Source organism: Heteronotia binoei, chromosome 1, assembly GCF_032191835.1.
Source record: "Heteronotia binoei isolate CCM8104 ecotype False Entrance Well chromosome 1, APGP_CSIRO_Hbin_v1, whole genome shotgun sequence".
In the NCBI taxonomy this organism is placed as follows: domain Eukaryota; kingdom Metazoa; phylum Chordata; class Lepidosauria; order Squamata; family Gekkonidae; genus Heteronotia; species Heteronotia binoei.
In genome coordinates, this window is record NC_083223.1 from 121862038 (window position 1) to 122150395 (window position 288358).

At 43.0% G+C, this 288358-nt stretch overlaps 3 protein-coding genes and 1 non-coding gene across 5 annotated transcripts; 3 read left to right on the plus strand and 1 right to left on the minus strand.

The window, feature by feature from the left end:
• Positions 1 to 1034: 1034 nt before the first annotated feature.
• On the plus strand, positions 1035 to 141095 carry PEX7 (peroxisomal biogenesis factor 7). Of its 2 annotated transcripts, XM_060240035.1 has the most exons (10): positions 1035 to 1399; positions 5751 to 5808; positions 9190 to 9340; positions 19054 to 19131; positions 22978 to 23086; positions 71207 to 71313; positions 75119 to 75232; positions 77203 to 77258; positions 112354 to 112453; positions 139038 to 141095. In XM_060240035.1, the coding sequence occupies exons 1-10, from the start codon at positions 1240 to 1242 to the stop codon at positions 139104 to 139106; spliced, it is 1002 nt and encodes a 333-aa protein (XP_060096018.1). In that variant the 5' UTR covers positions 1035 to 1239; the 3' UTR covers positions 139107 to 141095. The 2 variants fall into 2 exon arrangements, 1 of the variants encoding a protein (XP_060096018.1); XR_009555455.1 differs by lacking the exon at positions 77203 to 77258 and having other exon boundaries at positions 1156 to 1399; positions 139038 to 139540.
• TRNAI-GAU (transfer RNA isoleucine (anticodon GAU)) lies at positions 104146 to 104220 on the plus strand. The gene has a single exon. It is a non-coding gene; the product is annotated as a tRNA-Ile (tRNA).
• A 14134-nt stretch (positions 141096 to 155229) lies between the features above and the next one.
• Positions 155230 to 161628, plus strand: SLC35D3 (solute carrier family 35 member D3). Its single transcript, XM_060240052.1, has 2 exons — positions 155230 to 155679; positions 160553 to 161628. Exons 1-2 carry the CDS (start codon positions 155244 to 155246, stop codon positions 161377 to 161379), a joined length of 1263 nt encoding a protein of 420 aa, XP_060096035.1. The 5' UTR covers positions 155230 to 155243; the 3' UTR covers positions 161380 to 161628.
• A 69403-nt stretch (positions 161629 to 231031) lies between these two features.
• LOC132572715 (interleukin-20 receptor subunit alpha-like) lies at positions 231032 to 270852 on the minus strand. Its single transcript, XM_060240076.1, has 7 exons — positions 270708 to 270852; positions 253377 to 253506; positions 250154 to 250332; positions 245994 to 246169; positions 243439 to 243580; positions 237666 to 237805; positions 231032 to 233748 (listed from the first exon to the last, which is right to left on the minus strand). The coding sequence occupies exons 1-7, from the start codon at positions 270799 to 270801 to the stop codon at positions 232696 to 232698; spliced, it is 1914 nt and encodes a 637-aa protein (XP_060096059.1). The 5' UTR covers positions 270802 to 270852; the 3' UTR covers positions 231032 to 232695.
• Positions 270853 to 288358: the final 17506 nt, after the last annotated feature.

Genomic DNA, 288358 nt, shown 5'->3' on the forward strand with positions numbered 1-288358 from the left:
AAAGAGATAAGAATTCCACGCACTCTTCACTTCCGATCAGAATCTTCCATGTGCGTGACAGGAGTGGCGGAAATAAATGATAGTTTAAATAACTAAATAAAACAGACATGAATGGGTAAAGGGTGCATTTTGTTGCTGCCCTATGAAATATTCATCCACTCTATCCTGCTGCCTGGAGAAACCTGCTCACTCGTTTGGCTGCCGGGGCCGAACTCCGAAGTTCTTGTAAAAAAGGAAGAAAGATTGTTGGGCGAATGGTGGATGAGAGGAGAAGTTAAAGCCAGCATTTCTTCACAATACATAATATTTTACAGAGACAAAAGCGAGAGACAGGCTGGAAAGGAACAGTAGCTGGCGCAGCAAAACCAGAGACCCGTCTCAGACGCAGGGTCACATCTTTAGGGTCAGGGTGCTGCAAGGCGGTGAGGAAACTAGAAAGGGGTATTCGAGCGGGGGGGAGGGGGAGGGACTGTCTAACACCCTTTCCAAGTCTGTTTTGACATTACAGACAGTGTAATGAGCTGGGGAAACGCCCCGTGCCTTTAAAATAGTTTATAGTAGGCAACAGTTTGCTAGATGCGGCTTTCTCTCCACTGTTTTTCTCTAGAGTGGCCGTGTTAGTCCACTGTAGGAAAATAAAATAGAAGCCTTGTGGGCCGTTAAAGACAGAGGCGTCTGAAGCGAGCTCTCACTACATCTCAAACTGAAATACATGCTGTTAGTCTGTAAGGTGCCACCAGATTTTTATTTTAGTTTATCTGATACTATACCTGTTGCACTGCTACCTTAAGCCTTTAAAAGTACAGGAGCACGTCCCCTCAATATTTCTCTGGAGCGTCTTTCTTACTTTCTGATTACAGACCATAATTTTTCAAGCCATGGACGAAAGGGGACCTCTAATCCTGCCTACTTTTCACTTCATTTTCTGTCTCCCTATTGTTCTTGCCCCGCATATGGAAGATTCAAATAGCTGCAACCGTGGACCGGAAGATGTCTCAAAACCTTTAAGACCGTAGCTACTTGCTCCTCCCGGCCCTCAAAACCCAACACCTTAAGAGGCGGTTCTTTTGCCCACACTCAACATGGCGGAAGTAGTAACAGTTTCTCTAGTCTGATATGGGAGCGTAAATACGCGGACGGGAGCGGGCGCTTTTGAAGTCGTTCGCCAGTCTTCGTTGGCCGAGGGAACGAAGCCTTCCCCAAAGTCGGCAGGCGTAGCCTAGGCCTGGCTGTGAGGCCATGAGCCACGGAGCCGGCGGTAGCAACAGGAGCGTCGGGACGAAGCCTCCGAGGGCGGATGTCTTTCGCTTGCCCGGCCGTCACGGCTACGCAGTAGAGAGTTCACCCTATCTGCCCAGGCGCTTGGCCTGCGCCGCCTCTCAGTACTACGGGATTGCAGGTGAAGCAACAGCAGGGGGCGCATGCGCAGCAGCCTGTTCGTTGGCTGTCTCTCTTCTCCTTCCTTGATTGACGGCTTGGAGAATATAGATTCCTTTTTATAATCAGTTAGTTACAGTTAGTTTGAAAGTTTACTCAAGTCCCACTGAAGGCGAGTAAGTGCGGATAACGTCATAGCCATGACTTTAAGTATATGCTTGAAAGCTGCATTGAGAGACAGTTGTGAGTGTTTGCTGTCTATACGTGCTGGAAGAAAAGTAGGTTCTGCCTATTTCCACGGGGCTTGTTTCCCGGTAAAACATTTCATATCAGTAGCTGTGTGAATTTGCAGCCAGAGTAACTACTGTATGCTAGCCTTAAGAGTCGCCTAAGGTGCTGCAAACGTTTTTAAAAGTTTTGATTTTTAGTCATGATCTTAAACACATTTACATAGATTTGTAGTCTTAGGTTGCATATGAGGCGTACATTTACAATGCGATCTTGAATAGTTGCACCCATTGAAATCAATTGATTTAGGAGGATGTTATTTATTTAGAACTACACTGTTAAGCATCAGTGTAACTGGTGGAATTACTTTTCAGCAAACTAAGTCGGCTTTCACAACTTCATGTTACTTTCATTGCCACTGTAATTTCAACAGTTTTCTGTGCAGTTTCTTCTGTCAGCCCTGTGCAGCTGCCATTTTCCATTCATTTCTTTCTTGCTGCACCACTGGAAAGCTTTTTGAAGGCTTTATTTTAAAAAGTTCTCTGGTTGTGATCAAGGAAATTGGTGGCAGCAAGGGGCTAATGGCAGGGAAATGGCATTGATGTGGGCAGTACCATTATGGCACAAGAACATGCACAGCTATCTGTCCAGATGGCATGGTAGTGTGTCTGGAACAAACAGGTTTGGGAAAGAGTATATTGAGATCTAGGAAAGGATGTTAGAATGAGGTACTTTCTGGATGCAAAGCCAAAGCAGAGAAAAAATTCCATGTGGGTGCAGCCTAAGTCAGAAGACTGCAAGTGTACTTTTGGAGTATTATAACCCAGCCACGTTTATAGAAGAGCACATACAATACATCTGTGTAACCTAGCATGTGAAATATATTGTGTCAGCTCATTTGTAACATTGTTCAGAAGAAAATAAGGCTTCAGCAACACTTGCCATGTATTATTTATAGCGTCTACTGAACTGCATATGTCCACTTCTAAACCTTTATCCAGAGGCCTCTGATGGTAATCGGAAAGGATATTTTTTGTTGTTCTTTATGAGGCGCTTGTGCCCATCCTAGGTGCTTACATGTTGCCATAACAAATTTATCTCACATACTAGAATAATCTGTTTGCTTCCAAAACAATGTGTTGCTTAATTGTATATATCCCTCAAAGTGTGAGGAAGAACTACCTGACAGCAGGTGTTTATAGTGTCATTCTTATGCAGAACATAAAGGCCCAGTGAGCAAGTGGAATTTATATCTTATACTGATAAGAAGAAGAAGACTGCAGATTTATACCCTGCCCTTCTCTCTGAATCAGAGACTCAGAGTGGCTTACAATCGCCTATATCTTCTCCCCCCACAACAGACACTCTGTGAGGTGGGTGCAGCTGAGAGAGCTCTTACAGCAGCTGCCCTTTCAAGGACATCTCCTGCGATAGCTATGGCTAAACCAAGGCCATTCCACCAGGTGCATGTGGAGGAGTGGGGAATCAAACCCGTTTCTCCCAGATAAAAGTCTGCGCACTTAACCACTACACCAAACTGGGTGTTGGGTTCAACTATAAGCAAGAGGATTAACTGCCCATACCTATTACCTTTTACCAGATTTTGAGATCATTAAGAGTGGGCATTAAAACTGGGACCTATTATACATGGTGCCTTTGACAGGCAGGGATTTGCATTTGGACAAGCTTTTTAAAAGCTCTCTATTTTAAAAGGCTGCTGTGCCTGTTATTTCATTTCATATTGTATTAGATGTGGTAAGAAATATAAATAGGCATAAGCTTTCTGCATGGTTAAATATGCTTATTTCTCTTGACTAGGGGTCCCCAACCTTTTTGAGACTGAGGGCACCTCTAGAATTCTGGCAAAGGGTGGTGGGTGCAACCACAAAATAGCTGCCATAGCAACTAGATTATGTGTAACTCTAATAGTAATTTAATGCTTCGGGCAGAACCTCTTTTTAATTAACCTCCTTTTTAATTAACCTCCTTTTAATCTGTACAGCCAATCAGAAGCCCTACATACCTAGCTTCATCCACCTTTTAAAAGCACTTGGTGGGCACCAAGAAAGGTGTTGGTGGGTACCCTGGCGTCTGTCGGAGACCCCTACTCTTGACTATAAACATGGCTGTTTTGTAGCAGGAACTCCTTTGCATATTAGGCCACACACCCCTGATGTAGCCAATCCTCCAAGAGCTTACAGGGCTCTTAGTACAGGGCCTACTGTAAGCTCTATGAGGATTGGCTACATCAAGGGTGTGTGGCCTAATACACAAAGGAGTTCCTGCTACAAAAAAAGCCTTGACTATAACAATTAAGACAAAATTAATTGGGAAGTTGTCCTGTGTTGGTCACAATGCTAGGAGTTGTGTGTGTGTGTATGGTTGTGAACTCGGCAATGATCCCATTCATTTCTATTTAGGCTTGTCAATCCCCAGATCCCAGCGGGAGATTCCTCGGTTTTGCAGGCTTCTTCCCGCCCCCAGCCAGCTGGCCATCAGGGGGAAGCCCTACCCCAACAGCCACCATGTGCCTTTCCAACCTCCAAAGCCTTAAAAGACGCTTGGGAAAGGCTTGTTTTTTGAAAGGTGTGTTGTCTTTAAATTTCCAGAGCCAGGCTGAATGGGGATGGGGTGAGCCTGCAGAACAATGTGCTTGTTGTGACAAAGGAAAAGGAAGCTGCTCAGTCCCTCCATTTTTTTACACTCCCTTCAGAAGTAGTTTGTATAGTAAAATAGAGAGAACCTCTGGTTTCCCTGTGTTAGTTTGAAGAACTTGGTTGAGTATACCGCATTCAACAACTCCCATAGTGAGTAAATTGCCCCAGTGAGACCACAAAGTATGTGCTTCTAAACTGTGTTTATTTTGACTGCTTTGTGTGTGTGTGTGAGAGAGAGAGAGAACGTTAAAGTGCAGCCAACTGCTGGGGAATGAGGAAATGAAGATGGTATTCAGGGGAACTCTACTGCTGTATATTTGTTTATTTTAGGGAATAGGAAAGTCTCCTGGCCCCACCCCCAAAGTCCCCAGGTATTTTCTGAGTTAGACTTGGCAACCCTATTTCCATTAAATTTGTGGAGCAGAATACCTTGGCACAGAGAGTGCCCTAGAGCTGGTATGATCCTTTTTGTTAAACTCCCCCACCTTTCAGTTCAGCTTCTTGCATGACTTTCAGTGCCCACAGGAATTTGATTCTAGCTCACTACAATGTTGGGAAGTCATTGTTGATAGTTTTTATTGATCTTTATCGTCTTTAAGAAGTGCCTTCAATTTTGTTACATAATATGAAATAATTATATGTATTTGTCTGTAAAATATTTATAACATGATGATGTGAAGAAATTCCCTCTAACTCATAGATTATATTTATATTTCAGTAATTGGATTTACACTGTGTCTTTGTTACAGGAGCCTCTAGACAAATGTGTACCTCGCAGAGGGGGAAAGTGTAGAGAATGATTCATCCCTCCCCAAACTCCCAGTACTTAAAAGCTTACAAATGCTGATAGTTTTGGCCAAATGCAGGTCAAAAGGTGTGTGCTGGGCTATCCCACCTTGGAACAGAGACTGCAGAAAGCCCAATGGCCAGATAGTCCCTCCCTTGAAAAGTCAAAATTACCCCAGAGAAGGATGGACTCTCAAGGGGATATTATAAATTTTCAGGACAAGAAGTAGAAGATTCTCTTCCACCTTGCTCTTCACAATAGATGGGCATAAGCAATAAAAAACTAAGTCTTTACCTAGGGATCAGTCTTGTCTATGTGACAAGAAATAAAGGGGAGAAATCCCAAATTTGAGAACTAATGATGGACTTTTAAATGCAGCTTCAAAATTCTTCTCTTATCCTAATTCAACATTGTTTAGAATAAGCATTGAGTATAGAGTAAGAGGATTGTGTTAATCATCTTGTACAGCAGTTTGACCTGGATGGCCCAGGCTAGCTTGGTCTTGTCAGATCTCAGAAGCTAAGCAGTGTTGGCCCTGGTCAGTATTTGGATAGCGTCCACCAAGGAAGTCCAGGGTCATGACACAGAGGCAGGCAATGACAAAACACCTCTGAATGTCTCTTGCCTTGAAAACCCCAGGTGGGGTAGCCATAAGCCTTGATGTCTGTGTAACATAGTTTCCTAATTGTCTTCTATTTCAGGTTGTGGAACACTAGTAGTATTGGAACAAAGTGATGCTGGGATTCATCTGTTCAGGAGGTAGTACTGTTTTATACTTTTGCACATGTACTCTTCACTATAGCTTTGATAATTTATAGTGATGTGTTTAGTTATAAGGAAACAAAAATATAATCCTGTCAAAAAGAGATACTGCAAGGATCTATAGTACTTTAGCAAAAATTCTGGAGTAATACACACAATTCTTACTTTCAAGGATTAAAACCAGAAAATATGGAACATCTTCCTGATAGTTCTTATGTGTAATGATGTATTTTCAGTATGTTGTTACAGATTAAAATAGAAGTGCAGCATATGGTGTGTAGGTTGAGTGTAACTCCTGAAACATATTATCTGGTCTTGGTTCACATTTTGAGTTCTGGCAAGTTTTATTTAAAATAAATAATTTTCTAGCTTTTGTGGACAGAAATTCATTTGAAGGACCTGAGCAGGCTTCTGCATAGATTGCTTAGAATAGCTCTCTTTATCAAATCGAAGAAGTTTAAACACATTTAATATATCTCTGATTGTGACCATTATGTTTCGTCTTTTCTAAGACTACAATTCTTAGTATACTTACTTGGAAGCAGGGCTTTTTTTTCTGGGGGAATGCAGTGGAATGGAGTTCTGGAACCTCTTTGTGGAAACAATTCTCAAAAATGTTTTAAAATTCATGAGGGGCACCCCTGAGTTTCTCCTTCATTTCCCTCTTGAGAGTTCTGGCACCTCTTTTTCCAGAAAAAAGACCCTGTTTGGAAGTAAGTCCCAGTGGGTTTGGTGGGTTTTACTTCTGAGAAAATATGAGATAGGGCTGTGGTCTGTATACAAGATCTTTAAATTCAGGCTCACATTTAAAAAAAAAATAGGGTAGCAGTTTTAAGTAAAGTGTGGTATGTCTAACAAGTAGTAATTGTGTTTCATATTAAAAGCAGTAAATTCTGCTGTGAATCATGTTTCTGTTTCTGATTATCAGTCCTGAGCAACTTGCTACTCTTTAATTAAAAAATAAATAAATCCAGGCTTATAATTGCCTTTAATTATCAATAATCAGTCTAGTTGAATGAAGAATATGTGTTGACTTGAATGCATACTTTAATTTTTGTCTTGAACTGAAAGCAAAACATAGAGTTAAGGGATTAAAATCAGAGCCTTTGATTTGAAATGGCTATTTAGTTATGATCAGTTTTTGAGACTCTGCTTTGTATGACCTCAGCTGCCAAAGTTAGGAGGGTGAACATGGGAAGTGATCTTGGCTTTGCTGTTGAGTTTCTGATCAATGTTCTGTGTTTTCAGCGTTTTCTCTTTGGCTATTGGAAGCTATCTGCAGCATAACATAGGTTGTAAATGATCAATTAATTATAGGATATTTCTCCAGAATGAATTGATTTCTGGGCTATGTTACTTGACTTGTGCAACTCAAAATCCTGGATTTTTTTTTTTTTTAACTTCAGAGTCAGTTTGGTACAGTCTGGTTCTTCTAGTGTATTTCTGAAAAGATTCTAAAACATGTTGTAAACAGCTTGGGCTTAGCAGTGGATAGGAAGACACTAGTTGTCCACAGAGAATACAAGAACCATAGATGCATTCTGGAAGTAACAAGGGTTTGTAGGTTGCAGGGCATGAGGCAATAAGACAATAACTCTTGTAAAATTCCTGCTGAAATCTTCAACCTGGAGGTTCTTTAACCAGCCCAAGCCATGAATGATATACGCTGGGGTGTCGAACTCATTTTTTTTTCATGAGGGCCAGAACTGACATAAATGAGACCTTGTTAGGCCATGCCATGTGTGTTGTATAATGTAATGCCAGGTAGCAGAGATATAAACTCCTTAAAGGACACAGGCAAACACAATCAAAGGTTTTTTAAAAAAACTTAAAATAAAACATGCTTTAAAACATTAACACTTTTGCAACATTTTATTTATTTAGCAGTCTCTGATAATTAAGAGCCCCATGGCGCAGAGTGTTAAAGCTGCAGTATTGCAGTCCTAAGCTTTGCTCACAACCTGAGTTCGATCCCCGGCAGTAGCTGGTTTTTCAGGTAGCCGGCTTGACTCAACCTTCCATCCTTCCAAGGTCCGTAAAATGAGCACCCAGCTTGCTGGGGGGAAAATGCAGATGATTGGGGAATGCAATGCCAAACCATTCCGTAAAAAGTCTGCCCTGAAAACGTTGTGAAAGCAAAGTCACCCCAGAGTCGGAAACGACTGGTGCTTGCACAGGAGGCCTTTCCTTTCCTCTGATAACTGACACCTCTTCCCTGAATTGCATTAAAATCTAGAGACCATGTCTGTGCTGTAGCAATCTTGAGTATGCTGTTCAGGTGTTGCTCAGGTGTGTATCTGTAAGTTGCAAACCTACTTTTGATTTATTGACATTCATTATAGACAACTCATGGTCAGTGCTTTGAGCTTGAGACCCAGAGGAAAACATGAAATGACTGGGCATTGTGAGCTTTTGTACATAAGCTGCTTTATGTGCTGGTCAGCTAATGGAGAAAATAGCAACTTTGCTCTGAAGTTCCTGTGTGATTGAGTAAGCTTGGCAAAGCAAGCTGTGATGCAGAAGGAAGTGAGAGAGGGAGAAGGAAGCAGATGACAGTGAGTTGCTCATTGGCCTGCTAGGAACCCTCCGGTGGCCTGATCTGGCCTCTGGGCCACATGCTTGACACCCCTGGTATACACAGCCTGTGCATCTCTCTTTAGACAAGAGCAGAATACAAAGATATGGGAGGGGAGGCAGCTGTAAAGAATTTGGCTTCAGATACCCAGAAAAAGTTGGGTTCATGAGAACCCAAGTTGTGTTTCCAACCTACTACCCTCTGTTCTAAGACAGAATTGCAGGAGGGAGTGCAGCATAGTTGTAACAGATCCTTATGTTTTCTAGAAGTGGGTATTTGTTTGGCATAGTTTTGCTGAGTTTCCCTCAGTCTGAACTTCAACCATGTATGCTTTTCTCATGGTTAATTTGCTAACTTATTGTATTGCTATATCTGCCTATGGTCTGCCTGTAGTCTGGTGCACCATGATGGCTATAAAGTGGCTGAAGAATTGAGCTTCTGGCTTTTGCAAGTTCATGAAACTTTGTAAGTCAAAAATAGTTTCATGGAAAATCTGTGTAACAGCTGCTGTATATTATAAAAGTTAAACACTTTATGTATTCTTTAACAACCTTCAGAAGGTCACATATCACACTTTTAAAATCCTACCCTTCCTCCAAGGAGCTCAAACTGGTGATCTAAGTAGATTAAGCGGAAAGATAATATTAGCACTGACACTTCATGATTTACCAACCTTTTGAACCCAGATCTTTGCACTCTGAGGTTCAGCACTCTTTAGACTGAAAACTGTAGTGTCTTGATTGTGTTAAATGACTTATTTAATAATTTCTTATAGATGAATATTTTGGGTTTTTTTCATTTAGTTTTGACTGGAATGATGGCCTGTTTGATGTGACATGGAGTGAGAACAATGAACATGTGCTGGTCACTTGCAGTGGGGATGGATCTTTGCAAATCTGGGATACAACACAACCTGAAGGTCCACTGCAAGTCTACAAAGAGCACACTCAGGAGGTAAACTAAATGTGTTGTTATGATTATAATGGTTCCCAGTAGGCAGCCGTGTTGGTCTGAAGCAATAGAACAAAGCAGTAGACAAATGCACCTTGAAGACCAACTAAGTTTTATTCAGAATGTAAGCTTTCGTATGCTTTCGTATAGCTTAAGAGCATACGAAAGTTTACATTCTGAATAAAACTTAGTTGGTCTTAAAGGTGCACTTGTCTACTGCTTTGTTCTATGATTATAATGCTTCCTTTTCAGGAGACCTATTAAAATAGAACCAAATGCAGGCCTACTGATTAAGTGGCTAAACCAATGGAAGGGGTTTGGACATTATCAATAGAATTCTCTTTCCATTTTATGAACTGTGTTTAGTTTCAGGTACAGGGAAGCCTGTATCAGAGGAGCTACAAGGCCTACATTTACCAGAATCCCTTCTGTCCCTCTGATTGGGAGGGCAGCAGACTTGCCCAGAGGAGTGGGACCTGGAAGGTAGGAAATAATAGGCCCAGCTACAGGTTGTTCTCTCTGGAGAGGCTGCAGACAGAGGAGTGCTCTCTGGAAAGGCTGCAGCAGGAGGGTCCCCTCACTCAAGGAGGGTGAGTCTTTTGGCATTAGAGGAAGGGAACGTATAGCTAGTCACGTTAGGGCTGTTATTTTGCTTTATACCACCTTTACTGTTTTTACTTTTCACTGTTGTATTAATAATTAAAATCACTCGTTACAATAAACTTGTTATTGCTACACTGCCATTGTACTCACGTCTTTTTGGTCACAAATAAAAAGTGTTTTGTTAAGAAGGAAGACGGGTCAGATGGGTGCTCTGGGCCCTCCCAGACAGACCCTTAGCAGAGTGGTGGCAGCCAGTAGAAGGCCCTCCCTGGCCCCTGCTGTGTGAAACCTCCTAATCCTGTTCTGTCTTACTCTCTGTTCATTTGTCTTGCTCAACATGATTCAAAAATGGCTGCTCCAACTTGGACCTGTGCTTTATTCTGTGCCATCTAATAGAGAGACACACCGCAAGACCACACGGGGCATTCTATGTGGCCTTTGTTGATTACAGGATGACATTCAATGATATCCCTCATAACAGACCTAGGTTAAAACTCGAAATCCTCAATAGACCGTAGTCTGTCAAAGAGATTCAATCCACAAGGGCATTTGTTCCATAAGGTCCCAGTTGAGCGAGGAGTGAAGTAAGGCTGCCTTCTTGCTCCCTTACTATTTAATTTTTATATAAACTCTGTGTTGCAGATCCTATCTAACCCTGATTTCTTCCAACCTAACACAGCAAACAGACCAATTTCCATCCTTCTAAATGCAAATGACTTGGCTATCTTGTTGTATACTGAGGTAGGGCTGAGAAGAGCATTCTGGGCATGCATGATTAATTGTAAAGAAGCCATTAACCATTAATTTTGCTAAAAGTTATTTTCAATGTAGCGAGATTCTGTGTATTGGCATGTCTGATCAGACAGAAGGTTATTGCTTCATTTAAAATTTTTAATGGATTTTATTTTAGTAATGTATGTTCTCTATTTAACATTCAGATATGTAACAAATGTTTATGTTTACATAACTGTTGATATGCATGCTAATCTTGGATCGTAATAAACTAGAATTATAGTCTTGCTCCACATTTTCCTGCCCTACTTGGGGGGAAAAGTTACCCTAAAATTAAGAGTTAACGTTTTATGTGCGTATTATTCTTTAACAGAACTCATAGGGAATAACTGGAGAGTTAAAACCTGCATCCTCAGACAGCTGCAGTGTTGTGTTGAATTTATATTTTCAAATGGGACCTTATCTATTTAATTGTTTTGTCAGTCCATGGCAAAAATGTAACTTTTCATCATTCAGAAAGCTGGGTTGGATCTCACAAACGTTCCATTTATTCAGGAGGTGGTTGATTTCACCCTATTCTGGCTACAGTTCTCTGTGCCATGGTACATTATATTTACAAGGGTCCCCTGATCCCCTGCAGAGGATTTGGACTGGGGGGCTGGTGGGGGAAAGAGAAGGCTGGGAAAAAGTCCAGCCTCATGAATTAATTGTATTCAACCTGTCGTAGAAACAACAAAAAAAGTTTTCAAGTTCTATAATTTCTAACCTGTCCTGGAAGGATTGTCAGAGATTGCAGCAATCAGTAGATTGTGCTGTTCCTATATCATACAAACCTCTGCCTGGTAAAATGAGTTATTACTTATTGACTCTCGTAAAGATGGCTAACTTTTTTTCCTGCAGACTTTGCAGCAGTATGGCTTTCACAGAACTGCACTGAGTCATAATGTTCTGCTGGCCTTCTAATATCTGAAAATATTTCTGTCAAGAATTATAGCTAATTTTGCTGCAGCTACCATCTGCTGAGGGTAGTATTGATCATATGATTTACTTACCCAGTAAAAAAGAATAAAGGAACTGCTGTCTGAAGTTAGGGACAAATTTGCTGCTTTGGGAAGCCTTATTTTAAAGCTGCTTTCAATGCCACCAATTTGTCTCTTCCTTTTCTGAAGACAGCTTTTCTATGTTATGAACTCTACTGTTTTGAGCAAAGTCCATCATATGGGGCTAGTTCAAGTATTATCAAAAAACTGCCTGGAGGCACCACTTCTAGCTCAATGTTTTCATTTCCTGCACAGTGTTATAAATGCAGGTCTTGCGGTGTGTTTCCTGTGCACTGTGTTATAAGTGCAGTTATAACTGCAGTGTTATAGTATGCATATCAGAGCATCAGAGCAAGAGAACAGCTTCCCCTTGTTTTAGTTAGTATTTCAGGTTGGTCCTACCTCCTTTGCTGGACTTGCAGTAACCACTGGGGCTGCTATACAAGTGCATTGGAGACGAACCTACAGTATATAGAACAGATATAACTTGGTAGATCCAAATAGGCAGCCGTGTTGGTCTGAAGTAGTAGAACAAAAGTCAGCTGACTTTGCCATCAAACTGTGCCATTTTGTTCTCACCCATAACTACCTCAGATTTGGCAATGAACTTTTCCTACAGATCAATGGTACAGCCACGGGCACCCACATGGCCCCACAATATGCTAACATCTTCATGGCTGACTTGGAGCAATGCTTCCTAGACTCCCACCCACTCCTACCTACCTTATACCTTCGTTACATTGATGACATTTTTATGGTCTGGACACATGGTAAAGAAGCCCTGGATACATTTCACCAGGCATTCAATGACTTCCACCCCACCATCAACCTGACAATCAACCAGTCTATGCAAGAAAAAGATTTTCTGGACACCACTGTTAAAATACACAATGAATGCATAGAAACTACCTTATACCAGAAACCTACTGGCCGACAAACATACCTGCATGCGTCTAGCTACCATCCCAAACATACCAAACGATCAATTGTATACAGCCAGGATCTACGCTACAGCCGCATTTGCTCCAATCCTGCTGACAGAGATTCTCACCTGAGGGATCTACAACAAACCTTTTTGGAACTAAAGTACCCACCTGATGAAATCAGGAAACAGATTAACAAAGCCAGAATGATACCCAGAGAAAACCTGTTACAAGACAAACCCCAAAAAAGACAATAAGAGAACACCACTAGTGGTCACACACAACTCTCAACTGAAAACAGTTCAACATATCATCAACAACTTACAACCTTTATTGAATAGTGACAGCTCTCTTTCAAAAGTACTGGGGGAGTAAACCTTTTCTTGCATAAGGACAGCCCCCTAATCTCAAACAACTCCTCACCCACAACAATACAACATCTCATCTGAGCATGGACACTGATATCAGAGCTTGTAATAAACCCAAGTGCCAACTTTGCTGCCACATATACCCAGACAATGCAATCACTGGACCTAACGGCAGTAACTACACCATTTGAGGCTCATTTACTTGTTCATCTTCCAACATTATATATGCCATTAAATGCCAACAATGCCTTTAAGTTCTCTACATAGGGCAAACAGGACAAACCCTCCACCAAAGGATAAATGGACACAAATCTGACATCAGGAATTACTGAATTGAGAAACCTGTGGGGGAACACTTTAACCTTCCAAAGCATTCAATGGGTGACCTCAAAGTAGCTGTTTTACTGCAAAGAAACTTCAGGAACAGAATGGAGAGAGAAATTGCTGAATTACAAATTATTATGAAACTTGGAACAAACACCTCCCCAGGACTGAACAGGGATATTGGTTTTTTATCTCATTACAAATGCTAAACCCACTCTCAGAACTTAAAGAACAGAATGGAGAGGGGAATTGCTGAATTACAAACTATTATGAAACTTGGAACAAACACCTCCCCAGGACTGAACAGAGATGATGTTTTATTTTTTTATCTCATTACATATGCTAAACCCACTTTCACCAAGTATGGTGATATATCCACAGTATTCCAATGTATTTCTCTTTTAGGACAGTGTATCAAAATAACGGTTTTGTATTGACATATTCAAACAAGGGATATTGGCTGTTTATCTCATTACATATACTAAACCCATCTTCCACTGTATTTTTTCCTAATGCAAACTAAAATGATGTATATATTTATGTTACATGTTAAAAAGTAAATTACTTTGACAGGAAAAACCTCTGGGAAAGAAATGCCTTCTTTTGTCCCAGATTTATTAGCAATAGAATAATTAACAGGCATTCTCACATTCTGACGTATTACTGTTTTATGGTTTCCCACGCTAATACAACACAGATTTTTTGTTAATTTTACTGTTCTGCTATTGGTTTTTAACTTTGTACCACTTGGCATTCCAAACCCCACCAGCTATATGTGGCTGTACCTCATTCCTTGTCTGAAGAAGTGTGCATGCACACAAAAGCTTACGTTCTGAATAAACTACATTGGTCTTAAAGGTGCAATTGACTCCTATTTAGATATAACTTGGATTAACAGAGGAGGAGAATTTTTGCTGCTGTGAGCTTTGGTTAAGCAAGATGTGCCTATGTCCTTGACTCAAAGATAGTGTATTCTTTTTTTGTTTTGTATAGTGCTAATTTACCAGTTTAGTTTGAGAGAGAGGTCTGTTTCATATATTCTTGAGTTTTGGAGCATAGTAATAGCAGTACCCCTCATCTCAGTTGTAGGGAGAGTTTGATGTTGGGATGGGATTTGTAGCTGGAAATATGTAAAACACCATTATTACCCCAAATACAATGTATTCTTTTGTAATGTTAATTTGCCATTTTAATAAGGATTAATGTTGAGTATTGATTACTTCTAGATCTATCAGTACTTGGGGAAACAATTCCCCTTGCGCCTTTGGATGGAGAACTTAATGGCTTAAAGAAAGTGTAATAGAACGTATGTGACAAGATATTTTAACAACAATTTAAATATCCTGGTACAAATATGGTAGATCTCAATATGACTGTAGTTATCTTCTAGTAAACACTGACAGACAGGGCTTTTTTTGAGCAGGAACACAGTTCCAGCTGGCTTGGCATTAGAGGGTGTAGCCTAATATGCAAATGACAGGGCCGGATCTAGAGGGGCAGAGGGGGTGCTTGCCCCGGGCACTGATGGAGGGGCAGGAACGCCAGATTGGGTATGGAGTCCATTGTATTCTATGGGACCATAAGATAGAATGGCCCATAAGGGGGCAGCATTTTTTAATATTGCCCCCCTCGAAAAATATGTTGTTCCGGTCTTGCAAATTAGTTCCTGCTGGGCTTAAAAAAAAAAAAAAAGCCCTGCTGACAGATAATGCTTTAGAAGAATGTCTTGATTTTTAATCTTCTGTTTAAGTTCATATTATTTCAGATATAATAGTGTCGGACTTCCACAATAAGTCCTGCTCCTTCCAGCATCAATAACATAAACAATTTTAATATAAATATTGCATGGTTCTTCATTATCAGATAAAAGGTTAGCTTTTATCCTGCTGTCAACCTTGCACTTAATGCACTTCAGTGGAAATAAAGTAGGTTTGGCTGTAATCATATTTTTCTGTGAAGTCAGGTGACAAACTGGAGCTATGAATGTTATAGGATCTAATTCTGAACTGTTAGATTTAACTTGGTGTGATACATACAAACATTAGCATCAGTGTCTGGCTAATCACTTGCCTATTTTACTGAGGAAAGTAAGAATTCCCTACAGCAGAGGTCGCCAACCCCCAGGCCATGGTCCACTACCAGGCCGCAGTCTGTTAGCAACCGGGCCACCATTTCCTGTCCTCCACCCCGCCCCCCCTCGCCACCACCACTGCATACTTGCCCATCATGGCGCTGCTTTGCTCCCTCCCCCGCGCACAATGAGGTACCACGGCCCGCCCCCTTCCTTCCCTTCTCCAGTGCCGCGTTCCAATCCTCTAGCAGAGGAGTGAGGAGGCTTGGAGTCAGCCCAATCTGCTTCGGCAGGAACCGGGCTGATTGTAAGTTGTTTGAAGAGGAGGCTGTAGGAAGAGTTTCACCCTCTCCCTCATTTCTGGAAGTGAGGGAAGGAGAAGCCTCCTTCAGCATGCTATTGAAATAGCTTAGAATCAGCCTGGGCCCTGCCAAAGCTGCCCAAGCCCCGTCACAGCGCTCCTCTGGTCACACGGTGGGGGGATGAGGCTTGGCTCTGCTGCTTTGGCAGGGTTTGAGCTGATTCTAAGGTATTTCAATAGCGTCCAGAATTGAGGGAGGGGGTGAAACTCTTCCTCCAGCCTCCTCTTCAAATGACTTGAAATCAGCCCAGTTCCTGCCAAAGTGGGTAGGACTGACTCCTCCGAGCCTCCTCGTTCCTCTGCTCGCATGGGTGGGGGAGGGGGGCAAAACACAGCTGGAGAAAGGAGGGGGCGGGCTAGGGTTGCCAATCCCCAGGTGGGGGCAGGGGATCCACCAGATTGGAGGCCCTCCCCCACTTCAGGGTCATCAGAAAGCGGGGGGGGGGGGGAGATGTCTGCTGGGAACTCTATTATTCCCTAAGGAGACTTATTCCCATAGGGAATAATGGAGAATCGATCCGCGGGTCTGGGGCTCTGGAGGAGAATTGATCTGGGGCTCTGGAGGAGCTGTATTTTGAGGTAGAGGCACCAAAACTGCAGCATAGCATCCTGGATCTCTCCCCAAAATACCCCCCAAGTTTCAAAATGATTGGACCAGGGGGTCCAATTCTATGAGCCCCAAAACAAGGTGCCCATATCCTTCATTATTTCCTATGGAAGGAAGGCGTTTTAAAAGGTGTATTGTCTCTTTAAATATGATGGCCAGAACTCCCTTTGGAGTTCAGTTATGCTTGTCACACCCTTACTCCTGGCTCCACCCCCAAAGTCCCCAGATATTTCTTGAATTGGTCTTGGCAACCCTTGGGTGGGCCATGGCAGCAGCAGTTGTGGCAAAACTGGTCCCTGGTGCCAAAAAGGTTGGGACCACTGCTCTACAGGTAATGAGGAAGGAAAACATCATGCAACATTTTACTTTCACCCTTTTTAAACCATAAATAGCTAATATAGAGATGTATGGGCAAGTGAGCTGCTAGATATTTCTACAAGCTAGCAGTTTGTGTGACTTGTATGCCAGGCTGATCAAGTCAGCTGATTCAGGTACTTAGAATGTATCACAGGCACTTTAAGTGCGTTTTAGGTGGCTCGGAGCTGAACATGTTAAGTAAGTACCACATACTCAGACTACTTTTGCTTACCCCATCAGGATTAGCTCTCTTCAAACCCTGTATGAGACTGACTAACCATGAATTCTTTTTGGAATGTAAAGTTTTCTCTGTATCAGCCTGTTGAGGTTTAATTTGTACTTCCTAAGCCTAGTTCTTCTATATAGCCTAGTTAATAGATAAAATAACTATTGCTAGACATGGGGAAAAATTAGTATTGCTATCCATTGTGACTATATCTAGCCCTCCCTTCTTTTAGGAGAAGCATGTGGAAGAGGGCAACCAATCTTCAGGGGTGGTATCAGATCTAGAGTATCTTAGAACCTATTTGGAATGTTACAACTATCTGACAAAGATGCACACTTAGTAAGAGCACAAATGGTCCTTGTGTTTGTACAATTCATCTTATACCCTTTCCAGTTCCTGTCTCTATGGTTAGAAAGTAACTGATGTTTGTTTGAAGTCGAAATTGAAAGTTCATAAGGAAGTTACTGTATTGAAATCCCTGTGGAAACTCTAGAGAGGAAAAGGGATGAGGAATCAAAGGATGCTAGGATAGAGTGTAATGACTGAATGTAGACTTCAAAAGTATCAGTGCAGCAGATATCTCTGAGGTTCAGTATGGCTAGCATTAGCCATCTGGAATCCAAGAGTCATCATAAATAATGTTTGAAAAGAAATCAACTATCATATGTTAGGTAAAGAGACCTAGGGCCAGAGATAAAAACTACAGTTCTCTGGATTTTAAAAATTAGCTATTTAGCCTATGTATTTTGTTTCATGTATCACACAAAGTAGATAATTGATATTGCTTGTTTTGGAACATTCCATCCCTTTTTCCCATAAAATTATATTCAAGGAGGAGCTGTATAAAAATACACAGGCACAACAATAACATTTATAACAGAATCTAAAACTATGGATACAAATTTGAAGGTCTTCTGGATTTTTTTTTTTAAGTGGAAGGGCTTACATAAGTGTTCCAAACAGGGCTTTTTTTCTGGTGGAAAGTGGTGGAGCAGAGGAATGGACCCTTTTTGTGGAAACAATTCTCAAAAAATGTTTAAAAGTTAATGAGGTGCACCTGTGTGTTTCTCCTTCATTTCCCTCTTGAGAGTTCTGGGACCTCTTTTTCCAGAAAAAAAAGCCCTGGTTCCAAGTATTCATTCATTCATTCACTCATTCTCCCTCATATGTGTATGTTGCAAAAACAGAAGATAACCTACAGAAATCCGTGCAATGGAAACTTGGGCACATTCAGAATGTCAATAGTAAATACATTATCCAAGTGGTGGTAGACATGAAATGTTTTATCTGTAAAGTGAATTGGCCTCTGTGTGTTTTCACGACATCTGTTATTTGTTTCTGGGGGCATAACTGGGACAATGCGAGGCAAAGCACCTCTGTTTCCTCCCAAGAGTTAATGTGAATACTAATAGGCTTTTTCCAGCTGGCAGCTGGCAGTAATTGAGCCTTCCTGCCTACACGGCTCTTCTAATCTTCAATGCCAGAGTCAAGAATGTGGTAGTTAATTCTTCTTGGGAACCTGTGGTCCACTGGATAGGAGTGAGGAGGCAGGAGCGGTGGCATAATCTTCTAGAAGGTTCCAAAAAACAAAAACATAACCCAACAGAAAGAAACCAGCTAATGAAGAAAACATCTGCCAGTTCTCTGAAGAACCAGGGGGCTCAAAGTCCATTTGAGTGTGTTTAGGAGCTGTTGCACTCATCACCTGTGTGGCCTACCAGTTGCCAGAGGCCAAGCAATTCTTTGACATTGCTGTTAGCCACACCAACTGGGAAAACTCCAGGGCTGTCAGAAAACTATTTGGAACTATCCTTATCTAGGAGCAGATTATTCTAATTGATCTTTACATGCTTTATGAAGTTTTTATAACTCACTGTTTAATTCCTAGTGTTAAATAAAGAGAGGGTTTTGTTTGGGAATTTTGTTTAGCAACAGAATTCACAAAAGCAACATTTGTGCATGTTTTAGAGAGGTACATGTTTTCATTCCTTTAATAATAAATGTAGTCATTTGTGGAAGAACAAAAAAGGGTATTCTGTATATAAATAATTAAATATGGATGTTTTTGTTCTATATGGAGACTAAAATTCATATAATACTTTAGGTTTACAGTGTTGATTGGAGCCAGACAAGAGGAGAACAGCTAATAGTATCTGGGTCATGGGATCAAACAGCAAAACTGGTATGTTTTTAAATTTTGATCTTTAAATTATGTGTCATAATTAATGTTCAGAAAAATAGTCAAATGCTCTCCTTTGTTATAATTTGTTGAAACTGCCTACATTAAAGAAGATAATCCTGCAGTTGTTGCTGCAAATATACAGTGAGCTAATTATGTTCCTAGGAGACATCACAGCAGGGGGTTCCCCATATAGCACAAGACAAATGAACAGAACTAGCATTTTTTCTTTTAAAAACATCTTTGCATGTACAAACACCCCCCAAAAAATCTTAAATACTTATATACCTGCCTTATGTATACATTATAAAATGTATGTACATGTGACTTGGATGGTCCAAGCTAGTCTGATCTTGTCAGATCTGAAATTAAGCAAGGTTGGCCCTGGCTGGTATCTGGATGGGAAACCACCAAGGAAGACCAGGGTTGTTATTCAGAGTCAGGCAATCACAAACTACCTTTGTTAGTCTCTTTCCGTGAAAAAGCTATAGGGTCACCATAAGTCTCTTGCAACCTGTTAGCACTTTCCACAACACACAACAAAATAAATTCATGAAAAACTGTACAAATATACATACAACTGTTGTTAATATAACAGTAGAATATTGCTAGATAGAGAAAGAAAATAAAAACAGGGGGAAAGTTTAATGCATTTTAATACCTTCTCCTTCTAATACATCTTCCTTCTAATCCATATTCAGTGGATTAGAAAGGTTTCAAATTCTGTAAACGAGGGCCAGGTTCTTACAGATTAGGGAGCCCAGAGTGAACCTGTGATGGCTCTCCATTTTAAGAGGAATGTTATAGTTGGACAGCATCCTCATCAGTAACAGTAGTACAAAAATATACAAATATACACTGCGTGGAACAGATAACACGTAAATCATGTATAAGTTTATATTTACAAAATATGAAATCACAAGTGCAGACAAACATGGAGCACAGCTCCAAGTGAGCAAACTCAGTCCAAATAAGTCCAATAATAGTAACCCTTACAAAGGGGAAAGAAAGGCTCAAAAGAGCATCGGAGAAGTGAAAGTCCATTTAAAGGAAGCGGGGGAGCAGCAGCGGCAGCTCTCCACCTCATTCATCTTCACTCACCGAATGAATCCATTGTAAATTTCTCAACGCGTCTGTTGACTATGCTTGCACATTTCGAAGAGCCGCCCTTGGGCACTTCAAACTTTTTCAAGAGCCTGGATAAATACATTTCTCATAAACATCATAATGTCTTAAATATGAATATAAGAACATATCAAAAATAATGCTTACAAACTTTGATAGTTAACTCTCTCTCTACTGCGCATTACAAGGCAGGCATATGCTCAAGGAACCACTAGGTGACCGCTGCCATAAGATGGTGCTAACCAGGTGCAAGCAATAACCTCTTAAAGCAGTATCACAGAATTCTTTAAAATCAAAACAATCAAAGCCAAAGTTTCCCAAGCTAATTCATAAAAAACAAGATAAATCATTTTGAAAATTCAACCCATTTGGTTCTAAGGATCGCAATCTGAATATCCATTCCACCTCTTTCTATAAAAGCAACCTCTGTACATCTCCACCTTCCATTGAAGTCTCAATCTTCTGCAGCACAAAAAACTCTATAGATTCAGGATCATGCCCAAATTTCCTGAAATGATCAGTAAGTGGAGCACCCTGCATGTCATTTTTTAGACGGCAAACATGCTCCAACACCCTAGTTTTAAGGGGTCTCATAGAACAACCCACATACATCCTGGGGCAAGAACAGAGGGCACAATGGATGGTAGCCCTAGTGGAACAATTGGAAAAACACTTTTACAGAAAGAGGCGGAATGGATATTCAGATTGCGATCCTTAGAACCAAATGGGTTGAATTTTCAAAATGATTTATCTTGTTTTTTATGAATTAGCTTGGGAAACTTTGGCTTTGATTGTTTTGATTTTAAAGAATTCTGTGATACTGCTTTAAGAGGTTATTGCTTGCACCTGGTTAGCATCATCTTATGGCAGCGCTCACCTAGTGGTTCCTTGAGCATGTGCCTGCTTTGTAATGTGCAGTAGAGAGAGAGTTAACCTTATCAAAGTTTGTAAGTATTATTTTTGATATGTTCTTAAATTCATATTTAAGACATTATGATGTTTATGAGAAATGTATTTATCCAGGCTCTTGAAAAAGTTTGAAGTGCCCAAGGGCGGCTCTTCGAAACGCGCAGCAAGCATAGCCGACAGACGTGTTGAGAAATTTACGATGGATTCACTCGGTGAGTGAAGATGAATGAGGTGGAGAGCTGCCGCTGCTGCTCCCCCGCTTCCTTTGAATGGACTTTCACTTCTCCGATGCTCTTTTGAGCCTTTCTTTCCCCTTTGTAAGGGTTACTATTATTGGACTTATTTGGACTGAGTTTGCTCACTTGGAGCTGTGCTCCATTTGTTTGTCTGTACTTGAGATTTCATATTTTGTAAATATAAACTTATACATGATTTAAGTGTTATCTGTGCCACGCAGTGTATATTTGTATACTTTTGTACTGCTATTGTTACTGTCTTCTGCTGTTTGTGGTTGTCCTCATCAGTTACAGCTGATGGTGTAGGAGGCTGTTTGGCCTTTCAGTGACACAAAGAGCAAACCTAAGCGGATCTACTTAGGAGTTTGTTCCATGTTATTCAGTTGGACCTACTCCTAACAGGAGAGCCAGTTTGGTGTAGTGGTTAAGTGTGCGGACTCTTATCTGGGAGAACCGGGTTTGATTCCCCACTCCTCCACTTGCACCTGCTAGCATGGCCTTGGGTCAGCCATAGCTCTGGCAGAGGTTGTCCTTGAAAGGGCAGCTGCTGTGAGAGCCCTCTCCAGCCCCACCTACCTCACAGGGTGTCTGTTGTGGGGGAAGAAGGTAAAGGAGATTGTGAGCCGCTCTGAGACTCTTCGGAGTGGAGGGCAGGATATAAATCCAATATCTTCTTCTTCTTCCTGGGGAGGTGTCCTTAGAACTGCAGCCTGAATTGACTGTGTCCCAAAGTCCATTGCTGTTCCCTTTCTTGTAGAAGGACTGGGTCCAGGCAGCAGGGTGTCATAGATTCCCATTAAAAATTCTACAGTGAGAAATATAAACAGTAATCTAAAACCAGTAAGAATGAATACAATAGAATATTTTGTACCAATGTCAAAGTAAGGCTATTCAGACCTGTGAATTGTATAGAATGTTTCATCAGCCAGGGTGGAAAGGTAGCAATATTCTCAGATGCATATTAATATAAACATGTGCACATCTCTAGTAGGCTTTAGAGTCACACTCCTATGCTGAAAAGTTGCTACAACAGTGGATGACACCTTTTTATTTTGTATTAATTTCAGGGACAAACATAGCCTCAACTGTTTATGTTAATGTTTGTTTTTGCTCTGTTTGTCGAATGCTATTGAAAGCTATTCTGAAGCAGGCAGTTTTCTGTGTTCAAATTGGTTTAGTTTTAAAATATATCTAGATATACAAGATGTTTCATAGTTGTGTGTTTACTCAGAAGTAAGTTTCTCTGGTTTTAATGAGTCCTCCAAGTAAGCATGCACTGTACCGCAACAGGTTTTTGGAAGTCCAGAGCTGATAAATAAAAAAAAAAAAATTCTGAATGTTGATCAGACAATTTAGACAGAGAAAAACTGTTCTACTTCACTGTGCTCTCATACATAAAGCATTCTGTCCATATGTGAAAATCTAACACACCTACTTCTAATAATACTAACGTTTTCTATTAGTGCCCATTTTTCCTGGACCTAATCAATGTTTTAAACATGAGAGAATAAAGCACAGTGTATTGCCTTCAGCAATTACATTGTACAAACAGCTGTTTATTTGTTTATGTTTTATTTAGTGGGATCCTACTGTGGGACAGTCATTATGTACTTTTAAAGGCCACGAAGGTGTCATTTACAGCACAATATGGTCTCCGCATATCCCAGGCTGCTTTGCATCTGCTTCAGGTACACGTTACAGTGCAATGGTACTCTCAAAGGGGAAACTTTTCCATTCACTCTGATTATTTTACAATTCTGTCCAACAGGTGGTGCTGTACAATATACAAATGAAAGGAGAAAAGATAAATGTGTAGCTGTAATTGGAGGTTCAGTTCTCTCTCTTTTTTAGTTCCATTGCCTTTGTCTCCTGACATGGATCAGCAATTGTCTCAGTTCACTGAGCTGATAGCAATTTTTTATACTGGCATTTCATCATAGCAGCTCCTTTTCCCACCCTGTAACTCTGGTTATAAATTCTGAGGTATTCTCTTACTTGATACCTATGTTTCTGAATTCAGTGTGCAAGTCTACTCTTGAAACGAAAAGTTTAGGTCAATAACGCTTTCGGCTGTGCAGTGATATTTTTTTATGGTATAGTTGTGGGGGGGCGGTCAACAGTTCTGTTACTCGAGCTCCTGCTTATTTATTGTGTATCTGCTGACTATTTGCAAAGAAAAAATGATTTAAATCTCTTGGGTGGCTAAAAATTTCTAAGTGTTTTGAAAAGGGAATTGAAACTATGGTGTAAAAAATACACTGCAGCAAAAAAAATCATGACTTAACAGCTATTCTTAAAATGTGCTGAATCAGCATAGTGTTCTAGGTGGGTTGGTGATACTGACACAGCAGCTGCAACTCACAAACTGTTTTCCTGGGCTTTTGTAGGATGGTTATACCAGAGTTGTGCCAGCAGGCACTCATTCAGATATTCACTGCTGAGAGGTTGATTACCAGTTCTCAGTCTGGTTAGTCTAGGTGGTGTTAATTAAAATGTGCTTTATGGTAGCATTTTTGAGCAGGTGATGCATAGTTCTCTCATGCAGGTCAAACCTGTGTCCTGAACTGAACTCTTGAGCATACAAACCTGTTGGTGAGATGCTGGTAGCAGCAACCTTTGTGTCAGCTGTTGATAAGAATAAGTAAAATGCACAAAAGGGTGCTCCTGGCATTTGGGGTTATGCATATATCCAGTGCCAGTGATATTCTGCTGTTTGACTAAGTAAACTCAAATAGTTAATGGGCAGCTCACTGGTGAATGTGCATATCTCTGGACTGGGGGCAATATTTGGGTCATATAGATTGTTCAAAGCAATTCTGTTAGCACTGCATGCTTTCATAGCAATCAGATTTACTTGTGCATAATACAAGGTATACTATATTATGCTGGTTAGTTGATGTCACTAGTGAGCATTTTATGCCTGTAAAATAATGGAGCCTTACCTTGCTAGAATTGGTTGGGGTTTCTTAGAAAGTAAAATAGATCATTTGCTGCTCCTGAAGCAGCATCCTTTCTATCAGTACTGCAAATCTGAATCAAGATGAGGTTTCCCATGATGTTCTGATGGGTAAACTAGAGGACTGTGGACTGGACTCTAGAATACTTAGGTGGATAGGAAACTGGTTGGAGAACCACATTCTTTTAGAGAACTACTTTTTTAGTTGTCAATGGCATTTCATCTGAATAGAGGGAGGTGTCCAGTGGAGATGTCCAGTTGCAGATGACACAAAATTGGGAGGAGCGGTGAATTTATTTTAAATTGGTTCTCTTTATGATCTTAACCATCCTCTTTTATGAAATTGGCTACCAGAACTCTTTCTGAAAGCAGCCATGGTCTTATGAAATGAGCAGTAAGAGCTCTTCAGTTCTAAGCTATTCAGCACTATCATGCATTCATATTGCTAACAGGGCAGCAGAATAGTAGAAAAAACTAGGGTAAAGTTGAGAGTCTTTTGAGCACAGGAAGACCTTATTTGGCATGGTCCTTGGTATGGCAGGAAGCAAGACAGCTACTAAGCCTGCTACTAAGTGGGTGAAAGGCCACTGAGGGCAATCTGGATTCTGATTGTTTATATTTGGCTGCAAAATTGTTTACATTAAGATGCAGCTGTGACCCAATAGATCTGATAAAGAGATGGGTCTTTATAAGCCCTGCACTTTTGAGCAGAAGGGGCTTACTGTATGAGATGCAGTGACCTCTCTCAGTCCAACAATCCTTAATTTCTGTTTGGGGCCTCAAACATAGAGAAAATGCTCAGACTTCGAATCTAGAGCAGAGCATCTACTAAGGACTTGGGACTTAGATTTTAAATGGGAAAATGTAACTAATAGGGAGAAGTCCCTGTTAGGACTTATATTTTCCAGTATGCTCTCTGCTTTATTGTATGTTATGCTTTATGCTTGACTGAATTCTAACTGTGTAACTGTTTTCTGTCTTGTTTTTCTATCTATATATTTTAAGCCTAAAAGAGAAACTTGGAGTCTAATAAACTGTTTTGCTTTGCTAACCTTGGAGCCTAATAAAGTTTATCTATGAGGTCTTAAAACTAATTAGTGAGTATGTATTAGCCTTCTGATAACTGCAGGTTGTTTTGGTAATTGCAGGATTTGGTTTTGGGTTTGTGATGTTGGGGGTACAGTATAAATCCCTCAACAATTTTGGTGACCCATCGATGTGATTTCAGAAGCTCCTGGTTGTTTGGGTAATTGGAGGCACAGGCGCTGTACATAAACAGAATTCTTTAACAATGGAGTACCACAGGACTCAGTTCTGGGCCCGGTACTTTTCAGTATTTTTATTAGTGATCTGGATGAGGGTGTGCGCAGGGGCTATGCATTAAATTTGCAGATGACACAAAACTGGAAGGAGTGGTGAACACACCAGAAAATAGAGATAGAATTCAGTGAGAACTGAACATACTGGAAAAATGGGTAGATGTGAATAAGATGCAATTTAATAAGCACTGAATTCTACATCTGGATAGCAAAAATTAACAACACACATACTAGATGGAGGATATACTTCTGGGTAGCAGTGTGTGTGAACAAGACCTTGGAGTATGGGTGGGGACTCATATGAGTAAATATGAGTAGCCAGTGTGATGCAGTGACAAAAAAGGACAATGTGATCAACAGAGGCACAACATTCAAATTGCAAGATGTAGTTCTGCTGTACACTGCATTGATCAGGCTGCTCCTGTAATATTGTGTGCAGTTCTGGAGACCTCACTCCAAGAAGGATGTGGGCAGAATGGGGCAGGTGCAGAGGAGAGTGACGAAGATGATTAGGGGCCTGGAGACCAAGCCCTATGAAAAAAAAGCTGAGGGACTTGGAAATGTTTAGTCTGGAGAAGAGGAAGTTGAGGGGAGACACGGTTGCTTTCTTTTAAGTATTTGAAGGGCTGTCACTTAGAGGAGGGCAGGGAGCTGTTCCTGTTGGCAGCAGAGAATAGGACTTGTAATAATATGGGTTTAAATTAAAGGTGGGAAGGTACCAGCTGGATATTAGGGGGAAAAATTTAACAGACACAGTTGTTCAACAGTGGAATCAGCTACCGAGGGAGTTGGTGAGCTCCCCCTCTCTGGCAGTCTTTAAGCAGCAGCAGGACAAACGCTTGTCAGGGATACTCTAGGCTGATCCTGCATTGAGCAGGGGATTGGACTAGATGCCTTGTATGGCCCCTTCTAGCTCTGTGATTCTATGAGTCTAGGATTGCATTTTAGATAAGATATATCTGTAAGAACAACATATCCTTTTTAAAAAAAAGAACAGCATGGTATGATGCATCTTCTACTGAAGCAAAATAAGGAATTTGGTTGGTTAATAGCAGCATGACCATTGCTTTTATACGCAAAATGGATCATTCTGCCTATTCTCCGGGTGCGGTCTGGTGTAATGCTATTTAAGGCTTTGGTGTAATGCACCTTATTTTCTGATCCTGAATCATGTTTGTTTGATGGAACAGCTAGATTCCAGTCCAGTTGCAGACTGGAGACCAACAAGACTTTGTTTTTTGGGGGGGTTTTGGTGAGGGGAATCTCTCCTTTGTTAGATACAAAGAAGGAAGAGAACTTTGACTCTTGAAAGCTCATAACCCACCAAAATCTCGTTGATCTCTAAGGACTAGAATCTAGTTGTTCTACTGCAGGCCAACACAACTGCCCTCTGAAACAGTTTGATAAAAGTCAGTCTCACTGATGAAAGTGACTCAGCAAGTGACTTAGGCAGCATATATGTCCGACTACACATGTAGACACACCTGAAACTGCCTGATGAGATCTCTCAAAGTCAGTATTGCCAATGCAGACTGGCAGAAACTCTCCAGGGTCTCAAGCAGGGGTCTTTCACATCACCTTGACGTGATTCTTTTAACTGGAGATTCTGGGGATTGAATCTTCATCATGCCAAGAAGAAGCTCCACCACTGAGCCACAGCCCCTCTGCAGTTGTTTCATCACAACTTTATTTGTACAGCTAAAACATTTGTGAAAAGCTAGAGACATGTATGTTGCAGACTACTATACTCTATTCTTTCACTAGCTTTTTCGGGGTTCACTAAGAGTAGGCAAGAGTCTTGGGAATGTAAGTCCTTGCAGACAGAAAACAGCCGATAAATAAATGTCCCTTCACGAAGAAGTAAAGTTAAATTGAAAAATGTGTCAGATCAAAAATTTGACAAGTTCTATAGTAGGGTGTATTTACTGAACTAAACTTTTTGTCCCTTTCCCCCTTCAAGTCTTGTTGATTAATGAAAAATATTATTGAAATAAGGCTTAGCTCATGAAGACAGAATACTGGCAATTCCCAGCCAATGCTTTTAATAATTTTGTCCTCATGTGACCCCTTTGTATTTGCTGCTGTAGTTTTTCTTAAAGAAGGGCTTTGAGCTTTTTGAAGCAGCATTGTGATACTGAGGGTCAAGTGATTGGACTAGAAACTCAGCTGTAACAATTGTATAACTTTGAAAAATGCTGTTTCTGTAAGATTATGAGGAAAAGTCTCAGTTTCCACCCCCAAAATACATTAATATGACTGGAGTAAAAATAATTTCAAACTTTAAATGATCATTTAACTTTGGTGCCAGACATTGTTTTTCATCCATTTGCCTAACTTTTGGGATAAGTAACCAGACCAGGAGGAGTGCAGAGTGTAAAGTGCCAACTTCATGTTTTCTTGTTGCCTAGTGGCTATTGGGAAGGTGTTTTCCTTTTTCCCTGGAGGATTGTCTTTTTATGAACAAGCACTATTCTGAGTCAGAATATTGGGTCACCTTACTAGTATGTAGTTTAGTCACTAATGCTAATAAGTGCCAAAGATCCATAGAACCACTTGGTGTACATCTGTTGGGTTGAACAGGCCTAGAGAGATTTAAGCAGTAGAGCCATGTGCCACATCATGAAGTTCTTTTGGGTTAAAAAATGGTGAGCCAAGATCAAGGAACCAAGTCTAAAGCCTCCTTGGCCATATGCAACTAGTTGTCCAATTATTGGATTGCATGACTGTTGACCCATGGTTCAGAATGATTCAAGACAGTAAAATCTGTGCTAAAAATGAATAAAGTTGCCTAGTCATTCTATTCATTAATTTCAAGCAAAATCTGAGAAGTATTTCTGTACATCAAATCAGATGCATTGTGATTCACTTGCTTTGTGTCTTTGATTGTCACCTTTCAGGAGCTATATTTTATTTTCCAGTTGTTTATATATGGTGTATGAATGCTGTCCCAGGTTGGTGGGTTGCCAAAGGAGACCCATCAGATCAATCTTTTAGAAAGAAAAGAAAAATTCTGAAGAGAAAGTACAGTTGCAGTGCTATGAGTTTTACAAATTCATGCTGTAAATTAGGTAGAATTTATAAAGAGCAACTCCTACTCCCATCTCTTAGTAATTGTAAACCATGTAGCAAATAAAACTCATTCTAGTATCTGTCTCACCTTCATCTGAGGGAAGGAAGTAAAGGGAAAAAATAAAAAAATAGTCAGAGGTTGGCTTGACCCACAAGAGGACGGCCAAGTTAGTGTCTTCTAGTCCATTATGAGTTTGCAGAGTTCAAACTCTACCAGCAGATATTCTTACCTTGTCTCTGTAAGCACTCCTTGTCTCTGTATGCTTTTCTGTGTGCCATGTTCACAGTCTGATGCTTCCAGTTGTCATATGGTAAAGAGTGACTGGGCTGTTCTAATGTCACACTGGAACCTGGTCAGCAATCAGTGTTGCAGCTTTTTTGGATGTCACTGACAGTCATTTTGATGGCACAGAGGCTGTGCAGCTCAGGGTTGCATCCACAAAGTGAGGATTCGCAATTTTTCTTGTCATCACTGCCATGAATACAGACTGAACTGCATGCATTTGTACTGGCAATGGGGATTTTTTGTGTGCTTTCCTATGTCACCAACTATTTTTCATGCATATTCCTCTGCTGTTTTAAAGCTTTTTAAAAGCTTAAAAAATGCCTTTTCTTTATGGATTTAGTACTGGTATAATATAGTACATGTAAGTATTACAGTTATTAAGTTGTGATTGTTCACATAATTATTTTTGCATATGGGCTTCTAATGTATGGGATCTGTTCCCACTGATAATGTCCTTTTAATGATTGCATGCATTATTTCTATATGGAACTTTTTGTTAGGTGCTTCAGGCCTCCAGATCATACAGAAAAGCAAGTTAAAATGTTCATAAATAAATTAGCTGAATGATATCATAGATTTTGATGGAAAGCAGTTGGTCGTAGTTGATAATTGCTGCTTATGGTATGTGATGTAAATGCTGCAGATCAGTTATATAATAAATCAGTTTCTGCACTCTCCTGTGACAGTCTATTAGTGTGCACATTCACTGTCTACCAATGTGTATTTTCCCACCTATCCTCTAAAATGCAGTAGAGAGGCTTGGGTAAGTTGAGTATACAGGTCCCAATCTTGGTGCACCAGACTTAAAGCAATTTTCTTTCCTGTACTGCAGAGCTACACTAACTGTACATGGATGTTTTCTTAGTGGTGATGTGAAGGTCTGATGCACCCACCCTTTCTCTGCTAATCTGTTCTGATAATTAATATACCGTAATTATCATTCCTGTCTCTTTTGAACATGTTAATTTCCTCATTTCGAAGACACTTTTTCTAATGCTCCTTTCGTGCTTTTCTCTTGTGACCTTTTGAGATCTCTTCTAGTGGTTAGAGTGCTGGACAAGGATCTGGGAGCCTCAGGTTCAGTTCTTTAATGTGCAACCTTACTAGGTGCCCTAAGGGCAGGCCTGTAGCTACGGTGGGGGCCCCAGGAAGTCAGCCCCACCATTTTTGCAGCAATGTAAGGATGCCAGCCCCACCACTTACCACCCTGATTGGCCTCCTTGGCCTTCCCTGCTGTCAGCCCTCCTCTCTCCTGCCCCTGATGGACCCGTGGATGTGGCCACAGCCCACCAATGCTGCCCCCTACTGCACCATCACCCCACCATCCCTGCCACCACTGGACCACCCCGCATGCATGTCAGCCAGCTCGACAGCAGGAGGCCCTGGCAAGGAAGCAAGCTGCAGAGATTCACTCGTGCCACCTGCTCTATAGGAGATGACTAACTGAGGCTGCAAAAGCAACCCCAAATGCTCCCTTCCAAAATGCCTCGTGGTAAGCTGGTGTGCTTGCACATGTGGGGGGAGATGGAGGCTGGGACGGGTGGGCAGTCACACATCTCTTTGCCCAGCTGTACCAACTACAACTCCCACAAGATTATGGGATGGTCTCTGGCCCTATCAGCCCCCCCCCCTGCAAGGTGGGGCAGGCTGGAGAAGGTGCCCCCACTTCTCAACACCACCAGGCAGGCAGGAGGTGGCAGCCCAACCTGCCTTACAGAATTGTTGTGAGAATAAAATGGCGGACAGACAAATGGTGTAAGCGGCTCTGGGCCTACAAGGACTTGCGGGGGCATCTAACTTTCCCCTGAATACCCTTCCCCCACTTTTCCCTCTTTCACCTGGCAGCCCCCAAAGAGGCCAAAACAGCCCTTCTATCATCACATCTGCTGATAGAAGAGGACTCACTAGGAAAGGCCCAGCAATGACCACTGAAGACTCGCTACCTGCACGACTTGGTCAGGCCCAAGACCTCTCCTCCTTTACTGCTTCTTTCTCTTTTTCCCAGCAACCAACCTATTTTTCTGTACCTGTCTCCATTTTCCCTCTTATTATCTCCTTGGCAGTGTCTCCCTAGGAGAAGTCCAGCTGAGTTGGGCGGAAGCTACCAGTGGACCCAGTCAAATTGCACAGGCAGTGAGTTTCCAATGGTTGCTGCTCAGCCTTTCCCCATGCATCCTCTCCCATGACAGGAGAGGGGGATGGGATCTTTTTCCACAGCTGTTTATGCCTCCAAGTCCATCACTACTACTCCCATGGATTTGGTTTAGATAAACCAAGGCCTGCAAGGCTGAGCAATATCCTCTTGATCGCTTAGCAACTCCTAAAATGTCCTTGAAAGTTCAGAAAGTAGTCTCAGTGGGCATTATTATTATTATTAATTATTATTTATTATATTTGATGAATCACCGTACCCTGGCCAGCACCAGGATCAGGGCGATATACAACAGTAAAATCAGTTACATTAATATATAAATAAAATCAATTACATTAAAAATTACAAACGCTGATGGCGTCTTTAAAGTGCTCTTATTCAGTTATCAGGATCACATCAGGGGTGGGAGGATCCCCCCAAGAGGGGGTGGAGAGGTGCCAGCATGGCAACTGTCGCTGTCCTCATGCAAAGGCTTGGCGGAACATCTCTGCCTTACAGGTCCTGCAAAACTGTAAAAGATCCTGCAGGGCCCTGATGTCTTCTGGCAGAGTGTTCCACCAAGTTGGGGCCAGGACTGAAAAAGCCCTGGCCCTTGTTGAGGACAGCCAGACCTCTTTCAGGCCAGCAGATTTCAACTAATGGAGTGCAACGTCCTTCCAGGGACATAGTGGAGGAGGCAGTCCCGTAGATACATCGGTCCCAGACCACTCAAGGCCTTAAAGGTCATAACCAAAACCTTGAATCTGACCCAGTACTCAACTGGCAACCAGTGTAGCTGGCGCAGCACAGGTAGAATATGTGCCGTCCGTGGTGCTCTTGTCAGGACTCGCGCTGCTGCATTCTGAACCCATTGGAGCGTCCTGATCAGTCTCAAGGGTTAGGTCAGCATAAAGCGAGTTACAGTAGTCTAGTCTGGAGGTGACCATTGCGTGGATTACTGTGGCTACGTCCCAGTGAGATAGGAGGGAAGCCAGCTGCCAGGCTTGACGGAGATGAAAAAATGCCACCTTGGCAATATTGACCTGGGCCTCCATTGAAACTCAATGTTTCAAGAGTATTTATTCTGTTATGTTCATGGGTCTCAAGAGATCTGGGTATTGGAGAGCAATTCTAAACCTCAGAGGTCTAAGCAACTGTGTCAAGAAATGAAAATCCTGGATGGAATCCCTGCAACATATCTTACAAGTTATTCAAAACAATTTTCTGACATTGGACCTCTGGGCTTCAGGCAGTACTTTTGACTTTCTTATCAGGATCAACATATCCAATACAAGGCCTCACCCTTTGGTCTTTTGTCATCCCTGAAAGTTATAGTGAAGCTCTGTCAGGTGGGAATTGTAGTGAAGCTCTGTTAGATGGGAATTTACACTTATCCATATCTGGACAACAATCTTATAAGAGCCAGGGGTGCTGTTACAGCCACCCGGGACTCTGAACAAACTGTAAATTTTCTTCAGGCACATGGATTCTGATATATTCATGGAAAAGTCACCTATCTCTCATGAAATATATACATTTGGAAGCCAGAATTCAGTCCTAACTGGCCACGTGTTCCTACCACAGAACAAGCAGCAAAATTCATGACCTTAATGAAGGACATCATACATCTGTCAACAGTTCTAGGTCTTATAATTTCAATGATAGAGTTGGTACCTTGACCCTGTTCCCACTTCAGAGCTCTGCAGTGAACACTGCTCCCTTTCCAAAAAGAGCATAATGAGACATAAACAGATCCTTTTATCTGGGAGTCCAAAGTAGTATCTAAAGTGTTAGACACTCTCAACCAACATTTCCAAGGGAGAATGGAGCCTGAATAAATATTTCAACAAATCACACACAGATTTGAATGCCCAGTCATGGACTTACTAGTGTCTCCAACCAAAACCCAAGTTTCTGATGAAGTTTCATGATCCTGGAGCAGAGGGAAAGGATGCACACTCGTGGCCAAAAAGTCTACTTTCTGCCTTTCCCCTGACCCATCTGATCTGAACAGGGTAAGGAGGGAAGGAGCTGAAGTAGTATTCATAGCATCATTTTAGCCTAGGCGTCCTTAGTTCTTGGAACTAGCACATATGTCAGCAGCTGTTCTAGGGAGTCTGCCAGCAATCCAAGATCTCTTAAACTGAGTCCCAATACTCCATCCAGACTGTGTCTGGCTCTGACTGACAGCTTGGAAGTTGAATGGTCAGATCTAGTTAAACAGGGTTTTCCTGCTGAGATAGCGGAGATCATTCTTCAGACTAGGAGGCCTGACCAGGTGCTTTTATATCCACATGTGGGTAGCCTTTAGGAACTTGGCAAAAACCAATACTTTGAACCCAATGAAACCATCCTATAGAGACACCATTTTGTTTCTTCACTGAGATGAAAACACTGAGTTTAACACTAGGCAACTTAAAGAGACAAGTGGCAGCACTTAATGCTGTTCTTGAGGCCTATCAGTAAACAGACAAGCATTTCTTAACAGGAACTAGATGTAAGGTTTGGCCAGTTATTGACTCCACAAATCCATGTTCATGTGAATATGGTTAGGATTTATTAAAATCAGATACAAGAGATAACCTGCTAGAAAGCAAATGCTGTTCTATGGTCAGACCACTATACCTTGAAAGGCCGGCTGGACTTGCAACTTCTGTGCTGTTAAGGCAGCGAGTGGATTTATGCTTGCCTGCAGAGCCAAATGAGCCCAGAGCGGCTTCAGGAGGCCCTGTGGGATCCGATGCCCTCTGACGGGTCGTTACATGAGATCTTGGAGGACTGGTATTCTCAGCTCTCCACTGCCTGACGACATTGCCCCCCGGCATCCTTTTTGCTGTCGTGCCAAGGCAGCCCCTTGCTATTCCTTGGAGCTGCTAGGGATGAAACGACAGCTTAGATGGTTAGAGCGAGTGTGGCAGTATGCTCATGATGAAGAGTCTAGAACTTCTTATAGAATGCTTATGAAAGTCTATGAGGAGGCTGTGATGTCCACTAAGAAAGATTTCTATGTGACCTTCATAGAGTTTGCGAAGTCGTGCCCAGCTCAGTTATTTAGAGTGATTCGGTCCTTAACAGCTCTGCCATCAAGCAACCAAAAAGATAGGGAATTGGATATTGGTTTTGAGGCCTTTGCGACATACTTTGCAGATAAAATCTTGATTCTCCGTTAGGACCTCCCAGCCACGTTTGATACAGTACGTGAACTGGAAACCCGTTGGCCGTCTTCTGGTCCTATATTGGACAACTTCAGTCAACCCATATTGGAGGATGTGGACAGGATTCTGGCTGCAGTGAAGCCCACCACTTGGCCCCTGGATCCCTGCTCATCCTGGCTTGTGAAAGCTTGCCAGGATGGTATCCGGGACTCTCTAGGTGACATTGTAGTGAAGCTACAATGCTCCAATGGTGGAGCAGTTGCAGGTCTTCCTGGATGAAATATCCGCCCTGGACCCATTCCAGTCCTGTTTCTGCCCAGGCTATGGGACAGAGAAGTTATTAGTTGCCCTCACGAACGACCTAAGAAGGCACCTGGACCAAGGCGGGTCGGTGCTGCTGATTCTTCTCAATCTGTCGGCAGCAGTTGCCACGGTCAATTACAATCTTTTGACCCACCGCCTCGCCGTCGCCAGAGTACAGGGGGTAGCCTTACAATGGTTTTCCTCCAGTTTGATGTAGTGGTTAAGTGTGTGGACTCTTATCTGGGAGCACCAGGTTTGATTCCTCACTCCTCCACTTGCAGCTACTGGAATGACCTTGAGTTAGGCATAGCTATCACAGGAGTTGTCAGCCCCACCCACCTCACAGGGTGTCTGTTGTAGGGGGAGAAGATATAGGAGATTGTAAGCCGCTCTGAGTCTCTGATTCAGAGAGAAACGTGGGGTATAAATCTGCAGTCTTCTCCTCCTGGGACAAGGACAAAGGGTGGTGCTTGGAGAGCAGACTTCCTTGCAGCACCCACTTATATGTGGAGTGCCACAGGGAGCTATCCTTTTGCCAATATTATTTAACATCTATATGTGCCCCCTTGCCCAGATTGCCCAAGGTTTGGGGCTGGGTTGTCACCAGTATGCTGATGACACCAAGCTTTACCTGTTGATGAGTGGCAGACCATCCTCCGCCCCTGATGATCTGTCCAAGGCATTAGGAGCCATGGTCGGATAGTTACAGCAGAGCCAAATGAAGTTAAATCCAGCTAAGATGGAGGTCCTATGCCTGAGTCAAGGGGGGTGGGTTCGTGCATCCAGATCCCAGCCTTGGACGGTGCTGTCTTGGTGCTGGCCCACCAGGTGAAGAGCTTGGAAGTGATTCTGGATACCTCCCTTTCTATGGTCTTGATGGTTACCTGGTCTGCCTTTTACTATCTATGGCAGATCAGACAATTAATACCATATCTATCCCCCCAAGACTTAGCTACAGTGATCTATGCAATGGTCACTTCCAGGCTGGTCTACTGTAACTCGCTGTATGCTGACTTGCCCTTGAGGCTGATCTAGAAACTCCAGCGGGTGCAGAGTGTGGCAGCTCGCCTGCTGACTGCATCACCTGTACGAGTGAGCATACGGTCGATGCTCCGCAGTCTGCACTGGTCCATTTCAAAGTTGTAGTTTTGACTTCTAAAGCCTTGCACGGCCTGGGACCAACATACCTGTGAGACCGTCTCTCCCCATATATGCCCCGAAGATCGCTTCGTTCGGCCTTCCAAGATCTTTTGACTGTCCCCAGTCCAAGAGATGCCTCTGTTGCCTCTACCAGGTCCAGGGCTTTTTCAGTCCTGGCCCCGACCTGGTGGAATCAGCTCCCTGTGGAGATCCGAACCTTGCCTGGCTTGTTAGCTTTTCGTAGGGCCTGTAAAATGGAGCTGTCCCGCCAGACTTTTGGATGCGGCAGTGGGTGTCCATTTGTTAGATTGGTTGGCCTCCCCTGCTGTATCATCATGTTGTACCATCATCAGTGCCAAAAAATTATGCTATTAATATAGCGTTGCTATTTCATCATTATTTGGACTGTTTATTACTGACATGGGCCAGTGGGTTATGTAACGTCATAATATGTGGTATGTAAAGTGCTGATCGGATTCTGAGCTTAATGCTGAGTATAAATGATTTTATTGTGGTTTTAGCTGTTCTTGATTGTTTGTCTTATTATTACTTATTTTGATATACTCCACCCTGAGCCCCCATGGGGGAATGGGCGAAATATAAATAAACTACTTGTCAAGCCCTCCATTGTATTTGGATCTGTAACTCAAGGCCTCTGCTATTTTCTGTTATTTACTACCTAGCCAGCCTGGCCATCTGGCAGACTAATGTTTATAACCCAAGATAGTGCCTGTTGTATTTCCTGTGGAATGCATCATGTCAACCTCCCTACTTCCCAGGTCTTATCTATTCACAGGTCCTTGCTAGAATGCTTTGTAGTGGAAAGTTAGTGTTTACATTAAGCTACTAACCTTCAGGTTTGAATGTTGCCGCCACTGAATAACAGCTTATGTGCTTTTATATAGTGAATGTATAACCTGTGTTCTTCAGTCTTTTCACTGACAAGTGTCAGTGAAGCATCTCCTGCTGTTTTAATAAATACATCTATTTGAAATAACAAAGGATGTCATTATTGGAATCTCAGGGCTTGACACTACCACTACTACTGCTACTACTACTTCTAATAATAGGCCTGTTACTACAACAACTAGATAAGCAAGCTTGTTACAACAATGACATATATATAACAAGGTCTCTGTTCTCCATCCCCCTCCTGCACCTACTTAACGAGATATAGTTACATGCAAGCACTAGAGAAATGAAACTTAACATAGCTTAGAAAGAAAACATGGTAGGCTCTCTTGGAGTCTCTCTACGGTGCTCTGAGCCATCATGAAGGCTTCCTTTGAACCCCCAAAGTCCATAGATTAAAGGTACATATAATGAAATATTGTCTTTTTAGTGGCAGTTACCTCGGCTAGAAGGGTTTTTGAAATAGTAGCTCTATCATCCATAAAAGAACTCTGCATTTTTCATAAGGACTTTGCGACCCTTGTGCTGAAGGTAATCTCCAACTTTCACATCAACCAGCCAGTGATGTTACCTTCATTCTGTCCAAAACCAACATATTAGAAGGAAAAGATTTGGCATAAACAGGATGTGCATAGAGCTCTGCAATCTAGATAGAACAGCTACTTTCAGACTTAATGAATCCATTTGTTTCATACAGCAGTCAAAATTTGGGCATGAAAGTATCTAAGTCATCCACTGCCCTTTGGGTAAAGCAGTATATCTACAAGATGTACAAGACACTGGGCCCAGCAAAGGATGTTTCAGCACATTCAACCAGAGCTGCAACCGCTACAGCAGCTTTCTCCACCAGGGTTTCAGTAGTAGAGATTTGCAAAGCTGCCACTTGGTCCACCTTGTCAACTTTTGTTAAGCACTTCTGAATAGACCAAATGGTATTCACAGAAGAATCCTTAGGATAAAGGGTGTTGCAACAAGTGGCAGAACAAAAGATTACAAATTGATCCCCACCTCTGGGTATTGAAAGACAACTTGGATGACTTTCCCCACTGAAGGAGAATGAACTGTTGGAATCTACCCCGTGTTTCTTCTCTTCAGTGGAGTGAAGTCATCCGCTACCCGGCCCCCTCTCAATAATATATACTGGTATATACATTAAAGGACAAATGGAGATATGGTGGTTGTTTTTAATGTAAATAAAATATACAAAGTTTTAGGATTTTAGTGGCTCTAAAAAATCTTTCCACTTACTGTGCTAGGTACTTAATCAAATTGTCTGTGTATGAATACATAGATGCACACAATTTGTGTATAACAAAAGTTATCCTGTAGTGTAATTATGTGGGGTTTTATTTTATTTTATCTGAAAGTGTTTCTTCATATATTTATGAACTTTAGAAAGACAAATAAAGTGTGATTAAATATTTAAGGATTTGCTGTTGTCCAAATTATACTGATGAGAAAGAAAGTAGATTACTGACCAAAGAAAATAATGGTCCTGTCTGACTGGCATTTCAATTAATTCAACATTAAATGCATTTACCATTTGAAAAGGTGCAAAGCACTTTGCAGAGCTGTTAATACAGCATTCGATCATCTGTAGTGCTGTGGGTGCTTACCCATTGAAACAGATCATGTTAGCAACCAGGAGCTCTTCAATTTATATAGTCTTTTCTATTCTGTCCTGATGTCAGTACCACTTTCTGAACCAATAACATGGGCTGGGAGATCAGGTGGAAGGGGCTGCACTGGCTTAGGGGCCTGATAAATGTCTGGCTGACAACAAAAGGCCAATCATGTGGAAAATGTGATTAAAGAAATGACATAAATAACAAAACTGCATGATGGCTAAAAGGGTTTAGTGAGTCATTGTGTTGTTTGCCCAGAAGGCCTCTTTGTTTCTACCTGGAGAACAAAATGAGCATCACAGAAATAAGTTCTAAATGCACATTTGCAGACTGCCAAACATAAATCAACATTGCTAAATGGTCCTTGACCATTCATTCTGCAGCTCTAAAAGAAGTGATCAGTTGGTCTAGTTCGCTGTGACAGAATCCTTTATGGAGTCAAACAAGGTTTATCACCTCTTAAATTTACTAGCAAGAAGCTGCTTACAAATCAGATGCTTACTTGGAAGAGGTACTACTGCACCTATAAATGGAAACTGAGAGTGGCTGCTTCTGCAGTAGGCAAAGATCTGTGAAGCTTGACATAACTGCTAGCTGTTAGCTTAACTGCTGCAGCTTCGGTTTTAATGCTGCATTCATTTAGATCCTTAACATGGTTATTAAATCTGTTTATTAGGGTAAATACAAACTAGTTTGATCTGTATTTTTCATGGATCAGGGAAAGAAAAACATGTCCCCACATCTTAGTAGAATTTAGTCACCATGGTATTTTTCATTTATTAAGCCTAACTACTGCTAGTGAGACTTTTTTCTTTAAAATTTCCCTGCTACTACTGTGGACCTTTCTTTTTTGAATTTGCACCCAAGAGTATCAGCACAGAGAAAAGCAATTGCAAGCTAGTTTGCTCTTGAATAAATTAAATCTATTCCCCACATTCGGTGCTAACATTGTACGGTTAAGCAAGAGTTTGACAGCAATGTTAATGACTATAGTGCATTGTGGGAAAGAACTTTAACCACATGAGGAATCTGGAGCTGTAGATAATCTGAGACATTGGCAGTCTCACAGAAAACCTAATAAGTTTAAATTGGGATACAAAATGTTACCAGGGCCTTTCCTAAACTTTCCCAGGAATGGTTCTAAATGTGCATCAGTCTTTAGGAAGTTTAGAATACCCATATTTCTTTAGATCAAAAAATGCTATGCTTTTTAAAATAAATTGAAGTGGTGAGAAAGCTGATTTTAAGTATTAGCAATTAAATATGGATAGAAAATAAGACTGATTTCTGTTCTCATAACAGTCCCCTAAGACCAAGAAGAAATACATTCCAGTATATTGAATGGCCTGATTCTAAAACTCACAGTGCTAATAAACTGATGCATTGGTTTGGGCATACTAACTGTTCCACCAACTCTTTGTGGCATTATGATGGCATTACATTTTAGTCTTGTGTGGTAGTTTGATGCACCAGTATGTTCATTTAGGATTGGCTGTTAAAACTCTTCTGATTTCCAAAAACAATACCAGCACACAATGTCCTTGGATATTAAAATGAAAGAAAAGTAACATAGATGTCTAAACCAGGGGTGTCAAACATGCAGCCTGGGGGCCGAATTATGGCCCCGGAGGCAGTGGCGTAGGGAGGGGGGCGGGGGGAGCGGATCGCCCCAGGTCTGGGGGGGTCTGGGGGGCCCCTTGGGGGCCCCTCAGAAGCCGGCTGCTCTCGCCGCCTTCCCCGCCCACGCGCTGGTCGCTGGAGGCCGCTCGTTCCGTCCGGGCTCCTGGGGACTGGTGGGCGGCGTCGATGGGGGCAGCTTCGCAACTTCAGAGCGGCCAGGGCAGCGCACCTCCGCCGCCTCTCCCCTCCCACCGCCCCGCCTCGTCCGCCAGGCGCCTTCCGGATGTCTCCACTCGCCCAACTTCCCAGCTGGAGTCCTGGGGCAGCGAGGAGGTCTCCGGAGGGCCCGCCCGGCTCTTTCCCTTTCCGGCCGCCAGGAAGGAGGAGGAGGAGGGCGAAAGGGGCCCTCGAGCGTCCCGGGCTGCCTGCCTGAGTCCCTCTCGGGGCGGCATGAAGCCCGACGGCAAGGTGGTGCTGCTGGGCGACATGAACGTGGGCAAGACGTCGCTGCTGCACCGCTACATGGAGCGCCGCTTCCAGGGCACGGTCAGCACGGTCGGCGGCGCCTTCTTCCTCAAGCAGTGGGGGCCGCACCACATCTCCCTCTGGGACACCGCAGGTCAGCTGAGGAGGGCGCAGCCGAGGGGAGGACTTGGCGGGGAGCTGGGGGGCCAAACCGCGACCCGGGGGCCACATGTGGCTTTTTTACACATCTGGTGAGGCTCGCAAAGTCCCCACTGGGTGGTTTGGAGAAGGCATTTCTCTCTTTAAATCGCTTCTCCAAGCCAAGTCAGCTGGCAGATTGGAGAATGCATTTAAAGTTAAAGTTGCTTTCTTCCCACCTCTCCTTCCCCATCTTCCTCGGGAGGTGGTGGGCTCTCCTTCCTTGGAGGTTTTTAAACAGAGTCTAGATGGCCATCTGACAGCAATGAAGATCCTGTGAATTTAGGGGGAGGTGTTTGTGAGTTTCCTGCATTGTGCAGGGGGTTGGACTAGATGACCCTAGAGGTCCCTTCCAACTCTAGGATTCTGTGATTCCTTCCTTCCTTCCCCTGATGCGCATGTCTTGCAACTCTCAAACATCGGATGTTTACTTTATGTGGCTCTTTCATTAAGTAAGTTTGGCTCTCCCCACGCCCAATGGCCTCCGTGCCGCCACAGCCCCGGGGGCTGGGGGTGGAGGGGTCCCCTGCCTGCTGTGTTGATCTGCTCCTCTGTCCAGTGCACTTTGATCTCAGCTAAGGAGCTGTGTTGTGTCCTCACAGCAACCCTTTGAGGTAGGTCAGGCTGATGGAGACTGGCCCCAAATTGCTTTGGAGTAGAGGGGACTGCTCCACTGTGCCACAGCCTGTTGGGGAGTGCAGTTTGAGTTCAAGGACCTGGGGGTTACCAGTAGCACAGGGGTGGCCAAACTGCTGCTCGGGAGCCACATGTGCCTCTTTCACACATATCGTGTGGCTCTCAAAACTCTCTTGAGTTACTCCTGAAGGTTTTGGATCTAAAATTGGTTGTGAATGGACATGTCTGTCACTCGAGGTTGCAAATTCCCCATGAGAACGCAGTTTCTAACACAGAGCTTTTGTTTTTGTGGCCAGTCCAGGTTTCTTGAAATCCCCACTGCCCTGTAGCTGGCTTGGAGAAGGCATTTGTCTCTTTAAATCACTTTGCCAAGCTAGCTGGTGACTTGGAGAGTGCATTTAAAGTTAAAGTATATTTCTTTCCACTTCTCCCTCCCTCCCCATCCATTTCCTTCCTCCCTCCCATTGTAGTGGTTAAGTGTGCAGACTCTTATCTGGGAGAACCAGGTTTGATTCCTCACGCCTCCACTTGCATCTGCTGGAATGGCCTTGGGTCAGCCACAGCTCTCGTAGCAATTGTCCTTGAAAGGGCAGCTTCTGGGAGAGCTCTCTCAGTGCCACCTATCTCACAGGGTGTTTGTTGTGGGGGAGGAAGATAAAGGAGATTGTGAGCCACTCTGAGACTCAGAGTGGAGGGCAGAATATAAATCATCTGTCTGTCTGTCTTCCTTCCTTCCTTGTGGCTTTCAAACATCTGACATTTATTCTGTGTGGCTCTTACATTAAGCAAGTTCGGCCACCCCCGCAATAGCGATTGTGCGTGATCCTGGCCTTCCTTTCAAAGCGTTCCAGGTAACATCGGTACAGAACTTCTGCAGCCACGGAGAAGTCCCCAAGAAGATTTTAAAAAGTAACCTGGATCACCTGGGGAAATGATAGGTAATGTGCTGGCATGGCTGCTGTTGGCACAGTGCTGTTAAATACTTCTGGGCCCCGTTTTTTTTTGAAAAATGGCTTAACTTTACTTGGATTACTCCTAGGTCAAAGTCCACCGGCTCCTCAGAGATCAACAAAAGTTCCAGAGTATAAGTTTTCAGGAATCACTTCCCGTTTCCGGCAGGTGGCACAGGGGAAATGATGTCACAGGAAGTGATGTCACTTCCTGTTTCTGGCGGTGGCATGATGTCACCGGAAGTGACATCGCTGGAAGTGACGTCACTTCCTGTTTCCGGTGGCGTGCACACACGTAGGGGGGCCCACATAAATCTTGGGCCCCGGGCCCCCAAAGCCCTAGCTACGCCCCTGCCCGGAGGGATCCTAGCAGGCCTGTGAGAGTGTGTGTGTGTTTTGTTGGCTCATTATGCCAGGGCTCTCCTGTGTATAGCTGGGTTTTGCTTCTCCCTTTTCTCTGTATTCAAGCTTTCATGATGTAGTCTTTCTCAGTAGGAAAGCAATGTGAACTATTTAAATGAGGAATAACCACAAGCCAGTGATGTGGATAAGACTACGAGTGTGTGCCCGAACCAAGTTCACCCACCACATTTCCTTTGTAAACTGGGGGTTTTAACCCCAATGAGGGGGCAGAGTGTCACACCAATGGAAAGTCGGGGTGTCATATGTGTAATATCCAGTCAGAGACCATTCGTATCATAGATCCATACCCCAACATAGGCATTTTAATTACACTGGCCAAATGACTTTATGGCCTTGTTTTTCCCAAAACTGGTTCCTTTGAAGCTCCCCAAAAGTGATAGATTTCTCTCTTAGTGTCAAACATGGATGGGCATCCATCAAGTGGTCAGGGGACTGGCTGACTTTGATGGCCTTAGCAATTAATTAAAGAAAAATAGAAACTTTGTTAAAAGTCAGAATTGTGAGATCAGTTTACAGGTTATAACACACATTCACAACAAAAGGAGTGCTTGGCCTCTAACCTTGTGTTTCTGCCATCTTGTCCTGAGGATTACCAGATACAAGCCATTTATTTTTGTTGGAGGTTTCCTGGGTCATTCTTATTTCCTTATGCTTTGATAACAGGACTTTTAAAGGTTGCCAAAAGTGAAGGAATTTTTATGGCACTGCCCACCAGTCTCTCTGAGCCTGAAACTTTTTCATTCCCAGGAGCAGAAAGATGGACGCTTCTCAACCTTTCAGCTGGCATCATGTTGTTCTGGCCTGTGAACCAGAATCACATTACAGACCTGCTTTGGGGTCAAGAAGGAACTGGATTTGTCTCCCTTATGTGCAAGAAAGACCATTCCAATTCAAATGGGCATTGCTGTATCCAATTAATATTCTAGGGTTACATTGCAATATCACATTCCAGGGGTGCATGGCTTGGGAATAAGTACAGGGGTGTCTTCCTGGGTATCAGTGCCTTCACATGTTCTTGACCAGCACAAGAAGCAACTTATGTATTAAAGCTTGCAATGCCAGCCATTTCATGGGTCTTAGGGTCTTAGGCTCAAAGCATTGACCATAAGATTTCTGTAAGCCGCCCTGAGCCTGCTCCGGCGGGGAGGGCGGGATATAAATAAAATGATGATGATGATGATAATGAATGTCAATATATCAAAAGTAGTTTTGCAGCTTACAGATGCACACCTTAACTATATCTGAATACTAAATATTGCTGCAGCACAGACATTGTCTCCAGGTTTTGATGCAATAATTCAAAGATGTCAGTTATCAGAGACTGTTAAATAAACAAAATACTGCAAGAGTTCTAATCTTTTAAGCATGTTTTAAGTTTTTAAAAATTTTTTGTGTTTGTCCGTGTCTTTTATAAAGTTTATATCTCCACTAGCAGGAATTACATTTTAAGACACACATGGCCCAGCCTGACATGGTTTCATTTATGTCAGATCCATCCCTCATAACAAATGAGTTTGACACCTCAGGTCCAAACTTCCCTTGAAGAGAAGAGCTGTCGGTTACCTGTTCCATGTAAAATTTAGAACAAGAAGCTTTTATTAGATTTTATAACAGGCTACAAAAATATGAAATAAGCCTATATTAGACTGGTTAGACTCTTGCTTCTTCTCCAAAGCAAATACCGTAGCTACTCTTGGCGTTCCTCCAATTCACTAGAGCAGGAGGTACTTCAGGATCCCAGAAGATGACTTTTTATCTGCATCATCATCTATTTGGAAACAACTTTTTACAACATAGGAAGATATCTACAAGAGATATGGTGGGAAGGATCTTAAGTTGTCACGGCTGGGGCCGGGTCAGGCAAAGTCCAGGGGCAGTCCGAGGTCTGTAGCCAGTAAGCAGGAGGGTCCGAGGCGCCAGATCCGAATCACTGTACAAGTATCGCAGGTCCGAGGTCAAGAAGCCGAGGTCAGGGAGTCCAGAAGTCACAAGCCAAAGTCAGGGAGTCCAGAAACCAAAGTCAAGCCGGAGTGGATGCTAGAACGTCAGGGAGATGACTAGTTGCTTCCACAAAGCCTCCTCCCAAAGCCTACAGCTATATAGCCCTCTGCTGGCTGTTGCCCATTTGGGCTAATTGCTGGCTCAGAGAGGCAGCCAGGATCTGTTACAACTCAAGCATCCTTGCTCTTAGAAGGGCCAGAATCCTCTCAAAACTCAGGGCTCAGGGAGCGTCTTGCTTGTGAGCGTGCCGCCCTCCTCCGATCCCTGAGGTCCTGACGGAGGCGGTCACGCACACGCGCCACCCAAGAGGGCGAGGCAGGGGGGCTGGGATCTTCTCCAGCAGGAGGCAGGGGCACTGGTGCAGGTGGCAGGGGCACAGTTTCTTCTGCAGGCTCATCTTCCTCTGCAGGGTCCCCAGCACCCATGACATAACTCAGCAATTTGAAAAAGCAATGGTGGAGGAGGAAAGCAGAGTAAGAATAATGAAAGAGCTGCCAAGGAAGGTCATAAGTGACAGAAGACAATTTAAGAAATTGACAGACAAGCTAAGGGTGAAGGGAATAAGATACAGATGGATTCTACCTGAAGGCCTTAGCTTTGAGTATAATAGACTGAGAATCACAATAGTAGATACTCAAGGCATGGAAAAGTTTTTTGTGGACAATAAAGAATTTGGAGATACAGATTAATTGAAGAATCATTATGGATTACAAATTAATTTCTTGGAATGTAAATAGACTAAATTCACCACAAAAAAAGCAACATTTCATTGGATTAAAAAGCAAAAATGTAATATAATCTGTTTACAAGAAGTACATATTAAACAAATGGATTACAAATTTTTATGGAGTAAATCCTTGGGTGAAGAATTCTTTTCATTGGCTAAGGAAAAGAAAAAAGGAGTGATTTTTTATATCAAAAAAGAATTGGAGCCAAAATTGATTTTTAAGGACAGTGAAGGCAGATATGTTGCAGTGGAGGTGCTGATGAATGAGAAAAAAAACGTTGCTGGGACTATATGCCCCAAATGGGGCAAAGAAGGCTTTTTTCAAAGATAATAATAATAAATTTTTATTTATATCCCGTCCTCCCCGCCTAGGCAGGCTCAGGGCGGCTATTTCAATGCCTTGAAAGATATTATGCAACAAGTAGACCAACTGACATATGACCAAATAATGTTAATGGGAGACTTTAATGGAACTATTAAGAATTCTTTGGATAGGCCTGGGGAAAAAATACAGATGGCAAATCATTTTGTGAACTAATAAAATAAGGAACTCTGGAAGATGTATGGAGAAAGTTCAATCCTAATGTACGTGACTATACTTTTTTTTCAGCAAGACACAACTACTTCCCACGAATTGATATGTTATGGACTACTAAAGATTTGGGACTTATTACAAATAAGATAGAGATTCTTCCGAAAATAGGTGCAGATCATAATCCATTATTGTGGATGGCTAAAGACAGGAAAAAAGTGAGGAGATGGAGATTAAACATGGACTTACTACAAAATATAGAAATAGTGGCCTCTCTTGAAAAAGAAACTAAAGCATTCTTCCAAATAAATTAAACTCAGGACGTTCAATATCAAACCGTGTGGGATGCGTATAAAGCAGTAATGAGAGGAATTTTCATTACATTGAACAAACAAGATAGAAGGGATAAAGAAAAACAAATGGTGGACTTACAAAAAGAAATTGGCAAAAAAGAAAGAGAATTGAGAAAAAGACCAGGAAAGAAAATTTTTTTGCAAGAGAAAAAATATTACAATATAACAGAGTCAAATGAGACAAAAATATTACAATATTACAGAGTCAAATGAGACATCTATTGAATAAGGAGGTGGAATAGAACTTAAAAAGACTGCAGCAGAAATTTTTTGAGGGTGCTAACAAGCCTGGGAAATATCTGGCGTGGCAAATGAAGAAAAGGGAGAACTAATTTATTCATAAAATTATAGTTGGAGGTAAAGATATCGTGGATCAAGCAGGAATTAAAAGGGAATTTTACAAATACTATGCTAAACTATTTAAAGGCCAACAAGTAGATAAAGAGAAAATGGAAGCGTACCTGCAGAGAATAAAAGTAAAGCCATTAACAGAAAATATGGAAAAACCTTTAAATGAACCAATTGAAAAAGTTGAAGTAGAAGCAGCAATTACTTCATTAAAATTAGGTAAAGCACCGAGTCCTGACGGTTTTTCAGCAAAATTTTATAAAGTACTGGCAGACGTATTAGTACCGAAACTCCAAAAATTGATGAACAATATCAGACAAGATGGGAAAGTGCCAAATACATGGAAGGAAGCAGTTGTTTCATTGATACCAAAGGAAGACAGAGATGCCACGAGTGTTAAAAATTATAGACTGATTTCATTGCTTAACAATGACTATAAAATCTTTGCTAGGATACTTGCAGAACGACTCAAACAGCACTTAAATATCTTTATTCAAGAGCAGCAAGCAGGCTTCCTCTCCAGAAGGCAAATAAGAGATAACATCAGAACAGTAATAGACATTGTAGAGTATTACGAAAAGCATCTAGAAAAAGAAGTAGCATTGTTTTTTGCTGATGCAGAGAAAGCTTTTGACAATCTTAATTGGGACTTTATGTTTGTGGTGATGGAGAAATTGAAATTGGGAGGTGATTTTATAAAAGTGGTCAAGGCAATCTATATAGAACAACAAGCGAAACTTTGTGTGAATGCAGACTTGACAAAGAAAATGATAATTAGCAAAGGAACAAGACAAGGTTGCCCTCTATCTCTGTTGCTATTCATAATGACGTTAGAGATTTTGCTGATGCAAATCAAAGAGGACAAAGAAATAGAGGGGCTGAAACTGAAAGGTTTTTCTTATAAATATAGGGCATTTGCAGATAATGTGATGTTCATTAATGAAAACCCATTACAAGTGATGCCCTTGCTGTTAAGTAAAATCAAAGAGTATGGAGAGCTGGTGGGCTTCCATATAAACAAGGAAAAGTCGAAAATTCTAAGTAAGAATCTGTCATTGAGCAAACAGAAGGAACTACAGAGTATAACTGGATGTGAAGTTACCTCGAAGGTAAAATATTTAGGTGTAGAGATTACGATGAAAAATATTGATTTGTACAAAAACAACTATGAAAAGCTTTGGCGTAAAATTGAAGAAGATATGTTAAAGTGGAATAACGAATTTGTCTATGCTGGGTTGGATCTCTGCAATTAAAATGAATGTTGTACCAAGAATTATGTTCGTTTTTCAAACATTTCCAATAGTGAAAGACAACAAACAATTTAATCATGGCAAAAAAAGATTTCAGAATTTGTATGGGCGGGGAAAAAGCCCATACATTAAAATGAAATGTATGGGCTTTTATTAAAATGAAGAACTTTCATTAAGAATTAAATGAAATTAAAATTCTGACAGATGCGAAAGAAAGGGGTGGTTTCCAGCTGCCTGATTTTAAGTTATACCTTGATGCAATTTGTTTGGTATGGATTAAGGACTGGATAACCTTGTTTAACAGGAAATTATTGGCATTAGAAAGCCATGGGAATGTTTTTGGTTGGCATGCTTATATGTATTATGGGAAGGAGAAGATGGATGGACTTTTCTCACACCATTATATAAGAAGAAATCTGTTGAATACTTGGAAAAAATATACTAAATATGGGGATGAGAGAAAGCCATTATGGATTATGCCAACTGAAGTCATAAAGTTGTCCTTAGATCCACAGGAAGACAAATGGTTATCGTATAAACAACTGCTAAAAATACAGGGAGGCAAGGTGGAATTAAAACCGGCAGAAGAATGCAGGACAAACTTAATTGGTACCAATTACAACAAATTAAAAGTTTGGTGGAGCAAGATATTAGAAATACAGGAATAAGACAAGAGCAAACAGAACTGGAAAAAGTGCTGTTGGGTGAGAATGAAAAATTGATTTCAAAGGTTTATAAGTTATTATTGAAATGGTCTACAGAAGATGAAGTAGTGAAAACTCAAATGATAATATGGGCAATAAATATGAACAAAGAAATACAAATGGAGGCATGGGAACACCTATGGAAGAACTCTATGAAATTATCGACGTGTTACAACATAAAAGAGAATTGTTTCAAAATGTTGTATAGATGGTATATGACACCTAAGAAATTATCAAAAATGAATACTCAAATATCAGATAGGTGTTGGAAATGTAAAAAACACGAAGGTTCTTTCTACCATATGTGGTGGACTTGCGATAAAGCAAAAAACTTTTGGCAAATGATTCAACAAGAGATCTCTAAAATCTTGGGTTATGACGTCAAGAGAGCATCAGATATATTTCTGGTGGAATTACAAATGGAAAGTTTTTTGAAGCAAGATAGGACATTGTTGTGGTACTTGCTTTCAGCTGCAAGGACATTATGTGCGCAAATGTGGAAGCAAGATAAAATGCCAGAGAAATGAGACTGGATCTTAAAAGTGTTACACTGGAGTGAAATGGATAAACTTACTAGAATCTTAAAAGACTGCAATTCAGAAAAATTTAAGGATGATTGGAAGAAATTTCAAAAATATGTTGAAAAGCAATGGAAAGTCAAGAGACACTTAGTGGTTTTTGACAATATTATCTGAACTTTTAAGGGGAAGATAAAATGGTAACATGGATTTCTGATCTGATATATAACTTAGTAGAAGTTAGACTATGAGATAAATATAGGGTTAATTTTAATAATAATCAATGTATAGTCTTGGTTTATTTTATATTAAGGTAAACAGGAAGAGAAGATTCTATAAGCGTGAATTTTACCTTTTTTTCTTTTTAATTGTATTAAGCACCGGCGGAGGTCAAGAAATAGAGGGCTGTGGGGAGGTGGAAACTTTGTAATGTATTGATCAGTATTTTGAAATTTATATTTGATAAATGTCTTTCAATATGTTGTGAAAATAATAAAATTGGTTTTAAAAGGGAAAAAAGTGCACGATCACACAAGTACATTTGCCCTCTGAGCTGCACCCGTTCTCACCCCATCTCCAGATGCCTCCTATCCACATTGAACAGCTACCTGAATTTTCCTGGTAGTATCCCCCTGAATCTGATGTAGGTCACACAATCAGCTGCTGTCTGAAAACCCCATCTGGACTCATAAGCAGAAGAGTTGTGTGATCGTGCCAAGCTGTTTCCGGGATAGTTGGGTTTTTCCCCCTAACCCCTCTCTGGGGTGCATTTGTTCACTTCTCTGCTTGAGTGCATACACTGGGCATAAACTTAAGGTTTTTTTCCCAACGGAATAAAATTGCATCAATTTCAGTGTGAAACCAGCCCCTATCTCTAAGACTGCCACTATGACAACTGGATCATACTGGCTGTTTGTGAGAGGCATAGGTCACAGTTAATGAGAGATGTAGCTCACAGGTAGAAAATTTGTATTCCAACTTTCCAAAAGACCACAGGATGGTGCACACAGCCTTCCAGATACCCTCTCCTCTCTTCAAAACAAAACTTTGAAATATGGGAGGAAAGAAGTTTGGAGATGAGACATGCATGAATAAAATATGGAAGATTGTTCCCTAATACAGGACAACTGTCCTTGGTACTAGATTTCATTTACAATAACTATTAGCTTTTTGGTATTGATATTTGCTTATGTTCTGAAATACAGCACATATTCCATTTTAGCATGTAGCATCTCAAATAATGCCACCTTAGTAAATGCATTTGTAGCGTTCTATAATGTCTTTCTTTTTACAGCCTGTCTGGCATATCGCTCAAGAACTTTGTCCTTTCTGAAACTTACATGCTGCTGTAAAGACAACACTTGCTCTATGCAGTAGAGTAATTTTGAATAGTCATGTAGTAAAATGTAACTTTGCCTAAGCCTCTGAATTTCTGCTGTCAATCAGTAACCAATACTGAAGTAGATGGTCTAATCCAGTATAAGGTGGCTTTGTATGTTCCTGTTTGATGCTGATATTCATGGGTTTATGCTAGTTGCATGGTTGATATATTACAAACCATAGTTTGTTTGATGATCTGGTTTAAAGTTTCTTCCAAACTCAATGAGAAAATTGGACTATAAGTAAATAAACAGTGCTTAGAGGCAAGTTTGAAAACTACAGTCTGAGTTGTTGTGATATGATGTTATGCCTAAACTGTCAAATCATTGTTTGATACCTCCACTTGAGTGGAAACTTCCTAATAATTAAAAAAAATTAGTCTGGAAACCACTCTGGCAGCTTTATTGGCTGTTCTCCAAAGTACTTCCTTCTCCCTGCTTCAGATTAGCTACAAGCTTGTCTCCAGTCACATAGATTTCCAGTTAAAAGACGACGACTGTCTGAAGATGATCAGTGATCTGTCACAGTTTATAAGCTTCTTTCCTTTTTTTCCCAATTTACTATTATATATTTTCATACAAATGATATGTATTATATGATCATTTTCATGAAAGCATAAAACAAAGTAAAGCAGTAGTAATAATTATACTAGGGATATAAATCATTTGTATAATCAACTATCATAGTCTTTATCCAACACCTGTTCCATAAAACCACAGAACATTACACTTGAATGTTTTTCCTGTTGTAGCCTATAACAGCCATATAGACTGGCAAGGCTGAGCATAACAGAAATGCTTGTTTATTTGTTTGTATTTTTAATGGTGTTTTCCTTGTCTAGTTTTAACACAAAACAAACTTATTAGAGGTGGCAAAATTGTTAGCAAGTAGAAAGGTACTTTTCTCATATATCTATGAGATATACAAACTATGTAGTTTGTCACTGCGGCCATAAACAACCATTTAGCCAGGGCTTTTTTTCTGCGGGAATGTGGCTGAACAGAGTTCCAGAACCTCTTTGTGGAAACAAAATTCTTAAAAAATAAATTAATTAAAAGTTCATGGAGCACCCATGTCTTTCTCCTTCATTTCCCTCTTGAGAGTTCTGACACCTCTTTTTCCAGAAAAACCCCCCAGCATATAGCTATACAATACATACAATATTTTCAGACTCTTATAATGGTTCAAAAATGTATATGGGCGTACATGTTTATTATTACAAAATGTAATAAGAACTGTCCAGTACATCAATAAATGGTCCTCATACAAATTCGCACCACCCAAGATAAGTTAATTTAGTAAAATAAGCAATCTTCCAAATTCTGTAAAGCCATTCAGATATCATAGAGTCCGCCACACACTTCCAGTAGCTGGCAATACACATTCTAGCAGCAATTATAAAATTTGTCACCAACTCCAAATCTGTATCTTCAATCACCTCTTTAAAATAGCATAATAGAATAACTTAAGGGTCAAAGGGGATTTCACAACCAATAACCTCATTAATTATTTCCAGTACTGGAAACCAAAACCTCTGTATTCCAGTACATTACCAAAAGATGTAGAATTTGTCTGCCCCTGAAGAATGACATCTTTATCAAATATCTCTAGGTATATTGTAAATTTGAGCCAATTATATGGGGTTATATGAATAACTCAGGACCTGATAAAAATTCTCTTTACAGTCACTGGATATCGACCAATTTGGTATTCTCTCCCTGATCCATAGAATCATAGAATCATAGAGTTGAAAGGGACCTCTAGAGTCATCTAGTCCAACCCCCTGCACAATGCAGGAAACTCACAAACACCTCCCTCTAAATTCACAGGATCTTCATTGCTGTCAGATGGCCATCTAGCCTCTGTTTAAAAACCTCCAAGGAAGGAGAGCCCACCACCACCCGAGAAAGCCTGTTCCACTGAAGAATCACTCTAATGGTCAGGAAGTTCTTTCTAATGTTGAGCCAGAAACTCTTTTGATTTAATTTCAACCCATTGGTTCTGGTCCTACCTTCCGGGGCCACAGGAAACAATTCCACACCATCCTCTGTATGGCAGCCCTTCAAGTACTTGAAGATGGTGATCATATCATCTCTCAGCCGCCTCCTCTCCAGGCTAAACATCCCCAGCTCCTTCAACTTTTCCTCATAGGACTTGGTCTCCGGACCCCTCACCATCTTCGTTGCCCTCCTCTGGACCCGTTCCAGCTTGTCTATATCCTTCTTAAATTGCGGTGCCCAAAACTGAACACAGTACTCCAGATGAAGACTTACCAGAGCAGAGTAAAGTGATACCATCACATCATGTGATCTGGACACTATACTTCTGTTGATGCAGCACAAAATTGCATTTGCCTTTTTAGCCACCGCATCACACTGTTGATCTAAGACCCCTAGATCCTTTTTGCACATACTACTGCTAAGATAAGTCTCCCCCATTCTATAACCATGCATCGGATTTTTCCTACCTAAATGCAGAATTTTACATTTATTCCTCTTAAAATTCATTTTATTGGTTTTAGCCCAGTTTTCCAGCCTGTCAAGGTCATCCTGTATCCTGTTTCTGTCTTCTTCTGTGTTTTCAATCCCTCCCAATTTTGTATCATCTGCAAATTTAATAAACATTCCCTCTATTCCTTCATCCAAATCATTGATAAAGATGTTGAACAAAACAGGTCCCAGGACAGATCCTTGAGGCACTCCACTTGTCACTCCTCTCCAAGAGGATGAGGAACCATTCACAAGCACTCTTTGGGTGCGATCTGTCAACCAGTTACAGATCCACCTAACAGTAACAGGCGCCAAACCATATTTTACCAACTTGTCAACAAGGATAGTATGTGGAACCTTATCAAAAGCCTTACTGAAATCAAGATAAATGATGTCTATAGCATTCCCCCAATCCAGCAAGGCAGTCACTTTCTCAAAAAAAGAGATCAGGTTAGTCTGACATGACTTGTTCTTGAGAAAACCATGCTGGCTCTTAGTAATCACATCCATTCTTTCTAAATGTTCCAGGACTGACTGACTGATGATTTGTTCTAAAACTTTTCCAGGTACAGACATCAAGCTGACGGGTCGGTAGTTACCTGGATCCTCATTTTTTCCCTTCTTGAAGATGGGGACAACAGTCACTTAACTTTTTCTCTACAAGCACTGTTGATTTGTTTATATTCATCCTTGGTTATAAGGCCCTCCTTCCAATTCCTAAAGGAGTCTTTTTTATTTCTCAAGTCTTTAGAGAGCTGTTTATGGAGCCACTTCGGCTTCTTTAGGCTTTTCCCATTATTTCTCCTCATAAGAATCGTCTGTGATTGTGCTTTCAGTATTTCACTTTTAAGAAACTCCCACCCCTCCTGAACCCCCTTCCTCCTAAGTATTTCTGACCATGGGATTTTACCCAGCATAGTTCTAAGTTTATCAAAGTTTGCCTTTCTGAAGTCCAACCTATAAGTCTATGTATAGATTTTCCCTTCCCTAAGACTGTAAATTCCAAAATCACATGGTCACTACTGCCCAGGGTGCCCACTATTTCCACTTCTTCAATACATTCTTCCTTGTTGGTGAGAATCAAGTCCAAGATAGCAGATCCCCTTGTTTTCTTCTTCACTTTCTGGAAAAGGAAGTTGTCAGCAAGATAAGTCAGGAATCTATTTGACTTTTCATTTTTAGCAGAGTTGGACTTCCAACAGATGTCCGGGTAATTGAAATCTCCCATGATCACTGTATCCCTTCTCTTGGAGAACTTTGCAATTTGCTATAGAAGTATCTCATCCAAGTCCTCTGCCTGACTTGGTGATCTATAGCAGACCCCCACAATAATATCACTGCTGTTTCTTACTCCTTTTATTTTTACCCAGAGACTCTCAACTGAGCTGCCATGCTCTGATCCACATATTTCCTCACAAGTATGTACCTCCTTCACATATACTGCTATGACTCCACCCTTTCTCATTTGCCTGTCTCTTTTAAATAAGTTGTACCCCCGAATCGTAATATTCCAGTTGTGAGTGTCATCCCACCACATTTCAGTAAGGCCTATTATGTCATAGTCTCCTTCCTTTATTAGAACTTCCAGTTCCTCCTGTTTGTTTCCCATACTCTGTGAATTAGTGTAGAGACATCGGAAACCATGTTTTATGCATCCCGAGGGTTTGGATTCCATACAAGGCTGCAAGTCAGCATTACCTAGCGTATGCGCCACTTTCTGCAAATCATTAATGTCCGCTCGCTAGTTGTTATCTCTTTTCCCAGCCATTGTTCCCATTTCCTTTGCTGTTTATTAAACACTACACCTTGACTCAAAATATATACAAATTGTGCACTTTCCCAGGTACCAAAAGTTGTTTTCTGCTAGCATTTCCCATGCTTTTGAATGAATGTTGAAATGATACACCTAATCTGGAAAAACTGAAATAATTGTGTTCTTTCTCCCTTCATTTTAGTTACAATTTACTCTTAAGAGAAGATCCTATCATCATTGCTTACTTTCAATGGTAGTCAGATTAGTTTTCTTTCATAGCATCTCAAAGAGTTCACATTTTGCAGCGCCTCATTGTAAAAAACAGATGTTTATGGTGATAGACCATGACTCAATAATGGTCAAAGTTTCCTCCAAATGTTTAAGTTGGCATTAATACTCTCAAAATCTTTTTCTGGACAGCCCAAACAATAGTTGACAATAGTTCCTGTTGATTACTTTTTAAACCGCACTCAAATTCTTATCTGGCATAAACCACCTTAATAGTGAGCTTAATCTAACAACTTGACAAATAAAGATATGACTTCCGGTCTCGGTGCTTGGGGTTAAGAGCAGGCGCAGACTTGCTCTCGACAGCCACTCTTGAATCAGACAGTTGGGGGGGTCTCTCGACTGGGAGACTTGACTCCAAGACCTGGGGAGGGTCTTGAGAGGCAAGCAGCTTGACGGAAGGCTCAGGAGATCGGTGGTGACAGACTCCCTGAGCCGCTGTCCCTGCAAAGCCCCGCTGCTCCGATCGCCATTTTAAAATGGCATCAGAGGTGATTGCCAGATTCTTCTCTCTTCTGTCTTCAGCGATTTCTTAATGCATATTTTTTTTCTACTGCATCTGTCGAAATTGTACTTTGCAAGTAAGTCTGATTTACAATGTTACCGATTACTGAAATCTCTATTATAAAACCAAATCTGACTTTTCCAAAAGAGGGCGAGAAGGAGGGAAAGCCCCATACGAGAAGCTTCTAAAAGAAAAGAACATACGTATTTGGGCAGACTTGGTTTAAAATTAAGCAAGTATTAATTGGATTATGGACATATGACATTACAACTTGAACAAAGGCTGAGTGTGACTTTAAGTGAGAGAAGTGCACTTGATGATTTATTGGGATTGAACCGGTTTAAACTGGAATGTAAGAGAAAAATATCTTTTACGTGGAGATCTGGAAGGATTTGCTAATTTGGGACTCTGAGCTATTATTCAGCATTTACTATTGGACTGAACTATTGTGTGGGGAAGATGGCGCAGCAAGCAAAAATGGACGATCTAAAGGATTTTATGGCTACCATAAAATCTATAAAACAAGGAATTGGTCTCTTAAAGGATAATAGATCGAGTGCAACAGTTTCTGGTGAATGTTGAAGCTATACAGGAGCAGAGAGATCAAGGTGTTCAAGATCTTTCTAATGAGCCGGGAAAAGTGAATAAGCAAGTGTCTGAAAATGTCTTGGGTAAATCCAAAATGGAGGTGACATACGCAGTTTTGTAGGAGAAATGGAAACTATAACCTATCAAGATTAATAAAGGGGAGTGACTTTGTTTTGGCTTCAACGTTTTTTGCTGAACTGATGAGCAACTCAAGGGGAGAACTTGCAGATTCAACAAAAACTTACAGTTCCATGGCAAACTCCAAGAAAATGAAAACTTGGAAGGCTTTTAAGAAGAAAGGACTATGAACTCTGGTGTCTTTATTTGGATCTTTAGGGTTTTCTCATTAATTTTTTCTTAAATTTTTCAATTGGGTGGTATAAATAAAAGCTTAAATTAGGAGATCTGTAGTCTTATATGGGCAGTAAATTTAAAACGGAATTGGGTGATAAACTGGTTGGAGTTTAAGAACTGGTGATTTTGAAGCTATAGGGAAGGTTTTATAAACGTATTTATAAAGATGGGAGCTTTTAAAACTTAAGGTACACTAGGGAGAAAATATTAAAAGGACAGAACAATAATTAATAATAAGCTACAGAGATTTCAATACTTCAAATAGGTAAAGGGATCTTGTATTTACTTCTTTATAGGCTAAATCCTCAGTGAACCTAGAAGTGTAAAGTTACTTACAATCTCACAAACTAGAAGCTAAACTCGTAGTTTGGGAGTATTTTTGTTTCTGCAGATTTTTGAAATGTGTTTTCTTTTTTACCTTCTTCTTCCTCATATGGTATAAAAATTGAGTACGTATTGTCCCTAATAATTTAAATCATTTTGAATAGTTTTTAAAATATATGTCTCACCTTTATTAGCATACAATAATTTAGAAGAACTTCTAATCATGTGAAGAATTTTTTGAGTGATTTTCTTTATTCAATTTGGGTAATTTAGTGGAATTTGCATTCTCTCTTCCCTTGGTAGTAAACAAGCCTGTATGACAGATTAGGATTTTTTGTTCTCCCTTCTGTTTCTATAACCATTGTATTGTTTTAGCTTAATTTTAATATTAATTTATATATTGTATTTATGCTGTTTTGGATTGATTTTATTATCTGTTTATTGTTATACCATGATACTATATCATGCTTTGTAAGCCGCCCTGAGCCTGCCTTGGCGGGGAGGACAGGGTATAAATAAAAACTTATTATTTTTATAAGTACTATGATATTTGCGTATATGTTGTCTCCAAGAAGGTTTAATCAATTTTGAATAACTCTTTAAGTTTATATTTTACTGTTGTCAATTTATGGCATCTTTGAGAATAGATATGCTTTATAATTCTGGAGATCTGCTCTTTATGTGTGGCTTGAAAATTACTTTTATTAATACAGATAGTTATATGGCTGTACTGTGAAGCTATCCTATCTTTTGGCAGTAAACAAGCCTGTATGACAGATTAAGGATTTTTGTTCATCCCCCCCCCCTCTTATTTTTCTTTTCTCTTGTTTTTAATTATTTTGTTGGTTAGTTCTGTTCTTTTTCTTCTTTCTCCGTGTAGGTATTAAGGATAATTGGACATGATTTTTAATTTGATTAACAGAGCTGTAAGACATCTTTAAAAAAAAGTCACAAAATGTTTGTAGAATTTAATGGTAATATTTGGTGAAAATATGGCGGTTTGCAGTATAATTTTATAACATTTTCTGTAGTAAAAATAACTGTAGTGTGAATATTTTATTTTTTCATTGTTTTTTTCCCCTTTCCCTTTTATCTAAACTCAATAAAAACTTGAAATGGATAAGTAAAGATATAAAGCACACCCAGCCCACCACATGAAGGTTTCTGATGCAAGATTCTAGCAGAAACCCTAGGGAGTTCTGTTACAGTCAGAACCTTTGGGGAAGCTTGGAGGCTATTTAAAACTACAATCCTAGAAGCTCAGATAAAATATATACCACAAGTTAGGAAAGGCACAAAAAGGTATAAGAAAAAGCCTACATGGTTAACAAACAAAGTTATGGAAGCTGTAAAAGGTAAGAAGGACTCCTTTAAGTGGTGGAAAGCTAGTCCAAGTGAGATTAATAAAAGGGAACACAGGCTGTGGCAAATCAAATGCAAGACTATGATCAGGCAGGCAAAAAGGGACTATGAGGAGCATATTGTAAAAAACATAAAGACCAACAATAAAACTTTCTTCAAGTATATTAGAAGCAGGAAACCAGCCAGGGAGGCAGTGCGACCCTTGGATGACCAAGGGGTAAAAGGATTACTGAAGGAGGATAGAGAAATGGCTGAGAAGCTGAATGCATTTTTGCCTCCATCTTCACTGTGGAAGTTTGCTCACTCCAGAACTGCTAATTTTGGAAGGGGTGTTGAAATACCTGAGTTAAATTGAGGTTTCAAAAGAGGAAGTCCTACAACTGATAGAGAAATTAAAAACTAAGTCACCAGTTCTGGATGGCATACATCCAAGAGTTCTGAAGGAACTCAAAGGTGAACTTTTAAATCTCCTGACAAATATATGTAAACTTTCATTGAAATCTGCCTCCGTTCCTGAGAACTGAAAGGTAGTAAATGTCACCCCTATCTTTAAAAAGGGTTCCAGAGGAGATCCGGGAAATTACAGGCCAGTCAGTCTGACTTCAATACTGGGAAAGTTGGTAGAAACCATTATTAAGGACAGAATGAGTAGGCACATTGATGAACACGGGTTATTGAGGAAGACTCAGCATGGGTTCTGTAAGGGAAGAGCTTGCCTCACTAACCTGTTGCATTTCTTTGAGGGGGTGAACAAACATGTGGACAAAGGGGACCCAATAGATATTGTTTACCTTGACTTCCAGATAGCTTTTGATAAAATTCCTCATCAAAGGCTCCTTAATAAGCTCGAGAGTCATGGAGTAAAAGGACAAGTCCTCTTGTGGATCAAAAACTGGCTAATCTATAGGAAACAGAGAGTGAGTATAAATAGACAATCTTCCCAGTGGAAGATGGTAAGCAGTGGGGTGCCGCAGGGCTCAGTACTGGGTCCCATGTTCTTTAACTTGTTCATTAATGATTTGGAGTTGGGAGTAAGCAGTGAAGTGGCTAAGTTTGCGGACAACACTAAATTGTTCACGGTGGTGAGAACCAGAGAGGATTGTGAAGCACTCCAAAGGGATCTTTCGAGGCTGGGCGAGTGGACATCAACATGGCAAATGAGGTTCAGTGTGACCAAGTGCAAAGCAATGCGCATTGAGGCCAAAAATCCCAGCTATAAATGCAAGTTGATGGAGTGTGAACTAGAGGAAGACTGACCAAGATAGATCTTGGAGTCATGGTAGATAACTCACTGAAAATGTCAAGACAGTGTGCGATTGCAATAAAAAAGGCCAACACCATGCTGGGAATTATTAGGAAGGGAACTGAAAACAAATCAGCCAGTATCATAATGCCCCTGTATAAATCGATGGTGTGGTCTCATTTGGAATACTATGAACAATTCTGGTCACTGCACCTCAAAAAGGATAACATAGCACTGGAAAAAGAGCAGAAAAGGGCAACTAGAATGATTAAAGGTTTAGAACACTTTCCCTATGAAGAAAGGTTAAAACGCTTGGGGTTCTTTAGCTTAGAGAAACATTGACTGCGGGTTGACATGATAGAAATTTACAGGATTATGCATGGGATGGAGAAAGTAGAGAAAGAAGTACTTTTCTCCCTTTCTCACAATACAAGAACTCGTGGGCATTCAATGAAATTTCTAAGCAGTCAGGTTAGAACAGATAAAAGGAAGTGGGGATTGGATAAATATATGGAGTAGAGGTCCATCAGTGGCTATGAGCCACAGCATATTGTTGGAACTGTCTGGAGCAGTGATGCTCTGTATTCTTGGTGCTTGGGGGGGGGGGGCAAAGTGGAAGGGCTTCTAGCCCCACTTGTGAACCTCCTGATGGCACTTGGGGGTTTTCTTTGGCCACTGTGTGACACAGAGTGTTGGGCTGATCCAACATGGCTTCTCTTATGTTCTTAAAGAATGCAAAATCCTTAACAGAACTGGCAAGGATTCCAAAGACTTCATGATAGACAGGGGACTAGATCATCCGCAGATATTGAGCATTTGAAATTATCTTAAGAACATAAGAGAAGCCATGTTGGATCAGGCTAATGGCCCATCCAGTCCAACACTCTGTGTCACACAGTGGCCAAAAAAAAAAATTATATATATATATATATATATATACATACACACACACACACACACACACTGTGGCTAATAGCCACTGATGGACCTCTGCTCCATATTTTTATCTAACCCCCTCTTGAAGCTGGCTATGCTTGTAGCTGCTACCACCTCCTTTGGCAGTGAATTCCACATGTTAATCACCCTTTGGGTGAAGAAGTACCTCCTTTTATCCGTTCTAATCCGACTGCTCAGCAATTTCATCGAATGCCCATCTTGCCCCATCTGAACCTTGAAAAATTTTGTTTTACTTCTAATTGCAATAGCAGGTGTTTATATCATGATTACAAACAATAAAGGAGATAAAGGACATCCTTGCTTTTGTGCCTTGATGAATTTTCAGTTTTTCTGACAAAACCCCATGTATACTTGCTTTGGCTCTGGGGTTCTTATATCATTATAAGTATCCATTCATTTCCTCCTAAATTAAACTAATGTAATATTTCATGAATTTCCATTCCACTCTGTCAAACGCTTTTTCAGCATTAAGGAACATAAATACTGTCTGCTCGTTATTTTTTTTGTATTATTTATAACATTGAACAATCTCTCTACATTGTAATACATAAAATGACTAGTAATTAATCCTGTCTGCTCTGTCTTACAATCCTATGAATGATGCTTTGCAGTTATACCTGACCAGATCTTAAAGTCATGAATCTGAGACATAATTCCTGAAATAATAAAAAGTCTCATTTCAAATATGTTTGTGTGATGTGGAATAAAATGTATAGCCTCTTTGCTGCAGATGAACAAGTCTTCAAGCTTCAAATAGTTTTTTCTTTGCACACAGAATATGCCAGTTTGGTGTAGCAATTAAGTGCGTGGACTCTTATCTGGGAGAACCGGGTTTGATTCCCCACTCCTCCACTTGCACCTGCTGGAATGGCTTTGAGTCAGCCATAGCTTTCACAGGAGTTGTCCTTGAAAGGGCAGTTGCTGTAAAAAGCTCTCTCAGCCTCACCTACCTCACAGGGTGTCTGTTGTGGGGGTGGGGAGGCAGAGGAGATTGTGACCGCGCTGAGATTCAGAGTATAGGGTGGCATATAAATCCAATATCCTTTTCTAAACCCAATATCTTCTTGCATCATGTATGAAGAATTCTAAAAACCTTTGTTATCAGAAGCAGTTATATGAATGTTAGCATATGCTTGCAACATAAACTGAACCATCCCTTTAGTGATGTCATTGTTGTGCAGTCTTTGGATCTAGACCAATGAGAAGGGCCTGCTCTGATCTTAATGGACTGCATTTCTTGGTGTTTTTCTGTACTACTGGTTCCTTTAGACTGGCAAGGTTCCAGAACATTGTTACAGACATTACCCCACAACCATTCCTGGCTATACTGGCAGATTGAAAACCCATTATCTTCTTAGTCCCAAGTCCCAAAATGTATGATTGAGTTACATGGAATCATTATGGAATGGAAAGATGGCGGCGGCAAGGTGAGGAGCGAGACGCTGAGGCTCCCGGCACAACAGCATTTTCAGATGCCTATTCCATCTAAATAATCTCTTCAGATACCACCAAGGACATTGTGCCAACTATATAGCTGCTGGGGAAGGCAAAGGCGAACTTAGAACAGCCTCCTTTGGAAAACAAAGCGAAAATAAAGTGGAAGTGCTTACCAGCTGGGACGACATCAAAGACAGCGAGGGCCGCGGCTGGGAAACGCCGGGCGTGAGTGGAGGGCCGCGGCGGGGAAGTGCTAAGTGCAAGCGGGGTTGAACTGGAGCGTGGAGTGTGGAGTGCCGAGGCCTGAAAGTAGACGGCGGAGCACGGAATCGGAGGGGGACCGGGGAATTTGGAGAGCTGGGGGACGCCGGCGAGAGGTTGGAGGCTGTAGCAGCGGCGTCTGTGAGTTGTAGGACGGGGCGAGGTACCGACGCGGCTCAGCCGCCGGCGGGAAGACGGCCCACCCCCCCTCCTTTCATTGCGGGGACCGGAGGCCTGTGGACTGGAGAGTTGGGGGATGGAATGAGAGGACGCCGGCGAGAGGCTAGAGGTAGCGGCGGCGGCGCAAAAGAACTGTGGGACGGGGCGAGGTACCGAGGCAGCGGGTCTGCCGGCGGGACGACGGCCCTGGCTTTTTCCCCTCCCCCTCTCCTCCCATCGCTAGAACTGAAGGTCTCCGGGCGCCTGGGCGACGTGTTGGTATGCGCCGCCCTCATGTAAGATCAGCACCTAAGTCTCAGGCCAAGACACCCGCACTTTATAGACACTACTGCACTTTAGGCCAAGACTGTTTGCACTTTATTGTCATCAGCACCTTAAAACAGCTGTATTTAAAACAGTAGCACTTTAACCAATTAAGATCATTTGCACTTTATTGCCTCCGGCACTTTAGTTGGCATAAACTATACCCTCCTACCCACTGGATCCTATCTCCCAAATTATTAAGATTGGATCAATTTATCAAGATTGGATTAATTATTGGTTATTTAAACTTGTTTTATTGACTAGCTAATTTAATGGAATTATTTGTGGCAAATTAATAGAAAAAGGGATAATGATTGCAGATTTTAACTAAGGAGCCAATTGGATTTATAATTTATTATTGTTAGCTAGTGAATTGGATGGGCCGGGATGAATGTATATTAAATAACTATTAGAATATTAGTGGGTAACTTATTGATAGGCCAACTGGAGGTGGGAGGGCGGAGAAGAGACAAATTTTGAATATCAGTCAGTAGAAGGACTGGTGGTACCAGTGAGAGATGACTGGTCTGGGGATTCCGGTACTCCTGGGGAGGGGAAGGTATGACGGTGGGAACAGGCGGAGATGGAAGGGAAGGGGATCGAGACAAGATAGTGCTCGACCACCATCCAGCCTGCGTCCCATCCCGATGGTGACAGGTAGGGGGACAAGGCGAAATTACTCGCCTCCGTCACTGGTGTTATGTAATGCCAGGTCCATCAATAATAAGACCTCCATCCTTCGGGAATTCCTGCTTGAGCAGGACATGGACCTGGCATGCGTGACCGAGACCTGGGTCCGCGATGGGGAGACTGTAGCTCTCTCCCAGATGGCGCCCCCAGGATACTCGGTCTTTCACCAGTCGCGGACTAGCGGGCGGGGGGGAGGGGTGGCCCTGTTCATTCGAGAGGCTTACTCCTTCCGGGCCCTCCCGACTCCGGAGATCAGGGGCATTGAATGTGCCGGCCTGGCGTGGGATGTTGGGGAGGGGTTGGCGATCTGGCTGGTGTACCGACCGCCTAACGCACCGGCCAGCGCCTTACTATCCCTGATGGAGGCCGCAGCAGGATGGGCATTGGAGCACCCGAGGCTTTTGATCCTGGGTGACTTCAATGTTCATGCCGATGACGTGGCCTCCAATCAGGCGATGGACCTAGTGTCTTCCATGGCGACACTAGGACTCTCCCAAGTAGTTACGACACCCACTCACCAGGCAGGTCACATGTTAGACTTGATCTTCGCGTCGGGAGTCTTAGTGAACGATCTTGCTTCTATAGCAGTGCCATGGTCGGATCACTATGCCCTCAAGGCTCGTGTGGACGTCCCACCCCAAACCCGTTTGGGCGGCGAGCTTATTTTAGCTCGCCCGCGGAGCCTGATGGACCCGGAACGGTTCCTGACGGCTCTGCGGGATCCCTGCCCCCCTGGCGATTCCCTCGATGACCTGGTGGAGTCCTGGAATAACAGGCTCGCTGGGGCCATCGACGAGATCGCACCTAGGCGTCCTCTGCGCCCTCGTTCAAGGCCGACACCCTGGTATAACCAGGAGTTGCGGCGGTTGAAACGGGGACTCAGACGACTAGAGAGGCAATGGCGGCGTACTCGAGACGAAGCGACTCGAACATCTTATAGAGAGTTTATGAAGTCCTATGAGATGGCAGTCAAGGCCGCAAAGAAAACATACTTTGCGGCGGAGATTGCGTCCGCAATTTCGCGCCCGGCACAACTGTTCAACACAATTCGGACCCTTACAACACTGCCACAGGGCAGGCCAAACGCTAATGAATTGGAAATTGGCTGTGAGGCTTTTGCGAATTTTTTTTGCGGATAAAATCGCATCGCTCCGTTCCGACTCCCCTGTCATATTAGATACAGTTAGCGAACCTGAGGCTCCGTGCCTGTCTTCGGACTGTGTACTGGATGGCTTCAGTGCGCTCAGCCTGGAAGAAGTTGACAGGATCCTCCTATCTGCACGCCCGACAACTTGTAAATTGGACCCATGCCCCTCTTGGCTTATTAAGACCTGCCAGAGGGAGCTAAGATATCCTATACGGGATATCATAAACAGATCCCTACTGGAGGGGCATTTTCCATCAGCGCTTAAGGAGGCGGTGGTCCGTTCCCTCTTGAAGAAAACAACATTAGATCCGGCCGAATTGGCACACTATCGGCCGGTCTCGAATTTGCCCTTTTTGGGCAAACTTATTGAGAGGGCCGTGGCGTTGCAGCTACAGAGTTTCCTGGAGGATGCTTCTGTCCTTGACCCCTACCAATCTGGCTTCCGCCCGGGCCATGGGACGGAGACGGTGCTGGTCGCCCTGGTGGATGACCTTCAGCGGCATCTGGATCAAGGCGGCTCGGCGGTGCTGATGCTGTTGGACCTATCGGCAGCGTTCGATACGGTCGACCATCGGCTTCTGGCGCGCCGCCTTGCCGACGCTGGGATTCAGGGGCTGGCCTTGCAATGGCTTTCCTCTTTCCTTGATGGTCGGGGACAAAGGGTGGCGATTGGGGAGGAACTGTCCCAGAGGCACACGCTTGACTGCGGCGTGCCTCAAGGGGCGGTACTTTCCCCGATGTTATTCAACATCTATATGCGCCCCCTTGCCCAGATTGCCCGAAGGTATGGGCTGGGTTGTCATCAATATGCGGACGACACCCAGCTCTATCTGCTTATGGACGGCCGGCCCGCCTGCGTCCCAGAAAATCTGGACCGGGCGTTACAGGCAGTGGCTAGGTGGCTTAGGCTGAGCGGGCTGAAGCTGAACCCGGCGAAGACAGAGGTCCTTTGCTTGGGTCGCTGCGGCCCGGGAAGGGAAATCCCCCTGCCAGTTTTTGACTGCGCGCCATTGACAGCGTCGGGCAGGGTCAAGAGCCTGGGGGTGCTGTTGGAGCCTTCTCTGACGATGGAGGCTCAGATAGCAGCCACTGCCAAGTCCGCTTTTTTTCACCTTAGGCGGGCGAGACAGTTGGCCCCCTTCCTGGAGCGCGACGACCTAGCAACAGTGATTCATGCTACGGTCACCTCGAGGCTGGACTACTGTAATGCCCTCTACATGGGGCTACCCTTGTGCCGGACCCGGAAACTGCAGTTGGTGCAGAACGCTGCTGCCCGGCTGCTATTAGGGCTCCCAAGATGGGAGCACATTCGGCCGGGGCTCCGGGATCTGCACTGGCTGCCAGTAACATTCCGAGTCCAGTACAAGGTGTTGGTCATTACCTTTAAAGCCCTGTATGGCCTAGGACCTGCCTACCTTAGGGACCGTCTCTCCCCACACGTTCCCCAGAGAGTACTACGTTCCGGCTCACAAAATCTGCTGGTAGTCCCTGGGCCAAAGGAGGCCCGCCTAAAATCCACCAGGGATCGGGCCTTCTCAACAGCGGCACCTTACTGGTGGAACCAGCTGCCGGAGGAGGTGCGGGCCCTGCGGGACCTAGGGCAGTTCCGCAGGGCCTGCAAGACAGCCCTCTTCCGGCAGGCCTATAACACCTAACTGATACTTTGGATGGAACATCTTTGGATGGAACAAAATGCTCTTATAGACCGCTGGCTTTATTTTATCTTGTTTTATTAACTATGCTTTTATTGTATCTGTAAATGTTTAAATGGAACTGTATGAATCATTGTGTTGTGAGCCGCCCTGAGACACTTCGGTGAGAAGGGCGGGATATAAGTCCATCAAATAAATAAATAAATAAATAAATTGTAATGAGAAAATGATTTACATATGAAAGCAACTATAGATCACTTACAGCACAAGCTATCATAATGCACATTATGAACTTGAGCAACCAGGTTCACATTTGGTAACAGGAGGGCTGAGTCTAGATCATGAAATCTGGGTTGTGTGTTAGGTTCTATCAAGTTGCTTCTAACACAACCCTGTGAATTAATGTCCTCCCAAATGTCCTATCATTTACAGCCTTGCTCAAGTCTTGCAAACTGAAGGCTGTGGCTTCCTTTATGGAGTCAATCCATCTCATGTGGTTCTTCCTCTTTTCCTGCTGCCTTCAACATTTCCTAGCATTATTGTCTTTTACAGTGACTTTTGTCTTCTCTGATGTGATCAAAGTATAGTAGCCCCAGTTTAGTCATTTTAGCTTATAGGGTGAGTTCAGGTGTGATTTGATCTAAAACTCAACTTATTTGTTTTTTGTGGTCCATGGTATCTATAGAACTCTTCTCCAACATCACATTTTAAACAAATCAACTTTCTTCCTGTCAGCTTTCTTCATTGTGCAACTTTTATACCCATACTTAGAAATGCAGAATACTGTAATATGAATTATCTTGGTTTCAGTCATGAAAATTGAATAATTTACAAAAGAATATAGAGTTGGCAATGTAAAAATGCTATGAAATATTTGTCAGATGGTAGCACCTCTATCACAAAAGGCTAAATCGCATAGCTATTTACACACATTTAGACCTATGTTTTGACAAGAGATAGGGAATTTTGGGCAACAAGTTAATTCCTATCACTGGTTCTTTCAACTCTACCTGCCCTGTAGTAATTTGCAATATGCTTTTTAAAAATCTTCAACTTGCCCTAGTCTTGTACATTATCAATGCCAAAAAAAAAAAGTTTTAGTTCTACTGAAACAACTCTTGACTTGGAAGTACTTGACCTCTAGATGTCCTTGGATTGCAAATAACTAAAAATACTCATTTTCTTTCTCTTCTGAATTACATCCAAGTATATGTGTATGTTACTCAATTAAAGCGTAAAAAGGCAAACTGTTGGATATTTTGGGCAATGAAATGTGTTTTGTTACCAAAATCTGTCATCTGATGATAAATGTCCTATAGATATAAACAGCTTTAATCTTTATAATGTGCTCTGTGTCCCATTATATCATATAGTGTTGCCTGTTGATCTGAAGACTTTTCCCTGCTGAAGGAACTAGGGATTATTTTGTTTCTTTTACATTTTTCTCACTTATTTGTTATTGTAAAATTATCTTTCAATTTGCTGAGTCTTTCTTTTATTTTCCCTTCTCACTGTCTTGTATATGCCACAATACATCTGTTAATAGCTAAAGTGCTGCAAGACTTGTAATTTTCACTGCAACAGACTAACATGGCTAACCCTCAGGGAGGGGGGGGGAGGATCAGCTGCCTCTGCAACCTTCTTTTTAATTTTCCAGCTCATGTCTGAGTCCTCTGCTGAGCTGCTCCCCATGCCTGAAACAGCCTCCCACTTCCATCTGCCAGTCTCACTTTCTTAGATCTTTCTGATGAGTCTTACTTTATCTAACTGCTGTTCTTGTTAGGCTTCTCATACTACAGTCTCATTTTTTGTTTACAATTATTTAATGCTTGCTGCTACTGTATCCAGTCCAGAGGAGTGGCTGCATTAGTCTGTTGCAGCAAAATTACACAAGGGTTGGATAACATTTTAAAGACTTAACAAAATTTATTTTGGCGTGAGTTTTCATGAGTCAGAGCACATTCTCTTATATTCATCCATTGGCTTAGTTAAATACGTGGCAGGAGGGTGAGGGATGTTACTAAAAGAGGCTGGTGTAAAACAAAATCCAGGCAAAAGAGATATCAGATTTCCTCAAGTAGGTGTGAGATGCTGATGAACAACCTATCCAGTCTGTATAACTTAGAAAATAAGTCCTCTATAAATGTAATTTTTGTCATTAAACAGTTTCAGTGGTAGTAAAAAAAAATTAAAACCTAGAAGTTTAACTGAGAGTAGATTCCCATTATTTTGCATGATTAAGTTTAGTAAGGAGAAGTCCCTTCTTTATAAAACTGCCAGGAATATAGATACTGCCATAGATCTATTACCCATCAGTGCTTCCCTGTTTCTGTTGGTGATCAGAGGGCAGCCCTATGCAGACACAAAATATTCCAGCACATTATAATTTACATGGGTTCTTAATGTGGGCATTGAAGAATGGATGATGAAAGTTAAGCAAATATTGCATCTGTTTGTAAAGCCTTTCTAGTCAGCTATGGACTAGGGATGGGCACAAACCTGAACAATTGAGGTTCGTACATGAACCATGAACCTTCCTGTTTACGGAACTGGTTCATTGCATGAAGTTTGTGATGCAGAAGAATGGCTCCCCTGTGGGAAGACACCAAACTTGCAGTGTATCTCCAGCTGACCCTTCTTTACCTGTCCTCCAAGTCTGGTGAGGATTAGATTTAGGGGGTCCAAGTTATGGTCCCCCAAAGCCAATGCACCCTGGAAAATGCTTTCTGGGGAAATCAGGTTTAACAGTGTGTTAAACGGCCCCCCTGCTAGAGGCATCATATATGCAGTGGACCTCCCTGGGATGCACCTCTACTTGCCCTCCAAATTGGTGAGGCTTGGCTTCAGGGTTGGTAGAGTGGCAGCCCCACCCACCCAAAATAGGTTTCCCCCGAGGAAGTACTCCCTGGGGAAATCACAGCCATGGGTCCAGGAGTGTATAGAATGGAACCCTTGCAAGCCAGAGCCATCAAACTTGTAGCAGACCTGCCCAGGATGCTCCTGTACATGCCACCTGTAGAGCAGAATGGGAGCTCTCTTATTGGCATCCAGCACTGCCTGTCAAGCTTTAGAGGGACACTGTTGGGTTTCCAAGGCTTCAAAAGTCCATCTCCCCCACCCTATTGTTTTGATGATCATAATTGATCTACACGAATGTGTCTGCCACAGATGCCGTTGATGCACACCATCATGAACCTCCTAAACCTCAGAACCACATGGAGGGTTGTGGGAGGTTCAGTTCATGAACCAGGCAATTTTCATCACAAATTTACACTCATGTGCTGGTTCTTGCCTGTCCCTACTATGGACTGTCCTTTGCACATATACTTGGGAGTAGTCCACTGATAACAGTGAATCATTTCTAAATAAAATGCATTTGAGATTGGACTTTAACTGACCAGCTAACCAGTCAGGTAGCTGACCAGTCAGGTGTTTAATATTGATTTATTTTATCATGTTTATACTCCAATTTTCAGCCATAATTTGCCTCCCAAATGACTTATAATTAACATTCAGTGCAAAGATACAGTATACTATGGATTGAAAGATATATGGATGGCACCCTTTTTAGCTTCTGTCTTTGATCCACAGATACATTAATGGTTGCTGATTTTTAAAGTTTACAGTGTACATTTTTCATTGCAGCTATGTCTTACTGTTTACTGAGATCCAATATAAAAGCCACTGTTGAGTCAGGATAGTAATATATATTTTTAAAAACCTATTTATTTATTTGTTTGTTTGTTTATTTCAATTTGCTAGGCTCAGGGCAGCTTACATAACAACCAGATACATAAAAATAAAATTAACGACTGGTGCTTGCGCAGGGGACTACCTTTACCTTTTAAATATTAAAATCCATTAAAATAACTCCTCCAAACAAACAATATTTAATCCTATATTCAATATGGTCATTTCAGTATCCGCAAGCCCCCTGGGTGGAGGGGATGTGGAGATAAGGGGGGGGAGGGGGAATATGAGAATGCCAGACCATTGCTGTCCTCAACCAAATGCCTGGTGGAACATCTTTGCCTTGCAAGCCCTATAAAAAGGCAATGAATCCCATAGGGCATGGATGTTCTCTGACACAGAGTTCCACCAGATGGGGGCCATAGCAGATGGGATGGATAGAACAGATCGGGTGTGGTAGGCAGGTGGACATATTCAGCAAATAAGTTTGGAATATATTGTAGTCTTTATGTACATGTGCACACGCACACACATAACACATTAGTTTGGATCAAAATAATTATAAGAGAAGTTCTGTTGTGAAATGCGCTTTTCCTTTCTCCTCTCTCCAGCCTGCTGCTGCAGGGCCAGGGAATTCTTGGCAGTTATGTGGAGCTTTGCAGCTGGTGAGGAGAACTGATGCACAGGCACACTTCCCTTGTAGAAGGGCTTTCTGCTTGTGGAAATAGCCCTTTGGATCCATAATGAAAAAAGACTAAAGGCTAACAAGGAGAAAGGAAGTTGAATATTGGCTTGGATTGCTTCGCTAACACAATTAGAATTATTAGCTGTAATTATACAGTTTTCCTAGCAATTTTTATTTTGCACATGTTGTTGAATTGTAAGTATCCAAAGCTTGAGCTATATATCCATGGAAATACTAAATATTATACTGGGGAGCAAGCCTATTAGACTACTGTAATCACTCTACACAGGGCTACCCTTGAGACTGACCTGGAAATTACAACTGGTCCAGAATGCTATGATCTGGGTCATTACTGGAACACCACTGACAGTACATATCCAACTGGTGCTTCACCAGCGGCACTGGCTTCAGGTTGAATACCAGATCAGGTTCAAGGCTCTGGTATTAACCTTTAAGGCCACAAATGGCCAACATATCTATGGAACAGTCTCTCCTGCTATCCCCCTCTCCCCAAGAGCATTATACTCTGGGAAAAGAACCTCCTGGTGATCCCTGGCCTGAAAGAGATCCAGCTGTCCTCAATCAGCCTGGTGGAGCTCTCTGCCAAATAACATCTGTGCCCTGTGGGACTTACTGCAGTTCTGCAACGCCTGTAAGACAGATGTTCCTCTAGACCTATGATTGAGGACAGCAACAGTTTGTCATCAAGCCTGACCTCTGTATTTCCTCTACAATGCTATCTGAAATAGATCTGTTTATTGTTTTAACTTTTAAAAAAAATTGGCTATAAATGTATTTATTGAAATGTTGTTCACCACCCCTGAACCCTATGCATGGGGGAGGGTGATCTATAAGTCAAATAATAAATAAGTAAATAATAACTCATGCCTCTTTTTCAGGTGACCAGACATTACGAATTTGGGATGCTAAGGCGCCAAGGCTCCCAGTAGTAATTCCAGCACACCAGGCTGAGATTTTAAGTTGTGACTGGTGCAAATATGATCAGGTACAGTGACCAGAAACAGCTGAAATGATGCATGGATCCATCATGCTATGGTTATCTTGAGGCTAGACTATTGTAATGCACTCTACACTGGTCTGCCTTAAAAGACAACTCATACTCCAGTTGGTGCAAAATACCACAGTGCAGTTACTATCAGGCACTCTGTGAAATGCACATATCACACCCTTTCTACAGACAATCCATTGTTATTGATTAGTTCATATCAGGGTTCTGGTTATTACCTTCAAAGCATTTCATAGCCATGGCTCTCATCTCCCACTATGCCCCTCTGTGGCAGTTTTGCTCATCTGAGCTAAGCTGCCACCCTGCAAATGGGTAAGATTGGTAGCTGTCCATTCATGTGCATTTCCTGTGGCTCATACCTTGTGGAATGGCCTGCCTGAGATCAGATAGCCTCCCACATTTCTGTCATTTTGCAGAATGTGCAAACAGCAGTATTCCAGAGGGTATTTTATAAAGAGAGACAAGAACTATAGTAGAAAAATATTACAATGCCTTAGATACTGGAGATCTAGTGCCAAAAACTGAGATGATAACTGTAAGTCAGTATACCTACTTTGCCTCCTTTCATTAAATCCTTCCTCTGTGACCTCTTTCCTCTGGGACTTCTTTCTCTTAAACTGTATATGTGTAATTATACACGTGTACCTTTCACATTTAATAGAATATGTGCTTAATTTTTACTTATTTTATGTTTTCTTAATAGTCACTTTTTTCCACTGAGACTCAGCATGGATTAGAGTGTATCAGACAGCCATTAGACAACCAAAGAGCAATAGTATAATATTAGAATTACAGAAAAAATGTGAACAACTGTTTAAGGCAAAATATTCTATAAACAGTGCAGTAAAAGCAGTTGGTACCTTCAGTAATCATAGAATCATAGCGTTGAAAGGGACCGCTAGGGTCATCTAGTCCAACCCCCTGCACAATGCAGGAAATTCCCAAACACCTCCCCCTAAATTCACAGGATCTTCATTGCTGTTAGATGGCCATCTAGCCTCTGTTTAAAAACCTCCAAGGAAGGAGAGCCCACCACCTTCCAAGGAAGCCTGTTCCACTGAGGAATCGCTCTAACGGTCAAGAAGCTCTTCCTAATGTTGAGCTGGAAACTCTTTTGGTTTAACTTGACCATTGGTTCTGGTCCTACCTTCTGGAGCCACAGAAAACAATTCCACACCATCCTCTATATGACAGCCTTTCAAGTACTTGAAGATGGTGATCATATCACCTCTCCTGCCTCCTCTCCAGGCTAAACATCCCCAGCTCCTTCAACCTTTCCTCATAGGACTTGGTCTCCAGACCCCTCAACATCTTCATTGCCCTCCTCTGGACCCGTTCCAGCTTGTCTATATCCTTCTTAAAATGTGCACCATTACTTATGTGCACCATTTGAAGAGAACACTGCTTCTGCTACCAGTCAATAAAGTCTTCTGGTTCCCATTTATCATATTTTACAGTCCTCTCCCACATTTGCAGCCCAATGCAGTTATAATATACCAAGTGTAAATGTCCAATTAAAAATGCAATAATGAAGGCTTTTCCTATTCCAAAGAGCCAAACAAACAGGGCATGGGTGTCAAGCCCTTCTCCTGATGTCGACTCCCAGCACTGGGATCCAGAGGTTGACTTCTTTTGAATATGGATGCTACCCTAAATCAACATGTCTAGTAGCCACTGATGGATCCTCCCCTCTAGGAATCTGTCTGATGAGCTTGAAAAGCCATTTATACTTATAACCATCACTACTGCCACTAGGTTTGCCAACCTCCAGCTAGGGTCTGAAGTCCACCTGAAGGATTCTGCAGCATAACACCATCCTAAAATCCCTGTCCTCCCCAGGCTCCATCCTGCAGCTCCTACCAACCACTCCACTGAACCCCAACTCTTTGCTCTTCTCCCCTGAAGCCCCTTCCTACCCTTCTTTCTCCCCATTGCTGTTATTTTCTACCTTTGGAGCTGTTTCTGCTGCTTTGCAGCCTCCTTCATTAGGGACAGAGAGAGAGAGAGAGATCCTCTTGGCTTAGAAATATGGTGGTGAAGAGAAGGGATGTTTGGTGGGGTGGGGGGGAGGCAGACAGGCAAGAGGGCGGTGGCAGCGGAAGGAGAACATTGCAGTGAGATAAAGGGCTGGTTTGATGTCTGTTCATGTAGTGGGGCTGTTCTGCCTTGCCTACTTTTTTCTCACTCAGCGCTTGCCTCCCCCGCCCTTCCCAGAGAGCAGGCTGGCACCAGCAATCTGGAATGGGCCAGACAAGTTTTTGAGTTATAGAAAAGAGAGCAGGGGAGGGGAGGGAATGAGGGAACCAGGGAATGGAGTGAGGCAGTTGGTGCATGGATTATTTCAGGAGAGCAAGAAAAAACACACACATGCACACACCAGAGGCAGGAGGTGAAAAAAAGGGAGCATGAGAGAGTGTGGAAGTCATTGGTGCTTCTTTGTGGTAAGAAAACAGGCACAGAAAGAAGACAAAGGACCAGATATATGGGGTGCACGAGTGAGTGACTTTAAGGTGCAAGGATACAGCCATTTTAAAAAGGCAAGGCAGAGAAAGCCGGGAGCTTGTCATCGCTTTTTCTTTTTCTTGCAAATGTGCATGTGGTTCAAGGCTTTGTGAGTGAGCTAGATGGTGTCAGAGGGGATTCTTGATCATGCTTCGGCACTGCCATCCCAGGAGGACATTCTTTTCTGCTGAATGCAGCTGTTCCCTTCTTGGGCCCTCAATGCCCCTTCTGTGCCAGAGTTTCCCAGTCCCTCTAAGCTGGGGAGATGGAGCAGATCAGCTGAGGGCGCCACTAACCTTGTGTCCGAAGGGGTGGGGAAAGAGGTCTAAAGGAGGCAAGGAGGAACCTCTGGGCCCAGGTTGGGGGTGGGGGGTGGAAAGGCATCTTGATGCCTTACAAGGCCATCCAGATTCCAGCACCTCGCTTGGAATACTGTACAGAAGCAAAGGGCTCAACAATCACAGTGTGTCAGCCAAACCTCTGCTAAGCCCCATCCTTTTGGGGGTCCCGGGAGCCAATTGGAAGCTTATTCCAGCTTGAGCTTCTCGAAGCCCCACTCCATCTAAGCCCAGAGAAGCCAAAGAGATTGGATCTGGAACTTGAAGTCTTTTGATTTCCACCCAACAAAACTCACCTTCCCCTGATCCACTCCTCCCCATCACTCCCCATCTATAGTAACTGCCCAAGCAATATTGGAAAATCTGTTGTTTCCTAGCCATGTAACCAGGTTTTCACTTTCCATTGAGAGGGATGGGGCAGACATGGTTGATGGCACAGCCTTCAACGAAACTGGATTTTTGGTTGCCCTGTGCTGAGGCAAAAATCTCTGCCCTAAGGTCTTTAGTAGGAACACTGGTTGCAGGGGGGATGATGAAATCACATCTTCCTCTTCCATGAGCAGAACTGCTCTGATGGAACAGGCAAAAAGGGGGATTTCATCCCATCCCCACTGCCATCTCTTGACCCATGTGGCCCTTAGTCCATGCAAGTTCCACACAGATCTTGGCTGATCTATTATTATGATTCGTGACTAGTAAAGAAAGGTAGGAAGGAAGGCAGGAAAGCGAGGGAGGGGACTTTCTTGGGGTTGCAAGGAACAGCAAGAGAGGGAAAAGTGGGAAAGGTCTATGACTATCAGCATCTTCTGCTCTAAGAGTGTGGGATCCAACCATGGTTATTAACACCAGATTGGTATTGATATCTCGGACAATATTCCTAAATGTTGCATTTGTAATTTAGCTTTGTATTTGTTATGAACTAATTCTTTATATTTTATTACCAGAACTTGCTGGTAACAGGTGCTGTCGATTGCAATTTGAAAGGCTGGGATCTGAGAAATATCCGGCAACCAGTATTCAGTCTCTTTGGCCATACTTACGCTGTAAGAAGAGTAAAGGTAAGCTTTTAAAAATGTTCTCATTTGATTACAGCTTACTGTTCATTAGTAGTGTAGAGTGCCTATTTAATGACATAAATAACAACAATAATTAGGGTTTGTAGAATCTTTCGGGATCAAGTGCCGTGTTCTACTGGAGAAAGTTTTCCTTCCAGACGTTTCATTCTCAGCTGCGGAGAACATCCTCTCTGAAAGGAAACGTCTGGAAGGAAAACTTTATCCAGTAGAACACGGCACTTGATCCCGAAAAATTCTACAAACCCTAATGATGTTACCAGCCGTGAAAACCTGAAATCTTTGATAACAACAATAATATCAAACAAAACTAGAGATATTGTGGAAACCATTCTTAGTAATCAGTCCCACATTGTCAAGGTTTGGACTCATGTGTCTTGATCAGCATTTCTATCATAACTCTTCTGCAATGGAGGAGACTTTGTAAGAAATTTTGTGGGATGACATTGGAATCTGATATTCAGAACAAAAATTCTGTGGCACGTAACTGTTCCTTAACTAGCTCTTTGGATTCTGGTCAATATATTGTTTGGATAAGACACTGGGAAAATTAAATATCCTAAACATCCAGGAAGGATGCTGAGGTAGCTATTATGTTGAAATAAAGGGCTTATTTCAAGGCTGATGGATGTTCTTATTGCTTGAGTGCTGGGGTGTTACTCAAGGCTACATTGTTAGGGAGGGTTGTTTTGCCCCATTAATATATTTGAAAAAATTATGTTAAAAGTTTACTGTTAGGGAACCAGAAATAAGGTTAACAAGAGCTTGGCTCCAAGTTCTTATCTTTGATGCAGCCTTTCGGAAGGCTTCATCTCTGCTGTCTGTGCCAAGGGCTCTGGTAATGTACGGTATCTGCTCTCTTTTGTGGGGCAAATTATGAGAGATTGTTGTACAGTTGACAATTTGCAGACTTGAATCAAGTTTTCTTAATGGCAGCATTTTTTCAAAATATGAGAAGTGAAAACAGCTATAATCTTAAAAAGATTTTCCTGGGAATAAGCCCCACTGAATAGCACTCCTTAGGATTGCTCCCAATACAGCCTTGGTATTACGAGTATAGAGCAGTCTCTCTCTCTCTCTCTCATATATGAAATGGTGCAAGTTTAGAGGCATCCAACCACATGATCAGTTTTCTAACTTTTCTACAGAATCTGGTTATGCTGCCAATTGGTTTTGTTCAGAAAATGACATGAATCCCCAGGTTTCATTTTAAAAAATAGCAAGTTCTGATAAGTCCAGAAATAGGAGACAAAGTGCCTTGGCAGCAGGGGTCGTTTTGTAGAAAAATAGGTGGTGGAGCTCATCCAGGGATTGTTATGCAGCTGCACATACTATTCAATGGACAAGGTGGGGAGGAGAAGGGGAAACCATCAGAAAGGTTCAAGAGCTGTGCTCCTGTGAGCTCCTGCTGAGTCCGAGGCCTGCTTGGCAGTATTCTATGTCAGTTGCTTTAATGAACAACAAATTCATTCCCACCTTCCTAGCCAACGAGTAAAGTCTCAGCAATGATATACATCTTGCTATATCTCTCCCCAAAAACCAGCGTTGTTGTCTAAGAAAAGAGCAGGCAAATTCTGTAATAAGCGTATGCTTGTGAGAAGATGCTTCATCCGGTTCTTCCCAAGCTTTTTGTAATAGCTATCAGGAGCGTATATCAGGCATATGGTAGACCTTGTAACCGTTAATGTGTTTATGGCAACTCTGCTTTAGATGATTGCCATGTAAGGGATTTAAAATTGATTCAAAATCTTAATTTATGACAGGGCTGTATTATGAAATAGATAGTTATCTTCATGGTAGACCTCATACTGAGTAACATCATGTCAAGTTTTGGACTCTGCTGTCTTTGATAATGTTACATTACAGAACTCTATTCATAGTAAATGTCAACGCATCTTTAATATTTCATATTGATACTACTTTTGGTGTCTCTCCCCTCCCCACTTTCTTTTCAGTTTTCACCGTTTCATGCCACTGTATTGGCATCCTGTTCCTATGATTTTACTGTGAGGTAAGGTAATATTTTTAGAAAAATTGTTGCACATAATTCTGCCTTGTTCTGCCTAGTGATTCTTACTTTCAGTCTCTGGACAGAAATTCCATGTCTTTGGCCTTGCAAGACTGTTGCAGCAGAAGACATCTCTGTGACTGATTTTTTGTAAGATTTTAAGAGAAACAAAGGTTCTACTTCAGCCCTCAGTTTACCTGACTTTTGTTACAGAAACTGATAATGTTAAATGCATGCTTTCTTAGCAGCATGATAGAGAGTTTTTAGTAATTTGATATTGTTATTGTATTTAACAGATGGTTTTATAACTTGACTTTTAAATATTTTTATCTTTGTATCCTTGTATTTGGATCCTTAAATAACGTATCATATGACGATAATGTAACTGTAAAGTGTGTGTGCAAATAGAAATATGATTGTAATCAGCATGCACAAGTATCTGAAGATTCAATAGAAAAAAGTGTTGAATTGGCTCTTTTTGAATAATAATAGTAAGAGAGTCCTTCTAGGTGGAGCTTTATGTGCCTGAACTGGTAGCATATTAATCTTATAAGTCCCTGTATTAGATGCCCCTGCCTTTTCAAGTTAGGCAGGTGGCAGCCTAGGAGAGGTCCTTGCCAGTTGTCTGGGGCTTCTTCTCATTTTTAGCAACATGTGCTCACCATGGAGTTCCTAGCATTGTGGAACCTCCTTAGAAAGGCTTGTAATGATGGCCAAAAAGAGCAAGAGTGCTTCTTCCTTCTCTGACCCCCTCCCAGTCATGGGTCTTTAGGGATTGCACTCCCTATCCATTTAGGGGAGCACCAGACTTTGGTACCCAGGGCCGAGAGGGGGCTGGGATGGGAACACATCCTGGGCAGGAATCCCAGAAACCTCCCCCTTTTTTAAACCACCCCTCACCTTTGTAGTCTCAGTTCTAGTCAAGGGTATCTAATTTAGGGCTCCGGTGGTGATCAGAGTCCCTCCTGCGCCACCTCCCGGACCTCTATTCTCCTTTTGTCACTTGAAGGGAAAATATTAAGGGGAGTTGCTGATGCCATCACAGCTGCAGAAGCCTCATCTCAGCAAGGAGGAGAAAAAGCTTCAGGAGGAGATGCTCAGAGGAAGATGCCAGGGACCAAAGGGCAGTTGCAGCTGTCTAAGACAGGATCTGAGCAGAAGGTGTGGAGGAGCCCAGGATGCCTTGGTGCATGCTCAAACAGCCCTTCCCCATGCCAAAGCCCATGCTCGCCAGGGAAACTGTAGAAAGCTCTCCCTTCTGTCATTGCAGCTTGCCTCTGAAGAAAAAGACATGAGGCTGCCAGCCACCCTCCTCCTTTAGGATTTTAATTTGGACAAGGGGGATCTGGTGATTGTCAAGCATGCCCGTCATCCTTCCACAAGATTGCTGGGACTTTGAGGAACCTCAAGTTGAGGCTACCTCCTTTTCAGCTCTCCTCGGTGGAAAGTCACTCATGGTGACATTGCTAGTGATACCACCACATTGGCAGGGACACAACTCCCCTCCCCAAATCCCAAAGCTCCGCACTGGAAAATTTCCTGACTACAGGTCTGCCCCCTCCCTTTAAGTTTTTACCTTCTCTTCTTTTTGAATTTCCTTCTACTCTGTCCCCTAGGTTTAATACTCTGGTCCAGGGGTGGCCAGACTTTCTTAACGTAAGAGCCACATAGAATAAACATCAGATGTTTGAGAGCCGCAAGACTTGAACGAATATTACACCCATCTTTATTAAAACTCTTAATATTTTCTTTGCACAGAAAGATAAAATACATATGTGTGCACTTTACAACATGACCATGTTAGGAGACTTCTTTAAAAAACAAAAGGTGGGAATAACAGTCCCCCTAAGACCAGCATAGGGAAAGGTTAAAGAATTATTTTTTTGCGTCAGTGGAAGAAGGAAATACACATGTACCATATAAACCACTGACCACCATTTGCATCATTATGTAGCTCTCTTTACCTTGACACCAAGAACAGTAAATACAGCTCCTACAAGAACTATAAAAGTAAGGAGGGACACTGCGCCACCCTCTTTAATTCCATTCCTCCTTCCAGTGGCTCCCTCAGCTCTTGCACTTTCTTCCTTTGTTCTAGGTCTCTAGGTGACCTCTGTGGTTTAAATCTGCTTATTTCCCCCTCCTTCCCTCCTTCACACAGAGCAGAAATTGTTGCCTACCTATGGGTCAGTTCTCAGAGGCTGACTGAGGTTGTGATGCTAAGCATGCTTACTGAAGAGTAAGCCTGCATTAATTTCCTGCTTGACTTCCAGGAGCTGCACAGTATGTATGAAAGAGTTGCATGTGGCTCCCGAGCCACAGTTTAGCCATTCCTGATCTGGTCTTAGGTCTGACCTACCTGTCTGCCAGCTAGGGCCATTTACATTTGTAAGACACTGAATTGTTCCCTGCCTGTGACATCATGTAAAGAGTGCAGTCTCATTTACTATAATTGTGATGTGAGTTTTAGGATGGAGGGCAGTTCTCTACAAGACCTATGATATTATATTAATTTGTTGTCCTAGAAGGCAGTTATTCTGAATTGGACACACAAAAACTTGCTTCTTAGAGTAGCAATTTTGGCATTTTCAAGTGCTGGTTAATAATATGTGGATTTTTCTGTTTAAAGATTGACTCAGTTTGAGATTTTATTGACTATCTGCCATGACAGATGCTCTTAATAAAATAGCTTTTCAACTAACCAGTATCTTGCAAAGTGTGATGCTTTTTTCATAAATGGAACATTCCAGAAATAACTTATTTGCCAGTCTTTTAATATCATCGTACCACTGTTTGTAATAGATACTTTAATCTGTTTTTTCTCACTATATAGGTTTTGGTTGGTTTTTGTAGGGGTTTTTTTTAGTATTAAGCCCATTGAGTAACAGGGTTTCTACGCATTGTAAAGGTTTCCAATCTGATTTTGATAGAATACAGATTAGTTGTGGTGATACTTGAGAAGTCATAACTTGGAGGGAGGATTAATAGTAGCGTTTTTAGGTCTCCAAATAATCAAAGTACATTTCCAGATGTGAAAAACTGCATCTTTGATTCTCTAAACAGATTTAAATATCCACTTTTGTAAAAGAAAGGGGAAGACGATAAATCTAGATTAGAAAGAAAAAACTGATAATAATGAATTTTGCATATTTCACAGCCAAAAAAACTAAGTTGTTCTATATGCGTTTTCACATAAATAGGAAATCACCTTGGTTTTGAAGAACTTTTGCTTATCCCAAAGACTCTTAAGATGCTCTAGTAGTTATCTGGTAAAGAGAGAAAAACACAGAAAAAGGTATATAGTTCATAAGTATCAGGTCAAGAACTCCAGTTAGTACTTGCAAACACATTCTGGCTGCAGACTTCTGCATAACTCCTAATAAAATCACCACGACATACTTACACATAAGTACAGGAAGACCAGTGACAGAAAATGTTAGGTTTGACTGATTTGATGTATATATGCACAAGTCACATTGGAACAAAATGGAATGATTGTTAATAGTTTCTAGAAAACAGAACTGCTATTTCCCCCTCTTTAAAATGTGAATTAGCTCTAAGACATCACTAATAAGTTTGGTGTAGAGATCAGAGAAGAGATAAGATTCGAGGATGTAAATCTGTGTTTAAGGATGTTTGAATCTCTCTTTTTCCCCCTGTTTTCTCTCCATCATGGCTATTATGTTATATCGTTTTATTTAGAAATTGTTTTGTGTTTACGAAATATCCTTTAGGCATCAAATATACTGTGCCATAATGCATGAATTTTAGCATAGTTTGAATGTTATGCAATGGAAGGGAAATGCCAGATTGCAGCTTCTTGCAGAATTTGGCAGATGGCAGAATCTAGAAGAGTGCAGTGTTTCTACAAGAATTCTTCTGTAATACTATAATTACCATGCAGGGAATACCAAAGAAGTTTGGTTCTTTAGAATATAATGTGAAAAGCCATTTAATGCACTATAATCAAATAATATATACCATCTGCTTAGCTTAACTTGTTTTTGAACAAAAATAATTTGAAAAGAAACTATTATAGACACTTTTGCCAAAATGTTTTATTGTAAGAAATGACACAGCAAATTTTTAGGACTTTCAGCCTCTATCCACAGTGAAACCAAAAAGTTAAATTAAAAATGTTATTTCAAAATCATTTATTGTGAAACACTGTTCACTGAGAGATCATTTATATTGCTGATGGAAATTGTATTTTCCAGTTGTCTTCTGACTGCTTTGATACTTCAGTGATTTATCAACCTTTTCAACTTCTTTTATAGATGAAGTTGTACTAAGAAAGATGAAAATATTTAGTCGCTTGAGTCTGCATGTATGTTCTATTTATATTTATTAGATTTGCATGCAGGGCTGGCACCAGGTTTTTTGGCACCCTTTAAGGGTTCCCCACCCTAGCTTCTGCTGCCCCTCTGTTTGCCTCCCCTTTCCTGACATGTGTCCAGATTTCTCCCTACAGTAGGCTGAACTCCTGCACAAAGAGGTGTGGGGGGTGTCCCATGCAAGCCTCTGGGATGCCTCCCACATCCAAAGAACCTCTTCTCAGGAGGGGGGAACCAAAGATGTATTCAGCGCAGGCTCAGCAGTGGGGCAGCCCACCTTCCTGGGAGCTTGACTGCACCCTCGGGCTTGGGGAAGGGGGTGCCACCTGGTAAAGCTGCAGCCTGGGGCCTTCCACTGCAATGCCACCCCAGCTCCAAGTCTCACCTCGTGGCGCTCATCCGCTTCACTTAGTCTCTGGGGTGTCTTGACTGAACTGGGTGCCGTGTGACAAGAAGGGCCCCTGTGCCACCACCAAACAGTTTTCGGGAAGTCACCTGGCTTCTCCTTGGCTCCAGGCTGCTGCCCTCCACCTCCCTCTGTGTGGGCTTCAGAGTGCTGCACCAAGCACTGAGCAGAGTGCCAAGCGAGGCACAGCCCAAGCTGTGAGGCAGGTGGCGGTGCTTTGGACGAGTGGCAGCCCAGCGAGGAGGAGGGAGCCTTGGCCTTGCCCATCCCGGTGAAGTCCCCCAGCTGTTGGGAAAGATGCTGTAGCAGCCCAGCCCTTGCCAAGCAAGAAGCCCCCTCACCTGGGAAGGAGAACAGGGACGGACCGTTTCCCTCCCCACACAGCCTGAGGGGGCATGGGGAAATCCTCCAGCTCCCTGCCATGCTGCTTGGAGAGCTGTGGTTGAGGGGCTCAGGTCACATTGACTGGAGATCCTGCAGCAGTCCTCCGGAGAGCCAGCCAGCCAGCAGGTTGCACAGTCACCACTAGGCCCAGCCTGGCTGCCCCCCAAGCTGCCACCATCGCCATCCAGATGTGGCCAAGAGGGGCTGGATGAGGGTCAGCAGCCTGGCCCTTTTCAGTGATCATTCAGTCTGTCTAGTGCTCCACTGGACTCTGGCTGGAGTGCACAGAAATTAGGATCAAGTGGAATGAGCCTCAATCCTGCCTCCTTTTTCCCTCTCTCCATATCATAGAAACAACTCTTATGCCCTCCTTTCCAGGGGCATTCCTTCTTCAACAAGAGAGACTCATACATCTCTAAACATCAGATTACACCTTTCCATGGTATCGCTTAAATATATACTGCAGTCTCTCCAGTCAGCGCCCTACTGGGATGCTCTCCCCTGTCCATTCCTCAGTGTATTACTAGAATCCCTATGGATATGGGGAGAGAAGTTATTGTCTCCCATCTTCCACCCAACTAAAAAAGCCTGACAGGATTTTGGGAACTTCTGGGTGACCACAGATATACCAAGAAAAGCAGAAGAGATGGTGAAAAGTTCAGCTCAATAGCAGTAACCTCACTGTAGAAACAGATTTGTGGTGTCATGATCATGTCAGCCAGCAGGAGGTATTTTCAGTATCTCTCCAGGACTGCCACTTTCAGTCAGCTTCATTTCATGTATACCAGTAGCCACGATTTCTTGTAATTGATAACTGACGTGGAAATCTGAGATATTAGGAAATCTCTAGAACTTTATACCTGTGTAGAACATCTCTAGAACCTTACAGAGTGTTAGGTAAGACACTGCCACTCCTCCCGTCAAACAGAAGAACAGTGTATCTGCATCTGCTTCTCCAAGTGAGCAGGAAAACAGCCTACACCTACATCTGCTGTGTTGCGGGTGGGTGGGATAGGAGTGCTTCTTTGCTCAGTTCACTTCAAATTCTTTATCTATGAAAACTCTTTTTTGGGGTGGGGGGGGAGTACTTAGGTCCAGAATGGGTTGTGAACTGGCAGAGACTGACCAAGAGAGAGATCTTGGGGTCATGGTATAACTCACTGAAAATATCAAGACAATGTGCGATTGCAATAAAAAAGGCCAACGCCATGCTGGGAATTATTAGGAAGGGAATTGAAAAGAAATCAGCCAGTATCATAATGCCCCTGTATAAATCGATCTCATTTGGAATACTGTGTACAGTTCTGGTCACCGCACCTCAAAAAGGATATTATAGCACTGGAAAAAGTGCAGAAAAGGGCAACTAAAATGATTACAGGTTTGGAACACCTTCGCTATGAAGAAAGGTTAAAATGCTTGGGGCTCTTTAGCTTGGAGAAACGCCGACTGCGGGTTGACATGATAGAGGTTTACAAGATTATGCATGGGATGGAGAAAGTAGAGAAAGAAGTACTTTTTTCCCTTTCTCACAATACAAGAACTCGTGGGCATTCAGTGAAATTGCTGAGCAGTCAGGTTAAAATGGATAAAAGGAAGTACTTCTTTACCCAAAGGGTGATTAACATGTGGAATTCACTGCCACAGGAGGTGGTGGCGGCTACAAGCATAGCCAGCTTTGAGAGGGGATTGGATAAAAATATGGAGCAGAGGTCCATCAGTGGCTATTAGCCACAGTATATATATGTGTGTGTGTGTGTGTGTTGGACTGGATGGGCCATTGGCCTGATCCAGCATGGCTTCTCTTATGTTCTTAGAATTATATAGCTACATGTCAAAGCCTAACATTCATTTGAGGGCCTTATACTCTTTTGATTTCACATTTTCATTTTGAAATCATTCAGACCTGGTGCGTTGGGTTCTGCCATCCAAGGAAAAGTCATTGTATACACTACATTGTGCGCAGCCTCTGGGTGACGCCATCATGCCAGGCACTCAGTGCTTTCCCTCCCCAGCGCTCTCCAAGTTTGTAGGGCACTGAGGACGGGAAGCGCCGTTTTTTCTGGTTACTGAGGGGCTGGGGGGAGCTCCTCCAACCCCTCAGCACCCAGAAAGAACACATGGCGCTTCCCCTCCTCGGCACTTTCCAAGTTCGGAGGGCGCCAAGGATGGGAAGCACCGTTCTTTCTGGGCACTGAGGGGCTGGGGGAGCTCCTCCGACCCCTCAGCTCCCAGAAAGAACATGCTGTGCTTCCCCTCCCTTGCGCTCTCCGAGTTCAGAGAGCACCGAGGATGGAAAGCGCTGTTCTTTCTGGGTGCTGAGGGTCTGGGAGAGCTCCTCCAACCCCTCAGAGCCCAGTCAGGGGCTCAGGGATGGTGCAAATGTGGAGGGGGTGCCTGCCCCCTCCTCTTCTGGGAGCTGGTGACCTAGACTGGTGACTCCCACGCACCGGCCCTGAAATCATTGGGACTTAAACAATAGAGGAAATTGCAAGCACAGTGACCAGTGTTGATTTGTATTGGATAAGGACCTGGTCTATGACAGTGCCATGCTCAACTGCAGCTTCTGCAAACCACCGGGGTGGGGGTGGGGGGTGGGAACCCTGCCAGAGACTAGGTCAAGTAAAATCTCCTGGATGGAAGTTCTTGGAACAGCTCTTTTGGTCCATAGGTTTCTGGACTCCAAAAGAGTTTCGGATCTTAAGATGGAGCTGTGCAGCACCTTGCAGCACTACATGATAAACATTGTTGTGGATTGTGCCCTAAAACTGATCCAGAGGACTGATTGTGAAACAGTCCTTTTTTCCCCTGTATAGGAAGTACATCCACTGATTACTTGTACAAAATGTTACCACAGACTACGTAAATTTCACAGAAAATATTGATTACTACAAGGTAGTTGGATTCTAATTTCGTTTTCATGGGGGGAGGGAATAGAAGAATCAAATTAGATTTTTATGTTCTGATGTAATATTTTGCATCATCAAACCAGTCCTTGTTCTTCCTTGTGGAGAACCCGAGGACTTCTTCAGAGATCTGCAGGACGGTAGTTTTTAGGTGTTCCCAGAGTGCTTCTGGAGAAGGGTCTGTGGGGCAACTGGGGTCCTCAATTCTTGACTGGAGTTTTGCCTGGAAGGCAGCTTTAACTTCGGCTGACTGGAGGCTGCCAACCTGAAACTTCCTCCGAGGGATACCTCCTCTCCTGAGTGTGGGTTTAAAGTGAAGACGGAGATTGCAGCGTACAAGACGATGATCCGTATGACATTCTGCACTGGGCATTACTCGGGTGTGTAAGACATCTCGAAGGTCTCTCTGGCGCACCAGAATGTAGTCGATAAGGTGCCAATGCTTGGACCGTGGGTGCATCCAGGTTGTCTTCAGACTGTTCTTCTGCTGGAAGATAGTGTTGGTGATGGTGAGCTGGTGCTCCATGCAGAATTCTAGCAGGAGGCGCCCGTTGTCATTGCAGTTGCCAATGCCGTGTTTGCCAAGTACTCCTTTCCAGGCTTCCGAGTCTTTACCTACTCTGGCATTGAAGTCGCCAAGTATGATCACCTTGTCCTCTGTCTGAAGAAGACAGAAGTTCTCCACCAGCCTGCACCCCAGGAAGATTATCACCCTCCCTGCATCACTGTGGGTGAATCAGTTCTGAAGACAGTCCAGCAGTTCAGCTACCTGGGGTGCATCATCTCCTCAGATGCCAAGATCAACAAGGAGATTGACAACAGGCTGGCAAAGGCAAACCGTGCCTTTGGCCGACTGCACAAAAGAGTGTGGAGCAACGAGCATCTGAAAAAAGGCACAAAGATCAATGTTTACAAAGCGGTTGTGATGACAACCCTCATCTACGGCTCCGAATCGTGGGTTTTATACCGTCATCACCTGCGACTTCTTGAGCGCTTTCATCAGCGCTGCCTTCGCACCATCCTCAACATCCACTGGAGTGACTTTGTGACCAACACTGAAGTCCTCAAGAGGGCGGAGGTTACCAGCATCGAGGCACTGCTGTTGAAGACGCAGCTGCGCTGGGCAGGGCATATTTCTAGGATGGAAAACCACCGCCTTCCCAAGATTGCCCTGTATGGCGAACTCTCCACCGGCCATCGAAATAGAGGGGCACCAAAGAAGAGGTACAAGGACTCCTTGAAGAAATCCCTTAGCACCTGTCACATCAACCATCACCAGTGGCCTGACCTAGCCTCAGATCGCAAAGCATGGAGGCACACCATCCACCAGGCTATCTCTTCCTTTGAGAACGCACGCATAGCTGGTCTTGAGGACAAAAGGAGATTGAGGAAGAATCGCACTGCTACAGGACCAACCCTAAATCAGACTTTTCCCTGCAGCCGCTGTTGCCGGACCTGTCTGTCCCACATTGGTCTTGTCAGCCACCAGCGAGCCTGCAGCAAACGTGGACTATTGCACCCTTAAATCTTCGTTCGCGAAGCCAAGCCGAGAGAGAGAGAGAGAATATTTTGCATAAGAAAAATTTCTCCTGAACAAAAATATTGTGTCAGACTTAAGAGTCCTATGATTTTCAGATATGTTGCGTAAAGAGCTTAGGGGAAATCAGTTTTTAATAAAAACTTTAGGGGTTTTTATATTGCTTTAGGGGTTATATATTGCTAAAATATAAATGATACATTAATGTTTCTTTGGCTTCAGTACACCTTCCAGGGGCTATGGAACTTCAAGGCTTTCAGAAACTGAAAACTGAAACCAATGAGCTGTTTTCCCTTACCCTGACTGGTTTAATAGGTCCCTCACACAGAGCTAAATGTCACTAGGGTCTGGGTTGAGATTTATCTCACCCAGACATCTCACAGAGGTCTGAGAGGAGCAGAGCAGAGCAGCTCTGATAGCTGAGACAGCTGGAGAAATTGCTGAGAATTTCTGAGTTTTGAAGGACTACATTCTAAGGTTTGTGGGGCTGCCTAAAATTCTAAGGTGTGATAGCTGGGGAACTGCTCTTTGTTTGGTTGACTGCTCTTTGTTTGGTTGACTGCCTTAAGGGTGAAAGAGATTGAGAGTGATTGCTGCTGATTGAGAGTGATTGCTGAGGAGTGCCTCTGCTCCACCTCTTTGCATTTTAAGCTGCGCCTTGCCAAAGGCGCGAGCCTTTGGCGCGAGCCGAAGGGCGAGAGCTAAAGGGCTCTTGGCCTGTGGCTCTTCGCCTAGGGGCTCCCTAAGGAGCAGGAACCCAGATCCCTGGCTTCCTTGTTCTCCAAATAAGGTAAGTTCCCAATAAGGTAAGTTGAGGTAAGGTAAGTTGACCCGCCAGAAGGGGAGCCACTTAAACAGCATTTAAAGAGGACTGTATATTTTAATATATATATATATATATATATATATATATATATATATATATATATATATATATATATATATATATATATATATATATATATATATATATATATATATATATATATATATACAATGAAGATAGAATGCCAGCAGGGGGTTGGGGGCTTTCCAGTGTTTTGCACTGAGTGTCACATGTATGACTATCTGCCCAAAGGACAGAAGTCTTGGGTGTGTGCTCGATGCAAGGAGCTCCTGGTCCTCAGGGAACGAGTTCGTACCCTTGAGGCCGAGGTGACTGCCCTGGAGAAGCAGAGACGGTCAGTTAGGCACTTGGGGAAGACTCTCGGGGGCGTATTAGATGAGCCCCGCTCTGAACGTAGCAGCCCCGTTGCTGCCAGAGAGCGTGAGGGTCGAGAGGGAACAGGGCACCGTGCTGAGGATAAGGGGAATGCGCCCTCAGAAGGGACCTCTTCTTCGGTTGGTGAGCGGGAATCCTTTCGCGCCAAGGAACCATCCCTGAGCAGGGGGAGAGGGGGGGTATTGGTAGTTGGTGATTCGATCATTAGGCAAGTAGACAGCCGGGTGGCGAAACCGCGTACTGACCGTATGGTGACTTGCCTGCCTGGTGCGAAGGTAGCGGACATTACGCGTGTAGTAGATAGACTGATAGACAGTGCTGGGGAGGAGCCTGTGGTCGTGGTGCATGTTGGCACCAACGATGTGGGGAAATGCAGTCGTGAGGTCCTGGAGGAAAAATTTAGGCTGCTAGGCAGGAGACTTAAGGCCAGGACCTCCAAGGTAGCCTTCTCGGAAGTGCTACCTGTTCCACGTGCAGGGCAGGAGAGACAGGCACAAATTAGAAGTCTCAATGTGTGGATGAGACGATGGTGTAAGGAGGAAGGGTTTAAGTTTGTTAGGCACTGGGATGCTTTCTGGAACAAGCGGGAGCTGTACAAAAGAGACAGTCTCCACTTGTCCCCGGATGGAACCAGGCTGCTGGCACTTAAAATCAAAAAGGTGGCAGAGCAGTTTTTAAACTAAATCTTGGGGGAAAGCCGACAGGAGATGAAATGTCTCTGGTTCGGGAGGACTCGTCTCAAAGAGATGAAGGGTTAGCTACTATTTTTCTACCGGGTAACGGACCGGAGTTGTCCACTGTGAAGGTGACAAACAATATGGACTGTCTGCCAGTGTCTCGAGGTGGCAGGAGGAAGGTGGCGGGCCTAGCTCGCCTGGGAAATTATAGATGTTTGTATGCAAATGCTAGAAGTGTTCGAAGTAAAATTGGTGAATTGGAATGTTTAGTGTTGGGAGAAAACATAGACATTGTGGGAATTTCAGAAACTTGGTGGAATGAGGAGAATCAGTGGGACACGGTGATTCCTGGATATAAGCTATATCGGAAGGATAGGGAGGGAAGGGTTGGAGGTGGGGTGGCTCTGTATGTCAGAGAGGATATACGGTCCAGTAAGGCTGAGATCAGAGAATTAGATTCACTTTTAGAAATGCTTTGGGTTGAAATAGAGGGCCCAAAAGGAAATTTAACTATGGGAGTTTGTTATCGCCCACCAAATCAAAAGAGAGAGGAGGATTATAATATGATGGAAGGCTTAAAGATAGCGGCTAAACGTAAAAACTGTGTTGTAATAGGTGATTTTAACTACCCGCAGATTGATTGGGTCAATATGTGTTCTGGTCGAGAGAAAGAGATTGAGTTTCTTGATGCTCTCAATGACTGTGCTATGGAGCAGATGGTCTCAGAACCTACCAGGGGTGGGGCGATCCTGGATTTGGTCCTAAGTAATGCTCAAGACTTGGTGAGAGATGTAAAAGTGATTGCGCCGCTTGGGAGCAGTGACCATAATGTTATTGATTTCACCGTTTGTATAAATAGGGAGTTGTCCAAAAAGACCACCATAACCACGTTTAACTTTAAAAGGGGTAAATACACTGAGATGAGGAGGCATGTGAGGAAGAAACTGAAAGGAAAGGTACATACGGTCAAAACCCTTGGGGAAGCTTGGACGCTATTTAAAACTATAATCCTAGAAGCTCAGATAAAATACATACCACAAGTTAGGAAAGGCACAAACAGGCATAAGAAAAGGCCTGCGTGGTTAACAAACAAAGTAATGGAAGCTGTAAAAGGTAAGAAGGACTCCTTTAAGCGGTGGAAAACCAGTCCAAGTGAGATTAGTAAAAGGGAACACAGGCTGTGGCAAATCAAATGCAAGACTGTGATCAGGCAGGCAAAAAGGGACTATGAGGAGCATATTGCAAAAAACATAAAGACCAACAATAAAACTTTCTTCAAATATATTAGAAGTAGGAAACCAGCCAGGGAGGCAGTGGGGCCCTTGGATGACCATGGGGTAAAAGGATTACTGAAGGAGGATAGGGAAATGGCTGAGAAGCTAAATGAATTTTTCGCCTCCGTCTTCACTGTAGAAGACGAGAACTTTTTGCCCGCCCCAGAACCACTAATTTTGGAAGGGGTGTTGAAAGACCTGAGTCAGATTGAGGTGACAAATGAGGAGGTCCTACAACTGATAGACAAATTAAAAACTAATAAGTCACCGGGTCCGGATGGCATACATCCGAGAGTTCTGAAGGAACTCAAAGTTGAACTTGTGGATCTTCTAACAAAAATCTGTAATCTTTCATTGAAATCTGCTTCCATTCCTGAGGACTGGAAGGTAGCAAATGTCACCCCCATCTTTAAAAAAGGTTCCAGAGGAGATCCGGGAAATTACAGGCCAGTCAGTCTGACTTCAATACCGGGAAAGTTGGTAGAAACCATTATCAAGGACAGAATGAGTAGGCACATTGATAAACACGGGTTATTGAGGAAGACTCAGCATGGGTTCTGCAAGGGAAGATCTTGCCTCACTAACCTGTTGCATTTCTTTGAGGGGGTGAACAAACATGTGGACAAAGGAGACCCGATAGATGTTGTTTACCTTGACTTCCAGAAAGCTTTTGATAAAGTTCCTCATCAAAGGCTCCTTAGAAAGCTTGAGAATCATGGAGTAAAAGGATAGGTCCTCTTGTGGATCAAAAACTGGCTGAGTAATAGGAAGCAGAGAGTGAGTATAAATGGGCAGTCTTCGCAGTGGAGGACGGTAAGCAATGGGGTGCCGCAGGGCTCGGTACTGGGTCCCATGCTCTTTAACTTGTTCATAAATGATTTAGAGTTGGGAGTGAGCAGTGAAGTGGCCAAGTTTGCGGATGACACTAAATTGTTCAGGGTGGTGAGAACCAGAGAGGATTGTGAGGAACTCCAAAGGGATCTGTTGAGGCTGGGTGAGTGGGCGTCAACGTGGCAGATGCGGTTCAATGTGGCCAAGTGCAAAGTAATGCACATTGGGGCTAAGAATCCCAGCTACAAATACAAGTTGATGGGGTGTGAACTGGCAGAGACTGATCAAGAGAGAGATCTTGGGGTCATGATAGATAACTCACTGAAAGTGTCAAGACAGTGTGCGTTTGCAATAAAAAAGGCCAATGCCATGCTGGGAATTATTAGGAAGGGAATTGAAAACAAATCAGCCAGTATCATAATGCCCCTGTATAAATCGATGGTGCGGTCTCATTTGGAGTACTGTGTGCAGTTCTGGTCGCCGCACCTCAAAAAGGATATTATAGCTTTAGAGAAGGTGCAGAGAAGGGCAACTAGAATGATTAAAGGGCTGGAGCACTTTCCCTATGAAGAAAGGTTGAAACGCTTGGGACTCTTTAGCTTGGAGAAACGTCGACTGCGGGGTGACATGATAGAGGTTTACAAGATAATGCATGGAATGGAGAAAGTAGAGAAAGAAGTACTTTTCTCCCTTTCTCACAATACAAGAACTCGTGGGCATTCGATGAAATTGCTGAGCAGACAGGTTAAAATGGATAAAAGGAAGTACTTCTTCACCCAAAGGGTGATTAACATGTGGAATTCACTGCCACAGGAGGTGGTGGCGGCCACAAGTATAGCCACCTTCAAGAGGGGTTTAGATAAAAATATGGAGCACAGGTCCATCAGTGGCTATTAGCCACAGTGTATGTGTGTATATAACATTTTTTGCCACTGTGTGACACAGAGTGTTGGACTTGATGGGCCGTTGGCCTGATCCAACATGGCTTCTCTTATGTTCTTATGTTCAACTGAAACTTGTAAAAAAGCCTTTAAGGTGGTGATTAGGAATTGTATCCATCAGGCTGTAACCACAGCGGGGCATCCAGGGGCCTGGCCCTCCAACTTAACCCAAGGCCTCCGACCTCCCTTCTAGCCCAGGCCCTCCCGACCTCCAGTGCAAGCCCCACACCACCCTCCAATCCATACTGCTCTATGCCTCTTGGCTGCCAGTCTCTCTCTTTGCTGAAAGCCCCACGCTGTCCTCTGATCCCACACTGCAGCCTCACTGGCCAGCTCCACCCCCACATTCCCAAGCCACCTAGCCACCTCGCTGTCTGCTGTTACCCTCCAGTCCAGCAGCTCTCTCATATAGTAGATGTTAGTTGTTCATGAGAGAGAAACTCAGACTTGGGCTCTGTGCTCTTACAAAGTATCCCTGATGGTCATCCTCGCTCCAACTGCTCATAAATTAATTTAACAGTAGCATTTACAACCACTTCCCTGCCCCCTGTGCTCAGTCCTGTAGTCCCTAAATCCATTTTAGTGAATCTTTAAACTGTCACCTGGTCCTTTTGTTTTGTACACCAGCCTGTCTCTCACCAAGAAATACCTCAGAGGTCAGCGTTGTTTGCAGCATTCTTGCCTCTAAATCCTGCTGCACCTTCTCAGTAGTTGGCACCTCTTTGCCATCTGAGCAGCTCTCAGTCTCCATCCCAGACTCCATTTCCCCCAGCTCAGATTTCGTTTCTCAGTGTTCCCCATGGTCTCGCTCATTAGCATCTTGTCCAGGAGAGAGCCCTCACCCTCCCTCCCTGCTGGCTCTTCTGGCCCTGCCTCCTCATTAGTAGCAGACCCCCACTGCTCTCCATTCCCAGAGATTTCTCACTTCATTGCTTGCCTACATGGTAAACTGATGTCTCTTTTTGTTTGAAGAGAATGTGTGGTGTGTTTTTTCCTATTTAATCTCCTTGTGAGGAAAGCTGGGGGAGGGATGCCAGACTCCAGGTGGGGCCTGGGGATCCAGGCTAGAAATACTGGTTTCAGCATGGGGGGTAGGGATGCTAGACTCTGGATGTTTGGTATCAGCATATAATACCTTTTCCAGAACAGTCCCCTCTTCCCAGATCTGTAATGGTTTACATTTTAAGTGACTTGTTTCTATTATTTATTTGTTATTTTTAAGTATAAGCATAAAGAGTGCCTCACAAGAAAAAAAATTGCCCCACGAGACGAAAAATCCTGGCTATGGCCTTGACAAGCATATAGAAGTAAAGATAATTGATGGCAATCAGTTTATCAAATATGATGCAGATATTTCATTAGGAGACAGAGAATGCATTATTTCTGATGTAACAGTAGGCCTGAGATTCAGCAGGAGCTCACAGGAGCACAGCTTTCTGTGGGTTCCCCCTCCTCCTCCCCACCTACCCTGTCCATTGAATAGTAGGTGCAGCTGCATAACAATCCTTGGATTAGGAGAGTGGGCAGCCAGCCAGCCACCAAGAGCTTTGCCATGCCCCCAGCAGCCCTCATTAACCCCTGGAGAAGCCTGCACCACCCTTTCTCCACTTCTTATGTGATTTTGGGCAGCAGGTGGCTTGCTGGCCTTTTGACTGTGGGAAGGGGGTTCAGGAGAGCCCCAGGAGATCAAGGCCTGCTTGGGCTGGCTGGATCTCTAGCCAGCCCAAGCAGGCCTCGCTCACCTGGGGCTCTCCTTTCTTGCGTCAGGTTGTTTTTGGCTGGTGGGGTGGTGGCATATGCTAATAAATTATGCTAATGAGCTCCACCACCTATTTTTCTACAGAACAACCCCTGTGTAACAGTAAAGTTTACAAGGTTTCTACAGTACAGGTAGGCCGAAGGCTATTTTGCACATGTGGTTTTGTCTCAAAATACTTTGACCTCCCCCCCTTTTCCACATATATTTCCCCTAAATAAGTACCTTAATTTTTTCCTCAGCTTTTCTGCAAGCACTTTTACCATGTGTTCTCCCCCTCAAACTGATTCTGTGTTGACCTCACTGAAGGGTTGCTGCCCACTGATGCCCACATCCGACCTCCTCAATTTATTCCATGCCCCCACTTCTGCCTTCCTCTTCCCCACCTGGGGCTTTCTCACTTCTTTTTTTTAATTAAACATGCAAGATTAGCAATTGAACTCTGAGGAATCTGTCTACATGCTGCGACTGATATGCAGATATTCTGCTTCATGTTTATTAGGATGATTAGACGCTTGTATGGCAGATAGTGGATTTGTACATCACACTTCTAGAAAGGTATGTCATTAACAACTATGTGGTAAAGCTTCTAAGATTCTGTGTAAATAGGAATGCTAAAACTAACAAATTCAATGTATTTGGATCTTGTCAAATCAATAAAAGTGCTGCTGTAGAATTATCTCTAGAAGACCCCTCCCTCATCCATAATATATTTAATGACACTACCCTCTTAACTTCTTAAACGTTTTCTTTCTCTGTTTCCCCTCTAATTGCTTTCCTTTTACTTGGTTCATTTAACTGGGGGAGGGAGGACTTAGCAGTAATATCTCTCTTCCTGTCATGTGTGCCATGAGTCTTGGCTGCACAGTAGGTCCAAGAGCTCTGCTCAGTCCAGTCTGCTGAGTTAAGCAGTCTGTCATATATTAATTACTTAATTTTATTTATATTTAAAATGTTTCCCACAGAATCCTTTGTGGAACATAAAGGATGCTTTTTATGGGATCTTGTTCAGAGTACAGTGCCAGTTAATCTTCAGAGCCTGGATGTTCAGCTTAGCTTGCTGCAGAATTGAAGGGAATATGTGACTTGTTTGGTCAAATGGTGTTAACTGAACCAGAAGATAAATCATGTCCGTATCTCTGTGGTTAAAAGCAGTCTATGGAGGAGCTTCAGTTTTGATAGAAAGTAGAATTTTGGTCTGGATGTGGCTTAATGTATTTTGCTTCCCAGATTCTCTTGTGTATTTGCTGTTGACATTTTATCTGGTGCTATCATTAAAGAGGAAGAGAGCTGTTGTTAACTCATATGCCCCTTACGTTGGAATGAGAAGCGTAGACCTTTGCATTAAATGCTATGTTTTGCCATAGGGATGTCTTTATGACAAGACATTTTTCTGAAGTCATACCAGGGGGTAACTGATCAAGCTTGAAGCTATGAGCCTTTGCTGTATCTTGCAGAATGGGGTGGGGTGGGGGGTTGCTGCCAGTTGCAGTGAGAGGAAGCTGAAACTTCTGTTTAAACCTCCCCCCCCCCCCCATCTGCACAGTTTGACTGGCAGCACATACAAGAAAAGCCTTTGCCTCTGCTTAGCAGGTTTAGCTGCAGAAAACAAACAAAATCAGGGGAAAAAATGACCTTTGAATTCCTGACCAAAAATTGTGATAGCATCAAAAAGCATTCTATGATGTGCATTTCTCCTTTTAGACTATTGAAAGGGATATGATTGTTAATTTCCATGGTTTATTAATAAATACACTTGGAAGGATCCACATCTAAAGATCACTTATGAATGGGAAACTGTAGTGCAGGCACAGTTTTTCTGCCCACTAGAGCTTTTATTTTAATAAAGAGCAGGGTCCTGGTCATTTATCTACAGATGCCATTCCTCCCCTGTTGAAATGAATGTCAGTTGCAAGAGTTTCATGTGTGCATGCAAGGTATGTGGATATATATGGAACTCCGCCATCAAGACCATTTTTCAGCTTTGTTTTCTCTTTCTTCAAAATGCAATTTTAATGAAATATTTCATTTATTCTCGTAGTTAGATCTCATTTCCAATGGAAATTGTTGTTGTTTGCTTTGTTAATCGCCCTATCCCAGCTAATGCAGGGCTCTGGACTATATACAAGGAGGCATAGTGCCATAAAACGGATATACAAGCATTTAAAATTCAGTATAGAAATTGATAAAAGCTAAAAGAACAGGAATAAAAGAAGTCTAATATGGCATTTTATACATTTTCTATTCCAATTCTGGACTACTTGGCTGTTTTCTGTGCAGCAGGAGAGGGAACTCAATAACAGAATATATAGGATGGGGGGAGGAGAAAGGGTGCCAGCCAAAAAAAAAAGTTGCTGCTCTCAACCAAAAGCTTGGAGGAATATCTCTGCCTTGAAGGCCCTGCAGAATTGCATAAGATCCCATGGGGCCCTGGTGACATTTGGCAGAGAGTTCCGCCAGGTCAGGGCCAGGACCAAAAAGGCCCTGGCCCTGGTCAAGGACAACCAAACATCCCTACGACCAGGGATCACCAGCAGGTTGTCTGCAGAGTGCAAAGTTCTTCCAGGGACATACCACAGGAGACAGTCTCGCAGATACATTTGTTCAAGACAACTCAAGGTCTTAAAAGTCAACACAAAAACCTTGAACCTGATTATGTACTCCACTGGGAACCAATGTAACTGGCACAGCACAAGTTGAATATGTGCCATCTGTAATGTTCCTGTCAGGACTCATGATGCCACATTCTGGATCAGCTAGAGTTTCTGGGTCATAAGAAAATAAGAGAAGCCATGTTGGATCAGGCCAATGGCCCATCCAGTCCAACACTCTGTATCGCACAGTGGCCAAAAATTTATACACACACACACACATATATATACACACTGTGGCTAATAGCCACTGATGGACCTCTGCTCCATATTTTTATCTAACCCCCTCTTGAAGCTGGCTATGCTTGTAGCTGCCACCACCTCCTGTGGCAGTGAATTTCACATGTTAATCACCCTTTGGGTGAAGAAGTACCTCCTTTTATCCGTTCTGACCCGACTGCTCAGCAATTTCATTGAATGCCCACGAGTTCTTGTATTGTGAGAAAGTGAGAAAAGTACTTCTTTCTCTACCTTCTCCATCCCATGCATAATCTTGTAAACCTCTATCATGTCACCCCACAGTCGACGTTTCGTCAAGCTAAAGAGCCCCAAGCGTTTTAATCTTTCTTCATAGGGAAAGTGTTCCAAACCTGTAATCATTCTAGTTGCCCTTTTCTGCACTTTTTCCAGTGCTATAATATCCTTTTTGAGGTGTGGTGACCAGAATTGCACACAGTATTGCAAATGAGACCGCACCATCGATTTATACAGGGGCATTATGATACTGGCTGATTTGTTTTCAATTCCCTTCCTAATAATTCCCAGCATGGCGTTGGCCTTTTTTATTGCAATCGCACACTGTCTTGACATTTTCAGTGAGTTATCTACCATGACCCCAAGATCTCTCTCTTGGTCAGTCTCTGCCAGTTCACACCCCATCAACTTGTATTTGCAGCTGGGATTCTTGGCCCCAATGTGCATTACTTTGCACTTGGCCACATTGAACTGCATCTGCCACGTTGACGCCCACTCACCCAGCCTCAACGGATCCCTTTGTAGTTCCTCACAATCCTCTCTGGTTCTTACCACCCTGAACAATTTAGTGTCATCCGCAAACTTGGCCACTTCACTGCTTACTCTCAACTCCAAATCATTTATGAACAAGTTAAAGAGCATGGGACCCAGTACTGAGCCCTGCGGCACTCCACTGCTTACCGTCCTCTACTGCAAAGACTGCCTATTTATACTCACTCTCTGCTTCCTATTAATTAGCCAGTTTTTGATCCAGAAGAGGACCTGTGCATTTACTCCATGACTCTCGAGCTTACTAAGGAGCCTTTGATGAGGAACTTTATCAAAAGCTTTCTGGAAGTCAAGGTAAACAATATCTATCGGGTCTCCTTTGTCTACATGTTTGTTCACCCCCTCAAAGAAATGTAACAGGTTAGTGAGGCAAGATCTTCCCTTACAGAACCCATGTTGAGTCTTCCTCAATAACTCATGTTCATCAATGTGTCTACTCATTCTGTCCTTGATAATGGTTTCTACCAACTTTCCTGGTATTGAAGTCAGACTGACTGGCCTGTAGTTACCCGGATCTCCTCTGTAACCCTTTTTAAAGATGGGAGTGACATTTGCTACCTTCCAGTCCTCAGGAACAGAGGCAGATATCAATGAAACATTACATATTTTTGTCAGAAGATCCACAAGTTCAACTTTGAGTTCTTTCAGAACTCTTGGATGTATGCCATCCGGACCTGGTGACATATTAGTTTTTAATTCGTCCATCAGTTGCAGAACCTCCTCTCTTGTTTCCCCAATCTGGCTCAGGTCTTTCAACACCCCTTCCGATAGAAGTGGTTCTGGAGCAGGCAAACACTTCTCATCTTCCACAGGGAAGACGGAGGCAAAAAATTAATTTAGCTTCTCAGCCATTTCTCTATCCTCCTTCAGTAATCCTTTGACCCCTTGGTCATCCAAGAGCCCCACTGCCTCCCTGGCTGGTTTCCTGCTTCTAATATATTTGAAGAAATTATTATTGTTGGTCTTTATGTTTTTTGCAATATGCTCCTCATAGTCCCTTTTTGCCTGCCTGATCACAGTCTTGCATTTGATTTGCCATTGCCTTTGTTCCCTTTTATTAAGGTCAGTCTCAAGGGCAGGCCAATGTAGTGCAAGTTACAGTAATCAAGCCTGACCATTGCATGGATTACCGTGGCTAGGTCAGGGCACGACAAGAAAGGAGCCAGTTGCCAAGCTTGGTGAAGGTGGAAAAATGCTAGCCTGATGACATGCATGACTTGCGCCTCCATTAATAAGGAGGCATCCAAATTCATGCCAAACTCTTGAAGGACAGCGCTGCTGTCAGTAGTGCCCCATCAAGAGTTGGAAGCCTGGACTTCAATCCAGAAGCACCCCCCCCCCCCCGGTCGTCGTTAGACTCAGTCCCAATGCTGTCTAAGTTTACTCATAGCTGATCATCCTTGCCTTATACCCATCTCTTTTCTAAATTTAATTTTATATGTTTATTTTCTTTAAAATATTTTATTCCATCTTTCAACCCTGTCAGATCCAGAAGGCAGCAGACATTTTTAAAAAATTAAACATTTGAGCAATTAAGAACTGCATTTTTCTCAGGATTTGGGCCTTCTTTTTGCTTAAGTTTCTTGATAAAGAGACACGTATACTTTTCATGCCATATACATAACAACAACTCTGGATTATGATAAATATGTGAGATTTTTTTCTCTAAATATTTTGAATGAGATATGTATTAAGACATTAAGCAGAATAATTCAATAATCTGCTCTTTAATACTTTAAGCCATCAGAATTTCAGAATATCATGATGAAAGCAACTTGAACCTATAGTGTTGGGCTTTAGAAGTAAAGGGGTTAACTCGTCTCTTGCCAGGTTCTAGGCAGCTGCAGAAGTGGCAGTGAAGTTGTGGCAGGGCTGTAGCTAGAAAATCTTGGCTGGAGGGGCCCAAATGATAAAAGTTCAGGAGACGTGACCACCCATCTCCAGCCTGCTCCTACTTGTCTCTTGCTTTGAAAACCCAACGGGGGGGGGGGTCCTCAGCGACTTGACAGCCCTCTCCACCCCAAATGCCCTTTTATGCCAACATAGAGGCATGTGGTGCTACTGGAAGCTGTCTTCCTTGGATAGGCAGAGCTGGGGAGGCAGGAATGTGCAGAACAGAGAGGAGGAGGAGGCCCTCGCAGCACCACCACCACCACCAGGTAGCTTGGCCAGGGGTGAGCCGGGCGTGCCACCAGTCATCGAGGGTTCTAGACCCCACCCAGCACCGCATGCCACCCAACCCAGCCAGGCATGTCTCCTCCTCCTCACCTGCGTTGCCATGCCCGTCCATCCCGGTGGGCAGAGGAAGGGGTGCTGGGAGGGAAAGGCCCTGTTGCTGCTGCAGGTGAAGGGATGGCTTGCCTTGGCGGGACTGCACACCCGTGTCGCCCTCGGGGGGTGCTTTGAGGAACCCCTCTACAGCCCACCCTTTCCCACGGGTCCTGGAGGCCCTCCAATGGAGGGTCCTTACATAGGGAAGGGGGGTTAATAGAGTGGCCAGGCTCCCCTGTAGCTACAGGCCTGAGTTGTGGTGTCCCTTTGTTTGCCTGTGATAACACTTTGCACTTTTTCTCAGGTTCCTCCCCCTCATTAGGCTGTCCCACTGGAAGGAGGGATGGAATTAAAGAGGGCAGTGCATAGGGTTCCCCCTTAGTTTCATAGCTCTTGTAGGAGCTGTATTTACTAATCTTGGTGTCAAAGTAAAGAGAGATGCATAATGATGCAAATGGTGGTCAGTGATTTATATGGTATATGTATGTTTTCTTCTCCCACTGGTGCCAAAAAATAATTCCCTAACCTTTCCCTATGCTGGTCTTATAAGGGCTGTTATTCCCAGTTTTTTTTAAAGGCTCCTTCTAGCATGGTCATGTTGTAAAGTGTATACATATAATATAAACTTTCTGTACAAAGAAAATATTAAGAGTTTTAATAAAAATGTGTGTATAATATTTGATCATGTCTCGTGGCTCTCAAACATCTGCCGTTTATGTGGCTCATACGTTAAACAAGTTTGGCCACTCCTGCTATAGTGTTATTCATTAGCTTGAGATCCTGTTTGATTATGGTGAAGTAGTACATACAGAAATTCTGTGTTAGATTATGATTAATTTATGGATGCAGCATAGTCAGGAAGGCAAGCAAGCATCCATAAATACATTCTTACTGCTGGCCCAATACCAGCCTAATAGCTTTTTAAAAAAAATTATCTATTCACACAGCTTATACTCCTGTTGTACACTGCTTGTGCCCAGTTCTTTCTTTAAAAAAAATAAAACTGAAGTGAAGCCAGAACCCCTAAAAATCTGCTTCTGCTTTAAAGTTGTAATTTCATTGTGTTAAAGACTGAATTTGAATGGAATAACTTAATCAATTGATTATTTTCCTTCTACATTACATTCTGGATCTGGAAGTTTAAGATTTAGGGATTTTTTTCAGTTTTGTTTTTCAGAAATATATAATGCTTTGCGAAATGTGATAAGTAGGGTGTGCTCTTGGTATATATTGAGCAGAATAAATACCAAAAAAATACCTTATTGGTATTTGGCTACCAAAATAGCCCTGCTTTTATTCGTGTGCTAATTCACTGCTCACCAGCATTCAAAGTTTAATTTGCCTCTGAATTGACTGTGGTGCACTCAATGCAGCAAGCATTTAAAGTTTAAAGCCCTGCTGAGTTGAGTTGCAGAGTTGTGCAGCAGTACAAGTCAACTCAGCTGGACCTTAAACTTTAAATACTCACTGTGTTGAGTCACAGAGTCACACTGCAGCAGCAGCACAAGTCAACTCAGCAGAGATTTAAACCCTTCTCCATTATACCCTATGGAGCCGAATATATCCGAGGTTCCTGAATGTTAACCCAAATACCAGCACAATACTGATACTGGTATTTGGGAATACTGAATATTCTCAGGTCTAAAATACCTTAACCTGAATTTAGCTGAATTTTTTTTTCTTGCACACCCCTAGTGATAAGTGCTGTGGACAGTTGTAGCAAAATTGCTAAAATGAAGCATAGAGAACTCTAAAAAAAGTTGTTGCTATTATTATTTAAATGTTTATGGCCTTGATTTCTCCCTGAAAGAGGCCAAACCAGTAGAAAATACACATACACACATATGAACAACAACAAAAATCCAGACTATATTCCAGTCTTGTACTGGTCTTGACTACAGTGGTTGATACTGAAGGCATGGGCTTCTAGCCATGAATTCAGAGCCAAAAGACTAAGACCCTTCCATTCATGTGTATGGCTCATACCTCTGACAGGCCTATCCCTTATACCTGCAGACAGGAAAAAGTCTACAAACACAGCTAAAAAGGTTTGCAGTTGGCAAGATATTTGGCGTGTTGTACTGTTTTCATAAGAACATCATTCTGAGCTGGTGCAAAGGCTGGTGCATAGGCTTTCTCTTAATGATTAAGAGATCAGGAGCAGGTCTTGGGGACGCATGCTTCCTCTGTGTAGTCCTTCCTAACTTCCTCCTTAACCATGGTTAAGGGAAACATCAGCACCCACATTAACAGCATTTAAGGCTAAGTTCCCTGCTTACTCAGGACTGGCTAATCAATTTATGATCCTGGTTAAGTAAGAAAACTGATAGTCCATAATTCTGATATTCTGGCTTTTAAAATAGGAAGGGGAGATTAAGGGCAGATAGGAGATATAAAGTAGGAATAGAACTCCCAGTCTCCTAATTTTTAAAATAGGAAGGGGATATTAAGGGCAGATAGGAGATATAAAGTAGGAATAGAACTCCCAGTCTCCTAATTTTTAAAATAGGAAGGGGAGATTAAGGGCAGATAGGAGATATAAAGTAGGAATAGAACTCCCAGTCTCCTAATTTTTAAAATAGGAAGGGGATATTAAGGGCAGATAGGAGATATAAAGTAGGAATAGAACTCCCAGTCCCCTAATTATGAGACAGCTAGGATTAAATCTGCACTGGTCTAAAGAGGTCACTTTAGATGATCCAAACGGCTTTGAAAGTGTATGCAGGGTCACCTATACCTCTTTAGACTGAATATATGTAATCTCTTTTTAAAGCTGCTTATTCCTATGGCTATCACTACATCCTCTGGCAACAAATTCCACATTTTAATCACTCTCTGTGTAAAGTAATTATTTCCTTTTGTCTATGCTGAACCTACTGTCCATCATTAGATGCTGTGAGTTCTAGTATTTTGGGAGAGGGAGGGAAATTTCTCAACTCTTTCTACCCTTTGCATAATTTTATAAACCTCTATCATGTCCTCCCTTAGTCATCTCTTTTCTAAACTAAAAAGTCCCAGACTCTTCTGCCTTCCCTCATAGAGAAGGTGCTCCAACCCCCTAATCATCTTTGTTGCCATCCTCTGTCCTTTTTTCAGCTCTGCAATGTCCTTTTTGAGATATGCTGGCCAGAATAGACACAGTATTCCAAATGAGGCCACACCATAGATCTGTACAGTGATGTTACAATAGCGGCTGTTTTGTTCTCAGTCCCTTTCCTAATAATCCCTTTGCCTTTTTCACTGCAGCAGCACATTGGACTGACACTTTCATTAAGCTTTCCACTACGACCCCAAGATCTTTTCCCCTTTCATCTCAGCAAGTTCAGACCCAATTAGCCTATACTTGAAGCTAGGACGAGAAATCTTGACTGGTAGTTGTTTTTCACTTCTTTGCCTTGCATTCTGAGTAGCCTATCTCGGAAGGGTTTCCCGCAATAACAAGTGCTCTGTAATAAAACAGCAGGCTATTTTCAAGTCCCAAGATGATGGATGAAACTTGGCCCAGCTGATGAGCTGCAACTTAGGCGTGCCCCACCAGGCTGACAGACAGGTTTGGTTCTTGTTTCTTTCTCTCCAGAGGGCAGTCTCAGCATCATTGTTCTTGCTTACTAAGAGAACAGTTCTAAACTCATTTGCAGGACACAGCATTTATTTCTGGCTCTTCTGTTCCTGTTTCTGTATTTTATGGGACTGATATCCAATCAACGTCTTGATCCAAAGTGACCCACAGCACTTATTTGCATGTTCTGAGAATCTCACACGCAGTTTCCTCATTACTTTTTTTTTTCAGGGCAAAGTTTGAAACAGTGAATTGTAACTGAAATCTCTTATGCTTGGAAAATGTAGCTTGAGAATTCCTAATGAAAACAGCTCAGTAATTCACTCTAAAAGTGTGTATATAAAATATCTAGTAATCTGTGAAAATGAAATCTCAATTACAGTGAATGGCTACTAATACACCTTAGCAAAAAAGTATAATCCATAACAATGTCTATACTTTAGAAGTATGTAAAGGGGAAAATATCTTCTCATCTTTGATACTCAAAGCTTGACAGGTTAAGAATGTTATATAAATGAGGTTATTTCTGAACTTTAGCAGTGTTTGAAATAACCTGTAATGTGCATGAAGCTTCTTTATATAAGTCAGGGAGTGCACTTGAGCACCCGGTGGCACATTCAAACAATTCTTATATTAGTACCTGTAGGTACTACAAATATTAACTTGGTATCTAGTATATTACAAATACAGCGAACAGGATTCCTGCTTTGCGTAGGAACATCTCAAAGTCAAAATAACTATGCATGATGTCTCAGGTTGATATCGTTTCTCTGGTTCTACCTCCATAGAATTCAGGACAGCATACATTTGACCATCATGATTCATCAAGGCCAGTGGGATTTGAATTCTGTGGGTTATGGTCATCAGTACAAGACTGGAGGAAGAAGAGGTTCCATTTATATTGATAGGGCAGGTATTCTGCACTCTTTACAAAAAACATCATTATGCAGAATTGACTCTCTGAACTTTAGATCAGCATCTCAGCTTCATTTTTTAGGAGAAGTGGTTAGAAGTGGGTAACAGAGCACCTTCAGTTGTATCTAGCTAACAGACTTAATTGACCCTATTCAGCCAGGGTTTTAACTTGGCTATTGAACTGAGATAGCATTAGTGACTCTTGAGGAGGGATGGTGGCTCAGTGGTAGAGCATCTGCTTGATAAGCAGAAGGACCCAGGTTCAATCCCTGGCATCTCCAACTAAAAAGGGTCCAGGCAAGTAGGTGTGAAAAACCTCAGCTTGAGACCCTGGAGAGCCACTGTCAGTCTGAGGAGATAATACTGACTTTGATGGACTGAGGGTCTGATTCAGTATAAGGCAGCTTCATATGTAGACAAAGATCAGTCTCTGGATGGCAACAACAGAAAGATCTACTTCTTGGCCCCTGTGCCTTTTGACACTATAGGTCCAATCATTTTTTCCCCAGTTGGCTTGAACATATTCAGAATATGCTCATTTGGGAAGATGGTATACAAATTGACCAATGTCCTTCAAGGTTTATTGTTACACCATTGCTAATTTACATCTACATGGAATGGATGAAAGAGGTCACCTGGGGACTTGAAGTCCGTCTAGTACAGCATCGAGCTTCCCATGGTGCCCAACTTGAGATATCTGGAAAGCCCACAAGCAAAGAATGAAGGCAACACCTTTTTCTTGCTGTTACTGCCAGAGGCAGTATGCTTCTGAGCATGGTTGCTTCATTTTTCCATAATGATAGCTCCTGTCTGTTCCTATGAAAGCTGTTTCTATGCTATTGGCTATCGTTACGTCTTATAGCTGTGAACCGTTTACATTATTTTCACATTATATGAAGAAGCACTTTCTTTCATCTGTCCTGAATCTACTGTCCATCAGCTTCACTGAGTGACCTGAATTCTACCATTCTGGAATTCTCATTATGTGTGAAGTTAAGCTTATCCTGCCCCAATGTGCATCATTTTCTGTTTACTTTGAAACACATTTGGAACTTTGTTGTCCAATTACCAAGTTTGGAGATAACCTTTTGGAAGCTCTTTGGGGTTCTCTGTGGTCTTCACCATCCTGATTAATTTACTGTCAGACTTGGGGCCACTTCACTGTTCATCACTAGTTCTGGATCATTTATAAACAAATTAATTGGAATAAGTCCCATTACGATCCCTGAGGGCTCTTGGTTATCGTAGAGTTTTAAATCCTATTTCTCAAAAATTGGCCTTTCTGAATATTAGTCTCTGAAATTCTTTGGAACTAATTGACTATTGGTCTGTTTTGTAGCTTAAAAGAAATTTCTTATTTTGTGCATAAAGCATAAAAATATTCCTTCTTCAGCAGTACATATTGAGTTTTACCAAAATGCGGTGCTTTGGAAGATTATGAGCCATTTTAAGTGTGAGCCAGCTGAGTATATATCTCTGCTCTTTGGAAATGTCTTTCCTCTAGTACTAAGAGAATCTAAAGAGGGTGGTTGCCATAGCGTACCTATTGTGTGGCCACCATTCTAGTCAGATGGTTTGCTGAGAAATTAATGAAGGCAGTTTTAAATAAATTAATCCAGTGGTCTCTAGTGTTTACAGTGTTCCTGAACTGCTCCTATACTGCATTTTGCATAAATGGTTGCTTTCTGCTCCCCCTTTGGTAACCACTCCAGTGCCAAACCAGCTGTGTACACTATGAAAAAAACATTGTTCTTTGTGGTAAGCACATTGTATCTTATGTGAGGAGAGAGGGAGCATTCTAGTGGGGATAAAAACCAGAGGTTGTTTCTGTAGTAGGAATTTTATAGAACAGCAGTCATACCCCTACACCACCAGGACTCTTTCAGTTTTTTGTTTTTTAAAAAAAAAACCTCAACAGTTGAATATTGCTATATCAATCTGCCATTCTAACAATACGTTTGCTGAATTTCCAGCTTTCATGTTTTAAAAAAGTAGTTCTTTAGACCTTGGGTTGTTGAATTACAATATATGTAACTGCCATCAAGTCTCAACCGACTTATAGCAAAGGGGCTTTGAAAGCACATGAGACGCAGAGGCAATTTGCCATTGCCTTCCTCTTCAGAGTCTTCTCTTCCACCAAGTACCAACCCTGCTTGCCTTCTGAGATCTGATGAGGTCAGGCTATACCATGCCACCTTCTCTTCCATGGTGTTATAAAGCCAAAGGCAAATCTCCACAAGGGCTGCTTCCACACCAAGGATTTTCCGCATTTCAGCCACCTGGTTGGTACTTTTCCCCTATGTTTCCACATTATATCACTCTTTGCTTATGTATAAGCTGTTAACAGCCTATTCTTTCCACACAAGAAAAAACTGCTTTATTTTAAACCTGTGTTTTTTAAAAAAGTATTTCCTGGACAAGATACTATCAGTATGTGGAATTTCTTTATATATGAAGGAGAAGAAATGCATTTGCAGGACATCAGTGAAGTACTAGTCAGTTACTTTTTTCATTTGTTGATGGCTGCAAGGGGCCAGTCCCTGGCAGCAATTAGAATAACTGAAGAGAATTGCCTTCCTCTTAGACAGAGGGAGGGGATTGTTGGAATCTCTGCAAATATGGGTGCTTTAAAGTTGCTAAAGGTATTTATTCCTATCCAGTGTTAGTCATATTTGTTTTTTAAAAACAAAAGAGAATCACTCACTGTTCGGCCTGCCTTTGGGGGAAAGAGCGGGGTCATTAGAGGTGTCTGCAAATAGTTTAATTTTTTCAAGGTATTGCATTATTTTGAAATAAAAAAACAGGGCAGAAGATGAATCCTGTGGGTCACTTTAAAATACCTTGGGGAGGCTTCAGTGCACATCAGGGAAAGGGAAACCACTGTTAAAAATGGAGATAAAACAGTTTAACCTGGGCTGTCTGAAGTCTCCATTGTATGGCAATTTCACACAGAAGCACATCAACCAGGCTACCACAGAAAATCACCCTGGTGCAGAAGCAGCCCAAGTTTGGGAAGGATCAGGGGAAATCCAAGTAGCCCCCAAAAGTGCATGAATGTATCACGTTGCTGTGGAGAAGCCAAAGAAAAACCTGCTTCCCAACAGCATGAAACCTGGGGCAAATAACCTATGTAGATATAGCCGCTGTCTGCAGAATCTGGATTTGCTCAGTATAGTTTTTTAAAGCATACGTGTCCCTGCCTGAAGAATCTAGCCTCCATTTCACCATCTTTAACTTGCTGTCTGTCTATATACTCAGCAACTAAAAAAGCCTGAAAAGCAACTAAAAACTTGGTAAGTTAGACTGTATATTTTTGGGAATGTAATTAAACATTGGGTATTATATTTCATTGCTACACATATGGGGGTCTTTTGAGAAGTACCCATTTCACTTTTTTGTATCAGCACATTTGAGCACAAATATCTCAGTTGCCTCCACCTGTGGAATCATCATTTGTTCACTTGAGCTATAGTATTCTGAGAATCCTAAGTACTGCTGAGAAATCTGTTATTTAGCAATAAAGTTTCAACTGTTGACTTTCCAGTTCCTCTCATCCCTACTTCTGATCAATTATAGGACACACATTTTCAGCAGTTTTATCAACTGAGACAGCACTGAGTCTAAGACTATGTATATAGTCTTAGCATTCCCAACCCTCTATTTGCTGCCAAAAATGCAACACCAGGGTTTAAATGTTTTCAGGGAAAATGTATTTGAGGGGGAAACACTCAATCTTACCTCTGACTGTTGCTTTTTCTGTACATCTCCCACTTTCATCTGCTTTTCCTTTCCCCGGGCCTCTGTGGCATCCTTTAATAACAAAGTTCTCTTGGGGAAACATGCTGGTAGAAGGTGCTGCAAAGGGAAAATCATAGCCAAATACCCTGTGAATGCTGCTTTTTGCATCAGCAGTAAGCCCTGGGTTCAGAGTCACAAACATGTTGCAATAAGACTGCATTCAGATATCACAATTCACTGTGGTTCATTAACACTGTTAGTTCAGTAGACTACTGAATTGCTGCAGGAGTAGCCAGGTTTGTTTTTGCCAATCTGCAGCTGAGATCTATGCTTTGAGGGCAGTGCCACAAAACAAATTAGTTAGATTTGAATCCAGTAGCACCTTAGAGACCAACTAGAGTTTCAGGGAGTATAAGCTTACAAACCAGGATTCACTAGCTGGTATAAAACTCTGGTTAAAGATCCATGTTTGTATTCTTCCTATTAACAAGTGGATGTCCAGCATTTAGACGCCACACTAAATTGGAGTCTTGTCAAACTGTGGCTTAATGCGCCATCAGAATGCAATTGAAGAATAATTCAACTCAGGTGAGATTATTTCCTAACTTGCAAATCAATTTCTTTTTATTTATTTATTTAATCAAATTTTAAAGGGTCATTTCATTGACTGTGTTATATTGGAGAACATCGAGGTCTGGTCTAATAAAAGTTATGTACTGTTTTTTTAGCTAGTTAAATGTCAAGTGCCCACTTGAAGAGTTACAGAAATTTTGATATATTGTTAGCAAACGTTGTCACAGCATGTTTGAGACTCCAGAAATAGGAAGATCTGAGGGGTTTCAAGGGTTTTATGTTGTGTCTGCTAGATGTTACATTAACAAAGGGTGTGCCTTCCCTGAAAACAGGAGCAAACCCTGAGTGATGCAGTTGGTCTCTAGGGGTGGGAGAAAGGTTTTGTTCTGGGTTTTCTCTTCTCCCTAAGGGATCCTCCTGCTCAAGCAGTACAGCACTTGAACTCTGTGGCAATAGGCTAGCCTAGGTAGTATCTTTGCAGAGCCGGATCGGGGGGGGGGGGGAGCAGAGGGGGTGTTTTGCCCCCTGGTGCTGCCAGAATGGACTGCCAAATTGGGCACCCCCCAGTGGAAGGGGGGAGGAAGATTGGCTTCTTTTGCTGGGTGTTTAAATGGGGAGGAGAGTCAGAGCCTCTGCTTTTGCAGCATCTCTGTAAGACAGAAGGGCAGCAAAAGGAACCTGGTGGCTACCCCTTCCCAGCAGGCTATTTAAATAGGGAAGGGAGTCAGATCCCCTGCTTTTGCCACATCTCTGCAAGAGGGTGCAAAAACAGGAAGAGGATCTCCCCCCCACCCCACGCCTCTCAGAGTCTCCTGAGAGGTGCCCAGGAGGTGGGGGCTTTCTCTCTACCTTTGCATCCCTGGGGTGCAAAAGCCTCTCAGATTCTCCCGAGAGGCACCTGGGGGGTGGGGGCTTTCTCCATGCCTGGGGTGCCAAAGCAGGGAGAGGATTGCCCCCCCCCCGCCTGTGCGCGCCTCCCACAAAGTCTCCTGAGAGGTGCCCAGGTGGTGGGGACTTTCTCCCTGCCTTTTCACCCTTGGGATTAAAAGCAGGGAGAGGATCTCTCTTTCCCCCTGCGCCTTTCAGAATCTCCCAAGAGGCACCGGGGTGGTGGGGACTTTCTGCCTTTGCACCCCTGGGGTGCAAAGGCAACGAGAGGATCTCCCCCCTCCTCGCGCACCTCTCACAGAGTCTCCTGAGAGGCATCTGGGCAGTGGGGCTTTCTACCTGCCTTTGCACCCCTGGAGTGCAGAAACAGGGAGATGATCTCTCCCCCCCCCCCTCTTCATTTTATCCTATTCATCCATTCTTTTTTATGGCCCCAAAGGATAGGATGGAGGGATCGGACCACCTCTGCTGTGCCAAGCAAGAGAAGGGTCTTAAAGCTTAAATCCCCTTCTCTAGAGTTGCACAGCGGCAGGGGCCCAGTCCCTCTATTCTATCCTTTTGGCTCATAGGATAGAATGGATGGATCAGGCGCCACTGCTGCACAACTCTAGAAAAGGGGATGCAGAGAACTGTAAACCCCTTATCTGGGGTGGTGCTGCAAAGGGATGCAGAAAGTTAGTTTTGGCTAGGGCTCAAAACGCTTCCAGGGCCAGCCCTGCTGAGGCTTCTTCTCCCCATTTAAACACCCCATGGGGTATTTAAATGGGTTGTGTGTGTCAGATCACCCACAAGTCCCTTCATTTTTTGAGTGGGGGCGCCATTTTTTGGTTTTGCCCCCCCCTCGAAAATATGAAGATCCAGCCCTATATCCTTGTCTCTCTGTGGGTGTCTGCCTGAATAAAACACAAGCTGTCTGTTCTTCGTTCCATTTCTTGTTCTGCTCATTTACTGAAAACTGGACAGTACTAGAGCCTCCATGTGTGTGGTGAGTATGAAGCATAGCTATATAGACAGAGGTCTCACAGTCCCTTCACAGAAAGACTTGATCTCCAGCATAGGCAAGCTGTTAACTCAAATATACAGTCTCCTATTTAATTGGGAAAATTAGCTTTATGGAGACAGAGAAGCAGGTAACTGGGATTTTCACCAATGTATACTGGGATCTTCCCTCAGAGAACTCTTAAATAAACCAGTTAAATGTTAAATTGGAAATAATTTTGTTGAGACAAGAATAAAAGGCCAGACACACATACACACAGGAAAACACACCAACTAGCTAAGAGGAAATCAGGGAGGAAGTGGGAGAAAGTAATTTCAGGGAAGGTGATAATTACTACTCTCAGAGAGTGAGATCTGCGGAGAGAGTTGCAAAACATCCAGCGTTCATGGAGTGAAGGAAAGAGGACCCACACAGAAGTGGGAGTGTCAGGTGTGATGCTGAGAATACACACACACCACTACAGCACAGAGTGCTGGCAGTTATAGGGAAAATATTCCCTGGAGCAGTCCAACATGTTTGCCTCCAAAACAATGACTTGATGACTTGTTCAGGGATGAACAATAACTAGGGCAAAACCTTGATAAGGTTACTTGAGATGGTAATGTTCCTTGATGACCCTTTGAGTACCAGACAGAAAAACTACCAGAGAGACCTATCTTGGAAGACCCATTGTTCCTTAGTTATGTATCTCCTGAGAGTGTGGCACTAAAACTCTGGAACTCTCATCTGAGAGACTCACCTGTTCCTTCCTGTTTCCATCTTCAGTCAGTGAGTGAAGACTTTTTAAAAATTTGTTTCATCTGGCATTTCCTCAGCAATCCCTCCTTCATTCTCTGTTTTTAGTTGTTATATTTGTGTGCTTCATTATAGTGTTATGTGCATTTTAACTCTTAGAGGTTTTAAGATGTGTTTTTATTATATATGCTTTTGATCTGTCAACCACCTTGGTGGCTCTGATGAAGGCAGAAAGGTAGGATATAAATTTTGTAAATAAAGAAAATGACAAATGGGAGGTGAAACCAAACACAGTACCTCCCTTCTTTATTTGCAGATGAATCACAGAAGGGAAATACAAAGCAATGAAGGAAACCTCAGGGGGGAGAAAGAGAAGGGAATGAAAACCAGAAGATCAAGTGGAAGTAGAATCCAGGGATGCTCCTGATTCTCTGGTGACTACAGCTGCTGTTACAGTTGTGGAAAACCCTTTCATTTGAATGAGGGCAGCTAGTAACAAGCCCTGCCGTACAACAGCCCTGCCTGCTTGTTGAAAAGCTTAGCAGGAACCAAGGGGAAATACTAGCGGGCACCATGGCTGCCACACCGGTGACTCTTGCCATAGGCAAAGGATGTTAAGACATTTTATTAGCAGAAGAAAAATATTTAGGGATTGTCTCACAGGAAAGTCTAATGAACATGAATGGAAATCAAATGGCTTAATCCTTGAAGTTTCAGTATTCACCCTACACTAATAGAAGCAGAGGTGAGCTATGGAATCCCTGTCAGCAATGTCGCTTAGGTTCATATTTCCCTATTTGTGGTTGGTCTGTTGTAATTTTCAGATACCAGGAGCACCCTAGATGCATGTATCAACTGTCTTATTTGCCATGAATATATGAAATGAAATGGTCTCTTGTTTCCTAGTGTTTTCTTATGGATGCTCTATAACATCAAATTTGAGGAACTTGGTAAAAGATAGGGAGGAATCATAATTTATGACAGAGTACATGATTTGCATACTGTAAATCCCAGATTATATTTTTGGGTTCACCATTTAAAAAAGGTTTTAGTAGTGTGGCCGAGAAAGACCTCTGCTTGAACCATTGGAATATTTCTGCTAGTGACCGTATATATGCAGTATAGAAAGCTAGATAGACCAATGCTCTGTGTCAGTCAGGCAGCTGTATATGTTGTAAAGCTGTCCTTATTTAATAAAGAAGCTTCAGATTACTGTTTTTGCAGATTGTCCCAATGGGAGATCATCATGCCAGCTCTGTTGATCTAAATTTCCATACTGGGCTAAAGGAGATGCTTTCTTAATGAAGTACTTATTTATGCAGATGAGGCAAGAGAATTGTGGCAATAGGATTAATTGCATTTCTAAAGTAGATGAGTTTTGTTTTTAAAAGCGTCTGGCAGCTTCATGCATTTCAGTAATCCAGCATCCCATTTTTAAAAGGCTTTTCAATTACCATAATTGTGTTCTTTCCATGTATAGAATCTGGGATTTCTCCAAGCTCGACCCTCTACTTGAAACTGTGGAACATCATACTGAGTTTACTTGTGGCCTGGATTTGAGCTTGCACCATCCTGGTCAGGTAAGAAAAAAAATGAGGCTTCTATTTCTTTCCCCCCTGTGGATTTAAGTATCATTGAACTAGGGACAGTATATAGTAGCTCTTCAGTGACCAGACAAAAATAAAATATAAGCACCGGATTAAATGCATAGATGTGTATTTCTCCAAAGTTGAACAGCATCAAGATCTCTGGTTTGTGAGTGTATTTTTATTTTAGAAAACCTTTTGTACTGCTTTTTCAAGATATGAGGAACTGAAATAAAATAAAATCATAATGAAGGCAATACAGGATTGAAGAAAGAAAAACAAAGAGCAGTCAAACTAGCAATTCATGTAGAGATTACACATACAGAGCAAAATTAAATCAACACTATAAAATCCCACCAAGATTTTAAAAGCTTATTTAAAAAGAAAGACCTGTCTACGAAGTTAAAATAATGTTGTCTAGCTAGCTTCTCTTGATTCTTTTATTAGGGTACATACAATTTTATTAATTAAAGTTGCTAACTAACACGATCGTGCTAGGTTATCTTCCATTTTGTCAAGTACAGAACATTTTTAAGATTATGCAAACATTCTTCTATATAGGGCTTTTGTGTCACTCAGAAAACATCAATTTTGAGTGCATGGATCATATGCTGCTCTAAAATATATTTGGTTTTGACCTGTGGGATTTTATAAGATTCTGAGGTATCTCAGTTTTTAATTTTTTTTAAAACAGGAGCTTTACTCTTCTACAAATAACATTTTAGCATAGCATTTAAAAACTGCTAAAAATATCTATAGCAGATGTGAGTAAAAAATCCAAATATCTTACAAGTCTTAGAGATGATGCTTTCCCAGAAGTTTCACGCTTAATGTTTAACATTAATGAGTCAGTTTGGAAAATGTATAATTGGGAAGGAGTATATGGGAGGAGTGGGGTGCGGGTGGAACAAGACTGTACTTTTGTGTCCTAACCACTAAATGCCCCTGTTTTCTTGTGGCCCCATTGGACGTCCATGCACAGAACCTATAGGTATGGCCTGAACTACACCATATCTAGGAGTGCACTCCATAGTTGGTAACTGTTATGCTCACATGATAGTAATTTGAGTATTGGACTAGGTCCTGGGAAACCTAGGTTCAAATCCTCACTCACCATGAAACTCCAGACTCTCAACTAAACCTACCTGAAAGGTTACTGTGAAGGTAAAGTGAAGGAGAGAGAACTGTGTGTACTATCTTGAGCTCCTTGGAGGAATGGCGGTATAAAAATGTACTAAATAAATAAATATTAATCACATAGGCCAACTTTGTTGTTACAGATTGTTACATAGAATGTCTGTAGTGATATTGAAGCATCACACATCAATAGAAATGAATGCTGTAAAAGCACACTCTTGAAAAGTATTTAGTACTAAACAAATATCTACTAGCAAGTAAATAAATGTTTGCAATATCTCTAGTGATTTACATTCTCAATACTTTAAATATATTCTTGGAGGATATTAGTATTTTCTGTTCTTCATTTTAGGGAAGAAAAATAATATGAATCAGCACATTCTGTAAGAAAAGCAAACGAGTTCTTTAACCATGCATTTGATTTATTACCTAGAGGGTTTTTAGCCATCTCTAAATACAGTAGTAAAATGAAATTATGTCCTGTTCATTATACCATTATAAGGTATAAGGAACTCATATAAGGAAATCATTTTTCTAACTCATTGATAAAGAATTAAACCCACAATCAACTGGGTAATAAATGTTATGCCTAAACTAATCTAAAACTAAACTAAACTAATCTAAAACCTGAATAATATTTCATCAAGAATATCCTGACTTTAAATTAGTAAATCATCAGAATAAGGGCTTCTTCTTCAAGAAATATTTTTGGTTAACAAAAGAACAGCATTCAGATTATCCCTTTAATCTCTCTGATAAATTTGTACTTTATCCACAACAATAATGGGTGCCTCTGGAACAGTTCATACTTTACAAAATACAAGGAGAGAAAATTGAAGATTATGAACCCCTGTGGTCCTTTAACTGATAAATGCTATACACAATCTGTACTAAATATTATCCCATTGATCTTGATGGTAATTAATTGGGTTTAAACATGCTCTAGATTTCATCTCAGAAAAGCTTTCATAGGGATTTTATGCCAATACCGTGCAGTTAATAATCTTGATTGGCTAAAAACATATTGGATGGGGTTCTTTATTAAAAATGCACACATGTCTTTTGTCTGCAAATGATCACACTAGACGTTTATATGACTTTGAGTTGGGTTTCAAGCAGTGTTCCCTTTAAGCTGCAGAGTCTTGTGAGCAAAAATTCTACTTTGTGAGCTACTGGCACTAAAGTTGAGAGTTACTGGCACTAAAGATGTGAGCTACTGCATAAATTAGTTTGCTCTGGGGCATTTTTCCTGAGCTAAGACAAAAATGTGTGAGCTGGAGGCTAGAAATCTGTGAGCTAGCTCACGCTAACTCAGGCTTAGAAGGAACACTGGTTTCAAGTAATTAAGGATAGGAGTTCAGTGTTTTGAGTAGCTTGCTGTCATCTGTACTCTAACTGATCTCACAACTGGAATACTTTGCCTATCATCTCCTCAGTTATCCTACATAGATCAGCATCAAAATACCTAATTTTTTTTTAATTCCAAACAAATTCTGATTAAATTTTGAAAACACCCATATATTTTCGAGTACACAGGCAGGATTCCCTTGAGTATATCCAACTACTTCTTTAACTTTCAATGAAGTGAATAAACCAGATATTCAACCATATTTTAGACACTGAAAGTTTCCCTGAGTCTTTGTGAGCATTTGCTATGGTTTGAAATCTCATTTTAAGATAGTATGGAATAAATAGTATCCATTAAATAAGTGGTTGAAAAGTCAAGTTCTTGCTTCAGTGACCAAATCCATCTTTTTTCTGATGGAATGTTATTTAGAAAGAAATAGTGGAATGTCTCTCTGCTTATCATTAAGAGCTGGAAATTATGGTACTTTAGGCCTGCTGTAGTAACAAGGCTGCATAACATTCAACAGAGATTGGAGGGGGGGAGGGGATGAAAATCCTGAAAACCCTTTTCTTTGGTTATCTGGCCTGCTCTATATGCTGCAGAGAGCTTTGGCTACCATATGTAAATGAATGCTTTCTGTTGAGCAAGGCCTTTTCTATAGCTGTTGTCTGCATGAAAGCAGGAGCAGCACTTTGAAGGGAGAAAAAATATCTCTTCACATTCTCATATGCAAGTTCTTTGAAGTAGGAATGGCAATTCAATTTTTGAATTAGAAAAGGAATTTAAAGGCAAGAGTGGTAAGAATAAAAATCTATTTCAAAGTATTGAAGAATGAGACACTTCCAAAACATTCAAGTGTTGCAGTGCACATGTAAAATTGTTGAGAGGCTTCTCTGGGATCTAAAGTGTAGCCTTCAACTCCCTGGAGTGCAACCTTACTTTTGCAAAAAAAAAAGTCAAAACAGTAGGTGCCTCAGCTCTCATTTCATCCTCTGCAGTTCTGGGTTATACCACAGAGCTGCTTTGGCATGAGGGTGGAGAGGGCACCAGGGAGCAATATCATCGATGGCTTCAGAGAAATGGAAATATCCGTCCTCCCCAGCTCATCCACTGAATCGCCAGGGGGCAAAGGATTCAGCAGAGTGTCCTGAAACCACTTAGGGTCCATTTGGTTCCACAGGCGAGCATAAATACACCTGCCATTTAAACAAAGAGGATTTGGTGTACCCAACCAGACCTTCAGGGCAAAGTGGTCTGACCATGGGACTGCATCTACAGCCATCAGATCCACATGCATCCCCATCCCAAAAACCAGATCCAGTGTGTGGCCTGCTTGATGCGTGGGAGCTGATATAAACTGGGAGAACCAAGTGTCTCCATGAATGACACTAGGTCCTTAGCCTGGGTAGATATCACATTATCAGCATGAACATTGAAGTTCTGCAGGACTAATAGCTTGAGGTATTTCATTGCTCAGTCAGACACAGCATCCAACAGGTCAGACAGGGTATCTGTCGGTGTGTTAGGCAGTCAGTGCACCAGCCAGATAGCCAAACTCTCCTCAGCATCTCACCCCAAGCCAACTCATTCAATGCTGGCAATTTTTTGTGCAGAGAGCACCTTGAAGGAAAAAAGACTCTCAGATGAGCAATGCCAACCCCCCTGTCCAGTTGTCCGGGGACTGGTGGAGAACTGAGAAACCGGGTGGGGCAAGTTGGTTAAGGGTGACTGTTTTGCCATCCCACTCCCACCTCAGTCACAGAGACCAAGTCTGTATTAAGCTTCAAGATAATCTTGCAAAACTGAGGTCTTATTATTGACAAACCTGGCATTTAACAACACCAGTGTTGGAGATGGGCAAACAATCCTAGCCCCACAACTGACATTCCTCGAGATGAGACGTATGTGGGAAGAGGTCTGAGCATTACAATTTCTCCGGCCTCTTCCATTCCTATTACCGGAATACCTCCTAGTCCTATTTCTATTTCTCCTTCGCCCCTCAACCACTGGTATTCCCGACCCTTGCATGCCCCCTCACTCAGTGTTATTGGCCCAGATAGACCCAGTAATATCAGCAGTGGGAAGCCCAGTAATAGAGAATTTCCAGGAATCCAGTAGCTACCTAATCCTACCTTAGCCTAAGCCCAAAGTCTTCCTTCCTACATTTGTTAATAAAAAAAGGATCTCTTTAATGGTAGTGAAACTAAATTTTCAGTTCATAAGCTGTGTGCTTGTGTGTGTGTGTGTGAGAGAGAGAGACCGATATGAAAGGGCAATATACTTTCTATTGAAGTCTGTATTATGGTGCTGTCCTGCAGCATGTCCATGTGATGTGAAAGTTGTAAAACATAACATACTTAAATCTCATGTATTATCCTTACCACTCTTAAACTTTTTTTGGCGAAGATTCTCAATAAAAGAGTTATTCATATGTAAATCATCAACATTCTTCTTGGCAAGAAGCAATAGCTGGAGTAAGATTGGATTCCCACTTTTGGAAAAATAGCAGTTGCAATAAGTTGTGGCAGCTGCAAGAAGCATGTATATTGTGCTCTGGTATCTGTTTTGGTACTGAAAGCATTGTTTAAAAGTGCTCCTGAGACAAAACAAAGGCAAATGGGTTACTTGGTAGCCCAACCATTTGTATTTCTCAAATGAGCAGGGATATATTATGTGTCCACAGAATTACTGGGGAAGAGGCCCAGAAATTTGACTTAATACAACAGTATAAGTCCTTCCTCCAGTATTGTCTATTAATAATTCTGAATGTACATTTCACAATGTCTAATCACAGGAAAGAATATACTTGTTTAGAAGAAGAAGATGATATTGGATTTATATCCCGCCCTCCACTCCAAAGAGTCTCAGAGCGGCTCACAATCTCCTTTACCTTCCTCCCCCACAACAGACACCCTGTGAGGTGGTGGGGCTGGAGAGGGCTCTCACAGCAGCTGCCCTTTCAAGGACAACCTCTGCCAGGGCTATGGCTGACCCAAGGCCATGCTAGCAGGTGCAAGTGGAGGAGTGGGGACTCAAACCCGGTTCTCCCAGATAAGAGTCCGCACACTTAACCACTACACCAAACTGGCTCTCCAGTTTACAATCTGTCGGTTTATAATATTCAATCAATTGGGGGGGGACTCTTCCATAATCCATTCTGAACTAGAAGTCTGTTTATCAGATTTCCTTAAGTAAAATAAAGAACCATTTTAGTTAAAACAGTTTTCCAAGTCATTAGCGTCACGCCTTAATCAGTTGTTACATTTTAAAGCTTGATTTCAAGGAAGACCACTTAATACTATAAATCAAAATTTACCATCATTAATTCATACAATAATTTCCTTAATCTGCCTCTCTATTCTAACTTCCATCATTTTCTTTGTACCTCTTGAGAGGCTGAGAGGTCATATTCATTTGTTCTCTGGTAAAAGCTTCCTAGAGATATTGGCCCTAATCCAGCTAGTTAATTGTAACTATGGCCCATTGAAGCCAATATAGCAAATTGGACAGCAGGACTAAATCACAACTATCTTTCACTGGATCATGGCCATTGAGAACACTGGAGACTGCATAACAATGTTGCGCTGTCATAATGAATATTCTGTCTAAAGCCTACTAATATCTACCATTCTCATCTGGTAAACTGAAGTGATTGTTGGCTAGCAGATGGAAAACAAAGAAGAAAATATTTTAATTCTGACAGTTATTTTACTACTTTTGTGTGGCAGCTGAATGTCCCAAAGTATCTGAATCCGGCCACTTTCAGAGTTCGGATAGTTTGTTAAATAGGCCATTGTTCTGTCTTGTTGTAGCTTATTATAATGTTCTTTCTTGGGCCTGCTGGCTATCCGAATTAGGCACTCTCTTTCATCTGTTATTTCCTGATTCAGAAAGGGCAGCATGCTATCAAAGATGTCAAATCCAAGTTGTTCCTATTGATACAGTGATAAACGATGGGTATTTAACTGCTGATGGGAATGCTATATAATTAAGAAAAATGGCAGTTTGACCCTTAAAGACAATAGGAATATCACTTACATTGTGGCAAAGTATAGTTTCCTTGCATAAATTACCAGATTGTTAAAATATGCTTCTATGGAATATGGAGTTTGAACTCAGTCTTAATTAATCCAGTTTGAAACTGTTTTGTTGGGTTTGCTGTCTTCCAGTACAATATCAACTATGTTTTGTCACCACATTTCTATACTGGCACATATAGTGTGGCAATGTGTAGAACTTGTGTCAGTGAAGTGCTTTTAGGATTTCTCTTCTTGGAAGTTGTGTATAATTTAGCATTTGTTGTGCTTAAAGTGAAGGGTTGTTGATGACTAGTTCAGATATTCGCCAGCATCTCTTTTCTTGCTCATATGATGTTTTATAAGAATTTGTGGTTTTATAAGTAGGAGCAAGTTTTGGATTTGCAAAACCTAGAGAACCTATTTATTTTTCTTGTGTTACTCTTCAGTTTTAATTTGTGCTGCACTTTGTACATAATTTGTACATAAACAAACTGTAGCATCATATGGATTCTATGTTTGAAAGAACAATTTCAACTAAATTGAAAGAACACAGTGTTATATTTCTAGAAAGCTATGGCTACAGTAGGAAATCGAGTTCTTTCTGGCTAATGATAGATGCTTCATAGAAAGAAAAGCTTCAATATGAGGTCTAACTGTGTCAGAACCATTGAGTAAACCCATCATATTCATAACAACACACAATGTTATATATCCTTGACATTGGTTTTATGGGTCTTTTGTTGGCTAACTTTATCTGGATAAGTGTTGTATCAGTATATGCCTGTATTTACATAAACTACAGTTTTGTAATTTCAGAATGTCCATGTGTGATGGACAGTAAATGATTAATGCTGTAACCTGGTCTGAGAACCTTGAGTGACAGGGGATTCAAAGGGAATTCTTCAGTTGAGAGGCTCAGAAGTGGCAGTTGAGAGTTAACAATTAAGAATGACAGCTGACTGAGAAGAGAGGCTAGGGATTTGAGAGGATCAAGAAAGATCCCCATTCAGGCCTGAGGAACATAGCTCCTAGAAAAGTAAGATGATCCTCATCCAGTTTGAAGGAGAGGATCAAGAAGGATCCTGAGTTAAGGAAGTAGGAATGTTAGCACATCCCGAATAAGTCTGAGAGAAATAACTCCTAAGAGAAGGGGGTGATCCTTAGTCTGTGGATAAGGAAGGAAATTGTAACTTGGGTGAATGTTCCTGCCTCCACCAACTTAAGTGTCTGGGAGACACAGAAGCTTATGCTTGTATATTTAAGCAGAGACTACAAAGAAATCTCTCTCCTCAAGTTTTAAACCTGTTTGAATAACAGAAACAATTAACTTGTTTGTGACGAATTATCTGGTGTTTATTTGTATGCAGAGTTACCTCATTCCTGTTGTCTGCTCACATAATAAGTCCTGCACTTGATTCCCACCTGACCATTTCCCCTCAAAGTTAAATAAAACTGTTTGTCATTTTTGTATTATCAACAGCCTCTCATATGCCATTTCCAAACCAGGACAAAAAGAAGGATTTTAGTCTCCCCATTAGAGATTGGGTCAGCCTCTAACAATATACTTTCAAATGAATGGATGGGACAATCAGAGAAAAAGAAAGAAAAAGAAAAAGGGACTGCTCAGCCAAAAAAAAAAAAAGGGAAATCCTGTGAGGGAGGGTGAAATCATCCATATCTCTAGTATATCTTTTTATAAAATATTTTTATTTAATAACTTGGCATATTGGCTTGTGGCTCTCCTGGGATTAGTGAGCTCTGCAATGATTCTCTCTGGACTCACTGTTTCTTCTAAAAAATTGCCACTTGCAGGCATAGCTATTTGCCCTGGAAGCAGCTTGTGGGGGGGTTGGTTTTTTCTTTCCCCCCTCCATAGAAAATAATGGAGAATAGCTGGAGGCACCCTGATCAGGGGCCAATAAAATTGGACTCCATGGTCCAATCAACTTGAAACTTGGGGATTATTTAACCAACAGACACCAGAAGCTCTACTGTGATTTTGGTGTCTATACCTCAAAACAACTCTCTCAGCCACTTGGAAACCTTTAAGAACCAGTTTGGTATAGTAGTTACTGTAAGTGTGCAAACTCTTATCTGGGAGAACTGGATTTGATTCCCCACTCCTCCACCTGAAGCTGCTGGAATGGCCTTGGGCCAGCCGTAGCTCTCTCAGAGCTGTCCTTGAAAGGGCAATTTCTGGGAGAGCTATCTCAGCCCCACCTACCTCATAGGGTGTCTGTTTTGGGGGAGGAAGGTAAAGGAGATTGTAAGCTGCTCTGAAATTCAGGGTGGAGGGCAGGGTATAAATCCAATAACTTGTTCTTCATCATCATCTTAAAAACTCCCCCATCAATTCCCCATAGTGAATAATGGACCAAAAAATGTAAATCCAGAACAAAACCAAATTTGAATACCATGCTGGTGTTTGAAATATTAAGAGTCCTGATATTTTTGAAGCCCAGTTTACCTAAACCTAACCCCTGCCTTTTTCTGTGTGCACCCCTACAGAGGAGGGTAACTGTTAAATACTGGGTTCAGTGGAAAGAATGAGGACTCCCAGAGTAGTGATCAACATCTTTTACTTAGTGATTTCAAGCAACTATATACAACATGCAAACCCAGACCTCGGCCTGGTTAAATACAGTAAAACTCTGCCCCACTCCAGGTGCATTCAAACTAGCCCTTTAGGTCGTCCAGTGCAACCCATCCAACCAGACTGCAGCTGCTTCAGTCCTAGTGCTCTATTGTCTTTAGAATTGAAACTCACAGAGTACCTAGAAAACTCAGTCTGGACATAACTCCCCTTCCCCCAAGTCCAAAACACCTCAGCAGATATAGTCCTGTAGGTACACTGGCCTATGACGTTCCCAGTGTGAACGCCAGTGTTCCTCAGGTGTAGACGCTTGTGCTGGCGTTCTGTCCTAGGCTGTTGCAGAGGGCTCTGGAATAGAGCAGAGAAGTGCTACAAGCATGAGGTTTGTGGCTTAGCAGCTGGGGAGTTGCTGAAAACTTCCGAGTTTGTGTGAAGGGCTGAAGGTGAAGGTGATTGAAGGTGATTGCTGCTGATTGATTAGGAGTGGTTGTGTTCCCCACCCTCTTTGCATTATTAAACTACGCCTTGCCAGAGACTGAGCACATTGCAGAGGGCTCTAGAATAGAGCAGAGAATTGCTACAAGCGTGAGGTTTGTGGCTTAACGGCTGGGGGAGTTGCTGAAAACTTCTGAGTTCGTATGAAGGGCTGAAGGTGATTGCTGCTGATAGATTAGGAGTGGCTGTGTTCCCCACCCTCTTTGCATTATTAAGCTATGCCTTGCCAGAGACTGAGCACATTGCAGAGGGCTCTAGAATAGAGCAGAGAATTGCTACAAGCGTGAGGTTTGTGGCTTAACAGCTGGGGGAGTTGCTGAAAACTTCTGAGTTTGTATGAAGGGCTGAAGGTGATTGCTGCTGATAGATTAGGAGTGGCTGTGTTCCCCACCCTCTTTGCATTATTAAGCATTATTAAGCTGTGCCTTGCTAAAGGGCTCTTGGCCTGTGGCTCTTAGCCTGGGGGCTCTGTAAGGACCAGGAACCCAGATTCCTTGTGTTCTCAATAAGGTAAGTAGACTCTCCAGGCGGGGAGCCACATAAACAAACAGGGTTTAAAAGGGGACTGTATGGCCGCGGTCAGACGCACCATCAAATCCATCAGCAAGGCGTTCCTGTTTTGCCGAGTGCCTGTCCCGTCCTCCACCTTGCCGAGTGCCTGTCCCGTCGTTGACTGATCAGATGGCCCAGCCTTTGCGCATGTGCATAAACAATGCCACTGATTGGCTCAACCTCAGGGACTATTTTCTAGAAATACGGACTAAACAATGATTGTGTCACAAAATTCAACCCCACAAAATTAAAAAGAAACATTTGCAGTTGCTCGGAATTTATCGTCTCAAAGAGATGAAGGGTTAGCTGTTACTTTTCTACCGGGTAATGGATCAGAGTTGTCCACTGAGATGATGACAAACAGAATGGACTGCCTGCCTGAGTCTCGAGGAGGCAGGAGGAAGGTGGCGGGCCTAGCTTGCCTGGGAAATTATAGATGTTTGTACACAAATGCTAGAAGTGTTCAAAGTAAAATTGGTGAGTTGGAATGTTTAGTGTTGGAAGAAAACATAGACATTGTGGGAATTTCAGAAACTTGGTGGAATGAGGAGAATCAGTGGGACACGGTGATTCCTGGATATAAGTTATATCGGAAGGATAGGGGGGAAGGGTTGGAGGTGGGGTGGCTCTGTATGTCAGAGAGGGCATACGGTCCAGTAAGACTGAAGTCAGAGAATTAGATTCCCTTCTAGAAATGCTTTAGGTTGAAATAGAGGGCCCAGAAGGAAATTTAACTATGGGAGCTTGTTATCGCCCCCCCAAATCAAAAGATAGAGGATGACTATAATATGATGGAAGGCTTAAAGATAGTGGCTAGACGTAAAAACTGTGTCATCATAGGTGATTTTAACTACCCGCAGATTGATTGGGTCAATATGTGTTCTGGTTGAGAGAAAGAGATTGAGTTTCTAGATGCTCTCAATGACTATGCTATGGAGCAGATGGTCTCTGAACCTACCAGGGGTGGGGCGATCTTGGATTTGGTCCTAAGTACTGCCCAAGACTTGGTGAGAGATGTAAAAGTGATTGCACCGCTTGGGAGCAGCAACCATAACGTTACTGATTTCACCATTTGTATAAATAGAGAGTTGCCCTAAAAGACCGGCACAACCACATTTAACTTTAAAAGGGGTAAATTCTCTTGAGATGAGGAGGCATGTGAAGAGGAAACTGGAAGGAAGGGTAAATACAGTTAAAACCCTTGGGGAAGCTTGGAGGCTATTTAAAACTACAATCCTAGAAGCTCAGATAAAATATATACCACAAGTTAGGAAAGGTACAAACAGGTATAAGAGAAGGCCTGCATGGTTAACAAGCAAAGTAATGGAAGGTGTAAAAGGTAAGAAGGACTCCTTTAAGTGGTGGAAAGCTAGTCCAAGTGAGATTAATAAAAGGGAACACAGGCAGTGGCAAATCAAATGCAAGACTGTGATCAGGCAGGCAGAAAGGGACTATGAGGAGCATATTGCAAAAAGCATAAAGACCAACAATAAAACTTTCTTCAAATATATTAGAAGCAGGAAACTAGCCAGGGAGGCAGTGGGGCCCTTGGATGACCAAGGGGTCAAAGTATTACTGAAGGAGGATAGGGAAATGGCTGAGAAGCTGAATGCATTTTTTGCCTCTGTCTTCACTGTGGAAGATGAGAAGTGTTTGCCTGCTCCAGAACCACTTATTTTGGAAGGGGTGTTGAAAGACCTGAGTCAGATTGAGGTGATAAGAGAGGAGATCCTACAACTGATAGACAAATTAAAAACTAATAAGTCACCAGGTCCGGATGGCATACATCCAAGAGTCCTGAAAGAACTCAAAGTTGAACTTGTGGATCTTCTGATAAAAATATGTAATCTTTCATTGAAATTTGCCTTCATTCTTGAGGACTGGAAGGTAGCAAATGTCACCCCCATCTTTAAAAAGGGTTGCAGAGGAGATCCGGGGAACTACAGGCCAGTCAGTCTGACTTCAATACCGGGAAAGTTGGTAGATACCATTATCAAGGACAGAATGAGTAGGCACATTGATGAACTCGAGTTACTGAGGAAGACTCAGCATGGGTTCTGTAAGGGAAGATCTTGCCTCACTAACCTGTTACAGTTCTTTGAGAGGGTGAACAAACATGTGGACAAAGGAGACCCAACAGATGTTGTTTACCTTGACTTCCAGAAAGCTTTTGATAAAGTTCCTCATCAAAGGCTCCTTAGTAAGCTCGAGAGTCATGGAGTAAAAGGACAGGTCCTCTTGTGGATCAAAAACTGGCTAATTAATAGGAAGCAGAGAGTGAGTATAAATAGGCAGTCTTCGCAGTAGAGGACGGTAAGCAGTGGAGTGCCGCAGGGCTCAGTACTGGGTCCCATGCTCTTTAACTTGTTCATAAATGATTTAGAGTTGAGAGTAAGCAGTGAAGTGGCCAAGTTTGCAGATGACACTAAATTGTTCAGGGTGGTGAGAACCAGAGAGGATTGTGAGGAACGCCAAAGGGATCTGTTGAGGCTGGGTGAGTGGGCGTCAACGTGGCAGATGAGGTTCAATGTGGCCAAGTGCAAAGTAATGCACATTGGAGCCAAGAATCCCAGCTACAAATACAAGTTGATGGGGTGTGAACTGGCAGAGACTGACCAAGAGAGAGATCTTGGTGTTGTGGTAGATAACTCACTGAAAATGTCAAGACAGTGTGCAATTGCAATAAAAAAGGCCAATGCCATGCTGGGAATTATTAGGAAGGGAATTGAAAACAAATCTGCCAGTATCATAATGCCCCTGTATAAATCGATGGTGCGATCTCATTTGGAATACTGTGTGCAATTCTGGTCACCGCACCTCAAAAAGGATATTATAGCATTGGAAAAAGTCCAGAAAAGGGCAACTAGAATGATTAAAGGTTTGGAACACTTTTCCTATGAAGAAAGGTTAAAACGCTTGGGACTCTTTAGCTTGGAGAAACGTCGACTGCGGGGTGACATGATAGAGGTTTACAAGATTATGCATGGGATGGAGAAGGTAGAGAAAGAAGTACTTTTCTCCCTTTCTCACAATACAAGAACTCGTGGGCATTCAATGAAATTGCTGAGCAGTCAGGTTAGAATGGATAAAAGGAGGTACTTCTTCACCCAAATGGTGATTAACATGTGAAATTCACTGCCACAGGAAGTGGTGGCGGCTACAAGCATAGCCAACTTCAAGAGGGGGTTAGATAAAAATATGGAGCAGAGGTCCATCAGTGGCTATTAGCCACAGTGTGTGTGTGTGTGTGTGTGTGTGTGTATTTATACATTTTTTGGCCACTGTGTGACACAGAGTGTTGGACTGGATGGGCCATTGGCCTGATCCAACATGGCTTCTCTTATGTGGAAGCCACATACATGGGGGCAAAAAGTGGAGTGGAACTTCCTCAATAGTGCTCACATCCTGGAATGGTAGCAGTGGCTCTGAGGCAACTGGTGGCGACACTGGAGCTTCCGGTAAGAGATGACAGCACAGCTGGTCAATGTGATAGCGCAGGACTTGACCATCATCCATGGAGACCTCATACAAGACTGGGCCAGTGACCTTGATGACCCTTGTGGGGTGCCAAATGGGTCCACTGGAGAAGTTCCGGGTGTAAACGGAGTCTCCTGGGAAGAATCCTTGGGGTGCTTCGCAGACCTCAGGAAGCTGGCGTTGTTCCAGGGTCTTATCAGGAGTCAGGCAATCAAGTCAAGTTGTGAGGCACCACCCCATGAGCATCTCAGCTGGGCTGCAACTGTTGGCTGAGCTCGGAGTCACCCAGTTGCCAAAGAGGAAGGCTGCCAGACAGTAATCCCAATCCCCATGGATGATCTGATGCAGGGATTCTTTGGTGGTGTCGATCATCTTCTCGGTTTGCCTATTGGTGGCCAGGTAGAAGGGTACGGAGCACACGTGCTGGATGAGGTAGTGGCCCAGGTACTACTGGAACTCACCGGAGGTGAAGGCAGTCCTATTATCTGTCACAAAAGTGTCTGGCAAGCCTTGGGTGGAGAAAATCCTGTTGAGGGCTCAGATAGTGGCTCATGAGGAGGTGGACGCGACAAGGACCACCTCTAGCCATAAGAGTCCATCAGTATGAAAAAGATTTGGGCCTAGAAGGGGCCCGTGAAGTCCGGTGCACCCAGGACCATGGGGTGCAGGTTGATTCCCACTGCTGCACAGGAGCCCAAGGCAGTTTCGATCAAGTCTCCTGGCAGGCCTGCCAATGTTTGACCCAGGCCTCAATCTCGCTGTCAATCCCTGGCCACCACATGTAGCTGCAGGCCAAGGCTTTCATCCACAGGATTCCTGGGTGAGTCTTGTATCGGGGGGATAACACTCACTGGTGCAGAGATGGCAGTACAACCACTCAGCTGCCCCACATTGGGCAGCCTTCATGGGCAGAGAGTTCGTCCCGGCAAGAAGTAAAAACTGTAAAATCTGAACCATCCCCTCCACACTCAGTTCAAAATGCGGGAGAGGATGCAGTCTTTGGTGGAATGGCAAGCAATGTCTGCGGCATAGACCGGCCAGTCCAGAAGTTCCTTCACGAGGAGGATCTGGTGCGCTGGGGTCAACGGAGTGCAGCAGCAGGCAGCTGAGGGCGTCTGTGTGTCCCATCGTCTTTCCGGGTTGGTGCTGCAAGGTGTACTGGTACCTGGCGAGGAAGATGGACCAGCGCAGGATCCATGGGGACAACATCTGAGGCATCTGTTAGTCTGGAGCAAAGAGACCTAGCAGGGCTTGTGGTTGGTGACAATTGTGAAGGACTGGATGTAGAGGAAATCATGAACTTTCTTGACCCCCACTATGATGGCCTTCCTTGTCTATCTGTGCAAGTTGTGCTTGGCCGATGACAACGTCCAGGAGTAGTATGCCACCAGGATCTCATGACCGTCTGGTAGCTTATGACCCAGGACCGCCCCTACTCCATACATTGATGTGTTGCAGGCAAGGACAACTAGCAGCGTTTTGTCGAAATGCACCAGGATGGAGACGAGCGGCTCCTTGACAGTCTGGAACATGTTGGCCTGCCGGTGACCCCAGACCCAGGGAGCTTTCTTGTTGAGCAGCCTGTGGAGGGGCTCACAATGGCTGCCTTGTGTGGCAGGAACGCGTGATTAAAGTTCAAGAGGCTGAAGAAAGCCTGGAGCTCGGCCTTGGATGTGGTGTGGAGGTGTTGGTGATGGCTTTCACCTTGTCCTGTGCTGGATGAATGCCATCTGCATCAACTGTGAAGCTAGGAAAGTCCACTTCTCCCATTTCACCTTCAAGCTGGCAGTCTGGAAGCACTGGAGCACAGAGCAGAGGTTGGTGGAGAATTCTTCCTCCCTAGGGGTGGCTATCAAAGAATGGCGTGACACCAGGGATTCCTTTAAGAATAGAGTCCATTAAATTCTGGAAAACCCCTAGAGCTACACTGACCTCAAACTGCAGCTACTGGCCCCGGAAAGCCCCCTGGTGTGTTACTATAGTTTGGGCCTCGGCAGTCACTGCTGGTAAGCCTGGGCTAGTTCCAACTTGTCAAAAACCTTTGCACCTGCCAGTGAGGCCAGAACATGGCTGACTACCAGCACCAGACAAGCGTGGTCGTGTAGCACCTTGTTTATTGTACATTTGTAGTCCATGCAGATGCAGACGTCCTCGTTAGGCTTAGAGGTGTGGGAAACCAGCTCAAAGACCTTTGACCCACCAACCAGTCCAATTCCTCCTCAGTCTTAGGCTTTTAGGCAAAAGGGACATGGTGAGCCTTCAGCCAGACTGGACATACCTCAGGGCTGAGCTGAAGCAAGACGGGTGGCCCGGTATAATGGCCAAGGGTTCTGTTGAAAACAGAAGGGAACTCATCACACAGTGACTGGAAGTTCCTAAGTTCACTGCAGTGTATCTTGATTCCCTGGGGTGTGAACCATGACAGTCCCAATAGTTCCATCACGAGCAAGTCCAGTAAGCCAGCGAAGCATTTGTACTGTACTCAGAATTTGCCCCCCCCTTACAGTCATAATGTTCTGTTGGGAGTCCTGCAGAACAATGCCGGACGGCTCCAGACAAGGACCCCCCCCCCCGGCACAGTCAGTGGAGGGTCTCGGCTGAGATAAAAGACAGGTTCCATCTCCCATGGGGTGCACTCTATCAACATGGTGATAGAGCTGCATGCAAAAGTGGCCTTTTAAGTACAAATGTCATTAATGTTTAATCCTTATTTTAAAGGGCATGTTAAAGTTCTTTCATATTTTTTTCCTTTGCATTTTTGCACATGTGGTGAAAATTTGATATTTCTACAGCACTGCTTTGAGTGTTTTATCACAGTATACGTTAAAATTATTGTAATTCCACATTGAAATTAGTATTCTTAGGAGACCAATTCAGTCATTAGTTACACTGCTATATAGACTCTTTGGCAAGATCAAAAGGTGTTTGTCATGTTATTTTTCCAGGTTGTGCCTGGCCTAATTCATTCTGGGCATCCTTCAGAGAACTGATAGTGTTCAATAGATTACTATGACTAGTTTAATCAGCACTTTGTACCAGTGTAATGTAATAGTTAAGCTATCAGGTTAGAATCCTAGGTTGAAGTCCCATGAAGCTCAGTAGGTGATCTTGTGCCAGTCACACTTGTTCAGGTTAGCCTATCTCACAAGGATAATAAAAAAGAGGGAGTGCTCAAAACAAGTGGTTCTAATTATTAGTGCAACAAGGAGGTGAAGAAACAACAGTAAAGATGGTGAAAAGAAAGGCCTAATGAAGTAACCCTCCTGACTGCTGCCTTTCCAGAGAGAACACTTCCCTGTCTCTAGCTTGGCCTTTTATTCCTTTCCTTCCAGGTCCCACCTGTCTGGTCTCCATTGGGGAAGTTTTCCCTCCAAATCTACTGCCCATTCAGTCAGAGGGACTGAAGGGATCTTGGGAAATGTAGGCCCTGTAGCTACTCTAACTCAGGCTTGAGCCTGTACAGGGCCAGCCCAAGGGCACATGGCACCCCAGGCAGGTGCCCCCCACAGCGCTGCAACGCAGCACTGCACTCTGCTGCACCCACCCAAGGGTGCCACACCTCTGCGCCTGCCTGCCCCTTCCTTCCCTTCCCTTTCTTTCCTGCGCAATCAGAGCGTGCCGCGCCTAAGCTGTACGGGCTATGATGTGGTGTGTATCTTTCGAAGAATGCGCTGGAGGCTTCTCCCCCCTCCTTTCCGAAACTTCTCCATTGTGTCCTTCAAAAGATAAGATGCACGCCGTGTCCAGGCTTAGCCCAGGCGCAGTGCGCTCTGATTGCGCTGGTGGGGGAGGTGAAGGGAAGGAAAAGAAGGGGCGGGCAGCAACAGTGTTGGTGGCCGGTGGGTGGAGAAGGCAGGCAAACTAGGCACTTGCCTAGGGCACCGAGAGGAAGGAGCCCAATTCAGTGCCCCCACTCTCCCGGCGCCCTAGGCAACTGCCTAGTTTGCCTAGTGGGCTAGCTGGCCCTGAGCCTATAAGCCTGCCTAGGTCTAGAATCATGACAGGCTGCATGAGGGCTAAGACACTGATGCTCCATCTAAGGAATATGGAACTTACGTAGGTAGGTCACTTGGTCAGGAATGGCCTACTCTGGATGTGATACAGCCCCCTGAAGAAACAGAAACACTGCTTGTGAGTGCTGCAGGAGTTAGCAGTGCTGGTTCAGGTGGTAACAGTGGCTGTCTTCCCCACCCCCATCTTTCTTTGCTGTATAAGATGGTCCATGAAAATCAGCATCTTTTGAGTCATGCATTTTGTAATCTCTAGACTGAACTAATGTACTCTATGTGGGGCAGCCACTGAACAGAAAATATGTGGTCATTACTGGGACTGGATGTAAGAATTGTACCTTGACGTGTGGGGGTGGGGGAGTGTTTGTTTGAAAAATAACTAGTTGTCCCAGAGTGATTTTTTGTTTTAAAGAACCTTGATAGAAATTAATTTTAGTTGCCAATACAAGTCTGTATGTCTCAGTACTTACTGCAGACTGCCACATATCCTTCAAAAATAACCACATCCACACATAACTGTGTCTTGTATGTTTTAGTCCATAAGCATGCCTAATCAGTAACAAACTTCAGTTTTACTGAAAACAGAACAAACAACTAGCAAAATAAATAATGATTTGTGAAGAGTTCTAACCATTCTTGACCATTCCTAAACATGTATAAATACACCAAGCATTGCAACAGATTTTCAGGCTCATCCCAGCTTTTAGCACAAAAATGTAGTTAATGGACAGGAGCAAAAAGTTGGAGACTTGTGGGGACTGATGGGCTAGATGTGTATGTTCTTTCATGAATGCATTTTCAAGTCCCAGGGTAAAGAGATTTCTGAGCCTGTGTTTACACAAGGGGTGCTTTCACATGGTGATTGTTTGCAAGTGGATTTTGCTGTTCTTATACAGTAAAAATCCAGTTGCAAAGTGCATTATTTAGCATGTGTGGATGCACCCAAGGACAAACCTGCAGCAATATCTCAGAAATTAAGAGACAAAGGAAGACAGTTCTGTTTTAATTGTTGTTGAACAGAAAAATAACAAGAAGGAAGAAAAATAACAAGAAGGAAGAAAAATAACAAGAAGGAAGAATTACACAAACATTTAGGGACTAAGCATTCAACCAGCAAATTGGATGATTCTGAGTGAAAGCCATCCTACTTATGCTTGATGTGTCCTCCCTAGGGCTTGTACAGAAAGTGAGAACCATCCCTTGGTGTTGTTTCAAGTGTGGAGTGTCCCCAGAGGGATCAAGGAGGTAAATAGAGGGTTGGGGCAAGGAATTGGGGGTTATTTTTGAGCAGGACTTGGAGAGGTAAAAGAAAATAAGTGCAGGGAGCTGGGAGGACTAGGAAACTGGAAGAAGAGGGGGGAGCATTTTATAGAAGCAGGGCAATTTCATATGCTGCCTGACCCAGCAGCCTCAGCATAGTTGTAGAGGTGTGAAGTAGTGGTGGAAAGGTCCAGGCAGGAAGGGTCTCCATGCTGAGTATCCAGTGATGGAGGAGCAATCCTGGGATGAGATGAAATCAAACATGCTGGCTTCAGGAGTGTCAGCCTTGCCCTCTTTTTACCTGGGTATCTGGGACCACAATGTCATTGGTCATAAACTGGAATCCCCTTTGCTATTGTGTCAAAACTTTGGTGTCAGCTGGTGATTGGAGGGTTTGGGTATGTTCTGTGATTGAACAAATATTAGAATCATTCGGAAAAGATGGCAGATTCTGAGTTCGCTCTGGAGGAGTTATTATTATTATGTGTGAATGGGTACAATCTAGGTGATGTAATGGGAAAGGAAGGTGGGTCTGCCTGGGATTGTTAAATTACCAAGGTGACAGGTGTGACATGTATCCCAACAATGACTGGGAGAGCGGTAGATGGTTTTAGCCATGTACTTGATTAGGCTTTAAGCAAATTCTTCATGGTGTCGAAGATTTATATGTAGTTTTGGAGGACTGGTTGTTGTCCTGCATTTTATCTGTACAGTGTACAGACTGTAAGGAAAACTGTATTAGATTTAGATTAAAGTGGAGTATGAAAACTGGTGGAAAAATATTAATAATAATTTGAAATATACAGATGACACCACATTACTTGAGAAAATTCTGAAGACCTGAAATGACTGCTGATGAATGTTAAAATAGGAAGTGCCAAAGCAGGATTATATCTTAAAATCAAGAAGACAAAAGTAATGACTACTGAAGAATTATATAACTTTAAGGCTGACAATAAAAAAATTGATATTGTTTAAGATTTTCTATTCCTTGGCTCCATCATCAACCAAAAAGGAGACTACCAAGAAATCCAAAAGAAACTGAGACTAGGAAGGGCAGTCATGAAGAAGCTAGAAAAGATGAATGTGTCATGGGTGACTAAGGTCCAGTTAATTCATGCCATCGTATTCCGTATTACAATGAAGAAAGCTAACAAGAAGAAAGTAGGTTCCTTTGAAATGCAGTGTTGGAGAGAGTTTTACTGATACCATGGACCACTAAAAGGACAAATCATGTTATGAGAAGTCAGGAGTCACTGGAAAAGACAATAATGGTAAGAAAAGTTGAAGGCAGCAGGAAAAGAGGAAGACCAAACATGATGTGGATATGGATTTACTCAGTAAAAGAAGCCACAGCTCTCATTTTGCAAGACCTGAGCAAGACCTGTTAATGATAGGCTACTTTTAGTAACTAAAACCAGCAGTGTAGTGTCAGATTGGGATCTAGAAGGCTCGGGTTTGAATCTGTATTCTACTATAGCAACTTGCTGGGTGACCTTTGGCCACTCACACACACTCAGCCTAACCTACCTCATAGGGTTGTTGTGAGGGTAAACAGAGGAGAAGAGCATGATGTAAGTTGCTTTGGGTCCCTGTTGGAGAGAAAATTGGGATATAAAATGAAGCAAATCCATCAGTCAATCAATCAGTGAGGTGAATGAATTAATTCTCAGGTTTTTAGCCCACCCTTCTTCCCAGGAGGCTATGGTAATATATATGGATTTCTTCTCCTTTATTCTGTCCTCACTTTAACCCTAAAGTAGATTAGAATGAAGAGCAACTGGCCCAAAGAAAATCCAATAAGCTTGTGACTGAGCAGGGATTTTGAACCCAGATCTCTCAAGTCCAAATTCAACATTCTAACCACTACAGAATGTTAGTTCTCAAAGTTACTATAATAGACAGAGCATTGAACTGTATCTGGAAAACCCACATTTACATTTCACTTTGTAGCTTGGTGTGCCTTGGTTTGTCTTACAACCTGTCTGAAATAACATTAAGAATAGCATTGTATCTGAAAAGTGTGTGTGTACACATGAAAGCTTATCCCTTGAATAAAACTTTGTTGGTCTTAAAGGTGCTACTGGACTCTAACTTAATTGAGAATAATAGTGATCTATACTCCAACACTATTGTGAGAATGGATATGATCATGCCTCAGATTCAGTGGGAGCACAGCTCCTGAACCTTTCTGAGAGTTCCACCTCCTTCTTCTGAGAGTTCCACCTCCTTGTCCATTGAATAGTATGTTCAGCTGCATAACAATCCCTGGATGAGCTCCACCACCTATTTTTCTACAAAATGACCCCTGGATATGATAAAATCCTGAGCTTTGGGATTATATACATTTTTAAAAGTTAAATATTGCGCAGACTTTGATGAGCTGTTAACTGGTATTTTCTCCTTTTGTTTGTTAAGTGATATATTGCCAAGCAACAACTGTCTTTTTAGGCCCACATGTTGCTCTTTTTGCAGCATAGGTGTCTATTGACTCACCACAGTGCTTTCTACAGGGATTGATTTGCATCTATTAGACTTCAAGAGATCACAAATATTTATCAGAATTATTTCCTGTTCATGTTTTCTTTGCTGTTATTGCTTAGTTACGCTTCTGGTTTTCAGAGTGTTATCAGAAATGGAGCTGAACTGAATTATTCCAAATGGGCCTTGGAAGTCTGCATTTTGTGGAAACCCTGTTTGCTCTCCCTGTGATCTGATGAACTTACTCTATTACTGTATTTGTGTTCAGAAGCTGCTCCATGGTTCTAATTAAGTTGATCACAGGTGGGAATTCCCCAAGGATTTTGCAGATGGTGTTTTACGTATTGTTTCCTCTCGGCAACTGGATGTACTAAAAGAGACATACCTTTTAATTTCCAAATATGATGCTTAGAAAGAAAAAACCCCACTGTGTGAGTGTTGCAATCTACAAAAAAAAAATAATGAAAAGGATTTTTTTTGTTATATAAGGCACATATTTCACATATGAGGAATTTTTTTCCTCTTAAAAAAAAGCTCACTGAATGATAACCAAGTGTCTCTTTTTCTCAGCTTTACACCTTATCCTATTAAACTGGGATAATTCAGTTTATAACAAAACAGTAATTTAAAGGTATAGTTTTTGAGCTTTGTTTGTTTAAGGCAATATCCTTATCAGACAAGGACATTTTTATAAAGTATATACATTTTTTATGTTAAACAGTATCATTACCGTGATTTCTGTGGAAAGTTCTTTTAGAACTGTGATAATTTCTTTGACCCTTTAACTGTGCCAGTACATTGTACATCATTCAGTTATCTAGCTGTCATTCTGGTATCTATCCAGTTTGGCTATGGAACTTTAATTACGTTATCCAATATGATTCAGTGCTTTCTGCCCTAAAATGTATTGGTGTTTCCTGACCCTGATTGTAATTTCCATTGTGTCTGTAAAACTGGTGTTCGCATTTGCATTTACAAGTTTAATAAGAATCTGTTTATATGATGACGAGACTAGTACAGTCAACATTCCATTCCCCTCAGGCCAGTGAAATCCTGCCATACTTTGCACTTTATATTTAGAAAATATTTGTTGGGAACAGGAAAAATAATCACTATAGAGGCATATGTTTTTGTAATGTGGGTAAAGTGATGTGAATGTCTGGAATCTTCCTCTGGTGAAAAACCTGGATTTTTTTTTTGTTCATGTGTCTTGTCCAAGCCTTCCAAATTTTTTGCCTACAGCAGTTTTCTGACCTCTTGCCAAAATGTGCTTTCTGAATGGCTAAGGCATGGTTAACTGAGCTGCCTTTTTTGTAAAGTTATATGGAGACCTCTATGATGGACAGAAGTCTGTCCTGCCCCAGCCGGGGAAAATAGCTGCTGACTTGAGCCTATGAGAGCGCTACTCCAGCATCCAGTCACTTTTGAGGAGGAGGGGGATGGAATGTCTGAGGGAAGCACAGCAGAAATTCTGTTCAGTTCTGCCTCAGGAAGAGAGCAGTGAGGAAAACAGCAGCCAGAATGAAGAGCAGCTCTGCTTGGTAGTGTGGCAGGGTGGTTTGACTCTACTTTTGACAGAATAGAGTGTTAAACTGTTAGGCTTGTCTCCTGCAGTAAGCAGACCTTGTGCCACTTAGTCTGACTTTTGGAAAAGGGCAGGCTGATATGGGTGGAATCCTTTGTGGGTATGTTAGGATCCAATGTTGTGACTACTCGATGAAAGCCTGTTTATTCTTGGAACTATTAAAGAAAATTGAAACTATACTCCAAATTGATGTACCTCAGCCAGGTTTCTCTTTTCTGTCTGAAGAACCTGTGTTGCTGATCTGTTCCTTGAAACCTACTTGAACATAAATAAATCTTCATTATTAATATATAATTCCTGCCTCAGTGACCTCCATATTCTATTTGTGCGCCACAAAACTTATCTCAGCAAACCCAAAGCCTATACAGTCGCTATCTTTAGAACACCTGGTATCTGTGGGGAAGGCTTCTAGTTTAAAATAAACATAGTTCCCCCAAAATCATAAGAGGCTAGGGGTTCCCCTCAGTTGATAGAAATGGCCTGTCACAACCTCCTTTTTAAGAAGAAGGTGGGAACTAGGGACATGCACACAAAAAAATCAGTGTTTTTGGAGTTAGGGTATATCAAACCCCCAAAATATTGGTATATACTGATATTCCCAAATCATACTGATGCTGGGATTTGGGAAATAATTGGTTGCTGAATTTATTTGACCCCATAATATCCTATGGGAACTATCTTCATAAGGTATAATGGATACTCGATACCTTCCCTCCCCTCCCTGAGTTGCACTGCCACAGCAGCATGTCTCAGTGAGTTGAGGGAAGGTATTTGAGGAAAACATGGTCTCTTTAAATACCATCCCTTCAGTTGCTGAGGCATGACAGTGCAACTCAGAGAAGGAAGGAAAGTTAAATACCTTCCCCTTCACTCACTTGAGGTGTGTTGGGGAAGGGAAGATATTTAAAGTTTAAATACTTGACTCACAAAGTCACACCACCACTGCATGAGTCATGTGTGTGGCTTGACTTTGCAAAAGCCATTTTGAAGGGAACTTTAAAGCCATGTGCAAGGAATCTGGAAACAGTGTGAGTTCACCCAGAAGGAGGTGAATACACGCCACCTCAGCTAGTGAAGCTGAGCCTGAATAAAAGCCAAATAATATCAGCTTTTATTTGGGCTCAGCTAGATCAATAGCCAAATCAGATTAGAAAATCTGATTTGACTGAATAAATACCTGAAAAATACCAATAAGGACTGTGAGCAGAACTTCCTCTCCAGTTGATCAGAAGCTCTAGAACAGGGGTGTCAAACTCATTTGTTATGAGGGCTGGATCTGACATTAATGAGACCTAGCTGGGCCATGTCAGGCCGGGGCATGTGTGTTCCTATTTAATATTAGGTAGCAGTTATATAAACTTTATAAAGGACACAGACAAAGACAATTAAAGATTTTTTTTAACTTAAAACTTGATTAAGACATTAGCACTTGTTAGTCTTAATGGTGCTGTCTTTTCTCTCTCCTGTGCGATCCAGGGAACTGGGCAAAAGAAGCTCTGGCTCTTTCCTTCCTTTCCCAGGGAACCAGGAGGGGGAAGAGCCTCTGCCAATAGAAGGAAGAGAGGCATGGCTCAGTAGCTCTGCTGTGATTGAGAGGGCCTGGCAAAGCAAGCTGTTCCTCCCCAAGGGAAGAGCCTCAGCCAATGAGAAAAACAGAAGATTTGCTCGGTAGTTCCTGTGTGATTGAGCAAGCTTTGCAAAGCAAGCTGTTATGCAGAAGGAAGCAAGAGAGAGGAAGAAGGAAGCAGATGACAACCAGTTGCTCAGGGGCCTGATACAAGCCCTCTGGGGGCCTGATTTGGCTCCTGGGCCACATGTTTTGACACCCCTGCTCTAGAACATTTTTCTTAGCAAGATCAACAGACATATAATAAAAACAAGCCATAAAGATATTGTAGTGGCCCAGATGGAGTAAGTAACTATAGAACAGGTACAATTAGATGCTCTGAAACACCTCCCAAGAATAAATGTCTTACATATATTTCTAAAAGAGAGCAGCAAGGGTGAGGATTCACAGACCCATGGCTTTTTTCTAGAAAAAGTCCAGCAGGAACTCATCTGCATATTAGACCATACTCCCTGACATCACCTTGGTTTCACACACCCTTTTTTGGTAGAAAAAGCCCAAAAGGAACTCATTTGCATATTAGGCCACACCCCCTGACACCAAGCCTGCCGGAACTGCGTTCCTGTGTGTTCCTGCTCAAAAAAAGCCCTGCACAGACCTCATGGAAAATGCATATAAAACCCTCTTAGACATCCTGGCCTCTCTCAGATTTGAGTGTAACTCCTTCAGGATCTCAACAGGGGTGTCATAAAGGAAAACAATTCAGAGTGCTGGATCTGATGTATACGGCCCTAATGGCTTGGGCCTGAGTACTTGAAGAACTGTCTCCTCACATTCTCTCCAGTTCAGATACTTTTTAGCTTTCTGTGCAGAGAGATGAGGTTTACGAACGTGAGATGGGTAGCAATCCAAGATGGTGCTTTTACATTGGTGGCTTATCACCTACTGAATGCCCTTTCTTCTTGGAGCTCACCTGGTACTTACCCCACTATCTTGTAGGCACCAGGCCAAAACACTGCTTTTCACCAGGATTCTACTTAAGAGATTGAGTTTTCATACAGTTTTTATAGTCTTCTTTAGCTTGAAAAATATGTTTAATAGTTTGTTTTTATGTTCTGGCTTCTTTGGGGGTTTTGTGTGTGTGTGTGTTGTTTTAATTGTGAGCTGCCTCAAGCTCTGAAGAGTCAGCATAATTTTTTTCCAAATAAATACTTTATCAGAGGTTTTTATATGTTGGATATGTAAGAAATTTGTTAATTTAATAAATTTTATTGATATGACCATTTAGTTTGGTAATTTTATACAGAAGGCTGGGTGCATAATTTTCTTATATTTGAAGCTGTGACCGTTCCTATATTAGGTACAATTTTTGTATCAATCTGGATTTTAAAATCTGTATAGGTCAAAGTATTGTTCCAAATTCTGATAGCCTTGTTTCCTGAATCACTACAGGGAAATTTCTCATCCTTTACCTTAGATTCAGTCAGAGTTGACGATCAGAACTGTCTGAGTTATCATATCAGGGAAAAATGTTGCTGGACTGAGCTGCTGCTTGATGGTTTTAATATCACTCCACTTTCAGAGTTACTCTTACCTTAATAAAGGGTGGGTCTGACCTTCCTTACAGCAATCACATACTACTTCATGAAAGTATTCGCTCAAGGCTCAGTTCTGCCAAATGGAGTAGAACAGTCTTTTAAGAATGATAGACAATTTAATCTTTAAGACAGGAGCCCTTATTTCTGTTTACTATCCATATAGGATTACAGTAGTTTTTAGAATGTTATTTTATATTTCCTTTTATATGACTGGCATTGTTTTCTGAAGTAAATCATTTTGTAATATACATTGCTACATTGCATCATTGTAGGCATGTTGCACTAAAGGGGTAAGCAAAATAATCAGTGAAAATCATTAGAATCTGGGAACCAGTTGTAACAAATACAAAGATTATGTAGTTATCCTTTTCTATTTAGAATATTTTAATTCCTTTTAGCTTTTGTCTGTTTTTCTCCCAGCCTCTCTATAAAGTGCATTGTATTTTCTCTCCATAGGTGGCAGACTGTGCTTGGGATGAGACAGTGAAGATCTATAGCCCTTGTTCATTAGTAATTTCTGCATAGAATGATATACTCCATGGAAGACAGCAAATTTGGAAGGAATCACTTCCAGTTTCCCAGCGCAGGACAGAACAGTCACAGAATGTATTGGAATCTTGATTACCTTCTTATTTCTTGAGATGTAATTTCATGTTTTAAATGAAGAAATGCTGTTAAGAGCAAGTTCAAAGTGCTCTTTCTATAAAACTACATTGGGGGACAGCAGAAAAATCACATTCTGTGGAGATGGATATATGAGGAGGAGGGCAAAAACATTGGTAGTCTTCTCTGCGAATATGATAAGGGGTATATGATAAGCAGTCACGTAAATATTGGGTGATTTAAACCTAGTGCCCTACATCTATCATAGGAAAAGAAATGCAAATTGGGCTGTAATTTGATCCCTCATTTCTATTAAAATATGGTGTTTATGACGCAGTCACATAGCATCAAACTGATACATCTGATTGGTTTGATTTCACTGTGGATACGTTTTGTTATCAACCCTATGTTATACCATGGTAAATACTGCTGATGAACAGTAAGTTACACACCATTATCTAACTCTGCGTCATTCAACTTCTGTTTATTTGTTTTAATCGGGAAAATATCAACAATGGTTTTTAGGGTTTTTTTGGTCTATGAGCCAATCACACATCATGTTGCAGATAACCTCAGGATTCAAGCCATTACATTTTTGAGGTTCAATTTAGATTCAACTGTGACTAAAATAGCTTTTGTAACCCCTTAAAGATAAAATTCTGGTTCCTGCAAGGCACCACAAGGGAAGGAACCGGAGGGGTAATGGGACAGTGCCCCCTGCATTCTTGGGGGTGTGTGGAGATAAGTTGGTGGCTGGATAGTCAGCAGCCATCTGACTCTCTTGCCAAGCCATGGGCTGTGGCAGAGCTTTCCAAGAAAACTGGGTGGGTAGTTTTCCTGATGGGTGAAGGTTCCATTTGTCTCAGTTCATGGAATTTCATGTCGCCTGAATAAAGTATATGCACATGTTCAATAGTACAAGTTTAAACAACACCTCTGTGTGTGTATATACACACACAAAAACATATACATACATACACACACACTCTGGGTATATATTATTGACTCAATTTCAGCCTGGACTTAATTTCAATCTAGTCATTATTTGCTCAGTCTTTGTTTGATTAGTGATTTAGGATCTCTTGAAGAAAATGATATGTGGTATAAGGACCTAATATGCACCTGTAACTTATTTCTTGATTATGATTCAAATGATCTCTGAGGGAGACATTTAAAGAATAGTTTGGGGTTTTTTTTCCCACTAGCTGATCTGGGGGAAAACAAAGGCTTGCTTGGGCATTTTGTTTGAGAACAATTTGATTCCTGGGATCAGTTTTGGCCATCTTTATGCTGTCGAAGTATCCAACATTTGCTGACAATTAGTTGAGAAGAAATCCCTGAAATTATGGGGGAGGAAGAGATCTAATTTAGAAATCTAGCCCTATTTGTGGTTTCCACACACTGGGGTCTATATTGTTTTGGGGCAGACAAAAATCTCACTGTTTTATCATATGATACAGATTAAGTCCTTAATACATATCTAAAATCTGATTGTTATATATATATATATTCCCATCTGGTAGCTATTGCAAGCCAAATTTTGTTATTCTAGTCTAGAAATCTCGGCATACAGTCCAAGTGCTTAAAGGGCTCCAGTGATGCACTTGAAGGAAAACATCTGTGGGTACTTTTCTTAGTAGATCTGCTGTGTTCTTAGTAGAGAAGCTTTATGCTAGTTTGTGATCTACTGGACTAGGACAGATTTCTGAATTTTCTTATTTACAAGTCTGTATGTCACATTAAATGTGAAAGATTCATTTTCTGTTTTCCTTATAGGGTATTGCAAAAGATGTACAAGTATCTGTGACACTCAGCCTGTGAACTGAGAAATTACATAGAACCATAAAAAGTACTGCATACCGCTTTCAGTTATACTGAAGGCAATAAATGCAATAAAACTGATAATTTCAAGCCTTAGTAGTCCCTACCTTTATTTCCTACCCCAGTAACTGTGCAAACAACATGTAGAGATGATGGAGTAATCTAGAATACTCTGTAAATCCTGATGTTATGTAAAAGACAATTGGAATAGTAAAAATAATAGTTTTCAGCATGATCGGCTGTTACAAACTGAGAAGCTCAAGAAACATCATGCATGAGAACAACAAAAATCTCAAACTGTATCTACAGCTGCCACTTTGATGGAAAGAGGTGCTTGTGCCTGGTCTTTACTCCAACAGACAAAGTAAAGTCTTCTGTTTTGTTGCCTTCATTTACTGACTGCTGCACTGCTGAGAATAGATGTCCTCTTTGAAAAATGAGAAAATCCAGCCATGAATGTGTACATTAAATAAATACAGTGTGACTTTTAACATTAACAAATAATTCCTAAAGAAAAAAAAGAAGACATGCATCTTGCAGCATAGTGAGCAATATTTCATCTGCAGTAATCAAAAGTTAATTTTTAATTCTTTAAGCATAATCTTTTTTTTAAGTAGCAGCTTTTAAGAATCACAGCAGTTGCTTATACTTCTTCAGCAGCTGCATGCAAAAGTGGCCTTTTAAGTACAAATGTCATTAATGTTTAATCCTTGTTTTAAAGGGCATGTTAAAGTTCTTTCATATTTTTTTTCCTTTGCATTTTTGCACATGCCGTGAAAATTTGATATTTCTACAGCACTGCTTTGAGTGTTTTATCACAGTATGCTTTAAAATTATTGTAATTCCACATTGAAATTAGTATTCTTAGGAGACCAATTCAATCATTAGTTACACTGCCATATAGACTCTTTGGCAAGATCAAAAGGTGTTTGTCATGTTATTTTTCCAGGTGGTGCCTGGCCTAATTCATTCTGGGCATCCTTCAGAGAACTGATAGTGTTCAATAGGTTACTATGACTAGTTTAATCAACACTTTGTACCAGTGTAATGTAATAGTTAAGCTATCAGGTTAGGATCCTAGGTTGAAGTCCCATGAAGCTTAGTAGGTGATCTTGTGCCAGTCACACTTGTTCAGCCTAGCCTATCTCACAAGGAGATTGTGATAATAAAAAAGAGGAAGGGAGTACTCAAAACAAGTGGTTCTAATTATTAGTGCAACAAGGAAGTGAAAAAACAACAGTAAAGATGGTGAAAAGAAAGGCCTAATGAAGGAACCCTCCTGACTGTTGCCTTTCCAGAGAGAACACTTCCTTGTCTCTATTTTGGCCTTTTATTCCCTTCCTTCCAAGTCCCACCCATCTGGTCTCCATTGGGAAAGTTTTCCCTCCAAATCTACTGCCCATTCAATCAGAGGGACTGAAGGGATCTTGGGAAATGTAGGCCCTGTAGCTACTCTAACTCAGGCTTCAGCCTGTACAGGGCCAGCCCAAGGGCGCATGGCACCCCAGGCAGGTGCCTCCCACCACCGCCCCCCACAGCGCTGCAACGCAGCACTGCATTCTGCTGCAACCACCCAAGGGCACCACACCTCGGCGCCCGCCTGCCCCCTCCTTCCCTTCCTTTCCTGTCGCCTCCCCTCCTGCGCAATCAGAGTGCACCACGCCAGAGCTGTACCGGCCATGATGTGGTGTGTATCTTTTGAAGAACGTGCTGGAGGCTTCTCCCCCCTCCTTTCGAGAACTGGAAGGGAGGGGGAGCCAAGCCTTCTCCAGTGTGTCCTTCAAAAGATAAGATGCACACCGTGTCCAGGCACGGCGCAGTGCGCTCTGATTGTGCTGGTGGCGGAGGTGAAGGGAAGGAAAAGGAGGGGCAGGCAGCAACAGTGTTGGTGGCCGGTGGGTGGAGAAGGCAGACAAACTAGGCGCTTGCCTGGGGCACCGGGAGGGGGGAGCCCAATTTGGTGCCCCCATTCTCCCAGCGCCCTAGGCAACTGCCTAGTTTGCCTAGTGGGCTAGACGGCCCTGAGCCTGTAAGCCTGCCTAGGTCTAGGATCATGACAGGCTGCATGAGGGCTAAGACACTGATGCTCCATCTAAGGAATATGGAACTTACGTAGGTAGGTCACTTGGTCAGGAATGGCCTACTCTGGATGTGATACAGCCTCCTGAAGAAACAGAAACACTGCTTGTGAGTGCTGCAGGAGTTAGCAGAGCTGGTTCAGGTGGTAACAGTGGCTGTCTTCCCCACCCCATCTTTCTTTGCTGTATAAGATGGTCCATGAAAATCAGCATCTTTTGAGTCATGCATTTTGTAATCTCTAGACTGAACTAATGTACTCTATGTGGGGCAGCCACTGAACAGAAAATATGTGGTCATTACTGGGACTGGATGTAAGAATTGTACCTTGACGTGTGGGGGTGGGGGAGTGTTTGTTTGAAAAATAACTAGTTGTCCCAGAGTGATTTTTTGTTTTAAAGAACCTTGATAGAAATTAATTTTAGTTGCCAATACAAGTCTGTATGTCTCAGTACTTACTGCAGACTGCCACATATCCTTCAAAAATAACCACATCCACATATAACTGTGTCTTGTATGTTTTAGTCCATAAGCATGCCTAATCAGTAACAAACTTCAGTTTTACTGAAAACAGAACAAACAACTAGCAAAATAAATAATGATTTGTGAAGAGTTCTAACCATTCTTGACCATTCCTAAACATGTATAAATACACCAAGCATTGCAACAGATTTTCAGGCTCATCCCAGCTTTTAGCACAAAAATGTAGTTAATGGACAGGAGCAAAAAGTTGGAGACTTGTGGGGACTGATGGGCTAGATGTGTATGTTCTTTCATGAATGCATTTTCAAGTCCCAGGGTAAAGAGATTTCTGAGCCTGTGTTTACACAAGGGGTGCTTTCACATGGTGATTGTTTGCAAGTGGATTTTGCTGTTCTTATACAGTAAAAATCCAGTTGCAAAGTGCATTATTTAGCATGTGTGGATGCACCCAAGGACAAACCTGCAGCAATATCTCAGAAATTAAGAGACAAAGGAAGACAGTTCTGTTTTAATTGTTGTTGAACAGAAAAATAACAAGAAGGAAGAAAGGAAACAAATGGACAAAGTCAATGCAATATACTAACTTGTGGAATTATTAGAGCCACAAGTAACTGGATGAATTATAGAATTACACAAACATTTAGGGACTAAGCATTCAACCAGCAAATTGGATGATTCTGAGTGAAAGCCATCCTACTTATGCTTGATGTGTCCTCCCTAGGGCTCGTACAGAAAGTGAGAACCATCCCTTGGTGTTGTTTCAAGTGTGGAGTGTCCCCAGAGGGATCAAGGAGGTAAATAGAGGGTTGGGGCAAGGAATTGGGGGTTATTTTTGAGCAGGACTTGGAGAGGTAAAAGAAAATAAGTGCAGGGAGCTGGGAGGACTAGGAAACTGGAAGAAGAGGGGGGAGCATTTTATAGAAGCAGGGCAATTTCATATGCTGCCTGACCCAGCAGCCTCAGCATAGTTGTAGAGGTCTGAAGTAGTGGTGGAAAGGTCCAGGCAGGAAGGGTCTCCATGCTGAGTATCCAGTGATGGAGGAGCAATCCTGGGATGAGATGAAATCAAACATGCTGGCTTCAGGAGTGTCAGCCTTGCCCTCTTTTTACCTGGGTATCTGGGACCACAATGTCATTGGTCATAAGCTGGAATCCCCTTTGCTATTGTGTCAAAACTTTGGTGTCAGCTGGTGATTGGAGGGTTTGGGTATGTTCTGTGATTGAACAAATATTAGAATCATTGGGAAAAGATGGCAGATTCTGAGTTTGCTCTGGAGGAGTTATTATTATTATTATGTGTGAATGGGTACAATCTAGGTGATGTAATGGGAAAGGAAGGTGGGTCTGCCTGGGATTGTTAAATTACCAAGGTGACAGGTGTGACAAGCATCCTAATGATGACTGGGAGAGCGGTAGATGGTTTTAGCCATGTACTTGATTAGGCTTCAAGCAAAGTCTTCATGGTGTGGGAGATTCATATGTAGTTTTGGAGGACTAGTTGTTGTCCAGCAATCTTCATTAATTAATCATAGCTGGGAAATTGATGAATTTCACAGGACCACAGAATTGAGTCTTACATCAGCAAGTATCAGGCTATTTGATTATGCACTAGCCTCTTAATTTGCATACTGGCTATGTACTTAATTTGCATATTTATTCAGCTTTGATACCAAACCTTGGCTTTTCTGTAACTTTAGGCACTTGAAAGCCAAAAAGTCAGGGTGGTTGGTTAGAGGGAACAGGGTGGGGGCTGCAGACTGTGCCCTCTATCCAGATCTCGTGGCAAACAAATTACAGTTCTGGGACTGCTAATAGTATTTGGATTTCTGTGAACATGGGCAAATTGTTCAGTGCAGTGTGCATTGTCTGAGCAGATTGGGGAGGGCAAACCATAGATACTTTGCTGCTCTTAGAAGGAAAATTATAAACAATTGATTTTGCTTTGGGGGATATATTGCACCAGACTGCCAATGACAATGTCTTCAAAAGGCAACGTGGCAGAGCCACTAACTTGATAAAAAGTTTTGCAAGAAAAATGCACTGGGAAATTACCTTGGAAATCCAGGTCAATTACAGAATGATGGGGTTTCTCAGTAGAGTTCAACCTGTGGGATCTCTACCCATGTATTTAGAGAAGACACACTATCAGTATCACCTAAGGTAGGGCATCTGACTGCCAGATCTATGGCTTTCTCAGTGTAATTTTTATTTATACCCCACTTTTCTCTCCAATGGGGACCCAATGTGATTTACAACATTCTCCCATTATTTATTTCATCTTCACAACAACCCTGTGAGATTGTTTAGGCTGAGGGGAACATATGACTGGTTCATGCTCACCTTGTAAGCTTTTCACTCTGCCATGAATCTGATCTGATACTCAGGCCACTAAACCAAGCTGACAGTGAGTCAGAGCTCTGACTTTCAAAAATGTATGCAAGAATGAATGTTATTAGCCTTCAAGGTGCCACTAGACTGCTACTTAATGTCACTACTTTTACTCTTTAAAACACAAAGACATATCCATTCATGGATTTCACATCACAGTCAAGTTTGGCCTTTATGCAACATTTGCTAGCACAGACCATTACTTTACTTTTCCATTTTAGCATATTCCTAATACATACATTAAGTACATAAATATCTTTTGTCTATGGGACTGTGTGCACTCTTTGACTGTGCATCACTGGTGTCCTAACAGAATTTGTTACTAGCTGCAAACCTGGCATCCTGGCAAACTCAGCTTCTTCTTTTTTACGAATCCAGTATCTACACATTTCATTCCTGCAAAATCCACATGAATCTTCTATTGCAAAACAACCTTTACCAAGTATATTCCTTCACTGATATGGCTCTCAGAACTCCAACAGGGCAGTGGAGTGCTTTTCCCATGCAGCGCATTGTAGGTGGCTATGCAGGCTATTAGAACCCTGGATGTGTTGGCTGACAGAGGCACAGGAGCTAGAAAGCAAAGCATTAACAGCCTGTCTGCCTCCCTTGGTGTGGAGGGCTGTTTTTATCTTGGATCCTTCCTTCCTGCATTTTCACATTTTGTGTAACTTGGTCTCTATTTTTTATAGAAAAACAGTGGAAAACAGCAGCTAGTTTTCTTCTAAGGCCAACTGGAGAAGAAAGAGAAGGGCAGTGACTTAATCCTACAAATGCCTACCTCTTGCAGACTGCATACTTGAATCATAGAGCCGGAAGGGACTTCTAGGGTCATCTAGTCCAACCCCCTGCACATTGCAGGGAATTCACAACTACACACCTCCAGTAACCCCTGCTCCATGCCCAGAAGATGGCAAACCCCCCCTCAAAAAAAAAAAAAACAACCTTCAGGATCCCTGACCAAACTGGCCTTGAGAAAATTGCTTCCTCACCCCAAAGTGGTGATTGCCATTTCCTTGGGAGCATAAGAAAGGGCCACAAGAACCAAGCACTGATGCAACTAGGATTGCCAGGTCCACCTCAATAAATATCTGGGGACTGGGGATGGAGCCAGGAGCAAGGGTGTGACACACATGATTGAACTCTGAAAGGAGTTCTGGCCATCACATTTAAAGGGGACTGCATGCCTTTTAAATGCCTTCCCTCCATTTGGAAATAATGAAGGATAGGGGCGCCTTCTTTTGGGGCTTCTAGAATTGGACTCCCTGGTCCAATCTTTTTGAAACTTGGCGGATGTTTGGAGAGGCACTGGATGCTATGTTGAAAATTCGGTGCTTCCTCAAAAAACAACCCCCATGGTTCAATTTTCCATTATATCCTACGAGAATTGATCTCCACAGGATATAATGGAATACCCAGCAGACATTTTCCTCCCACCCCCAGCTTTCTGAGAACCCTGAAGTATCTGGAGGGTCTCTAACTGCCTCTAACTGGGGATTCCAAATCAAAAATACACCACTCCAGGCACAACAAGGAACAATTTAGTACTTGCCAGTCATTTGTGTAGAACTATCTCTTTCTCTCTCTCTCTCGGCTTGACTTCGCGAATGAAGATTTAAGAAGGGTGCAGTAGTCCCGTCTGCTGCAGGCTCGCTGGTGGCTGACAAGACCAATGCGGGACAGGCAGATCCGGCCACAGTGGCTGCAGGGAAAAGTCTGATTTGGGGTTGGTGCTGTAGCAGTGCGATTCTTCCTCAATCTCCTTTTGTCCTCAAGACCAGCTATGCGTGCGTTCTCAAAGGAAGAGACAGCCTGGTGGATGGTGTGCCTCCATGCTTTGCGATCTGAGGCTAGGTCAGACCACTGGTGATGGTTGATGCGACAGGTGCCAAGGGATTTCTTCAAGGAGTCCTTGTACCTCTTCTTTGGTGCCCCTCTATTTCGATGGCTGGTGGAAAGTTCGCCATACAGAGCAATCTTGGGAAGGCGGTGGTTTTCCATCCTAGAAATATGCCCTGCCCAGCGCAGCTGCGTCTTCAACAGCAGTGCTTCGATGCTTGTAACCTCTGCCCTCTTGAGGACTTCAGTGTTGGTCACAAAGTCACTCCAGTGGATTTTGAGGATGGTGCGAAGGCAGCGCTGATGGAAGCGCTCGAGGAGTCGCAGGTGATGACAGTATAAAACCCACGATTCGGAGCCGTAGATGAGGGTTGTCATCACAACCGCTTTGTAAACATTGATCTTTGTGCCTTTTTTCAGATGCTTGTTGCTCCACACTCTTTTGTGCAGTCGGCCAAATGCACGATTTGCCTTTGCCAGCCTGTTGTCAATCTCCTTGTCGATCTTGGCATCTGAGGAGATGATGCACCCTAGGTAGCTGAACTGCTGGACTGTCTTCAGAACTGATTCACCCACAGTGATGCAGGGAGGGTGATAATCTTCCTGGGGTGCAGGCTGGTGGAGAACTTCTGTCTTCTTCAGACTAACTTCTAGGCTGAATAGCTTGGCAGCCTCTGCAAAGCAGGACATCATATGCTGCAGAGCTGATACCGAGTGGGAGACGAGTGCAGCATCATCAGCAAATAGTAGCTCTCGGATGAGTTTTTCCATTGTCTTGGAGTGAGCCTTTAGTCGCCTCAGGTTGAACAGGCTGCCATCAGTGCGATAGTGGATGTAGACACTATATATATATATACAACATACAAATCCCAAATATAAAGTATGGACTAAAGTAAGTCAATCCAATACACCATTTCAAACCTTCCTCAGGTCCAAGGATGAATAGATTGAATTTTAAACACCCAAATGTGTAGTCTTGTTTGTTGCTATCACTTTGAAGTGGTACCAAAGTGCTACTAAGAGCCCTGTAAACTCTTGGAAGATTGGCTACATCAAGGGTGTGAACCATAATATGCAAAGAAGTTCCTGCTACAAAAAAAGCCCTGCTTATTTGCAAGAACTTGTGTTTATGTGGGAATCACTGCAAATATTTACCAGTAGCTGAAACCTACAATGATTATACAGGGAAAGATTCCCTTCCTGCCTTCCCTCTCATGATCTGCCCAAGTTCACAGTGAGTACTAGTGAGTTGTGTTTTGACAAGGTCCTGCATCTTTTAGCTTGAGGCTGGCACAACACAGGCATCTCGGCCCCCAGAACATGTAGTTGGAGACTTAGTGTATAAGCTAGTGAAAAGAACAAAACCCACAAGCAGACCTATCATTACTTTGTCATCTTCCATAAAAGACAATGCAAAGACTTTTGACGGAGAGGCTTATAAAATTACAATTGCCTGAGCCCCTCTCCCCAACATATAGCAATGATTACTAAGCAAAATATTGAAGGAAAATGTCAGAACCGATTTTTTTTTTGTTTGCTACTTTCATTCAGCATTTAGTCATTTTGTGATTAGGCTTTGTGCCTGTTATGACGGAAGGCTAGCATCCTTGTTTTCTAGCAGTGACCCTGGCTAGATATGAACTAATTTTATAGCATTGGCTGTCAAGTATATGGACAAAGGCACTTTGCCTTTGTACTGGCTGGCTGTTCTCTCTCTCTGCCTCCTCCCCCCCCCCACCCCCACTGCCCTGCAGACTGAGATTTACAGGGGAAAGAGATTTCCAGCCCTTTGACTACAGTGCCCTGGAGTGTGGTTCCTTAATGCAATTGAATGGCAAGGACTTAATTGGCAGAACTGTGGCCTGTTTTCATTCAAGATCCTATCGACGCTTGTTGCTCTGATACTCTGCATTCAACTCTCCATTTGTGCTGGACACTCTCCCAGACCATAATTACAACAGGGCAGCACAACCTGAAGTAACAGTTATGAGATCCTGAATTTGCATTAAGACTACACTAAGATTTTAAGGATCATTCTGGAATTTTCAGAAGCTGCATTTGAGGTTTAGCATGTGCATAGAACCATAATTTGGGGGGCGGGAGTACTTCAAACCATACTAACCCAACAACTTTTGACTTGGGCAAGTTCTCAAAGTGCAATACCCACAAGACAGCATATGGATCAGTTCTGGAAGGTATATAGGAAGGTATAGGGAGAGAGTTCAGCTTCTTAAGACTGTGATGTTTAAGTCATTATGTATATAATGTATTTTAAAGTATGCAAAGGTGGCTTCTATGCAGGGACAAGCTGATGTGATTACTCTGTTGCTAGTGTGTCTGCTGATAAAGCTTGATGGCTTCCACGTGGCAGGTCTTCCTAGAGTTTTCCAGCCCCAGTCCTCTGGCAGCAGCAATCCCCCCCCTCCTCTCAGTGGGCCACTGAGGATTTTTTTTAATGTTTTAAAAAATAGTAGTTAAACATAGGCATCTTGACACAACATCATAACTATATATATAACAGGCTCTCTAAATTTCCAGCTTTTGTTTTTTTGAAAAAAAAATTCTAGCACCTTTCATTATGGATGGGACTAAAGCCTTGTGCTTGCTTGCTTGTTTGTTTCAAAACAAAAGCTGGGATTTCAGAGAACCTTATATAATATTGTTATAACATGATATCAATGATATTTAATTGCCACTTTCTTTAAAAAGGCCCTTGGTTGGGGGGAGGGGAAGGAAATGGCCATAGTGGGGACAGGGGTAGGGGAAATGGCTGCCGTGTGTGCAGAGAAATTTGACACTCCCACAGCAGCCATCAAGACTTTGTGACCGTTCCCAAATGTTCACAGCAAAACAGATTTGGGAAAGATCAGGGGGGAGGCTGGGGAAACCCATGAGGTGCGTAAATGTACCACAATGCTGTGGAGAAGCAGGGAAGAAAACCCACTTCTCAAGATTAAATCCATGGCAGATAACCTTTGTGGAAATGTCCTTGTGACCAGGCCAGGATGAGTGAAGTTTTGTAGCTAGTTACTACACAGTGATTCCCTGGAAGTTAAGAAGCTGTGAGTAAGAAATTTCAAGATTGGAAGAGGGGAGCAGTGCAAAGGGCCCAGTGGCAGCCATTTAAAATGCAAAACACCAAAAACCTAAATGCAAACCATTAGTGTGTTTAAAGATATTTAACTTGATTACAGTGCAATCCTGAACAGAGTTGCACCCATTTAAGCCCATTGACCCCAGTGGATTTAGAAGGATGTAGGTCTGTTTAGCATTGCTCTGGTATTAAATCATATCAATTTCTTAAAGTACTCAGTGCCCACCAATTAGTTCTCATGCCAGGAAATTCTATACCCAATCTGCCAACCAGGAAATTAATGCAGCCATGGCTGACTGAACCAAAAATGATTGCTCTGAGTGCAGAACTACACGTTACAATGGGCCTGCTGCCAATGATGGCAGCCCTCTGTCAAGATCTCCCCCTCCCCCTCTCATAATGTTCAGTTCAAATAATGTCATGTCCCAACACAAAGTGTATTTCCTCGATCCACAGCTCAGACTCTTGTGGGCAGGAAAATGCACATTCTAGATTATGCCCAGACTTCAGTTAAGTTGAAGTTACCAGGCCTGCAAGGAGAAACTCAGTACAGGGCTGCCCTTTAACTTCCATACGTGTAGTTGTGCTTTTATTAACAAGGTGCAGAAGTAGCAAGAATCTGTCCCTCTTCTTCCACTGGCAGCTGGTTCAGATGACTTTGAAAGGGGATCATATAAACTCATGGGGGGACAGGTGTAGCAAAGAGGATTAGACCATCAAATAAAACCTCCAAATTTAGAGGCAGTGTAACATTGAGTGGCTGGGGAAGTAATAATGAGGAAGACTTCCTGACCCCTCTCACCCCACCCAAACACCCACAAGGGTAAAACCATAGCAGCTCTGCACATGAGATAAGCACCGGTGCCCAAGCCATCGTTTTGCAGTCAAAAATATCCAAAGCCTTAGTGATGAAACAGACAGACTAGACTTGAAGAAGTTCTCTTCTTCCTGTTTGGTGTAGTGGTTAAGTGCGTGGACTCTAATCTGGGAGAACTGGGACTGATTCCCCACCCCTCCACATGCAGCCAACTGGGTGACCTTGGGTCAGCCACAGTTCTCACAGAGCTGTTTTCTCAAGAGCAGCTCTCTGAGAGCTCTCTCGGACCCAACTACCTTATTTTGGGAGAGAAAGGAAGGGAGATTGTAAGCACTGGAGTGAAGGGTGGGGTATAAATCCAATCTCTTCCTCGTTGTCATCCTGCTGTCCTGTTTGTGGGCTTCCCAGAAAAATTGGACTCACCTCTATTGGAAAAAGGACCTGGGATTCAATGGCCCCTTGGTGTGACCCAGCAAGGGTGGTTCTTATTATGTGAAAGCACACAAGGCAGTAAGACTGAATGCCAGGGCAGGTTGCCCAAGGTCCTAGCTTTTCATTCATGGTCAGTTAAATGTGTTTTCATCCTTGGAGATGTACCGAAATTGACTTCCAGGAAGCTTTTGATAAAGTTCCTCATCAGAGGCTCCTTAGTAAGCTCGAGAGTCATGGAGTAAAAGGACAAGTCCTCTTGTGGATCAAAAACTGGTTAATTCATATGAAACAGAGAGTGAGTATAAATGGGCAATTATCACAATGGAGTGTGGTAAGCAGTGGGGCGCTGCAGGGCTCAATACTGGGTCCCATGCTCTTTAACATGACCATTAATGATTTGGAGTTGGGAGTAAGCAGTGAAGTGGCTAAATTTGCGGATTACACTAAATTGTTCAAGGTGGTGAGAACCAGAGAGGATTGTGAGGCACTCCAAAGGGATCTGTTGAGGATGGGCGAGTGGGCATCAACGTGGCAAATAAGGTTCAATGTGGCCAAGTGCAAAGTAATGCACACTAAGGCCAAAAATTTTAACTATAAATACAAGTTGCTGGGGTGTGAACTGGAGGAGACTGACCAAGAGAGAGATCTTGGGGTTGTGGTAGATAACTCACTGAAAATGTCGAGTTAGTGTGTGATTGCGATAAAAAAGGCCAACGCCATGCTGGGAATTATTAGGAAGGGAATTGAAAACATAATGCCCCTGTATAAATCGATGGTGTGGTCTCATTTGGAATACCGTGTATAATTCTGGTCACCGCACCTCAAAAAGGATATTATAGCAGGGGTGGCCAACGGTAGCTCTCCAGAAGTTTTTTGCCTACAACTCCCATCAGCCCCAGCCAGCATGGCCAATGGCTGGGGCTGATGGGCATTGTAGGCAAAAAACATCTGGAGAGCTACTGTTGACCACCCCTGTATTATAGCATTGGAAAAAGTGCAGGAAAGGGCAACTAGAATGATTAAAGGGCTGGAACACTTTCCCTATGAAGAAAGGTTAAAATGCTTGGGGCTTTTTAGCTTGGAGAAATATCAACTCAGGGGTGACATGATAGAGGTTTACAAGATTATTCACGGGATAGAGAAGGCAGAGAAAGAAGTACTTCTCTCCCTTTCTCACAATACAAGAACTCATGGACATTCAATGAAATTGCTGAGCAATCAGGTTAGAACTGATAAAAGGAAGTACTTCTTCACCCCAAGGGTGATTAACATGTGGAATTCACTGCTACAGGAGGTGGTGGCGGCTACAAGCATAGCCAGCTTCAAGAGGAGTTTGGATAAACATATGTGGCTATTAGCCACAACATATCGTTGGAACTCTCTGTCTGGGGCAGTGATGCTCTTTATTCTTGGTGCTTGGGGGGGCACAGTGGGAGGGCTTCTAGTGTTCTGACCCCACTGGTGTACCTCCTGATGGCACTTGGTTATTTTGGCCACTGTGTGAAAGAATGTTGGACTGGATGGGCCATTGGCGTGATCCAATATGGCTTCTTTTATGTTCTTATGATCTTTACCAGGCATTTTCTTAAAGGCATGAGGTTATTAAAAATGCTTTCTTCCTATCCCACCCAAGCTCTCCAGAGGAATCTTCATGTTGTCAATTTCCCTTTCAAATAATCAAGTCCTTTGGGGGGGGGGGGAAATAGACTGGAAGAAGAGAGCCCTTGTCTTCTTCCTCTAGACCAGTGTGTCTAAGACTAAGGCTCTGAATATTTTGACTGTAGAATGATGATTTGGGCACCAGTGCTCAGCTGGTGTGCAGAGCTGCTAGGGTTTCACTTTCGTGGTTGTTTGGGCGGTCGGGGTGGGAGGGGTCAGGAAGCTACTGTTAGATAATACCTTGACCTGCGGCATCACCCTGCTGGTGCTATCCTACCTGGCCAGTCTCAGAAGCCAGGACTTTCCTTTCTTTCTGTTCATAAACTCCCTCTCGTTTTTGTCGGTTATTTCAGACAGGATGCGATTTACAACTCACCAGCTCACAGAAACGGAAAGCCTTCTGAAAAAGCTACCTTCGCATTAACTTCGTGTACATTCATTGATTACGGTTTTCCCAGAAATCTTTTTTTAAAAAACGACAACCCCAGACTCCCACAGTGGCGCTTCTTTCCTTGCAAGGGTTAACTCCCGCTGCTGTTTCCAAAGCACCTGTTTCTGTAGATTGCAGAAGACCTACCAGGCAAGGTTGGATCAATATTTGTATTTCCTTGTAAGGACCCTACCCACATTCATTTAATAAGGATGGATGGATATTCCATTAGTGTAAGTGAAAGCTGCACGGAAGGAAGGGGGCGGGGGACGACACCATAAGCTGCAAACTGGGACTCGCGATTACAGCCCAAGTTGTATTTTTTCCCTTTATTTGTTAAAATAAAAAAATAAAAAAATTCTGGGAGTGATTTTTATGGGTTCTGCACCCTCGCTTCTGGTGGTTTTTTTACCTTTCGCTTGGACGGAAAGAGAAAACTTAAAAGCTTTTCTGACGAGATGGGTGCCATGGAGAGGGTGCGAAGACTTGGGGGGTGGGGTGGGGGATTTACCGGACCCCTTCACCTTTCGATTCCTCCCTCCTCCCCTTCCTTCCAGGAACAAAGCAAATCCATGATTCATCTCAGAGCAGCCTCGGCGGGTCAAGAAAGTAGCCTGCCCACTGCGCTCGGCTTGTCCCCGCTTAATTAAGGTAATGGGAAGAGCGCGGGTACCCAACCTCCCCCCCCCCCCTCTGCGTCAGCAGGAAGAGCTGGGGGATCGTGGAGGCAGCAGGTTTCCAAGCCTGCAGAGGCATTTCCCAGCGGATCCGATCGCGCCCCCCCCCCCTCCCGCCCGCCCGCCCGCCCCTATTGATCAGTGTCCCTGTCCAGTCCTGCTGCCGTCTGTCTCCTGTTCGCGCGCTGCTGCCGCTGCGAGGAGCGCTCGGGGCTGCCGGCAAAGTTGCTGCTGGGGCCGTCCTCGCCGCCCGAGCCCGAGCCCTGCAGCCAGGCGGCAGCCCGGTGGGGGGATCGCCGCGGGAAGAGCAGGCGCCGCCGCTGGCCCGGGGGGGAGCAGCAGCATGCAGCTGTGCCGGGGCCGCGCGCTGGGCATCTCGGTGGCGGTGGCGCACGGGGTTTTCTCGGGCTCGCTGAACATCCTGCTGAAGTTTCTCATCAGCCGCTACCACTTCGTCTTCCTGACGCTGCTGCAGTGCCTGACCAGCTCCACGGCGGCGCTCAGCCTGGAGGTGCTGCGGCGGCGGGGCGCCCTGGACCTGCCGCCCTTCGGTCTCAGCCTGGCGCGCCTCTTCGCCGGGGTCACGGTGCTCTCCACGCTGCAGTCCAGCCTCACCCTCTGGTCCCTGCGCGGCCTCAGCCTGCCCATGTACGTGGTCTTCAAGCGCTGCCTGCCCCTGGTCACTCTGCTCATCGGCGCCCTGGTGCTCAAGAACGGCATCCCCTCCCTCGGGGTGCTCGTGGCCGTCCTCATCACCACCGTCGGGGCGGCTCTGGCAGGTGAGAGAGACGGCGAGAGAAGCTTGGCCCTTGGCTCCTCCTCGCTCAGCCCCTTCGCCCGCACCCTTCCGAGGATCCCGCCGGGTCCTGGGATGTCCCAGGGCCACCCTCCTCCCCAATGCCCCTCCCCCCCGCACAGCTCCAGGCCTCCTGCCCCAGCTCCCTTGAATCCACTTCTCAGCACACAGCCTCTTCACTTCATCTCGCTGTTTTCTCACCAGCACATCCCGCGCCCCCCCACTATCAACTCTCACCTCAGGAACTTTGGGAATCACCTGCAACATTCCTCATCACCCAAGAGAGTATCTGCCCTCTCACCTAGGGCCATTCCTTCATCCGGTTTTCCATGGCTCCAAGAACTTCTTAGACCATCCCTATCCTACTTCTTCCCTGCTCCTTGGGCTCTTACCTCATCTGTCTTCTCCTAGATCCTAAGCTGAGCTGTAGGACCTCATACTAATTCACAAAGGCAGACAAGGAAGGCAGCTTGGTGGGAAGAAGAAAGGCTGGGAACAACTAGCTGGATAACCGCAGACATTACACACTCCCACCCCTTCCCAAACTAATTTCAGTGAAAAGTCTTCTTTCCACCCTATCAACTTCCTTGTGCCTCTTCTGGTCATATCATACAAGTCTTCCTATCCAAATTTTCTAATCCTCATAGTCTTTCCTTTACATCCTGTCACACTCTTCAAATACTTCATTCCACTTATTCTGCCAGGAACACATACCATCGTTCTTACCATCCTCTCAACAATGAGGAGAAGTAGGGTGGGATATAAATCTCAAAATAAAACAATAAAATAAATGAGTTACCCTCTCTGACTCATAAACTCTTCAGCCCAACTTTAACTGCCTCCCTTCTCCTAAGTTTCTCCAGCCTCTGTTCTATGAACACTGGTGCTAACTCATCCAAGCACTTAGCTCCATTTTCTGTCATCATGTCATCTCCCACATTCTGGCATGTTCACATCATTGTAATTTTAATTTTTCATCTGCTGATATCAGTCCTTCACTATCTACTCATTACTGATATGTCTAAGGACCAGTCACACATTATGGGACATCTACATGTCTTTAAAGACAAGGATCCTCAACTATGCACTGACTCCCTGGCACACACACATTTCTTACATCAGTTTTACAGCAGATATTCTTGTCTTCTCCACATTAGTCCGGTATGTGCACTGGGCCTAAATACCAAAACGTGTGAAGCAGCCCTAGCTCTATTTTTAACCCTAACCTGACCACACCATACTTAAAAATTCCTTATCAGTTCATCCCTCCCTTCCATGTTTGTAAATGAATCAAAAGGTTGAGGAGTTTGTTTGTGTTCTTTGCCATCTCAAAGAGTTCATGCAAAGACCTCTCTTATCACTAACAACATAATATAATCTTTTTTCTGTTCTAATAGATAATCTCTGTTCTAAAGGTGTGTGCACCTGTGTATACCAGAGACTTAAACTCCTGTAATCTCATCCAAACATACATCTCTCTGTATTTCACTCATGACAGTGTACATGGATGTAAATGGTTGTTCTTTCAAGGGGATTATTTTGGTGTAGTGGGGGGAAATGTCATGTCTGAAGCAGCTCAGCTGGTTATTCCCCATCTCTTCTTCCCACCACCCAATGTTATTTGCAGCTGCCTGCCTTGTCTGTCACATATCAGCTGTTCAAGGACGAGAAAAACTTAGGGAAAAAATCCACAATATGGATCCTCTAGGGAGTATTGCTGCCTCTGAACTGTAATTAAGTCTATTATCAGGGCCTTAATGGACAAATTCTATTTAGGAAAGACAGGACTGGCAGAGTTTATATATGTACATTTAGGGCTAATTTTGGATTCTCTTGCTCATCTCCTGTTTAGTTTTGTGATGGAGATTGGGGTTGGGCTCAACTGAATCTAACTAGGGACAAAGATCATGATTAAACTGTCTCACAGACTGCATAGGCAAAATAATTAACTGAAGTTCCAAGTGCTTTTGTCTGTTGGTGTTTATTCAAAAGGCAGTGTGTGTGTTTGGGGAGGGGGTTTTCTGTCCTTTTTCTGTCTTGAGAGTCTTGTTTAGTTTGGAAGAATGCATACAAGAAACCAGTTAGAAATCTGGATAGAATTTGAGACAAAGAGAGCAAGCAGTTTAAGTTTTACATCCACCCCCCACTTTTATATAAATATTGACAGCATGGTTTTCTCCTTGCATGTAAGGGGGTATCCTCTGGAGATGGATTGTTCCAGTTTTGCTACATTTTCATGGAATGATCCAGGCATTGGTAACTGTCTGAGAAAGGGCACTTGGTGACATTTGGCTAATCTATTTTCGTGGTGTATTCAGATGAAACCCTGGAACCAGTGTCTTTGTTTACTGCTGCTGGGCACTAGCCTCGATCCAGAATCACTAGCCTGATAATTGTAAAAACACAGCACAGGTAGGAAGGATTTGAACACTGGTAGAAAACCTGCTTTCTCAGTGTTCTTAATTGCAGTCATTTTCCCAAAGCACCACACAGAACAATGGAGGAGTAAAATTGACTAGAAGAGATCCCATACATCTTCTGGTGTGGATAATTAAACTCCTTTGTGCATTTTCCCCCTTTCAAAGTCTACAATAGAGTGTTCATGGATGTTTGTTTATCTGAAATATGCTGTCCCATAATGTAGTTCTCAAGGTGGTTTACCCCATAAAATCAATAAAATACAGTAAAATGAGTAAATATTAACTTACAATAAAATCAGCAAGCTATTCAAATAGAAACCAAACCTCAAGCAGCAGCAATGCAAGTGGGTGATTTTTGATAAAGAAGCTAGAGGGCGAATAAAAAACATCAGATTATATAAATTGGACACTATATATAGATAGAAGACTGTAAAAAAATCTTCTTTCCTTGGCACCTAAAACTCTAATGAGTAGGTGCCAGGTGAACAGATGCGGGGAAGAGTTCCACAGGCAAGGCACATAGCAGAAGAAAGCCCTTCGTACTACTAACCTTCACACGTACTACTAACCTTCACAAAAAGGACTGGGGGTACTGGAGAAGGGATGCACCTTACATATCATGGGCAATATCCTACTAGGTGTCCATGATTTCCCCCCTCCCCCAAAGAAATGTACGCATTAATGGTTGCTGCAGTGCTGTTTACATTTATAGGAGTTAGTATAGGCTTTTCCTGAGATCAGCCCAAAATGCTACTAAATCCTGCCAAGCAGGCTTAACCATAGGGGAACACAAAATGAATATATGGCTACCATGCAACTTAAAAATCTCCTGTTCCATTAGCCACTGCTAGTCTTTTGGTTCCCCCCCGCCAAAGTAAGTAAGTTGATGGTGGCTCTGCAGGATTAACTACCCAGCTGAGTAGATTTAAGCCCCCCCCCCCATTCAAACCAGTATAAAAAGGAATGTAATATGAAAGAGATGAAGTTTGTACCTGCATGCTAAAAAGCTAGGTGACAGGAATGTGATGGGCACTCCCTCCCCATGAGATTTTACATTTGCATTCAAGGCAAATGCATCCAGCCACTATCTCAGCTTCAAAGCACAGCTTCTTGCAACTGATGCAGCTGCTTGGGCACTCACCATATTGCCAGCTCTAGGAGGCGAGGAATGGAGTCTGCAGAATTGGACTCTTCATCTCTGTAAAAAAAAGTTTTCAATAGGCAATGTTCCAGGTCCTGGTTGGCCAAAATGATGACATTCTTACCATCCCTGGAGTCCTTTATGTCTAACCATTATCACAACAATATAGCTGTTTATTTTTACACTGCCTTTCCCATTAACTCAAGACTTACCAGTTATTTACCAAAATTTTAATTTACTCTGATTTTTCTTCCTTGTTTCCAACAAATTGATTGCTGGGATGTGGGGTAGACTGTGCCCATAAAGAGACTGAGGAGTTTTGTATTAAAGCAAAATCACAATTAAACTTTTGTTACCCTGTTTATATGCATCCATCAACTTGGAAGAGATTTCTGTAGTTAGTTCAGACTAGGGATAGTTGTATATCCAGATATATCAAAGGCATATTTGAATGGGACAAATTAGGTGTTATGATTCATTTCCTCTAAGTACTCCATCCCTATACTGGAGTTCAACGTATGCACATATCAGCATGGTATAGCGTTTGACTATTGCCCCGTGGCGCAGAGTGGTAAGCTGCAATACTGCAGTCCAAGCTTTGCTCACGACCTGAGTTTGATTCTGGCAGAAGCTGGGTTCAGGTAGCCGGCCCAAGGTTGACTCAGCCTTCCATCCTTCTGAGGTCAGTAAAAATGAGTACCCAGCTTGCTGGGGGTAAAATATAGATGACTGGGAAGGCAATGGCAAACCACCCCATAACAACTCTGCTGTGATAATGTTGTGATGTGACGTCACCCCAGAGTTGGAAACGACTGGTGCTTGCACAGGGTGCTACCTTTACCTTTATTGTACTACAACTGGGGAGAGCTGAGTTCTAATCTCCACATAGCCATGCAGATTACTGGATGTCTTACGGCAGGTCACATTCCCTCAGGTATGTCCAGGTTGTCATGCAGGTAAAACATAGGAAAGGAGAACTGTGTACCCTGCTTTAAGCCCCTTGGAAGAAAGGCAGGATAAAACTGTCAGGATAAGAATGGTTTTACTGATTCATTCCAAGGTCACTCCCCAGCATTCTGTCTCCAACAGTAGAATGCCCTGTGCTTCTGGGCATCACAAGCAGGGACTGATGACCATTTCCTCTGTTTTGACCTGATCATCTGAGAAGTTACCTTTAGCATCCATGGCTAATATCTCCTGATAAAACGAACCTTCATGAATTTAAATAATGTGAGGACATTAAAAAGCATGTAAAGTTTATGCCAACACATTTCTTTCTCTTCCAATATTGACAGGTGCAGGTGACCTGACTGGTGATCCCATTGGGTATGTGACTGGAGTGCTGGCTGTGTTGGTGCATGCTGCATATTTGGTACTCATTCAAAAGGCAAGTGCAGACAGTGACTATGGGCCCCTCACAGCCCAGTATGCCATTGCTGTGTCAGCCACACCTTTTCTTATCATTTTCTCTTTTGCCAGTCTGGATGCTATCAATGTCTGGTCATTCCCTGGATGGAAAGATCCTATCATGGCATGCACCTTTATAGCATGCGTCTTTATTGGCTGTGCCATGAATTTCACCACCCTTCATTGTACCTACATCAACTCAGCTGTAACCACCAGTTTTGTTGGAGTACTGAAGAGCATCGCAACCATCACAGTTGGTATGGTGGCATTCAGTGATGTACAGCCCACAAAACTGTTTATAGCAGGTGTAGTGGTAAATACCATGGGTTCCATCATTTATTGTGTGGCTAAATATTTTGAAACCAGAAAACAGAGCAATTATGAAGACCTGGAGAAGGAAGCTAGGGAGCAGGAGAAGAAAGAATGTGATGGAGCTCAGCCACCATTTGTAATGGAGGAGATGACCAAGGAGACAGAACTTGGAGATACAACAGTAGAGGAGTCAGCAAATGAAAGCAGTCAGCCAAACATTAAAGAGAAGAATGGTATTATGGGTGCAGCAAATGTACCCACTATCCCAGAAGGCACCAGCTCTGAAGGACTGGCCAAAAGCTCATTAAAGGATGCGTATCTTGGAGTGTGGAGGTTGGTTAGGGGAGCTAATTATATGAAGAAAGATTACCTAATAGAGAATGAAGAGTTACCAAGTCCTTGAAGAATTGTTTCTTAGCAAATAGCAATCAAGAATACATGTATTTTAATCCTTGTTGGGGTGGGGAATACAGATGTATGTATGTTTTCATATCTTCATAGACAAATCTTCAATGTATATTAGGAGGATTTTATCTCATTCTAAAGGAACAAAAGCAGGGTGTTCATGCCTAGATTCAGTGAAATGCCATTGATTTTCATCCATATTAGATTAGAATCAGATCTGGATCAGCAAAATAGATATTCAACCATTTTTTAAAAAATCAGTTTTATATCAATGACGTCCCCAGTCTACCCTTCAATAGGTACTCTTCAAATAATGAAATTGCTCAAAGCACTTCAAAGCATGATACCCCGTAATGGAAAAACAAACAGATTTGCTAATATACTACATCAAATAAATGTTCCACTGGAGCCTCAATTATTTGAAAGTTAAACGAATGGAACATGCAGAAAATGTAAGTGAGCTCTCTCACAGCTCCCACTTATAATTTTCCAGATGTTGTTTCTACATTTCAAGCCTCACCTGTAGGTGGGCAGTCCTTGTACTGACTGAACAGAAGTCACATCATAAGATCTTACTGGTAATTCTGCACTGTCCCACTTTCTATCTTCCCACTTTGTCTTTGCTGACGAGGTGAGAGAGGTGTGGGAGGGTGACTGTTTATACTCCAGGTTGCCTCAGAACTTTCTCAAGTAGTTTATTCTAATTTTGTATTTATGGAAATAGTTACACATAGTGTGCGCATATTATTTCATTATTATAGAGATCAGAACTATTATTTATTATTATTATTATTAATTATCATTATTATCATAATTATCACTATCATTATTATCGTTATTACATAGTCTACTTGTTGAAGTGTTGGACCAGGATCCAAGAGATCCAGATTTGAATTCCCACTCTACTTTGGAAGCTTGCCTGGTGACCTCGGACCAGACATACACACTCAGCCTAACCTACCTCACAAAGTCATTGTGAGGATAAAATGGAGAAGAGAATGCTGTGAGCCACTTTGGGTTCCTTCTGGCCAGAAAAACAGGGTATAAATGAATAAAAATTAAACATGGGATTATTATATCAGAAAGATTATGAGGTTGTTTGCAAGGTAGAAATCTAAGAATCTCTGAGAATCCAGATGCTGAGGTATTCCTGTCAACAAATTACAAATCTTTTATTTATTTATTTTAAATTAACTTTACTTAAAATGTTTATTAGCCACATTTCTTCCTTACAGAGCTCAAGGCAGCTTGCAATATAGATAAAAGACATAAAATATAATATATAAAATGCATTAAAATTTAAAACTATAGTTTTGGACAACTGGTAACTTAATTGAATGCAGTCCTAAATAAAACATCTTCAAATGCCTCCTAAAGATCTAAAGTGAGAGAATCGGGCACAGTTCCCTGGGAAGGTTGTTCCATAATTGTGGGTCTGCCACTGAAAAGGCTCTCTTTCATGTATGCACCAGACAAGCTTCTTTGAATGGTGGGAGGAGGGCCTTTCCGTGTGATCTTAAATCCTAGAACATACAGGAGAAGACCTCCCTCCTTTTCACACTCAGAAGCTCCATTATTGAACAATAAGACCAGTCCTAAACAGAGTTATGCCCTCCTAAACCCACTGATTTCAACAGATTTAGAAGGTGTACCTCGGCTTTGGATTGCCCTGATTACTGTACTGATGCTAGCAAAAAACCCCAATCTGAATACAGAAAACATTGAGTAAGGCCAAAGGCATCAGAACACCAACTGCTGTTAAAATATAAACTGCAATGTGTAATGTAGACAGCACATACAATGATAATACAAGCTCTTAGGATATCTAATCTGAGAATTTTAGCCATGACCACATGATAGTGCCTAAGCCAGCAACGTGTCACTTCCTCACATTGTTAATTACATGTTACCCCTATTAAAAGCTCAGGCACACATGGTTCTCCCTTCCTTCCTTTATTCTAAACTAATTGTGTGAGGTAGATTACGGTGAGAGACAGTGACTGGTCCGAGGTCTCCCATTGAGCTTCATGGCAGTGTAGGCTTTTGAACTTGGGCATCCTCATACCTAGCAGTACACCCCACTGGTTTTCTTGAACATTAGTATTTGTTGTGGCCAATATCTGTGAGCTCATAGCACTCATGTTATGCTATGCATGCAATCAGAGTATTACTATATTACAGGGGTGGCCAACGGTAGCTCTCCAGATGTTTTTTGCCTACAACTTCCATCAGCCCCAGCCAGCATGGCCAATACAAAGAAAGGGGCCCAAACCACATGGGAGAAAAGCCCTTACATGTCACAAAACTACATCCACTCTTCTGCTTCACTTCCTTTCAGGCATAAGAACTGTCATGCAATGACTCTTCCTTTTCTGCTCCCACATTCTCTACTCCAACTATCTGTGTCCTGTTTCCCTGATTCACTACCTTTTGTCATAGACCACTCCTTCATCTTCAGGCATGATATGCTATCTTCTAGGTAGCCAGTTCTCATTGGTCATCACACAGAAAGCTGATGTAAAAGTGCTCTAGCTGTATCACTGCTGCTAGTATCAGAGTAGTAAAAGCAAACAGGAGGCAAAAGCCCACAATAATGCCATTGTGAGTAAATATGGCTGCCTTGTTCCCAACAAACCAGACTTTCCCTGCTTTTGCTCCTAGAGTCCCAGCAAATCACAAGCTGGCCTAGTCTGTTCATCAGACTTGCAAGGATGAAAATTAACCAGGCTGAGTTGGTATGTAGTACTGGTTAGAAAGTGGCTGAAGAGGTACCTCCCATCTTGTGCTTCAAATCCCCTTGAAGGGTGGGGGGAGGAAAGAGAGATGGTAGACAGTGATTAAAGGCACAGAAACCATGTGTAATATTTGTGCCTAGCAATATCAGCTAGGATTAGCATGGGTTGTGACAAGGCTTCAGTGACGCAAATGGGTTTGTGGATGAAGCACAGAGCAAGCCAAGTGGATATGAGTGAATTCAAAGAGATCTCTATCCATTCAGATTGCTGTGTGATCCATTCAGAGAGCTGCTAATTGGTAGTGATGAAAGCCGCCCCCACATAACTTTTAAAACTGACCCCAGCTCATGCTAATCATTATAATTTGCTATCACATCCTCTAGATAAAATGAAAGGAGATCTGAAAGAAACAGGACAAGACCACCCACAGCTCCAGAGCCAGGGTTTCTCATACAGGATGGAAGCCCAAGTGGCTTTAGAGCTATTTATGCCAAGACGTGTGTTTATAATGTTGGATGGAAAACAGAAGAGAAGTGTTTGTTAAATCAAATGTCATTTGTGGCCACTATAGGTTTTTAATTTGCATTGCAACAGATTTAGCCAAAGAGCACATTAAATCTTATAACCTGCCAGGTCAAATTTGTATGTTCACAATCTGGGCGTGGTAAGAGGAGAAAAGATGCAGAACTGAGGTTTTGCAGCAGGGGAGTTTATTCAAATCCAGCCCAGCCACCTCTAAATGACAACTGTTTCTTGAAATGCTGCCAAGAGCACAAAGATGCTGAGATGTGTCATAGGGAATGTGGGTCACCAAGCATAGTGCCCCACCCAAGTCACTGTACGTCCACATTTTCACATACACATTTCCATGGATCCTTTGCAGCATTCTCTTGCTGAACTCAATGGGAGATACATGGAATCTGTGCCTGGTGCCGGACAATGTAATTGCTGGATGGCTGTAGCAACCTGAAAAAAAGATGTCATGCCAGGAACAAGAAGACTGAGTATAAAAATGTACTGAAGTCCCAAGTGTCACTTGCCATGATCTGAATCATCCTGTTTACTTCTTTCTCATAGTTATAGTTCAGCAGGCCATAGCCGAATGATAAAACACTTGTTTTGCATACAGATGATTCCTGGTTCAATCCCTAGTGCTTACAGGATCTAGCAGAGCTGGAAGAGTCTTCTTCCTGAAGTTGGCTGTCAAATTCTGTGGCGGGGGACCCTGGGGTCCCCCCATCTGAGCTTAGTGACTATGTATTTGTCAGTGAGACAGATGGCGATAGCCGACCACCTTCTTTGGCATGTGTCTTGACTGCCAAGATACACATCTTGTGACTATTCTTTGCTTGCCATAGCTAGTGCAGGAAAACATTGGGTAAACGCATAGAATAAGATTCTGTCCCATCAGTGTGTTGGATGAACTCAATAGGTGTCTTAAGAGTATTTCCAAGAAGCCACAGGGATTTTTCTGCAGACATGTAAAATTTAGCGGGAGTGTGGGGAATCAGAAAGTTTGAAAACCACTTCAGTATATGGTAGTGGGATAGACTGAGCCTCTGACCTGACATAAAGCAGCTATTTATGTGTTCACATATAATAGCATTAGTCATTGCTTTTTATTTTATGGTATCAGTTTTAGTATTATTTATTTATTTATTAAATAAAATAATCCAGTCTGGAATACTGGATTGTACAATTATCACTAGATATGTGTGCTATGGTAAATTAGAAGGCTGGTTAGGAAGAATGGAATATAAATATTTTAAAACAAATGAAAATTAATCTTGGTAAACAATGTAGGCTAATAGACAGCAGTCATTTCAGGTCACTTAACCATGTTCAACAGGCCATGGAGTAGTATTTTATATTAGCTGAGTTCTGCTCATACAAGTCTGTTACCTAGATGGCACAGTAAAAATGTACTGTGGGATGCTTTTTGCTTATCCATAGTGATATCTTTAACTTATCTTTCCCAGACAGTTTGTGAGAAAACCCTGTTTTTTTCTGCTTTTAAAAGTACTGGAATCATATGGAGACATGAACAGTACTGGATGGTTTGAAAATATGCTGGTGAATCTTTTGTACAGTGTAAAAACAAACAACGGATATGTAGTTATGCTATCTCTCTGTTAACATGGGTGTCTAAGAATTCCCTGCATTAAAAATGGGGATTTGGTAAATGCAGCCCAGTTTTCCAATGAAGGAGATTGTTGTAAAGTTAAATAAAACTATTGCCTCGTACTGAGGCATTTTAATCGCATAAATATAAGACTTCAATTAATCTGGAGAATGAGACATGGTAATAAAATGCATTGCTTTACAGAAGCCTTGTGTATTTTCTTATTGCCGGGGTGGAGTGAACAGTGTACTTTACTTGTGTGGTGCACTGCTGAATGTGTAATTCATACACCCTTTCTAAGTTGATATAAATTCAGCCTTCTACTTGGATCTAGTAAGGGAGATCTGTGTGCAGTAGCAGACTGACATGTACAGCCCGTGCAGATACACATCTGAATTTCCATCCATATTGTGATGTTCACCTCAGTCACATTCAACTGACTGTATGTGTCTCTTGATGCAAATAGAAATTGTATTCTTATCTGGGACTAACACTTGCCATTAGAAACTAGTTGTAAGTCCCTGGATGACTGGAAGCAGGATCTGCAACCCCAGATTTGGGGATCTGGGTGGGGGAAATAGGAGCCACCATGAACACACATCACCACTCTAGGCACTCTGCCACTCTATGGCAGCAGTATTGGAGCCTGGAAAATACATGGCCAGACAGCTAGGCCATGGGAGTGCAAACTTTGCCATCAAGGGGGGGGGGGCAGGACTATCAGCATAGCCAGTTAAACAGTGGCTGCCATCATGCTGAGATGGCTGCAAGAGCAGGCAGGTCCAACTGAAAGCAACAGCCTCCCTTCACTTCCTCTGGGAGGTACTCCATGAAAGGTGGGAGAAAGGTGGCTGCATCTCCAGAGGTTAACTTCATGTGGTCTCAGGATCCAGTCTGGGAACCAGGAGGAGCCATAGGCAAGAAGGAGGAAGACACAGGAGTACTTAACCCCTTCCTTTCTTTTGGCTGAGACTTGTCAAGGCCATGTGGGGGTAGACTGAGGAGGGCGTATCAGCCCCTGCCAACAGCGGTGAGATAGCAGATCTTCACATTGGAGTGTGGGGAGCACCTCTGTAAATATTTAACCTTGTCAGTGAAGTCACTATTAGGGGAATACAAGCGGGGGTGGGGGGCTACATTCCAGAAGCTGGAGAATCTTAAGGGGATTTTTCACAGGGTTAAAATGAGGCCTGGACTGCCTTGGGAACCGATTTCATGCCACATATATTCATGCCAAAAATCATATGGTAAATGTAAGGCAAGAAGCCAATGAGGTGGTGGCTAGAAGCCGATGCTCATGCTGTACATAGAAGAAGTGACTTCCTACATTTATCCTCTGCCACTTAGTTACTATATTTTGCATGTGATTATCAATTGCTCTTGGCATGAAATTGACTTCTGTAGGGCCACGTGAAAATGCACTGCTTTGTTTGTACTCTAGGCAGTGGTTTCTTGGAACAATTCTACCCAGTGCTCTTTGGCAGAAGAACTGTCAATCAGCTGCCATTGAGATGATCATTTCTATTAATAGCCATGGCTCTGGATCACAGTACTTAAGATTTTTTTTCACTCTTTCTAACATATCAAATAGTTAATATTCTCTATGAAAAAGGGAGTACCACCCTTCCATTGTAGACTTGTGGGCAGTTTAACAGGAGAACAGTAATGGTCTTGTAGTTATTATGGGGGATGTCATGTCTCTCCCTCTCTGTCTTAATTTTCCATGCCTACCAAAATAGGCATGAGGGGAATGGGAGAGACAGACATTCTCCTTTTGCTACAAGAATAAATGAGTGGTTGTGGCACACAATGGCATTCTTCAAAATAAACATTTTTGTGTCAATATGCTATTGAACAGCACCTGCTGTAGCGCCACAAAGCTGGGCATTAACAGAACTCAGGGAAGCTGGGCTTGCTGTTGCATTGTGTTTTAAAAGAAATTTCACAAAAGACGTACAGATGTCCATGCGTTGCTGGCTAAGTATCCTGCACCACAACCATTGTTGGGGTATAATTTTTGGAGAGAGAGAAATGGGGCGACCACAATACTTTTGTCTATTAAAAGAGCATCTGCTCTTGAAAATGCAAACTCAGTGGTCACAATCCAACATGGAATTAAATGCTTTGGAGTCCATTGAAATCAACTCATGGTTGGCTGTGGCCAGTGATGGCTGCTTTCCTGTTTCTAAGCCAGAAGGAGAGTAAATAGCATGTGTGTGCGTGTGTGTGTTGAAAATGATCAAACTAACTTTTGAAAATGCATTTAATCTAGTTTGATATTTAATAGCTAATCTATATATCTAATAACAACATGTGCCCTCCAACTGTGGGTATCTAAATCTGCAGGCTGGGGTCACACTGACATAAACAGATTTTGCTGCAAACTTTGGGGAGCCCTCAGGTTTGCAGAAAAATCTGAAATCTTAAAAAAAAATACATTGAGGTTGGGTTTAAATCTCCCACCAAAAGCTCTGTCTGTGCATGCGCAGATAATGCTCTTACTTTTGATCTTCAGAAGTGGCAGCAGTTGAAACGGAGGGACGTCCTCTGGGAGGGCCCCAGCCATGGAGGCAGTGGATGCTGGGAGGCATTCCAGACTTGGACTGTGACAGCCAGGCTTAAAGGTTGATGGGGGCTCTGGAGCCATGCTGGGCTCAACAATGAGGTGTGTGGGTGTGTGTGTGGGATTTTCCCCTACAAGTCTCATGGCCCCCACTTGTATTATCTAATATCATTGTATAATTTTATTATCATCCTTCTTATGGATCCTTCTTGCTACTTCTTGTGCTCCTCCTTCTGACTCATCTGACCCTGTCTTTTCTGGTCCTGTGTTTTTGCCACCAGTTCCTGCTGCCTCTTGCTTAGAGTGACTACCATTTACCACGAGCCCTTTAAAGACACAGAGGAGGGAGAGCACAGCCTCAATGAAGCTACTGTGCTGTTTTCCTGATTGAAAGGAGACCAGTATGGCTCAGGCTGTCTTGTCTGTCTTTCCCCATTTTGGAAAGCCACAGGCAGTCCAGATAACAGAGGAGGATGGGAGGGTAAGTGAGACAAGCATGTGAGACCTGGGGGTGAAGAATAGCCTGCTTTCCCATCTGGTCTTTGTAAGAAGCTGTAATTTCACATACACATGGCTTCCTTGTAAAATATCTAATTTTTGATCTTGCAGAATGTATCATATTAAGCATTTAAAACCTCAAATACTGAAACCCTAAGTTTAATGTTTGCTGGCTGGGTTTTCTCTACCTACCTGGTTTTTAACCAGAAGCTTCTCCGAGTGAAGGGAAGAAGGAAGCAATCAACTCTCTGCTCATCAATTAGTTGCTGTATTCATGCTTGGTGAGTTTTCTGGAAGTCATCCGAAGGCTGCTCATTTAGAGCAAAGTTACTGCTGTAATCAGCGAGAAAGTCTTGTTTTCCCTTCTACCCTCCAGTACTTTGGAACCCTCTGGTAACTTAAAAAGAAATCTTTTTGAAGGGTTCAAGCCTAGGGCGATGATTCAAAAAGCCCAACAAAGTAAGCAAGCACAGGGTTGCCTGGAGGTGGAATGCCCCCTACATTCAAACACTGAGGTAGAATGAGGTAATTTTTCAATGGCTATCAAACAGGCTGTAAAACAAAGGTTTAGTTTCAAACTTATGTGATATCAAAGGGTTCAATGTTTGGAAGGTTTTGCTTTTTATTAAAGAGCAAGAATTTAGGCAAAGTATGCTTAATGCCAGTGCTTATTTTGTAAAACGAAAAGGTGCTGGTACTGTTGTATAAGGCTGCACTGATTTCCACCAGTTTTCTCCTCAGGACTTGGAAAGGCTCTGTACTCGGTACTGGTGAGTAGTAAAACAACAGCAACAACAACAACAGTCCTACTTAACTCTAAGTATTTGCCTATATCTGAGCTGAAATCTGAAACACAGAAGATATTGAAATCAAAGGCTATATTTCATTGTATCTGCTTCTGGGCACACCATGGTTTCCCCACACCCATCTATTCACTAAGAAATCATATTCTTGTTTTTAAAATGGCATTGAGAAAGTATCACACTGAACAAGACCTACCTGAGTCTGGCAAATCTTTGCCAGCAGGGAGCATATGTAAACTTCCCTAGGCCTCAGAGTGAGAGGCAAGGAGGTTCCTTCACCCTTGCCTCTCTGCCTTTCTCCCAGCCCTGTTCCTATCAGCCTGAGGAGCAAGAGCCAGCATGGTGTCCTTGGTTAGTTTCTCTTTGCCTTATGGGGGTCTGGCTCATCCTGCGGTCATCCCCTTTGGGATCTTCACCTCTCTGGAATTCCCATGGGACCTGAACAGTTCATCGAGAAGCTGCTGCTGACTCCACATTTCAGCTATGGTGATTCATCTCCTTGTTTCCCTACTGCTTGCATCTCAACCAATCATCAGACAGTTGGCCTGTCCCAGTCAAACAATGGAGCAGCAGGCTTTGCGCTAAAGGCACCATATGCTGCTTGGGTGTATGGACACTGAGGGTGGCTTCTTGAGTCCCCTCAGAATTGGGAAGCCCATAGGTTGTTCAGGATCCTGACACACACCAATATTAAACTGAAATTTAGGCATATGTTAGCCTAAAATGTAGGATTTTCACATTCAGAACTTAAAGTCAGGACAGTGCAAAGGTGAAGGATCATGCATGAACTTTCTAATTCAGTATGAGTTGAAGAAAAGGTAAAAGAAATGGAAGGGTACCAGGAGGGCTCAGTTTTTAGAGTTTTGACTTTCCAAAAGAAATTCAGCTTGCAGTTCTTAAGATGTAATGCTCCACAAAGGGCATTTATCCCTTTTTAGTTGGATTTCCATTATCAGTCAACTCACAGAGCTTGTACATTAGGGCCCTTTCTACACTAGCCGTTTGATCCTTTCTTTGTGTGCCTTCCAAAGTGACCATCTACACAACCCGCTGCCTTCAGTTCTGTCTTGCCTCACGGTTTCTTCTGTCTTCTACATTTGTTTTATGTGAATGTGTACCAACACTGCTTCCACCCTGCTGTTGCTCCACAATTGTCAAAACTGGTTTTGGCCTGAACCTTTATCCAGATCCGGATCAAAGTCTTAATTGTAGAACTTTTCCTTTGTGTTTTCAAACTGCTCCTCAAGGCTCTGTCCCACTTTTCACTGTTGTCTTTTTGCCCTTCCACCTCCTGTTGATTATTTACTCCAGCTTTCCATAGTTTTATTTATTTGAGAGTTGCTTTCTGACTCGTATTTACTATTTTTGCATTGCAGACGTTTTCCTAGATGAAATTATATGCTTTCTCCTTATTCTTTGAAGTGGAACTTCAAGGCATTATTGAGACCAATGGTAGGCCAGCATCCCACTCTCTAACTCAGTCACACACAAATGCATCTTCTCCAGATGGCACTGGCTGGCATGTCAGCTTCTGAGGGGGAAAGGACTCATGTGGGATCCCCCTGCTAACATTCTCACACTTATTCACACACACACATGCATCTTCTCCTGACATCACTGGCTGGCTGGCTACTCGCTTAGGGGAAAAAGGACTCTTGCAGGCTCCCCATCACCACGCTTACACTCAGTCACACACAGCGCCAGCCTGTGGGTGCCTGGCACCCTAGGCAGGCTGCCCCCTGGTGCCCCCCCCATGGCCACGCTCCATCCCATCCCATCCCATTCCACCCCCCCGGTGCCCCGCCAAGGCCACCCGCCTCCTCCCCTCCCTTCCCTGTTTATCTCCTTCCCCTCCACCACTGCCACCACTAGCCCCCTCAGGCCTGCCCCTGCCCTGTCCGACCCACCGATGCTCCCCGCACCTCTGGCACTCTGCTTATTTGCTCGCCGCCCCTCCCTTCCGCTGCTCGCTGCAACTGAAACGAAGGCCTGCCGGCTCCTGGCAGCCCGCACCTGCGTGTTTTGTTAAGAGTCTCTTAACAAAACATGCAGGTGCAGGCTGCCAGGAGCTGGCAGGCCTTAGTTTTAGTCGCACCAAGCAGCGGAGGGGAGAGGTGGGAAGCAAGTGAGCAGAGTGGTGTTGGCAGAGGTGCAGGGGGCATCAACGGGCTGGAGGGGGCTAGCGGAGAGCCAGAGGGGTCGGGGGCAGGCCGGAGGGCACTAGTGGCAGCCACAGCAGCAGCAGCAGAGGTGGCAGCGGTGGGGGAGAGAGGGAGGGAGGAAGGCAAACTAGGCGGTTGCCTGGCTGGGGCACTGGAGGGGGGGAGAGCCCAATTTGCCACCTCCCGGCACCCTAGGCAACCACCTAGTTTGCCTAGTGGGCAAGCTGGACCTGGTCACACATACACCTTCTGACATGGTGTCTGGCAGGCCAGTTTTTGAGGGGATAAAAGGGGAGTCTACTGATTTCTCGATGAGAACATGGATGTTGGAACAGTAACATCAAAAGTATCACCTGCTAAATTGTTTGGAGTGGAACCTTGAGACATTATTGAGTCTAATGTAGTCAGCACTCCCATTTTATAACTCAGGGGTTGCCAACAGTAGCTCTCCAGATGTTTTTTGCCTACAACTCCCAATGGCTGGGGCTCATGGAAGTTGTAGGCAAAAAACATCTGGAGAGCTTCCGTTGGCCACCCCTGCTCTAACTCATTCACACACACACAAACCTTCTCTTGACAGTACTAGCTGGCTGGCTACTTGCTTAGGGGAAAAAGGACTCTCGCAGGCTCCTCCCCCCCACTCTCACAGTCTCAGAAGCACATTAAACAACACAAATGCAGAAGTAAAAATCCACAGATAAAATTGTTTTCTGTGGGAAGATGCAAAGCAATATTTTAAATGCAGAATCAATTTAGGTGATGTGGATCTGTAGCAGATGGATCAATCTGGAGCAGAACTTGATGCAGAAAGGCTCATGGTATAAAGAAGCCACCCTAGGAAGGAGAAATCTACCTTCTTGATGAGATGGAAAATTACAGTACAGCCTGATGACTAATAGTCTCAGACCAGCAAAATAGGTCTCTGTGACATGAGGGAAGTGGCTGCAGTAATAGACAGAAAATTGTAGCAGATTGAGGTTTTATGACATCCTAACCAGAACCTAAGAGCCCCGTGGCACAGAGTGTTAAAGCTGCAGTACTGCAGTCCTAAGCTCTGCTCACGACCTGAGTTCAATCCCCGGCAGAAGCTGGGTTTTCAGGTAGCCGGCTTGAGGTTGACTCAGCCTTCCATCCTTCTGAGGTCGGTAAAATGAGTATCCAGCTTGCTGGGTGGGAAAGTGTAGATGACTGGGGAAGGCAATGGCAAACCACCCCGTAAAAAGTCTGCTGTGAAAATGTTGAACGTCACCCCAGAGTCGGAAACGACTGGTGCTTGCCCAGAGGACCTTTCCTTTCCTAACCAGAACCTAGCTAAATTAGGAGGCAGCATATGTAGGCCTCCAACGTCAATGGTTTTGCTGCTGCTGTGGGAAAGGCTTAGGGAGACGTTGACCATTTTAATTAGTTAATTAATTAATTCATTCACACACTTATCTTCTCATTGAGGCTCAAGGTGGATTACATAATGCAAACTAGTACAATCAATGGGATGAGACATGTGATAAGTAATATAATAGGACTAGGATTATACCAATTTTAAATAAAGCAGAAGTGTTGAACTGCAGAAAACTGTATGTAGTTTTAGCCAAGCAAGCTTTTGTGCTCATTTGTTTTGTTCATGTTTATTTGTTTTGTTCACAGTCCACTATTGTGTCTGACTGTCATGACTGACACACACATACAGACCTTCCATGGGTACAGAAGAAAGGATCCCCTGAAAGATACCCCTAATTTTGATTGCTGGTAGTTCTATGAACTTTCAGTAAATTGAGCTTTAGTTTGATTTTGTAAATTGTGCCTGAATGGATTAATAACAACTCTCATTTTCATTCTTAATTGGTTTGAGGCTACAATGGAGGCCATGTCTTGGAACAACTGTGTGGCTGCCTCAGCTCTGCAACTTTATACAGCTGGGACCAGGAAAAGGAAGTGCTACATAAACTACATAATTTTATATATATGGTAATATAAATCAGGATGCCTGCTAAAAGTATTAAAAGGAGCAAGGGATGAGCCCTGGATGTTGGCAGCATTTGCTGTTTGATTAATACAGTTTTAATACCAAGATATTGATCTGAGAGGAAAAGTTATGCTGTACATATACCATCTACTAAAAATACCTTTCATATTATACAGAATGGAAATGATAATAAAATGAATGCTTCAGGTGAACCTACTATAAACTATACGATTACACATTTCTAACCATCTTTTATGCAATTGTTGTAAAAATGTAACATGTATCTATAAATTTCTTTGAATCTGAAATATGCTGTAGTGTAAATGTAATATATGATCCTCAAATCCTTTTGACAAAATACTGTAGCAGTACCCTTACCAGCTCCCTTCCCTCTCCTATTCCAAACCTGAAACTACAGGCACATTCCCTGTGGACAAAGAAAATTAAGAAACTTGGGTCAATGCATTTCTCATGGAAGATAAGCATCACAATCCAAAGAGTACAGTCTCAATAAGGAAACAAGGCCCTCTGTGATGATTCATTGCACTGCATGCACAAATGGCAAAGCATACCTACTATCAGAGGGGGGGGGGTGTCATATAGAAACATGGTACCACTTGTTACATATCCTGTCCCCAATAGGCAACTTAATGTGTATTGAATGAGACCTAAGCCTGTGCACATAGCATTGCAAATCTCCTTATGGGAATATGTGCAAACAAGCTGATGCTGGACCTATGTTCCTCTGATCTGCAGCCATAAGAGCTTGAATTAATTAGAAGGGGTCAAAGTTATTTCTAATTCAGTATTTTACTTTGAAAAACAACCAGTCATACATTTCTAGAAGTTCACAAACAGGGCAAGAAAATGAAAGCCATTCCCTGGAGATTCCTTCAAGCAACTTGTACTTTAAGGTATATTGCCTTTAAACCTCGGGACTCCATTTACCTGTCACAAATAACAACCATCCATGAACTCATCCTTCATTCATTTGCACAACTGCTCTAAAAGCCATCTGTTTTAGCAATCATTACAAATACAACTACATTCCTTCACACACAGGAGTTCCAATTTAATGGTAGGAAAAGCTGAGGGCGGCAGGAAAAGAGGAAGACCCAGCGTGAGATAGATTGAGTCAGTTAAGGAAGCTACAATCCTCAGTCTGCAAGACTTGAGCAAGGCTGTTCATGATAGGATGTTTTGGGGGTCATTAAGTCATAGGGTTGTCATAAGTGACTCGGTGGCACTGAACATATACACACATAAGGAAGTAGCTGAACTGTCCTGCTGAAACTGGACACTAGACCCAGTTTCGCGCTAGATCTTTAATCCTGGTTTAGCCCTGTCCCCAAAGTGAGATTCTACACTAGAATCATAGAAACCAACTATATGACTCTATGGTTCTATTATTTTAGTGTAGAATGTCAACTTGGAGTCAGGGCTAAACCAGGATTAAAGGTCTAGTGCAAAACTGGTCACTGTGTTGCACTGATATTGTTGGCTGTGTTGCATGTTTTAAGTTGCTGTGTGAGCAAATCATATCCTGTCCCCAACAGGCAACTTAATGTGTATTGAATGGCTGCGTATGTTCTGTAGGCAGGTTTCAACAACAGGGCAGGTACTCTGGAGGAAAGTCTTGAGACAGTTTATACCCCTGAAAACTAGATCCTGGTGGCTGAGGAACTGTTTAGGTATTATGAATGATTGAGGGCTTGGAGGAACTGTTTAGGTATTGTGAATGATTGGAGAGGCTTTCATGGGAAGTGCTAGGGTGGACCATATCAGGGGATCTTTGGGTGGATGCAGATGTGGGAAGGGATGGAGGAAAGGCTTAGGACAAGGGATGATGTGGTGCCCACATTTTGGGGATGTATCAGCTGCTACTTGTCTCCAAGAACTACGATCCCCATCTAGTTATATACTACACAGTAGTACCATCACACTACATCTCTTATAATAGTTGTTATTGTATGCTCACATATGATATTAGATTAGCCTCAGAAGTTACTGGCATCATGTTGATTGTGAGGGGAAATCATTATTCTCCCCTCAAAATTTGTATATGCTGACAATCCGTGCGAGAGAACAGAAAACCAGTTTTTAAAAATCTACATTTTTATAAAAAAGAAAATGATACTCCAGGTCCCACAAATCATATAATATTAGGCACACTTTTAAGATGATTATGAGTTAGGTATCTACCAGGAGAACTTTTCCATTAATATTTTAAACAGCTATGGTGAGCTGGTTGGGCAGATAAAGATGTACTGGCAAAGAGAGTAATAAAAAAGGAGCTCAGTGACCCTACTTGACAATACTTAATGTTCAAAACCATTTGGAATTCAGCTTAAAGAATACATTGAGCTGACTTGACAATTTAATTTGGCATCTTTACAATGCAGGCTTTAGAACATAAAGTGCCATAAATTGAAGTTTTTTACTGGCTAAGGAATAACCAGCTAAGCCCATTGGATGGAAGACTGGTGCTCATGCCATATTGGAGTGGTCTGCTGTGAGGGATATTTAATTTGGATGAGTGCTTTTGCAGCATCTTGGCACACACAGGACACCCATGGGTAATTGCCAGTAGATCCATATGCAATCAATTCTGTGTATTCACCCAGAAACCACATTCTTTAAAAAAAATTCACCTCACTAAGATTTGCTGCCTAAGTAATGATTTCAAATCATAACTGAACAAGACAGTGCAAAAATGTTTTGAGCCATAAACTACATTTGCATCTCAATCTTTTCCTCCAAAGTAACTTTAAAATTTCAGCTAAAAGATTTCATGCATATCACAGAGGGAGAGGGGAAGAGAGAGATTTGTTCATTGTTAACAGAAAATGAACACTGTATGTCTATTTTCTGGGCAACTATCTATAGGCGTCTGAGTGTATTTGTGCTTGGAACATATATTCCAAAATAAAAAGAAAGGACTTCAGTTCTGGTATGTAACTGGTTTGACTGGCATGGACCAGCCACTTTTTATCCAGCTATGACAGAACAGAGGGGAAATGATAATGCCAACATTGAAAGTATTGTTAGAAGACACTGGTTACTGCAGAACGGATTGCAGCCCGGAAATCTGCTTTGATATATGGTTGACTGATAATTGGCTCAGTAACTAGACAAGAGGAATACATCTGCTTTTCCCTAAGAGGCATGATAGAGTGGTAAATGCTTATCTTCCAAATGCTGCAGTCCTATGCTCACTTACTTGTGACTAAGTCCTACTTAAGTGGGCAGGACTGAACTTGGGGTAGGCTGCAGTATTAGCTATAATGTGGCACACATATCCCTGCAATTTGGCATTTGAGGGCATTTTTTTAACTTGGGGGAAAAAAAGAAATATGTAAAAACATTAGAAAAAGAAAAACAAAGGTGATGAAAGGAAAATACAATAGGAGGTAAGCATGTTTAAACTGTTTTCAAAAGGTGTGAAAGGAGAGACACACAAATGCATGAAGCTGCCTTATACTGAATCAGATCCCTGGTCTACCAAAGTCAGTATAGTCTACTCAGACTGACACTGGCTATCCAGAATCTTTCATGTCATCTCCAACCTGATTATTTTAATTGGAGATGCCAGGGATTGAACCTGGGGCCTTGTGCATGCCAAGTAGATGCTTTGCCAGTGAGCCAGAGCCCCTCTCCATATAGGACAGACCTACATGGAAGAAGTGGTTGAAATACTTTGTTTCTCATGCATAACTTATGTTAATATTCTGCTCAGTCTCCCTGCTGTTTAACATCTAATTAAAACTGCTGGCAAACTTTGTTAGGAGATTTGGGTTGAAAATGTCATCAACTGTTACAACTGTGAAGGTTGAGTCATTAGATGTCCTGGAGGTAGTAACTGGTTTAAGTGGGCTAATAAACTGAAGCTCAGTTCAGAAAAGACTGAGGTACTGTTGGCTGATAACAAGGCCAACCAAGGACTGTCTGTTTCCACCAGTTCTGGGTGAGGTTGAATTCTATCTGAAAAAGAGGGTACACAGCATGTAAGTGCTTTTTGATCCAAAACTTTGAAAGGAGGCACAGAGCTCCACTGCGGCATGTAGCAACTTTAACTGGCTTTGGCAGGCTAACTACAAGAAGGGTTGACAGGCCCCCACCAGAGATGGGAGACCCCTGTTTCTAGTGGGTGCTCCCCACTGTTACTGGAGGGACGGTGGCTCAGTGGTAGAGCATCTGCTTGGTAAGCAGAAGGTCCCAGCTTCAATCCCCAGCATCTCCAAAAAGGGTCCAGGCAAGTAGGCATGAAAAACCTCAGCTTGGGACTTTGGAGAGCTGCTGCCAGTCTGAGTAGACAATACTGACTTTGATGGACCGAGGGTCTCATTCAGTATAAGGCAGCTTCATATGTTCATATAAGTACCTGCTGGTGGTGGGAGAAATGGAACAAAAATGGGGGAAGGGACATCAGCAGCATCCCCACATGTTTACGCCAATCCCTGTGCACCCAGGAGTGAGGTCAACACATTCCTGGAGGACATCAGAGCCCCTCTGTAATTTGGCTAAAGCTCTCTTTTAAACTGCCAGAGTGTCACACCACCTAAGAAGTTCTCCGTGCCCCCTGCTGGTTGCCAGGGTGACTCAGCAACCCTAAGTACAGCTCTACTTTGATAGGGGAGATTTGGTCACAGTTATCTATGCTCTGAATGCATCTAGTTTGGAATATTGCAATCTAGAACATGCTCTCTCAGATTAGCTTCAACTGGTTCAGAAGGAAACAGCTAGATCATTTCAAGAGCCCCTTACAGGGAACAGACCAGAGTGAAATCTTTATATTAGCCGTTGGTCTACTTTTAGTCTCATCTCAAAATGGTAATGTTAACCTATCAACCACTGCATGGCCTGGGACCAAGGTACATGAACATTTGGCTGCATTTACCTGCTCGGTATCTGAGATCACCATAAGAGGTACTGCTCTAAGTGTCCCCATATTCTGGGACAAGGTGGATGTGACCAGGCCTTTGCAAGTGGTAGCACCTGTTCTCAAGTCTGTTCAGCAGAGACAAGCTGGCTCAAAGCATCAGCTCTTTATTTTCAAGGAGGCATTTCCAGCAAGCAACAACTTCAGCTGTCCATACAAACGTTGGAAAGTTAAACTTCATTGAAATACATTACAGCACAGACAAAGTTGCAAGGAAAACATGAAATGGATTTTGCATTGAAGGAGTAGTCTATCTGAGTGCAGAGACTTTAATAGAAAATCCATTCAGCATTTTCTTTGCATTTTTGCAAGCCCAGAAGTGCTTCCTGCTCAAGCAAGCAAAGACAAGGCCAAAGGAGCTGGGAACTTCAGCAGCCTCTGCACTTCAAGGGGTGAGGACAGGAGGGGAGCGTGGAAGAAAAGAACTGTGGGCCTGATTAAAGCCTTGAGTGGGCCAATTCCATCCCACAGACCATAAACTTGACACCCCTGGACTAGATATTTTCTCAAATTCTCCTAAAAGCAAGCATAGGGTTCCCCCCCTCCCACAAACATAAAGGAATATTCTCTAGCAAATACCAATTTCTACAGATACTCTTTTTTTAGATCCACACATATTATTATAAGAAAAACTGCATATAATTGGATCACAAGCAATTTTCTCCTTGTTCGTGAGCAATTTCTTCCTATCTGATGCCAAGGCTTTTTGATAAGCAGGCTGGAGTATACAAGTTGGATAACCCATACTAGCTAAATTGAACTTAAGAGTGGAAGCTTCCCTTTCGAAGTCATAAATATCTGAGCAATTTCTTCTGTAAGAATTGGCTGAATGGTCACCATCTGTTTAGGGTGGTGACTGTCATATCTCAAAAGGGAATTTTATGTTTTTAAAATAAAGATTTGTATAAATTATATCCTGTTCCCCAATGAACTTGACATCTAAAAATTAACTTTCTTGTTATCCACATGGAAGTCAGATTTGATATTTTCATCCTGTACATCCAGCCAAACATGAAATTCCAACAAACTTCTGTGGTCACCTTTCCATAATAAAGAGACATCATCTAGATATCTGTATGCCCAACCACTTGTGATCTGGCTGTGCTCATCATGGCTTATTAAAACTTGCTGGATGGAGCCACGAAATCCCTTTTGGGAAATTGTTAACAAGTCCCTCCTTGAGGGGAACTTTCCAGAGTTTCAGGTTCACCCTCTTTAAAAACCCATAATTGGACCTAGCCATATTGGTGAACTATCGGCTGGTGTCAAACCTGCCCTTCTTGGGCAAGATCATCGAGAGGGCAGTGGTGATGCAGTTGCAGAGTTTTCTGGAGGACACTTCCATATTAGATCCATATCAATCTGGCTTTCATCCAAGGTATGGGATGGAGACAGTTCAGGTCACCCACATAGATAGCATCCAGAGACATCTGGATCAAGGTAGCTCAGCAGTGCTGTTGTTGTTGGACCTGTCATCTGTGTTTGACATGGTCGACCATCAGTTACTGACTCACCACCTCCCTGATTCAGGGGTTGGCCTTACAATGGCTCTCTTCTTTTCTCCAAGGCTGGGGACAAAGGGTGGCAATAGGGGAGCAGACTTCTGCTGTGAGCTGCCCTGATGTATGCAGTGTATGCTTGTATGCGGTGTGCCTCAAGGGGCAGTTTTCTCCCGATATTGTTTAACATCTACATGCGCCTCCTTGCCCAGATTGTTCGGAGATATGGACTGGGGTGCCATCAATATGCGGATGACACCCAGCTGTATCTGTGGATGGGGTGCTGGTCTGGCTGTGCCCTGGAAAATCTGGACCTGGCACTGCAAGCCATAGTGAGGTGGCTCAGGCTGAGTCAACTGAAATTGAATCTGACGAAGATGGAGGTCCTCTATCTAGGTTGCTGCTGTCTGGGAGGGGAAATCTCCCTGCTGGTTTTTGATGGGGTGCCAATACAGTGTCAAAGATCAAGAGCCTGGGGGTGCTCCTGGAGCCTGCCCTGTCAATGGAAGCCCAGGTTGTAGCCACTGCCAAGCTGGCCTTTTACCATCTTTGGCAGATAAGACAGTTGGTTCCCTTCCTTGAACACAGCAACTTTGCAACTGTGATCCATGCTACGGTCACCTTGAGAGTAGTTTACTGTAATGCCCTCTACATGGGGTTGCCTTTGTCTCAAATCTGGAGGCTTCAACTAGTGCAAAATGCTGCAGTCAGATTGTTATTTAACCTGTGCTGAAAGTGCTGCACTGGTTGCCTGTTGCCTCCTGGGTTCGTTTCAAGGTGCTGGTTCTCGCCTTTAAAGCCCTATATGGCCTGGGACCTGCATACCTTCGGGATCACCTTTCCCCATATGTTCCCCAGAGAGTACTGTGTTCTGGGACTCAGAACCTTCTATTGATCCCTGGACTAAAGGAAGGCAAGCTAAAAACAACTAGGGCCCGGGCTTTCTCAATCACAGCATCAAATTTCTGAGGGTTCCCCCTTCTCCTTCCCACCTTGCCCACTGAATAGTAGGTGCAACTGCATAACAATCCCTGGATGAGCTCCACCACCTATTTTTCTACAAAACGACCCCCGCTGTCAGCCCACACTAAAGAAAAAGTTTGCATGGAGAAGCAAGCTGGCGTTGTTGAGACCTTGGCTGTTGGGTTCTTTTTTGAGAATGGGGTGAGGGACAGGACAAATCACCCATCAGCAAGCTTGAGGTTCAGAATTTCAGGGGAGATGATAAGGGGGTAACCAACCATAGGGATGAATAGAGAGAGAAGCTAAAATGGGTGATTGAGGTGTGGGCATTAGGCAGCTTCTTAAATTGTCTCCTTGAGGCTGCTGCAGTGGTTCAGCAGCTCAGAACATACACAAAACAAAAATGAAAAAGTGGGGGTGGGGGGAATCCTCAAATGTGAATCTGAAGGAAGGGAACTTCATAGAAGATTGGCATGGAAAAACTGCAGAAAAAAATGTCAGTGTGAACTGATTGTACTGATAGAGTGGCCATTGGAACTTAGTGGTCTTTCTTCCAAGTATGAATCCTCCTTAACTCCCAAGATCTGAAGAGGTCAGCCTATACCACCTTTTGTCCATCTGTGATTTTAGGCTGTGGTCTTGAAAAGACTGCTACAGTGCTGTTTTTAGTATGTTTATGATTCAGTCCAGTATTTTGTGAGCTTTTAATTTTTTTTTTACATTCTTAAAGGCCTTAGGCAGAGTAGAACTGTTGTGTATGTGGACTTTATGTTCTATGTGTGTGGGTAGTTCCTGCCTGGCTCATTGGAGCCTTGAGGACTGAGCTTGGGGACTGGGAACAATGGGAAGCAGGATCCAGATCTCTGCTTCCTTGGGCCAAACACCAGCCCCCTGCTGGTTCAGATTATCCAATGACATTTTAGCAAGGGAACTTGGGTGTGTATATAGTTGGCTCTGTCTTAGTCTAATGGTTACCATGCTGTAACTGAATAAAGAGCTTTGATCCCTGCAACCTCACCTCTTCATGCATTGAAACCAATATTTAACAAAAACTATTTAATATAAACAAGTGGGGGCTTGTGAGACTCATGGGGGTTCCATTTCTCCTTCACTTTCTTGCTGACCTGGTGCGGCTGCCAGGCCACTGCCTTCCCTCCCCACCTCTTGGCAACCCACTTGGACCTGCTCTGGGTGGGCTCATCAAGGTTTTCTTCCCCTCTTTTGTTGGTTGCCCCAAAGCTTCCCTGGGCAGGCTCACGGAGGCTTCCTACACCTCTTCCCTGTGACAGTGTCTGGGAGCCACTTTGAGCCCCAAGCGGCTTCCAGTGTTCACTGCAGCTGGACCCCGAGTGGCTCACAAACTCTGCCATGACTCGACTCTAGGGCTCTGCTGCAGCTATTGCCGGGCTCAGCTGCCACAGTAGCAAATTGTGTTGTCTGCACATGGGCAGACAACACGTTTTAATTTTTAAAAATATTTAACTTTACTTTGAGGAAAATTTAAACATTTCAGATTTTTCTGCACACCTTGGGAGTCCCCCAAATTTGCTGTAAAACCTTTTAAATCTCCATGTGGCCCTAATTGACAGATTTAGCTATTCACACATTGGGTCCACATGTCACTAATATGGGAAAGGGACTGGTATTGGTAGGTCCAGATCCTTCATTGTTTGCAGAGCGCATGCAACTTTAATGCAGCAGCTGCATGTATTGAGTCTGAACAGACCACGTGGCTGCATGTGGTTGCAAAATTACAAAGTTACACAGAGCCTACCATTTCTAGTTGAAACTAAACAATAACTACTTTACTACAAAAATATCCGTCTGATAGCGTATATTAAGAGAAAGAGACAAATCCTAAGCTATCTATCTGGCGGATGGGGATGGATGAAGAAAGGAGCATCCTGCTTCTCCATCTTGTGTGCATGGAAGGACGAAGAGAGAGGAGAGAGAGAGGAAGGAAGTTGCTTTTCCCTAGGTGTGCTCATCTGCATCTTAAAGGGAGAGTGTGACAATAAAGAATAAACAGGAAGGAGCATAGTATGTGCCTGCCTGCCCTGCACACTCTATGATCACTTGCTTCTGGAGGTCTGAGACACAGGGGCATCACACCAGGTACTTCCAGCAACTAATAGTATAAATGTCTGATGCACGAGTGTGTTGTATTTGCTGCTTCTGGGACAGACACTTTTCTTGGATTAAGCTAGACCCCTTTTGCATGGATCTTGCCAGGTGGTGCTTCTCCACAAACTGGGAAGCACATTATCAAGGGGCTGTAAAATCAGACCATTTGTTCAATTCACTTGAAACTTGGGAAATCGATAGACGAGAGGGTGGATATTTTGGTACTACCTATGATATTTTGGTACCATTTTGGGAAGAAAGTTAGCTCAGAATAATCTGTCTGTTGCCATACATGAAAAACAATGCACAGGTATTCGATTCAATCTTAATGAAAATGGAAATAGAACCTAACCAGTCTTCTTGATATGACATTTCAAAGAACTTTTTATAACTGATATGCCTTCTCTTTCTTAAATTATGATATGGAATTGAAACAATATTTTTTTCAAGTTCACACCCCCAGTGTTTAGCTTTGTTCCTGAAAATGACCTCATGGGCCCGTCACAGAGAGGACCTGCTGACTTAAAGCACAACAGTGGAACCCCCAAACATGGTGATAGAACAGAAATATGCTCTTACATGAATACAGTATGTCCTTCCAGAAGCATGTCTCTAATATACATAGAACTTTTTTGGAAGGATGGGATCACAGTGCAATCCTAAACACAGTTATGCCCTTCTTTTCTATTGACTCTGCTTATGATTGCACAGACAGAAACAAACAAACAAAAATTAGGCATTATCTAGCCAAACCTGAGCACTTTGAAAACCAATGGATTTAAGTAGGATAGCCTAGCACATTGCCAAATCTTTCTTATTGAAGTTGGAAGTGTTTCTCTTTGGCTAGATCATGCCTCCTATCTTGAATTCAGTCTGCTGCTCTGCAGGCAGTCAGGATAAAGGCAGGCAAGGCAGGCTTTATATGATCACGGTTGCCAAAACTAGTAAGCACAAGCTACAAGAGAAGCGCTGCTGGAAACCCTTATTGGAAGGAACAGTGCAAATTAGCCTTGCAGTCTAGATGTCCGTTACAATTCACCATAGAAGTGCCATATCTGCTGAGTGAAGCATGGATTAGACCTCTCTCCCCCTCCACACACCCCTTCAGTCATGCTGTGCTCTTGTTTCTCAACACCACTGCACTGGATGTTATTGGCAGGAATTCTATTAACCGCTATTCATGTCATGCCAGAGAATGGGGATTGCCTGATAAAGCTGAAATTTGCTCAGCATTCTGTGTCTGTATGGTGCATAAGATTGGCATGGACTACACACAAAAAGAAGAGTACTCTGTAAAATTATTCATTCACACCCGATATGGCCATCTTTAGATATTGTTGCAATTCCAAACTAAAAATTTGTGGCAGAGTATGAAGAACTGAGCAGAGGCTTATGAAAGCTCATACCCTGACACAAATTTTGTTAGTCTTTTTCTCTTTTTTTCTGCTACAGACAGACTAACATGGCTACCCATCTTGATCTATCTCATTGTAAATTGTGTATGAAATGTATGGCTTAGGGTTGCCAGGTCTGACTCTGGAAATATGTGGTGACTTTGGGCAGGGCCATTTTAACAGCATTATGGGCCCCGGGCAAAGCAGTGTACTGGGCCCCTACGACAAGTACTCACAGGAATAAAAATGTAAATAGTCAATAAATGGTTGACCTATACAAAGGATCTTTGTATAGGTCTACAAGACTACATTCAACAGTTTCTCAACTTGCACAAATAAAAAGCTTATCCGTTCATATATTCACATACTATCAATACCTGGTTATTAATACTGCATCATACACAGATTAGTATGGGGCCCCTATGCTCGTGGGGCCCACAGGCAAGTGCCCATCAGGCCCATGCATTAAGACAGCCCTGACTTTGGGGGTGGAGCCAGGAACAAGGGTGTGACAAGTGTGATTGAATTCTGAAGGGAGTTCTAGTCATCACATTTAACGAGACTACTCCTTTTAAATGCCTTCCATTCATGGGAAATAATGGTGGATGGAGCATCTTCTTTCGGGGCTCATAGGATTGCACCCCCTAGTCCAATCTTTTTGAAACTTGGGGGGGGGGAGGGTTAGGAGTAGCACCAGATGCTATGCTAAAAGTTGGTGCCTCTACCTAAAAAACAACAACCCCACACAGAGCCACAGATATCATAGATTGATTCTCCATTATACCCTATGAGGACTGGTCTCCATAGGATATAGTTGAGTGCCCAGCAGACATTCAACCCCCCCCCCCCTTTCGCTTTCTGATAACTCTGAAGTGGAGGGAGGGCCTCCAAATCAGGGAACCCCCTGCCCCCAGCTGGGTATGGGCAACCCTAGTACGGCTGCAGTCATATCAGCCTTGTCAGACTGCTGGGCTATTCTGGGTCTGTATTGCCTATTGTCACTGGCTGTGGTTCTGAGCAGAAAAAGGTCTTTTCCAGCATTTGCTACCTGAGACCCTTTAAGTGGCAGTGTGGAAGAGTTTTGTTTGGGTTGAGTCTCTTATGAAATGGGCAATAAGAGTTCTAAGCTCTTCAGCACCTTAAGCATCTATATTGCTCTCAGCCAAAAGCATAAATTGGGAATCTAGGTCAGTGTGTAAAAGTTCATAGCTGTCTCAGGAAAGGAATGGCCGTATTTGGTATGGTCCTTATATGGTGCTGGCAAGAAACAAGATAACTAGCCATCTGTGAAAGCCTGCTAGAAAGTAAATTAAAGGTAAAAGTAAACTGAGGGCAATCTTAGCCTTAAATGTTTTGATTTGGCAGTAGGATTGTTGCAGCTGGAGATTTTTGGAATGCATAACATCAGATACTATCTGATAAGAGACGGGTTCAAGCCTTTATAAGCCATGGACTTTTGAGCAAATGTGGCTGACTATATGAGAGGCAGGGGTCCTCTCTGCTGATCTAACCCAGAAATTAACAACCCTTGTTGATTTCTGTTTGGGGCCTCAAACATAGCCTAAATGCTCAAACTTAGAATATAGAGCATAGCTCTGCTAGAGACTTGGGACTTAGATTTCAAATGGGAAAATGTAACTAATAGGGTGAAGTTCTTTTCTTTTATTTATTTATTTATTTAGAATTTATATCCCGTCCTTCCCACAAGTGGCTCAGGGCGGCTTCCAACAATTGATCCGACATAAAAATTAAACGATATTTAAACATGTAAACAATTAAACATTTAAAACAGATAAAACCTTAAAAATTAATAAATATTCCAAATACATATAAGAAGAAATCTGGCAAGCTATATTGAGTTCTCATCTTAGCTAGGTGTAGGCTAGCCGGAAGAGGGTCGTCTTACAGGCCCTGCGGAACTGAACAAGGTCCCGCAGGGCCCTCACCTCCTCCGGCAGCTGATTCCACCATGTAGGGGCCATAACAGAGAAGACCCTTTCTCTGGTGGATTTCAAGCGGGCTTCTTTTGGCCCAGGGATAGTAAGGAGATTTTGTGTTCCCAACCTCAGTACTCTCTGGGGAACATGTGGGGAAAGACGGTCCTTCAGGTAGACAGGTCCCAGGCCATATAGGGCTTTAAAGGTAATAACCAGCACCTTGTACCGGACTCGGTATATCACTGGAAGCCAGTGCAGGGTCCGAAGACCCGGCCGAATGTGTCCCCACTTTGGGAGACCCAGTAACAGCCGGGCCGTGGCATTCTGCACCAGCTGCAATTTCCGAGTTCGGGACAGGGGCAGCCCCATGTAGAGGGCATTACAGTAGTCCAACCTCGAGGTGACCGTAGCATGGATCACTGTTGCTAGGTCGTCGTGCTCCAGGAAGGGGGCCAACTGCCTTGCCCGCCTAAGGTGAAAAAACGCAGACTTGGCAGCGGCTGCTATCTGAGCCTCCATCTTTAAGGAAGGCTCCAATAGCACCCCCAAGCTCCTGACCCTGTCCGCTGCTGTCAGCGGCGCACCGTCAAAAACTGGTAGGGGGATTCCCCCTCCCGGGCCGCAGTGACCCAGACAAAGGACCTCTGTCTTCGCAGGATTAAGCTTCAGCCCGCTCAGTCTGAGCCACTCAGCCACGGCATATAGTGCCCGATCTAGATTTTCCGGGGCGCAGACCGGCTGGCCGTCCATCAGTAGATAGAGCTGGGTGTCATCAGCGTACTGGTGACACCCCAGCCCGTATCTTCGGGCAATCTGGGCAAGAGGCTGCATATAGATGTTAAATAACATCAGGGAGAGAACCGCCCCTTGGGGCACACCACAATTGAGTGTGCACCTCCGGGATAGCTCCCCCCCCAACTGCGACCCTTTGTCCCCGACCTTCCAGGAAAGAGGAAAGCCACTTGTTGGGACATATTTTTCATTATGCTCTTTGCTTTATTGTAGAACTATGCATTATGCTTGACTATCTTCTGTAACAGTGTAACTGTTTTCTGAAAGTTATCTAAACTGTTTTGCTTTTCTATCCATATATTTTAAGCCTTCTGTCTAAAGGAGAAACTTGGAGTCTAATAAAGCCTATCTGTTATTAAGTGTGTATTAGCCTTCTGATAACTGCAGGTTGCTTTGGTTTGTGTTGCTGAGGGTACAACATAAATCCCACAACAGGCAGCACTAGGACTTGAACCTGGGACTTTCTGCAGGCAAGGCATGCATGCTGCAATTGAGCCACAGATCCTGCTGAAAAGATACTAAGACAAAAATACTAAGGCAAAATAAACGAAGGGGATTTTCAAGAATATCCCCCGTCAGTCCTGTCAAAGCACTTTTGATATAACCCTAAATTTTGTGATATCTATCTGGATTTATCCTTATTGAAAAGAAGGGGTTGATTCCTGGTAATATGTACATAATAAGCTGATACTTGCCATATATAACCAGAAGAAAAAGAAGAAACCAGTGCTGGGACAATTGTAGATTATGAAATGCTTTGTGAGCAGAAGGAATGAAGGTTAATATTAAATGTAATTTTAGTATTTACTATTTGTGCCTCAATAGGACACCCAACCTTTTATGAGCTTTACACTAATAATAAGTGAACTTCACTCTGCTTGAATGGCATTTGGCTTAATACAAATTTCCCCTGCAAGTAGGTTTAAAAAAAAAAAAAACAATGGGCGTTTTCGCACTCACCTTCAAGTGGTGCGACCACCCTCCTCACGCCGGCGGATCTGCAGGGATTTCGCACCAGAAGCGCCGGCGCACCCAAAAGAGCCGGCGACTTCCGTCGCGAAACCAGCTCAAACGTTTTCCTGCTTCTTGGCGGTTTCTGTTTGAGCTGGTTTCGCGACGGAAGTCGCCGGCTCTTTTGGGTGCGCCGGCGCTTCTGGTGTGAAATCCCTGCAGATCCGCCGGCGTGAGGAGGGTGGTCGCACCACTTGAAGGTCAGTGCGAAAACGCCCAATGTGTAATATCTCCAGACATATGCAGTCTCCCAATGCTGCTTGGGAAATGTAGCTGACGTGAAAGAAAGCAAACAGTGTTGCCTAAGTCGTGGTGTGATGCTTCCATGGTCATTATTAGATTGCTGGATTGCAGACTGAACCTCTGCATTACAGTGCCATTGATGAGGTTGGAGGGTAGAGGCTCCTTATAGGAGGCTGAGGTCTAGATCTCTTGCTTTGCTGGCCTTGCACCACTCACTAGCATCACATTGGCTTGAGCCTTTGTTTAATGCGACTGGATTCTGGTTGGGGATTCTACATTTCTTTACACAGGTGTTCCTGCAAGACCCAAAGCTTTGGTGCCTTCTGCTGAATTCAGCATTTGGCTTTCTTCTTGCTGAGTATGTTGCTGGTAGGGTTGCCAACTCTGAAGAATAATTCCCGCAGATTTGGGGGTCAGAGCCTGGGGAGGGTGGAATTTGGGGTAGGTTTTCTAATCCCCAAGTCCTAGTGGGGGTTCTTCCACTTTCCCAGGCTCCTTCCCGCTCCCAGTCAGCTGGCCGGCAGGGGGAAGCCCCACCCCCACAGCCAGCATGTGCCTTTCCACCTCTGGCTTCAGACTCTGCTTGGAAAGGCTTCCTTTTGGGATGGTGTGTCTGTTTCTTTAAGGCTGAATGGGGGTGGGGGGAGTAGGCAGAAGAACATGGCTGCTCCCAGTGGCTGTGAAAGCAGCTCAGACCTTCTGTTGGTTGCACAATCTTTTCAGAGGTTGTTTGCATAGGAAAGGTAAACTTGAACCTTTGGTTGCTCTGTGTTACTTTGAAGAAGTTGGAAGTTCAGCAGCTCATGAGTAGAGATGCCAGTCCCCCACTTCAGAGTCATCAGAAACGGGGTGGGGGGAGGGAAATGTCTGCTGGGCACTTCATTATTCCCTATGGAGATTGATTCCCATAGGGTATAATGGAGAATTAACCTGGGGGTATCTGGGGCTCTGGAGAGGCTGCTTTTTGAGGTAGAGGCACCAAATTTTCAGCATAGCATCTGATGACTCTCCTCAAAATGCTCTCCAAGTTTAAAAAAAATGGACCAGGGGGTCCAATTCTATGAGCCCCAAAAGAAGGTGCCCCTATCCTTCATTATTTCTAATGTAGGGAAGGCATTTAAAAGGTGTGCAGTTCGTTTAAATGTGATGGCCAGAACTCCCTTTGGAGTTCAATTGTGCTTGCCACAACTTTGCTTATGGCTCCACCCCCAATGTCTCCTGGCTCCACCCCCAAAGTCCCCAGATATTTCTTGAATTGGACTTGGCAAACCTAGTTTGGGGACAGGAGGGGGCTAAGCAGAAATGCAATAAAGGCCACTTTCCAGAGTTGCCATTTCCTCCAGGGGTACTGATCCCTGTGCTTTGGATATCACATGTATTTCCAGGAGATTACCAGGCCCCACCTGGAAGCTGGCAGCCCTAGTTGCTGGGTGCCACTGAGGGTGTTTAGATTTTCTCCAGCTGTTCCTTTTATGGTGGGGGGGGGCAGGGAGCCAAAGAACCTGCTGCCCATTTGCCTGACAGCTCCTTGACTGAGTCTTCCACTACTTTTCCTTTAGCAGTTCCCAAAGGAGTCCTTTTGTGTCCAGCTTCCAGTGTGGCTGTCTTGTTATCACTTCCAAGTCCCTCTGCTGTGTTATGAAATTTTCTTGTTGGAGCACTTCAGTGTCGAATACAACATCATTTTAAAAGCCTTAAGTCTCTTCCAGCTCTCACTGAGATCACGTCAGACTTGGGTTATGGCAATCAAGCCCTGATCAGGTGTCCCAGCAGCTCTCAGATACTTTCTCTGATTAATGCTGGTGGTGGTGCAAATGCAAAATTAGGGCATCACCTTGAAATTCAAGCAGAGCACAAGTTTCTCGGTAAGGATACCTGATTTAAAATAAAAGTGAGCATTCAGGAAATTCATAGTGCAGTATGAACACGTTATTTACAACCATTCTTAGCCTCATAAATATAGAAAATAGTCCTGTTGCCTACAATGAGGCAAATCCAGGACCGTACTGACCATCCTTGCAAAAAAAAAATAATTTTTTTTTTAAACTGCTGGGTTTCAATTTCTTCTAGAAGTATAATTTAATTATGAAGCTTAAAGTAAAGTGTCTGGAAGAAACTATAAAGTGATAGGACTGCGTTCTCTAAAATGGTACTATAGTATGCATAATATCTCATCATTTGGATATCTTAGGCCACAATATTCATTAAGATACCCACTTTGAATCACCACTTGCCAAAGCAGAAAGGTAAGGCTAATGGAGGAGCTAACAGCTGTATGAGTGAGATAAAGAAACTACAGAGAGCTCTTCAGAGGATAAAATGGCTGCCCAGGAGTTCCTTAAATCATTAAGTTAATGTTTTTAAAATCTCTTCTATGGTGTTTATGGCGATTCTCACAGGGGAGTCTCGGGTTCCATAATATGCCAAACACAGCTATGTAGTAAAGAAAATGAACATGGCCTGTGAATTTCACTGTTAAAACCTTCTCTATGCATAAGAGTACATGCTGTTTGATCTGGCCCCTCCTACGGATGCCAGGTAGTGTCTGACATAAAGCACATGGCTGCACTTGAAGACTATTTGGAAACAAAGTGGGGTATAGTATAGCCTATTTGCCAGTGCTTTTGAGGGGTGTGAATGGCAGGCATCTGGAGTTTGGAGAATTGGGTTTTGCTATTTCATACTGAGTTTTAACAGAAAATGATTTTAACTGTTATTGTAAGCTGCTTTGAACCACAAAGAAAGGTGGGATATAAATATTTGACTTATTATGGGTGCTGTAATAGTCAGATCTTATGAATGAGTGCTTTTTTGAGACTGAGAAATGTGTTTGCATGGGTGCTATTCCCAAGGCCGGCACGTGGGAGTAGGCCAACTAGGCTGCTGCCTAGGGGTGCCACCTGGCATAAGGGCACCAAGAGGTGCCCCCTCTCCCACTGCGGCCAGCGCCACTAACTTCCTGACCTTGCAGAGGCTTGCAAAACCTTCACAAGGTGGGGAAGACAGCAGGTGCGCTCAGAGTCGCTGGCTCTGAGTGCGCTTGCTGCTATGCTGATGGGAGTTGTAGGCAAAAAACATCTGGAGAGCTACCCCTGCTCTATGACATTGTAGCACGCTGAGTGTCAAATCCAGAGGCAAGGAAAAGACAAGTGTAGTTCAAGATCTTTATTCCAGCATCATAGGCAGATACAGGCGTTGTCGGAACTGGCTAGCCTGCCAGTTCCTTTCTCTTATAAACCTTTGCCCTGACTGTTACAATTCAAGCCAAGCAGGGATTTTGTGCGGGTTCTCTATTATTCTGTCATCACCGCAGGTGTCCATTATCAGCCGCTGGTTACATCTCTCCAGCACTCTTGACCTTGGTTGCGTAGTAACTAGCCAGTTCCCAGGCATGCCACCCTCCCACCCAATAAGCAGCAAGAATGCAGCATTGCAAAGCACAGCATTAGCATTGTATAACTGTTCAGATACATATGGCAAGAGGAACAAAGATGGAGTGACTCTTGACACTGAGGCCCCTCCCCTCCCCAAACCCCACCCTCTCCCGACTCCACTCCCAAAGTCTCCAGGTATTTTCCAACACAGACCTGGCAGCCCTAGAACTTTGGCAGATCATGAGAAGGAGGGCAGGAAGGGTTGCATCAGTGCTTAGTTCTCATGGCCCTTTCAAACACACTCAGGGAAATGCTAATTGCCACTTTGGGGTCGGGAAGCAATTTTCTCCACGCCAGTTTGGCCAGAGGTTCTGGAAATTTGCGGATTTTTTTGCCATCTTCTGGGCATGAAGCAGGAGTAACTGGGGTGGGCGTTCAGGGAGGTATTTGTGAATTTCCTACATTGTGCAGCAGGTTGGACTAGATGATCCTGGAGGTCCCTTCCAACTCTATGATTCTATATGGCATGGATGTTTCTGCCTGCAGAAGCTGTATTTGCTTGCAAGGGAAGGGGCCCTAGCTCAGTGGTAGAGCATCTGCTTGGTGTGTGGAAGAGTTCATGCTCAGTTCTCAGCATCTCCGGTTGAAAGGTTCAGGTAATTGGGGTTGTGAAAGACTCCTGTTGCCCTGGAGAGCTGCTGCCAGTCTGAGTAGATAATACTGACCTTAATTGACTGAAGGCTTGATTCGGTATAAGGTCGCTTCATGTGTTCATGAGTTCAAGCCTTGCAGGAGTGAAGACGAGGTTTCTGGTGTGTTTGTGCCAACAATGGGAATGCAATACCACCATAAATTCATGAAGCCTGACTAGCTTCCACCAATACAACAGAGCTTAGTAGTGGTCTTATCTGCACCCAGCAGATACAAGTCAGAGAGACAGTAACCGTTTAACAGAGTGAGCTATGAACCAGTTCCTCCCTGCATCAGATCCTCCCATGAACTTAGAAGGTAGCCTTTGGCAAACCACTGTGTAGCCTGTAAACCAACTGTCAGTCAATGTAACTCCATCAACACTGGTGCCCAAATGGCTCCGTCAATGAATTAGTTGATTCCCACGGTGGAAAGTCTTAGGGCCGAAATACAAGTGTGTTCATGGGTTCCTGACCTGATTCTTAGGCACATGTTCATGAAGGGGCTGTCCTTGAAAAACCTCTCCATCATTCCACACATCTCCAAATGCTGTGCGATGTAAAAGAAGGGGCTTTATGCTTGTACTATTTAACCAGCAGAAATGAAAGCAGGTGTGTGTGTGTGTGTGTGTGCTGTTTTGCCTCTTCCTTGGACTCCATGTGCCTTGGGATGGACACATGGAGTGTGTGGAAGGGGCAAATAGCACCCCCCTGTATCAGTTTCCATTGGTAAAGATGGCATGAGAGGGAAGCCTGAGGCATCTCCTTGCCCCTCACATCATTTGAAGCCATGCAGAGCAACTGAGAGGTTTCTGATGATTAGTCTCTGCATGAATATATGACTGAGGATGAGGTCAGGCACCCATGACCTGACTTGTGTTTTTGGCCCTTATACTTCCAATTTCTGTTTGTCTTGTTGAAGTGCCCTTCACCCTCAGTATGTTTCTGCACAAACAGTCACCTCAGGTTACACTGATGCCATAGTGCTTGGCAGGTAAATGAAACCATCAGGGGACAGAGTGCAGAAAATGTAGACTGGAGTTTGATGTGGCTTTGAAACAGAGAGTGGAATAGGTAAGTTTTTCCTCCCTTTGAAAGATGCCTTTTAAATGCAGATGACAACAATCCAGAGATATGAAATATTGATACTAAAATGGTATTTCTGGAAAGCAATTATTATTAATTTAATAAATTCAAGCCCCCCCCCCTTTGAATCCAGATAATTATCGACTCAGGATGCACTGCTGTCCTCTGATCACAGCTATGTGAAATTGCTCTCCCAAGACAAAGCTCTCTCAGCATTGCATTAGATGGGGAGTGATTGAAGTCATCTTTCCTGCTTCTCTATCAAGCACTTCAGTGGTTTGGAATTTTATTGGTGCCTTTCATTTGGTGGAAGGACAAGCTGGTAGAGTGTCTGTGTACTACAGTGTTTTCAATGAGTCTGGCATGGACACACTCAGGGTGGAATTATGTGTCCTATAGAGTTCCACTGCTGGCTCTGTCATTTTTATATTTACGGTATATGTTTAAAAATCTACTTGCACATGTGCACACATGCAACAGGAAAAGAGAGGCAGAATTCATGTGTAGAAAGGAGAAGCATTAATGTGATTGTGTGCAAAATTGTCTGTGGCAGTTCACGCAACAACTCATGTATGCAGTGCACTTCAGTGTTGCATGGAGCCCAATGGGACAGAGGAGTGCTTGTGCACGTCTCAGGGTCTCACAGCAAGGAGGGAGCTGCTAATCCATAAAACTCTGTTCAACCTGCTTTGTGGGGTTGGGAGGTGTGGTGACTTATAGGGGCAGTATGGAATTCATATTTTACAAAGATTTATCAGAAACAAAGTAAACTGCAAGAGATCACATGGTATTGCATGGGAAATGCTAAAGGGGCTCAGTTTGAAAACACTCTGTTTAAAACTGGTTTAGCGTGCTGTTAAGCATGAACATGTGTTGTTTGATCATTGTGTCTAATAGATGTTGATGATTACACTAACAGCACTTTTAATTCCCCCCCCTGGACATTTATTACCATGGGAATAGGAAATGTTTCATTACTAAGGCAGCCTCTACCCACCTCACAGAATACCAGTATGTAGAATTCCTGTTGATAGGCAAAGGTGACCGGGGGGGGGGGGGTTGGTTGGTAGAAAAAGTGAGGCAGGAACTCATTTGCATATTAGGCCACACCCCTGGTGCCACTATTGTTCCACACAGGGCTTTTTTGTATAAAAAGCCCAGCAGGAACTCATTAGGCCGCTCCCTATATTAGGCCACTCCCCATGACACCAAGCCAGCCAGAACTTCATTCCTGTGCATTCTTGTTCAAAAAAAGCCCTGAAGGTGACAATCAAAAATCTGTAAAGGCTTGGATACAGGGAATATTCCACAAGTACTCACGGAAAAACAGATACAGAAATGTATTGTTATTAAATTAATGTTAGATGTTTTTATTTCATTTAGTTCATGAAAATTATAGAAAACAGCCACACACATGCACATGCACAATGCTGTAGTACTGCACAGCAGCTTAAATTTAATCACAGAATCACAGAGTTGGAAGGGACCACCAGGGTCATTTAATCCAACCCCCTGCTCTCGGCTTGGCTTCGTGAACGAAGATTTAAGAAGGGTGCATAATGCAGGAAATTCACAAGTACCCCCCCCCCCCCTCAATTGCAAGGATAGGGTCATCTGACAGGATACTGTTCTGACACACATACAATGCCATGTTCTTCCAGTCTCCCAATCTGCTCCTTATTTTCTTCAGGTGGTATTCTTAACAGGCTCCTCAGTGTTTCACACATAAGAGTATTTAGACTTACAACTAGCTGCCAGGACTGGATCTACATGGTTTTGAAGGGGGGGGGGGATTAAAAAAATGATACCCCCTTATGGGCCCATTCTATCTTATGAGCTCATAGAATAGAATGGACTTCATACCCAATTTGGTGCCCCCCCTCCAGCAGTGCCCGGGGCAAGTGCCCCCCTCTGCCCCTCCCTAGATGCACTGATGATTGAAGCAAAATTTACAGGGAAGCTTGAGCCCCTCAGCTGAGCTTGGATTTTTTTTTTTTTTGCTAAAAGCACAATATCTCCTCACTGTGCAGTTTCCTCATTAAGGAATGAATGGCAACCATGCTATTATATGGAGGATGTCAAGGATCACCTGTGCCAAGTGACCTCTGGGGTCTTTTTGGAAGAGGTTTGCCCATCATCCAACAATTGCTAATTGTTGCTTGTTTATTTGCTCTTGTGATGCTAGAATGTGATAGAACATGGGAACTCTGTGTGTGTGTGCACATATGCACATGCCTAAAATTCACCTTTGTTCTAATATTTTGTGAATCTAAAGTCTACCCATGTGTGCGATCTTCCTCATATACATCCACTCATCAAAGTATTCAAAAGTTACTTGGGTTCCTCCTCCTAGACACTTTTATTAGTCTTGAGATGACATCCACTAGGTGGCAGCATTGTCTTCCTGAAAACGGCATCGTTTTCTATCCCTAGAGCCCAACTCCCCCATTGGCAAGCTCCTTGGGTTCCTTTCCACACCATGAAAAAATAAGTTGGAAAATTACTTTGTAGAATGATGGCATCTTTAATCTCACTCAAGGAAGTACGATGGTAAGATGGGAATGCCTTTGTAGTCCAGGGCGTGTATGTGAAAGAGAGCCATTGCTCATCCTTCCTACTCATTTAGACTCTGCAAGTGCTGCTGTTGCAGGCAAGTCAGTGGTTCCTATCAAGTGTGGCTGCAAGGTTAGTAGGTGCAATTGGCCCATTTTGTTGTGGTGGTTGTGGTTTCTTGAGCAGGGAGTTACCAACTTTGAGCTAGTTCCTGTGGCTTTTCCTTCAATGTATGCAGTAATTAGTAGATATTAATTTGTAGTCATGAGAAGCGCCATCCACCGATTTCTACAAATAAAATATCTGCTTAGTGAAAGAAAAGCACAGGGTGGTCAGTTCCACCCCCCCCCCTGCCCAATACACACAGTTGGCAATTGCAGATGAGTGTCACAAGCTCACTCACTGATGTTCTCATCTCCAGCCTCCAGAAATCCCAGGGTATGATTGGAAAGTCTGTGACTCACCAACCTGGATGACTCTGCTTGGGCCTCACTAGTGTTGGACAGGAGACCTCCTGGGAATCCTATGTAAACTGTGCTGGGTCCCTAGATAGGGGGAAAGTGGGATTAGACTGGGTCAAATTTATTTGGATCAAGCAAAGAGTTGGGGAATCTTCTTCGACCATCTCTGTTTTTTTTTTGAAAGCCAGGCTAAAATAGTTGCTGGGAGAACCATTTATCCTCACTGAGGGCTGGGCCTCATGTGATGGAGACATCTGAGCAATGAAGCTGGAATCACTGCCATTTAGAACACCCAGGCTTGAAGGAAAATGTAGTTTAAGAAGAAGAACTTACTTGGGGTAAGATTCATTCTCTGCTCCAAGACAGCATTTGTAGTTGTTATGACAAAAGAAAACAAAAATGTGTTTGGTAAGAACAACATCAAGGAGGAAGAAGAGAAGGCAGAAAGCCAGAGGGCAGCTGAGGGAGCGTAGAGGAGCTGGGGCAAAAAGAGAAGGGGGAAAATAGAAAGGTACAAAGTTGTAGGTGAGGGACAGGATCCCACCCTCTCCTGAGAGTCCTCTCAGGTCCCCCTCTTGTTTATTCCCAATGAAAAAGTTCTCTCCTTGTCTTGACTCTGCCAGTCTAGCTATATTAATACATTTATCTGTAACCTCTTGACTGGACTACTGTGTCATGTTCTGTGGGAACTGCCCTTGTAGGTAACTTGGAAATTGCAACTTGTGAAAAATGTAGTGGCCTGCATTTTGACTGGCAGGCTGGCTGGCTGGCAGGCATATGTAGCACTGATCTTGTAAGATCATTGGTTGATTATATGTTTCCAGAACAAAACCTCCAGCTCTTCAGAAACCGAGGCCCACTTATTTGAAGGACCACTCTCTGTAGCCAGATCTGACTGTTCCATTAGTCTCCATTACATCCTTGGCCTTTTTTTTGGTGGTGTCTATCCTGTGGAATGTGGGTTCTCCAGTAAGGTTTGATGAACTCTTCAAGGCTTTTAAATTACAGAAATTCTCTGGCTCAGTTCTATTAGCTTGGAAGTTCATTTTTTGAATTTTGGAGGAAGTCAGTGCTGTTGATCTAGATTTGTGGTCATATTTTTGTTACTGTGTTCTGTGGATTGTATGCTGGAAACTACTTTGAGCACGGTTAGACATGGATATAAATTCTCTAAACAGTTATTTCCCATCTCAGCTGCATCATTTTGTATGCCTTGGAAATGGAGATGTTTCCTCTTTCCATTGTGTGCTCATGTGCTGTAGTGTATGCCTCTAGCCTAAATAAAACAATGCAACTGGGCAATCTTCCAACAGCAAGGCTTCCCCCTGCATCAAAGACAGGCCTGCCTATCCATCACATGGCGACAGACAGGCTGTTGCAGGTGGCTGGTGCTAATTCAGAAGTGGCTTCCTGCAGCATTTCTGTGATGGAGACCCTCTGCCTCCTTATTTTCTTTGGTGCCTTAAACAGAGATGGAATTTCCAGATGTAATTTATTTCCAATCCCATTGAACACAATGAAGTCTTTCTATGTCAAAGCACTCAAAAATCCAGAGAACTTCAAAGACTGGAGCTGAAGTGCATCTTATTAGTGAAGCATTGATCAGGCACTGATTATTCTTTCATTTCTGACATAGTGCCATGATTAAAACGTTTTCTTCAATAGCATAGAAATAAAGTGGGATTTTAACATTTATTTATTTATTTATTTATTTATTTATTTACCTGCAATTAAAAGTGGTGGAAAACAAAAAGCATGCTAGACAATTAACTTCTGCCTTTTCTGGTACATTGCACATATTCACCTCAATCCAGTTTATTTGATTGATTTCAGACATTTGTGTCCCACTTATGCCATAAATAAACACAGCTTACAAACAATCAGGCAATAAGATTGCCAGTGTATAGTTTGCAGCCATAAATCAAGCAATTACAGGCATGCTGAAAAAGAAGAGCCTTAAGGACAGAGATGGGCTTAAGTACTGTGGGGCAGGGATCTCCAGGGAGTCCAGGCCAAAGCCTTTGAAAAGGATGAGTGGAAAATTCCACACAGGAAGAGGATCCTGCTATAGATTCACCCAGACATTGGTTTTCCAATTGCAGGCATTTGCTGCAGCCACTGAATGACATTTAAAGTCTCTCCCCATCCCCAACGTTTAATTATTATCTTGCTGTTCTTCCAGAAAACTCAAGGTAATATGCATGATTCCCCTCCCTCATTTGGTCTTCATAAGCATCTTGTGAGTGAGATTTATTTAATTATTGTTGCTATATTTGGACTATTTACATGCTGCCTCTCCAGAAACCTGGTCAAGGCGGCTCAAGTTACAATACAATCTTCAGAAGTGATACATTTATTTATTTATTTTGGTGGTTGTTTTTTTTTTTTAATCCTACCCTCCTCAAAAGCAGGCTCAGGGCAAGTTACAACATACATACTGAACAAGAAACAAAGCAGTTTAAAAACCCTAAAAACTGTTCTTTCAGATTCCAATTCAGTCACAATGTGGCATTTTCAAAGACTTATGGTATCCAAAGTAAATAGAGGCAGAAAATGGTCCAGGTTCTCAGGATCATCATCATCAGACTTTTAAAAGGGCTGGTTAAGTGGGACCAGAGTAATTGGATGTCTGCCTCCTCAATGGAAGGCTTGGTGGAATTATTTCCTCAGTTGTAGTTAGGGGGCGTTTTCGCACTGACCTTCTAGTGGCGCGACCACCCTCTTCACACCGGAGGATCTGCCCGGATTTCGCACAAGAAGCGCCGGCGCACCCAAAAGAGCCGGCGACTTCCGTCGCAAAACCCGCTCAAACGTTTTCCTGCTTCTTGGCGTTTTCCATTTGAGCGGGTTTCGCGACGGAAGTCGCCGGCTCTTTTGGGTGCGCCGGCGCTTCTTGTGCGAAATCCGGGCAGATCCTCCGGTGTGAAGAGGGTGGTCGCGCCACTTGAAGGTCAGTGCGAAAACGCCCAGGGCTTTTTTTGCAGCAGGAACTCCTTTGCATATTAGGCCACACACCCCTGATGTAGCCAATCCTCCTGGAGCTTACAGTAGGCCCTGTATGAAGAGCCCTGTAAGCTCTTGGAGGATTGGCTACATTAGGGGGGTTGTAGCCTAATATGCAAAGGAGTTCCTGCTACAAAAAAGTCCTGGTTGCAGTACAGCACCCTAACTACCTTACCACAAGGGCTCTACAGCTGCTGTGGTCCCAGGACACTCTGGGCTGACCTGAAAGTCAAGCTTATTCAACAAAAGAAGTTGCTGAATGAGTGTGTATTGTGTAGTTTGATACTATCCAACTAGGGCTGAATCACAATGTGTGGTTGCTTTCACATAGTAGGTGCTTAATTAGGTTAGTAAGCCTAGTAAGATTGTATTATCACCTATTACTGATGTTGTGAAAGGCTGCTTGGTTTATCTTGTATAAACAGGAATTTGCTGGCATTTTTAGGACTAGAGTTTTTGTTCTACCCTAAGTTTTCATGGAGAAAGCCCACATATCTTTTATATATTTGAACTTTGCATAGAAAAAAAATCACAAAATTGTGTTTCATTGCCTTTTTACTTCATTGTTTTCAATTTTTAATGTCCATGTATAATCTGACAATTTCTGATAGTGGGCTTCTTCAATCTGTGAAGGTCTGTGCCTCAACAAATCTTTTACTGGACTTGTGAGCTTTTGTTATTATTTACATTAATTTAAAAATAAATTACAATAATTACAATACAATTACAAAAATAAATTACAATAATTACAATAATTTCGTAATTTCGTAATTAATAGGAAACAAATTCCCCATCTAAAGAGTCTATAATGAAAAAAACCCATCAAATGTACCTCAAGGTTCTCCTGTTTTTGCATGCCTGCCCAGATGCCTTGCTCTCCTTTGACCACCAAATGTCCTTGCTTTGTCAGTCTGTCTCTTCCTTGTGCTACTGCCTTACAAGGTAGGTGGCTACAATGCCAAATCCCCTCACTGCATGCTGCTATTACAGTGTGTTTGGAATCCTTCCTATCAATTTCCTCAACCTTTAATGTTAAATATGGGTGCCTTTCATTGCCTTATGAAGGGCTACCTGAAATTTGGAATTGTGGATGTCTTATGGGAGTTCTACAATCCTGCTGAGGTTTGTCCACTTTGGATGGAAAACCATGAAATTACAGACCCCAGAAAGGGGACTGGTTTCTATTAAAACTAGGGCTGCCAAGCCCCCAGTCTGGGTGGGGAATCCCCCGCCTGGGAGGTTTCTAATCCACCGGCCCACATCACTGGCATGATGACATCATCATCAAAATGTTGGCGCCCCTTCTGTGGGGCCACTCTATGCATCTCTGGGAGAACTCAATGGTTTTCCCTGGACACTCCAGCCATTTGGGAGGGAAAACTCTATGGTAAACTCTATGGCTAGAGCATCTGGGAAAACCATAGAGTTTTCCTGGAAACGCCTACAGCGGCCTCCACACAGGCACCACCATTTTGATGATGTCACTTCTGGGTGATGTCATGGTGCCGTGCATGCCATGTGCGTTTTGCACATGCAAAAGTCCCCCACTCCGGGAAGCTGGGGACTTGGAAACCCTAATTAAAACCAATGGGAAATAATAACAAAATAGAATTCTGAAAATGACACAATAATAAAAGCAAATCCTATGGAATAATCCAGTAACAACCCCCGCCCCCTGGAATTAATAACATAAAATGAAAGAAACAAAATAAATTCCCATGCATAAGTCTATTTCTTACTCTTTAAGGTGCCATATCATATATGACTCTTCAAAGCTGCTATTCTTAGTCAGGGAAATTGCAGAGAGAGAAGGGACATATTGTAAAGATTATATAAGCAGTGCCTCCAATCAATAGGTGGTGCTGTTCCATTTCCTTGATGTTTAAGTTACATTATTTTGCCTCACAATGCTTGCTGAGCTGGTTTGAGGCATCTTCTCTTCTAATATACAGGGCCACACCGTTTGGAGCACTTGTACATAATAACATTTGTTCAACTGGTGGCTGCAGCTTCAGGCTTATTTATTGCCTCAGAAGAAATTTACTGGTCACTCTGATGGGCTAAGGATCAACAAATATCTGACTGACTTTGAGGTTTTGGTCTCTGTAAATGAGTGGACTGATCAGGAAGTAGCAAAGTTCCTTTTCTCTCTTTCTGGAGGGTGATGCCAAAGTATTCTACCAACAAGCACTTTACCAATAAACAGCTGTATATGCTCTTAAAAGGTAGTTTGGTACTGTTGAGGTACAGGCAAAGAACAGCAGGCTATGTGCTGCCTTACATGCTCTGAAAAGGCTATTTGAAAGTACGTTCCCTCAGACTCATAGCTACAATGGAATCCCTTGGGGCCCACCCCCTGACTTACTGCCAAGCCCCCTGATTTGGTTCCTCTGCATCCCCATCCCCATCTGGGCACCTTCTTCTCCAAGCCGTAGCCAGCATGGGCAGCTGCCATTGCCTGTTTCAGCTGGTGTCCAAGTCTCGGTGGTGGCTCCCACAGTCTGGCCTCCTGTCTCAGGGATGTGGAGTCAGACCCACAGGAGCTGGAGGCCTTCACCAAGTTCTTCAAGCAGCAGCAGATAGAGCAAGAAGTTTCCCCCTTCCCATGGGCAATAACACTGGGCCCCAGCTTGCTCACTCCCACTGCCAGGAGATGGGGCTCACAGGATGGGACAGGCTGGCCAAACAAGCACTGCCTGCCCAAGCACCACTGATGCTCACCCACCCGTGCTGCCTCCCAAAGGTGAAGGAAGCCACTTCCATCCCTGGTGACCCACCTGCCCTGCACAAGTAGCAAAGAAGCTCTTCCTCCTCCTCCCACCAGACTTACCTCTCCCCACCATGCTCAGCTTGCTCTGGTGGCAGGGGCTGTTGCTGTCCCATCTGCTTTTGCTCCCACTGCCCGGCTCCTGGGCTGGCACTGCCACCGCCGGCTCCCCCAGACCTGTTCCTCCTCCACTGGCACTGCTGCAAAGCTGGTGGGCATAAAGGAGGTGGTCCACCACTTTCAGCAGTACCTCCCCTATCGAAAATTTGCTGGCTACAAGTCTGCTATCCCTGCTTTCCCTTGTCCAAATTATGTAGAACCTGCTCAACCAGATTCAGCTCTGGCCATGCAGAGAGGGGCCTATATGCAGCAGCAAGCCAGTTAACAAGGAAGCTTTATAGCCTGCAGATTAAAGAAGATGTGATTTTCAATAAACCAACGGTTTAGGTAGTACACAGAGTGTGAAAGCAGAAATGGGTGGCTTCTGAAAAGTATCTGCTGTTAATTCTAAGCCTTCCAAGAATAGCTTGCCACTGTGAAGAAGGCCAAGGTGCAAGTACTTCAGAAGCAGTCAGTCGGGACAGAAGAGAGCAAAGGGAAAGTGGAATGGACTTGCTGGAACAAGGGGATCTGTAAGCCACCTTCTCCTAACTGATCGCTGGCACTAACCTGATGAGCTCCATCCATCCAGGACCAACGCCACTGAGGATGTTCTCCGCAGCCGAGAACGAAACGTCTGGAAGAAAAACTTTCTCCAGTAGAACACGGCACTTGAGCCCAAAAGATTCTACAAACCCTAATGATGTTACCAGCCGTGAAAACCTGAAATCTTTGATAAAAGATCATCTCTTTGGGACAATGACTAGGGTCACAGGTGAGCTTCTGAGATGCACAGACTGGGAATGTGCAGTTGCCAAATCAGTAAGAGAACTGTGTGATGCTTTGGTATAAGTGGCTGAAAAAGCTAAGAAGCAACAGGAAGAAGAACTCCTTGAGGAGAGCCAGTTTGGTGTTGTGGTTAAGTGTGCGGACTCTTATCTGGGAGAACCGGGTTTGATTCCCCACTCCTCCACTTGCACCTGCTAGCATGGCCTTGGGTCAGTCATAGCCCTTGAAAGGGCAGCTGCTGTGAGAGCCCTCTCCAGCCCCACCCACCTCACAGGGTGTCTGTTGTGGGTAAAGCAGATTGTGAGCCGCTCTGAGACTCTTCGGAGTGGAGGGCGGGATATAAATCCAATATCTTCATCTTCATCTTCTTGACTACAGGGGTGTGTGGTCACCAACGAAGAGCTTGGGAGAAATAAGCACGTGTCCAGCCAGACTGTGCTGAAGCCATGGAGTGCGCTGGTAAAACAACTTCCATGTCAGATCCCTTTGGCATCTCAGGCTACTGCAAAGGAGAAGCTAACATATACTGGAAGATGGCTTTCTAAAGCATTCTGCATCTCCCTGGGCTTCCCCAATAGTAGCTGTGAAGAAATCCAGTGGAGATTTTAGTATCTGTGTTGATTACAACAGGTTAAATAAGCAAATTGTTCAGTTATCCATTCTTCAACATGGTAGACATACTGGATAAAAAGTAGCACAAGAAGAGAATGGAATTTTTTTGTTACACCTCATGGACTCTTTCAGTTCTTCAGGATGTCCTTTGGACTTATGAATACTTTCAAAAGGGTTGTTAATGACCTTATAGAGGTGATGAAAACTGAAGACATTCTTACCTATGTAGATGATGTTTTTATAAAACATGAGAGGCACATTTCTTGAGTCTGGAAAGTCTTCTGGAATTATTCAAAGACTCCGGATTTAAACTGTCAGGGGACTAATGTAAGTCTGCAAGGCACTGCATTGTTTTCTTAGGCATATTGCCAGTGAAGAGAGGTTGCAGCCCCGTCCTCAAAAATTAGCTGTCCCAGGAACAGATACAAAGATTCCTTAGTCTCTGAGGATTCAAGAGAAGATTGGTGAAAGATTTCTCAAAGAGAACAGCACCACTGTATCAGCTAGCAAAGATCAACTTTGTGTGGGAGGCAGAACACCAGAAAGCATCTGAGTCATTGAAGGAGGGGCTGCTTAACTATGCAATCCTTAAATTCCCAAAATCTTCTCACCCATTTTTTAAACCAGTGATGCTTAAAAAGTCACTGTTGCTTTTGTATTTGAACAGTGGGTTCCCTCCCAAAAACTGAGGCCCAGGGGACCTCCTGGAGGTCTATGAGGGTACTCCAGGAGATCCTTTATAAGGACAGCAGGCAGTCCTTCTTATACCCATCCAGCTAATGTGAAGCCAGAGCTCTGTTGATGCTATGAGGTTGTCTGAATGCCTGTACTGTCTGAATAACTAGTTAAGGTATTAATACAATTTGTTCAAGTGTCACAGGGCAACAGGTTTGTGTCGCCACAACTCTTTCCCCTCCTGCTATCTTCATTCTAGAGGGGAAAACTGCATTCTACCTTGGGAGACTTGTCAGTTCTCCTTTGGATCAGCACAGTATTGGGGGGGGGTGTGTGTGTGGTTCAACTCATTGCCCTTGGTAGAAACCGCCCCCCTCCCCCCCCCCCCCCCAGAATGGAAGACTGGGATAACTTCTGGGACTAATCCTGGGATCCTTCTGGGACTAATAACAGCTCAGGGTGGGGGCTGATTTCTATCAGGGAAATGGCACAGTAAAATCCCTTACTGAAGTCTGCAAGGGAATGCAGGGGAATGAAGTGGTAGAAACCTGGTTTGAGAATGGATTGCAGTTCTTCATACTGCAGGTGGTAGACCTTGCAGGATCATATTCAGGAATAGAACATCAGGACTGCAAGCAATTAGGGAGGTAGAATGTTTCTCCTGTTAGCAAGGGTCATTTTGTAGAAAAATAGGTGGTGGAGCTCATCCAGGGATTGTTATGCAGCTGCACATACTTTTCAATGGACAAGGAGGTGGAACTCTCAGAAAGGTTCAGGAGCTGTGCTCCTGTGAGCTCCCACTGCATCCGAGGCCTGCCTGTTAGTTTTCTGTTGGCATAGATTTTATTATGTGCAGGAACCCAGTGGTTATGCAATTGTGGACTTGGACTGGGGAGACCTGATTCAAGAGCTTGCTTAGGCCAGGAAGCTGACCAAGTGATCACTCTCTCCCAGCCTAACATACATCATTGGGTTTTTGTGAAGAAAACCCCTCAGGCTCCTGGGAAGAAGGACAGGGTAAGAAGGAGGGACATCCAGGGGTATCCAGCACCAGCACTAGCAGACGTCACTGTTCTAGCCCCTTTGCATCCTGTCACCTCTCTTTTACACATGTGAACCAGGTCTTGGGCAGGGCAGGGCAGAATGCATTAGAGTCCTAATCTGGAGAGAATAAATTAGGCATGCTCTCCATTATTGAATATTTTGTTTGTACTCATGGGTTTTGTTTCTTGTACAGATTTTCAGGTAGGTTAGGACTGAGCTAGTTTTGCCTTGCTGTTTGACAGGGTTATAGGAAAAGGATTACTTTGGAAGAGGATTACTTTAGAATTGTTGCTATGCATGATGCTTGTTTAGACACACCCATCTTCCCAGATCATGATATGTGATTATGAATTTTTTGTTCTAGCCATGCTAACAAGCTAGCAGTCTCCTAGGACAGGTTTCCTCTTCCACAGACAGGACTTGAAAGCTAGCAGAACCAGTATGCTCTGTCACCTTCCACCTCATCTCTCCCAGAAGTGACACCACAAAGAAGGTGAGGCTTCCTCTTACCTTTTCCTCTAACAGTTGTATATAAGAGGAAAATTCTGCCTGGGCAGTGTACCCTCTAGACAGTGGTGCCTGACCTCTTTATGATGGTAACTCATGGATCCACATTAATTTGGTATGGTAACCCACTTTTTTTTTTTTTAAGAGCATACACAAATCAACAGGACTGTGGAAGCCTGGGACCTACTTCCACTGGTTTCATTTCCAGAATTGCCACCCTCCACGTAGGGCCTGAAGTTCTTCTTGAATTACAACTGATCTGCAGATGAGAGAGATTGATTTGGAGAGTGGACTCCAAATCAAATGGCTACTTTGGAGAGTGGGCTCTCTGGCATTACATAACCACTGAGCCCCTTACCCTCCCCATCCTTCACCCTTCCATGCTCTGTCCTCAGATCTCCAGGAATTTCCCAAGCTGGAATGGGTAGCCCTATATTATAACCCACTTTCATGGGTCTATATTGGGACCCACAGGCTGGGCCATCATAGGTCGAGATATCTAGTAATTTTTAAGAGCCCAGTTCCTTTTTGATCAACAAAACCTTTAAAGAAAGCAATAATTAAAGAAAAAAGAATGGGCACAAGCACAGATAAATGCCATTCCTCACTACCTTCACGCAAGATCCCGTGAGTTACCCAAATGCCTATTGCCTCTGTATCTTCCCTTTTGCCCTTTGTAATACCAGAAGCAATGCAAGTTTTGTTCTTGGGCTGATGTCAGGAAGTTTGTGGTAGCACACTTTGAGCATAAATCCAATAAAGGGGGAACTGAGAAACAAATTCTGTTAGTTCCCTTTGAGATTCTGTTAGTTCCCTTTGCTGATTTTGAGAAACCAAACCAGTAATGACTGGCTTATGCTGGCTGTAGGTAGAAATAAACCCTGAACACAGCTTGGCCGGGAAAAAAAAGGGAAGGGGAGAGAATGGATAGGATGGGCAAGGCAGCATCAGAAAACCTAAGTCTGACACTAGAGGACTGGGCTGTGTAGTCCAGTGTTTTCTGCATGTGTGATTTTTGATGTGTACAGACAGGGCCAGCCCTACCACTAGGCAAACTAGGCAATTACCTAGGGTGCTAGCCTTCTGGGTGCGCTGACATGGACGTCCCATGTGACTTGTTGATGTTATCAGTGCAGGGGGGAAAGTGCCAGAAGCTGGCCTTGCCTAGGGTGCCAGATAGTCTAGGGCCAGCCCTATATGGTAGATGCATAGCAGTACGTTTATTTCATTCATTTAGATATTTATGCCCTGCTTTTCACCTCAGGAGGGACTCAGTGAAGTTTGGAACATTCTTCTTCTCACCTTCATTTTATCTTTATGACAATGAGAGCGTGACTGGCCCAAGGTCACCCAGTGAGCTTCCATGGAACAGTGGATATTTAAACCTGGGTCTTCCAGATCTTTGTTGAGCACTTGTAACTGCTACACCATGCTGGTTCAGGCATGTGCTTTGCAGAATACTGTAGCTGCAAGTTGCCCACATGCAGAGATATAAAGCAGTTGTCAGCACAAATTTGTCTCTGATTTGTGCCCAGTAGGCAAGAAAGGGTTGCTAGAATCCTTTTTCTGCAAGCGGATCACATTGCTAAGTCCTGCAGAAGAAATTTTATGTGATGGGGAGGAAACTGGGTTAATTTGGGAATGTGGAGGAGGAGTAAACATTCGTTTGAATCACTGTGTTCATTCAGGGGCTTGTTCCTGACCCCAATGGTGTAATCGTGGAAATTTGAACAAATTCCTCCAGGACAAGAGAAGAGTACGTGAGCACTTATGGGCCACAGAGCATCTTCACTTTCCTGAGGGGAAACTGTACTGAGCAAACAACCCTCCCTTACTCATCTCAGCAATCTTTCCCAAATAGAAGACGCTGAGTAACTATGCTGCTTTCAGTAAGCCCCCTCCCCCACCATTGCCACACTCTAAAAGAAAGTAAGCCCTGTCTATGAAAGAGTGAGGGCATGCTCAAACAGCTCACTGTACTTCTGATCTTCTTTATCTTTAGCTAACCATACAGTTGAGTTGCATGTGGTTGAATGGGCTGGGGAGAGATGAATGGGTAAAACAATAGTAACCTTTGAGGCCCATCTGAGACAGACAACAACCTTAGGCTGTTGGTTCTTGCTTCAGCAGTATTTGTTTTCCACTAGCCCTTTCTTGGGTGGAAGTGTGCAGCCTGGAACTGAAGGCTCTTTCTCTTCAATCTAAAATCACACAAGGTTCACTTTGCAGAGGATTCAGCCCCCTCCCTGCTGTTTCTCACTGCAGTATCCTTTTCCAGCTGATCAGTCAGACAGTTCCTAGGGCTGCCTGCTGTGAGCAGGCTATTATTGTCCATGTGGCTCCCTTCCCCCTGCACTGCAAAGAAGAACTGGGCCTTTTCTCATACACAAACCCTGAGTGATATGATAATATTATTTTGTGTGGTGTCCTTGATTTTCTAGTGGGTCTCAAACCATTCCCCTGGATGTCGGTCACCTATAAGTCTGCAAAGGGATGGGGATTTGAATGTTTCTTCTCTGAGTATATAGTTGAAAAATACTGTGTTGGTCAAAAAATACTGAGAAACACTGTGACCGATTTCCCACTAGCCTTACCTCGCTCTCACTCTCCTCTCCTCAGCGGGGCTTCTGTTGGATTTCGCACAAGCTGCCCCGAGGCTGCAATTCGATCCACCTCTTTTGTGTAACAATCAAGATCATCTAAAAAACAGTTTATGTTTGCTGTGCAAAAAAGGCAAAGCTAGTTGCAGCCCTGGGGCAGATAGTATAAAATCCGACGGAAGCCCCGCGGAAAAGGAGCGTGAGAGTGGCATAAGGCTAGTGAGAAATCAGTCAGAGTCAGAATTTTTGGAGTATATTTAGGAATCTAGGTGAAATTTGGGATTCTTAGAAATATTGGCTATTGATTCCCCCCAAAATTCCAGAAATTTTTAGGGATGTCCAAAAATATTTTGGGGTAGCACTTGAAGCCCCCCCCCCAGCCTTTTTAAAAAATTGCACAAGTTTTCCAGGCAATGGAAGGGAGAGGGGAGAGAGGCAGCTCTCACAGAGAATGGGATCAGACACTAGGGGGAGCACTTCTGCACTGAAAATAAATGAATATGGTACCCAAAAATGTTGCTCTTGCCACATTCATAACAACAACAGCAGCAAAATCCCTCAAATATCATTGGAACAAGTGATAGAAAAGCAAACAATCAGATCAACAAGCAAGGCAAATCCCACAAAAGCACCTAAGATGAAGCTCATGCCTACTGTATGCCTACTGTATGGCTATTGTGTCTCTTCTTTACAGGGGCGGGAGGGACCTCTGAAGAAAGACTGTCAGTTCTGCTGTGCTTGCTCCATTGGGCTTTCTTCAGTGTTCCTTGCTTAAATTGGTTCTGTTGGGATTCTGTGCCTTGACATTAGTTCAGTTGAGCTTGCTGGTTCACTTTGCATTTGGAGGCTTTTGGCTACTAGTTGCTCTTGTTTGTTTACTTCTTGCAGATTTTTGCTATTTGGGCTAACAAGGCTTTGAACTAGGTTCTTATGGTTTTAGGAGTCTGCTGTTGCCTTTCTAAAAACTGGGTTACATCTTGTACTGAAGGTCATACTGCAAGTTTTTCTGGGTAATATGTTTATACCCTGATGTCCTCATGATGTTTTTGCTATTGTCTCATACTTGCATGATTCCTTCTACACGGGAATAACATGGACTATCAATAGAAGTCATGTGATTGATAAGGCAATGCAGTCGCTAGGATGTTTGTGGATGTAGATATAAGCTGAAAGCAAATGCTATGCATGGGACATGTTTTCCTTTCTCCCGCTTGACTCAACAGAACTTCAATAGTTTGGCCTCATAAAGGAAGGGATCTTTCTTTTTTCTTTACCTGGCTTAAAGTCCTTTAGCCTACGGACAAGATGACTGAAACATTATGGGATACAGTTATCAACTGAGTTTCTATAGAGCATTTAGATTTTGCAAAAACATTATTTAGTATTGCAGTTGGCAGAACAGCAGTCAGTTACTGTGGCTTGGCTCCAACAATTAATTAACATAGTTCCCATGGCTTCATCTTGGAAGAAACTCCTCTTTGCTTTGGCAAATGAATCACCTCCTCTTAATTTGCTGGCTGCTGTAACTATTCAAAGTTACTCCCTGGTCTCTCTGGGCTGCACGCTGACTTTGTAGCCACCTTTCTCTTACTCTGTCACACAATATATTACGAAATGGTACAAAAATATACTATAAGCTATTAAGCTTGAACGTCTTGACCTGGATATCACAGACTAGCCTGATTATATCAGATCTCAGAATCTAAGCAGGGTCACCCCTAGTTAGTACATGAATGAGAGACCTCCAGGGAAGTCCAGAGTTGCTATGCAGAAGCAGGCAATAGCAAACCACCTCTATTCATCTCTTGCCTTGAAAACCCTAGGGTAGTCACCATAAGTTGGTTGCAACTTAATGGCACCTTAGCCTTGAATAGTTTATGTAGTGTAGGATGACAAGATCCACGATGCAGTGTGTGAACTATAATCAAACTATAACTTGTTGATTGTATACATATGCATAATGCTAGTGATGTCTGCCCTATTATTTAGATAAATTGGGCATTATGTGAAGGGGGATAAGTTTAAATACTTTGTTGAAATACTGCAAGTAAAAGATGGCAAGGCAAGTAACTAGAAAATCACCACAATCTTTGTTCCAAGATGTTAACGTTCCACATTCTGGGAGTCATGTTAAAAAAAAAAATGGACTCCAGCTATTGACTGACTTGAAATGTTGCAAGTAAAAGATGGCAAGGCAATCTAGCTTTTCAGGGTGATAATCACAGATCATGTAAATAGCAAAGTGAAGAAGTGAACCAATTTCACGTAATGAAAAAAAAATTCTAGAACATGTAGAAAATTTGGGGGTTTGTGCTCTGAAATCAGAAACTCATTACAATTGCCAATGAAATAGAACAGGAAAATGGAGGGCAGAGGCTAATTTCATAACGTGTCCTATAAGCATAGGACAGAGAGTCTACCAAGTGCTGGACTCCTTTGAATGCTGCTTCTCTCAGTGCATAGCAACTTTACCCTCTATGAAATTTAAAAATAGAATTAGCAGTAGCAAACATCACTTAAGCACAGACATTGAACTCATTTGTTATGAGGGCCAGATCTGACACAAATGAGACCTTGTTGGGCTGGGCCATGTGTGTCATAAAATGTAATGTAGTGGAGATGTAAACTTTACACAGAAAAACACAAGTAAAGTTTTTTAAAAACAAACTTAAAGTAAAACATGATTAAAACATTAGAACTCTTGCAATATTTTGGGTTTTTTAGCAGTATCTGATAACTGACACCTCATGGTCTGAATTACTGCATCAAAATCTGGAGCCAATGAATGTGCTGTTGCAAACTTGAGTATGCTGTTCAGGGTTGTGCAGGTGTGTGTGTAAGTCCCAAACCTACTTTTGATTTATTGACATTCATTACAGATATCTCATGGTCAATTTGAGTGTAAGACCCAGAGGGAAACATGAAATGGCTGGGCATTGTTAGCTTTTGTACATAAGCTGCTTCTTGTGCTGGTCAAGAATATGTGAAGAAGGTCCCATGGCACTGACTGAGGACTATGTGTTTGTCTACAAAACTGTAGTCTTCCCCAGAGAAATAACTAAAGCTCCTACAAGGCAGTTGCAAGAATACAGAGACACCAATGTATACTGGTCAGTATTAGCCTACTTATCTGGGAAGCTTAAATTAAAAATCTCCAGACTGCATAGGAAATGTGCTGGGTGAACTTGGTCTGGACACACACACTCTCAGCCTAATCTACCTGACTGGCTTGTTGTTATTCCTCATCTAAATAGTTCACATTGCTTTCCTACTGAAAAAAACTGGATAATGAAGGCATGAATACAGAGAAAAGGGGAGGCAAACCCAGTTACATCCAGGATAGTTTTGGCATAATAAGCCAACAACTCTCTCTCTCTCTCTCTCTCTCTCTCTCTCTCTTTCTCTCATACACACACACAGGCTTTGGTTCCTATACAAAGATGTCTGAAGCAAAGCAAGCAGAGGGACTGTGCTCTCTCTGTCATGATCCTGGGCCTAGCAATGCCTGCAGGCCCCAGGGAAACCTGCTTAGGAGTTACTGGGAAAAGCCTACATTTCCCAGGATCCCATCTGTCCCTCTGATTGGGTAGCAAGGGGTTTGGAGGGAAACAGACTCAGAGAGGGTTGGGGCCTGGGAAGAGAATATAAAGACCTAGCCCAGGAAGTGGGTGTTCTTTCCTGGGAAGACTGAGCTAGAGGTAGGCTGTGCCTGAAGAGCCTGAGCAGGGAAAGCTCCTGCACCTAAGGGAAGGGGTGAGTGCTGGTTAGTAGTTTAGGGACTGTAAGTTAAGACGCGTTAGGACTTTTATTTTCCCTTCACCCTTTTACTGTTTTATGCACCTTGTTAATTTATATAGCACTGACTTTAAAATAAACCTTTTTGTTGTTGTTCACTCTGCCTGGTCCTCACACCTATTATTTGGCCTAAGATACAGGAGGCCTGAAGGGCTTGGGAGGGGACTCTGGGCCTTCTCAAGGGGAACCCTTAACCCAGAGTGGTGGCAGCACTTGGTAAGACCTCCCTGAGTCGTGACACTCTCTCACGCACATGTGGCTCTGCTGCTGGCCCCTCCTGATGCAGTTTTCACTTCCTGCTCAAATTTAAAGGTGCACACACACATTTTAAAATGCAAGGTGTTTGCAGGTTTCTAAACCTGTGGAAAATCTAATGGTACATGGTGACTGTGGGGGTGAAGCCTGGAAAACTGGGGCTTCCCCCGCTGGGACCAGGGGATTGGGAAACCTAGGCGTGGGTCCATGGGCTGCACATTTGACATTCCTGGCCTAAGATATTCCAGAGGCAGTTATTCATGGCATGGCAACTTGTCAGCATCCTATCTCTAACCCACTGAAGAGAAACTGTGAACAGCTGGCCATCGTCAAAGCAGCATCCCTCTAAGCCAGATGACCAATGTATTTGAAACTGTGTAACTCTATTGCATTGTGAGTGACCATACTTTTCTCTTCTGGCCATGAAATGCATTTTCTTGGTGTAATAATGCAAGATAAGTACTTCTGTAAAGAAAAGCTTGGGAATTAAAATAATTTGGTTTTGTATGGCTCTCTCTGCTGGGATGTTTGATATGAAAAACGAATCTGGTTTCTTAATGTGGTCAAAGTGCATTTCCAAATCAGCCTTTTGTTTATTAACTATAACTTACGTGTAACCTGTCCTGGTAGTTCAATTGCAAGGAGCTCACCATGTTGGTGGGAGCAATCAGTGCTTTCCTTTGGGGAACAGGGAGCCAGCTTGAAAATGTTGTTTTCAAACACAAGAAACAACGGTATTGACCAAAGACTGAGTAGAGTCTTCTCTTGGCTCTTTGCAGCTTCTCATGTACACTATCGTGGGGCATGCAGAAGCAATAAGTAATCAAATCAAATCAAACTGAACAGAACAGAAAAGCCATTTGTTGCATTATCACTATGATCAGAAGTTAAAGACTCTAAATTTACAAAAGCATAGTTAACAAAGCTGCTTGTTTGATTCCATAAATCAATCTCTCCCTAACCATGATGTCAGTGCAACCAAAGATAATGCGAAGATACATGCTAACCGGATTACGAAACTAGATTTGTTTTCCATATCAAAAATCCCAGCAGTGAGAACCAAGTAAGAGAACTGTGGGTTTTTTTTTTAAAGTGACATACTACTATGTCATCTTCTCAGTTGATTTTTATTGCTAAACCTTTCTGTTTACAGGAATAAGTTGGCTGGCAAGCAGAGATATCATTGTCATGCCAGGAAATAGCATCTGATGGCCAGAATGGAGGAGATTTAAAATGACCAGACTGTCTATTAACTGACCATACCTTCAGGCCTTAAGCTATCACATTTTCTTCCCATACATACACACACCATTATCCATATAGTTTAATGTAATTTTTTCTACATTTTTTTGAAAAAAAAGAACAGGGGAAATACGGTCTTCAGTATGGTACAATGCACTCCTGTTATCTCTTGTACCCTTGCTGATGAACAGCCACTGGTAGTCAATTTTCACTTCCATGTTTATGAGATGAAATCACTGTTTTGATGTAAGGAAGCAGCTTCCCTGTGTCACCCATTTCAGCTCCTTGGTTATTGGCTAGTTGGGAATGAAGACATTTATTCACCCTCATTCACGGGACTTCAGCTATCCTACCACCAAATACTGTTCATCTAGTAGTGCCAAGGATAAGTACAAAGACTATTTATTGAGAGCCAGTTTGGTGTAGTGTGTCATGAGTGATGAGGACGGGCTGGCATTGGAACCTACAGCTGGCCCCTCTAGTGCTCAGGAGGTTGACACCTTGCTTAGTGCTCAGGAGGTTGACACCTTGCTGCCAGCAGCAGAGCAGGAGCCAGCACAGCTGCAGGCAAAAAGTCCACCTGATCCCGCCCCCCCCCCCTTGATTCAATTAAGGGAACAGCTAGCTACGCCATGACTTAGCAGCCCGGTGAAGGGAGGCACGTCTTTGATTAGCCCTGAGTATTAGTAAGAGCTTCCCCGTTGTTAATTGGAGCACCACAGGAGGCCTATTTAGCCCCTGCATGGGGATGGGGCCTCTGCAGAAGCAACTCTATCTTGTGATGCGCCTCCACTGCAGTTTGCCTTTGAAACCAGACCGTTCCCCCGGGATACTCGGTCTTTCACCAGTCACGGACTAGCGGGTGGGGGGGCGGGGTGGCACTTTTCATACGAGAGGCTTACTCCTTTAGGGCTCTTCCGGCTCCAGAGATCCCGGGTGTTGAATGTGTTGGCCTGATGTGGGATGTTGGGGAGGGGTTGGCGATCTGGCTGGTGTACCGACCGCCTAACGCACCGGCCGGCGCCTTACCATCCCTGGTGGAGGCCGCGGCGGGCTGGGCGTTGGAGCACCCAAGGCTTTTGGTCTTGAGTGACTTCAATGTCCATGCCGATGACGCGGCATCCAGCCAGGCGATGGACCTGGTGTCATCCATGGCGACACTAGGACTCTCCCAGGTTGTTACAACACCCACTCATCAGGCGGGACACATGTTAGACCTGGTCTTTGCGGCCGGAATATCAGTGACTGATATTGCTATGGAAGCAGTGCCATGGTCAGATCACTTTGCCCTCAAGGCCCGTATGGAGGTATCACCCAAAACCCGTTTAGGCGGAGAGCGTATTTTAGCTCACCGGAACGGTACCTAACGGGATACCTGGCCCACTGGTGATTCCCTGGATGGTCTGGTAGAGTCCTGGAACAATGGGCTCTCCAGGGCCATCGAGGAGATCGCACCCAGGTGCCCTCTGCGCCCCCGCCCGAAACCGTCGCCCTGGTTTAACTGGGAGCTGCGGCAACAAAAGCGGGGGCTCAGACGACTAGAGAGGCAATGGCGGCGTACTCGAGACGAAGTGACCCGAGCATCTTATAGAGAGAGTTTGAAGGCCTATGAGATGGCAATCAAATCCGCAAAGAGAGCATTCTTTGCGGCTAAGATTGCATCCGCAACTTCGCGCCCGGCACAATTATTTGACGTAATTAGAGGACTTACTACGCTGCCGCAAGGCAGGTTAAATTCTACTGAATTGGAAATAGGCTGTGAGGCTTTTGCGAAATTTTTTGCGGATAAAGTCGCATCACTCCGCCCCGACCCCCCTGCCAGTTTGGAGACAGTTAGCGAACCTGAGGCCCCGAGCCTGTCCTCGGATTATATACTGGATGGCTTTGACCCCCTCAGTCTGGAGGAAGTTGACAGGATTCTGGTATCTGCTCGCCCAACAACTTGTAAATTAGACCCATGCCCTTCCTGGCTTATTAAATCTTGCCAGGGGGACCTTAGATATCCCGTGCGGGATATCATAAATAGATCCCTAACGGAAGGGCACTTTCCAACGCCACTTAAAGAGGCTGTGGTCCGACCCCTCTTAAAAAAGCCATCTTTAGATCCGGCCCAATTGACACACTATCGGCTGGTTTCAAATTTGCCCTTTCTGGGTAAACTTATTGAGAGGGCAGTGGCGAAGCAGTTACAGACCTTCCTGGATGACACTTCCGTCCTCGACCCATTTCAGTCCGGCTTTCGCCCGGGACACGGGACGGAGACAGTGTTGGTTGCCTTAGTGGATGACCTTCAAAGGCATCTGGATCGGGGTGGCTCGGCGGTGCTGATGTTGTTAGACCTGTCGGAGGCGTTCGACACGGTCGACCATCGGCTACTGACGTGCCGCCTCGCCGACGCAGGGATTCAGGGGTTGGCCTTACAGTGGCTTTCCTCTTTCCTGGAAGGTCGGGGACAAAGGGTCGCAATTGGGGGGGAGCTGTCTCGGAGGCGCTCACTTGATTGTGGCGTGCCCCAAGGGGCGGTTCTCTCCCCGATGTTATTTAACATCTACATGCGGCCTCTTGCCCAGATTGCCCGAAGGTATGGGTTGGGGTGTCACCAGTATGCTGATGACACCCAGCTCTATCTACTGATGGATGGCCAGCCTGTCTGCGCCCCGGAAAATCTTGACCAGGCACTACGGGCCGTGGCTGAGTGGCTCAGACTGAGTGGGCTGAAGTTAAATCCTACGAAGACAGAGGTCCTTTGCTTGGGCCGCCGCGGCCCGGGGAGGGGGATCCCCCTGTCGGCTTTTGATGGTGCGCCGCTTATGGCGGCGGACAGGGTCAGGAGCTTGGGGGTGCTATTGGAGCCTTCTTTAAAGATGGAGGCTCAGATAGCAGCCGCTGCCAAGTCCGTATTTTTTCATCTTAGACGGGCAAGGCAGCTGGCCCCCTTTCTGGAGCGCGACGACCTAGCAACAGTGATCCATGCTACGGTCACCTCAAGGTGGACTACTGCAACGCCCTCTACATGGGGCTGCCCTTGTCTCGGACCCGGAAACTGCAGCTGGTGCAGAATGCCTCGGCCCGGCTGTTATTGGGTCTCCCAAAGTGGGAACACATCCAGCCGGGTCTCCGGACTCTGCACTGGCTTCCAGTGATATACCGAGTCCGGTACAAGGTGCTGGTTATTACCTTTAAAGCGCTATATGGCCTGGGACCTGCCTACCTGAAGGACCGTCTCTCCCCACATGTTCCCCAGAGAGCACTGAGGTCAGGAACACAAAATCTCCTCACTATCCCCGGGCCAAAAGAAGCCCGTCTGAAAGCCACCAGGGAAAGGGCTTTCTCCGTTATGGCCCCCGTATGGTGGAATCAGCTGCCGGAAGAGGTGAGGGCCCTGCGGGGCTTGGCGCAGTTCCGCAGGCCCTGTAAGACGACCCTCTTCCGGCTAGCCTATACCTAGCCTACATTTAGCTAGTATAACAACTTGAGGAAACTGGCCAGCCATCTTTTTACAGGAAATTGAATTACTCTGTTTTAATGTTTTAACTGTTTAACTATTTAACTGTTTTATATTTGAAATTGTTTAATTTTAAGTTGATTAATTGTTGGAAGCCGCCCTGAGCCATTCGTGGGAAGGGCGGGATATAAATCCTAAATAAATAAAAAATAAATTAAAAAAAACCTGCTCCTTCGGCTCCTTGACTCCTGGCTTTGAACTACCCTGCTCTTAATTTGTGTTTTGGACATTGCTCTCTTGGTTCCTGCCCTGCTCTTGTGCTTCTGACCTCGGATTGGAATTGGACTCTGTGCTTTGGACTTGCCCTTGTGGTTCTCTCTCTGCTTCCTGACTCAGACCCTGGCTTGGCCTGGGTCTCTTCCCCTGCCTGCACCCTTGGGCGCAACGTAGTGGTTGAGTGCACAGACTCTTATCTGGGAGATCCAGGTTTGATTCCCCGCTCCCTTACATGCACCTGCTGATGTGACCTTGAGTCAGTCACAGGTTCTCTGAAAGCTGTTCCTCTCAAGAGCAGTTTCTGTCAGAGCTCTCTCAGTTCCACCTGCCTCGCAAGGTGTCTGTTGTGAGGAGGGGAAGGGAAAGGATATTGAAAGTTGCTCTGAGACTCCTTCAGGTAGTGAAGGGTGGGGTATAAATCCTCTTCCTCCTCCTCTTCTTTTTCTTTCCCAATGAAAATAGGTCCCAGTCAGAATCCCGAATCCAGACTACACATCATGCCCCAAGCTGAACAAAATAAAAACGTAAGATAGGGGTTTTTTTGAAGTACAATATTTAAAAAAGCTTAAATAAATTCAGCATGCCACAGCAGCTGGATTTTTTGGACTGACAGATTTATCAATTGCCAATGTGTTAATTTTAATTAAAGCAGAGCTATATAAAAACATGAGTTATGTTTATTTAAAACAGTGAAGTCAGTTTGATCTTGGATGGTAGTGAACTATTAGCATGAAAAAGGCTGAAATTAAGTCTCAGAAGAATTCCCACCACCCACTACCTCTGTAAATAAGCTTAGGATAGCGGCAGAAAAAATGCATTCATGGTGAAAAGGTGGAACTGAGATTCAGAATATAATGGATTCTGTTTCTTCCCTTCTTGGGTGCTGATTTGCATTGCAATCCTAAGCACAGTTACACCATCCTATGCCCATTGACTTCCACAGACTTAAAAGGCTGCAATTTTAAACTGCAAAAGGCTGTTTAAAATTGCATTCTTTATCCTAAGGATACTTTCCTGGGAGTAAGCCCATTGAATAACATGGGACTTACTTCTGAGTAGACTTGCTGTGACAAGTGTGACCAATTTAATAAGCACTCCACTAAAATCGATCACCCTGTCGTTGCTTCTGTTCTCAAAATTTACCTTTCAGATAATTGTATGGTAGGCATAGGGAAGGATTTAAACAAATATTGGTTTGTTTATACGAACTGGCAGGGAAGGGGATAGATTTTGGGGATTTAGAAGATGTAGGCAGCCGGGCTTTTTTGGTAGAAAAGCCCAGCAGGAACTCATTTACATATTAGGCCACACCCCTTGACATCACCATTGTTTCACACAGGGCTTTTTTGTAGAAAAAGCACAGCAGGAAGGTATTTGCATATTAGGCCACACCCCCTTATGTCAAGCCAGCCAGAACTGTGTTCCTGTGTGTTCCTGCTCAAAAGAAGCCCTGGTAGGCAGGTAATTAAAACTGAACACAGAACTACATCTGAGGTAACTGACTTCACAAGATACAATGTTTCCCTTCTAGTGGTTTAACTTTCCCTGAAGGTATCCTTGATGTTAAATGTTTATCTACTGTTAAATGTTCTATATTTCTGGTTAACTTTTCCCACTTTAAAATTAAACAGTCTTGAGTATATCTTGCTTTGTCCCTTTGGGGATAAGACTAAGGTATCTCCAATAGACCTCTTTGTATCCGGTGAGATTGTTACTATCTTTCCTTTAAGATAAATAATCTGTGCCTTTGGCACCTTTTGAGGGCCTTTCACTGCCGCCTCAAAACCCTTTGCCAAAACCTGATCTTCATTAATCTTAATATAGGACACTATTTTCCTTCTTAATATGTGATCCTTTGTTTTACAAATACAGATATTGTTCTTAACTCCTGGGAACGGCCTTCTACAGAGTCTCCAATAATCAAAACCACCCTACACGGGCTCTGAATCAGACTCGGCTTTGTGACTCTTGTCATACACTAGAGAGCATCACAAAGATGACCACTCATTTGCAGTCGCTCTCCAACACCTTCAACTGTCTGTTTTTTTTCAACTGTCTGCCACTCTCTTTTGACAGTTAGAAGCAGTTCACAAATCAGAGTGAGTTCCATTAGCTGTCACTCACTTGCAGTTCCATTAGCTGTCAGTCACATGCACTGTTTCTCAGCATGCATATGCCTGTGGTCCATCACACTTGCCTAGGATTGTTCCTTGTTTCTCATCTTTGACTTAGAGAGCCATAAATGTGCACAGAGATTTTAGGTACACTTGAGAAGCTCATTCATTACAAAAGTACAAAAATGCATATGCAAATTAGCTTAGCTGTTCCAAACAGAGAAGTTCTGAGCACATATCAGCACTAAGAATTAAAATGGTGCGTTGTGATGATAATGTGCACAGTGGACATAAGAATGAACACTTCCATGTGTGGCTGATCTAGAGACACTCTTGTTCAGAGGTCTCCTTCATGGTGCCCACCAACATCTTTTGGGGCACCTGCCAAGTGTTTTTAGGAAGTGGCCAGGGCCAGGTAGGGCTTTTGCCCAGCAAGGCTTCTGATTATTGGGAGATTTGATTGGCTGTGCAATTTTTTTTTTTAAATTGGTTTGGCAGCAACTGCTACCACAGCACAAGGATCTTCAGTGTGTTATTGAAATTAAGCTACGGCAATCATTTTGTGGTTGGTTCTGTTTCCTCTGGCAGCCATTTTGTGGCAGCTATTTGTTGCTGTAGCCACCATGCCATGTCAGAATTCCCAATGTGCCCACAGGTTCAAAAACTGGGGACCCCTGTTCTTGTTTGTTTAATCAGGGACCAGATACGGGATACCAACTCCCAGCCCTTGATGGAGTGCCTCTAATACCTGCACTGAGTGTTGGGAACTTGAGCATGACACTGGATGCCTCCTTGACAATGGAGGCCTTGGTCACCAAAGTTGCTAGACAGTCAATCTGTCAACTACGCCAGGTAGCTTGTTCCTACCCTGTCTTGCTGCAGCCTAGCCATGGCAATCCATGCAATGGGCACCTCCAGGATACACTACTGTAACTCATTGTACATGAGCCTATCCTTGGGACTGACCCAGAAGTTCTAGCTGATCCAGAATGCGGCCACACCAGTCCTTACGAGTACCCCTCAGATAGCACACATTCTGCCTGAACTGCGCTAGCTGCACTGGCTTCCAGTGGAATACACCAGATCAGGTTCAAGGTGCTGGCTTTAAGCTTTAAGCCCTGAGCAGTCAGGGACCCATATACCTTTGGGACCATCTCTCTCAGTATGACCCGAGATTAGCTCTTTGCTCTGAAAATAAGAACTTGCTGGTGGTCCCCAGCCTGAGAGAGATCCGGCTGTCCTCAACCAGGGCCAAGGCCTCCTCTGCTTTACCCCCACCTGGTGGAGCTCTCTGCTAGATGACATCCATGCCTTTCAGGACTTACTTCCTTTTTGCAGGGCATGCAAGGTGGAGATGTTCCACCAGGCATTTGGTTGATGGTATCCTGGGTAGTCTGGCACTCTTGTACATTCTCCATAAGTCTCCCCCAGGAGGCACTGAAGAAATTATGTTTGCCATCTCTAATATAAGGATGTTTGATTTGTACTACTGTTTTAAACTTGAGATATTGTATTTTACTATGTTGTTAACCACCCTGAGCTCTGCTTGCAGGGTAAGGTGGCCTATAAATCAAATAAATAAATAAATGCTGCTTCACATATGAATCCCTCCTTTCATTCTACTCAATGGCTATCAAGCTCTGACAGTATGGATCACTCATCAGTGAGGAAGGAAAGCTGAGTTTAGGCTACCTTCAAACATTTGCCCAGTACTAACAGCCCAGCCATCTGTTTTCTGCAGGAGTACATACAAACACTGCCTGATGCTGGCTGCCACATACAAGGGCAGAAGAGATTATCTGTACACAGAAAGCTGTGTCTGTGCATTGGTTCTTCTCATTGAGATGGCTCCATGAACCACTGCAATGTGTACAGTTGGGAGCTACTATAGAATAGTTTGAAAAAAAAAATCCATATGAAGATATTTAAAAGCCAAGTGTTCTTAAGTACTAGTATTGTAATTAAAATAAAGCACCAAATATTAGGTCTCTCACTCCACCCTACTCCCAAGTGTTACGCAGCCAAAGTTAAGCACTTTGACAGCCAAAGTTAAGCACTTTTAAGTTTCATTTGTTTAAATGGGAAACAAAAGCAAATTTTTGTTGGCTTTTTGTGTCCATTGCTGTCCCCTGTGCCTGACCACTGGCTTTCCAAGCATTCAAGCAAATACCTTTTTCAGCCCTACTACCTGAAAGCCTTTATAGGACTGGCTTTATCTATTTCCTGTAAACTAGCAGGATATTGAGATACAAATCTTTGAAATAAATAAGTGGAGGTGCTGGAAACTGCACTTTGGGTTTTCAGACCTACGCTAAAATATCAAGCGATCTGAACCATCCCCCCCTCCCCCCAAGCTCTACAGTGTGGGGGAACTTCTGGCTAGTTTCTAATCTTCCATTCTTGGGCAAGGTGCTAGAGTAGGTGGTTGCCTCTCAGCTCCAAGGGCTCTTGGAAGAGACAGATTTTCAGAACCAAGTTCAACCTGTTTTCAGGCCAGAATTTGGAAAAAGAATTTGGAACAAAGACAGCTTTGGTCATCTTCACTGAAGACCTTTACCGAGAACTAGATGGGGGAATGTGATCCTGTTAGTTCTGCTGGAGGCCTTCGACACTATTGGCCATTGTATCCTACTGAGCACTGGGACTAAGGGGCATTGTGATATGGTGGTTCGAGTTCTATCGGTGGAGTCAGTCTCAGAAGGTGGTCCTGGGGGATTCCTGCTCAGCCTCATGGCCATTCTGTTGAGTTCCATAGGGTCTGATCATATTCCCCATACATGAAGCCACTACGAAAGGTCATCAGGAGATTTGGGCTGCAATGTTACCTATATACAGATGATACCCAGAGCTGCCTTTCTTATTCACCTAATTCCAAGAATGCAGTTAATGTTCTGAACTGGTGCTTAGAGTCAGTAATGGCTTGGATGTGGGTGAACAAGCTGCAACTTAACCCTGACAAGCAAAGGTGTTCTGGTGGGTATCCCTTCCCCACAATAAAATAATGCATAGGACAGCAGCAGAAGCAGCCCCCAGCCTCCATGCGAGTTAAGGGCCTGCGAAGCAGCTGATCTGTGGGCCCTTTAACTCACCCGGGGGCTGGGGGCTGCTTCTGCTGCCAGGATAGGCTCTAGGGCAAATAGCACCCTAGGCAGGCGACCCTTCCAGCACCCCCCAGCAACCGTGCTCCGCTCACCCCCACCCACCGTGGTGCTCCACTCACTCTCCCCCCAGCCCCTGCCACACACCACTCGCTTGCCCCGCTCCTCCCCCTGCTCGCCATGAATGCTGTGGGCCCATGCACTGTTTTAGTGGCAGCGAAGGGAGGGCTGTGGCAAGCTCACCACCGCCCTCTCTTCCCTACCAGTAAAATAATGCATGGGCTGGCAGCAGAAGCAGCCCCCAGCCCCCATGCCAGTTAAAGGGCCTACAGATCAGCTGTTTCACGGGCCCTTAACTCGCGTGGGGCTGGGGGCTGCTTTTGCTGCTGGCCAGCGCGTTATTTTACTGGTGGGGAAGAGATGGAGGTGGTGAGCTTGCCACAGCCCCTCCCTTCCCTGACACTAAAATAACGTGCAGGGCCAGCAGCAGAAGCAGCCCCCAGCACCCACTCAAGTTAAAGAGCCCGTGAAACAGCTGATCTTTGGGCCCTTTAACTCAGGCTGGAGGCTGGGACTGCTTATGCCCCTGCCCCAGAAGTGACCTCTCCACTGCCCTGGAGCCATGGCAGAGGCCCCTGGGACTGGTTGGGGCCCCAGAGTTAGGGGGCTCTTTCAGAAGTCAGGGGGCTGTGTCCCCACAGGCCCCCTTGTAGATATGGGCCTGGCCTCAGCCAGGATTCAGCAGTATACCCAAGCTATGTACCTGCTTTTTTAGGGATAGTGCAGCCCCCTCCAGGACAGACTGACTCCTTGAGCAACTATGTTGCTGACCAAGAACACTCCAGTCTTAAATGGATTTATGTTTGAGTTCTATGATTCAAACTTCCAACTTGTAATTTAATCTTTAAAAGCAGAGCTTTTTTGTATAGGACTGCCAAGCTCCTGGACCAGGCTGGGGTTCTCCCACTCAGAAGGTCCCCAACCTGCCGGCCCACATTGGGCTGGCAGGAGGATTCCCTTCTGTTATTGCCAGTATGATGACATCACTCGCAAGTGACATCATTGTGCTGGTGACATTGTGCGCCGGCTGTTCTAAGAGCTTCTGGGGAAACTCTATGGTTTTCCTGGATGCTCTAGTAATTTGTTTCCCTCTCAAGTTGCTAGTTTGTTTCCCTGCCAAGTTGAGGAGAGTTTCCCTTCCAAACTCCTAGAGCAGCCAGCGTGCAACGTCACCGGCGCAATGGTGTCACTTGTGAATGACGTCATTGCGCCATGTGTACTATGCACGTGCGAAAAAAGTCCCCCGCTGGAGGCCGCAGGGGACTTGGCAACCCTATTTTTGTAGCAGGAACTCCTTTGCATATTAGGCCACACACCCCTGATGTAGCCAATCCTCCAAGAGTTTACAGAGCTTTTAGTACAGGGCCTACTGTAAGCTCTTGGAGGATTGGCTACAACAGGGGTGTGTGGCCTAATATGCAAAGGAGTTCTTGCTACAAAAAAAGCCCTGTTTAAAAGTATTGGGGGGGATATGGATCAGGCCAGCTTCACCTTTTTGCTCATCAGAAGCACCCACTGATTACTTTAAGCCTCAGTGAAGAAAATAAGACATGTGAGAATCTTTTTTCCTCTAAGGTTTAAAGTAGGGTTGCCAAGTCCAATTCAAGAAATATCTGGGGACTTTGGGAGTGGAGCCAGGAGACTTCGGGGTGGAGCCAAGATCAAGGCTGTGACAAGCATAATAGAACTCCAAAGGGAGTTCTGGCCATCACATTTAAAGGGACCGCACACCTTTTCAATTCTTTCCTTCCATAGGAAATAATGAAGGATAGAGGCATCTTCTTTTGGGGCTCATAGAATTGGACCTCCTGATCTAAACTTTTTGGAACTTGGGGGGTATTTTGGGGAGAGGCAGTAGATGCTATACTGAAAATTTGGTGCCTCTATCCCAAAAAACAGCCCCCCCAGAGCCCCAGATACCCGTGGATCAATTCTTCATGATTTTCTATGGGAATAAATCTCCAAAGGGAATAATAGAGTTCCCAGAAGACATTTCCCTCCCTTCCCCCCGCTTTCTGATGACCCTGAAGCGGGGGGAGGGCCTCCAAACCAGGGGATCCCCTGCCCCCACCTGGGGATTGGCAACCCTAGTTTAAAGCTTCCTACGGGGCATTTTTATTGAGAAAATGCCATGATTCCAATTCATATTGGATCTCCTTGTGGCTACTTTTTAGGGACAAATTATATGTTGGATATTCCGTTCACAGAACTCCAGGATTCCATATAAGTTCATTCATAGCCTTTTTTATGAGCTAAGGTGTTTCCCTTAGATGTAGAAGGAGGGAAGCACTCAATATGAAAACAGTTTGGTGTCAGCCTTATCTGTGACTAAGCATTGCCTTTTATCTCTCTTGTGAACTCAGTATTGACAAAAACTGATTGCTTTATACCCAAGTGCAATACAAGATAAACTAGCAGAGCTTTAAATGAACAGCTGAGATTTCTGAATCACAGGGCGTATTAAGAAATACAGCCTGCATGTCTTGACACGTGATCCTGAGCTGATGAAATCTTTACAGATAAATATCTTTCCCACCCCCTTTTCCAATCAATGGAACAGATTCCTGACTTGCTCTCTCTTTCCTGTGATCTTTTTTGAGCAATGTTGGCATTTGACAGATGCTGATGTGATTTACTAGAAATCCTTTATAATTAGTTGGCATTGAAGCTGGTGGTGAGAGTAAACATATTGTTTCAGAATAACTCGTTTCATCTTTACTACATCTATTTATTACATTTTTATTTCACCTTTCCTGAAAGAAGCTCAGAATGGCATATATTTTAATCTGCACAGTTACTCTGTGATTTTCATGGTTTGAATTTGGGTTTCCTAAGTCCTGTTCTATTAATGACACCACACACTAGCCTTTTTCAGTGTTATATTTTTGGCATTCCTCCACTGGCTACTGGGGCTACTGGTGTTCACAATCCTTCTGATACATGCAGCCACCATTCTGCATGAAAAGAGCAATGTGTATTTTTTTCATGCTTTGTTACACATGTGCACCTATCCACAGCAAACCTGGGTTTCTGATCATGCATACTGAAGCTGGAAAATATGCCCACTTCACTGTTCTGGAAAATATGCCCACTATAGCCAATGTGGGTAGTAAGAAGATCACAGGTACCTCACTCTCCTGGTATACGAATTAGGAGCACAAAACCTATAATCTATAACAACTGAAAAGGGCTATTGATACCTTAGTGGCATTTTTCTACTTAAAAATATGCGAAATGTAGTCTTGTTTAAAAATTTAATTTTTTCAGACTTGAAGGCCCCACTGACCAGGAAGAAGCCTTAGATAGCAGGCATTTCCTCTATGCCTCTCAAGGCTGAAATAATTGGTAGACTTTTGTTCTAGTCAATATGCATCTGGTATTTCCTCCAGTGAACACACTTAGAGCACCATAGTGGGGGCTAAGAGCCAATCAGTATAATGTTTAATCATGCTGATAACTTGTGTGTTGGATGAAAGTGATGGAAAACTGGTTCAACATGTAGGTATGCTTTAGGATATGCTACAATTACAAACAAATCCTTAGATGAGAGCAGGATCCTGAGGTGGGGTAGGATCCCTAAAGCAGAAAATTTGCTGAAACCAAGTAGGTATGAGTTAGATCAGAACTTGAATGGGAGGCCAGCCTTTGTAAGCTGCCCTTGAGCTGTGCAGCAGTTTAGTACCATAAATCTGTGATGATGATGTGCTGCCTTTGTACGGAAGATGCATCCCATCAGACATACTCTTGTGCCAAGGTTTAACAGTGAGAAACATTTACAGTACAATATTATTTAATAAAATAATAAATAAGGAGATGGATGGAGGTCTTCTGAAGACCACACTCTTCAATTTATACTTGTCAAATGGGACTTACTGAGTTAATTTTATGATAAGCAGGAGGTTGCAGCTTCTGCCTCCCATTGCAGTTCATGTATTCTCACACTTGTGAATTCCTTTCTAAACTATTCCCTCCATCTTTGGAAACATTAAAAATGGGCACAATCAGGGGTGGAATTCTAGCAGGAGCTCCTTTGCATATTGGGCCACACCCCCCTAATGTAGCCAGTCCTCCAAGAGCTTACAAAAAAGAGCCATGTAAGCTCGTGGTGGATTGGCTACATCAATTCCACCCCTGGGCATAATACAACATCAGTTATAAATGGTTTCATTCTTCTGGGTGGGCATTCCTTAAATCTTAGGGCTGGTCCATGCATGCATGGTTGCCACTTGACAACTGCAGAATCAAGAGCTGAGTTCTGCAAATGAGCTGCAGAAAGAACTTTCCCATCATTTCAACCATGAGACTTTTCAATGGAATGATCAGTCATGAGCTTCCAGTTATAACTAATCAAGTGATATACATGCATGCACAGACTAGCTCTTGCTTGTCCCATATTCATTTCTCTACTGATATTCTTAACATTCACATTTGTGAAACATGTGCCGAGAAGTTTTAGGTTGCTTTTTCAGGCTCGTGTCTCGGACACAAGCCTGAATACAGCTATACATTAGCAAGAATGATGATGTAAAGCCATTTTCCCCTGTCTGCGGTTTAACAGTGTGAAGGGGGGGGGGAAGCTGGAGCAGTGAACACAGAGCTCTTTTGCAAGTTCCCACAAGAGCATTTCAAAACTACTTTGCTGAGCAGCATGTGTAGCATGCATGCATTTTTCCTTGGTACGTGACCTTGCATTTGACTCCATTAAAAGCCAATTACATGTAATTTACCCAGATTCTGTAACAAAACTCTCAGGCTCCAGCACACAAATTCTTCTGTTGGCTTGAATTGTCCATGTAATCGATTATTCAAAATTGTTCAAAGCAGGGGATGTCACTATGTGTTCTAATAGAGAGGAGCCTGCTGTTGATAACTCCTTAGGCTGGATGAAAGTGTCATGCCTGATAATTGGATTAATTTAAGGTGATCAGAATGTATTAAGTTAATAGAGGTGACTTCCTTCAGGATGCCACAAGTGTCAACACTGATTTACTCTTGCCGCATTGATGAAAAAATAGAATAGTCATATATAGTACCTTTCTAACTTGCTGTATCACAAAGAAAAAACATTTGAGGAAAAACCAGAAAACATTACTTTGCCTGCTCATTTCTGCCATACTCTGCAAATCCTACATTTTTTCTGACACCAGTTTCCTAAGACTGCAGCAGATTTTTCATGCCTGGGACACTCCAAAACACCTGTGAGCTTTGGTAATTATCTATTGGATATTATCCTCCAGCATACAGGCCAGTGGCTTTGTGTTTGTCATGTACATGTGAAAGAAACCACCACTGAGTGGCAAACAAGGGGAGAGCCCATCCTCTCAGCTATATTTACAGGCTCTTACGTAGCAGGTGCTGAGAAAAATTTTGTCAGCTGAGACCCTGGAGACCTTGGCAGAGGCTGGGGAAGGTTGGAGTTGCACTGTGATGTTGTCATTGGCCTATGGTGAGCAGTGTTTGCTACTCTCTAAACATCAGCCCCACGATGCAGAGTGGTAAGCTGCAATACTGCAGTCCAGGCTCTGCTCATGACCTGAGTTCAATTCCAACAGAAGCTGGGTTCAGGTAACTGGTCAAGGATGACTCAGCCTCCTAAAAGACCGCCACAACCATGTTTAACTTTAAAAGGGGTAAATTCTCTGAGATGAGGAGGCATGTGAGGAGAAAACTGAAAGTAAAGGTAAATACGGTCAAAACCCTTGGGGAAGCTTGGAGACTATTTAAAACTATAATCCTAGAAGTTCAGATAAAATACATACCACAAGTTAGGAAAGGCACAAACAGGCATAAGAAAAGACCTGCATGGTTAACAAACAAAGTAATGGAAGCTGTAAAAGGTAAGAAGGACTCCTTTAAGCGGTGGAAAACCAGTCCAAGTGAGATTAGTAAAAGGGAACACAGGCTGTGGCAAATCAAATGCAAGACTGTGAGCAGGCAGCCAAAAAGGGACTATGAGGAGCATATTGCAAAAAACATAAAGACCAACAATAAAAATTTCTTCAAATATATTAGCAGTAGGAAACCAGCCAGGGAGGCAGTGGGGCCCTGGAACACTTTCCCTATGAAGAAAGGTTGAAACGCTTGGGGCTCTTTAGCTTGGAGAAACGTCACCTGCGGGGTGACATGATAGAGGTTTACAAGATAATGCATGGGATGGAGAAAGTAGAGAAAGAAGTCCTTTTCTCCCTTTCTCACAGTACAAGAACTCATGGGCATTCAATGAAATTGCTGAGCAGACAGGTTAAAACAGATAAAAGGAAGTACTTCTTTATCCAAAGGGTGATTAACATGTGGAATTCACTACCACAGGAGGTGGTGGCGGCCACAAGCATAGCCACCTTCAAGAGGGGTTTAGATAAAAATATGGAGCAGACGTCCATCAGTGGCTATTAGCCACATTGTGCTACACACACACACAATGTGGCTAATAACCACTGATGGACCTCTGCTCCATATTTTTATCTATACCCCATATATATATATATATATATATATATATATATATATATATATATATATATATATATATATATATATATATATATATATATAATTTTTTTTTTGCCACTGTGTGACAGAGTGTTGGACTGGATGTGCCATTGGCCTGATCTAACATGGCTTCTCTTATGTTCTTATGTTCCATCTTTCCAAAGTCAGTAAAATCAGCTTGCTGGGGATAAAGTGTAGATGACTGGGGAAGGCAATGGCAAACCACCCCAAAAAGTCTGGGGTGACGTCACCCCATGGGTCAGTAATGACCCGGTGCTTGGACAGGGGAGGACTACCTTTACCTTTTTAAAACATGTGCTATGTGATCCTGCTGTTGCCAAGAAACCTTGCCTGACAGGAGAGGTGGAGACCCCTTGTCCCTTCCTTGGTCTCCACTCAGAGACTAACTGCATGTGATGCTGGAGTTCTGTAAGTGGAATTTTAGACACAGAACTGGGTCCTAAAAGAAGCTATTAAGGGGCAATTGGATGCTGGAGGATTTCCTTCCTGTGCCATTTCCCCTATTGCAAGTGGATTTTCAGGACTGATTTAAACTTTGTAAAGGGAAAAATATCAGATATCAGTATTGTGCCAGACTTTAAACAGCCTGTGAGAGTGGGAACATTGTGATGAGCGATGTGGTATTGGTGGAAGAGTTAAATTCTTCAGTCACAGGGTAATGCTTTCAAAGCCCCCTGCCCTCCATAAGCATACAAGCAAGGGGGTAATTCCTTATCATTTCTGATAATACCGATGTTAGAAAGTAACCGGGGGATTCTTTCACATTTTTGCTTGTATGTGTTGTGACAGATAACATTCACAGGAAAAACAGGGTCCAGCAAGGTGAGTAGAACTGCACGTCCATACTATTATATCTATCTCAAATATTTATTAGTTTACATTAAAATAAACTATGTAACATTTTAGGTGTGCATCTACAGTAGTGTAGTGTATACCCTAAAATGTGAATATGACAAAGGTGCAAACATATGTATCACACAGGTACAGAGGTTGGGGAACTGAGATTAGCTCCAGTGTAGCTACTAAGATTAGCTACAAAGTATACATTTGATGACAAAACAAAGATTGCCATCACAGAGTGACAGGTTCTGTGTATACGCAATGAATAATTCAGACTGACCAGATCACATACACTGATGATGCCAGTAAAAAAGGAAGATATCTTGCATTAGAAATGATGGTATGAAAATACATTTTCCATACTACATTACAAAGCAACAGTTAAGATGGTATTTTTTAAAAAAATATTTGCTCTTCACTTGGTGGTATTTATATGATATATGCACCAGAAACTGCAAACTAATCTAGGTGATACACTCAACATTGGTAGATTCCATTTTCATTAGTCATATTTGTTCATTTACCATATGAATTTTGTGTGTGGTGGTGGTAGCTTGCCACTAAACAAATCCCCATCAAAAATTCCAAGATGATTTCTTATATCTTTTGAGCTCGTTATATTTTGAATATCTGAATCAAAATCCTGAAGAATGAGGCTTTCAGTAGTTGTTGGCCATAGAATTCTGATTTTAAACCATCTGTAAGAATGGAGACTTACCTAGCCACCTGCATGTCTATGTTTCTACTTCAAAGTAGTGACTTCTTCCTTCAGAAAGCTAATGACTTTTATGTAAGAGACCACCAGAATTCAGTATGGGTAAGAACACGATGCAATGGAAACTTAAAAAAAAATTCTTTACACCACACATTTTGGATTAACATTTACAAGGTCAACATTTGTGGCAAATACTCATGCCAGACATCATGTCATCAATTTGGAATATGGTAATCCATATTATGTAGACTGGTCCTCAGTTCTATACATATCATGGGCAAGCAAATTTCAGTAATGGGTGCAAATTTTGTGAAATTCTTTTTGGGCCAGTAGTCAGGGTGTAAAAAGACAGGGACGTGACTAAAGGCTACAAAGGAAGACATCAAAGTTTCAGTTCCCAATAATCCCTATTTTGCAAGCAACCACGTGGTTTTTTAAATTCAGTATAAGCAAAATATTTAAATTTAAGCAGATTTACAAGCCAATATGTGTCACTCTGTTTAACTACTTTTTTTTCCCTGCAGAGACAATATCATACTTCTAACAAAGAAATCATCTGCAAGTTGGTAACTTTCTGTTTTGACAACTAAATTCTGTTCAGGCTGAACAGACATGTGGCATCACAAATTATCAAATATTTTTGCAAATAATTGAGATATCCATCTTAGACCTGGAGTCAAATTCAGCATGTAATGTCCTCTTTCCCCGTTTCTCATGTGTTTTGAACTACAAAACTTTAGAACAAGGTATTCTGATTTGAATCAACATGATTCTCAAATACTTGCACTGGTGCAAGATGGCATCAGACGCACTTTGCTGCAGTTGTCTGCAGATAGAAATTGATGACCTTGTGTGGTTGGTCACCAGTTCTAGATACAATAAACAAATGGTGATAATTTACAAAGTTACTTTCTACATAAACCTAAGTACATCAAATTTTTGAGAGGCAGAGAAATGTGTTTAAGCTTGCGTTTGTATGTGTAGTCCCCATTGTTCTTTAAGCTGCCGGAGATATACCTTCTTCTTTTCCTCCAATGGTTCATCAGAGTATGGTCTCTCATAAAGTCCAGTAAAAAGTTCTTTCCCCAGAGATTCATCATACTTTTTATTTTCAATTATTTGTTCATGCATTTCATTTCTTAAATTGGACAATGAGGGTAGATAAAGTCTCCCTGTCTGGGGTCCCCAGGCTACTATTAAGCTCTTTTCTTCTACTTCCTTGGCTGCCTTTTGGTCTTGACTTGCCCATGTTACAAACTGGGGGCAGTATGGTGAGGCTGTGTACGTAGTCACATTTGTAAAAGATTGTGGTTCTTTGGGTATGGAGCCCATCTGATCCAAAAAGGGCTCCTTTTGATCATGTACCAAACAAACGTCTGTAACCATACCACATTCAGGACAAAAAGCCTGGTCTATCTTTTCAGTCATGAGATTTATCAAAGGAGGTTGGAGGTCACTACATAGGCTTTCTGGGGCAGGCTCCATCTCATTCAAAAGGAGTTCACTTAGTTGTTGCACTAAAACCATATTTGGTGCTCTCACATCAAATGGAAGATAGTAGGATGATCCTCTTTCAGGAGTTGGTGGCAGTGCTTTTGGGGAGTTGTGCAGCAGTCCCTCTACAGCAAAAAAGTTGAACTCTTTTTGGTTGCTCTCCAATGGGAATCCATCTTCAGCCCTCATGTCAAACTCATAAACTACAACCTCTTCATTGTGCCTCTGGCTAAGAGTACAATGAGATCCAAGAACTGGCCTGTTCCCACCTTGCTCATTTTCAAATTCCTCAATCAGGCAAGTACCTGGAGAATGTTTTTCTTCTAGTTCTTTTGAAGATATTTCTTCAACATTGTTTCCATCACAAATCCCATCAGAGTTCTTGGCATGATCTAGAAAATGAGTGTTCCCCTGAGAGTTCTTATACTCATCAACGATAGTAACAGTGATAAAGTTAACCACTATTTTTTCAGAAGGAATAAAAACATCTCCCCCAAATTGATTACTATGCTTCAAAACCTGGAAAAGAACAGAATTACATTTTTTAAAAAACCACAAAGAAAGCAGTTAACAGAAGCCTCTTCTGTGAATCAATCCAACTAAACTAAAGTTGACAATACAGAAAAATTACATATGCAAATAATTATTAGGAATGAGTGAACTCCTTTGCTTAGGATTAGTTCAGTCTTTAATAGAAGGGTTTCACTTTAATGATGTTCTGTCACATTTTGCAGAACTTCAAGGAACCAAACCCAAGGAGGATGAAAGGGAGAATGCACCTTGCAGTTTCCCTGGTGTCTGTAGGTGGGGTGGGGGTTAAGTCCCATGGGTTTATCATTATGCAGCTTGGAGAATCAAAGGTCTTGGGAAAAGTGTACCCACATGTTGGAAGATAAACAGAAGAAACCCCTTGAAATCTAGTCCTTTCTGTGCCGAATAAATTTAAAATAAAACAATAAAATATCCAGCACACAAAGGGCTCATTTTGATGAGCTGATCATTTTTTAAAATTTCTGTGATATATGCATTTCTGCGATACAAGAAATATAAATTTGTGCACTTCTGCAACACAATAAAAAGCCAAAGAAAACCATTCAAAACTGGCCCTTTGTTACTGAAAACTGCAAAATTAAAGTAACATGTCTGCACAAAAAAGGAGAAATTTTGAAGATTTTTCTAACATTCTGTTTTGCTTCTATGGTACAGAAGAGTGCAGTTATACATTTCTGCAAAATAAAAACACCCTTCAGATTAGCCCTTTATATGCCAAAAAATGGCCCTGCTACCAAATATACTTTTTAGCACACAAGGGGGTGCTTTGAAGGGATTTTTGTTCTGTTATTTTGATTTTGAAACATGAGTCCTACTTTTCCTGGGTACCTGAATCTTGAAGTAAAAAAACTCTATGAGATACAAAGAGTTTTTTTCCTTCCGTGTTTGGTATCTTGGAGTGTTGAGCAAAGAAACCAAACAATTGCAGTGTAACATGGAAATACAAGGAGTGCTGGTTTGTTCCCTTGGCAACAAATATGCACACCCTCTTCCTTTATTTAACACCAGTCCTTCACAATGAGCAACTATTTTAACTCCTTTGTGTAAGGGGTAAAAAAATCAACAAAAGGGAAAAGGTATGCAGCAGGCAAAAATGTTCAAGAAGTGACTCCAGTTTCATCCCAATTGCTTGCAATTATCTATGTCTCAAATGAATTTCCAGTACCATTCTAAACAGAATTATAACCTTAAGTCCCTTGAAATCAGTGGGTTAAGAAAAGTAACACTGCTGAGGATGGCATTTTAGGGGTCCACATAGATTATACCAAATCTCTGAGTCAAACTTGGGGATGAAGCAGCATTTTAGAGCCTGGATTTTTACTTTTCAAAGCATAATGCAGGCCTGATCCTGCTGGGAACCATGGCACGGTGGATAAGGGGCCCCTGTCTCCTTCTTGATACCACTTTCAACAGCCATCTGACCATTTTCAAGAGCAGTGAGTGGCTGTTTCAGGCTTCTGCAGCCTTCATTGCTCACTCTTGCCATTTATTTCTCCTCAGCCCCTTTGTAACACTGCTACTGAGAGTCTCTTTTTCTTTGACTGCTATGATTATGCTAGCCTGCTCCATAGTCACTGCACTATTTCCATGATACTTTCCATATGTATGCAGTTCTTCCATTCAAGGCACTCCATCTGGCTGTCCTTGATTCTGCTCACATCATTGGCTCTTCTCGACCCTCTCTACCACTATGAGGTTATTTGTGTGGAGACAGGATAAGTGCTGACACATATCCGCCAGAGGAAAACTGTGGGAAACTCTACCACAGGAAGTCCTACAGATTAAAATGTGAACCAATTTGCACAGCCCATTGCTGCTGTCCAATACTCCATCTAAGCTGTGGAGTCTTGTGAGTAAAAATTCTACTTTGTGAGCTACTGACATTAAAGTTGTGAGCTATTGCATAAATTTATTTATTTATTTATATTAAGATTTATTAAGATTTATACCCCGCCCTTCTCACCTAAGTGTCTCAGAGCAAATTAATTTGCTCTGAGGCCATTTTTCCTGAGAAGACAAAAATGTGTGAGCCAGAGGCTAAAAAACTGTGAGCTAGCTCATGCTAACTCAGCTTAGAGGGAACATTGCTCCTGTCCTGTTTTGCCAATAATACATGACGATTTTTCAACTGCATGGCAAAAATAAACGAGTTGAAGCTGCACATAATTTTAAAAATGGATTGCTTAGCCTTGGGTGGCCTACTTAGCTGAACAGATTGGTTACTAGATTTGGATGCTAGCTGGGTAAAATATTGAAGTACTGTAATACTTTTACAAAAGTAGAATGTCAAGCCAAGTCATTTGCTTGAAGTGTATGCTGTAAATCCTTCTGAAACATCATTGAATCAGACATGAGTTGGGAGCAGTCTTGATCCAGTTTATATAGAGCTTTTGCATTTCTTAATTATCTATTTTCCTTAATGATGAATGAATCCATTAGTAATTTATGGTCACTGATCTTCTCCCCACCCCCCATAACTCCTTGTATGTAAACATAGCCTTGCTTTTGGCTTTGTACAGCTTTTTGCCTGAGAACAGTCTTTGCTCATGGCAACCCTATTTGCAAGAATGTTCATGTTGATGCTCATTAATTGAGCTACTGGTATGGGGGAAGTCTGAAGCACAGAAGGTGAAATTAAAAAATGCAGCAGACTCTGGGGCAGGGGGGTGGGGTTAATCTCAGTGGCAGGATTCAATGCCTGGCTTCTCCAGTGAACAAGAATCTCAAACAACAGAACAGAGAAGGCTAGATTTCTCTAAGATCCTGAAAAGAAAGCCACCATGGCCAGTCTTTCCTGTACTCCTGAGAATTAAGCTTCAGTTCAGCCCAGTCTGCAGAGCAGGAGGAGAGGCTGATTGGGCTTTCCCCCTTCCAGAGTTATCTCACATGTGGCTAATCTTTCTTACCTTTCCTCCTTGCAAAATGCTTGCAACTACAAAGGTTATTGCACGAGAGATAATGCAGAAATTAAGAACAAAAAACCAAGCTTGGCCAGAAGCTCTTCCTTGTTTGTGAGTATGACTTGCTGTGGTTTTGGTTTCCCTGATAGTCAGGGAAAGGCAGGGGTGAATGAGTGCTTCCAGTCCCTCCAGTTTTCTTTGCGTGTGAAGAAAGCCAATGAGCGAGAGAGCCTTCAGGATTCTAAACAGGCAGAGCCAGGCTATTTCACCTATAATCACTGTAATCTGTACCCTGGCTCCAGGGTAACTCATGGTTCTCTGAAGCTGTGTATGCCTGAGGCTCTTCCAAGCAGGAACAAAGTTGGGAAGATAGAGATGGAGGGAACTATCTCACTGAAAACATGACGGCAGCGGTCTACTCATGTGCCATTGTGCACAGAGTATCTCTGTACATGTGCTGGGATTCTGTATCTCAGCTAAGCCTCAGTTCTCCGCAGGTATTTATTACACCCATGTGGAGGAAGTAACTATAAGACAGATCATTGACACCTACACCCAATCTTCCTGAGGCCCTGCTCACAAAATCCTCCCCCCCCAAAAGGGTGGGGAGTCATGGTGAGAAATTACACGCATTATCCCAGGAGTCTGGTGTCAGTGTTAATGCTCCAGCTCATATATTACTTGCTGCATGTGGCTGCAGCAAAGGAGTGGTTTCACGTGAGGGATTTTTAAAAAGGCATGGACTAGGGTTTTAGCCAGGGCTTTTTTTGTAGCAGGAACTCCTTTGCATATTAGGCCACACACCCCTGATGTAGTCAGTGCTCCTGGAACTTACAATAGGCCCTGTAAGCTCTTTGGCTGCATCAGGGTTGTGTGGCCTAATATGCAAAGGAGCTCCTGTTACAAAAAAAAGCCCTGGTTTTAGCATATGCAGTATATTAAGTGACAGGGCTGTAGTGAAAATGGATGAGGAAAACTCCTTACCAAGTTCTTTGGATATGTTTGCTTCGCTGCGTGAATGTATCTGTATATACAGCAGCTTGGCACCAAAATAATAAGGACAGTTAAAAAGACAGGCAAAATATATCCAAATATGATTGTTGTCGTCTGCTTGAAAGTAGGATCTGTTGAGAAAACATAAAGGGTAATGTGACAATCCATTCTCCAGATCTGCTGCTATGAACATTTATACTGCCAGCTGCATGTGGGAGTCCAAACAGGCTCCACTGAAGAGACTGAAAAAAATATTGATTTGTAACTTTAAAAAGTAGAGAGAACAGCCATACCTAGTTTAAGTATGAGAAAATCTTCTCATCTTCCCAAATGACAGTATAACTAAAGTTTTCAAATAATCTTGAAAATTACAAAACTCAGTCAGAATTGCAGAAGTACTGTTTGTGGATTCAACCCTGTCATTTTCAGCCCCCCCCCCCAAATATATTGACATATAATCTAGCATTTTCTGAAGTATCCCTTCCAGAATATGTATGCATTTCTGTAACTTCTTACTTGTACAGCTGGGTTAGATTCTTTTAAAACTCTATATTTAGTCTGTTCTCCCCTAACAAGTTACTACAGTCCTTGCCAGCAGATTCTTTCATTGGCTAATTTACCCCAATTATTAGAGATACATAGACTGCTAATAAGGACTAAAAAGGGCTGACTTGCTTGTTTCTAATAAAAGAGTCAAAATTATGCTCTTCAGAATAAAATGAAAGCAAAAAAAAGGCCTCCACTTAATACCACAAAACTGAAAGCACAGGCTGTGAAAGGAGGCCTCTTTCAATAACTTTTGAACCTGAAACGGGTGTGGTGGAGAAGAAAGAGGAGGAGAGGAATATATTTCATTCCCTACTTTGAATGGAGTGAAATTCGGGCAGACTTCCTTTGAATGGGACTCGTGGAGGTAAAGGACAAGCAGAGAATGACTAGTTGTGAAAATGCAGGCAATTCACAGGCTGTGTAGTTGCCCAGGTGGGTGGGAGTGGGTGTGTCTTTACCTTTTTTGGAAGTGAAGGACTTTGCACTGTCTCTTAGCCTCAGACTTCAGAATAGAGCCAGAGAGAGTCAAAGAGCGTTTTCCCACAGAGCTTACCACCATGCAGCATCTGCGCAGATTTCCCACCAACTGCTCCGCAGAACCAGGAAGTGTCGGGCCTTTTGCGTCGCAAATGTAAACCGCTAAAAAACAGTTTACATTAGCGACGCAAAAGCCGTGGCTCTTCCTGGTTCTGCGGAGCAGTTGGTGGGAAATCCGCGCAGACGCTGCGCGGTGAAGAGGGACGTCGCTCCGCTGAAAGCTGTGTGGGAAAACGCTCAAAGAGATCAACAGGCAGGACCTTGATCATCCTTCCCTTCTAGGGTTGCCAAGTCCAATTAAAGAAATATCTGGGGACTTTGGGGGTGGAGCCAGGAGACACTGGGGGTGGAGCCATAAGCAAGCATAACTGAACTCCAAAGGAAGTTCTGGCCATCACATTTAAGGGGACCACATACCTTTTTAATGCCTTCCTTACATTAGAAATGATGAAGAATAGGGGCACCTTCTTTTGGGCTCATAGAATTGGACCCCCAGTCCAATCTTTTTGAAACTTGGCGAGCATTTTGAGGAAACTCACCAGATGCTACACTGAAAATTTGGTACCTCTACCTCAAAAAACTGCCCCTCCAGAGCCCCAGATACCCTGGGATTAATTCTCCATTATACCCTATGGTCCAGCAGACATTTCCCCCCCTCCCCGTTTCTGATGACCCTGAAGCTCTGGAGGGCCTCCAAACCGGGGCTCCCCTGCCGCCACCTGGGGATTGGCACCTCTACTCACAAGTTGCTGAACTTTCAAGTTTTTCACAGTAACACAGGGGCAACCAAAGGTTCAAGGATTGTGCAACAAATGGAGGGTCTGGGCTGCTTTCACAGCCATGTTGTTCTGCCTCCCCCCTCTCCCCTTCAGCCTTAAAGACGCAAACACACCATCCAAAGAAGAAGGCTTCCTCAAGTAGAGACTGAAGCCTCCGGAGGGGGAAAGGCCCAGGATGGCTGTGGGGGCGGGGCTTCCCCCCACTGTCCAGCTGACTGGGGTGGGAAGGAGCCTGGGAAAGTGGGAGAACCCCCACTGGGACCTGGGGATTGGCAAGCATATTCCCTTCCACTGGTGTTATGCTATCCCTTTGATGCTTAGATGGCTACTCTCAAGGAATCTTCCTTCCTTCTGGCCTGACACCTTCTCTCCACACTATGCTCTTCTTCTCCATGCCACTATCTCCAATTCTGTCCATCCTAGCTAGTTAGACTAGTTTAGAATCCTGCCTGTATTCTATCCTGTCTAGAACTCATATTAGCTTTTGCAAAGATAAAGTGGCTCCATCTAGACTTGCCAGTCCCCAGGTCCCAGCAGTAGATCCCCTGGTTTTGCAGGCTCCCCCCAATAGCCGCTATGTGCCTTTAAATCTGTGCAAGTTTAAAAGAAGCCTACAAACTGCCTGTGTTTTTAACTGTGTGTGTGCCTTTCAACCTGTGTAAGAGGAAAGCTGAATGGGTGGGGTGAGTAAGCAGAACAACATGGGTCTTCCTGGTGAGTCTGTGAAGCATGTGATAAGTTTGCAGAGTCCCTCTGTTTGTTTGGAGGAAAGCTCCACCCCCTAGGATGTTCTGCTTTCATTTTTCTGTTAGTCTGAAGAAGCTGGTTGAAATATAACAGATGGTTACATTCAGCAAGTACATCCCAAGAGTAAATTGCCCCAGTGAAATCATAAAAGTGTGCTTGCTAACTGTTTATTTTGGCTGCTTTGTGTGTTTGTGTGTTCACTTTCATTTAGTGGAAGTGCGGCTGCTGGGGGAGAGGAAATTAAGACTGTATTCAGGGAAACTGCAATGCTGTATTTTTATTTATTTAAGGGAATGAGAAAGTCTCCAGGCGCCACTCCCAAAGTCTCCAGATATTTTCTGAGCAACCCTACCTCTGTCTGTAACTTTGTTTCTTGTCAGCACACACAAAACAGATAAACTCTGCTGTGTTATGTGCTTTGAGTACTCTGCTAACCCAATAATCCTTCAACCTCAACCGAGAGGGTACTTAACAGCTTGCTTGGTATCTGGCTAATTTGTGAGTTCTGCTAATGAGGCTTCATTGGCTAGAGCTCAAGGGTAATGCCCACACGGCAGGACTCACATGATCTTAATAAGAATGCTATCAGCGGTATATAGAGATCACTGACTATACCATATGTCGAAGGACTGCAAGCCTCCAGCTGGTATCTGGAGATCTCCCAGAATTACAACTGATCTCTAGGTGACAGAGATCAGTTCACCTGGAGAAAATGGCTGCTTTGGAAGGCGGATTCAGCTACATTAATGCCAATGCTAATTTTATACTAATAATTGAAATAATAGAAAGCATTTCAGTAGCTAATACAAATATTCCATTTTCATTATAGTAATTTCCCCATTTTGTTCAAATTCTTTGACTGGTCTTCTATTTATATAGTTGGTTACTTTGGCCATAATGGCATATTCTGCCATTATGTTTTCCATTTGGCTGCCCATATTATTCTGGCTGCCTCCAGGATGTATCTAAGCAATTCATGAAATATTCTTTCAGTTTTTTTCTGGTAAAATTCCCAGTAGAATAGCCTCTGGTTTCATTTCAAAATTAATTTTAAAAACTTTCTGAATCTCTGCATGTATATATTTCCAAAATTATCTTTTTGCAAGTCCACCACATGTAGTAAAATGTGCCTCTTTACACTTCCAGCAGCACCCAATACAATCCTTGTATAGGAATTGGTCAGGATGTATACATTTTCTTAAGATTTCCTATACATTTTCTTAAGATTTCTATCATTATTGAAGTGAGGAGTTTGTAATTTACATTTAATAAGGAGACTGGTCTGTAAAACTGGAGTAGCATTGGATCATTGCTCTCCTTATATAAGTTATGTACGCCTCTTGCCATGTCTGAGGTGATATCTTTTCTTTACTTATTTTATTCATTACCCTATGAAGTGGCAATATTGTTTCTTCTTCCAAGCATTTATAATACATTTCTTAACCCATCTGATCCCAGTGCTTTATCTTTCTTCATTTTTGTTATAGCTTGTGAGATTTCTTATATTGTAACATTTTGATTCAAAATATCTGTTTTCTGATGCAGATTTTGGAATGGATGCATCTTTAATGTATTCTTCAAGACCTTCTGTTAAGTTTTCCTTCTTGTAAAGTTGTGAAAAAAGAGAAGAATTGTTCATGTATTTCTTTTCCAATATGTATAATTACTCTTTGTGTTTTAGCTCCTATCATTTTTCTTTCAGATTCTTTTCTTAGGCAGTGAGCCAAAAAATGTTCTGGTTTGTTTGTTATGAAACTTTTGTTTCATAAAGTGTAACTTCTGCATATCTTCAGTTTGTAACATCTTTAATTTTTTTTTAGTTATTTAATTTCTGTTAGAATTATCTTTTTTTTTTGCTGATCTTCCAAAGTTTGACTTTTTTCTGTTATTTTCAGTATTTGTTCTAATTTCTCTTTGTTTTTTTTTTAAAGCAATGGCTATCAAGTTCCCTCTCATGAAAGCTTTACTTGCTTTCCAAGTTGTAGTTATTGAGACTTCATTTATTATATTCAATTTTTAGAAAACCATTTAAATATTTTCTACCCTTGTTTAATATATTTTATTTCAGCAATTGATTATCACTTAATCTCCATCTTCTCTTTTTAGTTCACTTTCCGAGCCAGGTCACTAGTAGAGGGGTTGTGGTCTGCAAAAATTCTTGGTTGCAACTCAACCTTTTTTAAAAATTCATAATTAATGTTTTGTCATCCTGCACATGTCAATCTCAAAGTATGTTTGATGTCTATTGGAAAAGAATGTGTAATCTTTAGAGCTTAGGTTGATTACTCTCCATGCATCAATCAGGTGTAATGACATTTTTAGGTAGTTAACCACTTTGGTTTTTTTATTTATTTATCTCTTATGGGGTCCATTCCTCCATTCATATCTCCAAAAATCATAATTTCTCCTTCTTGAAAATCCAATTTTTTGGAGAAAATTATCATAAAATTTATCTTTTGCATTGTTTGGAGAATAAAGTGAAATCAGTGTATTGATCTTGCCTGATTTTTAACATAATATATCTTCCTTCCAGGTCAGTGAGTTCTTCTGTGATATTAATTCACTGGTTGAGTATATAAACTGCAACTCCCCTTTTCTTTTAATTAGTAGATGACAGATAAACTTTTCCCAGTGTTTTATTTTCCAGAATATGCTCATGTTCTTTTTAAATATGTATTTCTCGAATACAAATGATATCAGCCTTTTGTTCTTTAGAAACAGATTTAATGTTTTGGACCTTTTTGTAGGAGAGTTCAGGCCATTAATATTTATTGATGTAGGTCTTCCATTAGGTCTCTAGGTGCTTACCAACCTAGATCTGGCAATCCTACTCCCTTATCCCCCACTGGTGGCCAGGGGAGACCTGGCAACCCTACCAAGCCCTGTCCACCTCAGGCTACACCTCTAAATCTCCAGGTATTTCCCAACACATTGCTGGCAACCCTATATGTGCATATGAGCTCACCTATTTGTGCTATTCAGTATCTTATTTCTTAAGCTTATACACTTTCCTAAAGGCAGGTAGTTCCTCTTACGACTTGTGCAGGGGAAGAAGGGAGGGATCCCTTTCACATTTTTCCTCATATTTTTTGTCAATAGTTAGGAATAACTCTACCAGATATAAAAAGTCTATTTTGTAAGCGTTAGTTTACCTTTCAAAGTATCAATGCAGTGCTCTTCAGAAAACCCACTAAGCAGAAGTGGAGTAATATATATTTGCACTGTGACGCAGTATCCTGTGTTTGGCTCTAACTGCTGCACTTCCAGGCTGTTGTTTTTAATACAAAAGGTCCACTAGAAGAAAGATGGCATTTTCACATATTAACAACATTTGAAAAATCACAGAAAAACAACAACATCTGAACTATCGGAGAACAGCCAGAGAGTTTTAAAAATCATATGTTGCCTCTATTCAGATTGCTAATTATGACATTATGACTATGCTACCCTTAACTGATATGGAAGAAGATAACAGGGCATGTACTGGGGAAGAAACTGAGCAATAGAATGACAAGTAGGTATCAGTTTCATATAGAATTTTAAAAACCCACATTACCTTCACGAACATATATATTTGCTTTAAAATCTCAGTATCGCAATGAATGGTGAATTTGGGATTGCAGATGAAACGTGTATATACAATGTGTAATTGTGTACATACAATGTGTATATACAATGTATATAATGTGTAATTGTATCTTTATAAATAAAATGGGGAGGGTTGGATATAACAGATAGATAGATAGATAGATAGATAGATAGATAGATAGATAGATAGATAGATAGATAGATAGATAGATAGATAGCAGAATGGAGCCAAACATGAAAAAGTTTTACAAGACTGGGGCAGCCCTGTGGTATTCAGAAACAGCACTTGATCCTATGACTACCATATTAGCTGACTGCTCTCAAGGGATTAGTTCAGTAATCTTACAAGATTAGGGTTTGTAGAATCTTTCGGGCTCAAGTGCCGTGTTCTACTGGAGAAAGTTTTCCTTCCAGACGTTTCGTTCTCAGCTGCGGAGAACATCCTCAGTGGCGTTGCAGCCGGAGCAGGCGCTCTGACCTTCTTGGCTGCTTATTTATTTATTTATTCTATGATTTGTATCCCGCCCTTCCCACAAAGATGGCTCAGGGCGGCTCACAACAGACGATAAAACAGAATTTAAATTAACATTTACATATATAAGCAGTTAAAAAGTCAGAACATTTAAAACCTTAAAAACCTTAAAATCTTATACAATATAATTAACAGGAGTCTAGTAAGCTAAGATAAGATAAGCTGTGAAGATAAGGAAGATGGTTGTTGACTGTGCTGATTGTTCTGTGTAATGTGCTGGTTGTTCAGCACAGTCAACAACTATCTTCCTTATCTTCACACCCCTTCCAACCCTCCCAGCAATTAACAAAGAACAATGGTCACATTCAACAGCCAGTTTCCTTATCACTACCCTTCCAGGAAGCCCCACCAAACAATGGGCACATCCACAAACCAATTGCCCTTTCATCACACCCCCTCCAGCCTATAAATAGCAGCTCTCCAGCAGCCCTGGCCCCACTCAATGCACAGCAGCCAAGAAGGTCAGAGCGCCTGCTCCGGCTGCAACGCCACTGAGGATGTTCTCCGCAGCTGAGAACGAAACGTCTGGAAGGAAAACTTTCTCCAGTAGAACACGGCACTTGATCCCGAAAGATTCTACAAACCCTAATGATGTTACCAGCTGTAAAAACCTGAAATCTTTGATAATCTCACAAGAGTTTCACCTCTTTTTGTTGTTGTTGTTGTTGCTTTAGTAACTTCATTGCCCTGACCTGGATGGCTCAGGCTAACCCAATCTCATCAGATCTCAGCTGCTAAGCACAGTCAGCCCTGGTCAATGTTTGGCCGGAAGACCACCAAGGAATACCAGGGTTGCTATGCAGAGACAGGCAATGGCAAACCACCTCTGAACAACTTTTGCAACTTTACAGCAATAAAATAAAATAAACTTTAAAAATAACTTCATCAGAAGTAGGTTTGCCACATCCATTTTGGGAAATCCCTATAGATTTGAGGACAGTGCCTGGGAAGTGTGGAATTTGGGGTGGGGAGGGAGTTTAATGTGATATCATAGATTCCACTCGCTGTGAAGCTGCCATGTCCTCCAGGGGATCGGACCTCTTTAGCCTGAAGATTCATTGTAATTACAGGAGAATTGCAGGTCCCATCTGAAGGTTGGCCATGCTAATCAAAAACATCTGCCTTGCTTTTACACTGTTGGCAAAGAAGTCAGTTCCCTCATCCTAGCATTGGACCTAAGCCCCTTCACTACAGCTACTTAACAGGCTGGGAGGGGGGAAATGGGGTGGGGTTTTTTTTGTGGTGCTGTGCTGATGTGTGATGTCACTTCTGACATGAAACCAGAAGTGATGTCATTTGGTCAGCATGACACTCTAGGCTTAAATAAAAAATTCCATGGCTTAACCATAGAGTTTTAGATGCATCATAAAGTGTTGCCCCAACATAATGACATCCCTTCTGGTTTCACATTGGTGATGCCAAAAGCTTGACCCTGCTCCTAAATTCTCCTGCTGGGGTGCAAGATATGGATAGCCATCTTAGGTATTAAATGAGTTGTCTGGTGCCCATGATGAGTGAACTGACTTCTCTAATGGGGTTCTCCAGCAGAATCTTGTCAAGGTCTAGACCTAGAAACCCTTCTCTTACCCTTTTCTTAATTTTTTTGTTGAATACAGTCACATTATATTGTAGGCTGGGGTATATTTGATATAAATACTCAGGTTCCTCTTCTGGGGCTCTCCGCCATTTCTCAGGTGGAGTCACAATGACTGAAATAGAGTTTTCAGTAGAAGACAGGGAAAATGCAGGTGGATCAATTTTAGCTGAAAAAAAGAAGCACATATAATTAATTATGCATATCGACAACATATAAAAACTATCACATTGTCTTCCGGGTCTCTTTCTGTGGTTTATTTTTTATTATGAACTCTTCAAGTTACGTGAATTTCTATCATTAAAAACTCCTGTCAACTCCCCACTTAAAACCAATTCATTTCACTTTCTACAAAAATGCTAGTTATTAGGATCCCCAAATCTTTGAAACTATTTCCAAGGGGTTTTTAGGGTTCTTGTTCATAAATAGGCCCCATGCACACACTGTGTGGCCCAATACTTTTGAAACTGAGGAGACTTTCAAAGGCAGTTGTGATATGAAATCAGGGGGTCCCCATTAATTGAAAACAGGTTGCATACGGCAGAAAGTTTGATACAGGAGAGCATGAAAGATGCATGAAAAAGTCTTGATAAGACCAAGAGTCACAAGTTACATAGCCCCAACTGCTGTTTAATTCTCCACTGCAGATGGGTGAGTTCAATGCTTGTGTTGGATCTCTACCTGAAAGCAGCCACCTGATCAAAAGGGAAGGCATTTTAGGATGTTAGAAGCTGATTTAATTATGTTTCTTTGCTTTATGAAGCATCAGTTTGCACAACTACAACATACAAGTACAGACCAGTGTATGTTGGAGAGAACAAAATAGGGAGCAGAAGACCATGACCAGTTGAGACCTGTTCTCATGATGAACAGTTCATACAGCCAGTTGCCAGAAGCACAATGCAAGAAGCTGGCATACTGGTCATATGAATTTGCTCAGTGCCATGCAGACTTCAAATAATAAAAGGAAGGGCATGCAACAGTCCAGGGCAAATAGGAGAAAGCAGTGATTTCAACCCAACTATAACAAAGAATCTACTGAAACATACTGGATTTCCCTGTATGATATGAACGGCATTGCATTTATTTATATATTTGTTTCATTTGGGGTCCAGAAAATGAGGTTCTTCTGAGTGCTAGTGGGTCAGTGGTACAGCATCTGTTTGGCATGCAGAAGGTCCCAGGGTTAATCCCTGACATCTTCAGTTGAAAAGGCCAGGTGATAGATGATATGAAAAACTCCCACCTGAGACCCTGGAGAGCCACTACAACTCTGAGTAGACAACACTGACCTTGATGGACTAAGGGTCTGATTCACTATAAAACAGTGTCATGTGTTCAGTAATGTTGTATGTTCACATAGAAAATAGAATTTCAAAGATTCCAAAGGAGTAGTATATCTTGAGCTTGGTGACAGGGGCACAAAGCCAACACCCACCCTGGACATGAACACAAAGACCGATTTTGCACTCACCCTTACATCACTCTCACATCCATCTTCTCAGCACAGCATCCTCCTGATTTCGCACTATTTGTGCCAGGGCTGCTGCAAACATTGTGGTTTTCACGCAGCAAATGGAAACCGCTAAAAACCAGTTTCCGTTTGCTGTGCAAAAACCGCGATGTTTGCTGCAGCCCCAAAGCAAATAGTGGGAAATCAGGAGGACACTGTGCTGAGAAGATGGACTTGAGAGCAGCGTAAGGTGAGTGCGAAATTGGCCAAAATTGATATCAAATGTCTAATCTTAAAACCATGGTTGAATTATCTCTGGAATGCAGGGATGCCCTTGCTTATATCTTTGTACCTTCTGTTGCGGGGGGGGGGGGGGGGGGGAGGGGAACAAGGTGCAAGAAAAAACAGTTTATTTGACCTTTGAGATCCCAACATGTTCATGATAACCTTCATCAGGGGATCTAATAAAACAAAGCTAAAATAGATACAATTACATCAATACATGTTTAGTGTAGTGGTTAAGTGTGCAGACTCCTATCTGGGAGAACTGGGCTTGATTTGCCACTTTTCCACATGCAACTGTTGGAGTGATCTTGGGTCAGTCATAACTGTCTCAGAGCTGTTCCTCTCAAAAGCAGTTCTGCTAGAGCTCTCTCAGCCCCACCTACCTCATAGGGTGTCTGTTATGGGGAGGGGAAGGGAAAGGTGATTTTAAGCCGCTCTGAGACTCCAAGTGATGGGTGAGGTATAAATCCAATCTCTTCCTCTTAATAACAATATTATATCATTTAGAACAAAGATATAAATAATTTGATTTAAAAAAATAATTCAAGACACACCATGAGCATGGTATAGGAAACCTAACACATTCTGTAGTGTGATACAAAAAGTCTGGAAAATTTATAACCTGAAGCCTTGTTATATACACTGAAACAGATAAAAGAACTCAAGGTAAATATTAATACAAAGTCCATATCAGAAAAGGGTGACAATGTGGCATACTTCGAACAGACTTCTCTGGCTCCCACCTTGTACAAATAGGTTGGGTAGAGATCATTATATTCAGGCATGATGCAAGAAATCAAGGTTTCCATTTAACACTTAATGGACTGAAGATCTTAAAAATGCTCAGTCTCCATGATCTGACATTTTCCAGATGCCCCAAAAGCAATGCCAATGGGAGTAGGGATGGGCACCGTCCAGCAAAAAAGCCCAGTCTATGGAGGTCCATGGGGTTCATGGAACTCCCAGACCCCAAGGTTTCTGCAGACTAGCCATGGTCTGTTTGGTTCACTTCCAGAAATGGATGAACAGACCAAGCAGACCATGGCTGGTCTGTGAACCGGAAGTGGATGACATTGCTGTTTGGCCTCTTTGAAAAAGCCATTTAAATTTTGAATGGCTCTTGCAAAGCTGCATAGTACACGAGTGAAGACTGAGCAGTGAGTTCAACTACTTCTGGGTGGGTTAATTCGCCACTTAGCTTTCACTTGCATGCTGCTCAGCTTTGCAAAGGCCATTTTAATATTAGGAAGAACTTCCTGACAGAGTGGTTCTTCAGTGAAACTGGCTTCCTTAGGAGGTGGTGGGCTCTCCTCCTTTGGCAGTTTTTAAAACAGAGGTTAGATGGCTGACAGCAATGCTGATTCTCTGAACTTAGGCAGATCATGAGGAGGAGGGCAGGAAGGGCTGCATCAGTGCTTAGTTCTCATGGCCCCTTCTTATACACCTAGGAAAATGCTGTTCACCACTTTGGACTCAGGCAGCAATTTTTCTCCAGGCCAGTTTTGTCAGGGATCCTGGAGAGCTGTTGTTTTTTGTCACCTTCTGAGCTTGGGGCAGGGGTCACTGGGCATGTGTAAAGGGAGGTACTTGTGAATTTCCTGTATTTTACAGGAGACTGGACTAGATGACCCTGGAGCTCCAACTCTATGATTCTCTGAAAATGTGGAACAAAACGTGCTTCTGTTCTTCCAAGAGAGATATTGCTTTTATGTTCATAAACACATGTTTTTAAACACCCTGAGGTATTTTTAAGCACTTTGAGATTCTCTCTCTCTAATCAGATAGCATCTAATAGCATATATCACTCCTTTAGCGTTACAATTTGTAAAGTTTATACTATTTTCCATCTGTAGGATTTATGAATACTTCAATATTGCATGCAAATATGCAGTATGAACAATTTCCACATTTCAAATAATCCATTGGTGAATTTGTACCTGGTAAAAGTTGTTGCACGGGTTATAAACTGTCACACTGGAAATACATTAGGTTCCCTATTACCATGCTCAGCATGTACCTTAAATTAAAAATATATATTTTTAATTTTTAATTATTAGTTTGTATGTTTATTCTAAATGATATAATATTGGTATTAACATGCACTGATGTAACTGTAACTATTTTAACTTTGTTTTATTAGATCCCAATACAAAACCCAATACAAATACACATGGGGATCTGAAAGGTCAATAAACTGCTTTCCCTTATACCTTATTCTTTCTTCTCCTACCTACCGGTGCAGCCTAATTTTCTTCCCTACCTGATGTTGCAACCACATTTACAAACAAATTGTCATATAAACATTTTATCAGACATAGTACATTTTGGATCTATTATAAAATATCAGTTTTGGCTATCCTTCAGAATATTCCATCCCAGTTGTAAACATGTAACATTGCTTAGGTCTTTTCTTACTGTCAGTGAATGGATTAAACCGTGGAGATTCTGCCCAGCTGGAACAATTCCCATTTGAAAAGGCTTTTACTCTGGCATGATATAGCTCCTTATGGTCATAAGTTTCATGTGAGAGGTCACACCAAGTTTGACTGATATTTTTGCATTCTAAATTCTTAATCCATTTATTTGTGCCGTATCTGCATTTAAAATGGTAGAGAAAAGAGAGGGAAACAGTTAGCACTCATGCAGCTCATTATTCTTTCCCATAAAAATCAGTCCACATTGCTTGGATGTTTCTCTAGAATGTTCCTATGACCTTTTGTATTGAGCCCCCATATGTTCCCTGTGAAAGAAATTGCTCAGTGTATCCAACAACTCTTGTGGTCTGGTATGAACAAAACAATTTATCCATTTTTCTTATCTATTCAGTTTGTATCTCATTTTTCCAACTTAGAGGCTGGCATACCTCTCCCCCCCTTTTATTCTCACAACGACCCTCTGGAGTAGGTGGCTGAGTGACAATGGCATGTCTAAAGTCTCTTGGTGACTATCATGGCATATTGGTAGCTTCCAGATTCTTTGATTTGGGGCTACTCTTTATAATTTCATTGGCAGTTGCCATCCGAAGGTACTGTTCAATTTAGGGCTGCTAATTCACAGTTGGGGGCAGGGGATCCCCCAGTTTGGAGGCCCTTTCCCCACTTTTGGGTAATCAGAAAGCGGGGGGTGGGGATGGGAGAGGGAAATATCTACTTGGCACTCCATTATACTCTGTGGAGACTGATTCCCATAGGGTATAATGGAGAATTGATCTGTGAGTATCTGGGGCTCTGATGGGTCTTTTTTATTTTTTTTAGGTAGAGGCACCAAATGTTCAGCATAGCATTTGGTGCCTCTCCTCAAAACACCCCCCACCAAGTTTCAAAAAGATTGAACCAGAGGGTCCAATTCTATGAGCCCCAAAATAAGGTGCCCCTATCCTTCATTATTTCCAAATGGAGGGAAAGCATTGAAAAGGTGTGCGGTCCATTTAAACATGATGGCCAGAACTCCCTTTAGAGTTCAGTCGTGCTTATCACACCCTTGCTCCCAAATCCACCCCCAAAGTCTAATGGCTCCACACCCAAAGCCCCCAGATAGTTCTTGAGTTGGACCTGGCAACCCTAGTTCAATTTGTCCTTGCCCACCTTCACTAACCAAGGCCAGCTGCAGGGACTAAAATAGCTCTTTGGTTCACAAGTGATGTCAGAAGCCAGGCCCAGATGATAAGGTCCGATTCTCTTATACCTTGCCCCTGGCATTCATGTCTCAGTGTCTTCCCAGTTAAATTACTGTAATATGCTCTATGTGGGGTCGTCCTTAAAGACTGGTCAAAGACTGTTACAGCATTACAAGGCTTACATTTTATTGAGAGCAGGTTTCAGGGAGAATGTTATACCTATTTATTTCCATCCCTATTAGATATTAGTTAACATTGAATGCAATCAAAGTGCTGATTTCTGCTCTTCAGGCATCTGAAGGAACAACCCATTTAGCCTTCCTTCAATTGTAGCAGGGAAGCTTTGCTCCAGATTCCATCCTTTTTGGTGGTAAGACTGATGGAGCTTTGGAGTAAGACCTTCTTAGTAGTGGAACCAGGTCTTTGGAATATGAACACCCTGTCTAGTGAAACTTGCCTTCCAAATTTTTTTTTTACTACTGAATTAAAACTTGGCTGCTTGGGAGAGCTTTCCCAAAGATTGGATAGATGATTTTGGGTGTTTTCGCACTGACCTTACTTGGGATCGACGTCCCTCTTCACCGCGCAGTGTCTGCGCGGATTTTGCACTAATTGCTCCGCAGAACCCGGAAGAGCCGCAAAGTCCCGTGGCTTTTGCGTCGCAAATGTAAACTGGTTTTTGGCCAGTTTACATTTGCGACGCAAAAACCGCGGGACTTTGCGGCTCTTCCGGGTTCTGCAGAGCAATTAGTGTGAAATCCGCGCAGACGCTGCGTGGTGAAGAGGGACGTTGCTCCCGAGTAAGGTCAGTGCGAAAACGCCCTTTGTTTTCACATTACTGTTGCAGCCAAGTTCTGGTGTGTTTCCTCCAGACTGGGGCTGTTGGCTTTACTTTTTAATTTGACTTTATTGTACCATGCCATGTTTACTTTAAATATTGGAACATGCCTTGTTTACTGTTATGACTATTTTGTAAAAATATCATTTCTTTTCTGACTTCTGCATACAAAAGGAATGACATCCTTACCTTTGGACAGAGGTAGCTTGAGAAGATTATGGAATTAGGAGGGATTTTAGAAGAAACCCAATCAATTGGTTGTGAGACTCCCATCCTCTCAGTAGTGCAGAAATAGAACCTTCCTAATGTATTTACTTATTTAAATAACTTACAGAAAAATGTTCAAGGCTGCTTTTTGTAAAATAAAAGATATCATGGCAAATAGCCAAAGTAATGAATAAGCTTCAAGAAGCCAGTAGAAATACAAAAACACATGATAAAATAACAGATGAGAAAAACAGCACTTAGCAAATCAAAAGATAAAAACAAGCTGGAGATCTTAATTAAAAACTGGGAAATAGAACTGTTTTAGCTTGGTACCTAATGCTCAGTATAAATGGTGCCATGCACATCTCCAGAAAGTATGTTTCAGTACCAAGGTAAAACCACTGAAAAGACCCCTTTTTCATCAAATGTTTCAAGATAGGGACACCTGGAGCTTTAAAACTGACCTTAAAGATTGAGATGTTCAAAATATGGAATATGGGCAGTTTTTTTTCAATTCTGAAGTTAGGAAATCAGCATTTTTGAATTGCATCCAGAAACAAGATACAGTTGCCAAAGTTATCAAAACATAAGAGTGACTGAATCACAGCCAGTGTACCAATTATAGAAAGAGCTTTGTGTCACTGATGCCACCTGGGCATCTAAAGAAAGGTCTGGATCTAGCAGCAACCCAAAGCAGGCAATGTGATTTATCATACTTTAAGGAGATACAATTTATCAGGCAAGAAAAACTAAAAGTTTATTTTTCTAGAAACTGGCAGGGAGTGGGTGAGGTGGATAAAATACCCAATGATGGAACGAGCCTGCAAGCAAGATATTTCCACACCAGCATCAGCTTCCCTTTCCTTTAAAGCAAACTGTCTCACAGGATTTTTGTGAAAACAACACAATGAAAAACTTTGGAAATTAAAAATACATCACAAATCATAATAATGGTAGCATGGGAAAATCAAACCTACATTAAATACTTCACCGTATAGTTTACTTTTTCTGCTGTTATTCCTTCTGGTGGCAACCAATGTAAGACATTCTTCATGTTTTTCGAGACGAAATGGACATTCATAGGCTTGGGCAAAGTACAGTGTGATGCTGTTGGGAAAATAACAATGTATGACATATGTGAACAACTGGAAAATACATTTGCATTAATAAGATATAGAAAAGCAGTCATGGGGAGGCAGAGATAAATGGCTGTTATTGGGAAGACAAGGAATTGTGTTACACAATTGTATCTCCCTCTCTGATTACTGGAATCTTTATTCAGCCTCTTCTAGCTTTTTGCCTTTTCAAAAAAGATCCCATCCTTTTGTCTACTAAGATTAGGCTGAAAGACTAAGTGGCATACAAGGGCTCTTTTCTGGGTAACATCTCTCTTTTTTTGTCATCAAGTCACAGCTGACATATGGAGACCCCATAGGATTTTCAAGGTGAGAGACATTCAGAGAGGTGGTTTGCCATTACTTGCCTCTGCGTTAACAACTCTGGTTTTCCTTTGGTGATCTCCCATCCAAATACTAATTAGGGCCAACCCTGCTTAGCTTCCAAGATCTAATGACATCAGGGCAGCCTGAGCTATCCAGGTCAAGGCTGCAACATCTTACCCATATACTAGATTCCTGTTAGTGCTCAGTTTACCTGTACACCAACTGTAGGTCATATATCTATGCAGTTATTGGATATGGCAACAGACAGTTCAGCAGGAGAAAGGGAAAGAGGTTGTCATAAGTAAAGCTAACATGTATTAAAAGACGTGAGAGCTTTTAGGGGCCCATATATGTCTAGCTGAAAACTGTGGGAACAATCCAGAAAGATAATTCTGCTTTCTAAACTGAGGTATAGCAGATTCATCTTCTTTTCTGTGAAGACTCCCTATATAAAGTACTTATTTATCATGAGGTATTCCAAGCATTAGGTTGCAAAGGAAAAATGCTGACAAGAAGGCAACAGAGAAGATGCAGGAAGTGGTAGTAGAACTTGCAATTATGAATTAAGCAACAAAAATCCAATTATAACTGAATTATTTCAGATGTATTGCCTGAAGGGCATTACTAACCTTGTTCTCTGTGTTAGTGTTATCTAGGAATTTGCTTCTAGTGTAATTCTGTTTAATTTCTTCACAGCTAGTTCATGTTGACCAACTTGTTTGAAACTGGTTCAAGCTTCTAGCCAAGAGGTACAACCTAGAGGGAGCTAGCTGCAATCAGCAGGACTCAAATGCTTAAACTGCATGCTGTTGGTATAATTTTTTCAGGCTTGTGCCACTGGCATTAAGTCCCTCTTCCTGTTCCAGAAACAATAATTTCCTTTTCCTTTTAATTTATAATTCTTTCTTGCCAATGAAACTTGTTTACGATAGCAGAACTCAATACCTTAGCCACTCACCAAAGCAATTCATTGGACTGAAAAAGACATGTGAAAAGTGTATTTAGCCCATCCCAGACAGAAGAAGGATTGCCAGCTCCAGCTTAAAGGCAATTCCTGGAGATCTGGGAGGGCATGTCTTGGATGGGAGGAAGAGCTCAGCAGAGATGCAACGGCATAAAATCCACTCTCCAAAGTTCCCGCTTCCTCCAGGGGAACTGATCTGGGGAACTAGTCTAGAGATCAGTCATAATTCCAGACCCCATCATAAGGTTGCTAACCCTAGCCAGTCACAAGTGTTTTTCTTAGCAGGAAAAGTATGGGTGGTTTCTAGATAGGGTTGCCAGGTCCCTCCTGGGCACCAGCAGGGGTTGGGGGGGGGGGCTAGGGTTGCCAGATACAGGTTGGAAAAAAACTGGAAATTTGAGGATGGAGCCTGAAGAGGACAGGGAACTCAGTGGGGTACATAGGACCATAAATTCTGTCTCCCAAAGCAGATGTGGATTTTCTCCAGGGGAACTGATCTCATGGTCTAGAGTTGAACTCCAAAGGGACACCAAGTCCCACCTAGAGGCTGGCATCCCTCTTCTAGATGTCGGATCTAGACATCTTCCAGCAGATTCAATCTTTTAAAGGTGGTTCAGCCCCATAGACATTAAAGAGAGTTGGCTGGCATGGCAGAATTCTGGGGGCTCCACAGCAATCAAGGAAATCATCTAGGGCAGGGGTCCCCAACCCCTGTGCTGTGGACTGGTTCCGGTCCGTGGCTTGTTCCCAAGTGGGCCACACAGCCGCCTGCCCGCCCCCCCCCCCATGCAGCCTTGCTGTCCCTCGTTTATACCACTTTAAGGCTGGGGAAGGTGCCATGAAGCGCTTTCCAGGCCGATCTCCCCCACCCCCTGCTGATCAGCTGATCCAATCAGCGGGGGAAACCGTGGCAGCAGCGGTGAGCGACTGCTGAAACAGCCACGCTGCCGTGGTTTTCCCGGCCAATTGGATCAGCTGATCGGTGGGGGGGGGGGTCAGTCTGGAAGGTGCTTCACCTTCCCTGGCCTTAAAGTGGTAAAAACAGGGCGATGAGGCTGTGCGGGGGCAGGCGGCAAGGCTGCGGGGGGTGGGGCAGAGGAGGAAGGAGGAAATGGGGGGAGGAGGAGGAGGCACCGCGGGGTGGGAGTGGGGAGTGGCCACTGGCTCTGGGGCCACGGTGGGCCAGCCAGCCCTTAGGCCGGTCCCTGGAACAAAAAAGGTTGAGGGCCTCTGATCTAGGGGGATCACAATCCTCAACCAAGCCTGCAAACAATATGGTCTGAAGGGCTCAGTTCCAGTGCTCTTTCTAAGCTGAGTTAGTGAGAGCTAGCTCACAGTTTTTTAGCCTCCAGCTCATACATTGTTGCTTAGCTCAGGAAAAATGGCCCCAGAGCAAACTGATTTATGCAGTAGCCAAATTAATCGCTCACAACTTTAATGGCAGTAACTCGCAAAGTAGAATTTTTGCTCACAAGACTCCATAGCTTAGAGGGAACGTTGCTCAGTTCTCCCACCTGCAGTTCCTTTCTTGTGGAATTGGTAGAAGAGGCTCCCAACTGAGGAGCAAATAAATTCCTTCTGCATATAACAAGACATAGCAATGAAAGTAGAAAAAAATCACCGTTTGTCTAGGATAGTTAAAAAAAAAACTTGGGATAGCCACGTGGCCTCCGCTCTGTGGAGACAATGTTAGGCTAGCATGGACTATGTGCTTCATCTGATCCCTGCACAATGTTATCTTACAGTTTTCCCATGCCAGGCTGACCTCCCACTCCCCTGTATACTTCTAGTTAATGCTGACTGCCAAAGTGAGGAAGCTTCCATGTGGGAATTTCTCCCACATGGTAAGCAGGAAGCTCTTGGATTATGTTCACAAGACACTGTTCTGATCATGACTCATGCTGTTCTCAGGGCTTTCTCTTTTAACCTAGAGAGAAACAAAACTTTTTTTTTTTTGCTGCTGCTGCTGCTTTAAAAGAATTGGGAGGTGGCTTCAGGTGGAGCCTCCACCCTGAGGAAGGATGGGGCAGAGCTAAGCTCCACTTTCAGAATGGCACAGGGTAGCACGCTACCATATTCTGTTTGCCTTTTTAGTCCTTTAAAGCCCCTTTCCCTACTTCCCTGTGTAGCTGCACAGCTCTGCAGGGGAAAAGTAAGCAAAGACAAAGAGATTGGATTTATACCCTGCCCTTCACTCAGATTTTCAGAGCCATTTACAATCTTCTTGCCCTTTCCCACAACAGACACTCTGTGAGGTAGGTGGAGCTAAGAGAACTGCACTTTAAAGGTACAACTCTGAAAGAGTTATGACTGACCCAAGTACAAGTAGTTGCATGTGGAGAAGAGGGGAATCAAACCCAGCTCTGCCAGATTAGAGTCTGAGCACTTAACTACTATACCAAATTGGCTCTCAAACTTAAATGGTAGGAGTGTTCAGAGATATAGGGAGTCATGGTGTAACTGCTGTCATGTGCCTGCACATGGGGGAAAGGTAGGGCTGCCTTCAGTTTGTCAATAAATATATACAATGCCACTAGAGTGTGCTTTTTTGTCTTTTTAATGTGAATATTTTCAGTCTTTTTATGTATATCAAAATATTGTATCTACCTGTCACTCTGTTATAACATATAACATCCCAGTTACAATACCCTGGTCTGGAGGGTCCCAACCTGCCGGCAGAGAGCAGGCCACCGGGAGGATCCCTGTTCCTGAACAGCCTTGTCACTGTGCAACACGCTCTGTGCAATGACATCACCCTGGAAGTGACATCATTGCACCAGGGACATTCTAGGAATCGCGGTAAAACTCTAGAATACCATAGAGTTTTAGCATGAATCCTAGAGCAACCCTGGCATGACACTCTAGGAATTGCCATAAAGCTCTATGGTACCATAGAGTTTTGTCATGAGTGTCCCAGTGCGATGTACCCGGCGTGATGACATCACTTCCAGGTGACATCATTGTGCCATGTGTGCAAAGCGTGTGTGAGAGAACAGTCCCCCACTGGAACATTGCAGGCACTTGGCAATGCTATTTGATATACCTAAAAAGACTGAAAATACTTCTATAAAAAAGACAACAAAGCACAATCAAGTGGCGTTGTATATATTTATTGTCACACAGGATTTCTTGTTTTGTTTTCTTAGCTTGTGCACTTTCCCTGTGGTTCAATTTTTTTTCAACCTCCAGGTTGTTCCAGGAGATCTCCCAGAATTACAACTGATCTCCAGTCTACAGAATTCAGTTCCCCTGGAGAAAATGGCTGCTTTGTATGGTGGACTCTATGGCATTATACCCTGCTGAGGTTCCTCTGTCAAGAAACTGGCTTTGCCCAGCAGTTTCCAAAACTTAATTCAGGCTTTTGGCCTAGTGAAATCATAGAAGGCCTCTCTCTGGGAACTTAATGATTTGGCATTTTCAGAGAGTTAAAACGGAGCTGTTCCATTTGGTTTGTTTTGGTCTCCTCTTCCCCATAGAGCTACTGCCCACAGAATGACTTTCAAAAAACAACATAATTAGTCGTCCCACTAGGGTTGCCAATCCCCAGGTGGGGGCAGGGGATCTCCCGGTTTGGAGACCCTCCCCCCGCTTCAGGGTTATCAGAAAGCGGGGGGAGGGGAGAGAAGGGAAATGTCTGCTGGGAACTCTGTTATTCCCTATGGAGATTTATTCCCCTAGAAAATCATGGAGAATTGATCCGCGGGTATTTGGGGCTCCAGGGGGGCTGTTTTTTGAGGTAGAGGCACCAAACTTTAAGTACAGCATCTAGTGCCTCTCCCCAAAATACCCCTCAAGTTTCAAAACGATTGGATTAGGGGGTCCAATTCTATGAGCCCCCAAAGAAGGTGGCCCTATCCTTCATGATTTCCTATGGAAGGAAGGCATTGAAAAGGTGTGCTGTCCCTTTAAATGTGATGGCCAGAACTCCCTTTGGAGTTCAGTTATGCTTGTCACAGCCTTGATCTTGACTCAACCCCAATGTCTCCTGGCTCCACCCCCAAAGTCTCCTGGCTCCACCCCCAAAGTCCCCAGATATTTCTTGAATTGGACTTGGCAACCCTACGTCCCACAGGAGTTATTAAGGACTGCCCTTAGGGTTGCCAAGTCCAGTTCAAGAAATATCTGGGGACTTTGGGGGTGGAGCCAGGAGACTTTGGGGGTGGAGCCAGGAGACATCAGGGCGGAGCCAGGAACAAGGGTGTGACAAGCATAATTGAACTCCAAGGGAGTTCTGGCCATCACATTTAAAGGGACTGCACACCTTTTTAAATGTCTTCCTTCCATAGGAAATAATGAAGGATAGGGGCACCTTCTTTTGGGGCTCATAGAATTGGAACCCATGGTCCAATCGTTTTGAAACTTGGCAGATACTTTGGAGAGAGTCACTAGATACTATACTGAAAATTTGGTGCCTTTACCTCAAAAAACAGCGCCCCCAGAGCCCTCAAAACCTCCAGATCAATTCCCCATTATAGCCTATGAGAATTGATCTCCACATAGAGAATAATGAAGTACTCAGCAGACTTCCCTCCCCCCCCCCACCATTTCTGGCAACACTGAAGGGGAATCGGCCTCTCTACTCACGAGTTGCTGCCAACTTTCTCAAAGTAACACAGACACCCCATCCCAAGAGGAAGCCTTTCAATCAGCGACTGAAGCCTTCGGAGGTAGAAACGCACATGGTCCTCTGGGGGCGGAGCTCCCCCCCTCCGCCGGCCAGACACCCCGAGGAGACGCCTGTAGCAGCCGGAGAGGATGCAAGGACTACGAGTCCCAGCATGCACCTCGCGAAGGGAGGCCGCGCCGTTTCCCCCCCACCCCTCCTGCTTCCACGTTCTTGGAGATCGGGGGGGGGGGGAAATCCAGGGGTCCCCCGGCAGGGCGGGGGGGTTGGGAACCCTAACTGCCCTGAGTCTTATTCTGGTTATTGCCATCCTGTTTACAGTTCATGTGCCTACTTAGATTGTGAGTTTTAACTGGATTTTAACTTGTTTTTGCTTATTATAACCAAATGTTGTCAGCTGCCCTGAGCCCCTCATTGGGAAGGATAGGATGGGATATAAAGCTAATAAATAAACACATAGATGGGAATCAAGTAAGATCATTGGGGCTTAGAAGCTTCAAGGCCAAAGGACCAGGAGGGAGTTTTGCCTCCACACTTAGGGTTGCCAGCCCCTAAGTGCCAAGCGGGGATTCACCCGCTTTTGGGGATTTCAGCCTACCACCGGCCAACTGGCCAGTGGGGGAAACCCCACCCCAAACAGTGACATCATTGTACAATGTCCCCAACATGATGATGTCACTTCTGGGTGACATTGCTGTGTCAGGGATGTCGCATGGCGACACTTTGGTTTTTGGGCAAATTCTATAGTTTTGAAGCCCAAAACCCATAGTTTTGTCCCAAAACCCATAGTTTGCCCCAACATGATGATAGCACTTCTGGGTGACATCATCATATCAGGGATATCATGCATGAAGTCCCACTGACCCCAGAACACCCCCCCAATCCCCCCACCAGGATGAAGAGGGGACCTGGCAACTCTATGCACACTCCATCTCATTAGCACAAGGAACATTGAATTGGGGAATGTGGCTTGCTCTGTTGTGCCTTCATGCAGCTACAGAGTACATGGCCACACATCTAGGAACAAATATGATTGGTTAGGCCACCTGGCTAACAACAAATGTGATTGGTAAATTAGATTCAGTCCAATTGCTGACAGTTTGGCATAAAGGAAGGTTATTCATTCTAGTTTTGTACCTCTTCTAATTCTGACACCTCTTGATTTTTGACACCTTTGAGCCAGGTTGGACCTTGTGTGGCTGGAACACCTTTAATTTTTTTTAAAAAAGTATAACCAGAAGTTTCTTCATAACTGATAGAAACCTTCAGAAATTTGTTAGCAAATGTCTGTCATTGGGGGGTGTGGGACCATGGTGGCACGTGAAATGGCAGCTTAAGTCCGACGTTCCTCAAACTCATCTTAGAAATCTTCTAAATTTCACCTAGTGATCAAAAGCAATTCAGAAACTAGTATTCCTTGGGAAACACAATATAGAAGAGGTGGAGACTGACTAAGTTTATTTCTGCTCTTTATTCATCAGTACCTACACAGATAAAAATCACTCTCAGAGCGGGCCAAGATATTTAAGATAGTGTCTGTCAATAGTGTTAGAAGCATATTGGTTGAATATGAAATTGTATTTTTAAATTCAGGAGTCAGACAACTTTGCTTCAATTTCTTTTTAAAAGAAAATTTGGAATTGCACAGTGGTACATGATTGTGATAACTGATTTGCACATCTATGATCACTGATTTGCTGGTGGCATCTGTAAGGGGTGTCTTCAGCAGCCAGAGGAGAAATAGGTGCACTTGATCAGGATCTGGGGTTCTAGAGGTATCTGTACTATCCACTATACTTTTAACATTGTATTGCTGACAGTCAATTTTTACACCAGCTAAGTGAATGTTTAAACTCCACAAATGTGTTTTGGAACTGCACATTTTGTGCCTGGTCACACACTTTTAAAAGCCTTTGTTTATTGTATAACACAAATCTGGTAGGGTGGGGTGTCTTACTGAAGATAACAAGTCAACTCCAGCCAAAAAAAAAAGCCTTTTAGTGTTCAAAAACAGAATCCCTTCCCCTCCTGTTTTACTGTGTTCCAGGACACAAACCTTTGTTTAAAAGAAGTGTCTCAACACCATCACATTTAGCAAGCAGGCCTGTCTCTCAAATCCAATGCCTTTCAACTGTCTCCATATTTCCCTTCATTTGTCTGAACAAGTCCCGATCAGCGGAACAGTGAAAGGGAATTGTGTGGGAAGAATTGGAACCATCTCATAAACTTCAAGTAGCGGACGATTGCAATCTCATGTTGCACAACTGTTCCCTGGCAATAGATTGCAAAATAAAGGCCTCTGAGATGTCCAACATCACTCACTTTAATAGGTACTCATGATAGGATATCCCCCCCCCAACCGCCCCCCCTACTTCTAACTCATGATTACTGTGGCACCCCATTGAGATAAGTATCTGAAAAACTGTGTATGCACACAAGAGCTTATACCCAGAACTAAACTTAGAGGTCTTGTCTTAAAGGTGCCACTGGACTCAAACTTTGTTCTGAAATTTAAACTGGCTCATAATGAAACCGCAGGTACTGTTTCTGATTAGTGAAGGATCAAAACAGAGTTTAATATACCCCTGGCTTTCATCATCTCTTGATGTATTTATATCTTTAGAACCAGAATTGTTGGATGCTTTCCCTGTTATGTATAGACTATAAGAAAGAACAAATGTAACAAGGTGTTTTATCAAATAAACAACTGGGAATGCCAGATTCCAAGGAACGACACACCCTAGAGGAATACATGGGAATAATACAGTGCCAGGTGAATCACTAAACTTCCAAAGAAACCACATTCCAATGCACCTCCTGGCAATATATTAGAAAATGGGCCAGAATGCCCAGGTGTGAGGCATCCCTGAAAACAAAGCAATCCTGTCACATGGAAATAATGCAGTTTATTTCACCACTATACCAACCATGGAAAATTGCTACTGAGCAGGCTTCCTACCGTAAACAAACATGACAAAACAGACACAACTGGGTACACACTGTTTCCAACATGCAAGCAATAGCTGTACAGAAAAATTCTTCAAGTGTGAAACAACAGCTCTGCATGCCTAACTTTTGGTGCCCACAACAGGATGTTCCTTTGGAACAATTTCTTCCTGCTTCTGCTTTATCCTGCCATTATTGTTAGAGAATCACAGAACTAAGCAAATTTGGTTGGTATGCTATGAGCAATATGGCTACCCTACAAAGTGTGACTCCACCCAATTCACACACTGTCTTGTAATAAAAACATACTTGAGGATCCAAGGAATATTCCTCTGCTGTCAAGGAGATTGACTGTGAAGGGTTTGTCCGTGTTAAACTACGTTTGTTAAATAAATATTTTTGTCTTGAACATTCCTTCTTCCACATCAATGACCTGTACAATACTAAAGCCTTTCTTTTGTATGCATTAAGAACTGCTAGCTAACTCAAGCTTCTGAAACATCGGCCACTTAAATGCTTTCTGTTTGTTCTTTGGGGATATCTGTCCATTTGCTCTTTTGTAGACGTGAAATATTGTGACCTTTTCTCCAGGAAATAATCTGCACCTTTATGTTTTGCAATTTAACTACCTGTTTATACTGGGTGCCCTAAGGAATAAAACTATGGACTGGTTAGAAATTATGTTACTAATCCCTCCCCCTTGCCTTGTTGTCTTCAAAGACAGGAAAAATTGGCTCATGTTTCCTGTCTTTTACTTGGAATGTCAGTAACCAAATGCTTATATGGTGCATTTTTTGGAACTGCACAGCAGAGAGCTAGCTTTGCTTCTGGCTAGGAGAACCTGAGTCGCCCTGAGTCCGCTTGCAGAGAAGCCGGGCTAGAAATTTAAAGTAATAAATAAATAAACCTCCTCTAACACATGGTTGTGGGGGAGAGTAATGCTTATACAGAGAGTAAACTAAACTCTCTGCCTTGGTTTTGGCAAATCGATGGATGCTATGCCAAAGTTTTGCTAGCTAGATTTCCCTTTCTTTTGTTTTCTGCTGTTTAGATCAGACAAGTAGTTAAGTCCACCATTGCCACCCCTCCCCTTTGGATTTAATGGACATGATCACATATGCATATCTCCCCCCCCCCCCCCCCCACAATGCCCCACTCATCCTTACCTCATGCTATGACAACTCCCAGACAGTTTAAATAGCCACAGAGGAAATTCAGGTGGCTTCTTGGGGAAGCGTGTACATGGTGGGTTTCTGGGTGTCTGATCACCATGGAACACTATGGAAACACATGAGTGTTGTGAACGCTTCACTCTGTTTCCAATGCATCCTTCCCCCCACTCCAACCCTACTCCAAAGAACACTAGTGCACTTGGCCGCTCCTGCACATGCATAGCAGGACTTAAAAACAAACAGACATTCCCCATGGGTCCATGGTTGCAGCACATTAGCAATGTTAATGGCCAACCACAGGCCATGCTGCTTTGATGCTGGCTTAGTGGCCACCATCTGATCGATACGAGAAGGCACAAAACTGAGCTACTTTTCCAGATGTGGGATGCTGCTGTGGCAACCTGCTCATCTGATTGCACCCACAGTATGACTTTTGGTATCCTGAGTCCTATGGATACTCTCAGACAGTCATATCATTCTGCCATCTGAGCAAAGTCATTGGGTTCAGGATGTCAAAAGAAAGAGGAAAACTTCTGCTACCAGAGTAATTGCCCTGCATGCAAGTTCAGGTTTTGCTTCCTTTCATGGCAGGATTTACCAGACTGTCAGTCTGGAATTTTGTTCCCAGAGTATCACAACTCTCAAGAGTAACATTGCAGCATGCAGGTAATCAATCCAGTATTATAGAGATAAGAATAAAACAGCCAAGCTAAAGTTAATGCAATGCAAATCCATAGAACAAATATAATTAAATCCCTCAAATCCTTTAGAATTGAACTTCTGGTGGAATTAAAAACGGTAATTAAATAATGGAACAATACCCGTGGAGAATACAGTTAAATAAAGTTAAAGGCTGAAAACACTTAGGGGAAAACTGAATGTTGGCATATTGAAGTTTGCAATTCCAAGCCAGTATCATGCTTTATTCCAATTCCTACTCTTCAGCAATCCTTTGTGCTTTTACCTTACCACATAATATTACTTTTAATTTAACAGGTATACTGTAATTGGCTTTTGTATCAGTTTTAAAGAACAAATAACAAACTCTAGCAGAAAAGGAAGAATGGTTCCTTTGTATGGAAAAAAAATCTCAATACAGTAATACAGATATTAAAAGATGATAAAGAATCACTTGTGTATGATGAAATGGGATTTGAAGTTGCAAGAGAAGGAGAATGCATTCACTCAAAAATGCTACCATTGAGTTCTAAAAAAATCTGTAGTTCTCACAGAACTGTGATGGTAATATTAGATTATGATGATGATGTCAATGTACTGGGCATTTTATAAACAAAGTAGAAAGAAGGCCCTTGCCTCAAGAGTTTAGGATCTGAAGATGGACTGATGGGGAGAAAGAAACCAGCCTGCATATTTTTCAAAAAGTAAGGGCAGTGAGTTTGAGCTGGGTGTGGAAGGAGATGGGTTCAGCAAACGAGGAAAACAGGAATAATCCTAATTGCTTTTTGTTCTCTGATCTCATGGTATCTAGGGCAATCTTACAATTATTATTTAGAAGCCTGACTTTAGTTCCATGATTGGGACCACAAGCACAAATGTTCTGACTCATAGGTCCTCAGGGACAGCAGCAGACTGTGTGCTGAATACCATGGAAAGGAAGGAGTGAAACCAACCAATGAGTGATCCTATTTGCTTCTTTCTACCAACTCTGGGGTTAATGACTTGATCTACCGTAATATCATTCTTTGAGAAGACTTACAGAGCCTCAATCTTAACCTGCCATAGGCATGGGTTTGGTCTGTGCCCACACACGTGGTGAAGCTATTTTGATCTATTTTATTGCATCTGATCATCTTGATGGAACAGGACAGCTGGTTTTAAACAATACGACCTACACACCTACTAATCCCCACCCACAGATATAGCTGTCTAGGTTTCTGGCTTAGTTACAGATCACTTATGATTGCAACCAAAGCTATCACAATGCCATGATCAAACCCAGACACTGATCACTGTTGCCTGGAGCTGTGATCTCTTTGCCCAGGAAAGGAAGATGAAGACTGACCCTTCCTTTCCAGAAAAGGGGTGCCTCCTAATGACAAAACCCCCACATTTCATTTCTTTTAATGCTATACCAATGCTAGCTATGTTTCACGGTGGCTTAGTCCTCAAGCAAAGAGGGAAACAGCTCTTTGAAAGGCCTCAGGCCCTGCCCAATCTGAGCAGCAGCTCTAGAGAAGTTCTGCCAACATTATCAGGGAAGAATGGAAACCAGGTCAATGTTATCCACTACTTTTAAAGCTAAGCAAACATTACTGAGGGAGCTCCAACTCCATGTGCAGAAGGCATCTCTAGACTGGCTGCTGGGATGGAAGAAAATCTTTGTCCATTTCATCATTGCTTAAAAAAATAAGAAAAATCAACACTGGCAGCAGGGGTTGGGTGAATACAGCAGAATTACATCCCTCCACATCCCTTCACATTCTTGTGCCCTAAGAGAGATAATGGTGACATAGGTCATTTGCATGCAAACAGATATCTGATATATTGCTTGCTCTGATATCTGAGTTCATAAATGACAATATGAGAGGCAAACCTAATTAGGTCTACTCTGAAATGTCCCATATTATACAATGGGGCTTACTTCCAAGAGAAGTGTCCTTAGGATTGCAGCAGAAGTAGCACTACTCTTTGCAGCCATGTGGCCACTGAGAGATCAGTATAGGATGGGTGAGCATCAGAAAGGAAGAAGCCATACACTTTGGCTTGTGCAAAAACCAGGGCCTGTCCTATCCAGTAGACTAACTAGAATATGTTATAAATGTTGGCTAATTATGGCATCTGAGTACAGATGAATGCTGAGGTTTTTTTAGAAGGGCAGTCAGGACAAGACTTATAGGCTTATTCTATGTCCTCAGAATGTACTGAATCAAAACTTGTGACTTTGGAGGGTTTTCTTCTTGCCTGTCTTGATAAATTAAAATTTATTTTTGTCATCAACATATTTATATTTAAGATAACTGACAAGAGATATCTGTTGTGGATTTCTTGTTACAAAACTGATAGGCTTTCAGCTGTGGCTAAAATAGATCTAATAAGCATGAAGAACTATAGAAATTTAGTCTTTTAAACTGCCATCATTTCTAGTGAATGTTTATTTACATGGGTCTTTTGCTGCCTCTGCACTTGGACAAAGGAAAGGAAGAAGCCTGGAAAACTCATTCTCTAAAATGGGTACATTGTTACACTTTAAGAAACATTTATTCTACCACACAAAAGAAAAATCAGAATAATTAATGATAATTTTAAGCAAAGAATGCTACTTGATCTTTTTGCCAAGTTTTAGTATGCAGCAGTAGTTCTCATGGGAGTTTTATTAGCTTTCTGAAATTTGAAGTTGATGAATGATCTTCCAGTTCATGTGCCAACCTATCGAATCCCATAAATAAAATAACACCCCCCCCCGCCCCGATTGGAGTTACTGAATCAAAACAGCCCAGCATACAAAATCATGCAATAATACATCACTCTTCACACTGGGCAAGATTTATATAAATTATCATTACACGAGAATTCTCAAAATATCCTGGTATAACAATAAAGGTGGTACAACAACAATAATGAGGTTACCAGAATTTGAGTGGGATGCATACTTTGGTAATGGGTGGCACTTCACATTTTGTTGTAAATAAGTTTCAGGTGTGCAGTTTGCTTACAGCTTTTGTAAATTTCTTAGAGGAGATGCTAAGTCCCATGAGGAACCAGTGGTCCTTTAGAGTACAAACCTGTATGGAGACCATCTGACTCTTATTTGCTGCTGCTTATCATATTTTTGGTTTTCAAATTTCTACCTGGGAGTAGCACTTAGAGGCTAACTGCATAAGCTATGGAATAGAGTGCCTTTGTTCAACTCTCAGTTCTGCCATGAGCTTGCTGGTCAGCCTTTCTTAAGTCATTAGCTGCCCTCTGCAACAAGGTGGTAATGATATGGGCGTATATTACAGGGTGGTCGTTTGAATTACAGAAGTAACAGCTGAATTCAGATGTCAGAAACAGTTTGTTTATAATGAGAATGGACCCCAAATCCGCAAGCTCATGCACTCCCTCCTCCCTACCCTTGTAGGCCATACCAAGATTGAGAGGATTCTAGTTTAGGAAGTCCTCAGTCTAACTGCAACTTGTGGTGTCCAATGAGTGTGCTTGAACAAATTGTTATGTGTTTCCTGCTGGCGGGCACATTGGAACCTGATCAAACCAGGACATTTGTCAATCAAACTCAGCTTGCTGCAAGAAAAATGAGGGAGGAGGAGCGAGGGAAGCACATAAGCCCAGCAACAAGTTTTGGTTGTGCCCTATGCTGGCAAACCTTAGTTGAATTACAGTGTATTGTAACAGCTGAATGCAAAGTCTGCCTTTCTATGTTAAAGAAAGGAAGAGAGTTAAAAAATATCTGTGGAGACTGACACAACAAATCATAAATTGTATTTAACATTGTATAAATTGTGACAGTCTACAGATTATTAACCAAAACAGCACAGAAATTTCCATCGCATATGTTGCTCAGTAACGTTTATTTATTTATTTTATGAGATATCTATTCCGCCAAGGTTCTGTTTCAGAAACATGATGGGCCTGGGGCAGGGATCTCTGTAGTCACCCTGACGACAGTAGAGTGACTATGGACAACAACAACAACAACAAAGCATCAGGGAGAATGAACCTAAGCACTTCCTCTTCTTAACTTGCTGTGTTCTGTTGCATTAAGGAATTTTCCTCACAGATTGGTCCACTTCTAGCCAAGCTGACAGAAAAGTGCTGCATGGACCAGAGCACAGCTTCACAAAGAGGGACAAGGGACATGCTGAGCTGCCCTCCCCTCTGTATTTTGTTTTTCTTAAATAATCCCCGCCTACAGTCCTTGGTTTAGCAAGGAAAGGATGGCTAGGACAAGTGTAAAGTCACATGGATTTCCCACCTCCCATAATGCTGAACTTTACTTTTGGTCTTCAAGTAAGTGATTTCACTTGGTGTCCTTACATGGGCAAAGAGAACCGAACAGAAATGCTTAATTGCACAACCAATTCCCTGCCTCAAAGCAGATATAAATTCAGTAAATCAAAAGGCATGTAACTGCACGATCAAAGGCTTTGGAAGATGCTTTGGGATAGTACACAGGTTACAAATTGATATATTTTAATTTGTTATAGTAACTAATTAGTAAACATGCTTTTTCAAGAATTGAAAACTTTTTCATAATGATTTAAATACACCAGATTACCCTGGTGGGCAGACCTGACATCCAAGCTAGGCAGCGGGGCAGCATGGCCCATGACCAACCAAATGGAGCATCCCGTTGTCCACATCTCCTTCTGGCATTTGCCACTCTCTTCTTGGGGCCCAAGGCCCCACCACTGCCAAGGGGGGAGTGAATAGCAGCTCTTCCTTGCCTCTCTGCCACTCCCACTTTCTCTCTTCCTCAATGGGAGGTGCCAAGGAGCAGGTGCTGCCACAGGAATAGTGGAATGGTGAGGGAGGCAACAAGTGAGACATCATCTCCCCTTAGACTTTTTTGCAGTATCAGGGGAAAGATGTAGGAGTGGAGCAAGAGGCAGTCACCTTTGGTCCTCTATCCCAAAATTATGAAGAAAAGGAACTATATGCAGAACATCTTCGAGTCACTAGTACTGAATAACCAGAACCAATTCTCACAAACCAGGAGTTTTTTTGGGGGGGGGGCAGCATTTCCAAAGTGAGGACATGCCTTTGAAATAGGAATGTTCTCTTAGTACTATTGTGTTTGTTTTTTTTAAATCGATGCCCCATATTGTGCTAGGTGCTGCACAATTTTTGAAAATGATGTCCTTGCCTTATGATTCCTAACACCCCCCCCCATATTTACAGTAAATGGGAGGGAGAGAGAATAAATAATTGTAACACAACCAAGTTTTAAAGGTGTATCATGTGGTATAGGATAGAAATGGTACATTATTATCTATAGAAATCGGAAATTAAGCACTGTGAGGAGATTTTGAGTAGTGATTTTTGAACATCATTGTGGAAGTCCCAAAGAAAGAGTCTTTTGTATGCTTTTCTAGCTTGGTATGGGAAGGCATATATTATTTTAAGGATGCATCTCTGATAAATGATCTTTAAATAATAATGTCTCAAGGACAGGCTTTCCATATCAACTCTAGAAGAACCAAAAAATTTCAAATTGAATGTACAATGAGGTTCTTTTCTTTTTGAACAATTTATACTAATTATTGAAAAATCATACAGGCCAGTCACTTTTCAAAAAGGGGGATTTTCTGTATTTGACATACATAGCCAGAACTCAAGCCCATGACTTTTTGTGCAACCATAGCTGGTGAATAACACCAGCAACACAAGCGATCCTGGGGAATACTGGGCTATATTCTGAAACACTGTGGAGAGATGCCTCCCTGGCCCTAGCATTTCTGGCATACTAGAACTCAGCTAGTTAAAAGTGCTGCCCAGTATTTGGAAAAGGTGGGTTTGGCCTTGGTGACAAAAGCACTCTGCATAATATGTTAAGAGACAAGTTTCCTTACTATCACCCACATCATCGGTTTTGAGTCTGGCATTCAAAGCAAGTTCCAGGAGTGAAGCCAGAGTCGAGTTCAGCCCCTGCACGCTCCATACCCCACAGCGGTAGGGAACGTTGGCTCTCCAGATGTTTTTTTGCCTACAACTCCCATCAGCCCCAGCCAGCATGACCAATGACTGTGGCTGATGGGAGTTGTAGGCAAAAAAACATCTGGAGAGCCAACGTTCCCTACACCTGCAAGGCGCTAGGGGTCCAGTTTGAAGAAGCCCACAACAGGCAGCCTTGGTGCCAGCAGAAAGTGCCCTGAGTCAGCAGCGCGAACTTCAACGCAGCAATCTGACTCAGGGCAGCTGCTACGGGAATGAAGGCGGGTAGTAACGACTGGTGCTTGCACAGGGGACTACCTCTACCTTTTAAGTTTGCGAGGTACCAACGCGTCACAGTCGCATCCACTCCGTGGGCCTTATTATTTCCCACAACTTGGTTCGCTGACAACATCACGGCTCAAGAGCCTGCCGGAGAGGGGACTAGCAGGATCACGAGGAAAAGACACCCCCCCCCTAAAGCTGGTGAGGCGGGGGGGGGGAGAGAAAAGTTGTGCCCGGCGCCCCCCCCCCCCCGCTTGCGGACCTACCTGAAGCCCCTGGCGGAGGAGGAGGGGAGAGGAGGCGCAGCAGGAGGAGGAGCCACAGAGCCGACAGCCGGGCCAGGGCTTTGGGGACGCACATCGAGAAAGGATGCGGAGAGTGGGGCGGGGGGAGTCACATGGTCGCCGAGCCCGTGGGTCGCGGCGGGCTCCTTTCTCCGGGGAGCGAGGCCACAGAGGCGGGCCCAGGAGGGCAGCTGGCTTCTCGCTGCTGCTGCCGCTGCCGCCGCCTGTTCGCCTCAACTACCGATACTCGGAGCTGTTTTCTCATCCCGCCCGTTGGTCCCTCCTCCGACCGGGCAGGTGGAGCAGACAAAATAGCCTCCGGGAAGAAAGTGTGAGGCACAGGTGCCAAACTCGCTCCCTTGGATAACACCCAGGCAGGCACCCTGCTGCATCGGGCGGGCGGGCGGGCGGGCGGGGGGGGGGAGGCGCCCCAGAGAGCCAGCCAGCCTGCCTGGAGAGGTCTCTCCACATCCCCCAGCGAGAAGCCACCCCCGGGAGACTCGGCCGTTTTGTCAAGGGGCTCTGGTGGCTGGCTGGGGTTACCAGAATCCCCGCAGCAGAGTGGACTGGACCACTGCAGAGGGCAGCTAGGGAATCACTGCAGGCGTCAAGGAAAGAAAGAAAGAAAGAAAGAAAGAAAGAAAGAAAGAAAGAAAGAAAGAAAGAAAGAAAGAAAGAAAGAAAGAAAGAAAGAAAGAAAGAAAGAAGCTTTCTGCATATGTTAAGCTAGAATAACAGTTGAACGAGAACCTTCCTTTGGTGCTAGGTTTATACTTGCAGGGGATATTTCACACAATGACTTCCCCCTCTACTATGGAGATGGCAAAGAAGTAAGAAAGCAGCATGCACTGGGCTCTCTTCAGAGGCCCTTCACTGCTTCATGTCTCTTAAGCAAGGATCCTTTCCCATCACAGGCCTTGGCTTTTTCTCATTCACAGTTCACTCCACAATCTGAAATGGCTGTTCATCAGAGACAGCAGCAATAGGCTACCTAACCCAATCTAGAGATGAGCCCAGGGACCAGGGCTCCAGTGCCAATTCGATAGCAGTATTTTCCCCAATTCGATAGCAGGACTTTAGCCATCACATACACACACACACCACCCTGGCTCATTCATCTGCTGATCCACCAGAATGTCAGCATTGCCTCTGCCTACAGAAGACAAATGGGTCAGTCTTTGTGAAAAATATTGAACGGACATTTCACAAATGTGACATAACAATGGCAACATTCAGAAAATGTTTCAGTCTTGCAGGTTGTACAAGTGACCTGAAAGCTGACATTTTCAATAGAAGGCTTTCAAAAGGACACTGTAACACAAAGTTGCTGAATCAGATTTAACCAGGAAGCTTGGCTCTGCCTGTTTAGTCCTGAAGAAAGACAGTGCTTTGCTATCACACTACCCTGATCCTATTGTATTGTTTATTGAATACTCCATCCATCCTGTGAATTGTATTGACTCACTCTGTGAATCCACCTTGAAGGGGAGAAAGGTGGACTAAAAACAATGCAAATAAAATAAAAGATGTTACTGAAGTAATTAATGAGTAGTGCTGTTGTGAATTGTCACTGTGCTCATATGCATCTGAGATGTGGCAGGCGGTACCTTCTTGCATTTCATTACCTTTTAATGCACTGTTGACAGTTTTTCCCTTGATCCACTGTGTCTGTTTATAAGTGAAACAAATAAGCTTATGTGTATGTGAGTATATATAACTCTGGACTTTTCCTATACACATTGAAATTCCTACAAAGAAATTTACAAATTCTTCTTGGAATCTCATTACCTCATAGATGCAATCTATACATGGCTAAATTCTTGTGTACTGGTGCTTGGAAACTGCATGTGGCCTCAGCTTTCTAGCAAACAAATTGATCATCAATAGATAAGATCATCAGACATTAACAGTCTACATATTACATTAAAGCAACAGCATAAACAGGCGTGGCTTTGTCATAGATAACAATGGGCATGAAGTTTGCAACATAATTGTAAAGGACAAAAAGACCTCAGTTCTCTTGAAGTGGTAAAGCTGAAACTATATATTCTGTGGGCTTTAAGTTCTTCCCATGTACATGGAAAAACTAGGGGGGGGGGGAGATTTTTAATATGAGGATACCATCAGGGCGGCTTAAGAGGAGCCGCCCTGAGCCCGCTTTGGTGGGGTAGGGCAGGATATAAATCAAATCAAATAAAATGAAATGAGAAGCACTAGGGAAAATGGCTTGATAAATGATGATGAGAGAGGAAGCATGGAGAGAGAAATGGCATGGAGGAAGTATAGAGGGTAGAAACAAGGACACAACGCAAGAAGTCAAGTACAAGAGAAATCACTGGATACCCTTTATTAAAGGGGTTGACTAGAATTCCTCAAAGGGACACAAGGGCTATGTTTTCTCCCAGACTGGCTGCTATGCTGCTAGTTCATGGGATAATTTGGGGCCATCATCTGCCTTCTGGAACAATAGAGAAACTGCACACTAATGACTTAAATTGGAGAACCGGAAGCATTTGATATCTCCAGTGCAAAAAAAAAAAAGTTTAAAGGTCATTGGGCATATCTTACAGGGTGCTAAATCAGACAGGATGTGCTGCCTTCTGGAAACTCCATCACATTGCCCCTAAAGTCTTCCTCTGAGCTTCATTGGTTTCGAAGGCCCCCTGCCCTCATAGGTTCAAGTCATCTAATGTTAGACTGGAGGGTTGTGGTGTACATATGAACAAGTAAGCTTTTACAGGGGACCTATTTTGAGTTGAGCAAGAGCTGGAGGGCCAGCAGCACTAATTCCACACAAGCTGAGACACACTTTGGCAGAGCCCTGCCTTGAGGCATCTCAGCTGCTCACTACAATTTGCCAGGATATTGGCTTATGCACAGGTGTGCTTGAGGTACACTAGGGGAGAGCTTGACTCTATTTCAGTCTCTGTTGCAGTTTATATTCAGGGTGAGGATGTTATGAAAGTACATACTCGTGACTCAGTTTGGAAAAATTTGTTTGAGGTGCATAGCAGTGGGGATACTTAAGTTACATGGTCATCTACCTCAGCATCTTTTTTTATCCAGTGGCCAATCAAATAGCCCAGAGGACCTACAAGCAAGGCCTGGAGGTCAAAGCCTCTTCCTGCTGTTTCCTTTCAGCAAATGACATGCCTCCAATCATGAAGGTTCCATTCAACTATCATGGCTAACTGCCATAGACATAGCCTTCACTAACTTGTCTAGTACCACATCATGTGGCTGCAAAGTCCACAAGGTCATTATGTACCATATGAAAAAAGCACTTCCTTTCATTTGTCTTGAGTCTGCTGCTCATCTAGTTATGCCCCCAAGTGCTCCAAGTTCTAGTAGTAGAGAAGAGGAAGAAAAAGTTCTTTCTAGCCATTGTCTCCAGACTGTACCTTTTATCTCTCTTCGTCATCTTTTTTCTCAAGTAAAAAGCCCCAACTTCTTCTTTGTAGGGAACATGTTCCATCCCTTGATTATTTGGATTGTCCTTTTTCGCTCCTACCACACTCTTTTTGAGATGGGCAACTGAAACTGTACACAGTATTCCAAATGTAGCTACTGGATAGATCTGTATCCAGGGCATTAAGAACTGACCTTTGTATTTTCGGTCACTTTCCTGAAGGCTGTCTGGAAAATACAGTTGATTTATAGACTTACATTAAGAATCCTTTGCATAGATTTTACCTTTTTACCTACTGCTGCACACTGAGCTTATATTTTAATTTAGCTGTTCACTTTGACAATTTCATGGTGAGCTGCTGCTAGTTCATACTCCATCAGTATGAGGTTTTTCTTGCTCGACTGTGTATCACTTATACTTAACTTATATTCAGTTTGATTTGCCACATTGTTACCCATGTGACCAGTTGGAGAGGTCATCCTCATCTATGTGCTTTTGTTTCTACCATTCAAAATAATTTGATGTTATCATCAAACTTGGTCACTTCACTGCTCAATCCTGATACCAGATAATTTATGAATAAATTTAAATAGTACCAATCTTAAAAACAGGTCTCTGTGGAAACCCACTGCTTTCTTCCCTTCATGGGTGGAACTGTCCACTTGCTCCTATTCTATGGATACAGAAGCACATTTTTTTTCTTTGAAAGTTTGAAATTAGCTAAACCTTGACTCTGAATTTTAAAAGTTTCTTTTTCTCTCTGGCCAGATATTAAATACTGGGTTCGATGTATTGATGTTCAAACAGGAACATTCTTTATTTATAACTCCAGAACAAGATACAATGGCAGGGCCATAACCCTGCTTATACGCATGCAAAAGAACCTATCCCCCCCCCCCCCCCGATCCCCATACCAAATAACAACAGTTAAGCTTTGTGCCAAACCCCGCTAATTGGTCCCCATTTAAAGTCCCGGTCTCTATTGTAGCAAAGAGTCTCTAGTGTCCCACTGCTGCCAGGAGCAGCAAAGCTTCCTGCCAAACATAGAACTCAGTATATAACAGCAGACAACAGGCCGTGTGTGTGTGTGGTGGCAATCAGTTCAGTTGCTTTCAAGACTTACCTCAGCCCACCTTCATACAGATGCTAATAGGTCTAGACAATGGGATATTCAAGCTCCTCCTCCTTTTAAGCAGGGAATAGAGCTTTGGAGGAATTAAATACTAGAGAGACTCTAGGAAGGAAATGTCTAGAATCTTCCGGAAAAGCTTCTCTGACCAGCCTAACTTGGTCATTCGGTAGGGAAAACAGAGGCGATAAAATTTAGGGGGACTGAGGAGAAAGCGCTCTCTCTCTCTCTCTCTCTGAGTGTGGACAGAACTCTTAACTGAGGTCTGGAGAAGGCAGCCATTGATCATGTACTGGCCTGGAAGAGCTGGAGAAAGCTTCAAGGTAATGAAAACTTTGTAGAGATCTGTAACATCCATAACCAAGGGACCTGTCCTATATTTTAACTTCTGATAGAACATGTCTAGAGAGGGACAGAGGATTTGTGTTTTACCAATTTCTTTTGAATCCTTTGCTCAGTCTGGTACTGTAATAAAAGTATGCTTGTGAACATTTTCTTTTTAATAAATCCTTTTAACTTCTGATGCTGGTAGTGGTTCTCTGTACTGCATAGACCTCCACTATCATACACAGCGAGCAATGAACGTGTTGGGGTTTTGGAGTTGAGTTGATTGGAGTGCCTGTGGCTCAGAGTGTTAAAGCTGCAATACTGCAGTCCTAAGCTCTGCTCACAACCTGAGTTCAATCCCCGGTGGAAGCTGGGTTTTCAGGTAGCCGGCTCAAAGTTGACTCAGCCTTCCATCCTTCTGACGTCAGTAAAATGAGTACCCAGCTTGCTGGGGGTAAAAATGTATATGACTGGGGAAGGCAATGGCAAACCACCCCATAAAAAGTCTGCCACGAAAACGTGAAAGCAACATCACCCCAGAGTCGGAAATGACTGGTGCTTGCACAGAGGACTACCTTTACCTTTTTTTACTGATTGGAGTAGTCAGATCAGTCTAGGTAGGATGGAATTGCAGAACAAGTGAGAATATTTAAGGTGACAAAGCAAGAGCTGCAGGAAGAATGCCAGAAGCAGCAGGCAGTTTATGAGAACAGGACTGCTGATGAGATGAAGGCTCTCCTGCTAAGCAGTGGCAAGTCAATAGGGGTGGCTGCATTTGAGCACCCAAGCCAGCTGGACAAGGTCCAGCTCAAGGAAGTTGCGTTTACAGGTGGAGCAGTGAAAACAAGAGCTCAAGAGGGAGGAAAAGCTGCAGGAGAGAAGGGAGATGATGCAGGAGGCACAGCAAAAGATGCAGAAGGTACAGCAAAAATATTACATGTACCTGTAGGCCAAGAAAGCAGGAAAATAAAAATTATCTCCAAAGATTTTGTTCCATCTTTTGAGAAAGCAACTATGAAGTAGAGAATTGCAGAAGCAGACTAAATGTCCTTCCTCTTTTGCATTCTAACTGAGGAGCTAGCTGTTATCTACAATAGCATGCCCAGGGTAGAGGGGGGAATAACTTAAAGATTTAAGGTTGCCAAGTCCAATTCAAGAAATATCTGGGGACTTTGGGGGTGGAGCCAGGAGACTTTGGAGGTGGAGCCATAACCAAAGTTGTGGCAAGCACAATTGAACTCCAAAGGGAGTTCTGGCAATCACATTTAAAGGAACCACACATCTTTTAAATGCCTTCCTTACATTAGAAATTATGAAGGATAGGGGCACCTTCTTTTGGGGCTCATAGAATTGGACCCCCTGGTCCAAACCTTTTACAACTTGAAGAGCATTTTAAGGAGAGTCATCCAATGCTATGCTGAAACTTTGGTGCATCTTCCTCAAAAAACAGCCCCTCCAGAGCCCCAGATACCCCCAGATCAATTCTCCATTATACCCTATAGGAATCAATCTCCATAGGGAATGATGAAGTGTCCAGCAGACATCCCCCCCTTCGATTTCTGATGACTCTGAAGCGGGGGACTGGCATCTCTACTCATGAGTTGCTGAACTTCCAACTTCTTCAAAGTAACACAGAGCAACCAAATGTTCAAATTTACCTTTCCTATGCAAACAATCTCTGAAAAGATTGTGCAGCTAGCGGGGGGTCTGGGCTGCTTTCACAGCCACTGGGAGCAGCCATGTTCTTCTGCCTGCTCCCCCTGCCCCCATTCAGCCTTAAAGACAGACATACCATCCCAAGAGAAAGTCTTTCCAAGTGGAGTCTGAAACCTCTGGAGGTGGGAAGGCATATGGTGGCTGTGGGGGCGGGGCTTCCCCCCGCTGGGCAGCTGACTGGGAGCGGGAAGGAGCCTGGGAAAGCCAGAGAACCCCCGCTGGGACCTGGGGATTGGCAAGCCTATAAAGATCTCAAAGCCACAGTTTTAAATGTTTCAAATTGGGGCCTGACCACTTCTGAAATCACATTGGGGCTTATCCCCATAGCATGTTGTAAAAATGAATGAGATGGGGAGGAGATGGCTGGAAGAAACAAAAGCAGGGGACTGCCTCAGAGGGGAGGGCGGGGTATAAATAAAAAATATTATTATTATTATTATTATTACTACTACTACTTTGAGGCTTTATTCTAATTAGTGGTGCTAGACCAATTTTATTTCAAGGTCCCTAAGGAGCTAAAATGTCTGATAAAAGACAAAAGGACCCATAGATGCCACTGAGGTATCAGAACTTGTGGATCAGCAGGTGCTAAACTAGAGTTGCCAAGTCCAATTCAAGAAATATCTGGGGACTTTGGGGGTGGAGACAGGAGTCTTTGGGGGTGGAGCCAGGAGACTTTGGGGTGGAGCCAGGAGCAAGGTTGTGACAAGCATAATTGGACTCCAAGGGAGTTCTGGCCATCACATTTCAAGGGACGGAACACCTTTTCAATGCCTTCTTTCCATAGGAAATAATGAAGGATAGCAGCACCTTCTTTTGGGGCACATAGAATTGGACCCCCTGGTCCAATCTTTCTGAAACTTGGAGGGTATTTTGGGGAGAGGCACCAGATGCTACGCTGCAAATTTGGGGCCTCAAAAAAGCACCCCCCCAGAGCCCCAGATACCCATGGATCCATTCTCCATTATTTCCTATGGGAATACATCTCCATAGGGAATAATAAAGTTCCCAGCAGATATTTCCCTCCCCCCGCTTTCTGATGACCCTGAAGCGGGGGGAGGTCCTCCAAACCGGGGGATCCCCTGCCCCCATCTGGGGATTGGCAACCCTATGCTAAACAGGGAGGGACTGGACTGGAGGACTTCTTGATTGGGAAGGGAAGGGAAGGGAGAGGATTCCAGAGGGGTGGGAAGGTGGATTCTCAACCCAAAGGGAAGAGGCTTCTGCTCAGGCAGACGTTAGGATACCCCTGATTTGGCTAATTTGAGCCAGCCCCAGGTAAGAAAACGCTTTAATTGTGGAGGGACAGACCACTTGTGGGCTGCCTGTCTCCTGTTACACAAAAACAATGGGAACACAGTGCAAAATGTTCATATAACCAAATAAGCACCTTGTATTATTTTGAGTTGTAAGATGGCAATGAAAAACATACAAATTAGCTTGTTAATGCCAGTAATGACATACACACATCCATTGTAGAATATATTGGATCAACCCTTACAATAACAATATAGTTCTTCCTTCCTCACATTTTACCCTCCCATGCAAGCCACATTAGAGAGAAAGAGTGACTGGCCCATGATCATCCAAGTGAACTTCACAGCCAAATGAAGATTTGAACCTAGGCCTCCTGACTCTAGTACCACTGACACTAGTACTCTTTAGTCACACAAGCAGTGCATGTAGGCTACAAAAATCTCTGAAGGTTTTTCTGCACATCTCCAGATTTTCTGCACATCTCCAAATTGCCACTGATTGTCTGGATAGTAAAAATTCCAGTCTTCAGTCATTTGTTGTAATATTCTGCAGTTCATGCCTATCAGCTACTCCTCCACTTGGTGGTCCTGTTAGAGCAGCCTGAGGAGGCCCTTAGGCCAACCTTGAGCCCTTGTGAACAAACGATGCTTCTCCTGACAAGAATGGTTCTGCTGGACTCAGAATATGTTCTCCATAGTTCTGAACATAATCATTCTAAACAAATACTGATCCAACTATACTTTAAGTTAGATGGTATATTTAATAACTTCAAAGATATTTTTCCCTGGTTGTTTTTCTGGCAGTAGAATATTGTTGTTTGTGTTTCAATCATTCCCTGGACCATTTCCATCCACACTTAATTGCATTCTTTTTCTTTTTTTTTTAAATCTAACATATTTGGCTGTGATTTTTGAATGCCTCCCAGTGCCATCCTCCCAGATTCTTGCATAGTTCCAGTTTAATTCATCTAGCTAAGCGTCAAGCTATTTGGAATGAAGCTAAGAATGTTATTTACATTTCTAATGCAGAGGGTTTCCAGCAGTGTGTGTGTGTGTAGTTTCTATCTTCTGAATGCATCTTTGCAGTTAATGCATTCTGGTTAGACAGGAAAGAAATGTATTACTAGATCAACGGCTGGAAGGTCAGGAAGAGAGGAATTGCTTTAATTAACTGGACTGCACATTCACGGGAAACTTCAGTTACAGCCAGCCATAATACACAGGTTATCTTTCTTAAGCACTCGGCTCACAAATATTTCTGTACAATTACTAGCTGTATTAATTCTTCACTTTTGTTTATTATCTCATATTCACACAGGCAGATATTGAAAAAAATATTACCATCTTTTTTTGTACCTGGCTCTGCTTTTGTACCTTTAATGGCAGCCTGACATACAGGTAATTTGCAGGTACTTAAGCCTGGGTGTGCCTAGAAGTATTGTTGTCAGGGAAGGAAGTTGGAGAAAGCCTGTTAGCAGTAGCTGAGTATCATCTGGGTTGACTTTGTTTTCTCCCCTTTTTGCAGGTACTTAAGCCTGGGCATGACTGAAGGCATGAGATGAAGGGCAAAAGCCAGGGAACTCTTAGCTTGCATTCTGGGACTTATTATAGTCATCCCAGTGAATGAGGTCCCACCCAGGATGTGTTTGTGTTCTTTGTTTGCTTTGTTTATATAAACTACATTATTTAAAGTGTTGCTTTGGAAATTTCTGTGAGCTACTTTAGGGAGAAAAGCAGAATAGAAATGCGGTACTAAATAAATAAAATTAACAAGTGAAGCTTTCCCGATGAGTGATCTACATGACAGAAAGGTTTCCCCTATTAAAAGTATATCAGTACACCAAATATAAAAGTGTCTCTCTCTCTCGGCTTAGCTTCGCGAACGAAGATTTAAGAAGGGTGCAATAGTCCACGTTTGGTGCAGGCTCGCTGGTGGCTGACAAGACCAATGTGGGACAGGCAGGTCCGGCCACAGCGGCTGCAGGGAAAAGTCTGATTTAGGGTTGGTCCTGTAGCAGTGTGATTCTTCCTCAATCTCCTTTTGTCCTCAAGACCAGCTATGCGTGTGTTCTCAAACGAAGAGACAGCCTGGTGGATGGTGTGCCTCCATGCTTTGCGATCTGAGGCTAGGTCAGACCACTGGTGATGGTTGATGTGACAGGTGCTAAGGGATTTCTTCAAGGAGTCCTTGTACCTCTTCTTTGGTGCCCCTCTATTTCGATGGCCGGTGGAGAGTTCGCCATACAGGGCAATCTTGGGAAGGCGGTGGTTTTCCATCCTAGAAATATGCCCTGCCCAGCGCAGCTGCGTCTTCAACAGCAGTGCCTCGATGCTGGTAACCTCTGCCCGCTTGAGGACTTCAGTGTTGGTCACAAAGTCACTCCAGTGGATGTTGAGGATGGTGCGAAGGCAGCGCTGATGAAAGCGCTCAAGGAGTCGCAGGTGATGACGGTATAAAACCCACGATTCGGAGCCATAGATGAGGGTTGTCATCACAACCGCTTTGTAAACATTGATCTTTGTGCCTTTTTTCAGATGCTTGTTGCTCCACACTCTTTTGTGCAGTCGGCCAAATGCACGGTTTGCCTTTGCCAGCCTGTTGTCAATCTCCTTGTCGATCTTGGCATCTGAGGAGATGATGCACCCCAGGTAGCTGAACTGCTGGACTGTCTTCAGAACTGATTCACCCACAGTGATGCAGGGAGGGTGATAATCTTCCTGGGGTGCAGGCTGGTGGAGAACTTCTGTCTTCTTCAGACTAACTTCTAGGCCGAATAGCTTGGCAGCCTCTGCAAAGCAGAACGTCATATGCTGCAGAGCTGATACCGAGTGGGAGACGAGTGCAGCATCATCAGCAAACAGTAGCTCTCGGATGAGTTTTTCCATTGTCTTGGAGTGTGCCTTTAGTCGCTTCAGGTTGAACAGGCTGCCATCGGTGCGATAGCGGATGTAGACACCATCGTCCTCATCTAGATCTACTGCGGCATATAAAAGTGTGATAGCTCTAAAAATAGATTCTACTTTTAGAATCCTGCCCTACTAGCCTTTTCAAGTAAGAAGTATGTGGATAAGAATGACATAGTAGATATTAGATTAATGGTTATACTTTTAAAAATCCCACATCAAATGTTTCTCAGTAAACTTAACAAACACTGAATAAAGAGACAGGCCTTTCTGTTGGATTAGTAACTTGTTAATAACAAGAATCAGCGTGTGGCAGAACCACATCCTTGCCAGACAGAATGAAGTAACATTAGCTAATAAAATTATTGAAGGCATTCTAAATTGTTACTTTGGTTCCTGCATAAAGTATGACTCTGACGAAGAATTTAAACTTCTGATCCAGATGCACGTCAGTCATATCTTAGTGGCAATTGGACCAGCACTTGATAAAAAGAAAGAAAAGAGGTCTTCTTTCTCAGTCTCTCTCTTCTTTCTCTCTCTCCCCTTGAGCTATTCTCACTTTTTACCTGGTTCCCTCATGTGCTTGCCTCTGGCTTTCTTCCTTGCTTCTGTATCTTCTTGAAGCTCTATTTCAGAAACCTCTGTCTCTTTCTACTCACCATGCCCTACCCCTCCCTTCCGCTCTCATGTAGGGTTGCCAGTCTCCTGGGGTAGCTGGAGATCTCCTGCTGTTACAGCTGATCTCCAGGAAGGGCTGCCAATAAACGGGGACTGGGGGGACAAAATTCAGGGGGCCAAGTCTACTGGAGGGCTCTTTAAGCCAGCAGCATGCTGTATCCTACCAAATATCTTTACATTTCTTTTAATGCAGTTCTGATTGCAGCTATTAGGGTGGAAGATCTAATAGCTCTTTGTAAAGACTACTTTGCTTTATGAAAAATGATGTAATCTTTTTAATATCATTTAAAAAGTAGGTTTATAACAAATACCATATCCAGTCTTTCTCCCCAGTGGGGACCCAAAGCTGCATTGTTCTCCTGTCCTCCATTTTATCCTCACAACAGCCTTTTGAAGTAGGTCTGATGGAGAGTGTGTCACCCAGCAGCCTTCCGTGGAAATTAGAGACATGTCACAGGTTGCTTTAAAACCCTTTTATTACACGTTGGCTGTTGTGACGATAACCTGGTTCAGAATGTTCCAGTTCTTTTCATTTTGGCACTGTAACTTCCATCATCATTCTGGGGTTGGTAGCCAACATGTGCTTTCTGAGTTATGCCTGCCACAGAGACTCTTAGTTTCAGTTGGAAATAACAGAGTGATGTAGTGGTTTGTCTCACCAGGTCCAAGATTTTCCGATGCCTTTCAATTTTGAGTCTCCTAGCTTTCTTCTCTGATGAGTTATGCCTGCCAGCGTGGTGTAGTGGTTAAAATGTTAGACTAGGATCTAGGAAACCCAGGTTCAAATCCCCACTCTGCCAGTCACATGCCCTCAGACTAACCTACCTCACAGGGTTGTTGTGAGGATAAATGGAAGAGAGAATAACATAAACTGAAAGGTGGAATGTAAATAAAGTAAATAAACAAACAAACATGGACAGACAGGCTAATCCCTTTATTATTATTATTATTATAGATCTATGGTAACAGCAAGCCAAATGATTGGATGGTTTGGATCAAGGTCATGGGATGGGGCAGATGGAACCTTAGTCCAGGGCCCATGGTGGCTTTTGGTAGCCCTGTCTCCAGGCGACAAAGATCAGTTCACCTGGAGAAAATGGCCACATTGGAAGGTGGACTCTGGCATTATATCCCAGTGAGGTCCCTCCCCAAACCCTGATCTCTTTAGGTTCCACCCCCAAAATCTCTAACCCAGAGCTGGCAATCCTAGCTTCCAACCACCTGCTAGGCACTTTGCTTTTTCTCTCCCCTTCCTTTTCTCCTCCCCTTCCGTTAGGCTACACATCAGAGTCTCATTCTGTACCTCTCTGTAATACCTTATCTGGTGTGCTCTCTCCCTTCCCTTCTCTGTGGAACACTGCAAGGGTTGCCAACCTCCAGGTGGTCTCAAAATCTTATAATGGTATGATATCGTGACATCTCTAGGGGTGTTTTCTGTTTTCACAGCTGCTTTAAGGAGTTGTAAAACCTATTAATGTTACAGTCAAGTTTGACCATTGTATGAGGATATGAAAGTAGGTCTCTCTCTTTTCTTTTTATATGGTTTAACAATCTATTAAGTTTGGATATATTTCATTATGTATTTGTGTTGTTTAGATATTATAGTTATGCTATTCAGCTCTGGACTTGAAGATGAGTGTTGGAAATGAAGAAAGAGGATCGACCTCCCAAGTCCTTCATGCCAAATTTAAGTTTCAACCTTATGTGATTGTGAACTTTCTATTGTGTACTTTATGTTGTTACACATTATTACAATTTATCGTATGTGTTGTTATGTGGACTCAAGTGAAGACTGAATTGGGTGTTCCTGCCTGGCTCATTGGAGCCATACGAACAGAGCTTGGGGACTTGGGAACAATGGGCAGCAGGGTCCAAATCCCTGCTGCCCTGGCACCAATCACAGGCCCCCGGCTGGTTTGAATGATCCAATAACGTGCTTGCACGGAAACCCTGAGTTGGCCCCATTGGCCCAGTTCTCCATTCTTGGAGTGCAGCCCTATACTATGTTGAACCTAATAAAGAGCTGTTGATCACTATCACTTCACTTCATCAATGCATCGAATTGGCGACGAAGGTGGGATCCTGGTGAGTGGACCCAGCACCCGGCATCACACTGCACATTGCTGCCTTTGCATCCAGCACCGCGCTCTGCACCGCCGATGTTGACAAGATGGCCGGTTACAGCAAGACGAGGCGGTTGCGTTTCAAGCCATCAGGGCAGGAACGGATCGAACCGTGCGGGTTGGGGGGTCGTAGGACCCAGCAAGCTCCCGTCGGAGGAGCATTGCTAGCAGAAGGGGTCTTGGGGAGAGGCACGGGGGAACTTTTAGGTTCCTGGCTTTTCTACCCTCCCTTTGCCCCAACCGCATCGTGCGCCATTAGGTGAGAGAGTCTCAGCTACCGGAGACAGAGGTGAAGGTGGAGGGCGTTTGGTGAAAGTAAATGAAACTAACCCAAAAACAGAAGACTAAGAGGAGACGAAAAGGAAAAAAAAGGACAGTATATACCTGAAGTGAGGCGCTTTTTGTTATGGCTGCAAATTGGGCTTGCCTCGGTCGCGTATGTGGGTGTGGCTGAGAGAACTACTTTGAGACAACTATTTTGTGGCTGGCAAGAGGAGCAGAGGAACAAAGTCGGAGGAAGGAGGAAAGGAGGTGGGCGATGGCAGCAGCAGCGGATTTGGCACTGAAGAAACAAACTGATTTTTTCTTTCCCTGTCTCACCTCCTCTCCGTGGCTAGCAAACACCATAATTGGTATTTTTCTCTCTTTTTGAAGTATTCTACTTTTTTCTTGTTAAAGAACACTGAAATGTGATTTAAAACACTGTATCTCTAGCTGAAGGGCGTGGAAAAGAGAGGAGGAGGAAAGTGACAACCCTGTGCTACAAGAGTGGAAAGACCTCTAGTTAGAAAGTAAATTTCTTGAAACTTGCCTAAAACTAAAGACTCACTTAAAACATTGTGTGTAAAGATTGCTACGTGTTGTGGAGATCGGATGGGAGAAAATATATAATGTTATAGAAGATCTGATTTATATTAAGGATTAGGTGGACTATTTCTTTGGACTAAGAGCTGTAGAAAAGTGAATAGTTCATTAAAAGACTGAGTTTGATCAATATAATATAAGTAACTTGGAAGAAGAAATTTAAAGACTAGAAAGACCAGAAAGACAAAAAGGGGGAAAAACGGACAAAGAAGAAGAGGAAGAAAGAGGAAACAGAAGGACTGAAGGAAGAAAGAAGAAAGAGAGGGAAAGCAAGGAATTGAATGCTGTTACTGTATAATTTACAAAAGTGTGTGAATGTGTGTGGGTCTAAGTAAAAGTGTATGGTTAATGAGAAAGGATTAGGATGGAGAATGAATGAAGAAGTGAGCGTATGTAGTCTGCAAGAGGTAGTGAGTGGAGTGTTTGAAAGGGTTAAGTGGTGCAAGAGGAAGGCAAATAATGAATAATTATTGAAATCAGTTGAACATGAAGCATTATTGCTTGGGGAAGAAATTGATTTAGACTAGTTGGTAAAGGGATACTAAATCTCTGTATTGGTGTCTTCATTCTATATTATTATATGATAATTTGAATTTCTCCTGCTTAACTCAATGATAGAGGGAATCATGTTGTTGCAGGATGCTCTCAAAGTATTTCAGTCATCTTTTGAAGATTCTTTAATGGGGGCATTAAATCAGATGCAGAACAATTTAATGGAACAGATAGGGGGATTAAAATTTAAGCTTGATGGATTAGAGAATGGACTGAAGGACATAAAAACGGATATGACAAAGTTGACGCAACCCAAAAATTCTATTGATACAAAACAAATACTAAAGGAGCAAGGTACAGGCAACTTGGAAATTAAACAGGAAGAATCAGAGACCAGGATTACTAGATCAGACATGTATAAGGCAAAATATACTCCAAGATTTTTAACCATATCAGAAGAAATAAATGAGGATTTATTTTGTTTAGTAGTGGAAACATTGACCCCCATGCTGGAAAAAGAACAAAATAAACCCGAGAGGGAAATTGAATATATATATAGGTTAAACTCTCTAAAGCTAAAAAAGAATGGTTCACTTAGAGAAATGCATTCAAGAGACATAAGGAAACAGATCAAAGATGTAGTTTGGAGAAGGAATAGGGAGCAACTTATTAGATCTAGAGGTCAGAAAAATAAAAAAATGAAAGAGATATCATGGATAATTAGGCATTTAACTCCAAAACCAAGAGAGGTTTTAAATAACCAAGAGAGAAATTGGCGTAAATGGAAGAAATACCAAAAATGGAGGACTCATTAGGAAAGAAATACCAAAAATGGAGGATTCATAATTGGATGGTGCTGCTGAATGGAATGCCAAAGCAAATAGTTAGATTAGTGGGGCAGGTCATACAGACGGTTAAAGGTGTATGGAAGTAAAGTATTATGTAAGGTGTCAAGCGTCATCGACAAAATATCTTTAATTGAGTTTTCCTTGAGTGCAAGTGAAAGGATAAATGGGTTTAATTTGTAATGTAATAGTGAAGGTGAATGCAGTAAATGGTGAATAGAGATAATGGAATTTGAATGTATATATAATTAGTGAAAACACTGCCTTCGACTTCTGTTTTAATAATTTTTTCTTTTGTATGGTAACAGGCTTGTACACAATATATTAATTTAATAAACTATAAAAATATTGAAAAAAAAAGACAAGATGGCCGCCACACCAGGACCGATCCCAGAATTCTATGTGGCCAGCCCACAGCAATGGGAGACCTGGTTGGAACACCTGGAAAATTTCATCGAATACAATGAGGTCACAGGCTGAAAAAAGAAGGCGCTGCTGCTCAGGTCATGTGGCATGAACACGCTGGAGCTGGTGCACAGCCTAATTGCACCAACCATGCTCAAGGCAGCCTCCTTCAAGGACATCATTGTGACCCTCACGACTCACTGGTCCTGACCCACCACTTTGAGTTCTCCAAGCACCGTCAGAAGCCTAACGAATCCGTGGGAGATTTCATTGCAGCCTTACACCAGTTGTCGCTCCGCTGTGACTATCCCAACCTGGACAAGGTGCTGAGGAACCAGTTCATTTTCAGGCTGCGGGACAAGAAGCTGCAGTGGAAGCTGCTGGGGAAGGACGACACCGACCTCACCAACGTGGGAACCCTGAGGTGTATATAGTTGACCCCGTTGGCCCAGTTCTCTATTCTTGGAGTGCAGTACCTAATAAAGAGCTGTTGATCGCTATCACTTTGCCTCATCAATGCATCAAACCCACTATATTATAGTATGTTTCATAATATTTGTTAAATAGTATTTGGTGATTCTTCAACATTTCTAGTGGTGTAATTTTTTGGTTTACCTTCCACGCCACAGCTGTTGTTTGAATACTTAGCCTCCAGGTGGTGGCTGGAGAGCGCCTAGGATTCTCCAGGCAATGGAAATCAATTCACCTGGAGAAAGTGGCTGCTTTGAAAGGGTAATATATCCAACTGAAGTCCTTTCCTTCTTTAAATCCTGCTCTTCTCAGGCTCCACTCCCAAAAGCTCCACGTATTTCCCAACCTGGAACTGGCAACCCTACTGTATAATATATTTGTGGGATGGGCCCTTTGGACTAGCTATGGATGGATTTAGGGCAGTGGGAGGCATGGGGGGGTGGGGACATGGGGATGGTAGCCATCAGTGACAGTGTGAAATATCTTAGGAGAAAGCCTGGATGTGACATCACATGCCTATAGGAATCACTGAAAACTCTAATGTAAGACAGAATCTGTAGCAATTCTTAGAAAGGACCATGCCATCACTAATGACAATTTTAATTTTTTTTTTCTTTTTTGCACTGGAGTGCTGGCAGGCAAATGGCAACCCTACGGTGATTACATCTAGTTAAACTTGACTTCTTCCACTAAGAACTGTTTAATCGCTTTATGATTTTTGTGTAACTTTCATTTTATTGCACTTCATTTAAAAAAAAAACAAAAAAACATTCAGTTAAAGGTCCCCTCTCATATTTCCTCAAATTTTGCCCCAAACATGTTTTTGTGTATACACAGCTTGAGGCTTTTATGCCATGCTGGAAGGTGCACATGTGAAGGCCACATCCCCAGGCATCACGGTAACACGTGGTAAGGCCAGCAAGGCTTTCATTTATTTATTTATAAATAACATTTGTATCCCACTGTCTGCCCAACCAGGGCCCTTCAGGCACAAGACATTAAACAATTAAAAAG

Excerpts from the sequence above, each read along its gene's own strand:
- PEX7 (XM_060240035.1), top strand. The coding sequence starts at position 1,240 with ATGAGCCACGGAGCCGGCGGTAGCAACAGGAGCGTCGGGACGAAGCCT. Across the intron at positions 23,087-71,206 it reads CTGCTTTGCATCTGCTTCAG|GTGACCAGACATTACGAATT; the intron begins GTACACGTTACA and ends CCTCTTTTTCAG. Across the intron at positions 112,454-139,037 it reads GCTTGCACCATCCTGGTCAG|GTGGCAGACTGTGCTTGGGA; the intron begins GTAAGAAAAAAA and ends TTCTCTCCATAG.
- SLC35D3 (XM_060240052.1), top strand. The coding sequence starts at position 155,244 with ATGCAGCTGTGCCGGGGCCGCGCGCTGGGCATCTCGGTGGCGGTGGCG. Across the intron at positions 155,680-160,552 it reads CGTCGGGGCGGCTCTGGCAG|GTGCAGGTGACCTGACTGGT; the intron begins GTGAGAGAGACG and ends CAATATTGACAG.
- LOC132572715 (XM_060240076.1), bottom strand. The coding sequence starts at position 270,801 with ATGTGCGTCCCCAAAGCCCTGGCCCGGCTGTCGGCTCTGTGGCTCCTC. Across the intron at positions 253,507-270,707 it reads TCCTCCGCCAGGGGCTTCAG|CATCACACTGTACTTTGCCC; the intron begins GTAGGTCCGCAA and ends TTTTCCCAACAG. Across the intron at positions 250,333-253,376 it reads TATACGGTGAAGTATTTAAT|ATACGGCACAAATAAATGGA; the intron begins GTAGGTTTGATT and ends TTTTAAATGCAG.